This window comes from Lynx rufus, unplaced genomic scaffold (genome assembly GCF_022079265.1).
Source record: "Lynx rufus isolate CCGP_SWC_20201006 ecotype Redwood Valley unplaced genomic scaffold, mLynRuf1.p SCAF_15, whole genome shotgun sequence".
In the NCBI taxonomy this organism is placed as follows: Eukaryota; Metazoa; Chordata; class Mammalia; order Carnivora; family Felidae; genus Lynx; species Lynx rufus.
This window is the reverse complement of record NW_025814829.1, coordinates 58,505,179-58,750,895: the sequence shown is the minus strand read 5'-3', so window position 1 is coordinate 58,750,895 and position 245,717 is coordinate 58,505,179. Positions and strand designations below refer to the sequence as shown.

Here is a 245,717-nt window from a genome sequence, read left to right as displayed (position 1 = left end):
AGCTGGCACGGGTCCCGCCGTGCAGGCCCTCGGACCCCGGGGGGCAGGCACGCTCCCTGTGGAGGTGCTTTTTCCAACTATCTCCCGCTCTCTCCAACTGGAAACCCTCAAACTGCCCTCCTGAGAAGGATGTGTCTGCACAACAGACTCCTTTGCGTGGCCCTGGACACCCTCCGTGAGCTGGCCCCCCTTGACCTCGCTACACTCCATCCCCGCTATGTTCTCCCAGACTCCAACGCCAGCCAAAACGAACCACCCCTGGTCCCCCACGCGCACCGCGACACCTCTCGCTCAAGGCTCTGTTTCTGCCTTCGCCTGGAATGGCCTGCCTCCCGTGACCGCCTGCCTAGTCTTCCTTCCTGCAAAGCGCAGCCCCCACGCCACCCCCTCCAGGAAGCCCTTCGCGGATCTCCCCAACGGGAAGCGCGGTCTTCTTCCCCAGATGCCCGTGGCTGTCCCGCGTGGGCTCCAGTGACAAGGTCCTCCTCTCCTATCAGATCGTGAACTCTCCCGGGACACATTCAGCCACATTCCGGTTGGTTCCCCTCACAGGATCTGACCCGTGTCTTGCAGGGTTCAGAGTTCGTTCAATCGATGAACGGCTGGGACAGTCATTTATTTGAGTCAAATATACAAGTAGAAAACTCACCGAGCGCAGGGATTCCTGAAAATGTCACCATCGTATGTGTTTCCTTGCGATGTGTTGCTGGACATCATCCCACACGGAATCCAGTGAGATCACAGGGAAACTTCTATCAGAGATTTGTACTCACTTTCAGGGTTTCAATTGCTCTCTTTTTTCTCAGTCATACTCCTATGGACCCATTCATTTTACTTTTTTTTTTTTTTTTTGCAAAACGAAATGAAAAGCAAAAAAGAATTTTAAATTTTGTCCAATACACCTAAGAGTATCTCCTACTAGAGAATACCATGCATATAAGTGAAAACGATGGAAATAATTGCCGTGGGCTGAACTGTGGTGCCCAAAGAGATATGTCCAAGTGCTAATGTCCCCCCATCTGCGAATGTGACCTGATTTGGAAATAGGGTTTTTGCGGATGTAATTAAGGATCTGGAGATGAGATCATGTTCGCCGAGGGGTGAGCCCTAAATCCAGTGTTTGGTGTCCTTAGATGAGAAGGGGAGAGCTGAGACCCCCCCACACAGGGGGACACGGGGGACAGGCCACAGGAAGGCAGGGACAGAGACTGGGGCGATGCTGCACAAACCAAGAAGTTCCTGGGGCCACCAGGTACTGGAAGAGGCAGGCAGGAGCCGCCTAGAACTCTGGAGGGAGCATGGCCTTGTCAACACCTTGACTCTGAACTTCAGGCCTCTGGAACTACAAGAGAATTCATTTCTGCTATTGCAAGCCACCAAGTTTGTGACAACGTGTTATGTCAGCCCAGGAAAGGAACATATTAATTCACTGTGTCAGACCACAAAACAACACCCAAACCCAGTTCTGGGACCAGCCTCCCCTCTTCCTCTGAGGCCCATCCCCTCCCCACCTGCTTTTTAAATCTTTGTCTCCTCTTCCTTGACTGTCCCCTCAGCACCTCCTATTTTTCCGTCCCCATCTCAGCACGGTCTGTCATAACAAACGACACAAACCAGGGGGCTTAAACAGCAAATGTTTAGGAGCGTCTGAGGGGCTCAGTCGGTTAAGCGCGGGACTCTTGATCTCGGCTCAGGTCATGATCTCACGGTTCGTGGGTTCTGGGTTCGAGGCCTAGGTCAGGCTCTGCGCTGACAGTGTGGAACCTGCTTGGGATTCTCTCTCTCTCCCTCTCTCTCTCTCTCTCAAAATAGATATTTGAGAAAAAAAGAGACTTTTAAACAGCGCACATCTATTTCTCACGGCCTGGAAGCTGGATGTCCCTCACGTGGGGGATCTTCTAGCAAGGGCATAGTTGTGTTGGTGAGGGCTCCACCCTCGGGACGACTCACCTCCCCAGGGCCCCCACTCCTTACACCATCATGTGGTGCGTTAGCTTTGAACCTCCAAGCTGGCAGGTGCGCAAACGTTCAGCCCGAGGCAGTCCCCTTCCTGGTTTCTGGCTGCTGCTTTCTGGTTCGGGTGCCACTATCCCCAAGTTCCCTTCCTCAAGCCAGTGAAAGCGCTGGCCCACCCCCCGGGGCCCCTACTCTCCCCACACCCCCGGAGCCCCCACACCCCCAGGGCCCACACGATGAAAGCGGGGTGACACCACACGCTTCACTGTGACAGCCCGACCCTCTCATCGGGAGCAAAAGCCACAGGAAATAAGCAAATAGCCAAACATCGTGTCATCACAGAATCTTCGCCCGTGGACACCTCCTGCCCCCTCCCCACATCTTCTGTTTCTTTCGGGTCATCGTCTCCTGATACCCAGGGATTTCAGGAATTTTCTACATACGTTTCTGCCGTTCTTCTAGAATTCCTGTTCTCCAAACTAGGAAGACCACATGGTCTTTCACGAGCCTGGGTGGTGCGGGGGGGGGGGGGGGGAGATGTGGTGGGGAGGTCACCGCGTGACAGGGACAGGGCGGGAGGGTGACCCCGGTGCTCCCTACGGCGGAAGGGAGCACGTGGAGGCGTAGAACCCGGGAGAAGGAAGAGACTTGCGCTGACTTCCTTCCCTGTCCTCTCCCGGTCGATGCTACTACCCTCCCTGGGCTCTGGTTTTCTTTCACGGAGCCGGGAAAGAGCATCGTGAATAAAGGGTCAAATGTCCCAGCCGTGCATGTGGGATGTCACCAAGTGAGGGGTCCTCGGGTGGCGGCAGATTACTCCCCTGCCGGCCCCACTACCACAGCAGGCCTTCACCCCCACACACCTTTCAGGAATCACCACGGGCCTCTGTGGTGTGTGTGTGTGTGTGTGTGTGCGCGCGCGTGTGTGCGGGCTGGCGCGTGCACAAATGCTCGCTGTTTTTGTCCTCCGAAAGTTCATTATCCATCAAATCCAGCTCGACAGGGTGAAGCGCACATGACACCCAAAGGCTCCTTTCTCGAGCCCGCGCGGCCGCACCCCTCCCCGTCCCCGCGCCCTCTCCTCCCCTGCAACCAGCTGGAACCCCTTGATGTCTCCACCTCCGTTTTGCTCGATGTGCTTTCTCTGCGATCTCTGCTATTTCCGGATTTCTCCTTTCCGTGGGCTCCTCCCGCATCGTGGGGAGGCGTCAGCTCTATCACCCCCTGCCCGCCCCCTCCTCCCAGCACCTGTTGCGGACAGCAACAAGGTCCCTGCAGACGTGGGGGCTCTGGCTGGGGGCCCAGCACCCTGCGCTCCACTCTGCCCCGCGCTCCGGGCACCCCCTCACGGGTGGCTCGCTCCCCGAGGCCGAGCACCCAGGGCTGGGCCTCAGTCCTCTTTTCCGTCCCCCGCCCCCCCCCCCGCAGCCTCCCCCACCATCTCAGTGCTCGCACCAGGTTCCGGCTCTGGTGGGGTCCATCTCCTGAGGACTCCCAGACTCCCATCTCCAGCCCTGACCTCGTCCCTGCCCCCAGCCGCAGAGGCTCATCTCTCTTCTGGAAGCTTCCACCGGGATGTCTAATGGACATCTCGAGCTCAGCACACCCCCCGCACCAAGTCCCCCTGGTCGGAGGGAGAGATGTTCCCCCTCTGCAGCCCCGGTCGTCTCTGCCGATGGCACTTCGGTGATATAGTCACGTGCATACCACCCGGGGGGCCGCTGGGGTGCAGAGGGGAGACAGGGCCAGTGAGAAATCCCCCACGGCAGCCGCGGTGAAGGCACTCTTTAAAACAGGCTGACGTCGCAGATGTTCCCGCAGCCTTATTCAGGGGCCCCAAACGTGGGAGCGACACAGATGGGCATCAGCTGGCCGCTGCACAAACCAAATGGGTCACATCCACACGAGGGACTGTTATTCGCCACGTTAGGAATGAAGCTGACACCTGTTACGACGTGGACGAACCCTGAAAACATCACGCTAAGTAGAAGAAGCCAGAGACAAAAGGCCGCACATTACGCGATTCCTTGATATGAAATATCCAGAAGCAGTAAATCCACAAAAGCAGGAAATAGAGAATTGGCTGCCAGGGGCGGGGCCGGGGGTGGGGGGTGCGGAGAGCCGACGGGGGTTTCTTTCTGGGAGCCTGAAAATGTTACGTGATCAGAACAGCTCCGTGAAACTCCTGAAAGCCGTTGAAATGTACACTTTGTAAGGGCGAATTTTACAGGATGCGAACTGCATCTTTAAAGCTGGGCTTTTCATGGGCTGGTTTTAAGTTTTAAATCGTGTGCTGCCTAACGTGCCCCTCAGGAATTCCCTCTCCCCACGCCGCCAACCTTTGGTCAAGGACAGCCGAGCAGCTTGCGTCCTGTGAGAGTACTTAAAAAAAAAAAAAAAAGTTTATTTTGAGAAAGACTGAGAGAACTGCAGGGGAGGGACAGAGAGAGGATCTCAAGCAGGCTCTGCACTGTCAGCACAGAGCCCATCGCGGGCTCGAACTCATGAACCCTGAGATCATGACCTGAGCCCAAAGCAAGAGCTTAACCGACTGAGCCACCCAGGCTCCCCTAGAGTACCTTTGAAGCAAACTGAGGGCAAAGGGTGATGCTCTGTGTCTGGGTGGACAGGGAGAAAAGCAGACGGTCACACGAGGTGAGATGCAGGGAGGCCATCGAGAACTGAGGAAGCAGAAAATTAGATCAGGAAACACTTAGAAGCCTAAGACCTGCCAGGCTCCTGGGGTATTTGTGGCAGGGGGTGCCGGTGTCCTCCTGGCAAAGGCATGGGGACGAGAGAGACGTTTGCTCCTTTCTCCCTCCCTGGCCTGCAGCCTCTCATTTTGTGCAGATGAGCACCTTCCCCCCACCCCACCCCACCCCCACCCAGCCCAGATACTTCATGGAAGTCAGGCTCTGCCTTTGGCTGTAGGGGTAGGGATGGCCTCAGGCCTGAGCTAATCAGCGATGGTTCCAAGATGGGCTTTGTCAGTCAGAATGAAGTCCCAGACTCTTGTCCCATGACTAGGGATAGAAACCCTGGTTCCTGGTGATACATCTCTGCCAGGGAACGTCCAGGAACTACGTTCAGCCATCTTGGGAATTTGAGGGAAGAGCTTGTCCGAAGGTGGGACCAACGCAAAGACACAGAACCGAGACTTAGGTGCTAAGGGCGATGTGTGAGCCCTGGACGGAGCCGTGCCTAAGCTGGGGCTACTATTAGACTGCTCTGTATATGAGCCGATTAATTCCTCCTTTGGAGCTGAGTTTTCTGTTTCTTGGAACAACATAGATCACATCTTGCGTCAGGTGTTAATATTTCAGAGTATATGCATCATGCAAAAATATACCTGGCTATTTCCTTATTGGGTTACTTGTTTTTTGTTAGAGGGTTCTATGTAGGGGCATAAAACTTCCTGAAAATTCTACTTATGAAACATTTGTGTGGATTTCATGATAATAATAAAAAAAAAAATCTATAAAGTTTTCAAAGCCAGGGGCACCTGGGTGGCTCAGTCCGCTAAGCGTCCAACTTCGGCTCAGGTCATGATCTCGCGGTTCGTGAGTTCGAGCCCCGCAGCTGGCTCTTTGCTGACCGCTCCGAGCCTGGAGCCTGCTTCGAATTCTGTGCCTCCTCTCTCTCTGCCCCTCCCCCGCTCATGCTCTGTCTGTTTCTCAAAAATAAATCAACGTTAAAAACATTTTTAGAAAAGTTTTCAAAACTAAAGAAAAGTGTAGTTGACAAAATTCATTCTGATTTGTATTTGCCCTAAGTATTTAGAAAACAGAAGTCCGGGTTTGACAACCCCAGATTAGAGCTGGATTAACACCACACGTATCAACACATACACGACTCGGGTTTTGTAGAAGGCTGGGCGCCACATTGGTTTTGGGTTTGGTGGGCCAAGTCTAACATCACCCTTAACTTGGAATGCACCCAACTGCGTTGTTCCACACGGCGTATGTATCAAACCGCTAGGCAACTTCCCACCTAAGAAACTAGCTCAGAACATCTCACCCGACGTGCCAAGTGACAGGTGACGCCGTACCTAACACGGAACTTAGAGCAATTGCTGGAAATGTCCCCATCACCACCTGAGTATACAAGAGAAACACCCCCTCGCCACATGCTTGAAAAACGTTGAAAATTAAAGGATGAGCAAAAACCCAGCCGGCAAACGCAATCCAGGAAAAAGAATGGGTCTATTTCTACGTGGGCCAGAACATCCACTGCGACAGAATTCAGATTTACTGAAAGATTGAAAAAAGCCTCAATGTTCCTTAAAAGGGGACTAGTTAAATAAAATGTGGTGTATTCACGCCATAGAATGCTAGGCAGGTATGGAACGAGGTAGATACTTAGGATATTTATGAAGTGGGTGTATAGGATCTGCTGTTTAGTGGAAAAGTGTGATGCATACAGTTGCAAAAAGTATGCTCCCCACCCACACGCTTCCAGAGAACTCCACAGAACCGGTGAACTCAGCGGGGAGGGAACTGAGTGGCTGAGGGACAGGCTTATAAAGAATAACTCATCTTTGTGCTATGAGCCTTTACACCTTTGAAGTTTTGTACCAAGCACGTTCTTATTCACTCAAAAGGTGGGTCAGGTAATTTCTTAGTTTGACATTCATGATCATCCTTATTTCTTTAACTAAATGGCCACCAGCCTCTCTCGGAGTCTCTGACATGCACCCTAGGATCAGTTCCTTACTCATTTATGATCACTTTTATTATGGAAAAGAAATCGGCTCTTCAATTTCTTGTATGTTGTCTTCTGACGGAGGACGTTTGGGCTAATAAGCCCGTCCTGTTACATGTAAATTTGTGGTTGGTTTTAAGCATTAAACACATCAGAGCTGAGAAATTATCTTACCAAAGAACCATGATGACGCCTCAGTCAAGAATTCACACTGTTTAGCTGCTCGTTCATTGATTTTTTCGTTCATTTCTCCTCCCTGTTAATTTCCTATGTGTTAATTCTCCTATCTGTCAATTACTCGGTCATTCATTCATTTGTTCATTTTTCCTAACTGTAAACCTATCCATAATTTCTGTTCGCTACCAATACATCATTGGAATATCAAGGCTTCTAGCAAACTGGAATCCTCCCACCTCCACAAAAGAACCAGAGGCACGCGTTGTGCTCTAACAAAATCTCACAGCCACCTGTAACCTGAGCACAGCCGGTTCGCCGCCACCTCTGCCCAGCTCCTCATCCAGTGGGGGGGGGGGGGGTCACGCCCTGCGTCTAAGCCGACGACCTTGCGAGCCATCCTCGTGCAGACACAATCTTCTCTTTATATCATATCTGCTAGCAATCAAAGCACCCCAGCATGATTACTGCTATCTCACAGCACACGGCGTCTGCCAATGAAGGGTTTCTCCTTAGTTCCTAAAGAGCCCTAGAAGGTGATAACCAGGCATCCCCCCACCCTGCACAGGAACCTCAAGAACACTCTGGAAACCTCACGACCAACCTCCCCTGGCTTCCTCACCAGCCCAGCCCGCATCGTCTCCGGGTCCTTTTCTTCGAGATTTATTCATAGCTTCCCAGAAGAGACCGGTCTGCGGTTTCAACCTCAAAAGACGCATCGTAGGTGCCATCGTTCATTCGAATTCCCTTCTCATTTATTTCTCACGGCTGCACAGGAATGTCCTGGACTCCAGGGTATTTCGGAGAGCCCCTTCCCGTAGTTTCAAAAAGATTCAGAGCTTTCATGCACCGTGAGTCTCAGACACGATAGCTGCCCTCGCCCCAGCAACCAGGATTTCCCATTTGAGGCATATTTAAAACTAAGGGGATATGCTTTCCTTCTGCCATTGTCCTCTGCTGATAGAAGGAAGCCAGATGCAATGACAATAAGCTGGGAGCTTCTCGATATTGGTGGGGGAAAAAAAATGAAGAAAAACAGTAATTTTCTTTACAGGGCTTAGAGGCTCTCACACTGATATTTCTGAATGTCAGATAAAATCATAGCTGGCGTTTTGAGTATCAGCCACAAGGAGGGAGATAAAAACAGAATACTTTGTACCACACAGTACACGATAAGGAGCTAGGGAGCCAGGATTTCATTGTCTGGCTCTTGTGTGTATTTGGTTGATGAAACAGTTTTCACAAGACCAGCTTCTGTGCCGCTTTGCAAGTATGAATCTTTACATCCATAGTTTAAGACAAAGAGAGGTTTTAGCCAGATAGTCAAAGTGGCTGAAAGCTTTAGACGAATATAAGTAAGGAGTATATAAGAGAAGAAAATGATAATAATATTAAATAAATATAAACAAGAAACGCAGGCCCTTTCTTCCGGTTCCCGGAGGATTTCTCGTTTTCAGCGACTGCATCTGCTGGATGGAGGCCTAGGCTAGCCGATCCGGAGGCGCTGTGCCCTTGAAGCGGCTGTCACTGTCTGAAATGACCTCCCTCCCCACCACGTGTCTGGAAACTTCCTATTCACCCTTGAAGACATAGCTCAGATGTCACCAAGGTGGCTCGCCTTCTGCGCTCCAGGAGCACACTGGCCACTGGTGGGGTGACTCGCCCATGCACCCGTCTATGCACCCTTGGGGACAGCAGGCCCCCCGAGGGCGGGCTCTGAGGACCATTCCCCCGGCCCTGCTACAGGGGCAGGTGCGCCTCGCTCAAGAACGTTAAATACTGATGAACAAATGAACGCGTGAGCGAAAGAGTCAATGAGACGCACCCATCAGCGGGGGCGGACAGCAGACAGGGAGACGTGAATCAGTTGTTACCAGGTTGTGTAACTGCACACTTCCGGTCTTGAGAGCACGTTCCCCCCTGCCCCGCCTCCCCGTATTTCTGCGGGGACCTGTCTTCCCAGGCATAAGCCACACGGAGGATCCGGGAAGTAACTCTCCTTCCTCATAGCTCAAGGGGGGGCAATGATTTTTTTTTTAAGAAAATAATAATTTAAATCAGCTGATTGATAGCATCTCCCTTCAATACGTTTTTAAGAAATGAAAAGCCTGACCATCCAATCAATCAGGCAGGCTCTTCAAGCATGGCTGGATCTCCTCTTGAGCAAGTCCTCAGCCTGACATTGAAGAATGGCAGAAACAGGCCTCTGGCCAACCACTGAGCTTTGCCTGGCGGTCTCCACAGGAAACGCATACGTGGAAGGGTCTGGAAACGGCCCAGCAGGCTTTTTCGGAAGGAACCCTGCAAACCGATGCTGGACGTAGGACGAGAGACCATTATGAAACTCAGACGGTCTTCTCATAAATGCTCCCTTTTCATTTTCTCTTAAAAAAAATTTTTTTTAAGTTTATTTGTTTTGAGAGAAGAGCAAGAAGGGTAGGAGCAGAGAGAGAAGGAGAGAGAGAATCCCAAGCAGGTTCCACACTCTCAGCGCAGAGCCTGATGCGGGGCTCGAACTCACGAACGGTGAGATCAACACCCAAGGTGAGATCAACACCCAAGGTGAAATCGAGAGTCGGACGCTTAACCAACCGAGCCACCCGGGCGCCTCTCCCTTTTCACTGTCACTTCAATGAAAAAAGGTACCAGCACAAGATCAACTCTCTTATTTTCCAGACCAGACATTCTGAGTGACGTAATGGTATACCAACGGGTGTCCTAACGGTAGCGGTGAGTGTCAAACTTGGTGCCTGGACTCAGGCAGATCTGGGCTGGGATCTGCATTTCCTCACCTCCCAGCACCGTGCCCTTCACCTCTGTGTGTGTCAGCTCTTTCTGCTCTACAATGGGGATAATCACAGTCACTCACGAATGGTAGAGTTTGGGGAGGATTACATGAGATAATGTGAGCAACACACTTGTGTGATGTTTGGCACACGGCAAATGCTTCATGGCTGTCGGGTGTTAATACCACCATCATTATTGTTATGCTAACATATTACCAGAATTCAGTTCTGTTTCCATTTCATATGTTCATAAGTGGCATATTAATTTCACACTGGCAATCACACGGTTTTCTGTAGCCAGCTCTACATGGAGGACTGGAATGTCCTCGTCCTACTGCATTTTCCCCCAGGAACCACAATATTGTTCCAATAGATGAATCACATTTTCAACTTTTATATTCTCCATGGTGTCCAGCACAGTCCAAATAATGGGCCTTATAAATGGTACTGAAACAAACATAAAAACATGAAAACACTACGAATACACTTATCTTGGGGCGCCTGAGGGGCTCAGTCAGTTAAGCGTGTGACTTCAGCTCAGGTCATGATCTCATGGTTCGTGAGTCGAGCCCCGCACTGGGCTCTGTGCTGATGGCTCGGAGCCTGGAGCCTCCTTCGGATTCTGTGTCTCCCTCTCTGTGCCCCTCCCACGCTCATACTCTGTCTCTCTCAAAAATAAATAAACATTAAAAAAGAATTATAAAAAAAAAAGAATATGCTTATCTTGATGAGCACTTATCAGAGCACTTGTGGAGTCACCATATTGTACACCTGAAATAATATAATAATAATGTAACACTGCACGTTCACTACACTGGAAGTAAAATTCTTTTAGAAAGTACAAGCAATAGATCTTATCCCTAAAAGAAAGGGGAAAAATGTAAATGAAAAGGCAACAAAGTAATACAAGGATACAGTCCACACAGTGGACAAAATCTGTGACCAACCTCAACACTGACTGGGTTAAGATCACCGAGAGTAACTGTAGATAAATCCTTACTGGCCTTCTCTGAATCCTCATAGAAGAATACCTGGAAACCTCATTAAATTGGCATTTCGACTGTGTCTCATTTGGCTGACTCAGTTGTAAGACACTGTAATGAGCTTTTGGAGGGAAAAACCTTCACAGAAAAAATAATCTTGAAAGCAGAGCAGAATGAGCAAACATTATTTAAGGATCGAGGTAAAATATATCCTGTTTTTCTGTTTTTTTTTTTTTAAAGTTTATTCATTTATTTAGAGAGGAAGAGAGAGAATCCCAAGCAGGTTCCGCACTGTCAGCACAGAGCCTGACGTGGGGCTCGAACCCACGAACCATGGGATTATGACCTGAGCTGAAATCAAGAATCAGACACTTAACTGATGGAGCCACCCAGGAGCCCCATCCTGCTTTTCAAAGTATAAGCTTTTCATTATAAAACCCATTCTCAAAACAGTATAAAGAGGGAACAGAGAGTTGTTTAGTGGGTACACAGCTACAGTGTGGAATGAGAAACTTCTGGAAATGGTGGTGGGGATGGTCACGAAACAGTGTGAACGTACTTAATGTCACAGAACTAACTGGTAAATCATATGTTACGTATATTTTACCACAGGGGGGGGAAAAAAACTATTAATAAGTTTAAAATCAGGGTCGCCTGGGTGACTCAGTCAGTTGAGCATCCGACTTCAGCCTAGGTGGTGATCTCACAGTCCGTGAGTTTGAGCCCCGCGTCAGGCTCTGTGCTGACAGCTCGGAGCCTGGAGATTGCTTCGGATTCTGTGTCTCCCTCTCTCTCTGCCCCTCTCCCACTCGCACTCTGTCTCTTGAAAATAAATAAATGTTTAAAAAAAATTTTTTTTAAGTTTAAAATCACGTATTTATGGGGCGCCTGGGTGGTTCCGTCACTTAAATGTCCGACTCTTGATTTCGGCCCAGGTCATGATCTCACAGTTTGTGAGTTCAAGCCCCGTGTCAGGCTCTGTGCTGACAGCGCTGAGCCTGCTTAGGATTCTCTCCCTCTCTCTCTGCCCCCACCCCTGCTCTCTCTCTCTCCCTCAAAATAAATAAACTTAAAAAATAAATAAATAAAAATAAAATAAAACCACATACTTTCACACATATCTCTAAACACAGGAACACACAAATATAGTAAAATTCTCAGTAACTTTCTCTTACTCAGCTACAGATACCTCTCTGAAACTCCAATAATGTTAAAGGTGAGCTTAAAGGAAATAATTAAAGTAATAGAATTCTTCCTAGAAAACAACAGTAATAATGTCTTTCAGATTAGCTGATGGCCACCAGAGGGTTTTCAAGAAAACCCCTGTGCTGTGTCCCCTTGGACAGACTCAAGTACAAAAGGTGTTATTGTTGACGCAAGGAATTTCAAAGTCAGAAGGAAAAAGCTGTCTTTCGTGCAAGAGAAGAGAGACAAAGTAGGCACTGGAAATATTTCGAGAGGTAAGAAAGAGCCCAAATCCACAGGTACCATGAAACTAAAAGACACTCATGTGGCCTTCATTAGTCGATTAAAGTTTGCATCCCTGGAAATTCCACGTGCACAGTAAAGAAACGGATCTGAGCTCCCTCTCTCCTGCAGATGCTGTGGAGAATTGAGGGGGTGGTAAGCCATACTTTTCTTTTACAAACGCTTCTCCCCGTGGTCAGCAGGGGGTTGGGGGGGCGGGGAGACACTTGGGCGCCTCTGTCCTGTCGAGGTCACCCTTCGTTCTCAGCACCTTACGCACTCGGTGGTCTCAACTCAGTGCCTGTGAGCGCCAGACAAACACCCAGGACCAGGGTGAAGACGAAGGGGAGGGGCTGTCTCCCTGCTGCCTTTGCGGCTCTTTTTCATTCTCCCCTTTTGCCAAAAAGTATATTATAAAGCTAATTTTTAGCAGCAAAGCATGCGTTTGGTTTTTTTGGGGTTTTTTTTGTTGTTTTTTTTTTTTTTTTTTGGTCTTTGCCCTCCAAGGGTATATTCATTAGCAGGCTTAGTACTCTGTGTTGACAGGTTTCTACAAGTTTGAACGTGTAGTTATTTGCCGTTGTTTTTATTAAAAAGGAAAAGCGTTTTTTCTCAACCATCTGTAAGCTGGTCTATAACAGAGGACCTGATAGAAGCTTCTACCCAGTAAGACGCTTTTTCTCCCTCAAGTTATAGCGTGGGTAAGTCCCCACTGAAACCCAGCAAACCTCAGTTCAGGAGCCTTTGAAGGAACAAAGATGGTGGCACTTCCTCTTATCGCCCTTCTGTGGCCGTGAGCCACTGAGTTGTAGGACTCAAACGTGTTCTAGAAACACGCCAAGCACAAGCAACAAAAGCAAAAACAGACAAGCGGGACTACACCCAGCTTGAAAACTTGTGGGCAACAGAATCAACAGAGTGAAAAAGGCGACCTACAAAATAGGAGGAAATATCCGCACACCTTATACCTGATGAGGCGTTAATATCCAGACACTATAAAGACCTCCAAGTCAACAACAGCAACAACAACAAAATCAAAATCAAATAACCCAATTTAAAGATGGGCAAAGGACTGGAACAGACATTCCTGCAAAAGATGACATACAAATGGCAAAACAGGCATATGAAAAAATGGTCAATGTGACCAGTCATCAGAGAAATGCAAATCAAAACACTGGTAGGATGACAGCTATCAAAAACCCCCAGAAAATAACAAGCGTTGGCAAAAACACAGAAAAACTGGAAACCTCGACCAGTGTCGGCGGGATCGTAAAATGGTGTAACCATTATGGAGAACGGTACCGTGGTTCTTCAGAAAATTATACACAGAACTACGGTAAGATCCAGTAGAGTTCTGCGCATATAGCCAACAGAACTGAAAGCAGGATCTGGAAGAAACATTTGCACACCCACCTTCAAAGCAGTGCTATCTGCACGAGCCAGACGGTGGAAGGAGCCCAGTGCCCATCACCAGGTGAACAGATGAACAAAATGTGTTCTACATGTGCGATGAAATATTATTTAGCCTTAAAAAGGAAAGAAATCGTGTCACACGCAGAGACATGATGCTACGTGAAATAAGCCAGTCGCAAAAATACAAATAGTGCCTGATTCCACTCACATGAGCGTCCTAGAGTAGCCGAGTGTATAGAAACAGGAAGCAGAAAGGTGGTTACCAGGGGCTGGGCAGGGGGAAGGGGGAGTTGTTGTTTAAAGGAAAGCTAAGGCTTGAATCCTGGGGACATTAATATTTAAGGTGTCATGAATTTCATTAATTTCATTTCATGAATGTCATTAAGGGACATTAATATTTAAGGGGATGAGAGAGGGAGGGGGATCTGGAAAGAGCATGCGTTTGAATCCAGCAAGTTGGGAACGCTGCAGCGACAGTGAACTCACACAGGTCAAGGACCGGAAGTGGCAGCTGGGATTTGGGTGGTAGGCTGGTGAGTGGCCGCAGAGAGGGCGGGGGGGGCGGGAGGCAGGCCAGGTGCCCCAGAGAAGGCAGGGTGGAGGGTCTGAGGGTCGGAGGGAGGACAGAAGTGGACTGGAGAGGCCAGCACTCTCTCCCCGGGCCAGTGGTGAAGGGCAGGGAGAGACCAGGGATGTGGGAAATGCGTCCTAGGGAAGGGAAGTGTCTTTTAACTTTGTTTTTTAATGTTTATTTATTTTTGAGAGTGAGAGAGACAGAGCATGAACAGGGGAGGGTCAGAGAGAGAGGGAGACACAGAATCTGAAACAGGCTCCAGGCTCTGATCTGTCAGCACAGAGCCGGACGCGGGGCTCGAACTCACAGACCCCGAGATCATGCTCTGAGCGGAAGTGGGACGCGTCACCCACTGAGCCACCCAGACGCCCCAGAAAGTGTCTTTTACAAGAGGAGTAGACCCGAGCAAGATCAGGATCGGAGAGAAATCGACAGGTGGATAAAAAGAAAAGGAAGAAGAACGAACACGGAGACGATGGGTAGGGCGGGGGCAGGGAAGATCAGCTCAGAGACCAAGGGGCACAGCGGGGAGTCGGCGCTGGCAGGGGGTTGGTGGGGGTGGGGGTCCCGACTTGGGGGGTCCCTCTGGACCTGCCCGGGAGCCCAGGGCCGGGAACCAAGGGGCGCACGCGCCAGGAGGGGACAGTGTGCCCTCGGTCCACACCTCCAGGTCCGGAACAGTTTTCAACCGCGGCTGACTGGGCCCCGGGTGCACCCTCTGGGCCAACGGGTTACACTTCTGGGAGCCTCGTACCTGCCCGCTCAACCTCACTGTTGCTGCACCGCCCTCAGGACCCGAGCCCCCGGAGTCAGCCGTGCGCCCCGGGCACGTCCATCAGGGATTTAGACACGCAGCCTTTCCCCTGGAGCGAGGTTCCAACTGTTTGGAAATAATTCTATCTCCCACGCCATATGAATTCCCGATTCCCCTGTTTAGAGCATTTTGAAACTATCTGATCATTGCAGAAATTTAACTACCTTTCTATCTGGCTTACAACTGCCTCCAAATTCCCTGGTAACCAATGGTTACCAAATTTGGTTCTTGAATGACCAAATTTAAAATGGAAGAAACAGACACAAAAAGATGCAAATCCCAGTTGTGTGGGTGGGGTTTTTTTTTGGATTATTTGGGGCACCCGGGTGGCTCAGTTAGCTAAGCGTCCAACTCTGGATTTTGGCTCAGGTCGTGAGCTCACAGTTCTTGGGACGGAGCCCCCGCTTGGGATCTGAGCCAACAGCACGGTGTCTGCTTGGGATTCTCTCTCCCTCTCTCTCTGCCGCTCGCCCGCTCACGCACACATAATCTCAGAATAAATAAACTTTAACATGAATGTTGTTTTAAATATATAATTTAAATATGTTCAATATCAAAGCATACTAAAATATATGTGTGTGTGTTAGTTGGTCGTTTATATGTGTTTAGTTAGGGAAGAATTACATTCAGATTTCTTATGAATTCTTGCTGCACTATTATCATTTACATAAATACTCTGAATCATCTTTTTCTTTATAACCTTACAACATTTGAAACCTGTTTATCAATCTGCAACAGCTTTATTACATCAAATCAAGTCCAAACACTTCACTTCCACCCACATGAAAAAAGACAGATTCACTGTGACAAAAATAGCGAGTAACTGCTAATGCAAACACTAGAAATCACCAGAAAATAATTAGGTTACTCGCATGTTACCCACTCCGGCTTTGGCTGGCACCCAAGTGGGGGCCACACCTCCCATAAGGGCCCAGGCAATTTCAGACCCCACCTGTAACACACACTATCAATAAAAATAAAATGCATGTTTTTTTTTTTTAATTTTTTTTTCAACGTTTATTTATTTTTGGGACAGAGAGAGACAGAGCATGAACGGGGGAGGGGCAGAGAGAGAGGGAGACACAGAATCGGAAACAGGCTCCAGGCTCCGAGCCATCAGCCCAGAGCCTGACGCGGGGCTCGAACTCACGGACCGCGAGATCGTGACCTGGCCGAAGTCGGACGCTTAACCGACTGCGCCACCCAGGCGCCCCAAAATGCATGTTTTTAAAAGAAATGAAGAGGGGCGCCTGAGTGGTTCAGTCGGTTAAGCGTCTGACTTTGGCTCAGGTCATGATCTCCTGGTTCGTGAGTTCGAGCCCCGTGTCAGGGTCTGTGCTGACACAGCTCAGAACCTGGAGCCTGCTTCAGAGTCTGTGTCTCCCTCTCTCTGCCCCTCCCCTGATCATGCTCTGTCTCTCTCTTAAAATATATATATATATTTTTTTAAATTTTTTAAGAAATCAAGAAACATTTCTTTTGAAAAATTAAAGAAAGGAACCAAGCAAACCATGATACCCTTGCTGTACAGACAACATTTCAAAGGAGCCTAACAGTCCATGAAGGAAAATTATTCTTAACAGAGGAATCCCAGCACATAAATACAGAAGGAATAACAGAATTTTTTTAAAAATCACTATTTAGGGGCACCTGGATGGCTCAGTCAGTTAAGCGTCCAACTCCGGCTCAGGTCATGATCTCATGGTTCATGAGTTGGAGCCCCACATCAAGGCTCTGTTGCTGACAGTGTGGAGCCTGTTTGGGATTCTCTCTCACTCTCTCTCTCTCTCTCTCTGCCCCTCCCTGACTTGTGCTTTTTTTTCTCTCTCAAAAGAAATAGGGGCGCCTGGGTGGCGCAGTCGGTTAAGCGTCCGACTTCAGCCAGGTCACGATCTCGCGGTCCGCGAGTTCGAGCCCCGCGTCAGGCTCTGGGCTGATGGCTCAGAGCCTGGAGCCTGTTTCCGATTCTGTGTCTCCCTCTCTCTCTGCCCCTCCCCCGTTCATGCTCTGTCTCTCTCTGTCCCAAAAATAAATAAACGTTGAAAAAAAAAATTAAAAAAAAAAAAAGAAATAAGTAAACTTTAAAAAATATATATATACCACCTTCAGTGAAGTTGCAAAAAAGCACAAACAAAAACAAAACCGATCTCGAAATTTGATCAAGCCTCTAGTTTTAACAATGGGTCTACAGGGTGTATGGAGAATAGAAAACCACGTCAAACACTACCACAGAAACGCGATCAGACAAATCCAAAACGTGGACTATTCTATAGAACCAGTGGCCAGGCTTTTCACAAGTAAATGGCAAGAACAAAAGGGGAGGGGAGCGGGAGAGATCGAAAGGTGCATCAACCCAATGTAGCGTGTGGACACTGTTTGGATCCTGACTGGAATAAACCAATGGTAAAAAGACATTTATGAGACAAGTGTGAAAACTTAAACAATGATTGCATATCAGACAATATTAAGGAATCCTTGTTAATTTTTTTCTGTTATAATAACAGTTTCATGGTTGTGCGGAAAAAAGGGAAGGGCATCCATGTCTGTCAAAGATAATATCAAAGCCCTTAGAGATGAAATGACATATGTCTCCAATTGGCTCTGAGATGGTCTAGCAGGGGTGAGGGGACAGGTGGCATAGACAGGACAAGACTGGGAACGTGTTACTGGCTGATGGATACATGGGAGTACATCTGTCCTATTCTTTTAGTGTTGAAATTTCTTTTTTTTTTAATGTTATTTTTTATTTTATTTTTGAGAGAGAGAGACCGAGCGTGAGCAGGGGAGGGAGACATAGAATCTGAAGCAGACTCCAGGCTCCAAGCTGTCAGCCCAGAGCCTGACACGGGGCTCGAACTCGCGAACCGCAAGATCATGACCTGAGCGGAAATCGGATGCCCAACCGACTGAGCCACCCAGGCACCCCTAGTGTTGAAATTTCTTTTTTTTTTTTTTTTTTTCAACGTTTATTTATTTTTGGGACAGAGAGAGACAGAGCATGAACGGGGGAGGGGCAGAGAGAGAGGGAGACACAGAATCGGAAACAGGCTCCAGGCTCTGAGCCATCAGCCCAGAGCCCGACGCGGGGCTCGAACTCATGGACCGCGAGATCGTGACCTGGCCGAAGTTGGACGCTCAACCGACTGCGCCACCCAGGTGCCCCTGTTGAAATTTCTTAATAGAAAGTCCTTTTTAAATCATCCAAAGGGGTAGGGCACCTGGGTGGCTCAGTTGGTTGAGCGCCTGATCCTTGACTTCTGCTCAGGTCACGATCCCCACCCCCGTTCATGGGTTCGAGCCCTGCATCGTGCTGGCAGCTTGGAGCCTGCTTGGGATTCTGTCTCCCTCTCTCTGTCCCTCGCCCACTCACGCACATGCTCTCTCAAAATAAATAAAATAAACTGTAAAATAAATAAATAGATCACCCAAAGAGGTGATCAGTGCCTTGCAAAGGCAGCTCCAGAATAATGTAAGCTTGGTTGTTCCCCAGCTGTTAGTTCTTCTGGTCACCCTCCCCATCAAGACACCCCTCTCCTTTCCAATGTCCCCCAAAAGACTGAGTCAGTTGGTCATTGTCCCTGGTTCTGCATATTCAGTCTCCTGCCTCTCCTGCCCTTTACCCTGTCCTACCTCCAGACCACCCTCCCTCTTTTTTTTTTAATTTTTAAATTTTTTTTTTTTAATTTTTTTTTCAACGTTTTTTATTTATTTTTGGGACAGAGAGAGACAGAGCATGAACGGGGGAGGGGCAGAGAGAGAGGGAGACACAGAATCAGAAACAGGCTCCAGGCTCCGAGCCATCAGCCCAGAGCCTGATGCGGGGCTCGAACTCACGGACCGTGAGATCGTGACCTGGCTGAAGTCGGACGCTTAACCGACTGCGCCACCCAGGCGCCCCTTTAATTTTTAAATTTAAAAAAAAATTTTAAATTTATTTTTGAAACGGAGAGACACAGTGAGCAGGGGAGGGACAGAGAGACAGGGAGACGCAGAATCCGAAGTAGGCTCCGGGCTCCGGGCTGTCAGCCCAGAGCCCGACGCGGGGCTGGAACTCACAGACCGCGAGATCATGACCTGAGCCGAAGTCGGACGCTCAACCGACTGAGCCCCCCGGGCGCACCCCGCCCCCCACATTCCCTCTTAAGTCCATGTTTATAGAATTCAGACAGGGATGTGCTTCTTTCATTACCTTCTTTCTGGCTTCCAGAAGCAGCCCCTTGTCCTCGTCCCGCTTTTTCTTCTGCGGATCCAGCTCTGGCACAGGTTGCCGCGAGCTGAGTCGCGTTCGGTGACCTCCTGACTCGGGCCCCACCCCCTGAACTACAGGCAACGACGCCCACGAGCCCCCTCGCATTCTAGACGGAGTGCAAGAATAACAATTCCAGCTCTCTCCAACTGCCCACCGGGTCCTTCCCCTGCACGGAAGGTGAATCTGACCGGCCACACAAGGGGAGAGGTGTTGAGCTTGGCTCTTATCACTTTTTACCACTGTTTTCAAAAGTCTGTACGGGGCCTGCCTCTCCTATATTTTTGTTAGCGTCGTTGTACCAACAAGCGGGAAATCAAGACAAGTAATAAATCCTCCTGCCACTGGGATTTAAAAGTCAGTTACTGTGGCGCCTGGGTGGCTCAGTCAGTGAAGCGTCCACCTTCAGCTCAGGTCACGATCTCGTGGTTCCTGAGTTCGAGCCCTGCGTTGGGCTCTGTGCTGTCAGAGTGGAGCCTGCTTCGGCTCTTCTGTCCCCCTCTCTCTCTGCCCCTGTCCTGCTCGTGCACTCCCTCTCTCAGAAATAAATAAACTTAAAAAAACTATTAAAAATAAATAAAAATAAAAAAATAGAAGTCAGTTACTATATTGATTATAACGATGCGTTCAGAGGTTCTACATACACGGCCTCCCAGAGAATCCTGTCTGGATTTGAGAAATCAGAGGCCCACGCTTGGGCCTCACGTCCCAGTGGCGTTCTCCGATCCAGCTTCTAGCGTCAGGAGATTAACTAAGCTGCTCACAAACCATCCTGAAGGTTCTCCGATCCCCACTTCACCAGAGGGTTTGTGTCTGTGCACTACTGTGTAGAACCACGATGGAAAGCAGGTATCTGGACCCACAAATCTCTAACACCAACCAAACCTTTCTTGAGCTTCTTTTTGCCTAATCACGCAGCACAAGGAAGACCCAGTGTTGGCCCCGATCTCAGGTCACCAAGGATGGACAACACATCATTAAAAACCAAATACTGTACGAAACGAGCCTAAAACATCTCATCCCCCGTACCCAGGAAGCTCTCAGAAGCCAACCTGAAGAGACTCCCACTAAGCAAAGATGGGGCGACGGATGGAAACATACCAAACACACGGAAAAACATACCAAACACACGGAAGTTTCTGACAAACACACAGAAGTTTCTGACAAACACACAGAAGTTTCTGACAAACACACAGACGTTTCTGACAAACACACAGAAGTTTCTGACAATGCTGAAAAGCAAACAAAAACTCATTGGTCACCATTAGAAAATGCGAGGATAGAAGCGGATTCACCATTTTGCAACCCCTCGTGTATTGATAAACTCAGCGCTCAACGCCAATAGCACTGATGTCCAGACGGACAACCAAGTATCACACATTCCCCAATGAAAGGACACAACACTTATAAAGTCATCTTGCACCCCACCCAGAAAATCAAACCCAAATTTGATCAAGCCTGGATCCAACTGCCAAATTATGGGTTAGAGAGGACAGAGGGACACGCTCAACTACATATCTCATGGGGATGCGGCCAGCGAAATCCAGCCCGTGGGAAACTCTATCAGACAAACGACGCGGTTTCTTCAATAATTATGTGTCGGGGCGGGGCGGGGGAAAGAAAGGTTGGAGACAAAAGTCATATGTTAAAGGGAACTTAAAAAAAAATCAACTAATCACACACACTACAACCAATCATATTTGACTTCTAACTCAAACTGTGTTTTTTTTAAAGCCTCTCATTACATTTATGGGAAAATTGATCATCTGAACATTGGCCGGATATATGCTAACATTAGGCAATTATTATTTTCATCATATTATGGTTATGTTTTTCAATAAGAATCTTTGTCTTTATTTTTTTAATGTTTATTTTTGAGAGCGAGCGAGAGGGAGACACAGAATCCCAAGCAGGCTCCAGGCTCCGAGCTATCAGCCCAGAGCCTGACACGGGGCTCAAACTCACGGACTGGAGATCATGACCCAAAAAGACTGAGCCACCCAGGCGCCCCAGAATCTTTGTCTTTTAAATATGCTGAAAATATCATGGATGAGATGAAATGGTGTCTTGGAGTTGTCTGAGAATAACGAGGGGGAGGTGTACCTGAAGACAGATGGGATGGGACCTGAGTTGACAGCCGCTGAAGAAGGAGGTGTGTTGGGGGGGGGGGCCGCTGACTCTTCATAATAAAGCATTTTACAAAAACATATATATTGTAGCCCGGCAGAATAATTTACAGAGTTATTACTGTGTTATTCTTATTCTTATTATTCTTCCTGCTGTTGAAAGAGAAAAACTTAAAAAGTAATTCCTTCTCTCCTTCTCACCACCCACCCCTTCACGGGGGGCACGCTGGGCTTTGAGTCCCAGAGAACCGGGGCTTCCTTTGCAAACAGGGCAAAGGCATTTCAGAAGTGAAATGCCTTTGCTTTCAAAAGCCTTCCCACAAACAAGCAAAGAGCTGAAGTGTCCGGTGAGAGCAGGTGGGGTCCCTGGGCCTGGGCAGTGGGAAGGCAGGGGAGCCACACCTGTGGCCCCCGGCAGAGAAGGGCCTGCTTCTAACATCAGGGGTGAGTGGGGTGGGGTCTCTGCTCCCGGCTGGTGGGTAAACTAGTAAACCGAGAGCTCTTCGTAACATGATCGGACAGGAGGGGCTTGGGGGCAGACTCGATTTAGAAAAACAAAGTCATGGGGCGCCTGGGTGGCTCAGTCGGTTGAGCAGCCAACTTCGTCTCAGGTCACGATCTCACGGTTTGTGAGTTCGAACCCCGCGTCGGGCTCTGTGCTCACAGCACGGAACCTGGAGCCTGCTTCAGATTCTGTCTCCTTCTCTCTCTACCCCTCCCCTGCACATGCTTTCTCTCTCTCTCTCAAAAGTAAATAAACATTAAAAAAAAATTAGCATTTTGGGCATGTTTTCAGTTTTCTAGATTGAGCCCCTATAAGTTCTAACGAAGCCCCCGACAGGGCTAGGTAGGCCCTGATTGATCTTGACTCCCTTCCACTCAGGGCTGAAGATCATGAGAGTTTAAAAGAAATTGGGAAATCATGGGGATCGTGACAGGTCACTTGCAATGTGATAAGAGGGGATATTCTTGGATTGTACAAGCAAGTAAAAAGTTTGGAGCTGTCTCCAACACCTGCAGTGTTTTCTAAACCGGGGGGGGGGGTCCAAATTGTCTCTGGGAATCTGAAAGGCCATTGACTAGAAAGAACTGGGTGAGGGTCTAGACAGACAGAGGCCCTCAGTGGTGCTTGGTGAGTGGGGACATAGCAGGATCCGGGATCTTCCCGATACCATGTTTCCTCTGTGTGTCTTTCTCCTTTTCTCTACCCATCGCCCTCTTTAGGTGATCCCACCCAATGCTATGGCTTTGAATGTCACCAGAACATTGACCATTCCACTCCCAGCTCCTGCCGTGGGTTCCGGGCTTGGACAGCCAACCTGGGTGTTGAGTTGGCTTCTCTGTGTTGCCACTGTCCCCCACCACACTCTCCATTCCTTGCCATTTCTCTCCTTCTCCACTCACATCTAATCCTTCAGGAAATCCTTTTGGTTCACATTCCACATGGATGGATGCCAACCACTTCTCACCCCATCTACCATTGTCACCCTGGTCTGAGAGGCCATACTCCATGCAACAGGCCGCTGATTGGTTCTACGCCATTCCGTGGCTTCTCTTCATGTTTAGCAAATAACCGAAGTCCCTTCCCAGCCTACACAGCCCTTCGTGTTCTGGACCTGCCTGCCTCCCCATCCCCAACTCCTGCTTCCTTCTCTTGGCCCAGGCTACCACGGCCTCAGCGGTCTCCTTGCTACTTCTCCAGGCTGCCAAACCCTGGGAACCTGCTGTCCTCTCTGCGGGGAATGTTCTTCCCCGATGCTCCCTCATTTCTTTCAGGTCACTGTTCCAATGTCACCTCCTTGGAGAAGACATCCCGTATCACCCTGGCTGGAATGGTGTCCCAACACTCTCTTAATTACCCTTACCTTGCTTCTTCTCCACGGGGCTTTTCCCCGTGTGACATATACATCTATTGACTCATTGCTGTCTCCGCAACGAGAAGCCAAGTTCCAAAAGGGCAGGGACTTGGTTTTGTTCACCGGAGCAGTTCCAAGCACAGAGTGGCACTAAATAAATGTTTGTTGAATGAAGTTAAAACATGTATGCCCTTTTTTCATAAAACTCGTGAGGTCACTAGTGGAGGAAAATAGCCTTCCTTATGCCCGGAAACCCTACAAGCATCTGAACTCAACTTCATCATATAATTCTAAAAGATCTACTATATAAGAAAACATTTGTATTCATCACTCAACAGATGTTTATTGAGCACTTTGTAGTGACAGATACCGCTTATCAAGTTCTGCGCGGGCACCCCTTAATGCTCAGAGCAACCCTACAAGATAGATGTGAAGACCGCCATTTTATAGCTGTGCAACCGAGGTAGAAACACATCAAATGACCTCTCCCAGGTCATGTATTCTGCACCTGGCACAGGTGGCATCCCCAAAGCAGATCCATTCTTTCTCCCAAGCCACGCTGTATAGCTATTTTAGCACGAGCTTCAAGCCATCTCATTCCAGAACATTCTCTCCCACCCAGTACTGGCAGCAACACCACTAACAGGGGCACAGAAACCTCTTGCGGTTCATCCTGTCACTTCCTCTATGAAGCCCTCTGTGAGTCCCCCAGGCAGAGCTGGCTGCTTTCTGCTTGGATCCCCAAACACCTTGCTATCGCTGTTAAACACCTACTGCGTGGTGTAATGGCTTGTCGTGACGTCTCTCCCATGAGACTGAGCTCTGCCGAAGACAAGGACTGGGTCTCATTCATTTCGGCATCACTGGTGCCCAGAATGGAGTCTGGCATGTACTGGGAACTCAGTCGATGTTGACCGCGCGAGCAAACGAATTGCAGTGGGAAACGCGTTTACATCTCAAGAACTCGCTCTGGCTTTGGTGATCACTCTTCACTTCTTGTTTGCATGTTTATTCCCCAGGCTCCTATTTGTTTGCTTGGGTATTTGTGACACTTCCTGCCAACTGTTCTGTGTGACGGTGGCTCATTCTCACTCATCACCTCCTCCATGCGATAAGCGTCTGGAGGGAAAGCGTACCTCTGGAATCTGGACTCTGCCGTGGGCTCTATTTCACAGCAGGCAGCGGGACTGTCGTTTCTGTCTAACAGGAAACAGTCTGTGAGGGCTCCAATTTGGTGCCTCCTGGAGCTAATCCAACGGAATCCTCCAATATACATTGTCCCGGGCCTTTAGAAAGTTCAAGTAATCAATGGAATGCAAATATTTTTAAAAAATCAAGAGATGCTATTTTTTGCCTATCAAATTGGCAAAGTTAAAAAAGCTGAGGGTTTCTCTAGAATAGCTTGAAAACACATTATTAACAATAGGTTTATAAATAAGTCCCCAGCTCTTTAAAGTTGACTCAACCAGGGGCGCCTGGGTGGCTCAGTCGGCTAAGCATCCAACTTCGGCTCAGGTCATGATCCCATAGTTTGTGGATTTGAGCCCTGCGTCAGGTTCTGTGCTGACATCTCAGAGCCTGGAGCCTGCTTCAGATTCTCTGTCTCCCTCTCTCTCTCTGTTTCTCTCTCTCTCTCTCTCTCTGTCCCTCCCCCCACTGGTACTCTGTCTGTAAAATAAAGAAACACCAAAAAATAAAAAATAAAGGGGCGCCTGGGTGGCTCAGTTGGTTGAGCTTCCAACCTCAGCTCAGGTCATGATCTCACAGTTTGTGAGTTCGAGCCCCACATTGGGCTCTGTGCTGACAGCTCAGAGCCTGGAGCCTGCTTCAGAGTCTGCGTCTCCTTCTCTCTCTGACCCTCCCCTGTTCATGCTCTGTCTCTCTCTGTCCCAAAAATAAATAAACATTAAAAAGAATTTTTTTTTATTAAAAAAAAATAATTAATTAATTTAAAAAATAAAAAATAAAAAAATAAAGTTGACTCAACCATTCCACATCTAGGAATGTATTCTAAGCAAATAATTAAGATTTAACTACCCGGATATTCATAACAATTTATCATGATAGAGCGAAACTGAAAATTATTTAAATGACCAGGAATAAGAAACTAGTTAAATACATTACAATAGATCCCAACAATTACATACTACTCAATGATTAAATTTCTATTTTAGGTAAATACACACTAACAGCAAAATTGTTCATGGTGTATTAAAGTGCAGATTACAGGGGCGCCTGGGTGACTCAGTCGGTTAAGCGTCTGACTTCGGCTCAGGTCACGATCTCGCGGCCTGTGGACACTATGAGCACCTCTGCCTTCCTGTGAATCCCCTTTCACTTCAGTGAAGCAGCCTTGTTTCTGTCCTCACAGTCTAGAACCCTGACCAATCGACTCCATAGTGACGTTTTGAAGACTTTATATAAAGATACATAGTCTTGGGTTTTCTCTTCTTTTTTGCGTACTCGTATTTTCCGATTTCTTTTTATTTTTTTTTTAATTTTTTTTTCAACGTTTTTATTTATTTTTGGGACAGAGGGAGACAGAGCATGAACGGGGGAGGGGCAGAGAGAGAGGGAGACACAGAATCGGAAACAGGCTCCAGGCTCCGAGCCATCAGCCCAGAGCCCGACGCGGGGCTCGAACTCACGGACCGCGAGATCGTGACCTGGCTGAAGTCGGACGCTTAACCGACTGCGCCACCCAGGCGCCCCTCCGATTTCTTTTTAATAGCTATGCACTGCTTTAGAAATACTCGGACAACTTTCAGAGCATTTTACGGTTTACTTTGTTTACCCTTTCCTCTGGAGATTCTCAAAATTAGAATTAGCTCTGACCATGCGCAATATGGATGGACACTAGCATCGTCACTGGGTCCACATGTCAGGAGTCACGTGTCAGGAAGGAAGGCAGGTGTCCTAAGGGTAGCACGGGGGTGCCTTGGCCCCCATACACACTCTCACCCTTTACTAAATACGTGGGTGCCCAGTCAAGTGGGGGATTCACAGATGTTATCTGGCTTTAACAAAACTAGCCTCCTTAAACTGATAAGAGGCTTAAAAAGTTTCCCACAAAGTGACCTGGAATTGAATACAGCCCCGGCACTGTGAGCGGAAGCGAGCGTCAAGAAAATGGCGGAGCTCTTGGTCAGCTGACTTACAAGGTCTCATCCGATTTCGTGAAGAGTAACTAAAAAATATTGGAAATTACCAAGAAGACTAGTTGGCAAATCGATTCATCTTTACTCTCCCTAACAACGAACTCTGCCCCTGTGAACATCATGCCTTGAACTGGTAACTGGGTTCCAAATGGAGTCACCACAGCTGGCAAGATATTTAAAACCTAAGCATTCAGAACACACACACACACACACACACACACACACACAAAATCCTGACTTTTTTTTAGCCATACCTCAAGTCAGGTAATACTCGATCCATACTTCCATAAATTTCATAAACATAGTCATAAATGGCTAGAAGTGGCTTTCAAGATTTCTTACTGAGTAGCTAAAGACTAACAAGGAAGTACCCGGATCTATCTGCCACTCTGCACAGCCGCTCATATAAAACTGTCTGGATTTTCACAGCGGGCTATTTTATCTTACCTCCTTCTCCAAAGAACTAGAATTGGCCTCAAACGTTCCACCGCATCAATTTTTTAAATAACAATAAAACATTGTTTCCTCAAGTGAATAAGAGAGCTTTCTCCAGTAAGTGAGGTAAATAATTTATGCCACTTTAAAAGCACTGTGACTGAGAGCAATTTTGCAAAAAAGGAGAAAGATCCAGCAATCCCACTTCTGGGTATTTATCTGGAATCATTCATGGCAGCATGATTTACAGTAGCCAAGACGTGAAAGCGACCCAAACGCCCACCGATGGACGAATGGATACACAAAATGTGGTCAGTACCTACGATGGAGTATTATTCGGCCTTTAAAAGAAAGGAAATCCTCACCCCTGCGACAACGTGGATGAACCTTGAGGACACTATGCCAAGTGAAACATCCCAGTCACAAACAGACAAATACAGTACAATTCGACTTACACGCAGTATTTAACTCACAGTAGTCAACCTCACAGAAACAAAGTAGAATGGTACTCACGGCAGGGGGGTGGGGGGTGGGGGGGGGAGAGGGGAGTTGTTTAATGGGTACAGCATTTCAGATGTGCAAGATGAAAAAGTTCTGAAGATCTAATTCACAAGAACATAAATATACTCACTATTGAACTGTACATTTGACAACGGTTAAGATGGCAAATTTTATACTGTTTTTTTATTTTACTGCAGTTTTTAAAAAAAGAAAGATAAAGCACTGCCTAAAACCTCCAATTCGGGGCGCCTGGGGGGCTCAGGCGGTTAAGTATCCGGCTCCTGATTTCAGCTCAGGTCATGGTCACATGGCTGGTGGGTTTGAGCCCCGAGTTATAGGCTCCGAGCTGTCATCACGGAGCCTGCTTGGGATTCTCTGTCTCCCTCTCTCTCCGCCCCCCCCCCTCACTCCCGTGCATGCGCGCTCTCTCTCAAAAATAAATACATAAAACGTTTTTAAAAACCCTCCTGATTTCTCGATCTACACTTAAGAGCTTGTAATCAATAGCACCAAGATAGCAAACCTCCCGATATCCTTCTACCAGTAGTACCTGAGATGGATCGCTGCCTTTAGCCCCCAGATTAAATACATCATCGCCTACGACTTTCCCACCCTCTCTGATTGTCCCTACCCAGGCAGCTGGCCTCTCTTCCCCCCTCTCCCCTCTCTGATCCCTCCCTTCCCCCTTCCTCTCCCCCTTCTCCCCTTCTCCCTCCCCACCCCTCCCCGTCCTCCTTCTCCCTTCTCCTCTTTTCCTCCTTCCCTTCCTCCCTCCCTGGCTGGCTTCCTGTGAATAAGATTTGTGTCACACCTCACACCCCTTAAAGAATTTTCTTTCATTATCTCATTTGATTTTCCCACCAGCCCCATAAGGTAGGGGTTCTTTCCACCTTACCAATTAAGACGCAGAGACTCAGCAGTATTAAACGTCCGCACCCGCTGCCTAATCAGTCAGAGGCAGGGCCCGCTCCAAGCCCCACCCCTGCGCCACCGCACGTCGAGATGCCGTTTCCGGGCTCTGGAGTGGGGCTCGGGAGGCCGAACGTCCACCGGGCACCACTCCCAGGTGTCCCGACGCAGGGGATCGGGGACCACACTCGTGGAAACACGAAGCTACCACGCCCGGCACGAGGTGGGGCTCGCGTGACCAGGAGGCCGTCTGCTTGCTAACGTGCCCAGAGGACACAAGGCAGTGACGCTCATCTTCCACGAGGAAGTGGCTGTATGGGCGAGGCGTGCGCTTCCCCGGAAGCCGGAAGGGAGACAGATCTACACGGACCCCCCCCCCCCCCCCCCCACGGAGAAGAATCCTCCAGGCACTTGGACGCCTGGGAAGCCAGGGGAAGCAGAATCAGGCTCTTTCTTTGTGGTTCACGCCGGAGGCCGAGGGCCACGGGGGCGAGAGAGGCGCCTGCGGACGAAGACAACCCTCCCCTTTGTAAACAGGCCGCACTGATGCCAACTAGAAGACAAAACGGGGTTTCTGGGTTGCGCTCTACGGGGGCCTCCGAAAAACAACGTCTGTGCTAAAGATAAATGGACCGCATTCCCCAGGGCCAACTCTTGTGACTACCGAAGGGACCGAATCTCCTCGAGACGGGGTGGGAAGTTGGCCACCAGTCAGAACTTCCGAAGGAATTCCAGAAGGGGGTCCCCGGCCCCGAGGGAGCTTCCGGGAGGGAGCGCGCCTCCCCAGGAGGACGACGTGGCACCGTCTGCTCACGAACGGCATCGGGGCGAACTCACCAAACTGTGCTTCTGTGGCACCAGGGTCGCCCAGGGCCACAGGCTCCTGGAAGAGAAGGCTGAGCTGCCAGCGCGCTCCGGACAAGTCCCTGCCTGGGCCCCCGCGCTGGGCACCAGGACACGCTTGAACGCGACACGCTGGCGCGGGCCGCCGCCGCCGAATGATGTGGCCCTGGGTGCGCTTCCTCCTTACAGGGCATTTCACGCCCCTGCCGCCCCGAGGCGCCGCCACAGTGTGTCGCCATCGCGGGCAGCCTGGGGGTTGACGCTCTCAGGGCCACCCCCCCCCCGCGGCCCCGCCCTGGCCCACGGGCACGAGGCTCGTACTCCTCTCCGGGTGGTGATTCTCACACGCACCGCAAAGCGAGCGCCACATCCGTTCCCCACTCGGGTGTTGCCCCGGCCGTTACCAAGCCTCGGTGGTTATCGTTCCCAAAACCTTCCAGCAGGAAGGATTCCTCACCATCATTTTTATGTGCTATTGTGTTTAGGTTTATTTTGAGAGAGAGCGAGAGCGCGCACGTGTGAGCAGGTGAGAAGCAGAGAGACAGGAAGAGAGAGAATCCCAAGCAGGCTCGGCACTGGTGGGGCAGAGCCCGGCGTGGGGCTCGATCTCGCGAGCCGTGAGATCGTGATCTGAGCCGGGATCAAGAGTCAGATGCTTAACGGATGGAGCCACCAGGCGCCCCTTATGCGCTATTTGTGAACAGGATGACCACATTTCATGGTCTCAACTGGCATGCTGCTAAGAGGGGGCTCTAGTAACAGTTATGTCCGTACAACAGGGACTGGTGGGAACCCCCCGGGGTGAACCAGGACAGACGGCCACCCTCCCGTCGAAGACACGGTTGGAATGAAGAGGTCACGTGACAAAAAAACACGAACAAGTAACAGCTCATCGTAGAAAGCCCCAAGGTTTTTGGGTTATTTGTTACCAGGACACAACGTGATGAACACTGACGAATACAAGCCTCAGAGCTGTGTACCCTTGTTACCACGGCTGTGAAATGGGGGTAACGCAACAGTACCCCTTATCCGCGGGGAATGCGCGGGTCAGGGGAGCTGATAGGTGGAGGGCACGGTGAATAGTGCACAGATGTTAGCTGGAATAACGTGGAGAGCAGACGAACGCCCTAAGAACGCGCTGGAGTCCAATGGCAAGCAGACTGGATTACGACTGGGAAGCGGCAGGAAAGCCAGTCCCCCCGCCCCCCTCCGGCCACACTCGTGCTGCCCTGTAGAGGTTCGGGGGCTCTGCCCCTCTGCCGCAGTCTGTTAGCTGCTCCCGTATCTGTGCCGAACACGTGGACTCCACAGACCGTCCCCATGCCTGCTTCCCTGTGGAGTCCCCCACTGCCTTGCCCTTTGGTTCCTTCCGTCTCGGACGACTGGACCTTAACCCTGAGTCAGCCAAGCAACCCACCATTTCTGCTCCTGAGCCCGGGTCACTGAACACAATCCTCCAGGATTTCCTGCAAATCCTCACCTGGGCTCTCTGTCAACGCAAGCTCCTAACCTACTACCTTCCTCTCCATTCAAGAACGAAACAGGCCTTCCTGGGTGGCTCCGGCGGTTAAGCATCCAACTTCAGCTCAGGTCATGATCTCGCGGTTGGTGAGTTCGAGCCCCACGTAGGGCTCTGTGCTGACAGCTCCGACGGGAGCCTGGAGCCTGCTTCGGATTCTCTCTACCCGTCATGAGCCCCTTGGAGCTCATGCTCAATCTCTCAAAAATAAAATAAATATTAAAAAAAAAAAAAGTAAGAATGAAACAGAGGCCATTGGGTAGGAACTGTCTATGCCGGTTCCTTGGTCCAACCCACCCCAAAACAATCTTTTTTTTTTTTTTTTCTTGCTCTGGAACCTGGATCCGCCTACTTCCTTAGGGTCTTTGACTTCTCTCCTATCCTCAGCCCTTTGAGTACACACACGCCTGCATGTGTCCCCTCTTCCAAAAATAACTCCCTCAACCTGCTCTCCTTCTCCTGCCCTGTCCTCTCGCTCCACTTTCTCACAGCCCTCTGGTCCCCAACCCACCCAACAATGCCCCCGTCACTTTGCCAAACCTGCTCCCGCAGAGGCCACCCGCGAACGCTGTTGCTACCACTGGTACACATTTTTCCATCTTGATTTAATCTTTTTGTCAGTTTATTTTTTATTTTGAGAGAGAGAGAACCAGCAGGGAGGGGCGGGGGACGGGGGACAGAGGATCTGAAGCAGGCTCTGCGCTGACAGCAGAGAGCCCGACGCGGGGCTCAAACTCACGGACTGTGAGGTCCTGACCTGGGCCGAAGTCAGAGCTTAACTGACTGAGCCGCGCAGGCGCCCCTGCATCCTCCGTCTTTAACTTCCCTGCCCTCGCTACAGCCTTGAGATCCTTGCGATCCTCTCCCACTTGGCTTCCTGACGCTTCTCTCCTGCTTTCCCCCCTCAGGCTTCTCCTGCCCAGTCTGTCAGCCCCTCCTCCCCTGCCCTCCCTTAAGTGCTGACCTTCCCCTTGGGCTCTGCCCCTCCTCCCTTCCGAAATCCAAGTCTCTGGCCAGATTTTCCTCTTACCCATCCAACTGGTTGTTGGATGTATCGCTCCTCAAGCCCTAGACGTCCACCGCCAAGCTCGCCATTTTGCCCACCAACCCTGACTTGCTTCCTGGATTTCCTAGCTGAATTCGTGGCTCTACGATCTGCCCGCTGTCCAAGTCAGAAACCTGGGACTCCGGCCAGACTTTTCCCCACCTATGTCCTCCCACCAGCCACGTCGTTTACCAGCTGGTCTCTCTGCTTCTTTCTAGTCTCGACTCCCCCGGATCTATTTTCCATGCTACTTACAAATGCTCCTTCTCGATGATCACCAGAAAAAGTCGAAATTCTAACACTAAGACCCTAACTGCACGCCTAACCCGATATCCTCAAGGATACAGCCCCCGTCTACCGCCCCAACTTCATCTTTCATCATGTTCCCCCAAATCCACACCAAACACACTACACCACCTTAAGTTCCCAGATTGCTTCATGTTTCATGACACCCCCAGGGTTTTTGCACTCACTGGTCCCCTGTGGAAATACCCCGTGTCCTGCCACCAGCTCAGTAAACTACTTGTCTTTACCGCAGGTGTTACCTACTCTGGGACTCCTTCTCTGCTCACCAGACCCTCTCCTCTCCCGGAAACTCACCCGCCAGGCTGAGTGAGCCACCCCTCTTTTACACTTCCATAGCCCCCTGAATGTGCCCCAGCCTGAAATGTGGTTGTTGACTGACTTGCAGATCTCCTTCACTAAACAGGGACCTCGATCAGTTGGGGACCTCGATTAGTTGGGGACCTCGATCGGTTGGGGACCTCGATTAGTTAGGGACAGCGCCACCTTGCCCCTCTAGTTCCTAACACACCAAGAATACTCAGTAAATGTTTCATGAATGAATGGACAAATAGTCACAGTTTCTTGGGTAGCAGCCCCTCTCTTGCATGCCTAGGAGGAAGAATCATAAGCAACATCAAATGTTTATGTGTATGTGTGTGTGTGTGTGTGTGTGTACACACACACGTAGGGGTGAAGCATCTTTAAATAGAGATCACTGTGGGGGGTGCCTGAGTGGCTCAGTCGGTTGAGCATCTGACTTTGGCTCAGGTCATGATCTCATGGTTCATGGGTTCGAGCTCTGTCAGTGCAGAGCCCGCTTTGGATCCTCTGTCTCCCTCTCTCTCCACCCCTCCCCTGCTCGCGCTGTCTCTCAAAAATAGATAAAAAACATTAATTAAAAAATAAAAAATAGGGGTGCCTGGGTGGCTTGGTCAGTTAAGCATCTGACTTCAGCTCAGGTCACGATCTCGGTTTGAGCCCCTCATCAGGCTCTATGTGGACAGCTCAGAGCCTGGAACCTGCTTCGGATTCTGTGTCTCCCTTTCTCTCTGCCCCTCCCCTGCTCATTCTCCCTCTCTCTCTCTCTCTCTCTCAAAAATAAACATTAAAAAAAATAAAAATTTGCATGGATGGAACTAGAGGGTATTATGCTAAGCGAAATTAGTCAGAGAAAGACAAATATCATATGACTTCACTCATATGAGGACTTTAAGAAACAAAACAGATGAACATAAGGGAAGGGAAGCAAAAATAATATAAAAACAGGGAGGGGGACAAAACATAAGAGACTCTTAAATATGGAGAACAAACTGAGGGTTCCTAGAGGGGTTGTGGGAGGGGGGCTGGGCTCAATGGGTCAGGGGCACTAAGGAATCTACTCCTGAAATCACTGTTGCACTATATGCTAACTAATTTGGATGTAAATTTAAAAAATTATAAACAATTTTAAAATAATAATAAAAATGTTTTAAATAATAAAAATTTAAAAAATAAAAAAATACAGAGAGATCCCTGTGTGTGGAATGCATGCACATGAAAGGCTAGACAGGTTATGGGAGACTATTCATTTTCCTTTGCCTTATTTCCCCCTTTGCTTGTAAGTTCCTGGGCCTTTCTCCATCATGATTCCTTGTGTTCAGATAACTTTATTCTGCTCTTTCAACAGCTATACCTCCTGCACACCACAGAATTTCTCGATATTCTCACTCAGTAGTCAGGACAATACTCTCACGGCAGCTATCGTGAACAGGTAAGAACTCTAAAGACAGAAGAGAATTGCCACTTCCTCGCATTATCAATTTCCATTCAGTCTTCTTTTTTTAATTTTTTTTAACATTTATTCATTTTTGAGAGACAGAGAAAGCGTGAGCAGGGGAGGGGGACAGAGAGAGAGACAGAGTGAGAGTGGGATGGGGCAGAAAGCGAGGGAGACAGAATCTGAAGCAGGCTCCAGGCTTCGAGCTGTCCGCACAGAGCCCGACACGGGGCTTGAACCCGCGAGCCTCAAAATCATGACCTGAGCCGAAGTGGGACGTTTAACCGACTGAGCCACCCAGGCGCCCCTCCATTCAGTTCTCTCCTCTCTACATTCAATTACCTCAACTCCTTTAGCTGGGTTAATATCATGTCAAATGAGACTTATAATCGACACTCATAAGCAATTAATTATCAATATTTATTTCAATCACGCCCCTTCCACGTTCAGATGCCAAAGCATTAGTTGTTTGTGGCTTTCCCCATGCTACTACTCATTTTCGGTTTGTGCTCATTCTGCCCCATTCCAAGATCCTTCTATGCCAAACCTGGGGTCATTCTGGTCATTCTTCATTTTTTCAGCTTAATTAATTGGAAGGTCACCTGAGTTTTATTGCGGGGAAATTAACAACGATCCACGGACAATGTTAAAACGTTTTAAGAACAAGCTTTAAAATAATTAGCAATTTGTCATTCCATAAGGCTAGACCACACCAAATAAATCTGTGTTTTACAGCGTAATGATCATCTTTAAAGAACAAAGTGTCTTGAAATAGTTGTTACTGGGCATTAATTAGCGTATACAGGAATTATAAGATAAAACGCGAAATTCACAAGGACAAGCCATTTTTAAAATCAGCCTCTCGGTTAGAAATTAAGTCTTCAAGGCACTTAACTTTCATCTATCACCATCATTGCTATATAGTCCTTGTAATGAACTGAATTCGATTCTGGATCAATTGCAGCAGACAACATTTCTTCCATTTCCTCCTGAGAGAAAGGCTCACCTGGGAAGGACAAGAAGGGAAATTCATCATTTACGATCCTCTGATCTTTTTCTTTCTCTTTCCGCCGACCAGCTTAATCGCCACGGAGCCCCCCCAGGTCCCCGCCGTGTCGCTGGTTCCTCTCCCTGGGGCCCCGGAGCCAGCACATCACGACCGTCCAGACACTCAAAGAGCAGGCAGTTGTACTCCTGGCCGACTTGGGACTTAGTCTGCCTTGCAGACATCACAGCTCAAGTGACCTATAGCATCGATCACTCCGGCCAGAACAGCGGGAGAACATTAAGACCCCCCTGAATAAGGTTGCTTATTTATTTAAATTAAAACTATTGGAATTGCCTTCACCCGAAGGCTCACTTTTCTAGGGAGTCTAATCATTATATTGAGCAAGGCCGTGACGAAGGGATTAAACGGGCGTGATGCAAAATTGCTGAAGAGAAGTGAAGTCTCTTCAAAATTGCTGAAGTGATGGGGCGCCTGGGTGGCGCAGTCGGTTAAGCGTCCGACTTCAGCCAGGTCACGATCTCGCGGTCCGTGAGTTCGAGCCCCGCGTCGGGCTCTGGGCTGATGGCTCAGAGCCTGGAGCCTGTTTCCGATTCTGTGTCTCCCTCTCTCTGCCCCTCCCCCGTTCATGCTCTGTCTCTCTCTGTCCCAAAAATAAATAAACGTTGAAAAAAAAAAAAAATTAAAATAAAAAAAAACAAAATTGCTGAAGTGAGGTCTCTGAATACTCCCTGACCAGCTCGACCAGCTTCATGATGCCAGCTGAACCCACGGACAGATGCCACTCATCCTCCGGGTCAAAACGGTCCTCTCTGTTATAGTCTGGCCCAGCGTTGCTGTCACACGAAAGCAAAAGTTGCAGAGAAAATCTGTGGATTTTGCTGGATCCAGGGAACAGCTGAGGGTCATCTTGGACCCTGATGCCACCAAGATGAGAAGCAAACTCAGGAGGAATGCCGGAAAGGTTGCCAACTACTTAAGAAAGAACTTTGTCCTGATATTAAGCAAAAATACAGAAACGTCCAAATCGCCACTTTCCCCCAAAAGACGCTTCTCTGAGCCGGTGAGTTACTAAGGCCTGAGGATCACTTATCTTCCGAGTTTTTCACCTGCCACGACACACGATGTTTTCCAGGTCGGAATCCAGCTAAAATCACAGAAATCATTCAAGTGGGGATCGTGAGGACAACGATAACAGATTATCAAACAAGGGCAATGTGTCGAGTTCTCAAAACCGTACTTACGTCCTGAGAAAAGACAGAACGCTTACGCAGCCTAACATCTTTCTTACACCTGATTAAATGGAAACTCCACTGCCAATGAACTCCGACGGGCACCGTGGAGGTCCTGCACAGAGCACTGGTAACAACCACGTGTTGAGACGCACGAAGTTAACCTCCCAAGCGCCTCACAAGACGGAAGGATGGCTGCCCCACTTACAGAAGGGGAACCGGCACACAGAGACGCGAGGCCACCCGCCCCGGCCAATGAGTGGCAGAGCTGGGATCTGCATGCCTAGTCCAGCTCAAGGTCCATGACCTCGAGGACTACACTCGACCGCTCAGAACACGGCGCTGCTCACAGTACAATCCAGAAGGCAGTCACACCGCTTCCGTGGGCAAGGAAGGAGGTACACAGTGTTTGATTAAGGATAGGAGGGGTGCCTGGGTGGCGCAGTCGGTTAAGCGTCCGACTTCAGCCAGGTCACGATCTCGCGGTCCGGGAGTTCGAGCCCCGCGTCGGGCTCTGGGCTGATGGCTCGGAGCCTGGAGCCTATTTCCGATTCTGTGTCTCCCTCTCTCTCTGCCCCTCCCCGTTCATGCTCTGTCTCTCTCTGTCCCAAAAAAAAAAAAAAAAAAAAAAAAAAAAAAAGGATAGGAACGGAATAGCTTAATGATTAAAAGCACAATCTTGTGGGGGCACCTGGGTGGCTCAGTCGGTTAAGCGTCTGACTCTTGATTTCAGTTCAGGTCATGATCTCATGTGAGATCATGTCCCGCATCAGGCTCTATGCTGACAGCGTGCAGCCTGCTTGGGATTCTCTCTCTCTCTCTCTCTCTCTCTCTCTCTGTCTCTCAATGAATAAATAAACATTTTTTTTTTAAAGCACAATCTTGGGAGGCAGACTACCTGGGTTCAAATGCTTAGCTGTCTCATTAACTTTAAGATCCTGGGCGAATCACTTAAGCTCTCTGTGTCTCAGTTTTCCTCCCTGCGAAATGGAGAAGATAATCACGGCAGCCATCTAATGCGGTTGTTATGAGGACTCAACATGTTATTATCTAACTAACACTTAGAACATTCTGGCACACAGGTGGCAACATGTATTTGTTGAAACAAAGTTTTGGAGACCTTCCCTGCTGCTAAATACTGTCTGACACCATCACACGCCTGGACGTCTTTCAGGAATTTGGTTCGCTGCGGCTTATCATGTGTTTCATATGACATCCCGGGCAGCCAGAATGCATCTTCCCAACCTAATAGTCTGTGGATGTTGTGAAACATCCCCTTATCTCTGTGTCCGAGGCAGTCTGCTTCTGATATCTCGGTGTCAGTCAACAGCATTCCCGTGACACCCATCATCCGAGTCAAGGCCCTGTTACTCCTGCCTCGCTCCCACCTTTGTTCCCTACGTGCTGTTACTCATCGAGACCCACGGATCCTGCTGTAAACAGGCCTACTGTACCTCTCTCTCTTTTTTTTTCAGTTTATTTATTTTTGAGAGAGAGAGAGAGAGAGAGAAAGAGCGAGCCCGTGAGTGGGGGAGGGGCAGAGAGACGACACAGAAGATCCGAAGCGGGCTCTGTGATGACAGCACAGAACCCAACGCGGGGCTTGAACTCAAGAACCGTGAGATCATGACCTGAGCGGAAGTCGGACTCTTAACCGACTGAGCCACCCGGGGGGCCCCCTGTACCCATCTCTCCTTTCCATTCCGCCTGCTGGCTCCAGACTAACCTCGCTAGGGCACCTTCCCAAAGCCGCAGTAGCCTCCTGACCTTAATTGTCCAACAAGCCGCCAGCACCAGACTGGCCTTCCAACAATCCCTTCTGCCCCGTAAGGACCATCTGCTCAACACCCCGCCATGCTCCTGTGGTGCCCACAGGGTGAGTCCCGAGCCCTGAGCCCAGGCCTCAACAGGCTAGCCCACAGATCTACCCAGGGTTGGCTCCTGCTGTTGGCCAGCAAGGCCCCCACTCGCTCTCCCCTCACAGTCTCCGTGATACGGAGATATCACGCTCACTTCCGCCTCCCCACCTCTGTTCACACTATGTTGTCAGTACCTATCTCTCTCCATCGGGCCCCTTCACGAATCCTTCTTTCATCGGCTCATTTATTTTTTATTTTTTTTTAAATGTTTATTTATTATGGAGAGACAGAAAGACACAGAGCATGAGCAGGGGAGGGGTAGAGAGAGGGGGAGACACAGAATCCGAAGCGGGCTCCAGGCTCCGAGCCGTCCGCACAGAGCCCGACGCGGGGCTCGAACTCACCAACCGTGAGATCATGACCCGAGCCCAAGTCAGTTGCTTAACCCACTGAGCCACCCAGGCGCCCCTGCTCATTCCTTTAATAATTCAACCCACATTTGTTGAGACTTACTGTGGCGGGGGGGTGGGGCTATAACGCATAAGACTTTACTGTTGCTCTCAGGGCACCTGGGTGGCTCAGTCTGTTGAGCATCTGACCTTGGCTCAGATCTCCCGGTTTGTGAGTTTGAGCCCCGAGTCGGGCTCTGTGCTGACGGCTCAGGGCCTGGAACCTGCTTCAGATTCCGTGTCTGCCTCTCTCCCTGCCTCTCCCCCGATCGTGCTCTGTCTCTCTCTCTCTTAAAGATAGATAAACATTAAAAACAATTTTTTGAAGATATTTGTTACAGTGTCACAAGAGTGCTTGGTGGCAGCCATGATAGCCAAGTCATTCTTGTCCTCGTTGCCCGTAGCCTCACCTCGTGGTGGGTCAGGTCAGCGTGGCCCAACCAGCTGTGCCGGTGGACAGTCTTGGTCTCCAGTCCTCACAGTCACTTGCACTTTTGGTTCTGTCTCTAGTGATGGCAACTGTGCATCATGCGGGACTCAACCCGCAAACCAGCGAACGGAACAAAGGAGACAGAACCCTAACCTCATATGGGAGGAAGGAACGTGACCCAGATGGGCACGGTTTCAGGAGAGTGACCATCAGGCCACAGAAGTCCAAGGAAGACGAACTTACACATCCGCCTGAGCAGAGAGAGTGCCTCAAGAAAACAGTGTTATGGGTAACTGGGCATGTGTAGGTCAAGGTCAAAGCAAATACAGAACGCCGCCAGCATAAAGAACTGGAAGTTTCCGTGTGAATTCCATTCAACTGAGTCTGTATTATCTGTAAGTTCATCAACTGAAAAGCTCTTTGAAAAGGAATTTTACCATAACCTAATTCAAATCTTCAATCTAGTCACAGGCACTGATTTATAGTTGATAGTTCATGTCTTCCAAGGGCGTAGCTTTTATTCTGAAAATACTCTAAGCGAATGGAGTGCCTTCAATTTGTAGAAGTTTCATCATACGTTACAAAATCCTATACAGCAACTGTCACTCTCCCCTTAACCCACCCTTTGTCCTCTTACCCCCACAAAACAGAACCCATTCCAAAACCAAAATAACAGTAGTCAATAACTCTTTGAACCAGAATGATTGATTTAAAAGCATCTCCTAGGGGCGCCTGGATGACTCAGTCAGTTGAGCATCCGACTTTGGCTCAGGTCGTGATCTCGCGGTTCGTGGGTTCGAGCCCCGCGTCGGGCTCTGTGCTGACAGCTCAGAGCTTGGAGCCTGCTTCGGATTCTGGGTCTCCCTCTCTCTCTGCCCCTCCCCTGCTCACACATTCTCTCTCTCTCTCTCTCTCTCTCTCTCGCTCTCTCTCAAAAATAAATATTAAAAAATTTTTAATAATGAAAGCATCCCCTAGAACTTTTCCATAATTGTTGTTAAATTATTAATCACTTAAATAAGTCACAGTTTAAAAAGAAGTAATAAATCACTCTTACCTTCTTCAGTCATATATTTGATCAGTTCTTCCTTCAAAAGAAACCCACGTTTAGATGGATCTAATACCTAAAAGAAAAGGTGGATATTGTATGTTTGGTTTGGTGAATAAATTCCATATGATGAATTTTTCACATAAATACATATAAAATCTGGAGCTTACACACCTCAAACGCTCGAAGAAGGATATCCTCTGGAATTGGTCTGTATCTAATTATGCAGTAAAGGGAGCAAATGTCACAGTATTTAGCTCAGTCTCTACACAATAAACGATCACATAGAACAAAATAGCAGCTGCTCATATACAAGGATAATAGTACTTCCCTCACTGAAACAGTTTTGGATTTCGAGATATGAAAGTCGAAAGCGATTCACACCCAAAGAAAATATTTAGTTCAAAATCACGTGATGTTATCTATTCATCTTTTTCACCATGATGAAAATCCACTTCTCGGGAAATAAAATTTCTACAGTAAACCAACTGGGGTAAGCTAACGCTACACGGCCTTTAGAAGAGTAATTAGGGTTAAGTCTCAGTGATGATTCAAAACAGAAGATAATAAATCTGTTGTTGGTTTACGCTTTTGGTAGCCTTTTGCCTCTGTAATTACACTTTGCTTATCAGATTAGTATAAACATGGTTGATATTTCTAAGCATATGCCAAATGGCCGTTCAGAATGCAGTGACTGGGGCGCCTGGACAGATCAGTCAGTCAAGTGTCCAGCTCTTGGCTTCGGCTCAGGTCACGATCTCACAGTTTGTGAGTTCGAGGCCTGCATCGGGCTCCATGCTGTCAGTGCCGAGCCTGCTTGGGATTCTCTCTCCCTCCCTCTCTCTCTGGTCCTCCCCTACTTGTCTCACTCTCTCTCTCCCCCCCCTTTTTCTTTCTCTCTCAAAATAAATAAATAAACTTAAAAAAAAATAATTAAAAAAAAAGTATAGTGAAAAGTCAGAAGGAAGCTATCCCAGGATAAACACTGGTTGGTTGAATAAAATATACAAAATGAGGGGCGCCTGGGTGGCTCAGTCGGTTGAGCGTCCGACTTCGGCTCAGGTCATGATCGCACAGTTCGTGGGTTCGAGCCCCGCCTCGGGCTCTGTGTTGACCTCTTGCTCAGAGCCTGGAGCCTGCTTCAGATTCTGTGTCTCCTTCTCTCTCTGCCCCTCCCCCGCTCACGCTTTGTCTCTGTTTCTCAAAAATAAATATAAAAAAATTTTTTTTAAAAAGAATATACAAAGTGAAAAAGCCAAGTTTTTTTAAATTAAGATAATTCTAATCACTACCTCCACAACTGCATGTACCCTCTTACCTTCTTTCCAGGAGTACTTCAGTCATCACTGGAAGAAATTTTTCAAATCGAATGTATCCAGTGGGTTCTTCTTCCTCTACCTAAACATTCCATAATGAATAGCCATGTAAAAAAAAAAAAAGAAGAAAGAAACGAAAAGAAAAGAAAAAATAATAGCCATGTATTACTTCAGCAAGTGTACTGAGCAACTCCTTTTCCAAGCACTGTGCCAAGTGCTAGGGATTTGATAATGAGCATACTTGGGTATGGTCCCTGCTCGTAGAGCTTATATTCATTAGTGGAGACCCATATTAATCAAAAAACAACAGAGCTGAGTGTCTAATTATAAACAATGAAGTGAAGGAGAATGGGTCTATTAGAGCATAGAGCAAAGGGCAGTTGTAGGTCAGATCAGGAAAGGCACACACGAGGAAATCACACTGGAGCTGATTTATAAAGGGTGAGTAGAAGGTACTTAGACAAAGCCAGCAGAGACGAGACTCCACGTAGAGGAAACAGGATGCACTAAGACCCCGTGGAAGCCAGGAGGCTGAAGGGGGGGGTGCTCGGGAGCAAGATGGAGGACGTTTCCAGATGAAGCTGGAGGGAGAGACAGGAACCGGAGCTTGCTGGGTCTTATCATCCATGAAAGTGACTCTAGTTGTCATCCTAAGACCAACGGGAGATCCCCGAAGGCCTCGTAGATGTGTGTGTGTAAATGATCACACTGGTTGGGGGCAAAGCGGCTTCTGCCGTGGGCTCAGCAGCTGTGACAGAGTTTGGAATAGAGTGGTGGCCATGACAAAGAAGTGGATGGTTTCAAGAAAGATTTAAGAAGTAAAAGTAATAGGGCAGAGCTGCATCTATTATGGGCAGAGATGAGAACCAAGAGAGGAGTCAAGGACTCTGACTTGCAGAGACGGGATGCAGTGATGCTCTCCCCTGTGATGAGGAACACCGGAGAAGGGCCCCGATTAGGGGACCAATCATGTCTCAAGGACCAGAGTACATATCAAATCACCATAATATTTACTAAATGCCCACATGGTTAATGGAACTTTGTTATACCACTGCTAAATAAAACACTACACCCGAGGAAGAGAAATTTGGGTACCTGGCACTGTTAAACGAGAATGAGAGACTCCCACACATAGATTCAACGTCAACGGTGTGGCCGAACAAAACACTATTGATCTTAACTTTCATGTCAGGCTACTTACGAGGAGCTGTAAATTTTCCACTCCTTTTCAAAAGTCCTATTAAAAGGCTCATAGATCCCAATTCAACACAGGACCTTTTAACAGATTCATTCTTTGAACAAAAAATAAGAAATCTATAGGTTGCTGCTAAGTGGAACACACTGCGGTCCCGATGACAACTATTTTTTAATGTTTATACTAGAAGCTCAGAGGCTCACCTGGTATGAGCGGAGCCCTCGGACTCCACTATCAACAGAAAATGTCACCCATCTCATGACACAATGATACTTCGGACTCTCTGAGCCCGTCAATACGCGAACAATTGTCTCAGCAGCTGCCTCTCGGTACAAGGCGAGATTTTGCAAATTAATGTTCATCTGGCTCCGATGTGTTTGAGTAGCACTGTGACTCCCAACCCCGGGAGCCTCTTAAAAATCAAATGTCCATCTCATGAGACTACCTTTGGAGGGATAATTTTTAAATTAAAATGGCGAGTTTCTATGCTGATCACTTTACCAATTTGCTCCAGAAGCCGGGGCGATCAATGGCTTGCCTCCCTCTCTCCGCATCCCCCACAAATAAATCACCGTGGAGCAAACAGTCTCGACCTTGAAAGATCAAAACTCCTCTATATTTTATGAGCATCCTCATCAATCTACAAATGGTCTGGAGGTTCTCCAAAGCTCAGCTCTATAGCTCACTCTGTCCACCACGTGAGAATTCACAACACATAGCATGTGCCCCGTAAGGCTCTCCTGGCTCCCACATGATTTCCACGATCCCCCTGGGGGCTCGCAACGCTGGGGCGAAAACTGCGATCATTCTGGTCCGATCTATCTGTGAGAGCCAAAACTGCACAAAAACAGCAGGTTAAAGCAGATCTCCGGCGAACCAGGATGGCAGGAGATGCATACATTTTATTTTATTTTTAAGACGGATAATGAATAAACAGAGGACTTACGGTTAAAAAGTAAGAAGAAAAATAAAGTCCACCTTCAACTTGGGCAGAATGTGAAAATCTTTCTATGACCCAACACTGTCCTCTAGAGGCCACATCTCATCCATTCTTTTGTACACAAAGATGCAGAAGCAATGGCATAAAAACGATGCAATTAAATAATAATTCTTTTTTTTAATGTTTTATTTATTTTTGAGAGAGAGAGACAGAGCACAAGCAAGGGAGGGGTGAAGAGAGGGGGAGACACAGAATCCGAAGCTGGATCCAGGCTCCGAGCTGCCAGCACAGAGCCCGACGCGGGACTCGAACCCACGAACAGGGGGATCATGACCTGAGCCAAAGTCAGACGCTCAACCGACTGAGCCACTTGGGTGCCCCAATTATATGATAATTCTAAATGAATAGTATTAATAAACTGTTTTGGACTAAAAACTATTTTGTATTAGAGAAGGTTTTTTAGCATTTAAAACAACTTTTTTATTTTAGAATAGTTTTAGATTTAGAGCAAAGCTGTGAAGATAGTACACGGTTCCCATATACCCCCACCCATTTTCCCCTATTGTTAATCCTTCCACTTCCATGGCACAATGCTAGTTGGCTCATTGTCACAATTAATGAAGTGATATTAATACATCAGTATTCGGTAAACTCTATGCTTTATTTGGATTCCATTCATTTTTCTAAAAGTCATTTTTATTTGTTTTTAATTTTTTAAATGTGTATTTATTTTTAAGAGAGAGAGAGAGAGAGCATGAGTGGAGGAGGGGCGAAGAGAGAAGGGGATGGGGCTCGAACTCATGAACCGTGAGATCATGACCTGAGCCAAAGTTGGATGCTCAACCGACGGAGCCACCCCAGGTGCCCCTAAAAGTCATTTTGAAAATATGGTATATTTTTCTATCATAAAGAAGAAACCAGAAGAGAAGGGAGGAATCTGGAAATACGAATGGGGAGAGGGAAGGCTAAGATGTGGTTCTGTTATTTCTGGTGTAGGACAAGCTAGTTAATGTTACGAGGCCACAAGTAAGATAGGACAAAAATACTATGTTCTAGAAATGTCATGCGATAATGGCTCAAAGGTTATTTAGACCCACATACTAAAACACCATTAAGATTTCATAGAAACAGGGGTGCTTGGGTGGCTCAGTTGGTTAAGCATCCAACTTCGGCTCAGGTCATGATCTCACAGTTTGTGTTTCAAGCCCTGCATCAGGCTCTGTGCTGACAGCTCAGAGCCCGGAGCCTGCTTTAGATTCTGTGTCTCCCTCTCTCTCTGCCCCTCCCCTGCTCATGCTCTGTCTGTCTCTCTTTCTGAAAAATAAATAAAAACATTAAAAAAAAGATTTAACAGAAATATATCAAATATCGAATTATATACGTGTGGGGGGAGGTGTAGAAGGAGGATATATCCACAGGTATAGAGAGAGACAGAATGACTTGTGGGTTGAGTTGTGTCCTCCCCAAATTCCTATGTTGGAGTCCTAATGGCCATACCTCAGAATGTGATTTATGTGGAGAGAGGGTATTTACAGAGGTGATCAAGTTAAAATGACCGGTGTCCTTATAAAAAGGGGAAATTTAAACAGAAAAACATGCACACAGGGAGAATGCCATGTGAACCTGAAGACCGCTATCTCCAAGCCACAGAGAAAGGCCTGGAATAGATCCTTCCCTCACAGACCAGAAGGAAACAACCCAGCCCATGCCTTGACTTTGTACATCTAGCCCGCAGGACTGTCAGATAATAAATTCCTGTCGTCTAAGTTACTGTTTGTGGTACTCTTATCACAGTAACCCTACCAAACACACACACACACACACACACACACACACACACACACACACATTCTAAGTATGCATGATACATTGTAACCCAAAGACTTTTGAATCCCTATCAAGCTTAAGTTCCTATACTTACCAACTGGAAATTAACAAAGCAGATATTCTAAATTCAGAACTGATTTTACAGAGCTGATATGGAGAAAATAACACAGCCCAGACCTACTTTCTCCAAGAGAAAACTCAATTAACTGACTTATGGGTCCCCCAGGTGGCTCAGGTGGTGAAGCATCCGACTTTGGCTCAGGTCATGATCTCACAGTCCTTGAGTTCCAGCCCTGCTTGGGGCTCTGTGCTGACAGCTCAGAGCCTGGAGCCTGCTTTGGATTCTGTGTCTCCCTCTCTCTCTGCCCCTCCTCTGCTCATGCTCTGTCTCTCTCTGTCTCAGAAATAAATAAACATAAAAAAATTTAAATCAATAACCTGACTTATAATGAAGTGAACTCAAGAAGGACTCCCATGTTACAGCAGACATGTTGGGAAAAACTAGGAATTCATTGCCATTTCTTCATTCAACCAAAGTCATACTGGGAAAACACTTCTCTTTGTATTGGGAAGTTTCTTTAAAAAATAGATGTTGCCTTTCTCACGGAAAAATATCAACATATTCACCATGTTAGACCAAGGATAGTTTAAAATATTCTGACCAACACACCCCTTTGCGTCCTCACCTGTAACAGGGCAAGTGGCCGGTCTATCTCACACAGTTGCTGTGAAGTTTACATGAGATGATATGAGGTGTTCTGTGAACTGTGAACCTCTCTTTTTTTTTAATTAAATTAAATTAATTTATTTATTGGGGGGGGCAGAGAGAGAGGGAGAGAGAGAGAATCCCAAGCAGGCTCTGCAAGGTCAGTGCAGAGCCCAATGCGGGGCTCGAACCCACGAACCAGGAGATCGTGACCTGAGCCGAAACCAAGAGTCGGACACCCAACCGACTGAGCCACCCAGGCGCCCCAACCGTGAGTCTCTTGTTATGAGTATGATGATTTCTATCAAGAGGGCGCGCACATCTGGTTCTGTATCGTGCAATGACATCTTCTAAAAGAATCCATGTCTGGTGCTGAGATCTCAAGCACCCCCTCCCGGCCCCACCAAACAGACCTAACTTGTTCATACGGGAGTTTGGTCCTACCTTCCACCTGTAGATGCCACAGGGTGTGTGGTGAGAACGTACTCCATTGCTAGGCTTACCTAGTGCCTTGTGCCCGGCCCCGGCCCCCGCCTAGAGGACAGGGCGTGCGCTCCCCCTCTGCTGTCTCCCTCTGTGCCTCTGTGGGCTGACTGGCAGGACAGGGGGAGAGTAACAGCCAGCCACCAAACACGTCCCTCCTCTTCAAAAGACAAAAAGAAAGCAAACAAATACATCATGTTACCACCAACAGGGATGAGGCAAAGTCCGGTACAATCTGGTTTGTTTCAGCTACGAGGAGGGCTAATGTACGGAAAAGGAGGTCACAACTGGCAAGCGGCCTGGGCAGCATTTGTGAAGATGTAATAAACCCCTTTGTAGGAAGATCCCCCCGCTACCACCACACCTGCAGACACCCCAGTCTCTCTGCACCCTCTCCCCGGCATGAAGAAGTCTCAGTAAATATGGATGGTGTGGGATTTTTATAAACATCGCCATGTATCTCAGTCTCGAAGCATGAGGCAAATACGGTTTCTCACCCCACTTTGGCCAAAGTCAATTGTCTTCATGTATTTTGCTCCTGCAGAAAGTCGGACACAGGGAGGTGAAGTGCCCACCTTGTCCATAATTCGGTCAGGTGCTTTGATGGGACCACAGCCCAGAGTTCTCTGCCCCCAGAGTGAAATCATCTTTATTCCCACAGTGAAATCATCAGGCCATCCCTTTTCTCATTAAAGCATTATTTATTTTAATGCTGAACTCACTGAGTAGGTGCAATAAAACACACAGTGAAAATTCATTTCTCCCCAGTGACACAACGCTCAGTCAATAAATTGAACGATTTCATGCTTCACAAAAGCAAGATAATATCAGTAGTTAATATGGTTTATAAAGCACCTACATTTCACCTAGTTCTAGGTCACCAAAGAAGATATATGTACCATTTTTTAACTCTTTGTGGTTAAAAAATAAAAACAAAAACCAGGAGATATTTCAAGTTAGGCTCCAAATACCACATATCCAAATTCTGATACAAATCATGACTCAAAGCAAAAAAAGAAAAAAGTACAATTTAGAAAGTATTTCTCTACCTTGGACGGAATATTTTATTAACAAAAATTCATTGGCATTTGCCAAAAAAAAATCTTTACGAATGAAAAATCTTAAAGCCACCTACTTTAGGGGCTCCTGGGTGGCTCAGTCGGTTGAGCGTTCGACTTCGGCTCAGATCATGATCTCGCGGCTCACGAGTTTGAGTCTCATGTCTCACTCTGTGCTGACAGCTCAGAGCCTGGAGCCTGCTTCAGATTCTTTGTCTCCCTCTCTCTTTGCCCTTCCCCTGCTCATTCTCTGTCTCTGTCTCTCTCTCAAAAATAAACATTTAAAAAAATATAATGGAAAGCCACCTACTTAAGAAAATTTGTTTACTCCAAAACAGTCCAGAGACTATTGTACAAAAATCAGGATATGTGTTTGGGTTATAAATTATTTATTAAGGTAAGTATCCAAAAAAAGTTGGAATGAACCAACCATCAGAGATGCTAAGAATCGTCAGGTAGCTAAGCCAGATCATTACGTTCCCTTCCAACTGAGTGTTTCTAGAACTTGAGGTTATGCAGGCATCAATGGCTATCAATTTCCCCCTTTTATCCTCTTGTAGCGGGGGAGGCGTTAAGGGGTTCCAGCTAAACTAACAGTACTACAAGAATACAGTCATGTTAAAAACAGGCATACGAAAATAATATGGAAGGAAGTGCACTACAATATTACAATGATTATATTACGGTGATGGATTATTGGAAAGGATTTTCCTCTATTTCTTTAAAAATTTTCTATAATGTATTACTTATTTTATCACAATAAACATTGAAATAAAAACTTGTATTAGTCTCTTGTTATGGTTGGTTTATATAAAATGATGAAAGGTATTTATATTACATATTTGTGTAAGAGACGGAAAACGACACTTACTGACCGATTTCTCTGGGTTTTGTTTCCTGCTGTTGACCGCTGCTTTCGTACCATTTACTGTTGTTCTTCTAGCTACAGATAAGTGATAATCTCAGTGTATTCTTTGTGCAACACAATCCTCTCAACACCCCACTCCCCTCCCCCACCGCCATTTACCTATTTTCATTCAGAAATCATGGCTGGTAGCCATTTCTAGATAATCTCCGAAGTACCTCTCGGTCTACAAATCCTTACCTCCGGCATCTAACATTAGCACAAATTAGAGCAGATCTACTTCTTTCCCCCACCTCCTCCAATGCCAAGGTGTTGAGGAAAAATAACAGATAACAATATTTCACGTCACCAGCTACTTCACAATCAGAACATAATTATCCCCACCCGTTCCCAATCTCTGACACAGTTGGATTCCGAACGATGTGACATCTCAGGGCTCATCTGGAAACGAGAATGATGTAGTTAAGGTCCAGGCTGATGGAAATCCCCACTGGAATTTTTGTGGATTATGCAGATTTTACTCTACTAACGAGACAGCCATTTCTGAAGTTTCAAAGAAAATATTTCTGAGGATACTTAACCAATTAAAAATAATGAGAAACCGTGATTTGGGACCTTTGGGGCTTGTGGTACGTCTGGTATGGTAAGGTATTTTTCATCCAAGATGAAAAATGCAGGAAATGACTCAGTAGAATCATTACATTGTTGTAACTGGTTACTAGGGAATATTTGACACATTGACATCATAAAGGCTTCTCACCACTATTAATTTAACATTAAATCACTGACCACAGAAAATGCAACTGAACATTCATTTATGGGTGAGTTTCTTCATTTAGCAAAATGAAGAGGACTGAATACAATCTCGAATATTTTAATGCCTATGTATTTACATTTTCGATGTTCACGAATTTAAATGGTTTGAAACTATCCCGAGCCCAATTAGGATGGGGTTTCTTCAGTTGTCTTGTGTCTCTGAATGCCTGACACCCAGCACATAGTAAATGCTTGATAATTATTTGTCGAATGAACGATGACCAGTTCACAGGAGTTTTTAATTACTTTTACTTCCCGTAAACTTGGAATTTTGGGGCACATGAATCAGACCTATAGGAAGTATCTCTGCGGTGCTTTGTAAGCCTAATCTCCACATTTGCTACTATTCTGATAATAGGTCTTACAAGTAGAGTCTAGAAAGTATCAGAGGCAGAAGAGAAGGTGTCAGAAACACAATTATAACCAGACTATTGCTCAGGCCCACAGCAAACAGGAGAGCAGTTTCTTGAACCAGTACACGTCGGGCTTTGTTCTACATGCTAAGGATGCAATGGTGTACGAGGCATAAGCTTTGCACCTTCAAGGAGTTTCTATCACAAAAGCGAGAGACAGACACATAAATAGAGAACTTCAGATCGTGTTGAATACTACTGACAAAACACAAAGGCTTGTATCATCAAGTCAGATTCACCAGAATCCGAGATCTTACCTAGTATCAAACTTCCAAGAACAGAGATTCACAAGGCACAGGTAAAACATGGGGCAGTTCAGGACGGCAGCATCATCTGCGAGATGCTTTCTTTCTTGCCACATTAGGACTCACTCTGGTCCAGATCTAAAACATAAGGTCTCTAAGTGCTGTGGGGACTTGGAAGAAGAGCACCCCAGAGCAGGGGTGAGAGCAAGAACAAAGACCTTGAATAGAAGCATGTAGGACATAGTCGAAAACAGCAAGGAAGCCAGCATGTGACCAAGGACAATGGCAGGAAGTGACAGACCTGATCCCTTAGGGCCTTGTAAGCTGTGCTAAGAAAAGTACTTTGGACTTTTTTCCTAAGTGACTTGGGGACCTCAGAAGAGGGGTTCTGAGCAGAGGAGTGGAGCACTCTGACGGACCTAACCTTGTTAACATCATCCTTCCTGACTGTAGTGTGAAGAGTAGACAGCAGGGGACCAAGCGCGGGAGCAGAGAGTTCAAGGCCGCCATGGTTGTTCAGGGAGATTGGGACAGTGGCTTGGACCAAGGTGATGGGTATAGAAGTGGTAAGAAGGGGTCAGTGTATCATCTGAAGGCAGAATTTGTTGGTACAGTGTAAGGTGGATCTTTGTAAAGTCCAATTTCACGATCTCTGTTTTCTACCTTGTGAGTTTCGTCCAGCTGCGTTTATTATAATTGCTAATATCCTTATCTTGTGCTTTCTATGCACCCTGATTTTTCTATGCTTCTTTTTTAGTTATTTCCCACATTCTTTTTTTTTTTAATTTTTTTTAACGTTTATTTATTTTTGAGACAGAGAGAGACAGAGCATGAATGGGGGAGGGTCAGAGAGAGGGAGACACAGAATCTGAAACAGGCTCCAGGCTCTGAGCTGTCAGCACAGAGCCCAACGCGGGGCTCGAACTCACGGACCGCGAGATCATGGCCTGAGCCGAAGTCGGCCGCTTAACCGACTGAGCCACCCAGGCGCCCCGTTATTTCCCACATTCTTTGGACTGACTGAAACCCCCTTGACTTCGTTTATCCTCTTTGTCAATTTGGAAGTGATACGTTCAACTTCTATTCTTTTTGTAGTTACCTTTAATATTTAAACACGCTTCCTTAATACAATCTAAAGTGTGTATTATATCATACATGCTATAATTGCTCAGTGTTCTAATTCTCACATTTAGCAAACCTCTTTTTCAAAGATTATTTAAGGATATCTCATTTAGGTTTATTTTCATTTTCTCTGGATTATTACTGCTGCTTTCTGCTGAATGACTAATCAAATATCAATGGAAGTCTGGGTTAAGAAGGCAAAGTGCACACACGCATGTAACTTCAGTCCCTCTCGAACCTCGTTAAAATTGCAGTAAAGGAATATATTTTTTAAACAATCACAAACCTTAGACAGGTAGACTAGGAGAGCATACAACAGCAATAAAATTTGGGAAGCTGGAAAGCAGATGGACGAGTAACAATGACCTAACAGACCCAGAAAACTGAACTCCAGCAGTAGGCCAAGAATTCTCAAAGAGCGGAGTTAAGGCAGAAGATTTTGGTATGAGAATCCTGGGCTCACCTCTCATCCCATGGATACAAATTGGCAACACCCACGTCAGTTGTATATAATCCAGAAAATGACTCAAACACTGGCAGACAGATTCTCCACAGCTAAATGTAGAAAAAAGGCTACATCAAAGAAGGGAGGAAGGGGCAGAGATACAGCTGGGAGCCTAACAGACATGCAGGACTGTCCGAGACTGTCCAGGGGAGGGAGGGACGCTGGGGACACAGAGAGGGAAGAGGAGAAGACCCCATGCCAGGTACCCAGGCACAAGGGACTCACACAAGGAAGACAACCCCTCCCCCACCCCCACCCTCCACAATATCTGGCTTTGAAAGCCAGAGAGGCCTAAGTTCGAAAGTTCTTACGATCAGTGGGGCTTAATACCTGGAACTTTAAAAATCAGCAGGCTTGGCTCTAGGAGAGCCAGAGGGCAAGAGGAAGCTGGGTCTTCCCCCTTAAGGAGACACCACAACAAACAGCCCCTCTGACATACACCATAGAAGCAGCAGTTTGAAAAACACAGGGGTGGGGCGCCTGGGTGGCGCAGTCGGTTAAGCGTCCGACTTCAGCCAGGTCACGATCTCACGGTCCGAGAGTTCGAGCCCCGTGTCAGGCTCTGGGCTGATGGCTCAGAGCCTGGAGCCTGTTTCCGATTCTGTGTCTCCCTCTCTCTCTCTGCCCCTCCCCCGTTCATGCTCTGTCTCTCTCTGTCCCAAAAATAAATAAACGTGGAAAAAAAAAAATTAAAAAAAAAAAAAAAAAAGAAAAACACAGGGGTACACGGGAGGGAGATTTTTTTTTTAATTCCAGTACAGTCGACATACAATGTTATATTAGTTTCAGGTGTACAATATAGCGATCCAACAGTTCTATATATCACTCAGTGCTCATCATGATAAACGTACTCTTAATCTCCATTACCTATTTCACCCATCCCCCCCCCCACCTCCTCTCTGGTAACCACCTCTTTGTTCTCTACAGTTAAGACTCTTTTTTGGTCTGTCTCTTTTTTTCTTTGTTCTTCTGTTTTGTTTCTTAAATTCCACATCAGAGTGAAATCATGTGGTATTTATTTGTATTTCTCTGATTGACCTATTTCACTTAGCATTATATTCTCTAGATACATCCATGTTGTTGCAAATGGCAAGATTACATTCTTTTTATGGCTGAATAGTATTCCATTATATACATACCACAGCTTCTTTATCCATTCATCTATCGATGGAAACTTGGGTTGTTGCCATAATTTGGCTATTGTTAAGTAATGCTGCAATAAACATAGGGGTGCATATGCCTTTTTGAATAAATGTTTTCATATTCTTTGGCTAAATACCCAGCAGTGGAATTAATGGATATGTTAGTTTTATTTTTAATTTTTTGAGGAACCTCCGTACTGTTCTCCCCTGTGATTGCACCAGCTTGCATTCCCACCAACAGTGAACGAGGGTTTCTTCTCCACATCCTCACCAAACTTTTTGTTTCTTTTGTTTTTGATTTTAGCTATTCTGACACGTGTGAGGTGATATCTCATTGTTGTTTGGATTTGCATTTCCTTGATAGTAATACAATAATCCAGTTTAAAAATGGGCAGCAGACACGAACAGACATTTTTCCAAAGAAGACATCCAGAAGGTCAACAGACACATCAAAGAAGTGAAAATGGAATGTTCTCAAAATATCTGTTAAATCCATCTGCTCCAATGTGTCATTCAAAGTCACTGTCTCCTTATTGATTTCTGTTTGGATGATCTGTCCATTGATGTAAACAGGGCATTAAAGTCCCCTACTATTGTTGCATTACCATTGATTAGTTCCTTTCTGTTTGTTAGTAGCTGCTTTATGTATTTGGGTGCTTCCATGTTGGTGCGTAAATATTTACAATTGTTAGATCTTCTTGTTGGATTGTCTCCTTTATGATTATATGGTGTCCTTCTTTGTCCCTTGTTACAGTCTTTGTTTTAAAGTCGATTTTGTCCTTTATATAACTGTTGCTACCCTGGCTTTCTTTTCACTTCCATTTGCGTGATAAATGTTTTTCCATCCCTTCCCTTTAAATCTGCAGGTGTCTTTAGGTCTGAAATGGGTCACTTGTAGACAGCATATAGATGAGTCATGTTTGTTTACCCATTCCTTCACCCTATGTCTTTTGATTGGGGCATTTAGTCCATTTACGTTCAAACTAATTATTGATAGGTATGCATTTATTGCCATTTTGTTACTTGTTTTCCGGTTGTTTTTGTAGTTCATCTCTGTTCCTTTCTTCTCTCATGGTTTGCTGGCTTTCTTTAGTGATATACTTAGATTTCTTTCTCTTTATTTTTTGCATATCTATTACAGGTTTTTGATTTGTGGTTGCCATTAGTATTATATATAGCAGTCTATATTAAGTTGATGGTCACTTAAGTTTGAACCCATTCTTCACTCTTCTCCCCCCACTCCACATTTTATGCATATGGTGTCATACCTTACATCTTTTATTTTGTGAATCGCTTGACTGATTTTTACAGATACATTTAATGTTACTGCTTTTGTGCTTCCTACCTTTCTTATTCCTACTTATGGTCTTTCCTTTCCACTTAAAAAGTCCCTTTTAAATTTCTTATCAGGCTGACTTAATGGACATGAATTTCTTTAACTTTTGCTTGTCTGGGAAACTCTTAATCTCTTCTTCTATCCTGAATGAGAGCATTGCTGAATAGAGTATTCTTGGCTGCAGAATTTTTTTTCTTTCAGCACTTTGGATATATCATGACACTCCCTTCCGGCCTACAAAGTTTCTGCTGAAAAATCAGCTAATAACCTTATGAGGTTTCCCCTGTATGTTACTGCATTCTTTTCTCTGGCTGCTTTTAAATTTTTATCTTGATCACTACTTTTTGCCATCTTAATTACTATGTATTTCGGTATGGACATCTTTGGGTTGACTTTGTTGGGGGTTCTCTGTGGTTCCTGGATCTGGATTTCTCTTTCCTTCTCTAGATTCAGGAAGTTTTCAGCTATTATTTCTTCAAATAAATTTTCTATTCCTTTTTCTCTCTCTCCTCCTTCTGGGATCCCTATAATGTCAATGTTACTACACTTGATGGTGTCACTGAGTTCACTTAGTCTATTTTCATTTTGCATTTGTCCTTCTCTCTCCTGTTCAGCTTGACTGCTGTCCATTACTCTGTCCTACAGGTCACAGATCCATTCTTCTGTTTTCTCTAGTCTACTATCTATTCTCTCTTGTGGGTGTATTTTTCATTTCATTCATTGAGTTATTCGTCCCTGATTGGTTCTTTTTTATGTTTTCTATCTCTTCCTTGAGGGTCTCACTGAGGTCCTCCACTCTTTCTTCAAGTTCAGTGAGTATCGTTATGATTTTTATTTATTTTATTTTTTATTTTATTTTATTCAATTCGATTTTATTTATTTAGAGAGAGAGAGCATGCGCAAAGCAGGGGAGGGGCAGAGAGAAGGAGAAAGAGAGAATCCCAAGCAGTGGGATTCACACACTAACAGTGTGGAGCCTGATGCAGGGCGCAAACTCATGACCTGAGCCAAAACCAAGAGTCAGATGCGTAAGTGACTGAGCCACCCAGGCGCCCCCTGATTGGGCAAATCCTTTTAATACTGATTAAGATAATCATTGTTTATTGTGTTTGTTTGTTTTTGTGTGGTTCATGCTTTTTATGTCTTATCTAAGAAATGTTTGGCTAACCCAATATCACAGGGTTTTCTCTCTTCTTCTAGAAATGTATAGTTTTAGCTCATCTATTCAGGTCTATGATCCACTTCAAGTTAACCTTTGTATGGGGTAAAAAGAGTGACAAACTTTGTGTTCTTTCTATTCAGATACCCATTTGCTGCTGCACTATTTATTGAAGTGATCATCCTTTCTTCATGGAATTACTTTGGCACCTTTGTCAGAGATGTATAGTTCTATTTCTGGATCCTCTGGTTTGTCCCATTGGTCTATATGTCTTTCAGTCCACAAATATCACACTGTCATGATTACTGTAGTTTTGCAGTGAATCTTGAATCAGGTAGTGAAAGTCCACCCACCCTTGCCCTACATTTTCAAAATTATTTTGTTTATTCTAGGTCCTTTGCTTTTCCATTCAAATTTCAGAATCAACTTATAAATGTCTTTTAAAAAAAAAAAGCCTGCTATGATTTTGAACACATACTGAATTCATCAAAGGACTGCCATCTTAACGATGTTGTTTTGCAATCCATGAACAGGTATATGTATCCTTTTAAATCTTAATTAATTTCTCTTTATAGTGTTTGCTGTTTTTAGTGTATAAGTCTTGCCTATATTTTGTTAGATGTATTGACTCTTCTAATGCTTTTTTAAATGGAGTTGTTTACTTGATTTCATTTTTCTTACCATTGATTTCTAATTATACAATTATGGGAATGCAAGCTGGTGTAGCCTCTCTGGAAAACAGTATGGAGCTTCCTAAAAAAATTAAAAATAGAACTACCCTATGACCCAGCAATTGCACTACTAGGCATTTATCCACAGGATACAGGTGTGCTGTTTCGAAGGGACACATGCACCCCCATGTTTATAGCAGCACTATCGACAACAGCCAAAGTACGGAAAGAGCTCAAATGTCCATCGATGGATGAATGGATAAGGAAGAGGTGGTATATATATACAATGGAGTATTACTCGGCAATCAAAAAGAATGAAATCTTGCCATTTGCAACTACGTGGATGGAACTGGAGGGTATTAAGCTAAGTGAAATTAGAGAGAGACAAATATCATATGACTTCACTCATATGAGGACTTTAAGAGACAAAATAGATGAACATAAGGGAAGGGAAACAAAAATAATATAAAAACAGGGAGGGGGTAAAACATAAGAGACTCTTAAATATGGAAAACAAAGAGAGGGTTACTGGAGGGGTTGTGGGAGGGGGGAATGAGCTAAATGGGTAAGGGGCATTAAGGAATCTACTCCTGAAATCATTGTTGCACTATATGCTAACTAATTTGGATGTAAATTTAAAAAAATAAAATAAAATAAATAAAGAAGACATCTGGAAAAAAAAAAGAAATACAATTCATTTTTCATGTTGACCATGTAGCCTATGATCTGGCTAAATTCACACACTCTAGTGGCTTTTTGGTAACTCTCTTAGGATTTTCTCCATGAAAAATCATGTTGTCTGACATAGAAATAGTTTCACTTCTATTATTTTTATAATAATATTAAATATGCTATATTAAATATTATAAAAATATATAAATACAGAAAATAATATAAATATAAAATAGTCTTTTACTATTTCTTCTTACCTTGTTGCACTAGCTAGGACTTCAAGTACAATGATGAATAGGAGTGATAAACACAGGCATCCATGCCTTGTTCACGATTTTAGGTAGAAAACACTGAGTGTCATCTTAGCCTTGAGTTTTCACAGCTGCCCTTGGCCAGATTGACAAGTTTCCTTTTATTCTTAGTTTGCTGAGTATTGTTATCTTCAGTGGGTATTGAATTTTTTCAAATGCTTTTTATGTATTTATTGAAATGATCATACAATTTATCGACTTTGTTCTCTTAATGTAGTAGATTACACTGATTCATGTTAAGCCAACCTTAAATTTCTGAGATAAACTCCACCTGCTCATGATGTATTATCCTTTATACGATATTGTTGAAATTGACTTGGTAAAATCATAGTAAGGACTTTTTACATCTATGTTAACAAGATCTGTAGTTTTCCTTTTTTTTGTAATACAATTGTCTGGTTTGAATATCACAGTAATACTAGCCTGGAAAGTGTTACCTCCCATAATGTTTTCAGAAAGAATTTGGGGTAGAATTGGTACTATTTCTTCCATAAATGTTTGAAAAAAAATTCACTAGAGAACCCATCTGAACTTCTAGTTTTCTTTATGGGAAAGTTTTTAATTATAAATTTAATTTTCATAACTGATAGGGGGCTACTCAACTTCTCCACTTTTTCTTGGGTCAGTTTTGGTCATTTGTGTCTTGGTGAGCATGTCAATTTCATCTAAGTTGCTGCATTTAGTGGCATAAAGCTGTCTCTTATTACCGTTTTCAAATGTCTGAAGGGTAATGAAAAACCCTCCTCTAATCTAGATGTTGGTAATTTGTCTTGATTGTCTGAGCTACAAGTTTATCAGTTTTATTTGAAAAGACTAGTATTTTGCATTCAGGGATTTTCTCTGTCCATTTTCTAGTTCACTGATTGCTGCTCTTCACAATTTTTCTCCTTCTCTATATATTGGGTTTATGTTGCTCTTCTTTTCCTAGCTGCCTAAGATGAGAATTTAGATCATTAATTTTAGGTCTTTTTACTTTTCCAATGTGAACATTTAGAGTTGTAAACTGGCCTCCAAGCACTACTTTCCCTGAATCCCACAACGTTTGACGTGTTGCACTTTCATCAACGTTCAGGGCAAAATGCTTTCTCACTCCCCTCGTGATTTCTTCTTTGATTCATGAATCGTTTTAGAAGTATGTTGCTTCGTTTCAAATATTTGAGGACTTCCTAGTTATCTTAGTCTCAATTGATCTCTGGCTTCATTCCATTTTTTAAATCAGAGAACATATCCTGTATGATTTCGATTTTTTAAAATGTACTGAGATTTGTTTTATGGTCCAGCACTTAATATATCCTATTGAACATTCCATGGACACTTGGAAAGAACATGTATTATAGGTGTAGTGTCCTATAAATATCAGTTAGGCCAGAGTGGTTAATGGTGGTGTTGAGATTATCTCCATCTTTGCTGATATTTTAGGTAGTTGTTCTATCAATTACTTGAGAAGCTTGTTAAAATCTCCATCTATGGAACACAGACATTTATGATTTTTAATACCTTCCTGACGAATTGACCTTTTAAAAAAATGACTGTACAGTGTAATAATCTTATCAACATAGGTGTTATTTTCCAAACATCTCGTAGTTCTCCCTTCTAATTACTTTAAATTCTCCACAATTCCACTTGAGTTTGAACTTTGAACGCTGTAGACCTCTCCACGCCCTTCCCACTGGTATTGAGAGGCCACCATGTCCCCCCCACCCCCACCCCCGGCCCCAGCTCTCACATGGAAGAGCCTGGAAGGCTCTAACTCCATAGTAAAGGAAGAATGGTTTAATAACCTGTATGTCAATAAAACTTATATTAACCCTTCTTACAGCTGTTGGGTTTTGTGATATTCCAAGTGGGTAGAGATTATTTGGGGCAAGTTGCTAATTGTAGAATATGAAGTAGAGGGATCAATGCGGAGTGATTTTTAAATGATCTATTTCAAGAGAGACATCAGCTCTCCTATCGCTCCTCAGGAAGTGAGGGGCTGAGAGTATGTATCTACACTGAAATTTAAGTAAATGGCAACTAGAGAACTGAACATAGATTTTGATGTGGGTTTTTGTTTTTGAGAGAGAGAGAGAGGAAGGGAGGGAGGGAGGGACAAGCAGGGGGGAGGGGAAGAGTGAGAGGGAGAACCCCACGCAGGCTCCACGCCTAGCATGCAGCCTAATGCAGGGCTCGATCTGAAGACCATGAGATCATGACCTGAGCCAAAGTCAAGAGGCAGATGCTTAACCAACTGAGTCACCCAGGTGCCCTTCGATGTGTAGAATTTTAGAGCATTGTCACATGATTGTATTTTTTTATATTATTGCATTTTAAAGCAAATGAAGCAGATATAGTTTCATTTCTGAAACCATTACAGAGCATTTATCAATACAACATTCATCCTTATTCACCCACTATTTGGAGCTTTGTTTTTTTTTTTTTAATGTATTTGATACCTACAAATATCTATGTGCTTTTTTCCCCCCTCAGTTATTTGGGAAACTTCAAAAAGGGTAGTCACACCCAAAGCTTCTTAAGCATCTTGCTATAATTTAATCTGAACAAACTGTTGTGCACAAATACAGAAAAACATATGTAGGGCTTAGATAGCATATTGCTATAATTCTTAAGCTTCTTAAGCATCTTGCTGTAATTTAATCTGAACAAACTGTTGCGCACAAATACAGAAAAACACATGTAGGGCTTAGATCGCACAGTGATCCCTCTTGGTCCAACTGTTCGAAACGTGTAATTTTCAAAGGCTGTGTCAATGTACCTAAGCAAAGGACAAATACAAAAGAAAATGCTGGGGCCTGAGCATCTACTGTGATTAACTGTGAAACCCACGGGGTCATTTCGGTAGAGAGCCACCTGCAGAGCAAGCCAACCCAAATATACACTGAGTGCCCACCAGGGAACAGCTGATTCCTTGCAGCGATCAGAATGAATCCTCATAAAGACACTTGGCTATTGTTGTGTTCTTTTCGCAGATGCGGGACCAGGCTTTGAAAGAGGACGCTGCTCAGCCAAGGCCACACAGCTGTAAGTGGTAGCTCTGGGGTTTGCAAGTAGACTTCCTGACACTATTCGTGGTGTCTGTTCCACTTTGCCAGAAAAACTTACAGATCAAGAGTTGGCAAACTTTCCCTGGAAAGGGCCCGACAGTAAATATTTTAAGCTTTGCAAACCATATGGTCTCTGTCGCGAGGACTGAACCTCCACTCTTGCAGTGAGAAAACAGCCACAGACAATATGTAAATAAACGAGTTTAGCTGTGTCCCGATAAAACTTTATTTACAATAAGAGGAGGTGGGCTGGATTTGGCCCAGGGGTTGGGATTGGCGGACCCCCGCTACAGATTGAAACGTACAAACAAACCATCAAGGAATCAGGCTCTAAAGGTTCCGCTTTTCTATCTTTCCAGGGCCATTTTTCATTACCGCTGCGCTTACTCTACTGAATTGTACGCAATCATTACGATTTCACTGTAAATCCATCCTCCAGTCCCTCTCTGCTCCACAATGCCAACTTTCCTTTCCCTAGCACAGATTCTCGCTTTGTCGATAAACACTGTCAAGCAGCGATCAACACCTTATTTTTAAAAATGAGGACCGGGGCGCCTGGGTGGCTCAGTCGGTTAAGCGTCCGACTTCAGCTCAGGTCACGATCTCGCGGTCCGTGAGTTCGAGCCCCGCGTCGGGCTCTGGGCTGATGGCTCAGAGCCTGGAGCCTGCTTCCGATTCTGTGTCTCCCTCTCTCTCTGCCCCTCCCCCGTTCATGCTCTGCCTCTCTCTCTGTCTCAAAAATAAACGTTAAAAAAATAAAATAAAATAAAATAAAAATGAGGATCAACTTGGGAAAAATAAGGTTTTTTTTTTCCTCTGAGTAAAAATAGTTTCACTGGGTCCCCAAATGGAAAACCAGCATAAAGATTTTGTGCTTTACTGAATATTTTTAAATGCTAATGAAAAACTGGTACTGCCTTTTAGTTACCAAGATGCTAAGAGGTGGGTACCAGAGTTACCTTCCTGATCTTCCATTCCTTAACTTTATATAGTGCGTTAGGATTCAAATACGTTATTTCATTTGTCTTTGAAGTACCGATTATCATGGAGAAACTGAAAGGGATGCGCCCGGGGCCGGTGCTGTGCTGGGCACATGGAATAAGGAAATCAACAAAATCGCGCTGCCTTGCCTGTCTCCTGTTTCCTCCTACTTGGAGACCCACACACCCACAAAAGCAGTTCTGGAAAGGTTCTTCTCATGGTGGGGGCCCAGGGAGCTTGGTTCCCCGCAGGCCCCCGCTTTGTTGGACTGAAAGCTGCATGTGGAAGTTAGAGCAGATCCTTTGCTGGAAAACCAAACAGGGCAGGAAGCTCTCTGGTCTTGGGCCACTCACCACTGCTTTACGGGATAACTCTCTCCAGGGACTCATCTACACTGTTACAAATAACCATTTTTCAAATTCTTAGACTCTTTGGTCAATGTCAAGTTAGTTCTTATTATTGTGTTTACTACTTGCTCGGAAAGTTGGTTTTATTTCCCCCAGATAAATATAAATTTCTTCCAGTCTCTGTTTCCGCTTCTATCCCCTCTGAAGTGACATTATTCAGTATATTTACCTTTCCAGTGCCAATATCCTCTCTGCATATAGTCAGTCCCCTGTGTCTGTCTGCTGGCCTTTCTTCAACTAAGTTTAAAGAGTATAAATAAGGGGCGCCTGGGGGGCTCAGTTGGTTAAGCATCTGACTTCGGCTCAGGTCATGATCTCCCAGTTTGTGGGTTTGAGCCTCGAGTCAGGCTCTGTGCTGACGGCTCGGAGCCTGGAGCCTGCTTCAGATTCTGCGTGTGTCTCTCTCTCTGCCCCTGCCCGCTTGTGCATGTGCACTCTCTCTCTCTCCGTCTCAAAAATAAATAAATAAACATTAAAAAAAGTGTATAAGCAATATAAAGTGGGCTCCTTACTCGAGCCATCATGTTACTCAGTCAAAGCCATTTGTTCCAGGGGCGCCTGGGTGGCGCAGTCGGTTGGGCGTCCGACTTCAGCCAGGTCACGATCTCGCGGTCCGGGAGTTCGAGCCCCGCGTCGGGCTCTGGGCTGATGGCTCGGAGCCTGGAGCCTGTTTCCGATTCTGTGTCTCCCTCTCTCTCTGCCCCTCCCCCGTTCATGCTCTGTCTCTCTCTGTCCCAAAAATAAATAAAAGTTGAAAAAAAAAAAATTAAAAAAAAAAAGCCATTTGTTCCAGATCTGCTATTAATTTGTTCAGACCCTGTTGGCTGGTTGATCTGTAAAGCTGCCCGAATGTTTCCACCAAGCACCCTCATTAGTTTAGGACACGCTTAGCTGCAGGGAAGGGTTTTTAGGCACCAGGAATGGACGAAGCAGGGAGCCCGCGGCACGCAGCCTTGCCCCAGGTCTGCTTACCTCCGCGATCAGGTCATGGAGTTCTCCTTCGCTCGGGCAGCACCCTAGCGACCTGATAATTGTTCCGATCTCTCTGCGGAAAAAGTGGTCAACAGTTTTAGAACATAAACTTTGGAAAGCAAGCGCTGTGTTTCTCTAAACAAGGTCAGGGCAGATGTAGCACCGAGGTCACGCAATTAAGTCCTACCTCGTGAGGACAACAGATACTTTTCCGGGGGAAGGAAAAGGCAGACAGGTGAACCAAAGGGAGAAGAAAGAAGTGTTTGCGTGGATTAGCCCGAGCCCAAATCAGAAAGTTCTAGAAAATGAAAACAGGGGAAGGGGTAAGAAAAAGAAGTGTCAGGCACTCACTAGCTGATTTTAAGTTAATTAGCTGTTTCAAACCTCAGTTTCTTCATCTGTAAAATGGGGACAATAATATCTCCCTCAGAGGTTTGTGTTAAAGTCCACATTAGTGGCAAAATACTGAAAAGCGTGGCCCCTAGTGTCAGATTGTCAGGGTTCAGATCTGAGCTCTATCACGTGCTAGGCTGCACAGGTTAATCTCTGGGTGCAGAAGCCTACCTGGTGGTTAAAACCTAGTGACTTCGTGCAAATACTTAGAAAGGGGCGGGGAACACCCTAAGAGTAAAATAATACGAACTATCATAATATAAAGCATAGTTCTTGCTTTATATTATGCAAGATTTATTGAATGGCATACGCTCAATAAATATTAGTTATGCCCCTGCCCTCCCCAGAATGATGTAATTCAATTCAGCAAATAACCTAAGAAAAGTATAAATTCTATTCGGTACTCCTTAGATGTGAAGAGAGGGGATTTAGAATAGATTATTAAAGATTTCCACTTAAAATTATTAAAATTAAAGATGTAATATTTGAATGTTAACTTAATTTCACAAATATGCACTTGAATAGAATTTTTAAATATTTATTTATTTATTTTGAGAAAGAGAGTGAGAGAGGGAGAGCGTGAGCAAGGAGAGGGAAAGAGGCAGGGAGAGAGAATCCCAAGCAGGCTCCGAGCTGTCAGCACAGAGCCTGATGTGGGGCTCAATCCCAGGACACTGGGATCATGACCTGAGCCCAAATCAAGAGTCAGACACTTAACCAACTGAGCCACCTAGGCACACCACTTGACTAGAATATTTTTTTTACCACTCTGGGTAATAATGATGATGTTATACTTACTCCCTATTTTACTGAGAAAACATTTTATTTTTTTTAAGTTTATTTATTTATTTTGAGAGAGAGGGAGGGAGGGAGAGAGGGAGGGGCAGAGAATCCCAAGCAGGCTCCACTGTCAGTGCAGAGCCCCATGCGGTCATTAGATCATGACCTGAGCCAAAACCAAGGGTTGGATGTTTAACTGAGTCCCCCAGGCGCCCTGTGAAAACATTTAAAAATGTTTTTTAAATGTTTTTATTTATTTTTGAGATGGAGAGAGACAGAGCATGAGCAGGGGAGGGGCAGAGAGAGAAGGAAACACAGAATCTGAAGCAGGCTTGAGGCTCTGAGCTGTCAGCACAGAGCCCGACGCGGGGCTCGAACTCACGAACCGTGAGATCGTGACCTGAGCTGAAGTCGGACGCTCAACTGACTGAGCCACCCTGGCACCCCTGAGAAAACAGTTTAAATTAGAATGTTTGGCTTCTTCACTTACAGAGGCTGCGGGATGAGCAGCGAGGGGAAAATCAAAAGTCTTTAACTGCGGAAGACGGGATTCTTAATTTTCATTTACTGATTTTCCTTTGTAACAAACACGGCCCACTATACACGCCACGTCTTCCTGTGGACTACGTTTCACACCCGCCGGAGGACCTCAGTCTGTACACTTCTGCATTGCTTCTCCCGCCCAGGTCCCTCGTGAAGGCAGGATCTGAACATGATGGTGCGCATAGAAACTGAAGCATTTTACAAGACTATACTTTCGAGAAGTCCCTAAAGATGTGCCGTGAATCTGGCTAACACCGAACTAGTAAACATACCGTTGTAACATCAGACTGGCTGCTGTATACATTAGACCAAAGAGAGGCAGGGACAAAAACATGATTTGGTAAGTATTCACAGATTTAGCCCTTCCCTAACCTTCCGGGCCTTTTGCTATGTGCATCAGGAAACCGAAACTCCAGGGGCGCCTGGGTGGCTCAGTTGATTGAGCATCCGACTTCAGCTCAGGTCATGATCTCGTGGTTTGTGAGTTCGAGCCCCGCGTCGGGCTCTGTGCTGACAGCTCGGAGCCTGAAGCCTGCTTCAGATTCTGTCTCCCTCTCTCTCTGCCCTTCCCCCACTTATGCTCTGTCTCTGAAATAAACATTAAAAAAAAATTAAAAATACATAAATAAATAAAACATGAAAAAGAAAGAAAAGAAAAGAAAACTGAAGAAACCCCAGAATCAGAGGGACCTGAAGAAAAGCTGGTTACCCTACACCAGAGGCAGGGGTGGGGGTAGGGGGTGGAGAGGGGACCTGGAACGGCCCTTTCGTCCGTCTGGCTACTGAGCACTGCGCAGGTGGCTAGCCCAAACAAAAACAGGCTGTAAGACTGTTTCAAATCAAACAGATTTGAAAAACTGAGCACACACGCACAAAAAAATGTAAAATATCTCATCGATCATTTTTAAATTGACACATGTTGAAATGACAATATTTCAGACATATCGGGTTGACTAACAATTACTAAAATTAATTTCACCTGTTTCTCTTTTGCCTTTTGTTTCCTTGTGGCTACCAGAACATTTTAAATTATCAGTCCGATACTCCCTATTTCTGGAAACGGCTAGGAAGAGCCGTCATCACGAGTCAGACGTTGAGAGGTACACAGAAAGAGAGAGAGAATCACCTTGCGCCGTGTCAGCAAGGTAATCGTTCTCCCTCGTGCCTCTCTGAGAAGCGTTAACCAGGTGTTTGTTTGTTTTTCAATCTTTCAATTTATTTTTTGAGTCTGTCCGCAGAGAGCCCGAGCGGGGCTCGAACTCACGAACCGTGAGATCATGACCTGAGCCAAAATCGAGAGTCAGATGCTTAGCCGACTGAGCCCCCCCAGGTGCCCCTGAACCAGGTTGCAACGAGCCCTCGGTCGCTGCCAGCCCCCACGACACAGGAAGGGCTGACTATTAGGTGGCGGGCCGGGCGGCGTCCACCCCCAGACACGACGCACAGGAGGGCCTGAGCGGGAGGAAGGTGTGGGCCCGAGACACAGCTCTGGCAGCGAAGCCGTGGGCTCTGACGGGAGTGTGCTGGCAGGAAGGCACCAGCCAGGGGTCCAGGAGGAACTCTCTAGAGGGCCTGCGCCGACCCAGCGGTACGAGGAAGAGGCCCGCGTTAGCCACGGAGGAGAGGAGCCAGAGGGGAGGCGCGAACTCCGCAGAGGGCCGCGTCCAGGGAGCTGAGGAAAGACGTGGGGAAAGCGAGCCTCATCTCAGTGTCCCATGCTGCGGAGAGCATGGGTTTAGGGAAGGAAGATCAGTTGTGATATTTGAGGAGGGAGGGCGGCGTCGAAATCAGACTGCACGGGGTCCAGGAGGACGGGTCCGGGGAGCGAAGGGGAGGAAGTGATGTCTGGGGAGGGGGGCAGAGGCGTGGGGCCAGGGAAGATTCTGTAAGAGACGTAAGGCCGGAGGGAGGTGGGCACTCACGAACGCGGATGGGCAGGGGCTGGCGCGGAGAGGGCTGGAGAGGCCAGGGCTCGCGAGGGGGTGCTCCTGGGGAGGTGGGAGCACTCAGGGGGCACACGGCTGGCCCGGGGCCTGCCACCCGCAGGCTCCGTGTCAGAAGGGCAGGTCCTTCCTTCCCGCCCGGAAAGGTCTTCTCTACCCCTCTGGCTCCCCTTTGAAGAACCGATCACCATGTCTCCTCCCCTGAGTGAATCCAGCCAGGACGACCCACTTTGCCCACGGAAAACAGCTCGTCTGATGCCCTCCAGCCACACAGGCGCTACTTTTCTCCGGCCCTGAAGCACAGAGCCTGACTCCGCTAAGGGGAAAGGGCAAAGCTTCTCGGGCCGATGAGTCCACAGCGGCCAGAAGAACAATACAACTCAAGAACTCACCCCGAAGCCCTACAAACTGGCCCGCCAGCTGTGGGCGGCGGCGAATTCACTGAGCATTCGTGCTCCTTCGCTGCCGTCAACCAGTCAGACCTGCCGTTTCCTGTCCTGGATTCTGGGCCCCTGAGCCTTCCATCCTGCCTGCTCTATTAATCCCTAACCCTGGGGCGCCTGGGTGGCTCAGTCGGTTAAGCGTCCGACTTCAGCCAGGTCACGATCTCGCGGTCCGTGAGTTCGAGCCCCGCGTCGGGCTCTGGGCTGATGGCTCAGAGCCTGGAGCCTGCTTCCGATTCTGTGTCTCCCTCTCTCTCTGCCCCTCCCCCGTTCATGCTGTGTCTCTCTGTCTCAAAAATAAATAAACGTTAAAAAAAAAAAAAATTTTAATCCCTAACCCTGAGCCACTCCCCGGTTTCCTTCCTCTACTCCGGCAAAGCACTGCGGGAAGAAAAGACCTAACAAAAAGATCACGGGCCGCTGCAGATTTACACCGTCCAACATCCAGCGTCCCGCATGCTGCCTAACCCCCTTGCTTTCCCTTCCTGCTGCTTCCCTAGCAAACTGCCCCCCAAACAGCCATTCTGAATCATCTCCGGCCTCACGCTCAAAACCACAGGTACGCCCAATCTCAGCGGAAGACCCCACAGGCCTGTCACCTGCGTCCCCCCCATGCGAACCGGGCACGGCTGACCCGCCGACCACCCGCTCGGCCAGCCCAGGCCGCACAGCTACGCGCCGCAGCCTGGGTACAGGCAGCTCACGGCTCTGAAGGCGGCAGAGTCCAAGACCTGGTGAGAAGCCTGCTCCCAGCTTGTGGATGACCGCCTTTCTCCGTATCCTCCCATGGCCGACAGCGAGCGAGCTCTGGGTCTCCCTCTTCTTTCAAGGGCCCCAATCCATCGCGGGGACCCCACCCCCGTGACCTCATCTAGACTTAATCACTTCCCAAAGGCCCACCACCTCCAAACACCATCACGTGGGGGGGCAAGGCTCCATCATATGAATTCGGGAGGGACACACATCCGATGGCGGGCGCTCCCACGACAGGCCCGGCCCCTGTACCGCCTTCCAAGTGTGTACAAGCCTCCCCTCCTCTCCCTCTCAGCCTCCGAGGAACTAAAAGTGCCCTTCCCTAATAAAGCTCACCCCTCTCCATTTTCCTGAGTTCTAGGCTGGGCTCCTTTTCTCCCCCCCAGCAAGTATATACATTATTCAGTGCTCATCTCAGTGTGCATAGTCTTAACCCCCTCGGTCTCAGCTCTTTTTCTGGACACACTTGCCTTCCACTCAACATCTTCATTCAGCCCTTTACTAGTGGCTTCCTCTTTTGCCCTGAGATATTCACATAACTTCCTTCGCTTAAGACATTTCTAATAGGTGCCTTACCGCCTCCAACTACTCTCCCTCCGCTTCCTTTGCTAGCACAGCCCTTGTTCTAAGTCGCTCATCTTGGGGGCGCCTGGGTGGCTCAGTGGGTTAAGCATCTGACTCTGTCTTTGGCTCAGGTCGCGATCTCACGGTTTGTGAGTTGGAGACCCGCATCGGGCTCTGCACTGACAGCATGGAGCCTGCTTGGGATTCTCTCTCCCTCCCTCCCTCCCTCCCTCTGCTTCTCCCTTGCTCTCCTGCACACTCTCTCTCTGTCTCTTTTAAAATATATAAATAAACCTTACAATGAATAAATCACTCATCTTGTAACTGTCAGGACACCTCCCGCCATCCACTGTAGACCTGCTGGCCTAGCTCTTGGCCACATGCTCGGTCTGTCCTGTCTTAGCTTCTCCACCCCTCTCTTCCTCCCACGGTCCCTCAACTGCACCCTGCCTCGACCCCTGGTTGCAGGATGACCTCACTGTTCAAAGTGTTACAGGGGCCTAAGAGAAGAAACCCACCACTCGGATCTGGGCAGAGAGAAGCCTGCCACTTGGATCTGGACAGAGAAAGGCCCACAGCTCAATCCTGGACAGGAGAGGCCCGCTGCTCGGATCTGGACAGGAGAGAGGCCCGCCGCTCTGATCTGGCCAGAGAGAGGCCCACCGGTCATCACAGCACCGGCACCTGCAGGGAGAGAGGGACAGAAAGCCCGTGCAGGGCAGCAGCAGTGGGGGACTCGAGTGGCAGGCAAGGGGAACACAGGGTTAAGGCGGCCGCTCTGGAGAGGCACGCGCAGTTTCTGGCCAGAAGCTCGAATTCAGTGCAGCCGCCGGTCCCGCGGTCCCCACGGACGCCTTGACCCCTCGCGACAGTCCCATGGGGTGTGTGCCTTGTCCTCTCCATTTCACAGACCAGGAGACGATCCCGAGATGTTCAATAACTTACCAGGGCCACAAACAGCTGCGCATTCTAGCCGCCCCCCACCCCCCCAGAGCAGGGGGCCGGGGCTGCGGGCCCAACCAGGGGGCAGGACAGCGACACAGGAGACTGACCGGCCTTCCGGCTGGGAGCCGTCACCTCCTCTGGGACTTGGGAGAAGGAGACCCCGCAGCCCACTCCCTCCCCTCCACCACCTGCAGGCTGCAAGGGGAGTGGTAACCGCGCACAGGGTTTCACCAGCGGGCCTGGCTCTGTTGTCAACTGCTCTAAATCCTCTTACCCGCTTCCTCCCCACGGCAGCCCTGCGAGGACGACCCACCAAAACCAGGCCACAGAAAGATTGGGTAACTTCCCCAGCACCCTGGGAAGTAGTGGCTGGGATCCTGACACACACAGGCTGGAATCCACACGCCTCAGCCCTGCACACCGCCACCTCTCATAAACCTGATCCAGTATGTCATGAGACGGAGGGAACTCGGGGACTGTGACAAGGTGCCTCCAAAGAAGAGTGGAGGTTCCATCCCACGGGAACCTTGAAGACAGATCCAGGGCACCAAACAGACGACCCAAGGGACAGAGTTGGCCCTCAGATAAGGTTTTGCTCAGTGCAGTGTTGGTTCATAACATCCGTGTCTTCAGGAGTGCCCCAGACTGTGTCCCTCGCACATGCACATCACAGGCGTGGTCCCTTGGGAACCAGGGTCTATCACTCCTGGAAAATAGCAATTTTGTACGGTAGGGATTTACCTGCAAGAAGTGGGGGAATGAGCCAGTGACCTCTTAAAGTTTTCTCCCCAGGGGCTCTGATTCTAAGATTATACTTACACACACACACACACACACACACACACACACACACGGGTGGCTTATGTAAGTGAATATTCTTGCTCTTAGAAGGTACACACTGGAGGATTTCAGGGGAAAGGTCACAGCGTCTACAGCTCACTCTCAAATAGTCCAGCAAAATAAAATAATAAAACGTATAAATACGTAGATCGTGTAAATGTAGTGTGTGTGTACATCATAAAAGAGAGGGAACACAGGCAAAAGCAAATGCGCCAGAATGTTAATAATTGGCGCATCTAGGGGACCGTACACAAGAATTCCTTCCACGCGCCACTCTTACTATTTGTCTAGATGCGTGAAATTTTTTAAATAAAAAGTGTTCGTGAAAGAAAATAATAACAAGAAGTGGGTGCCTGGCTGGCTCAGTCGGAGCATTCCACTCTTGATCTTCGGTCGTGAGTTCGAGCCCCACGTCGGGCATGGAGATTAGTAAAAAGTAAACTTAAAAAGGAAACACAAGATAAGGACATTTCATTCTCAGGCAGGAAAACCACAGTAGTAAGAAATAACAACAGAAATCCTGCCTCATATAAACTATCTGCAAAACAATTTACTTTTTTGTGTTATACTATATTTATCATGTTTGGCTTAAAAAGTTGATTATTGGGACGCCTGGGTGGCTCAGTCGGTTAAGCGTCCAACTCTTGATCTTGGCTCAGGTCACGATCTCACGTTCATGAGATCAAGCCCCATGTCAGGTTCTGTGCTGACAGCGCAGAGCCTGCTTGGGATTGTCTCTCTTTCTGCTCCTCCCCTGCTTGCGTTCTTTCCTCTCTCTCTCTCTCAAAATAAATAAATAATTTTTTAAAAAGTTGATCACTAACGATGTCTTAGTTTACAAGAAAATACATTAGTGACAACATTCTTCAATTTCACAACAAAATCAGTTACAGTATTCTTAACTCAGTACTTTAGCATTTAAAATAAAAACCTGGGGGCGCCTGCCTGGCTCACTTCATAGAGCATGTGACTCGTGATCTCAGGGTTGAGTTCAAGCCCCATGCTGGGTGTACAGATTACTTTAAAATGGAAAACCCGATAGACTCTACCAAAAGTCTACTAGAACTGATACATGAATTCAGCAAGGTCTCAGGATACAAAATCAATGTACAGAAATCAGTTGCATTCTTATACACTCATAATGAAGCAACAGAAAGACAAATAAAGAAACTGATCCCATTCACAATTGCACCAAGAAGCATAAAATACCTAGGAATAAATCTAATCAAAGATGTAGCAGATCTGTATGCTGAAAACCATAGAAAGCTTATGAAGGAAATTGAAGAAGATACAAAGAAATGGCAAAACATTCCATGCTCGTGAATTGGAAGAATAGATCTTGTTAAAATGTCAATACTACCCAAAGCTATCTACACATTCAACGCAATCCCAATCAATTGCACCAGCATTCTTCTTGAAGCTAGAACAAGCAATCCTAAAATTCCTATGGAACCACAAAAGACCCCGAATAGCCAAAGTAATAATATTGAAGAAGAAAACCAAAGCGGGAGGTATCACAATCCTCTACTACAAAGCTGTAATCATCAAGACAGCATGGTATTGGCACAAAAACAGACACATAGACCAATGGAATAGAATAGAGACTCCAGAACTGGACCCACAAAAGTATGGGCAACTAATCTCTGACAAAGCAGGAAAGAATATCCAATGGAAAAAAGACAGTCTCGTTAACAAATGGTGCTGGGAGAACTGGACAGCAACACGCAGAAGGATGAAACTAGACCACTTTCTTATGCCGTTCACAAAAATAAACTCAAAATGGATAAAGGACCTCAATGTGAGACAGGAAACCATCAAAACCCTAGAGGAGAAAGCAGGGAAAAACCTCTCTGACCTCAGCCGCAGCAATTTCTTACATGACACATCTCCAAAGGCAAGGGAATTAAAAGCAAAAATGAACTATTGGGACCTCATGAAGATAAAAAGCTTCTGCACTGCAAAGGAAACAAGCAACAAAACTAAAAGGCAACCAATGGAACGGGAAAAGATATTTGCAAATGACATATCGGACAAAGGGCTAGTATCCAAAATCTATAAAGAACTCACCAAACTCCACACCCGAAAAACTAATAATCCAGTGAAGAAATGGGCAGAAAACATGAACAGACACTTCTCTAAAGAAGACATCCAGATGGCCAACAGGCACATGAAAAGATGCTCAACGCCACTCCTCATCAGGGAAATACAAATCAAAACCACACTCAGATACCACCTCACGCCAGTCAGAGTGGCTAAAATGAACAAATCAGGAGACTACAGATGCTGGCGAGGATGCGGAGAAACGGGAACCCTCTTGCACTGTTGGTGGGAATGCAAGCTGGTGCAGCCACTCTGGAAAACAGTGTGGAGGTTCCTCAAAAAATTAGAAATAGATCTACCCTATGACCCAGGAATAGTGCTGCTAGGAATTTACCCAAGGGATACAGGAGGGCTGATGCATAGGGGCACTTGTACCCCAATGTTTATAGCAGCACTTTCAACAACAGCCAAAGTATGGAAAGAGCCTAAATGTCCATCAACTGACGAATGGGTAAAGAAATTGTGGTTTATATACACAATGGAGTACTACGTGGCAATGAGAAAGAGTGAAATATGGCCTTTTGTAGCAACGTGGATGGAACTGGAGAGTGTGATGCTAAGTGAAATAAGCCATACAGAGAAAGACAGATACCGTATGTTTTCACTCTTATGTGGATCCTGAGAAACTTAACAGAAACCCATGGGGGAGGGGAAAGAAAAAAAAAAGAGGTTAGAGTGGGAGAGAGCCAAAGCATAAGAGACTGTTAAAAACTGAGAACAAACTGAGGGTTGATGGGGGGTGGGAGGGAGGGGAGGGTGGGTGATGGGTATTGAGGAGGGCACCTTTTGGGATGAGCGCTGGGTGTTGTATGGAAACCAATTTGACAATAAACTTCATATTAAAAAAATCAAATCAAATCAAAATCAAAATCAAATCAAAAACTTGGCAGCACTGGATAGATCTGAGACATTGTGTTTCACGAAGTACAAGTTGCCAGGAGGCTGGCTATCGGTCTACTGTTCCTTGCAGGTAAAAGTACCCGGAGAAGACGGAGCCCCGCAGTGAGGAAGGCAGCACCGTGAACTGCTCCTTGTGGGCACAGGACCACAGCAGTTTCTCTGCCGGACTCTTCACCGAGCACAGGGCTCAGGCTCGCTACAGATGGGACAGCACCTGCCAGCCACAGTCAGATCCACTCTGGCCCAAGAAGGCAGCTCACTGCACAGGCGCCCCTCCGGCCCGGATCAGCAGGGGGAAGGCAGAGGGCGTTTAAGCACTACTAACCCTTTCTCCTCCGGTGTGTTCTTTCTTCAAATGACAATGCATTAGGTGAATTTATTTCAAGAGGCCTCCCGCGTTCCCTGAGAGGAGAGGGGAGGGGAGATGAGGGGAGGAGAGGAGCAGGAAATAGAGAAGCAAAGATGCCTCTTGTTCTAACTCGTCCCGGAATACAAGGCCAGAGGCACAGAAGACCGGATGATCCTGAGAGCTCCTCTTACTTAACGATTCTGCTGCCAATAACACGGGACTGCAGCCGAAGCAGTCAGGTGGGCTTCCAGAACCCCAGATGCCCGGGAGGGGGCTGGGGTCCTGGCCATCAAGGAGGAAACCATGTAACTCACAGTTCAGCCTCAGGAGCAGAGAGGCTCCTAAAGGTGAGTGAAGAAAAACGGGGGAAAAAAAGAGAGAAGGGCAAAAAAGAGCAGAGGCCAGAAAAACATCAGGCCATGAATTTCTGAGAAAGAGACAGAGGTCTAGAAAGGAGGAGAACCGAAAAAGAAAGAGCAAGAAAACACTGAAGGAGATGAGATTATAGCTTTCGGAGACAAGGAACAGAAATTCCCAAGCTTAATGGCGAAAATGAAAGACAGAAGTTCAGAAAGAAGAAATGACAAAGATACCAGACAACTGGAAAGTTGAGCAAAACTGTGAAATAAAGTGGTACAGTTACATACAACATTAAGGCTGATCAACCCACTTTACTTGCACGAACCGGGACTGTGAATCAAGCGAAACGATTGAGAATTATTGTAAAGTATCTTTTAAGACTACTCGTAACATTAGTCGATCGTTAAAGTCTTTTACGGTTATTAAAGTACCTTTTACAGCAACTATTTAGGAACTTACTGAAGTCAATGTAGTAAAATAAAACTAAAATCGTTTTGTTTTTTGTTTTTTTTTAATTTTTTTTAACCTTTATTTATTTTTGAGACAGATAGAGACAGAGCATGAATGGGGAGGGGCAGAGAGAGAGGGAGACACAGAATCGGAAGCAGGCTCCAGGCTCTGAGCCATCAGCCCAGAGCCCGACGCGGGGCTCGAACTCACTGACTGCGAGATCGTGACCTGAGCTGGAGTTGGACGCTTAAACGACTGAGCCACCCAGGCGCCCCTAAAATCGTTTTTGAATTTTAATAATTTCTTCCAAAGTCTTTTTGTCGGGCGTTTAGAAGAGAGTCCAGAGAAACGGCGCAAACGCATGTGCGTACAATGGGGAGTGTGCTGTTTTCAACTGGTTCCTCAAGAGGGAAAAGCCCTGATTGGAAGCATCTGCATTTCCACGGTGTCAACACAGCCATCTGGGCCAATTTTGAGCTGCCAGAGTGAAGTCACCGGGGGAGGAGGTGGGAAGAGATGTTCCCGGTGTCCCCAGCACATCACCACACGGCACCCCAGCACACGTACACGAGACAGATTTGCAACAATGTGGATGGAACTAGAGTGTATCATGCTGGGCGAAATAAGTCAATCAGAGAAAGAAAGATATCATAGGATTTCACTCATGTGTGGAATTTAAGAAACACAACAGATGAACATAGGGGAAGGGCAGGAAAAATAAGATAAAAACAGAGAGGGAGGCAAACCATCCGAGACTCCTAAATACAGAGAACAAACTGGGAGATGCTGGAGGGGAGGTGGGTGGGGGGATGGGCCTTGAGGAGGGCACTTGTTGGGATGAGCACTGGGTGTTGTATGTGAGCGATGAATCACTGGGTTCTACTCCTGAAACCAATACTACACCGTATTCTAACTAACTTGAATTTAAATCGAAAAAAAAAAGCGTAAGTAAGAGTCAAACGTGGTACTGCAATTAGGAAGTGGCCACTTTTGAGTATTACCTTTTCGTTGTTAATAAGCACCTTCATTTTCGCATTTTATAAGAACAGCCTGGAAAAGTACAGAGGGCTTGACGAGTCTGGGTGACGCCCTCACGCAGGGGCCGTGCTAATCTCTGCGCCGTTCCGAACTGGGTGTCAGTGCCGCCCCAGGGAGCACCTTTGTTTTGTTCAATATAATTTCCTTGTAAGTTTGTGTAATTGACTTGTTCCATAAATGAGTGCGGCGGCGCCTTGCAGGATCCCTGCAAACCTAACCATCATCTCTGTGAGTCAGCGCTGGACCTGATGTTTCTAGACAGGTTCATCCTCTGAACGAACGAGGGCCCACTCACTGAGTGTTCGACCGTGTTTCTGAAACAGAAATTCGGTATGTTTATTGTAAAAAAAAAAAAAAAAATCTGTTTTTCCTTTGGAAAATGTTTTTCTTTCTTTTAAACCAATTTCGTGGGGTTTTCCTTTTCTTGATCGAGGACCCCTGACTTTTGGTAGCATTTTCCAAGAAAATGAAAATCAACATTCACATAAAGTCTTTAAAAATCTGCAGGGCCATTTCATCCGCTTTGGCAGAGGAGACGTTGCCTTGTGTCGATAAGAAGTACGAACCAATTCCAGAAGCCTTTATGGTTAAATACTACGAATTTGTTTCTGTACATGCACTGTATATAATGCGTAGACGTGGGGACAAAATCGTTTCAGAACATACGAGTCACAGGAACGTTGCCCAAAAGTGGCACCGTTTAGGTTATACACAGCCTGTGTGACCAGGGCCTGGCTGGTCCTGGCAGGCGTCCAGTGGGTGCAGTACCACGTTCCTGACACAAGGTGGAGCCAGTGCCACGGAGCTAGGCCCTTGGCGCGTCTTCCGCTAAGGGCAGGCTAAGGTCAAAATCGTTCAAAGTGAAGACCCCGTTCAGGACAATTGACACAATGCTAAGGGACAAAAGACAGGCAAAATATTTTACCTCCTGTACGGAATAGCGGATATTCGGCGACGTATAAGAGAATGCGGAAAGCGATTCAAAAATTTCTAAGAAGGAACAGAGCGGGATTCGAAAATGATTTCCATTTACTTGGTAAATATTTGCCAAACACGACTGTGTGCCAGGGACTGTTCTCGGTAGAACAGCCGGCAGAAGGAAGACCCTGCCCTCGCACTGGGCGTCTTTCACAGATTGATCTTCTTTTGCAAAGCCGTGAAATGAAACCGAAATAATGGCTAAACCTCCTTATTCAGCACAACTGCTCTATTAAAAAAAAAAAAAAAAGGCTTATTTTTCCAGAGGCCCCTCTAGTCAAGTGAGGATCGTTTTCCCACTGCTAAAATGTGCTTTCCAAAAACCTCTGGGCTCTAACCGGTTACAGTATTATTTCTCGTATAGTCCTATGTGCTAGAGGTTCCAGCCCCCAAGTGAAGAACTCGGGATCCCCTGTGTATCACAGAAAAAAACCTCTAGCAAATATTGGACGCTCTAGATAATAAATGACTCAACGGCACCTCTATTTTTACCGTGGGTGCTGTGGTTACTGTCATGAACCAGATAGACAAGGATCACCACCTCTGTCATTATTATCCTCAGTGCATTAGCCGGCTGGGGCGGCCATAACAGAACACCACGTCTGGGGGGCTTAAGCACGCCCCAGGAGTTTTATTTGCTCACAGCTCTAGAGGCAGGAAGCCCAGGATCAAGATGGCGGCACGGCGGGTTTCTTCTGAGGCCTCTCTCCCCGGCTTGTGGACGGCCACCTTCTCCCCGTGTCCTCACCCTGTCTTCCTTGCGTGCGTGCATCCCTCGTGTCTCGGTGGGCCCAAATTTCTTCTTCTGACTCGGTCAGATTTGGGCCTGCCCTCATGCACTCATTTTATCTCCGTCACCTCTTTAGAGAGGTGATTATCTCCAAATAAGGTTACATTCTGAGATGCTGGGCATCGAGATGTGACTTCTGGCTGGGGGGACTCATCTTGGCCCCTGACAATAACAATAACGACTATTACGCTCCAACCACCCTTTCCTGGCCGCCATTTCTTGCCGGGACCACAGCAGTTGCCCTCATCTAGCCACCGCCTCTGCTCTCACCAGCCACCGCCATCCACTCTCTGAGCAACCAGAACAATCTTTTAAAAATGAAAATTAGTGGCACCTGGGTGGCTGAGTCGGTTAAGCGTCCGACTCTGGCTCAGGTCACGATCTCACAGTTCATGAGTTCGAGCCCCGCATTGGGCTCTGTGCTGACAGTTCAGAGCCCGGAGCCTGCTTCGGATTCTGTGTCTCCTCTCTCTCTGCCCCTCCTCCACTCATGCTCTGCCTCTCTCTCTCTCTCTCTCTCAAAAATAAACATTAAAAATTTTTAATAAATAAATAAAGATGAAAATTATACCACGCAGTTCTCCTGCTTAAAACCCCCAGGAGCTTCCCACTGCACTGATAATGCCTGTGAGGGCTCAACATAATTGGGGCCCGGCCACCCCCTGACAGGTCTCACACCCTGGTCTCCAGCTGCCTGCCTCACAGCCACACCGTCCTCTGTTTTTCTCTAACACACTAGACCCCTGCCCCTTCGGAGGACCTTTTAATTTGCCCTCCCCCAGTTTTTCACATGGCTGGCTCCTTCGAACCTTAAATATCCTTTTTTTAATGTTTATTTTTATTTTTGAGAGAGACAGAGAAAGAGAGTAGGGGAGGAGCACAGAGAGAGGGGGACAGAGGATCAGAAGCGGGCTCTGCACTGACAGCAGCAAGCCCGATGTGGGGCTCGAGCTCATGAACGGTGAGATCACGACATGAGACAAAGTCGGATGCTCAACCGAGAGCCACCCAGGAGCCCCTCGAATCTTAAAGATCTTAACTCGAAAATGACCTCCAGAGAAATTTTCCCCGACAGAGATCTACCCTGTTTCCGTTTCACCCCACCTCACTAACCCCTCATTTGCTAACACATCACCCTCTTTTACCTTCCCTAGAGCATTTCGTAACATCACCCTGTTTCATGTACTATATTTATAGCACTTTTTACTGAAATCTTGTTACTTGTATATTCTCTGTCTCTTCCTCTAAAATGTAAGCTCCGTGTGGGCAGAGGCCCCTCCCTGCTACATCCCAATACCTCGAAAGATCTCACACATAACAAGGACTCAGTATATATCTGTTAAATAGTACATGAATTTGTAGAACACTTTACAGTTTGAAAAATACCTTTCAATCAAAGAGAACTTTCATATTTATTCATTCATCTAATTCTCACACCTATCTATATTACGGGAATTTTTTTTTTTAAGTTTACTTATTTGAGAGAGCATGCTCATGTCGGTGGGGGAAGAACAGAGAGAGATGGGAGAATCCCAAGCAGGCTCCGTGCTATCAGTGCAGAGCCCAACACGGGGCTCAAATCCATGAACCATGAGATCGGGACCTGAGCAGATCAAGAGCTGGACGCCCAACCGACTGAGCCATCCGGGCACCCCTCAATCCATATTATAATCCCCATTTTAAAAATAAGGACTCACCCTCCAGGAACGTAACTAGTATGGAGCAAAATTGGAAGCTGGTTCCATTCTCTGATTCCTGAGATTCTGTCTCTCAGGAGTCTCCGCAATAACATTTTCTTAGAACCAATCACGGTGGCTAATGCGATTTGAGGTGAAAAGTAGTGGTAGAGAAAAAGACCCGGAAGTGGAACAGACCCACAGCGCCTTTTGCATATCTCTCATAGATGTTTTGGTTGTAACAAGGGCTTAATAAACCTTTACTAGATTAATTAACTAAAACATCTTCCACTGCTGTGAAAGATCTAAATAATCCCAAGATCAACACTGACCAAATGGTTGCTCGCCGTCCAAACAAAACAGACAAAAAGCTCACTGTCCTGGAGTTTCCTTTTTAAAAAATAACACTGAGACACCATTCAGCAAATGTGATGGTAATCATTTGTTACACGTCAGATCAATCAATGAATGTGAAAATTAGTGGGCAAAGTTTGAAGAGAAAGGATATTTTGAAGTCTCTCCCCCAAGATATTTATGAGTTCCAAAGGGAAAAATAATAACTTCGTGGTGGTAAACCTAGCAGACACTTCCTCAAGCAAGCGAACAAGGTGAGCATCACCAGCAATGACACGGCCACATCAAGTACCCGCTGCCGTGATGCTCTGAGAAGAATACAAAATCACTCCCTGGTATTCCTGCCGAAAAACGCATTACCTCGATCTGTGCGGGGGGGAGAAAGCGTCTGACAAGCCCAAACTGAGGGGCATTCTACAAAATCACTGAGCAGGACTTTTCAAAAGTAACAAGGTCATGAGAGAGAAAGACGGGGGAACTGTCACAGGTTGGAGGACTGAAGACACTAGACAACTAAGTGCAAGGATTGTGTGTCAGATCCTGGAAAAGTTATTTTAAAATAATAATTTATGCCTTTTTCTCTATGGCTAAAAACTGGAGATTTCTTTTAAAAATCAGATGTTTTTAAAGAGGTACCACTTTTATACCTCGGAGATATTAGCCATTTGCAACGTAACATTTTCTCAGTAGTTTATCTCTTGATTTTTTTAATTTTTTCTTGAAATTTTTTTCTGATGTGGCTGAGCATGTCAATCTTTTCACTTTAGAATTTTGTGTTAGAATTCCAAGTCCATAAAGGAATTCACCTATATATTTTTTAACACTTAAAAAGATCTTCCATTTTATGCTTGGATTTTTGTTGCATATAGACTTTATCTTGGTATACAACTTGAAGTACAGATCTAATTTCATACTGTTTCGAATGGCTATTATATAGTTGTTGAGTCTACCTTTTCCCCACCTATTGGAAAAGTCACCCGTATCATAAATGAACTCTCTGTATGAATATTTCCGGATTTCCTGTTCTATTTCATTGTCTGTTATGCCACACTCCACTCGTTGTAAAAGACTTGTAACGTTTTACTATCAAATAAAGCTAAACTCACCTCCATTCTCTTCTTTATCAGCAATTTCTTGGCTACTCTTGCTTATTTGTTTTCCATGTGAACATGAAATTCACTTGCATAGCTCCAGAAAAGTTCTGTTGGTATTTCAACTGCGGCTGTGTTGAATTTGTAAGTTGAACTCACCTTTATGAGTGCAAGTCTTCCTATCCAAAACACGTGGTACGTCTTTCCATTTGTTCAAGTCTGTTTTTAGATCTTTCAGGTTTTCCAAAGGTAGCATTTGTAATTTTTTTGGTTATGTCTCTAAATTTTAGCTTTTTTGTTGCTCTTGTAGATGGGTCTTATCTTCCATGGTATCACCTAACTGGTCGTTGTATAGTTGAAGGCTCTGGAGTTTTGTGTATTGGTTTGATTTCCTACTGCCTTATTGGAGTTTTTTTTTTCCCCATAGTAATTTTTCCATTGGTTCTCTCAGGTTTTCTAGATAGTTCATAATTTCTAGATATTTCATAATAAAGTTTAGCTTTATTTGATAGTAAAACATTACAAGTCCTTTACAATGAATGGAGTGTAGCATAACAGGCAATGAAATAGAACAGAAAATCCAGAAATATTCACAGAGAGTTCATTTATGATACGGGTGACTTCCCCAATAGGTGAGGAAAAGGTAGACTCAAATAGAGACCGTTCTTCTCTCTTCTGTCTTTCCCACCTTCTACCATTTCACGTCCAATATTTATGTTTCCATTACAACTTGCCTAATTGCGCTGGCTAAAGCCTCTAATGTTAAATAATAATGGCAGATATGGATATTCTTGGTTTTGTTCCTGACTTAACAGAAATGTTGATTGTGCTCCCTCGTTAAGAAAGAAACTGGATTTTAGGCTGAGATACACAGATTTCATGTCACGATACACGGATTTCCGGATCGACTTTACTGAGTGTGATTTTAGGTGTCAACCTGATTGGGCTTAAGGGATGCCCGTATAGCTGGCAAAATATTATTTCTGGGTGTGTCTGTAAGGTTGTCTCCAAGAGATTAGCATTTGAATGGTAGACTGAGTACAGAAGATTGCCCTCACCAATGTAGGCGGACATCATCTAATCTGTCGGGGGCCTGAGTAGGAAGAGAAGGCAGAAAGGCAGAAAAAGGGCCTATTTGCTGTATTTCCTTGAACTGAGATACCCATCCCTCCTGCCCTTGGACACTGGTGCTCTTGCTGCTTGGCCTTTGGACTCAGACTGAACCACATCACTGGCCCTCCTGACTCTCCAACTCACATACAGTAGTCACAGGACTTCCTGGTCTCCGTAATTACGTGAGCCAATACCTGTAATGAATCTCCTCCCCACCCCCACCCCGCTCTACATACAAATATAGATATACAGATATAGACGTAGGTATAGATGATACAGACATGTCCTATTCTGTTTCTCTGCGGAACTCCGACATATTGAATCTTTAAAATTATGAGCATGCAGAATTCTGCCCAATGCCTCTTATGTGTCTGTAGAGATGATCCTGTGATATTTCCTCTCAGACCTATTAATATCATTAAATGTAGGGGTGCCTGGGTGGCTCAGTCGGTTAAGCGTCTGTCTCTTGGTTTCAGCTCAGGTCATGATCTCATGGTTCATGAGTTCAAGCCCCGCATCAGGCTCTGCGCTGATGGTGCAGAACCTATTTGGGATTCTCTCTCTCTCCCTTTCTCTCTGCCCCTCCCGTGCCTGCCTCTCTCTCTCTCTCTCTCTCTCTCTCTCTCAAAATAAATAAACTTTAAAAAATAATGAAATATATGAATACACTTCCAAACATAATACTATTCTTTCACTCCTGGAATAAATCCCATTTTGCCTTAATGTGCATTTCATTGCTTAGCATTTCCCTTATAATCTTTGTATAGATATTCATAAGTAAGATTGGTCTCTAGGAATTTTTCATTAAGTTTTTGCTATCAGTATTATACTTACTTCAGAAAAAGAATTTGGAAGTTTTCCTTCTTTTCTTATTTTCTGGAAGAAATTAAGTACCATTGGTACAAAAGTGTTTTTCAGGTTGGATGGAATTCTCCCGTGAAAGCATGTGGATTGAAGCCTTTTGGTGAGAGAGCGCTTTGAAAACTTGCCTATTGATTCTACAGAAATTGGTATGTTTAGATTTTTTACCTTTACTGGGTGCCATTTTTTGTTAATTTGTTTTGCTTCGCTTTTTTTGGTCCATTAACTTTTTGGAAAGTGGCTTTTAGTAAATTCACAATGGTAAGCAGCCATTACCACTATCTAATCCTAGACCATTTCCCAGAGAGGATCCCATACCTGCCAGCGGTCCCTTCTCATTCCCTCTCCCCTCACCTCCTCGTGATCACTATCTACTACCCAAGTTGTCTTTCACTTGGCGTAATGTCTCCCAGGGAAACCCACATTGTCACATGTATCGGTACTTCATTCCTTTTTGTGGGTGAAGAATATTCCATTGTGTGGACCCACCACGTTTTGTTTATCCATTCATCGGTTGATGGACAGCTGAGTTTCTCCTTTTCGGCTATTAGGAATAATGCTGCTGTTAACATTCATGTGCAAGCTTTTCTGTGAACGTGTTTTTTCATTTCTCTTGGGTATATGCCTAGGGATGAAATGCCTGGGTCCTACGGTAACTGTGTTTACCTTCTTGGGGAACGACAAAAGTTCCCTGACGTGGCTGCACCATTTCACATTCCCACCAGCAGAGCATGGGGATTCTAATTTCTCCACATCCTCACTGACATTCGTTATTTTACATGAAGAGGAATTATAGCCATCCTAGTGAATCTGAAGTAGTATTTCTTTACGGTTTTGATGTGTATTCCCCCTTAACAACGAATGATGTGTGGCATATTTTCACGTGCGTATTGGCCATTAAATATGTTCTTTGGAGAAATGTGTATTCGAATCCTTTACCCACTTTTTCATTGGGTTATTTGTATTTTTATTATTGAGTTGTAAGAGTTCTGTGCACATTCTGGATACCGATACATGATTTGCACATATTTTCTCCCCTTCCGTGGCAGACTTTTTATTTTCATTATGGTGTCCATTGAAGCGCTAAAGTTTCTAATTTTGATTTAGTCCAATGTACCTATCTTCCTCCTTCTGTTGCTTTGCTTTGTGTGTCATATCTAAGAAGCCACCGCCCCATCCTGGGTCACAAAGACTTAACACCTATGTTTTCTTCTAGAGTTTTACAGTTTCAGGTCCTCAGTGTAGGTCTCTTATCTAGTTTATTTCTTATATATGGTACGTGGCAAGGGTCCAAACTTCACTTATTTGCATGGAAATATCCAGTTGTCCCAGCACCATTTGTTGCAAAGGCTATTCTTTCTCCATTGGATTGACTTGCCAACTTTGCAGAAGATCAATGACCATAAATGTAAAGATTCATTCCCCAACCCTCAACTCCATTCCACTGATGTACATGTGTAGCCTCACGCCATCATGTCAGTATCACAGGTCTTGATTACTGTAGCTTTGTGTAAATTTTGAAATTGGGAAGGGTGAGTTCAACTTTGTTCTTCTTTTTTGAGATTATCTGTGGCTATTCTAAGTCCCTTGCAATTCCATATAAACTTAAAAAAATTTTTTTTAATGTTTATTTATTTTTGAGAGAGACTGAGACAGAATGTGAGTGGGTTAGGGAGAGGGAGAGAGAGAGAGAGAGAGAGAGAGAGAATCTGAAGCAGGCTCCAGGCTCTGAGCTGTCAGCACAGAGCCTGACGCGGGGCTCGAACTCACGAACCATGAGATCATGACTTGAGCTGAAGTCGTACGCTCAACCGATTGAGCCACCCAGGTGCCCCTATTTTTTTATTTTATTTTTTAATGTGTATTTATTTTGGGGAGGCAATTCCATATAAACTTTAGGACCAGCTTGTTGATTACTGAAAAAAAAAAACGTGAAAGGCAGCTGGGATTTTGATAGGGATTATATTGAATCAGTTGATCGATTTGGGGAGTATTGCCAGCTTAACAATAATTAAGTGTGTCCAAACCAGGTATACAAGTTCCAACAAATGATATTCTACTAGAAAGTTGCCCTTTACAGCTAAATTTTCAGATTTGCTTGCATAGAGTTGTACAAACGATTCTCATGATATCTTTAAATTTCCCATTTCGATTGTTACTTCAGCCCAGACATTTGTGCCTTTTTGTGCTTTCTCAAAACAAACAAACAAAAAACCGCCAGGGACTTTTCTTATTTTAACCTTTTACAAAGAACCAGCCCTTCATTTTATTCATTAGTTCCTACCATTTCCCTTTTCCAGCCCCATCATGCTTTATCTTCACCAAGCCCTCCCTTCTGCTTTCTCTCATTTTGCACTTTTCCCCCAGCTTTTTGAGTCATATATTCTATCCATTTTCTTATGTTTTTATTTTCCTTGATCTAGGCATTCATGGGCTCTTATTTGGTTGTACCTCATGGATTCTAATGTCATTTCCATTTTCATATCTCGTTTCCATTATGGTTACTTTCCAGAAGTTTTTGATGTCATTGTCCTAAAATTTCCCCTTTGACCTAAGAGTTGTTACAGGCTCTTAAAAATTTTTCCAGGTTGAGCCCCAGACTTGGATAGGGATGAGATTTTCCAGAAAAGGACCTAAAGGGAAAAGAGGGATGGGGATGGACCTAAAAGGAGCTCAGAAGGAAGAATCGGAGGTGTTGGATAAAAACAATAGGTGAACTTGGGGAAAACAAGGGAAGAGACAACTAGTGACCTCAGGAGACACCGTTTGAATGGGAATGGGTTTGGGGATAGAAGTCAAATTACAAAGTGTACATGAAGAATGAACAGGATGAAGGTTATCAATGGAAGCAAACCCTTTTTCTCATTAAGATTCTTAGCTGTGAAGAGAAAGACAAGGATAGGGCATTAGCTGGGGGTTTATTGGGTAGAAATGTTTTTTGTTGTTCGCTATTTGTGTTTTGGTTTATAGGAAAGGCATCTTTAGAGTGGGATATTTTGGAATGACACTGAAGCCTTTCCATCCAACTCAAGGCACCCTTCCCCCAACCAAGGCGGCTAGCACATTCCACGTTCACTGCCTCAGGGAAAAGATTACTCAGCACAACATAGAGATCTGGGTGAATCCAAGGAAAGCTTACTTATCCAAAGGGCTCATTACTTGAGACTGTGTGGCTAGGCCCTCATTCTCTCCATGTCTGCTCCTGTGCTGGCCTCCATGTTTCTGCCTGGCATTAGGCTACGGGTTCCGGAGAGCCAAGGGTCTTGTGAGGTAGGAGAGCCCTCGAGGTCAGCTCTACGCTGCTCTTCTGTATGCAGTCCTGGGCTATCTGGGTTATGGGGCGGCTCTGTAAAGGCCACCACCACATACACATAGACACACACACACACACACACACACACACACACACTGTTAGCCATTTTTTCCCCCAAGCTCTAGTTAAGATTCCTGGGAGCCGGGTTTGGGAATTCCTTTTGCCCCATATCCTTGTTTGTACCTATTACTGAAAGAACGTATGCCACGTTCTTCAAGTTCCTGTTCAAGTCTTTGCTCATTTCACTGTGTGGGCTTTTTTTTTTTTTTTTTAAGAAGCTCCCAGGTAATTCTAGGTCTAGCGCACCCAGAGCTAGAAACCACTGATCTAGTCCACATGTCAACCTACCTACCATCCTAGAGTTCTTTTTCTAAAAGCCCAAATCTGTTACCTCTCTGCATTTATGGATTTCTGCTGCCTACATAACAAAATCCAGGCTCCGTAGGGCACAATTAAGACCATTCACTGAATGGCCTCAATCCACCTTTATAATATTTATTTCCTAACAACGCCACAAACCAGTACCTCTGGTCATAGGACTGCTAACAGGACTGACACCGTAGGGGCACCTGGGTGGCTCAGTTGGTTGACTGTCCAACTTCAGCTCAGGTATGAGCTCACAATTTGTGAGTTCAAGCCCCACATAGGGCTCGCTGCTGTCAGAGCAGAGCCCACTTTGGACCCTCTGTCTCCCTCTCTCTCTGCCCCTCCTCCGCTTGCGCTCTCTCAAAAATAAAACATTTTAAAAAAAGAAAAATATTAGTGACACTGTATATGGACCAAAGACAATGCTGTACACATTGCAGAACCCAAATGTTAAATACATTTTGTCTTCAGTAAATTTTTATTTTATTTATTTAAAAAAATTTTTTTAATGTTTTATTTATTTTTGAGACAGAGAGAGACAGAGCATGAGCAGGGGAGGGGCAGAGAGAGAGGGAGACACAGAATCGGAAGCAGGCTCCAGGCTCCGAGCTGTCAGCACAGAGCCCGACGCAGGGCTCGAACTCACGGACAGTGAGATCATGACCCGAGCCGAAGTTGGACGCTCAACCGACTGAGCCACCCAGGCGCCCCTTCAGTAAGTTCTTAAACATAGGAGAGACGAGAAATAGAAGCTCTTAGTTAGAAAGAAAAATACTTTTAGAGTTGGGAGAGCAAAGGAAAGATGGCCAAAATGAGCTCTCAGGGAAAGGCTGGAAACTATCACAAAACGCACTGGTACTTTTCAGGGGGAAAAAAAAATAGACATTTGGGTATCACTTCTCAGCAATTCAGAAAATGAAACCGAAGAAGGCTACAGGTCAGAAGCTGGGGTAGCCACCGTGCCTTTAAATTAACCAGAAGCTGACTTGAATTACAGCACTTGCAGCCTGGCTCCTGGCCTGGTTTCATCACTGCATTATGCAGTGACACTTCCAAACGCTCGTTTCCGAGTCCCTCAAAGACACAAACAATGAATTCCCATGCTCCTTGGGACCCTGCTAATGTAACCCAATCTCCTTTCACAGCCACTTGAATAGCACCCAGCACAGTCCTGTCTCTCTCACCTCCCCCAGGGAAAGGACAGATTTAGACACCTCTTACTATCTCTACAGATGAAACGGATGAAGTTTCCACCACTCCCTCCATCCAGGATTTGTCGAACACGGAATCCCACCGCCACAACCGACCGTGGTGGACACCGAGTCACTGGCCCTGTGTACCATACGGAACCACTGGCTACTGATCGCCGCCTGCCCTTCTAGCTCCTCTCCCCTCCCCAGTCAATCTGGGGCCATTTCAAACAACTCCCAGACTTTCTTACGCAACCACAGACGTATCTGATCGCCACAGCCTGTGATTTGCAGGGTAAGTCCCGAAGGAGGACATTTTTCACGTCACGCCTGACGGCGGTAGCAAAACAACGAGGGCTCTTCCTCTATTTCCCATCAGCCTCTTCAACTTCAGCCTCGGACACAGCTCCCTAAGATACCTGGGCGCCCCAAATCCTTCCTTGGGTTCCTGTGGAGAAAGTTCCATAAGGCAACTCTGTGAGGATAACAGTCACCCCTACAACAAACTCCACCATCCAGGGGCTTAACACAACGCTGACGGAGGTGGCTTATACTAAAGCCAAAATGAGTTTTCTTGATCGAAGAACGGCTTTACCCCAAAGAATCGTTCTGCTTCCACCTTGTGGCTCCATCACCTTCGACGCATGGCTTCCAACGTCACTCTACTTGCACGCACCAAGCCAGAAGGAGACAAGACACGAAGGGCCACGCACGGGAGGTTTTTAAAGATCAGGCAGAACTTCCGGGACATTCCACTGGCCGCAACCCAGCCAGGCGGTCTACCTAGACTGCACTTCCGAGCCTCCCGCCACCTTCCCAGCAGGGTGGGAAGTCTAGCTTAGCTGTGTGCTCAGGAAGGCAGGAATACAATTAGCCTGCCCAGTCTCTACCAGTCAAGCACCATTACCAGGGAGGACTCCTGGCCCGGAATTGGGTTGAAATGGCCTACTTTTAGGTTTCTACCACCTCATCAGGGTTGGGGGGGGAACTCTACCGGATAGGGAGTAATCCACAGTCCCGGTGAGAGGTCCCTCATGTGTAGGGTGTGGCGCTTTGCGCCCCTAGACCCGCCTTGCGAGGAGGCGCGGCTGCCTTCACCAGAGATGGCTACACAACCAAATACGCCATCTCTCCACAGGCCCCAACAGAGACGCTAGGACACTGTCTGTCATCGGAGCCCTGCTCCATCATTCTTTTCTTTTCTTTTTCTCTTATCGTATTTTAGTTCCTATGTGAAGGAGAACAGGTTGAGGCTGCAGGACTATGAAGCTGGAAGCCACAGAGGGTACACACCCCAGGAATTATATGCCCTGAGGCCCCAGGAACTACACTCCCCGAGACCACCAATCCTCAGCCCCCAGCTCCTGATTTTTCAACTTTTTTTTTTTTTTAATTTTTGGGACAGAGAGAGACAGAGCATGAACGGGGGAGGGGCAGAGAGAGAGGGAGACACAGAATCGGAAACAGGCTCCAGGCTCCGAGCCATCAGCCCAGAGCCCGACGCGGGGCTCGAACTCACGGACCGCGAGATCGTGACCTGGCTGAAGTCAGACGCTTAACCGACAGCGCCACCCAGGCGCCCCCCCCAGCTCCTGATTTTTAAGGTGAACAAAACTCACACCTGATCTGGGGCTCCTGGGTGGCTCAGTCGGTTGAGCCTCCGACTTCGGCTCGGGTCATGATTTCCCGGTTCGTGAGTTCGCGTCCCGCGTCGGGCTCTGTGCTGTCAGCGCGGAGCCTGGAGCCTGCTTTGGGTCCTCTGTCCCCCACTCTCACTGCCCCTTCCCCGCTCACTCGTTCTCAAAAATAAACATTTAAAAAAAAATTGTAAGAAAAAAAATCGCATCTGATCTAGACAATACAATAAATACGACAGACAGATATCTATAATCCAGAGTCAACCAAAGTCAGCCTCCAAAGTTACCAAAGACAGGAAAAGGGTGTTCTTTATCACAACAGCAAATTAAGTGCCCTGGACAGGATAGTCCCAATCTAAGAGCTATACGTCTGTCACGTGGTATTCTTTTAGTCAACTCCCATCTATGAAGCCTGGGGTATGGTTTACTAGGACATCTAGGACCCCCCCCCACCTTTCTGATGTCATCCAATACACTAAAACTTAGCACATGTGTGTACTTAGACTAAGAGTAAACTGGAAAGCTACGTCCATTCTGGACTCCTGAATGCTACTGACACGCCATAAAAATCAACTTCATCACGGGCTTGGTCCCATCCCAAGGGAACTGTACCGTCCTATGAAAGTGCACAACCATTTGAGTGAAAAGGGGGGGTAATAAAATAACATACATGCATAGCCTTGTATATGTACGCATAGGATATTTCCGGAGCGATCCCTAGAAATTAGCACTAATTGTCACTAATACTTTGGAGGGGTCCTGGACGGCGGGTGGAAGGGAGTTAGCCAGACTTTTCTCTGGACTGTTGTTCTCTTTGAATTTTGAGCCACGGAAATATAGTATTTTAAAAACGTATCTTTAATTTCAATCCCCCTTCCTGATTACTCCCTTCACACCCTGTCACCAAGATCCACTATTGTCTCTCAAATCTTTCTTCCCCCTTAACATCTTTGAATCTTTGGCAAACTCCTCTTCAGTCACAGTGAGGGTGGCCTTCTTAGTCTGTTCTGGCTGCCCAAACAAAATGCCATGAACTGAGTGCTTATAAACGACAAACATTTATTTCTCATAGTTCTGGAGGCTGGCAAGTCCAAGGTCCTGGGGCAGGCAGACTTGGTGTGGTGAGAACCTGCTCCCTCGATAGCGTCTTTTTGCTGTAAACTTACTTGGGAGAAGGGATGGGCTAGCTCCCTGGTGTCTCTCGTGAGCGTGCTAATCTCACCCACGAGGGCTCCACCCTGATGACCTAATATCTCTCAAAGGCCCAACTCCCAATACTATCACACTGGGGGTTAGGATTTCAACATATGAAATAGGGGGATGGGGGTTGGGCACACAAAGATTCAGACCATAGCCGTTTCTTTTTTTTTTTTTCTATTTTTTTTTAACATTTATTTATTTTTGAAAGACAGAGAAAGAGAGAGAGCACCAGCTGTGGAGGGGCAGAGAGAGAAGGAGACACAGAATCTGAAGCAGGCTCCAGGCTCCGAGCTGTCAGCGCAGAGCCCGATGCGGGGCTCAAACCCACAAACCATGAGATCATGGCCTGAGCTGAAGTCAGATGCTTAACTGACGGAGCCACCCAGGCACCCCAGACCATAGCAACTTTTTATTCATCCCCCCCGCCACTACCATTCTAATATCAGAATTTAATTATGCAGATTGGGACACCTTATCTCCCAACAAGAAAAAAAACAAAGTCTTCCTCTTCAGAAAAGGGAAGAAAAAAGATCTCGGGCTTCCAGGATTTACTTTTTGGCATTCCAGGAAAGGGCTACAGTTTTGAACAATTCCACGTCAATAATTTTAGCCCTGACACTACAATAGCATCATATTATGAGCAACCCAAGATTCCAAAATTAGGAGATACATTAAATTATGATACAGCTATACATCCCAAGGTGTTTGTCTTACAGCCATTTTTAACAATGATGGTATAAACTTTTAAGATGTCATTCAAGTACAAAGTATTTGACTATAAGGCAAACATTTGAAACATGAAAGAACTGGGGCTCCTGGGTCGCTCAGTTGGTTAAGCGTCCAACTTCGGCTCAGGTCATGATCTTGTGACTCAAGAGTTCGAGCCCTGCATGGAGCTCTCTGCTGTCACCGCAGAGTCTGCTTCAGATCTTCTGTCTCCCCCCTGCCCCCCTCCCCGTGTCTGTCCCTCCCCACCTCGTGCTCTCTCTCTCTCTCTAAACATTTTAAAAAATAAACATTAAAGAACTTGCAAAAATACCCAAGAGCCCTTTTCGCAAAAGAAACTGACAAGAGAACCCAGACCACAGAAATAAATCAAAGAATATGAGAAGGGAAGGGAAATGGGGGTCAGCAGTAATTCCATTCAAATAGAGAAAAAATATACTAAAAAAATTAACACAAAACCAAGTATGAATATTGTACCTTGTCAGCATAAACATAATAATATGCCGCAGATAAATCGGGGAACTGAGGGTGAAAAAATGGAAGAAATTTAAAAGTGCTAACGTCCACGTTCTCCACAGGAGGGAGTCAACTGACACTCTGTATTTGAAATAAGTAGTTTTTTGAAAACACACACACCCTCTTAAGGTTTTCCTCATCATCTTCTCTGAAGTGAAAATAAATAAAACATTTGAGAGTCCACAACTTCTTCAATTTAAGTTTATTTTTTTCCTTTCTTAATTCAAGTAAAATTAAATTAACACTTTTTGTTTTTTAAAAGCATGGTTATCGTGATCTTATTTTTAGAGGCTAGTCTCTTCCCTCATGTATTTAATAAATGTATGTATATTGGGCAACTGCTATGTGCCAAGCACAGTCCGAGGTGCTGAAATACAGCAGTGAACAGAACAGACAGAAGGTCCTGCCCTCATGGGGATTATATTCTAGATAATTTTCTTCCATACGTTTTCTTTTTCCTTTCTTCCCATTCTTCCTACTTCCTTTCTTATTAACTCCCCATTTATCCTATTATATGAATAAAAAGAGGTCTAGAGCTACATTTGTCTAACATTAACAACTGTTATTTTGGGAGGTAAGATTTGGGATGATTTTTAAATTTTTTTTAATTAAAAAAATTTTTTTCATGTTTACTTAATTTTTGTGAGAGAGAGAGAGAGAGAGAGAGAGCTTGAGCGGGGGAAGGGCAGAGAGACAGACAGACACAGAATCCGAAGCAGGATCCAGGCTCTGAGCCGTCAGCTACAGAGCCCGAGGCAGGGCTCAAACCCACAAACCGTGAGATCATGACCTGAGCCGAAGTCAGGCACTTAACCAATTGAGCCACCCAGATGCCCCAATTTTTTATTTTTTGAATTTTTTTTATGTTTACTTTTGACAGAGAGAGAGAGAGAGAGAGCACGAGTGCGAGAGGGCAGACAGAGAGGAAGACACAAAATCCAAAGCAGGCTCCAGGCTCCGAGCTGTCAGCACAGAGCCTGGTGTGGGGCTCAAACCCACAAACTGAGAGATCGTGATCTGAGACAAAGCCAGACGTTTAACCGACTGAGCCACTCAGGCACCCCTGGGAGGAGATTTTAAAACTTCGAGTGATTATTTAATCGCAGTTCATCAAAAGGACAATTAGAAGCAAACCGAAATTTCACAAAGCAACCGGAAAGTGAGATGGTGAAAAGCCAAGGTATACACCACTCTTGAAACAAATATGCATTTTTATTGTGAAATACATTGTGAGATATTACAGAAGAAAGGACACACAAAAATATAACAGCCATACATCCAATACCAAGATTTAACCTTTTGCCACATTTGCTTCCGATTTTTTCGCTAACAATAAAACACGGCAGAAACAGCTGAAGTCCCGCTCTCCATCCCTTCCGCCTCTGTCTTCCGATGCGACCACCATTCTGAGGATAATATTTCTCGTTCCCATGCACAGCATTGTCTTCATACCCACAGATGCTGCTGTTCTTTTGTATATTTAACATTTACGTATGTTATCAGGTTTGCTTCTTTTTGTAATTTTTGTGACGCAACGTTCGTTGTTGAAATTGATCCAAGCTGTCCACGTGGTCTAGGTCACCACTCATTTCATTCACGTGTGTGAACTACGCAAGAGCAGACCCAGTTTTTACAATTATGGATCCAACAATCCCATTCCTCTTTAATACTGTGTTTTCCCATCGCACAAACACAGGCCCACTGACCTGCGCAGTTTCTCCAAAGCTCTTTGAGTCGTTTCAAGCTTTCTCAGATAATAATTGTTGAGGGAAACTGTCCCTGCAATCTCTCTGTATTGCTCACCCTTTTTACTACCCTTTTTACTACCTGATTAAATGTATTGTGAAGTCTTGTATCAACTTATCTTCAAAAATAGTATTAAATACAAAGAAGTAGAAATAATATTCAAGGTACCTCCAATCTTCTTAGGAAAAGTGATCCCTAATCCATCACAAAAAGGTTCTTCTTACCTACTTCTTATTGAATTTTAGACAAGCTCTAATACACTCAAAGTTCCTGCCAACTGCTTAAGAAACTCAAGTCTCCTTATCAGTGAAACAGATGAACACTGGGTGTTGTGTGCCTCAGAGACTCATGCTGAGTTGGGGATGGAAACACCAAAAAGGAGACTCGGTGCATTAGCAAGAGGACACCCGGGGGCCGCTGGACTACAAAAAGTTTGCCCAAAGACTATGAAAACAAGAAAATATTAGGAAAAATCTCCTACAGAAGAAGCAGGAATAAAGTAAACACAGAATAGTCTCAAATACCAATAATGTCACTCTGCAAAGGCACAGAAACATAGGAATGGCACAGATGGGTGGGGTTGGGAAGCGGGACGACCAGCACTTTTATTCCAGGATTGGACCCTTGTCATCTTGGCGCACCAAATTCTCCAGGATCAGACCATTCTGGAGTTGGTTAGAATGGAGTGTTAAAAACATATATAACTTGATCCGATCTTAAACGCCTTTCAAAATTCATTCATGATTTTTCATTTGCTACTCTTAACACTCTCGGGGCTTAAGTGAAGCAGGCATGAGGAAAATAAATAAAAAGAGGGTGGCACATAAAAAACCAATGATAGTAATCAAAACCATGATACTGGCACAAAAACAAACACAGAGATCAATAGGACAGGATAGAGAGACAGGAATATACAATGGAGAAAAGACAGTCTTTTCAATAAATTACATTCGGAAAACTAGACAGCTACATGCAAAAAAGATGAAACTGGGCCACTTTCTTACACTCTACACTAAAACAAACAAACAAAAAAACAAACAAACAAAAAAAACACCTCAAAATGGATTAAAGACCTAAATGTAAGATCTGAAACCATAAAACTCCCAGAGGAAAACATGCGGTAATCTCTTGGACATTGCCCTTAACATTCTTCTAGACATGTCTCCTCTGGCAAGGAAAACAAAAGTTTATTCTTATTAACTACTGGGACTACACCAAAATAAAAAGCTTTTGCATGGTGAAGGAAACCATCAACAAAACAGAAAGGCAACATACCAAATGGGAGAAGATATTTGCAAATGATAGATCCAATGAGGGATTAGTATCCAAAATACATAAAGAACTTATATAGCTCAACACCACAAAAAAAAAAAAAAAAAAAGATAATCCACTTAAAACAGGCAGAGGACCTGAATAGACACTCTTCCCAAAGACATCCAGATGGCCAACAGACACATGAAAAGGTGCTCAACATCACTTATCATCAGGGAAATGCAAATCAAAACCACGATGAGATATCACCTCACACCTGTCATAATAGTCTCAAAATGACAAAACAATGACAAGTGTTGGCAAAGAAGTGGATAAAAGAGAACCCTCATGCACTGTTGGTAGGAATGTAAATTGGTGCAACCTCTGTGGAAAACAGTAATGGAGGTTCCTCAAAAAATTAAAAACAGAAATGCCATATGATCCAGCAATTTCACTACTGGGTATTTATCCAAAGAAAACAAAGATACTAATTCAAAAAGATATATGCATCTCCATATTCATTGCAGCATTACTTATAACAGCCAAGATACGGAAGCAGCCCAAGTGTCCATCAATGGATGAATGGATAGAGAAGATGTCACACACACACACACACACGAACATTTCTTAGCCATAAAACAGAATGAAATCTTGCCATTTGCAACAACATGGATGGACCTGGAGGGTATTATGCTAAGTGAGGTGAGTCAAACAGAGAAAGATAAACACCATACGATTTCACTTGTATGTGGAATCTAAAAAGCAAAACAAATGAACAACCAACAAAAAACAAACAGATTCTTAAATGCAGAGAACAAACTGCTGGTTGCCAGAAGGGAGGTGGGGAGGGAGGGTGGATAAAATAGGAAGGAGATTAAGACGTACAAAGAGATGAAAGGTATAGCACCGGGAATATCGTCAGTAATATTACAATAACGTAAAAAAAAAAAAAAAAAAATTCAACGATACAGCCAGCAACTGACTCTACTGACTTGTAGTCTACCTTTATTCTGTTAGACTCAAAAATGAAAGAAGACTGATTACAAAGGAACTAGATTTGTTTGTGATTCAGATTTGAATGACATTCAAATTCAATTCATCAGCTACATGGAAAAATTAATTAGCTTCTTTACTTTAAAGGCATTCCTTGTGGAATGTTATTTTTTACTATACTAGCTTCATTCAGGCCAACTTAAATGTATTCTCTTAAGACTACTCTGATGACTCTTGTTTGTTTCCAAAAACCAAATCCATACCGGTGTGTAATTTACCTTTTTTTTTTTTTTTTTTAATTTCTGAACACCAGAAAGTAAAAATAGTCAAAAGACAGATGGCATACAGTTCACACTCTATGGCTAGGATCTTTAATATATATATAAAAAAAAAAATTCAATAAAAAAATGGGAAAGGACATGAACTGCCAGTTCAAACAAAAGGAAACACAAACCACTTTTAGACATACAGAGAGAGGTCCATAATTAGAGAAATGAAAATTAACACTGAGTTTCTATCCTTTACGTATCACATTAGCAAAAATCTTAAAGTCTGATGATTAAACTTTGTCTAAGAGAGAGTAAGGAAACAGGCATACTCATAAAATAAAGTGAAAAAGGGGCACCTGAGTGGCTCAGTCAGTTGAGTGTCCGACCGGCTCAGGTCATGATCTCGCAGTTCATGAGTTTGAGCCCTGCGTCAGGCCCTGTGCTGACAGCTAGGAACCTGGAGCCTGCTTCGGATTCTGTCTCTCTCTCTCTGCCCCTCCCCTGCTATTACTCTGTCTGTCTCTCTCAAGAATAAATAAACATTAAAAAAAGTTTTAAATAAAGTGAAAGAATACATTGTCAATATGGCAACAGCTAGCAAAAATATTCATGCACTTTAATATATTTTCAAGAATTTAACTAAAGAAAAATTCTCACTTTTGCAAAATAACATGCAAAGTAAGCTATTCTCCACAACATGGACTGTCATAACAAGAGTCTGAGGATGCCTGGCTGGCTCAGTCGGTGAAGTGTCCAACTCTTGATTTTGGCTCAGATCATGATTTCACGATTCATGAGTTTGAGCCCTGCATCAGACTCCATGCTGACAGTGAGAAGCCTGCTTGGGATTCTCTCTCTCTCTCTGCTCCTCCCCTGATCATGTGCATACACATATGCTGTTTCTCTCTCTCTCTCTCTCTCTCTCTCTCTCTCTCATTAAAAATAAACACACTTAAAAAAAAATAACAAGAGCCTGGAAACAACCTAAATAACCACTGATAGGAAATTCATTCAGTATATTATGGTTCATCCATACAACGAAATGAGGAAGCTCTTACGTACTAATAAGAATAATCACAAAGATATGATAAGTGAAAAAAGCAAAGTACAGAACAGTTTAGTCTCTCACCACTTACATTAAAAATACACATCCTGGGGCGCCGGGTGGCGCAGTCGGTTAAGCGTCCGACTTCAGCCAGGTCACAATCTCGCGGTCCGTGAGTTCGAGCCCCGCGTCAGGCTCTGGGCTGATGGCTCGGAGCCTGGAGCCTGTTTCCGATTCTGTGTCTCCCTCTCTCTCTGCCCCTCCCCCGTTCATGCTCTGTCTCTCTCTGTCCCAAAAATAAATAAAAACGTTGAAAAAAAATTAAAAAAAAAAATACACATCCTGCGACGCCAGGGGATCAGTCAGTTAAGCTTCCGACTCTTGTTTGGCTCAGGTCATGATCTCATGGTTCATGGGTTCAAGCCCCACATTGGGTTCAAGCACATTGGGCTCTGTGCTGACAGCATGGAGCCTGTTTGGGATTCTCTCTCTCCCTCTCTCTTTGCCCCTCCCCCATTGGCTTGCGCTCTCTCTCTCTCTCTCAAAATAAGCAAACATTTTTAAAAAAAAAATACACATCCTATAACTCAACATCAAAAAAAAACACAAACAAAAACAGTACGATTTAAAAATGGGCAAAGGGCTTAAATGGACATTTCTCCAGAGAAGAGGTACAAATAACCAATGAGCACAAGCAGATATGCTCAACATCATTAATCATTAGGAAAACGCAAATCCAAATCACAAGATACCACTTTAGACCCATTATGATAAAAAGGAAAAACAGAATAACAAATGTTGGCAAGGACATAGAGAACTTGGAACCCTTGTGCTTTGCTGGTAGAAATGTAAAATGATGCAGCTGTTGTGGAAATCGGTGTGGTGGTTTCCTAAAATATTAAACATAGAATTACTACATCATCTAGCAACTCTCCTGCTGGGTGTTCATCCAAAAGAACTGAAAGCAGGGACTTGAACAAATATTTGTTCAGCGATGTTCATAGCAACATTGAGCAAAAAAGCCAAAAGGTGGAAACAACCCAAATGTCTATGAACAGAGGAATGGATAACTAAAACGTGGTGTATACGCACAGGAGAGTATTATTCAGCCTTAAAAAGGTTATGAAATTTGGGGCGCCTGGGTGGCTCAGTCAGTTGAGCGTCCGACTTCAGCTCAGGTCATGATCTCGCGGTCTGTGGGTTCAAGCCCCACGTCGGGCTCTGTGCTGACAGCTCAGAGCCTGGAGCCTGCTTCAGATTCTGTGTCTCCCTCTCTCTCTGCTCCTCCCCCACTTGTGCTCTGTCTCTCTCACTCTCAAAAAATGAATAAATGTTAAAAAAATGTTTAAATAAAAAAAACGTATGAAATTCTGAGCATGTCACAAGGATAAACCTCAAAGATGTTATGCTAGAAGAAATAAACCAGACACAAAAGGGCAAATGTTGTATGACTTTGCTTATATGGCATCCCAAGAACAGTCAAACTCATAGAGACAGAAAGTAGATGAGTGGCCGCCGGGAGCTAGCGAGAGGGGGAGTGCGGAGTTATTGTTTCAAGGGGTACAGAGTTCCAGTTTGAGAAGATAAGGTTCTGGAGATGCGTGGCAGGCATGTGAATGTACTTAAAGCCAATAAATTGTACACTTAGAAATGGTTAAAATGTTAAATTTCATGTTATATATACTTACCACATTAAAACACACACACACACACACACACACACACACACACACACACACTTGTACGTGCATGGACTGTCTCTGGAAAAAAACTTGTAACAATCTTGCTTTAATAAGAGGAACTGGGGCACCTGGGTGGCTCAGCGGGTTGAGCGTCTGGCTCTGAATTTCAGCTCAGGTCATGATCTCACGGTTCTTGACTTCCAGCCCTTCCTCAGCCTCCGCACTGATGGTGCAGAGCCTGCTTGGGATTCTTTCTCTCTCTTCCTGTCTCTCTGTCCCCTGCTCCCCCTGCTCACTCTCTCTCAAAATAGTTAAATAAACTTTAAAAATAAAATAAAACATGGGGCACCTGGGTGGCTCAGTCGGCTGAGCGTCTGACTTCGGCTCAGGTCACAATCTCACCGTTTGTGGTTTGGGCCCCGCGTCGGGCTCTGTGCTGATGGCTCGGAGCCTGGAGCCCGCTTCCGATTCTGTGTCTCCCTCTCTCTTTGCCCCTCCCCTGCTCACACTCTGTCTCACTTCCTCTCTCTCTCAAAAATAAATAAACATTAAAAAACTTTTTTTTAATAAAATAAAACAAAATAAATAAAAAGAGGAACTGGTTAGCCGGAGTTAGAGGTAGAAAGACGTGCCTGTACTATTCTTTGTACCTTTTGAATTTTATCCCTTGTCTGTATCTCATCTATACAAAAATTTGGTTCTCAGTCTTACTGATTGAAATCTGAACACAGAACAGGAAAATGTACTTAAGTCACAATGTATCATGCTCTATGTTTGATATGAGGCAAAATTAAAATGGTCCCAATTAATGATATTAAAAATCTGCCTCAATGGTTTTCAAGGTGCCAACTTTCAAAAGCTAGTTAACAAGGAAAATGAACTTCAGAACTTAAAAACTCAACACACAATGCACAGAAATAAGTAAAACAATTCTTATGAGAGGTTTGTTATGTATAATTGCTAATCCAGAGCAAACAGAGGAAAAACTACTTTAAATTATTTACTTCAATAATACAAAGTATAATACTACTAATTATATTGTCCTAAAGTATAATACTACTACTAAAGTTACTACTAATAATGTAATACTACTAATAATAGCCAGTTTGTTCTGAGCTAATATTGTTCTAAAAGCTTTAAAAAAATGACCACTGACAACATTGGTTCTCAAATTTTCTGGTTTCAAAATGTGTTTTGCATTCTTAAAAATTATAGAGATCCCCAGAGAGCTTTTCCTTACGTGAGTTATATTTATCTCTATTACCATATTAGAAATTAAACCTCAAAAAATTTAGGGGTGCCTGGGGAGCTCAGTCAGTTAGGCATCCCGCTCTTGATTTCAGCTCAGGTCATGATCTCACGGTTCGCGAGATCAAGCCCCGCAACGGGCTCTGCACTGACAGCATGGAGCCTGCTTAGGATTCTCTCTCTCCCTCTCTCTCTGCCCCTCCCCTGCACATGCTCTCTCTCAAAATAAATAAATAACTTAAAAAATATTTTAAATATTCACTTAAAAATCTTTTTTACTTTTTTGTTTTATTTTAATAATTTAAAAAAAATTTAATGTTTTATTTATTTTTGAAAGAGAGAGGGAGACAGAGCGTGAGCAGGGGAGAGGCACAGAGAGGGGGAGACACGGCATCCGAAGCAGGCTCCAGACTCCGAGCCGTCAGCACAGAGCCCGACGCGGGGCTTGAACTCACGAACCGTGAGATCGTGACCTGAGCCGAAGTCAGATGCTTAACCGACTGAGCCACCCAGGCGCCCTTAGAAATCTCTTTTAAATATTTTAAAATATTCATTTAGAAATAACGATAAATAAATCCAGTGCAAGTGTATGTAATTTTATGAAAAATAAGTGCATTTTCCAAACAAGAACAAACTGAGTTAGAAGAACGGCACCGTTTTCCATGTTTGCAAATCTCCCTGCTGTCGGGCTTCACAGAAGACAGCTGGATTCTCATATCTGGTTCTGCATTCAATCTGTTGCAATATCACACATCATGTGGCTTTTCAAAACCTCCAACATATACTTGTGAAAAATTGAGAATGAAAATAGCAAATACTGTCTTAAAGTTACTATAAAAATAGTTAAGACCTCCCAGACCCCTGAAAGGATCCTTCCTCTGAGGCCAAAGTGAATAGAGAGAATAAGTAAGTTCCTCAGTCACAGGGCTGGGAGTGGAGCCCCGGCAGTCTGATTCCGGACCTGGGGTTGCCCCTCGGACCGGGAGGAAAGCAGCAGACGCCCGTTTCATGATGTTTTACACGGCGGTACAATTTCAAATTCAATCTCTCAATTCGTGCAAAGCGGAGGTGAGGAGAAAGGAGAGTAATTGCCCCAAAACTCATCCTAAGGGGGCCCAGGGCTGCCCTACCAAGAAAATGGCACCATACTTACACTGTAGGAGAGACACAGCTAAGTGTCCTGGGAGCCTCTCCAGCAACAGCTCTCTCCTGCCCAAACCGAGCCCTTAGCTACATCTCTGGACTCTCTGTCAGATGCTTCCCTACGCTATTCTTTACATAGACTTCTGCCTTCAATTCTTTTCTCCCCCAGTTTTATTGAGGAACAATGGACAGATGTCACTGTGTAAGCGTAAGGCCTGCAGCATGACGGTCCGAGTTACGTACGTTGGGACACGGTGACCACAACAGGTCCAACCTACATCCGTCCTCTTATGCAGACACAATAGAAAAGAACAGAAAAGGAAAGAAAAGGCCTCCTTGTGATGGGAACTCAGGACTGACGTTCCTCACCTCTTCCCTACAAACCACCCAGCAGCGTTAGCTGTACCCATCCTGTGGGACATCACACCCCGGTGCTCACCACGTAACTAGAGGTTTGCACCTCGCGACCAGCTTCCTCCGGCTCCCCTCCCCCATCCCCATGTCCAGTAACCACTGGTCCAGTAACCAGTGTCCTGGTCTCCTTTCCTGAGTTTGTTTTTTCATTTGTTCGCATTTTAGATCCCACCTATACGTGAAATCACACGGTCTTTGTGTTTCCCTGACTTATCTCATGAGCATAATTCCCTCAGGATTCAATGATGCTGTCACCAACAGCAGGATTTCCTCATTTTTATGGCCGAATAATATTCTATTGTATATCTATACCGCAACTTCTTTATCCCTCCATCCATCGATGAACACTTAGGTTGTTTCCATGTCTTGTTGTGTTTTTTTTTTAATTCTTTTTTTGTAATTGTTTAATGTTTTTTTTAATTTTTTTACATTTGTTTACTTTTGAGAGACAGAGAAACAGAGCACACATGGGGAGGGGCAGAGAGGGAAGGAGACAGAATCCAAAGCAGACCCGAGGCTCTGAGCTGTCAGCACAGAGCCCGACGCGGGGCTCGAACTCACAAACCACGAGATCATGACCTGAGCCGAAGTTGGACGCTCAACCGACTGAGCCACCCAGGTGCCCCTACAGATGCCAACTCTTGCCACACAAATAAAAAGACTGAGATGAGGGAAGGTCCCCGAAGCCCCCCACACCCAACGACAGGTCACCTGTCAGACACAAGCCTCAAGCAAATACTGGTTTCTCTTCTCTGCTCCCCTGGTCTTCCTCTGGCTCTCCCTGACCTAACACTACCTCTGTCCCCTGCCCCCTGGAGAACCTTCCAGCCTCAGCAAGAGGTCTGAGGCGAAGGCAAGAGCCATCCTTGGATTGAGTCGTTCATGCCACGTGCTCCCCACCTCATCCCAAACCCTGTCACCGGCACGACCGCCCCACCGGATGTCTTCCTCCTATGATATACCCACCCTGAGGATAAAGTGCCCCCCCAAGTGGCACCCGTGTGGCCCGCGCTGTGGCCAGAGCATCTGAAGCCACGTGAAGCCACACACATCCTCGGCAACAGCTGAGCCAAGGCTCACACAAGGCCGACCGCGCTGGTGGTTCTGGAACGGAATTCCCAACCTTATCTATCGCCTGCTTCAAGGCCCAGAAACACGGTGGAGGGAGAAAACTCAACTTTATAAAGTAATGAACGGCACCGCCCCTTCTCAGTCTCCTCTCCTACAGTCACACCTGTGCCTTCAGGGATGAAGACACTATACAATACACACAGTTACAACGTGTGGCCAACAAAATAAAATCGCATGCGGTGGTTCCGCCGGTGTGGCTCCTTTAAAGCACTGAGTCCCCCGACTAGCCCTTCTGTCACTTCCCACTGCTTCGCTGGCCTCTGTGTCCTCGATTCTGAGTTGCGAGACTGTGATCCCCCCACATGTTCCTCGTTCGGCTCGGTCTCCTGGAAGGAAGGTCCGTGGCCTCTCTGGGATGTCCGTGGCCTGGATCCCACAGCCTCTGCTGTTCTCGTGGACAGTCTCTTCTGCCTTTTTGTTTTGTTTTGTTTCCTTTCTGGTCTCAAACTACTGTCTCCTGTCCTCCATTCCCGATCTAGCAGTATTCATGTCTCTCTCTCCTCTTTGTATGTTCTTCTGTTTGGGTTCTTTTCGTTACTTGACTTGGGGAGCGTATCACTGTTCAAGCATTATTAATCTTTCTTTGTAATTTCTGGCTCGATCACACAAAACCTATTTATTTTTTTATTTAAAATTTTTTAATGTTTATTCATTTTTGAGAGACAGAGAGAGACAGAGCACAAGCGGAAAAGGGGCAGAGAGAGAGGGAGACACAGAATCCGAAGCAGGTGCCAGGCTCCGAGCTGTCAGCACAGGGCCTGACGTGGGGCTCGAACCCACGAACTGTGAGCTCACGACCTGAGCCGAAGTCGGACACTCAACCAACTGAGCCACCCAGGCGCCCCATAAAACCTACTTATTTTAAAAGCAAATTCCGTTCACTCGACTCAACCAATAGTTACCGAGCACCAACTATGTGCCCAGCAATCATGCTACAGCAGGGGTCACCTCACTCACAGAATTTACAGTCCGGAGGTTGCAGCGGGCAATGTGGATATTCTTTTCACCAGGTTATAAAGAATAGGAAACATATTGATCCAAAGCGCTAGCTAGTAGAGGGCTTCCACAGAGCACAGGGAAATAAACACTTTTAAACAGCATAAGAAATCCAAGGCCTGGAAAAAGACAAGACCCCTCCTCTATTTTAGGAGTTGTGTCCGTCATTTAGAATCAGAACAAAGAAGACACGTCCAAACCTCACATCCACCGTATTATTCGCCTCGTGGTCAAACACTTCAAAGGCGTCTTTGATTTTTTTGTGGAACTCTGCTACGGTTATGTCTGCAAAAGACAAAGTAAATAAAAATTGTTTTAATTACTCTCCCTTGGGATTCCGAACAGAAATTTCAGCCGCTCAGCTAGAACTTCTCAATAAGCAAGAGCACGCGGAACTCTCCTCATCTGAACGCACCAGTTAGCATGCTTCCCTCCCTCTCGAGGAGTCAGGGAACGGACGGACTCTTGTTTCCCGAGGCACGAGACACACGCGGTGCATTATCGGAGTACCTACGCCTCTCGAGTACACAGCCTCACGCGGTTTACACGTGTACAGGGTCATGGGGCCACCGCGATCGAGACACAGGAAGCTTCCAACATGGCGTGTCTTCTGTCCCGAGTCGTCTGGGCAGAGAGTCCCAGCCGAAGAGGCAGAAGGAACCCGGCACTAGATACTGATTGTAGGTCACCGGCATGCCCACCTGCCCTGCTTTATCCTGTGCCCGAGGAGGGCGGAAGCCGGGGGCTGGGAAGGCATGCAAAGGCCACACGTGACACTCTCTCAAAGAGCTTTCAAACGAGTTTTGAGCCTAAGAATTACTTCTCTGAAACAATTAGGAAGTCATTTATTCGGTAAGTATTTATTGAGGCTCTACTATGTGCTGGACACAACTGTCGGTGCCAAGGTTACAGCAAGGAGCAGAATGGACAGAAGTCCCTACCTCATGGAGCTATGCGTACGGGAGGAGATACAGAAGCTCACACATACACTGTAGGTCAAATGGGCCTGGAAAACATAAAGCAGGGAAGGCCTATGAAGAGTGCTGGCTGTGTGGGTGGGGGAGGATGGGGGGTGTGGGGGGAAGGCCTCCTTAGTGATGAGGGGGAAGAGGCAGCCTTGTGAATATCCACAGGAGGAGTTTTTAGGCAAAGAGAACAGCAGAGGCAGAAGGGTAGGAAATAAGGTCAGAAGGTGTGCATTTGGGGATTTGGGGGCAGAAGACGGGTTCTATACCTGCATGGTGCTTTAAGGATTTTCTTTTTTACTTTAAATGAGATGAGGGATCACTGGAGGGTTCTAAGCAGTGCTGTGACATAGCCTGGCTTATATTCACTTCAGCTACGATGTTAAGAATATACTGGAAAGGGGTGCCTGGGTGGCCCAGTCGGTTAAGCATCTGACTTCAGCTCAGGTCATGATCTCACAGTTCGTAGGTTCAAGCTCCACATCAGGCTCCGTGCTGACAGCTCGGAGCCTGGAGCCTGCTTCGGATTCTGTGTCTCCTTCTCTCTGTGCCCCTCCCCTGCTCACACTCTGTCTCTCAAAAATAAATAAATGCTAAAAAAAAAATAATAATAATTAATTAATTTAAAAAAAGAATATACTGGAAAAGGGCACCTGGGTGGCTCAGTTGGTCAAGCGTCTGATTCTTGGTTTCAGCTCAGGTCACGATCTCACCGTTTGTAGGTTTGAGTCCTGCATTGGGCTATGTGCGGAACCTGACTGGGATTCTCTCTGTCCCTCTCTCTCTGCCCTTCCCTGATCACTCTCTCTCTCAAAATAAATGAATTAATTTAAAAAAATTTTTTTAATGTTTATTCATTTTTGAGAGACAGAGACAGAGTGCAAGTGGGGAAGGGGCAGAGAGAGAAGGAGACACAGAATCTGAAGCAGGCTCCAGGCTCCGAGCTGTCAGCACAGAGCCCGACGCGGGGTTCGAAGTCACGAACCATGAGATCTTGACCTGAGCTGAAGTCGGACGCTTAACCAACTGAGCCACCCAGACTCCCCTTAAAGGATGTCCTGGAGGGGCGCCTGGGTGGCGCAGTCGGTTAAGCGTCCGACTTCAGCCAGGTCACGATCTCGCGGTCTGTGAGTTCGAGCCCCGCGTCAGGCTCTGGGCTGATGGCTCGGAGCCTGGAGCCTGTTTCCGATTCTGTGTCTCCCTCTCTCTCTGCCCCTCCCCCGTTCATGCTCTGTCTCTCTCTGTCCCAAAAATAAATAAACGTTGAAAAAAAAAAAATTTATAAAAAAAAAAAAAAAAAAAGGATGTCCTGGAAAGGGACAAGGGTGGAAAGAGAGACTACTTAGGAGGTTATTGCAATATTCTAGAGGGAGACTGATGATGGCAGGGATAAAAATGGAAGCAGTTGGAGACGGTGAGAAATGACAGGATTCTGGATATATTCTAAAGGGCACAGCAAACAGGACTCGCTGATAAGGTTTGGTGTTAGGTGCAGAGAAAAAGATAAGAATTGAGGTTGACTCCAACGTGTCCGGCTGAGTGGAAGCCTAAAGGGGGAAAATGCAGTGAAGTCTCAAATTTTATTTTTTAGATACTAAGTAAAACTAGGACACCTAGAAAGGGAGAGATTGAGTTCATGTAATTATTTTAATTATAAACAGAATACCATCAAATTATAGAAAATGGGGGGAGGGGGAATTTACTCATATTCCCTTTACCCTAACATAACCACGAATCATTTTGCTAGATTTTCATCCACTCTTCGCACACAACCTTTAGTATATTGTATTTCATATACCATCCTTTCGCTCAACAAAAACTTACTGAATACAACACTACGTACTAGGTTTGCGTCAGATGCTGTATCCACATTTATAACCAGCAAGGTATCATCCAAAGTTCAGAGGGGTTGCTCTCTCCCACACTCTAATTGCTAGTACGCCTTAGTTAAGAACCGTAACTCTTAATTCCTTCACTCAAACGTTATACCTTTCCAGGCTACAACATAACCTACCTGACCTTCCATTTTTAACAGTACCAAAGGAATATGCCACAACTTACTGATATTAATTTTTCTTTATTATAAAAAACATGGCAGTGAACCACATCTGCTAACTTCACAAGCAAAAAACAAAAAAATGTCATCTGATTATTTAAATTTACTCTCCTTTGATCACAAGCGGACCTGCTGTGAACGATCGGTTCTTGTTGTCTGCTCACTCCTCTAGGATCTCCCGTTTTTTCTTGGCAAGTTTTGTAGGTGCTCTTTAAATAATGAAGACTTAACCTTGTGTCATAATTACTGCAAAAAAAATTCCAGGTCAGTTGTTTGCATTTGTTTTTCTAAAATAGAACGAGCTTCACATCCTTGCTGACCATCCATAGCATACCAGATTATTGGAAGAAAAAAAGGATACGGAAGAAAGTTTAGATTAGGTAAAAATCACTTTGAATCCTACCATGTGGGGTTAGCTACTCTCTTGTTGTCCTCTAATCTAACTTTCACTCAACAATAAATTGTGAGCATCCTGCATTTCAAAAATATGTTTATTACATTATCATTTCTAGGGACTGCTTGGTATACCATTATAGAGATTTATCATAATTTATTTAACCAACCCTCGAAGTGTAGGCATTTCGGCTGTTTCCAATTTTCCACTGTTATAGTTATTCTTTGGTGAACAGTCTTGTCCATTTCATCTTTGTGAGTTTGTCTTATTATCTCACTGAAGTACAGTGAGTTGCAACAGTTGAATTTGTGTGGGATATTGGGAAGGGTCTAATTAGTCATAATAATGTCTTGGGAAAGTCTCACTGGTTGTAACACTGCCAGTGCAGAAAACTGATGTCCGCTTTCTAAGTTTAAGGTCATGTTATTAATTTTTTTAAGTTCTTATTCAAATTCCAGTTAGTTAACGTACAGTGTAATATAGTTTCAGGCGTACAATTTAGTGATTCGGCACTTCCATACATCACCCCATGGTCATCACAACAGGTGATGACTTAATCCCCATCACTTATTTCACCCATCCCCCGCCCACTTCCTTCTGGGGACCATCAATTTGTTCTCTATAGCTAAGAGTCTGTTTCTTGGTTTGCCTCTCTTTTTTCTCCCTTTGCTCCTTTGTTCTGTTTCTTGAATTCCACATATGAATGAAATCATAGGGTATTTGTCTTTCTCTGACTTATTTCACTTAGCATAGAACTCTCTAGCTCCATCCATGTCATTGCAAATGGCAAGATTTCATTCTTCTTATGTCTGAGTAAATTCCATTGTATAGATATACCACATCTTCCTTATCCATTCCCCAGTCAATGGACACTTGGGCTGTTTCCATAATTTGGCTGTTATAGGTAATACTGCTATTAATCAGAGTACATGTATCCCTTTGAATTAGTATTTTTGCATTCTTCGGGTAAATATCTACCAGTGCGATTGCTGGATCGTAGCTCAGTTCTAGTTTTAACTTTCTGAGAAACCTCCATGTTTCCCACAGTGGTTGCACCAGTTTGCATTCCCATCAACAGTCCAGAGGGTTCCCCTTTCTCCACATCCTCTCCAACACCTGCTGTTTCTTGTGTTGTTGATTTTAGCCATTCTGACAGGTGTAAGGTGATACCTCATTGAACTTCTGGCTTATATTTCCCTGGTGATGAGTGATGTGCAGCATCATTTCAAGTGCCTGTTGGCCATCTGCATGTCTTCTTCGGAGAAATGTCTGTTCGTGTTTTTTTGTCCATTTTTAATTGGATCATTCATTTTTTGAGTGTTGAATTTTATAAGTTCTTTATATTTTTGAGGTACTAACCCTTTATCAGATATGTCATTTGCAAATATCTTCTCCCATTCCACAGGTTGCTTTTAGTTTTGTTGATTGTTTCTTTTGCTGTGCAGAAGCTTCTTCTCTTGACAACAGTTCATTTTTGCTTTTGTTTCCCTTGCCTTAAGAGGCATATTTAGAAGAAGTTGCTATGGCCAATGTCAAAGAGGCTACTAAGTGTGCTCTCCTCTAAAATGTTTATGATTTCAGTCTCCCATTTAGGTCTTTCATGCATTTTGAATTTATTTGTGTGTATGGTGTAAGAAGGTGGTCCAGTTTCATTCTTTTGCATGCTCCTTTCCAGTTTTCCCAATATTTGTTGAAGGAGACTGTCTTTTTCCCATTGGATATTCTCTTGCTTTGTCGAAGATTAATTGACCATAAAGTCGCGGGGTTGTTTCTGGGTTTCTGCTCTGTTTCATGTGTCTGTTTCTGTCCCAGTACCATACTGTTTTGATGACTACAGCTTTGTAATACAGCTTGAAGTTTGGATTTGTGATGCCTCCAGCTTTGCTTTGCTTTTTCAAGGTTGGCCTGGCTATTTGGGGGCTTTTGTGGTTCCATAAAAAACCACATTGTAGCCATATTTGTTCTTCCATGAGCATGGAATGTCTCTCCATTCCTTTGCGTCCTCTTCAATTTCTTTCATCAATGTTTTGTAGTTTTTGGAGTCCGGGTCTCACCTCTTTGGTTAGGATTTATTCCTAGGTATCTTATTGGTTTTGGTGCAATTGTAAATGGGCCTCTTTTCTTAATTTCTCTTTCTGCTATTTCATTATTGGTTTATAGAAATGCCACTGATTTCTGTAACATTGATTTTGTAGCCTGCAAATTTGCTGAATTCAACTACCAGTTCCAGGAGTTTTTTCATGCAGTCTGTAGGGTTTTCTATATAGAGTATCATGTCATCTGCAAATAGTGAAAGTTTGACTTCTTTCTTGCTGATTTAGATGCCTTTTATTTCTTTTGTTGTCTGATCACAGTGGCTAGGTCTTCCAGCACTATGTTAAATAACAGTAGTGAAAGTGGACACCCCTGTCTTGTCCCTGACTGTAGAGGAAAAGTGCTCAGTTTTTCCCCATTGGGGATGATATTAGCTTTGAGTTTTTCATAGACAGCCTTTATTATGTTGAGTCATGTTCCTTCTAAACCTACTATTGAGTGTTTTTATCATGACATTAACTTTAAGGTCACTGAAAAATTATATTATCTTTTATTTTTAGGTAGTCACAGCAGATGAGTTTTCTTTTTCTACTTTAAATTTTTGAAACTTATCCTCTGAGGAGCTTCCTGGTTGGTGCATATATGGAGGTCCTGGCAGAGAGGCCAATCCGGGGAGGGCACGGAAACACCACACACTTGCCCTCATACCTCACCCTATGCCCCTCATATCTGGCTGGTCCTAGGTTGGACACTCGGAGGAATATTGGAGGTTCAGTCCAACTCTTGACTGGAGTTGTGAATACTTCCTACAACGCGGACAACGTGCCCTTCTCCAGACTTTGCCTGATGAGCTCTGCAAGACAGAGAACCCCCCATAGGCAGCCTATCTCAACGCCAGACAGACACTTCTATTGTGATATCTGGTCTTATAGTGTACTGCTGTCACATCCCTAAGCCAAGTATAAATGATTTTCGTACTATCCAAACATTCTTTGTTGGGGAATTATTCTAACTTTTAATCGATGTCTAAATAAAGGATATATGCACCCCAGTGTGTATGCAAGACAATACAATGGGTGTGAAGAAAACTTATAATAATTACAATGGGAAGGGGAGGGGAGGGGAGGGGAGGGGAGGGGAGGGGAGGGGAGGGGAAGGGAGGGGAGGGGAGAGGACGGGAGAGGAGGGGAGGGGAGGGGAGGGGAGGGGAGGGGAGGGGAAGGGAGGGGAGGGGAGAGGACGGGAGAGGAGGGGAGGGGAGGGGAGAGGAGGGGAGGGGAGGGGAGGGGAGGGGAGGGGAGGGGAGGGGAGGGGAGGAACTTATCCTTTGAAAGGACCAAGAAGGACAGAGAAAATCACCTTGTTCTGGAGATTTGGTGAATACTCAATTCAATTTTTTTCTACAATTTAAAAATAACATTTTACGCTTTCATACATATGACATTTATTTTGACTTGATTCAAAGTGACAGACTAGCTTCTAATCTTAGTTTAGTGATTTCTAATTTTCTAAGCATTTGATTTATTTCCTCCTACTTCACAATGTGATCTGTCCTATGTGATGGAGACTACTTCTATTGACTGTGTATTCTACTGATTCTATTCTGATTTGTATGTCTAGTCTTACGCAATTAGCATACTAATTTATTTATTGCCACTGTATTGGTCTTCTTTTTAGGAATGTTCATTGATATGTTCGCCAGTTTATTCTTCCAAAAGAAATTTAGAAATTCAAATAAAGTTTAGAAGGCCAAATAAATACCACTGGGAGTTGTACTGCTATTGCAATGAAGCTACACAGTGAGAAAGAATGAAGATTTTTAAATATGTAGTTTTCACATCTAAGCAATATATATTAGTTATACATCCCTTTTCTATCTCTAAATTAAATATTGCACATTATAGTTTTCCTCCTATAAGTCATATACAACTCTCCAAGAAGACTATGCCCGAGTATTTTTATGGGTTTTGAAGATTTCAAGTGAGAATTTTTTTTTATTAATTTATTTATTTGGAGAGGGAGAGTGTGAGCAGGGGAGGGGAAGAGAGAGAGGGAGAGAGAGAATCCTAAGCAGACTCTGCACTGTCAGGCAGAGTCCCATGCAGGGGTTGATCCCAGGAACTGGAAGAAAATGACCTGAGCCGAAATCAAGAGTCGGATGCTTAACAGACTGAGCCACCCAGGCGCCCCACGCGGGAATCATTTTTTAAAACCCTGTAATTTTGGGGAGTTGAGGTAAATGTTGAGTGTCTCATTGCTGCTACTTATGTTATATGCATCTATTTCCTGAAACTTTTATTAATTATAATCGCTTTCCAGTTGGTTATATTTTCTGATCTTACATTTTGTCTCTTCTTTCTAAAATTTATACTTTTTAGTTCCTCTTCATGACTTATCGCACTAAGCAGCTACCAAAACAACTTCAATGCATCAAGTGCTGGTGATGATTTTTGGTTTTTAAAAAATTATGTTTTTAAGTTTACTTATTTTTGAGAGAGAGACAGAGAGAGAGGGCACATGCGGGCACGTGCGAGTGGGGGAGGGGCAGAGAGGGAGGGAGACAGAGAATCCCAAGCAGGCTCTGTGCTGACAACAGACAGCCCCATGTGGGGCTTGAACCCACAAACGGTGAGATCATGACCTGAGCCGAAGTCAGATGTTTAACCGACTGAGCCACCCAGCCGCCCCGAAGCAATATTATTAATAGATTCGAGCACTAGTCTTTGACCAGCAAAGTTCATGCTGACTTGTGTCCTGAAACAGGAGTTACCTACAGCTGAAGGCAGCATTCCTCGATTTCTCTAAGTTTACATATAAACAACAGGCACTGGGGCACCTGGGGGCTCAGTCAGTTAAGTGCCTGACTCTTGATTTCCGCCCAGGTCACGATCTCATGGTTCGGAAGATCGAGCCCCGCGTTGGGGTCGGCACTGAGAGCGTGGAGCCTGCTTAGGATTCTGTCTCTCTCCCTCTCTCTCTGCCCTGGCCTCACTCACTCTCTCTCTCAAAATAAATAAACTGAAAAAAAAAAAGAAAAGGGGGTACTAACTTTTAACACCTTCTTTTCAATATTTTCTAAATTTTCTGCAGCGCACTTTTTCACACCCATTCCTCAAGATGCTTCTCGATAAATGACTTCAGTGATCCATATTTCCGGGAACCTTTGAATACTACAGTCTCCTCTTGGAAATACGTGATATGTGTTACTGTATTAAAGTCTTTAGGATGTTCTACAGCAAAGAAACCTGTTCACCTTAACGCAGCGTTTTCCAAAAGTACCTGATCACGTAATCTCCTTTCTCCAATCATCACCTGTCGGGAATAATCAATGCCTGAACTGAACTCTGGGACTTCCCTAACTCAGGAATCCTCACCTACTGGTCACTGGCAACATGTGAACGGATAACAGTCACCAAAAATACTGATCCTCTCGTCCTTCGCTGAGGCCAGATGAGGCCGGCAGCTGAGCACATCTTTCTATTCCAGGGCTTCCCAAAGGAGGTTCAGGGGAGCACAGGAGCTGATGGCATGTCCCTTCCCACGGGTGGCAAGCACAACAAATGCCAGCAGATACCCACTGCCCCACATCACCAAGGAGGTGATCTACCACATGGGCTCCCATTTCGGAAACCATATACCAGGGGTGCCTGAGTGGCTCAGGCGGTTAAGCGTCTGACTTCGGCTCAGGTCGTGATCTCACCGTTTGTGGGTTCCAGCCTGGCGTCGGGCTCTGTGCTGGCAGCTCGGAGCCTGGAGCCTGCTTCGGATTCTGGGTCTCCCTCTCTCTCTCTGCCCCTCCCCCGCTTGCACTCTCTCTCTCTCTCTCTCTCTCTCAAAAATAAACATTTAAAAAAATTTTTTTTAAACTATATACCAAATACATCCTTGCCTACCATGGACGAAACACAAGGAGTTGCTGGAGAAGTCCATGTTCCCGAGGTCCAAGGAGCATCGTGTGCAACCCAATCTGTGATCCACTGGGACTGAGGGGATTCATGGGTCTAGGTAACAGCCCCAGATCCCTACCTTCCCATAAATCGTCTACTTCTGCCCCTCTGCAGCCGATGTGTCCTTTTAGCAGTCTGCTACACGGTTCTAACAACACATGCATGTTACAAAAATTATGTCTTCACCATTATTTTGAAATAATTGATACAAGCATGCTCAAATGATTAAAAGCAATTTGCATTATTAAAAAATTGTCTAAATTATATTTGCCAATTAAAGGATACATTTTTAGATTATATAAATATAATTTCAACTGTTAGAATATTTTTTAATTTTTTTAACATTAATTTATTATTGAGAGACAGAGAAAGACAGAGCCTGAGCAGGGCAGGGGCAGAGAGAGGGGGAGACACAGAATCTGAAGCAGGCTCCAGGCTCTGAGCTGTTAGTACAGAGCCCGACGCGGGGCTCGAACCCACAATCCACAAGATCACGACCTGAGCCAAAGTTGGATGCTTATCCGACTGAGCCACCCAGGTGTCCCCAATGGTTAGAATTTTTTAATGGTTGAGAAAGATGCTTTTACATTTTTTCTCATTGGTGGTAAACTATCAAAAATTGAAGCATAAAATCTGATATTCAAAAGTATTCTGGAGGGCAGGTGTCTGGCTGGCTCAGTTGGCATGGAGCTCTCAATCTCAGGGTCCTGAATTCAAGCCCCACTTTGGGTGTAGAGCTTACTTTAAAAAAAAATAAAATTAAAGAAATAAAAAGTATTCTGGGAAGCAAGCTGAAGTTCTTCATTAAAATTTTTAAATATATAGGGCGTCTGGGTGGCTCAGTTGGTTGAGCATCCGACTTCGGCTCAGGTCATGATCTCCCGGTCTGTGAGTTCGAGCCCTGCGTTGGGCTCTGTACTAACAGCTTAGAGCCTGGAGCCTGCTTCCGATTCTGTGTCTCCCCCTCTCTCTCTGCCCCTCCACCACTCGTGCTCTGTCTCTCTCAAAAAGTAAATAAACATTTAAAAAAATGTTTTAATAGAATTTTTAAATATATTTGGAACATTTATATATATAAATTCATCATTTACAAATTTCTTAATAGTCTGTGTTTTATTTTCTTATAAAAATAATACAGGAAAAGCAATGATTTTTTTTTCATTAGGCCCCATGTTCATCAGGCCTCAAATTTCCCCTAGCTGTTTACCCCAGTAGCCTATACAAATATTATATTCCATGCTCATGTTTGTAAGTGTTAAAGGCTGGGAATCACTCCCCGAAGGTAAATCACCTAAGTCCTTTGACAGTGTCGCTCATTCTCCTGGTCAACCATCTCAGGGATTTAAGGAATATTAGCAATATTTTGCTCCCCTTGCTGCTTACAGCCCCTTGCTCCTAGCCCGTCATGTTTTTTCCAACTCCTTTGATTAAGAAAAATGTCAAACACACAGAAAAGGTGCAAGCTTGGGGTGGGGGTGGGGGATGGGTGAAACAGGTGATGGGGATTCAGGAGGGGCACTTGTGATGAGCATCAGGTGATAGATCACTATGCTGTATACCTGAAACTAATATTACACTGTATTTTAACTAACTGGAATTAAAATAAAAACTTTAAAGAAAAGAAAAGCTGAGAGCTCAGCACCGTAAGCAACTCTATACCCGCCACGTGCATTGAACGATGGCTAATATTTTTCCATGTGTGGCTTCCTCCTTCTGTCTCTGTCCCTAAATACATTGACACATGACGGTACCTCATCCCCAAGTGCTTCAGCATGCATTTCCTAAAAATAAGGACAATTCTCCCACATAACCCCCATGTAATTGTGACGTTCTTAAAAAGGAGCAAGAATTCACTAAAATCGTCTAACAGCTATTTCAATTTTCAGATCTCTCCAGCTGTATCATCATTGCCACTTAGTTTTTCCAACCCAAACTCTAGTCAAAGTTTGTGTGCTCCATTTGTTCTTATTTATTTATTTATTTTGGCCTCTTCTAAACTGAAACAGTCCCCCCCCCCCCCATCCTTCCTCAGCCTCCTCTCCCTCCCGCCATGAAACCAGCTTGGTGAAGAGACCAAGCATCGCAGTGTCTTACAAAGCGCCCTACATCCCGGCGTGGCCTGGGAGCGTCCTTGCTTCATCCTGTTAAAAACTCCTACTCCATTAAGTTTTTTGTTCCTTCAGGACATGTCACCTACTCCTCCTCCTTCTCGTTGCTGCCTTCTATTGATTCTCTGATCACTGTCCTTCACTTTTTTTTTTTTAGTTTTATTTATTTAAGTAATCTCTACACCCCATGTGGGCTTGAACCCACGACCCCAAGATCAAGAGTGGCATGCTTCCTCCGACTGAGCCAGCCAGGCGCCCCTGATCACTGTCTTTCCAATTTCACCCCCAGCCAGTTCAGAGGGCCCCATATTCACAGTCCTATCTGATCTTCAACACCCTTTGATTGTACACAGGAAACACTTCTGAAATCTGTCTCTCCTCTTCCATTCCCACTGCCACTGCTTAAGTGCAGACCCTCATCATTTCTGGCCTCGATTAATACGGGATTAATATTTGCTGTCTTTTTGCCTGCAGTCTCCTTTCCCCCTCTTCCCAGTCCAACCTTCAAGCCACAGTCCTTGCTAGGATGATCTTTCTAAAATAAAAATTTGCTCACATGACTCTAAAATCTTTCAATGATTCCTGGGGTCTTAAAAAAAACAAACCATTCGTGGGCTTAATCAAGCCCACGAAATCCTTTATGAACTGGGCCCCACCTATCTCAAAAAGGTCATTTTGTAACACTTTCCTGTACAGATCTCCCATCTCGGAAATCTTTGTGGTTTCCCAATCATTATGCTTTTCCATAGCACCATTGTGCTTGATAGCCCTCTGCGTGGAACAGTCCTCTCCTTTTTCCTGGCTGACTCTACTCATCATTCAAGGCAGTTTAAGAGTAACACACTTTTTGAAGGCTAACCTCATCCTCTTTTTCAGTTAGATGTAATTAGGTAGCATCGACGGACATATCTATCATCTTATTACATCGAACTCTATGGTAGTTATTTATTTATTTAGGTTATTTATTTGTTTCTTTTCCATACTTGTAAACACCTTCAGAATAACTTTGACAGTCAAACATCTTAAACATACTAAAAGCTCAATAAATGCTTCCTAAACAGTTAATAATTAGATAGGAGATAATTCATATCTCATATGGATATGGACATTCCAGAGTTTCCCTTTTTGGTGTTTTGTTGGGTATTATTAACAGAGTTATATTTATTTCCTTCCTATAATGAAACTGGGTGATGCTTAGTGGTTTTCTACATTATAGAACAATTTGTGTAACAAGAGAATTGTCTGTTTGCTAAGAAATTGGCAAGGAAAGGATTAAGGTACTTAGGAAAATAAGAGACAGTAAAATGTAGTGGTTAACAAATTCATTAACATATTAAAAGGATTACACATCATGACCAAATGGGATTTATTCCAGGAGTGCCAGACTGGTTCAACATATAAAAATCAATCTAAGTTATACACCACATCATTGCAGTAATTCCACTATTGGGTATTACCCAAAGAAAACAAAGACACTAATTTAACACAAGTTCCGTCAATAGATGGATGGATAAAGATCATACACACACACACATACACACACATATATATGTATATATTTAATATATATACACGTGATACATATATATATGTATACACACACATAGTGGAATATTACTCAGCCATAAAAAAGGATAAGATCTTGCCATATGCAACACCATGGACGGACCTAGAAGGTATCATGCTAAGTGAAGTAAGTCAGACAGAGAAAGACAAATACCATGCGATTTCACTTATATGTGGACTCTAAAAAACAAAACAAAACAAACAAACAAAAAGTAGAATTAGACCTATAAATATAGAGAGCAAACTGATGATTGCCGGGGGAGGAGAGCGATGGGTAAAATGGGTGAAGGGAAGTGGGAGACACAGGCTTCCAGGTATGGAATAAAGAAGTCACAGGAACAAAACGTACAGGACAGGAAATATACTCAATGGGAGTGTAATAGCATGGTGACAGATGGTAGCTACACTTGGAATGAGCATAGTATGATATGTGGACTTGCTGAATCACTATGTTGTACACCTGAAACTAATGTAATATTTTGCGTCAACTATACTCAAAAAAACTCCGAAAAACAAAAAACAAAGTTATACATCACATTAATAGAATAAAGGATAAAGGGCTACGTAATTATTACAACTGAAACAGAAAACGCATTGGGCAAAATTCAACATCCTATAACAATATCAATAATCAGAAAACTAAGAATAGAAGAAAAATTCCTCAACGTGATAAAGGTCACGTATGAAAACCCAGAGCTAACATCGTATTCAATGGTGAAAGACAAAGATTTTCCCCTAAGATCAGGAACAAAACAAGGATGCCCTCTTTTACCACCTGTATTCAACATAGGATTGGCTGTTCCAGCCAGAGATCTAGGCAAGAAAAATAAAAGAGATGCAAATTAGAAAGGAAGAAGTAAAATTATCTGTTTGCTATGACATGATGACATGTAGAAAACCCTAAAATACCACAAATAAAACTGTCAGAAGCTAATAAAGGAAATCAACGATGGTGCAGGATACGAAATCAACACACAAAAATCAGTTGCATTTCTATCAATAACAATGAACAATCTGAAAAGAAAAAATTTAAGAATAATTCCATTTACAGTAACATCAAAAAGAATAAAATACTTAGGAATATATTTAAGCAAAAACCTGTGTGCTAAAAACTACAAAACACTGATGAAAGAAATTAAAGCCATAAATAAGTGGAAAGACGTCCCATGTTCATGGACTGGAAGACTTACTATTGTTAAGGTGATAATTCTACCTATTATAGCTTGGATTGTACCCTCCCCCCACCATTCGTATATTGAAGTCCTAACCCCCTAAACTCAGAATGTGATCTTGTTTGAAATACGGTTGTTGCAACTGTAATGACTAACCTGATAAAGTCATATGGGACTAGGGTGAGCCACTAATCCAGTATGACTAATGTCCTTATAAAAAGTGGAAATGTGGACAGAGAGACAGATACACACAGAGCATAAACACCATTTGGAGATAAATACAGATATCAGAGTAATGCAGCAGGAGCCAAGGAATACCAAAACTGGCCAACAACCCACCATAAGATAAGAGAGAAGCATGATTCTCTTTCACAACCCTCAGAAGGAGTCAATCCTGCCAACATCTTGATGTCACACTTCTAGCCTCCAGAAACCGTTAGACAATACATTTCTGTTGTTGAAGTCATCCAGTTTACGGTATTTTGCTACAACAGCCCTAGCAAATTAGTATCAAAGCGATGTACACCTTCAGTCTAATCCTTACCAAGATTCCACTGGTGTTTTTTTTGCAGAAACAGAAAACCCATCCTAAAATTCATGTGGAATCTCAAAGGGCCCAGAATAGCCAAAACAATCTTGAAAAAGAACAAACCCTACAGGACTCATACTTCCCGAATTCAAAACTTATCACAAAGTTATCATAATCAAAACACTGTGGTACCGACATAGGGACAGACAGACCGATGGAATAAAATGGAAAGCACAGAAATAAACCCTCACACATGGTCAGCTGATTTTTGACAAGGGTGCCAAGGGCACTGAATGCAAAAAGGACAATCTTTTCAACGAATAGTACTGGGAAACCTAGCTATCCATGTACAAGAGTGAAGTTGGATCCTTATCTTGTACCATACACAAAAATTAAATCAAAAGGAATCAAAGACCTAAATATAAGAGCTCAGACTATAAAAACCTTTAGATGAAAACAGGGGAAAATCTTCATCCATATTGGATTTGGCAATGATTACACGGATATAACCCCAAAGGCAGAGGAAACAACCAAAAAAATTCATAAACTGGACATCATTGAAGTTAAAACTTTTGTGAATCAAAGATGCTATCAAGAAAGTAAAAGACAACCCACAGAATGGGAGAAAATGTTCGCCAACCATATATCTGATAAGAGATTAAAATCCAGACTGTAGAAAGTACAACTAAACAACTAAAACAACCCAAGTTAAAAACATGCAAAAACGTTGAATAGACATTTCTCAAAAGAAGTTATATAAATGGCTCATAAGTGCATGAAAAGATGCTCACTGGGTGAGCAAATCAAAACCACAATGAGATACCACTTCACACCCATTAGGATGACTATTATCATAAAAATGAAAAATAACAAGTATTGGTGAGGATGCGGAGCCCTTGTGTATAATTGGTGGAAATGTATACTGGCACAGCCAGTGTGGAAAATAGTACAGAAATTCCACGCAAAATTAAAAATCAAATTACCATATGACCCAGCAATTATACTTCTGGGTACACATCCAAAATAACTGAAAACAGAACTCAAGCAGATATTTCTATACCAATATTCATAGCAGTATTATTCACAATGGTTCAAAGGTAGAAACAACCCAAATGTCTGCTGACAGATGGATACATAAACAAAATGTGGGACACACACACACACACACACACACACACACACACACACACACACTGGAATATTACTGAGCCTTGAAAAGGAAGAAAACACTGACATGCTACAAAAGAGATGAATCTTAAAGGCATTAAGCTAAATGAAAATAAGCCAGATAGAAGGACAAATAATGAATGATTCTACTTCCATCAAGTACTCGGAATGGTCAGACTCAAAGAGACAGAAAACAGAATGGTGGTTGACAGGAGCTGGGAAGAATGGGAAGTTATTGTCTAATGGGTAGTTTCTGTTTGGGATGATGAAAAGTTCAGAGAATAGACAGTGGTGATGGTTGCACAGCACCGTGAATGTAATTAATGCCATTGAACTGTACACTTGAAAATGGTTAAGGGGCATCTGGGTGGCTTAGTGGGTTAAGCATCCGACTCTTGATTTCGGCTCAGGTCATGATCTCATGGTTCGTGAGATCAAGCCCTGCTCGATCCCTGCTTGGGATTCTCTCTCCCCCTCTCTCTGCCCTTCCCTCCCCCCCCCTCAAAATAAATAAAAATTTAAAAATAGTTAAAATGGTTTAAAAGAAGTTATAAGAGGGGCGCCTGGGTGGCGCAGTCGGTTAAGCGTCCGACTTCAGCCAGGTCACGATCTCGCGGTCCGTGAGTTCGAGCCCCGCGTCGGGCTCTGGGCTGATGGCTCAGAGCCTGGAGCCTGTTTCCGATTCTGTGTCTCCCTCTCTCTCTGCCCCTCCCCCGTTCATGCTCTGTCTCTCTCTGTCCCAAAAATAAATAAACGTTGAAAAAAAAATTTTAATAAAAGAAGTTATAAGAATGAAAGTTTAATTAACCATTCTAGTAAAATTGTTCTAAAATTGACAGTGGTGATAGCTTGCACATACCCATGAATATACTAAAAACCACTGAATGTACACTTCAAAATATGAACTGTATATGAATTATACACCAATAAAGCTGTTATAAGAAAAGGGGAGGGATATTATAATTCTTATACTCACAGAGAACATGATTATGTAAGTAAACATTTCCCTTATTCTAATGAGAAATGTGTAAAAAAAAGTTATTGAAAAATTAAAAATAAAAATATGCCAATTGCTTAATGCAAATTTTCTTTCAGAAGAATCCAAAAAATACATTTTCTGTGTAAAGCCAATCCATTTCATCTCTTCCTTTCCAATCTGTATACCTTTGATTTTTCTTTTCTTGTTGGGCTGTGAACAAAATGCCACAGACTGGGTAGCTTATAAACAACAGAAATGTATTTCTCACAGTTCCAGAGCAGGAAGTCTGAGATCATGTGACCAGCATGGTCTGGTGACCAGGCACTCCTCCAGATTATGGACTTCTCATTATAGCCTCACATGGTGGAAGGAGTTAGAGAGCAATAATCCCATGCATTAGGCCTCCACCCTCATGACCCAGTCACTTACTAAAGGCCCACCATCTATGAATACCATCAGCTTTGGGGGTTGGGATATCAAATATGAGTTTTGGGGAGACCCAAACATTTAAACGGTACACTAGTACATACAGTACCACATTGAAGAGGAGTGGTGAGAGGGGACACTCTTCCCTTGTTCTTGATCTTAGTGGGAAAGCCCCAAGTTTCTCACCATTAACTATGATGTTAGCTGTAGATTTTGGCAAATATTCTTTATCAAGTGGAAGAAATTTCCCTCTATTTCTAGTTTACTGAGGGAATAGGTGTTGTATTTTCTCAAACACTCTTTCTGCATCTATTGATATGATCATGTGAATTTTCTTTTTTAGCCTATTGATGTGATGAATTACCTTACTTGCTTTTTGAATACTGAACTGGCTTTGCATACCTGGGTCATGGTGTATAATTCTCTTTGCACATCGTTGAATTTAATTTGCTAATACTTTGTTGAGGTTTTTGCATCTATGTTTACCAGAGGTGTTGGTCTATAATTTTTTCTCTTATAAGGTCTTTGTCTGGTTTTGGTCTTAGGATAATGCTGGCCTCATAGAATGACTTAGGAAGTATTCCCTCTGTTTCTATTCTCTGAAAGAGATTGGAGAGCATTGGTATAAATTCTTCCTTAAATGTCTGATAGAATTCATCTGGGTACTTTATGTTTTGGAAAGTTGTTGTTGATTCAGTTTCTTTAATAGATACAGACCCACTCAGATTGTCTGTTGTTTTTTTCTTGGGTGAATTTTGGCAGCTTAGGTCTTTCAGAGAATTAATCCATTTCATCTAAGTTATTAAATTTGTGGGCATTGAACCGTTTACATTATTCTTTTACTATCTTTTTAATTTCCATGGGATCTGTTGTGATGCCCCCTCTTTCATTTCTGATCTTTGTAATTTCTATTTTTTCTTTTGTAATTAGCCTGGCTAAAGACTTACTGATTTTATTAATCTTTTCAAAGAACAAGCTTTTGGTTTCATTGATTTGCTCTATTGATTTCCTATTTTTTTATTTCATTGATTTCTGCTTTAATTCTTATTATTTCTTTTCTTCTTACTTTGGATTTAACATGCTATTCTTTTTCTAGTTTCCTAAGATAGAAACTTAAATGACTGACTTTAGATCTTTCTTCTTTTCTAATATATGCATTCAATGCATTTCTAAGTGCTGCTTTCACTGCATCTCTAACAAGTGTGTATTCTGATACACTGTATATTTAGTTTCACTTATTGTGAACTATTTTAAAATTTCACTTTATATTCCTTCTTTGACCCATGTGTTATTTAGAAGTATGGAGGGTTGTTTTGTTTTGTTTAATTTGAGAGAGAGAGAGAGAGAGAGAGAGAGAGAGAGAGAGAGAGAGAGAGAGATGCATGTGTGCAGGGAAGGAGCAGACGGGGAGAAAATCTTAAGCAGGCTCCATACTCAGCATGGAGCTAGCTTGGGGCTTGATCCCACAACCCTGAGATCATGACCAATATCAAGAGCTGGACGCTCAACTGACTGAGCCACCCAGGAGCCCCAGAAGTATGTTTAATCTCCACATATTTGGGAATTTTCCAGTCATCTTCCTGGTACTGATTTTTAGCTTAATTCCATTGTAGTATGAGAGTGGACACTTCTAGTCTTAAATTTGTTAAGGTTTGTTTTATGGCCCAGAATATGGTCTATCTTGATTCATGTTCCATGTGAGCTCCAGAAGAATGTGTATTCTGCTATTGTTAGATGAAATAGTATATAGCTATTAATTATATCCAGTTGACGGATGATGTTTTTGAGTTCAATGAACCTCCTTACTTACTGATTTTCTGTCTGCTGGATCTGTCCATTTCAGATAGAGGGGTGCTGAGGGGTGATGACTAGTAGATTCATCTATTTCTCCTCACAGTTGTTGCCTCATGCATTTTGACACTCTGTTTTTTAGGCACATACATGTTAAGGATTATTATGTCTTCTTGGGAGAAGTGACCCCTTTGTCCTTAATGCAATATGCCTCTTTATCCCTGAGTATTTGCTTTCAAGTGTCCTCTGTCTGAAATTAACATAGCCACTCCCAATTTCCTTTGATTACTGTTAGCATGATGTATTTTTTCCATCTATTTACTTCTAATCTATATGTGTCTTTATATTTAAAGTGGGTTTCTTGCAGACAACATATAGTTGAGTCTTGTTTTCTGATCCACTCTGACAATCTCTATCTTTTAATTGGTACATTTAGACCACTTATGTTCAAAGTGATTACTGACACAGGAGTGCCTGGGAGGCTCAGTCAGTTAAGCAACCAACAGTTTCGGCTCAGACCATGATCTTGCAGTTTGCAGAATTGAGCCCTACGTAGGGCTTCCACTGACAGTGCAGAGCCTACTTGGGATTCTCTTTCCCTCTCTCTCTGCCCTTCCCCCCGTTTGTGTATGCTCTCTCTCTCAAAATAAATAAACTTTTTAAAAAAATCCTTAAAAAAAGTGATTATTGATATAGTTGTGTTAATAAATACCATATCTGCTGTTTTCTATCTGTTGCCCTTATTCCTTGTTCCTATTTTTGTCTTCCACTCTTTCCCTGCTTTTTCTGGTTTTAACTGAGCATTTTATATGATTCCACGTTCTGTCCTTTCATAACATATACATTATATTTCTTTTTTAAAATTCTTTAAGTTTATTTATTTTGCAAGAGAGACAGAGACAGAGAGAATGAGTGGGGGAGGGGCAGAGCCCAATGCAGGGCTGGAACTCACGAACCATGAGCTCATGACCTGAGCCAAAGTCAGATGCTTAACTAACGGAGCCAGCCAGGCACCCCTAAATCCTTTTTAGTAGCCCTAGAGTATGCAATACACATTTACAACTAATCCAAGTCCACTTTCAAATACAATACCACTTCACATGTAATGTGAGTACCTTACAATAACAAAATAATCCTAATTCCTCCCTCCTACCCCTTACATCATTGCTGTCATTCATTTATATAAGCAAACATAAGCATACGTGTGTATATGTACATAAGACATATACATAAGCATACATAATCAAATACATTGTTGTTAGTGTAATTTTGAACAAATTATATCTATTAAAATCAATTAAGAATAAGAAAAATAGAGGTTTTATTTTACCTACCCTTATTTTTTCTTCAGTGCTCTTCCTTTCATAGAGATCCCAGTTCCTGACCTATATCATTTTCCTCCGCTTTAAAGAACTTTTTTTTTAAATATTTATTTATTTTCAGGAAAGCGAGGGGGACAGAGGATCTGAAGCAGGCTCCGTGCTGACAGACTGACAGCAGGGAGCCTGATGTGGGGCTCCAACCCATGCACTGTAAGATCATGACCTGAGCCGAAGTCGGACCCTCAACTGACTGAGCTACCCAAGAACTTGGAACATTTCTTGCAAGGCAGATCAACCAAAAATAAATTCCTTCAATGTTTGTTTGTCTGAGAAAGTCTTTATTTCTCTTGCATTTATCTGGAGCATAATTTCTTAGGATAGAGAGTTCTAGGCTGATGGGGGTTTTCTCTGAACACTTTAAATATTTCACTCAACTCTCATCTCGCCTGCATGGTTTCTGAGGAGAAGTTGTATGTAATTCTTGTCTGTATTCCTCTATAGTGAAGTGTTTGTTTGTTTGTTTGTTTGTTTGTTGACCTCCGGTTTCTTTCAGGATTTTTTTCTTTTTTTTTTTTTTTTCTGTAGTTGGAAAATTATATGCCTAGGTGTAGTTTCTTGGCATTTGTCCCTGTCGGTGTTCCCCCGTTCCCTGGATCTGCGGTTTGGTGTCTGACATTATTTAGGGGAAATAGTCATAATTGTTTCCATTTTTTTTTTCTGTTCCTTTCTCTCTTTCTTCTTCTGAAATTCCCATTTTGTATATGTTACATCTTTTGTACTTGCCCCACTGTCCTTAGATATTCTGTTCTGTTTTTTTTTCAGTCATTTTTTTTTTTTTTTAGTTTTTTAAGTTTTTGATATATCCTCAAGCTTAGAGATTCTTCCTTCAGTTGTGTCTACTGATAAGCCCACTGAGGTCATTCTTCACTTCTACTACAGTTTTTGATCTCTAGCATTTCTTTGTGATTCTTTCTTAGGATTTCCATCTGTCTGCTTATATTGCCTATCCTTGCATGCCATCTAGTTCATCCATGAGAGCCCTTAGGATATTAATCACAATTTCTTTCTTAATTCTCTATGATAATTCCAACATCCTGCCGTGTCTGGTTCTGATGTTTGCTCTGCCTCTTCTAGATGTGTTCTTTTGCCTTTTGGTACGCGTTGTAATTTTTTCCTTATAGCTGGGCATGATGTGCCAGGGAAAGGAATAGGAAGGCCTTTATAATGCAATGGTGAGGTGTGGGAGCTGGGGATAGTGTTCTAGAAGTCCCGCGATTAGGTCTCAGTGAGCCCATGCCTTTGGGCTATGAGTGTCCCAAGTGTTTCTCTGTTGTTTCCTCTCCTGTTAGGTGGGATGGTAGGACGAGATGGCCAGAGTGAGCTGGAGTTGGTTATTTCCCTCCCCCCAGGTCAGTTTAGGCTCTGATAACATCCCAGCAGGTTAGGTTCTCATTAACTCGTTTCTTCTTGTTAAAAACAGAGTGCTCTGGAGTATTTCAAAGATTTTTTTTTTTTTAATATTTATTTGAGACAGAGAGAGCACATGAGCAGGGGAGGGGCAGAGAGAGGGGGACAGAGGATCTGAAGTGGGCTCTATCCCTACAGCAGAGAGCTCAACGCGAGGCTCAAACTCAGGAACCGTGAGATCACGACCTGAGCTAAAGTTGGACACTTAACCGACTGAGCCACCCACGCGCCCCTCTCTGGAGTATTTCAAAATGGTTCCTTTTTTCCCTCCTCTTACTGAAAGCACAAGGGGATTTTTCTCTGACATTTACTACTGGAATCTGGTCAACTTCCTGGAGGTAAAACTCATAAACGTGTGGGGTCCCCCGATGACTGGGTCCCCCTGGAGGTTTTAACTGTCACCCTTGTCCACACCCTGTACTTCCTAGATGACAGTCCAGGTTTTCCTCTCCTGGCACCGGTTCCCACAGCTGTTTCTGTCTGTGAGTCTCTGCTCTGGAGTCTTGCGCTGTGACTCCCTGTATTCACCTGTCTTTACAATATTGGGGGCAGCAGTCTGTCCTGTGTCTTCTCCTCTCTTACAGATCCAAGAAGAGTTGGTAATTGTTCAAAGTGTTCAGCTTTTTGCCTGTTGTTAGGGCAGAATGGCCAAGCGGTCCATTCTATTATGGCAATATAGATACTGACATTAAATCGAACACATCCCTGTAAAATGAACATTTTATTTGGCACATCTTAGCAGCTCAGCGGTAGATTTCCAGACACTTCCTACCCTGGCACGGGATTCCAATATGAAAATGTTTGCTTGAAATTTTGTAGCAATATAATGTTTGTTTTAAAGTATTCATAATAGCCGAAGGTTTCTCAACCCTGTCTATGATAATTCCCTTTCCCAATCTTAACTTTCTAAAACCAGATTACTTGACTAGTGACCAAAAACCTGTGTGGATTTCGTGGTAATTTCGTGGTAGAAATATTCTCAAAAGCCTTAGTACAGAAGAGATAGAGAAAAGTTTTCCAATACGCCACATGAGAAATATGTTGCCATTATTTCACACTCTTCTATCATCTGTTAATATACCTGTAGCCAAAAGATAGAAGCTCTGAAATAAAAACTGCTATATGATGGCTGAACAAGAGGTTCTTAGCTATCCTGCGCTTAACCAGTAAATTGACAGAAACAATCTCATCGGAATTCTTTACATGGATTTCTACTCCGCCTCTCCAATACTCAAAGAGAAAGTTACATACCATACTGGAGACCATGTCCCCATCGTGCTCTTTACCACATAGAATAGATTTTTGTGCCATAAGCTTCCACATCATAAGTTTAAGATGCAAACATATATATGGGGCCACATCTAATATGCACAGATTAAAGAATTAACCTGAATCCTTTACAAACTCTTCCAAAAATGAAGAGGAGGAAAAAACACTTCCAACTTACTATGAGGTCAATATTGCCCTAACCACCCCCCCCAAAAAAAAACAAAGACATCAGAAGAAAAGAAAACTACAGACCAAGATTCCTTATAAATGTAAACACAAAGAGCTTCAACACAATACTCCCACATACCAAACCCAGCCACATATTAAAGGGATTATACACTATGACTAAATGGGATTAACCCAGGAAGGCAAGATTGGTTCAGTACAGGAAAAAGGTTCCAGGCCAGGTAGTTAAGCCAACCAGCAAGTCAAAAGCAAACTAAAGCACTACCTTCCCCTTTTTGCCCTTTCCTGGTTAGCGTTTGTTTTTGTTTTTTAAGTATTCCTGGTTTAATTTAACTACATTTATTTCATCATAAAAAGAAAAAGGCCTGATTGTGTATATTCTTGCCAAAATAGAAGACCAGGTCTCCTCATATTTGTCTGAAATACCATGACAACATGTCAGAAAGTTGTATTAACCTATTAATATTTGCATGTTAACAACGTAATAAAAGCTTTAGAAAGTTCTATTGTTGTCAGAAAACGATATGAACTATTCAAATTAAAGTATAACAATATGTCTTTGCAATAATGGAGGTGAATGCTGGCAAATATATTTGAAAATTTACACTGCTCACAGCAACATTTCAAAATAACAATTAAAATGCATCTGATTTTTAAATATTTTGTGAAAAAAGTAATTTTTGTCTAGGAAAAAATCTCGAGGATTATTAGAATATAACAAATGAGGTACTTGAGGCAATGATTCTATTTAAAGAAATACATTTTTTACCTAGAAGTAGAATGAAACACAATGTGATCAAATGTGTTATCACTAATTTTTACAGTATTTTGGTAATCCAAGTGCTTTTCTCTATATGTTTGTGTAAACGTAATTTATTATACGTTGGTAATAACTGAGACCCATTATGTCTTCATTAGTTATTAACCCATAACAGATTAAGATTTTATACAAATTTTGAGAAACTTCATGAAGTGTTTGGCCGATGGCAGAGTTGGGCCAGTAGAGAAAAAGATCAATTGAAAACCACAGAATCTAAACTGAAAGAGATTTTAATAGTCACTTAGCCCTTTCAACCAATGAAAGGGTCCCTCCTGAAAGAGTCTTATGTGGTCACAGACTGGGGTTTGGTCTATTGTTCTCTACTCTAAAGACTAATCACTTGTTTTTGTTTTTGTTATGAAGCACTGCATTGACTATAACCACCATTAATGAAAAATGTGTTTACTGAAGTCTTAACCAATTTTTAAAAATCCACACTCAGCCCCTCTTCACTAGGCACAGTCTTACTCAAACTGAACTCTTTGCCATGTTAATAGAAATAAAGCTGTAATTAACAAATGTGCTCTGGAAAGGATCAATTTCTTGCCACAGAACATGTTTAAAGTACAAAACCTTAACACATGAGAAAACGATGGGTTGATAGCCCAAGTAATTCTGTCTTTTTAATTCACGGTTACATCTAATTCAATATCAGAAGTGTTATCTCAAAAATTAAATACAGCTAAAATGAATATGTAAGTTTTCAGCAAGGTATATGCAATTTTGCCAAGCTTGGGGGAAAATATTAGCAATAACATATTAAATTTCACAGAAATGTCATGTTTAGCAGGTGTTCCAGAAAATGTTACTTTTTATAGAATGCCCATTTAGCAAAAAATGGAATGACCATATGTGGAAATAAGCACTTTTATAAGATGGTCAGATGGTAAAATTATACCAGAAATACCAGTTAACAAGCACATGTTTATAAAAGAGCTATGCAATATATGCCTCATTTCAGACGATCTTATAAGTTTTAAAACATACTGTACACTGAAAGCTTATTTTGATAAAATCAGAATTTCTTAAGACTATTTTTTGAGAGTGTTAAAAAACAGGAACACTTTTTGATTACTGTGTGCCCCCCATTCCCTGAGCATCCTTGGGGGGAGGTACTTACAAGACACAAATTCTTACGTGTTCTTTTAAAAATTATATCCTTATATCGGATATATCCTTATATCCGATTTTTTTGTCTTCCTTTTTTTTTTTTTTTTTTCAACGTTTATTTATTTTCGGGACAGAGAGAGACAGAGCATGAACGGGGGAGGGGCAGAGAGAGAGGGAGACACAGAATCGGAAACAGGCTCCAGGCTCCGAGCCATCAGCCCAGAGCCTGACGCGGGGCTCGAACTCACGGACTGCGAGATCGTGACCTGGCTGAAGTCGGACGCTTAACCGACTGCGCCACCCAGGCGCCCCGTCTTCCTTTTTTTTAAATATGAAATTTATTGTCAAATTGGTTTCCATACAACACCCAGTGCTCATCCCAACAGGTGCCCTCCTCAATGCCCATCACCCACTCTCCCCTCCCTCCCATCCCCCATCAACCCTCAGTTTGTTCTCAGTTTTTAAGAGTCTCTTATGTTTTGGCTCCCTCCCTCTCCAACCTTTTTTTTTTTCCCTTCCCCTCCCCCATGGTCTTCGGTTAAGTTTCTCAGGATCCACATAAGAGTGAAAACATATGGTATCTGTCTTTCTCTATATGACTTATTTCACTTAGCATAACACTCTCCAGTTCCATCCACGTTGCTACAAAAGGCCATGTTTCACTCTTTCTCATTGCCACGTAGTATTCCATGTGTATATAAACCACAATTTCTTTATCCATTCATCAGTTGATGGACATTTAGGCTCTTCCCATAATTTGGCTATTGTTGAAAGCGCTGCTATAAACATTGGGGTACAAGTTGCCCCTATGCATTAGCACTCCACTCTACCAAAAGTCTGCTAGAACTGATACATGAATTCAGCAAAGTCGCAGGATACAAAATCAATGTACAGAAATCAGTTGCACTCTTATACACTAATAATGAAGCAACAGAAAGACAAATAAAGAAACTGATCCCATTCACAATTGCACCAAGAAGCATAAAATACCTAGGAATAAACCTAACCAAAGATGTAAAAGATCTGTATGCTGAAAATTATAGAAAGCTTATGAAGAAAATTGGAGAAGATATAAAGAAATGGAAAAACATTCCGTGCTCATGGATTGGAAGAATAAATATTGTTAAAATGTCAATACTACCCAAAGCTATCTACACATTCAATGCAATCCCAATCAAAATTGCACCAGCATTCTTCTCGAAGCTAGAACAAGCAATCCTAAAATTTGTATGGAACCACAAAAGACCCCGAATAGCCAAAGTAATTTTGAAGAAGACCAAAGTGGGAGGCATCGCGATCCCAGACTTTGTCTTCCTTTAAAAAATAATTAAAGGGGCGCCTGGGTGGCGCAGTCGGTTAAGCGTCCGACTTCAGCCAGGTCACGATCTCGCGGTCCGTGAGTTCGAGCCCCGCGTCAGGCTCCGGGCTGACGGCTCGGAGCCTGGAGCCTGTTTCCGATTCTGTGTCTCCCTCTCTCTCTGCCCCTCCCCCGTTCATGCTCTGTCTCTCTCTGTCCCAAAAATAAATAAACATTGAAAAAAAATTAAAAAAAAAAAATAATAATAATTAAAATAATGAACAGCAAAATTGTACTACAATGCTCTCTCAAAAAAGAAACCAAAAAACATGAGGAAAAGTTCAAGTTTTAGATCCTAGACATCCTTCTATTGAGAAGTAGCTAGGAGACAGAATGCAAGGTAGGGACACGGTCTTTTACACATTAAAGGACACATTAAAGGAATCTGGATTTTATCCTAAGGGCAAGAGATATCAACCGAAGATTTATAAAGCAGAGAGCATCTAGCTAGATTTATAATCAAGGAGGATCACTCTTGCAGCCCTGAGGGTAACTCAGCTGGAGGCAGAGATGGTAAGGAGACTCAGTTCTCAACACTCTTGTATTCCCAAGCCTTTAGCATCAGAGCAGACACACAGTGCGTACTTAGTGCCCAATAAAATCTGTTCTATGAATGGTCAAATGATAGGAAAATAAACGAATAAACCACACAACACTCGGCAGTGTGAACACCCACGAAGCATGGCCCACAATGGCTCGGGGCGGGTTTCCAGCCTCATTCTCCCACGTCCCGGAACAGCAGACACACACCACTGTATTTAGCCAGATTTGAGAACTTACACATAGCAATTACACAATTCTTGGGGGGAAAGAAGGAAGACGATCATGGGGAAGGAACAGTAGTTCAGATCATGTCAGAGCAAGTTGGTTACTAACCGAAGGCCTGGAGTGAGAAGAGGGAAGGAGAAGTCATGTTTGTTTCACTCATCGGTTCATTCATTCATTTACCCAGTGAGCAAATCTTTGTTGAGCGGCCACTATATGCTGGGCACTGTGCTCTACGAGACATACGTAAATGATGTGGCCCACGTCCTCTGGACTCACTGCTCAGATCCAAGCTTTGCCAGGCGGTGTGACTTAATCTCTTGTGCAAGTGACTTAACTTCTCTGTGCCTGAGTCTCCAATCTGTCAAATGAAGCTAATGACAGTTTACCTATCCCATAGGGCCACTGTGCGCATTGAATATTATATGTAAAGTGCTTGGCGCATAGCGTTTGGCAATAACTTAAAACATAAGCTATTTTCATTATGTCACATTGGAAACTTGTAACTTGGAGATTGCCTTTACTTTGTATCCTAAACTATGAAAGATGGGCATATCCGCTTCATCTCCAGGATGGGCGTGCGGAACAGGTCTGAACAAACGAATGTAATACTTGTACTGTGTGCCAGACACAAGGTTAAGTGTGACGTCTGGGATGATTTCATTTAAAAGCTAATGGCCTGGGGGAGGAGCCAAGATGGCAGAACAGCATGGAAGCTTGTTGTGTGTCTCACGCCCATGAAATACAGCCAGACCAACACTAAACCATCCTACGCACCTAGAAAACCGATTGGAAGATTAACACAACAATCTGCACAACCTGAACCACAGAATTCAGCAGGTATGTGACACGAAGAGCTGAACTTGGGGAGCAAGAAGCGCTGAAAGGTAGGGAACCTATTTTGCGGGCGGAGAGAGGATGGAGACTGGGGAGCAGGGGAGCATAAGGGGAAAAGCACCCCTCCCCAAAAGCAGCTGGAGAGAAAGTGGAAAATTTGAAACAGCCTCATTGACTAAACTAAAAGGGGAGAAAGGAGAAAGGAGAGGGTTTAAATTCCACTAAGACTGTAAACAAGGGGAGCGCAAGAGCTGCAGCTCCGCAGCTCGATACCTGGTGGTGCTCTGGTGGGAAAGGTGAATCCCCAGGAACAGAGTGGGGTCCGGGAGGTTCTCGGGCCACACGGGGAAAAGCAGTTCCACTGCTGGAAGGACATTTGGTAGAGACTGTTGAAGCCACTTGGTCCCAGCAGACCCCGGAAGGCAGCCACATTCGCTGGTGCCTGGGCAAGGTTGTTGAGGGTGAAGCCTGGTGTCAGATGTGTGTTGTGATTTTCCATGGTCCCTGAAATGCTGAGGGTACAGTCTTGCAAATTTTTGCGGGGGCAGGCTGGCACCCGGCTGCAGTCTCGGGGCACCGGCAACAGCAGGGTCCAGTGGGTGTTCCTGGGTGCAGCCAACACTCGGCCATTGCTCATTCGGCCACTGCTCGGTGAGACCTTCCTGCAGAGGGGTGGAGCAGGTCAAAGCCACAGTCCTTTGGAAGTAAGGGGCCGGGGAAAACAGCCGCATCTGAGACAAAACTTGGGAGAGAGGTACTGCCTGGGGCCTGGTCACAGAGAGTGAAAAAGTGGGGAGTGGAGGAGAGCTGAAGACCAAGGACCAGTGGGCAACTGCTGATCTGGGAGAACAGACTGGGTGGCTGGGCAGCGCCATTTTTCACCACTCCCGCGCATGTGCAGGCGCACGCACACCTATGAGCACCACAACAATCCACCCCAGTAGGCTAGCAGCGCAATCTAGGGGAGAGCACAGCTGTTACACCGAGACCTACCTAACTGGGCCAACTTTGCTCTTCAAGAACACAAACCTCGGGGTGCCTGGGTGGCTCAGTGGGTTAAGCGGCTGACTTCCGCTCAGGTCATGATCTCGCGGTCCGGGAGTTCGAGCCCCGCGTCGGGCTCTGTGCTGATGGCTCAGAGCCTGGAGCCTGCTTCGATTCTGTGTCTCCCTCTCTCTCTGACCCTCCCCCGTTCATGCTCTGTCTCTGTCTCAAAAATAAATATACGTTAAAAAAAAAAAAAAAAAAAAAGAACGCAAACCTCACCGCCGGCTTAAGCTATGGACTATAAAGAGCTACATGGACTGACCTCTAGGGGAAAACGAAGTAGTTTCAGTCCTACTTCAATCTGTTAGCAGGTTCATCTATTCAATTTTTTTTCTCTCTTTTTCCTTTTTCACTTTTCCAATTCTTTTCTTTTTCTTGAATACAGAAAGAGAAAAAACTCATTTTTATTTTCAATTTTTATTTAAAATATCTGTCTTTAATTTTTATTACTGTATTTTTTACTTTTGTGTAAATTTTTGCAAATTCTACTTTACTTCCATCATTTTATTTTAGTCTACTTCAGTGTACTCACCTTTTCAAATTTTCAAACAATTTCCTTTTTTTTCTTTTTTCTCTTTTTCATTTCTTTTTTTTGAATGCAGAAAGAGAAAAACTTCATTTTTACTTTCAATTTCTTTTAAAAATATTTTTATTTAATTTTTATTGCTATATTTTTTGCTTTTATGTAAATTTTTTCAAATTCTATCTTACTCCCATCATTTTATTTCAGTCTACTACAGTGTATTCACTTTTTCAAATTTCCAAACAATTTCTTTTTTTTGTCTTTTCCTTTTTTTTATCTTTTTTCTCTTCTTCATTTCTTTTTCCATAAAATGAAAAAATTCATATTTCTTTTTAATTTTTATTAAAAATATTTTTCTATAATTTTTCCTACTATATTCTCTACTATTGTGGTTTTAGTCTACTTTAGTGTATTCATTTTTTCAAATTCTCAAACAATTTCCTTTTTTTTTTCCTCCCCCACCTTTTTTGTTTGTTTGTTTCTCTAATCTGCCAAACTACTTTCTACACCTAGACCAAAACACACCTAGGATCTAGCATCATCTATTCAATTTTTGTGTGAGTGTGTTTTTATTTTTTTTTATTTTTAAAAAAATTTGTTTTTAACGTTTATTTATTTTTGAGATAGAGAGAGACAGAGCATGAACGGGGGAGGGGCAGAGAGAGAGGGAGACACAGAATCGGAAGCAGGCTCCAGGCTCTGAGCCATCAGCCCAGAGCCTGACGCGGGGCTCAAACTCACAGACCGTGAGATCGTGACCCGGGCTGAAGTCGGACGCTTAACCGACTGAGCCACCCAGGTGCCCCTGTGTGGGTGTGTTTTTAATTTTAATATATTTTTTAAATTTTTTTAATTTCAATTTTTCTACCTCATGAATTCCATTTCTCCCCTTAAAATGACAAAACGAAGGAATTCACCCCAAAAGAAAGAGCACAAAGAAACGACACCCAGGGATTTAACCAACACAGACACAAGCAAGATGTCTGAACCAGAATTTAGAATCACGATAATAAGAATAATAGCTGGAGTCAAAAATAGATTAGAATCCCTTTCTGCAGAGATAAAAGAAGTAAAAAACAGCCAGAATGTAATTAAAAATGCTATAACCGAGCTGCAATCATGGATGGATGCAGCGGCGGCAAGGATGGACAAGACAGAACAGAGAATCAGCAACATAGAGGACAAACTTATAGAGACTAATGAAGCAGAGAAAAAGAGAGAGATTAAGGCAAAAGAGCACGATTTAAGAATTAGAGAAATCAGTGACTCATTAAAAAGGAACAACATCGGAATCATATCTTTCAGTACTCACTCTAAATGTCAATGGACTCAATGCTCCAATCAAAAGACATAGGGTAACAGAATGGATAAGAAAACAAGACCCATCTATATGCTGTTTACAAGAGACCCACTTTAGACTTAAAGACACCTACAGATTGAAAATAAGGGGATGGAGAACCATCTATCATGCTAATGGTCAACAAAAGAAAGCCAGAGTAGCCATACTTATATCAGACAATCTAGACTTTAAAATAAAGACTGTATCAAGAGATGCAGAAGGGCATTATATCATAATCAAGGGGTCTATAGACCAAGAAGACCTAACAATTGTAAACATTTATGCGCCAAATGTGGCAGCACCCAAATATATAAATTGATTAATAACAAACATCAAGAAACTCATCAATAGTAATACCATAATAGTAGGAGACTTCAACACCCCACTCACAGCAATGGACAGATCATCTAATCAAAAAATCAACAAGGAAACAATGGCTTTGAATGACACATTGGACCAGATGGACTTTACAGATATATTCAGAACATCTCATCCTAAAGCAGCAGGATATATATACATTCTTCTCCAGTGCACATGGAACGTTCTCCAGAATAGACCATATACTGGGACACAAATCAGTCCTAAGTAAGTACAAAAAGATCGAGATCATACCGTGCATAGTTTCAGACCACAATGCTATGAAACTTGAAATCAACCACAAGAAAAAAATTTGGAAAGGTAACAAATACTTGGGAGACTGAAGAACATCCTACTAAAGAATGAATGGGCTAACCAAGCAGTTAAACAAGAAATTAAAAAGTATATGGAAGTCAATGAAAATGATAACACCACAACCCAAAACCTCTGGGACGCAGCAAAGGCGGTCATAAGAGGAAAGTATATAGCAATCCAGGCCTTCCTAAAGAAGGAAGAAAGATCTCAGATACACAACCTAACTTTACACCTTAAGGAGCTGGAAAAAGAACAGCAAATAAAACCCAAAACCAGCAGAAGACACGAAATAATAAAGATTAGAGCAGAAATTAATGCTATCGAAACCAAAAAAACACTAGAGCAAATCAATGAAACCAGAAGCTGGTTCTTTGAAAGAATTAACAAAATTGATAAACCACTAGCCAGTTTGATCAAGAAGAAAAAGGAAAGGACCCAAATAAGTAAAATCAAAAATGAGGAGAAATCACAACCAACACAACAGAAATAAAAACAATAAGAAGAGAATATTATGAGCAATTATATGCCAACAAAATGGGCAATCTGGAAGAAATGGACAAATTCCTAGAAACATCTACACTACCAAAACTGAAACAGGAAGAAATAGAAAATTTGAACAGAACCATAACCAGTAAAGAAAATTGATCAGTAATCAAAAATCTCCCAAAAAACAAGCCCAGGGTCAGATGGCTTTCCAGGGGGAATTCTACCAAACATTTAAGAAAGAGTTAACACCTATTCTCATGAAGCTGTTCCAAAAAAAATAGAAATGGAAGGAAAACTTCCAAACTCTTTCTATAAAGCCAGCACTACCTTGATTCCAAAACCAAAGACCCTACTAAAAAGGAAAACTATAGACCAACTTCCCTGATGAACATGGATGCAAAAATCCTCAACAAGATACTGGCCAACTGGATCCAACGATACATTAAAAAACATTATTCACCACGACCAAGTGGGATTTATACCTGGGATGCAGGGCTAGTTCAATATCCACAAAATAATCAATGTGATACATCAAATCAATAAAAGAAAGGACAAGAACCATATGATCCTCTCAATAGATGTAGAGAAAGCATTTGACAAAATAAAGCATCCTTTCTTGATAAAAACCCTGAAGAAAGTAGGGCTAGAAGGATCATACCTCGAGATCATAAAAGCCATATTATGAAAGACCCAATGCTAATTATCATCCTCAATGAGGAAAAACTGAGAGCTTCCCCCCCCTAAGGTCAGGAACAAGATAGGGATGTCCACTCTTGCCACTGTTATTCAACATAATATTGGAAGTCTTAGCCTCAGCAATCAGACAACACAAATAAAATGGCCAAATTGGCCAGGAGGAGGTCAAACTTTCACTCTTCACAGATGACATGATACTCTATATGGAAAACCCAAAAGAGTCTACCAAAAAACTGCTAGAACTGATTCATGAATTCAGCAAAGTTGCAGGATATAAAATTAATGCACAGAAATCGGTTGCATTCCTATACACCAAAAATGAAGCAACATAAAGAGAAATCAAGGAATTGATCCCATTTACAGTTGCACCAAAAACCATAAAATGCCTAGGAATAGATCTAATCAAAGAGGTGAAAAATCTATACACTGAAAACTATAGAAAGCAGATGAAAGAAACTGAAGAAGACACAAAGAAATGGATAAAGATTCCATGCTCCTGGATAGGAAGAGCAAATATTGTTAAAATGTCAATACTACCCAAAGCAATCTACATATTCAATGTGATCCCTATCAAACTAACACGAGCATTCTTCACAGAGCTAGAACAAATAATCCTAAAATGTGTATGGAACCAGAAAAGACCCCGAATAGCCAAAGCAATCTTGAAAAAGAAAACCAAAGCAGGAGGCATCACAATCCCAGACTTCAAGCTATATTACAAAGCTGTAACCATCAAGACAGTATGGTACTGGCACAAAAACAGACACTCAGATCAAAGGAACAGAATAGAGAACCCAGAAATGGACCCACAAACGTATGGGCAACTAACCTTTGACAAAACAGGAAAGAATATCCAATGGAATAAAGACAGTCTCTTCAGCAAGTGGTCCTGGGAAAACTGGACAGCGACATGCAGAAGAATGAACCTGGACCACTTTCTTACACCATACACAAAAATAAACTCAAAGTGGATGAAAGACCTCAATGTAAGACAGGAAGCCATCAAAATCCTTGAGAAGAAAGCAGGCAAAAACCTCTTTGATCTTGCCCGCAGCAATTTCTTACTCAACACATCTCTGGAGGCAAGGGAAACAAAAGCAAAAATGAACTACTGGGACCTCATCAAAATAAAAAGCTTCTGCATAGCGAAGGAAACAATCAGCAAAACTAAAAGGCAACCGACAGAATGGGAGAAGATATTTGCAAATGACATATCAGATAAAGGGTGATTAGTATCCAAAATCTACAAAGAATTTATCAAACTCAACACCCAAAAAACAAATAATCCAGTGATGAAATGGGCAAAAGACATGAATAGACACTTCTCCAAAGACATCCAAATGGCCAACCGACTCATGAAAAAATGCTCAACATCACTCATCGTCAGGGAAATACAGTGAGATACCACCTCACGAACGTGTCAGAATGGCTAACATTAACAATTCAGGCAACAACAGATGTTGGCGAGGATGCGGAGAAAGAAGATCTCTTTTGCATTGTTGGTGGGAATGCAAGCTGGTGCAGCCACTCTGGAAAACAGTATGGAGGTTCCTCAAAAAACTAAAAATAGAACTACTTTACAACCCAGCAATCGCACTACTAGGCATTTATCCAAGGGATACAGGTGTGCTGTTTCAAAGGGACACATGCACCCCCATGTTTATAGCAGTACTATCAACAATAGCCAAGGTATGGAAAGAGCCCAAATGTCCATCAGTGGATGAATGGATAAAGAAAATGTGGTATATATGTAAAATGGAGTATTATTCGGCAATCAAAAAGAATGAAATCTTGCCATTTGCAACTACGTGGCTGGAACTGGAGGGTATTATGCTAAGTGAAATTAGTCATAGAAAGACAAAAATCATATATGTTCACTCATATGAGGACTTTAAGAGACAAAACAGATAAACATAAGGGAAGGGAAACAAAAGTAATATAAAAACAGGGAGGGGGACAAAACAAAAGAGACTCACAAATATGAAGAACAAACTGAGGGTTGCTGAAGGGGTTATGGGAGGGGGGATGGGCTAAATGGGTAAGGAGCACTAAGGAATCTACTGAAATCATTGCTTCACTATATACTAACTAATTTGGATGTAAATTTTAAAAAATAAAAAATAAAGTTAAATAAAAAAAAAAAGCTAACGGTCTGAGTCAGACAAAACTGATGGCATCCCCAAAGTCTTCCTAGCTTTGGCAAATTACCAAATCTCCTTAAGTCTCAGTAGTCTCGTCTGTAATGCTGGGATAATATGAACAACAACAACAATAATAATAGCAGCTACCTTACAAGGCTGCTGTGAGGATTAAAAGACACGATGTATGCAGTGACCCAGGCACATACACAGGTTCATTAGACATGAGTTACTATTACTATTTCTCGGAAAAAATCAGCAGGATTGGCTGTGAATATCCTCACCTAATAGATGAGGTTGTTGAGGCTTAGAAAACTAAATAAGTGACTTGACAAATACCTAGGAAATAGGAAACTGAAGATTCAAGCACAAGTCTGGATGGCTTCAAATATTCTGTTCTCTTCACTACATCACACTGCTTTTCATTGCTTTTAAGAAATTGCCTAGATTATAGGGGCACCTGGGTGGCTCAGTTGGTTAAGCAACTGACTTCAGCTCAGGTCACTATCTCACGGCTCATGAGTTTGAGCCCACATGGGGCTCTGTGCTGACGCCTTCAGATTCTGTGTCTTCCTCTCTCTCTGCCCCTCCTGCTCATGCTCTGTCTCTTTCTCTCTCTCCTTCAAAAATAAATACACATTTAAAAAAAAGAAATTGCTTAGATTATAAATATTATCATATACTAGACTTAACATTTAAGATTGGCATATATATAATTCTTTATAAAAAGCTTTGAATCTTTGAAATGTTTATATAGATAAGTTTCATAATACTTGCATATAGTTGTAAAAAAGGCACAAAAAATTGTTTAATTTACTTTAAAAATATGGCACATAATAAAACAGGACTGGGGCATCCTAAGTTTTTGTTTCCTACTGAAGATAACTGCTCCAACTATGGCCAGTTTTATAGCCTATTTTCAATATGTTCCCATCACCGGGTCTTAAAAATTATAGGTCATGCAATGATACTTAAGAGTTCTACCCAGACATGAAGGTTTGCAAATGAATCTTACTACATTTCTGCTCACCCAGCTTCCAGAAACATTTTATAACGCAAATAAAAGATGCAAATAGACAAAATGCAATAAAAGTTTGATCCAAAACTTTAACAAACAGAATAAGTTGGTTTTCATTCTTTACAGACACAACTTAGTGGGGAACAAAACAATAAAAAGAAAAATAGCGTGAACAGAAAAAATAAAATGAAGGACATACAGCTTGAGTAGAAAGCATATAGAAAATGAGAGGAAGGACTACATAAAATATATCAAAGAGACAGCACTCTTTTCTCCTAGGAAAATGCAACCTTTTGGGAGGTTCTCAAATGATTGTGATCCAAATCCAAAAGTCAAATTGAATCCTTGTGTCATTTTAAATTCTAGTATCTCAAGATAAATTATATATTTGCCATTCCTTAAGCAAAAGAATTTGTTTCAAGAAATGCAAAGATACAAATTATTATAAAAACATTTCACGAATTGGGGCGCCTGGGTGGCTCAGTTAAGCGTAGAACTCTTCAGGTCGTGATCTTGTGGTTCATGAGATCGAGCTCTGCATCGGGCTCTGTGCTGACAGTGCGGAGCCTGCTTGGGGTTCTCTTTCTCTCTCCCTCCCTCTATGCTCCTCCCCCACGCTCTATCTCTCTAATAAATAAACATTAAAAAAATTCATGAATGTAATGCATTATGCACTGTCTACGTCTTACCACTTCAACCTGTGAACTACCAAGTCTATTTGTCTAGCTTTAAGCCTTTTCTCACCCAAGTGACGGGCCTATATTTCTACTACAAATCTCACTTCCTCAAACTCAAGCCTATCCAAAACCAAAGTCATTTTCCATCAGACCCTTCATCCATCTTCAGATGGAGGTTCCTCTGACTTCTAATTGCCTGTAGGCCACCTGCTCCCACCCCTGGTTCTGAAGCAGGCTGGTATGTTAAGAGTTTGTTGACTGATTACTCTGCCACTGGCCCATTATCTCTATTCCTTTAGATCCCTTTCTTCGATCCCAGGTCTTTGTCATGGCAACTCAAAATCTGAGAAAGGACCATGCTTGCAAATAACATTCAGTAAGAATCTACTGAACAAAAGATGACGCTGGAGAAGACATAGGATAACGAACGGGGTGGAAGCTGGATTCTTAAGGGTGAGGCAGTCATGAAGAAAATGAGAAGCAGCATTTCCTGACCTGACTGAAACCTGGCATTGAGTATAGCTGTTTAAGAATTTTAGCAAGGAGAGAGAGGAAACTCACACAACTAAAAGACAAGCAAGACTATGAGAAAAAATGTATGGAGATTTGAGAATGCTTGTGGGCAAAAAGGAAGGAACCCGTCAAGACAGAAATCTAAAGATAAACGTTCTTGTTGTTTGTACCTCCAACTTCATCCTTCCCATTGTTGCCAAAGTGGTGGGCAAAAATGCATGTCTAATGACATCACTTTCCAGCTAAAATCCTCCAGGAATCCCCCCATTACCTACAGGATAAAGTCACAGATCCTTAGGAATACTAGATCTCTAGGGTCTAATCAATGACTCCTGCCTTGTTCTTGACACTGGCGGTGGTAATTCTCAAGGATGAGAGAACCACACAAGGTCAGTTGTAGGAGAAGCGGCCAAGAGCTTGTTAAGAAATATGCATCCAGGGGCGCCTGGATGGCTCAGTCAGTAGAGCGTCCAACTTTGGCTCAGGTCATGATCTCACAGCTCGTGAATTAGAGCCCCGCGTCAGGCTCTGTGCTGACAGCTTGGAGCCTGGAGCCTGCTTCGGATTCTGTGTCTCCCTCTCTCTCTGCCCCTCCCCCGCTCATGCTCTGTCTCTGTCTCAAAAACAAACATTAAAAAATTAAAAAAAAAAAAAAAAAGAAATATGCACCCATAAACTCTGCCCCTGGAAGTTTAGATTCAGGATCCTGAATCAAGCCAGGAATCTATATTTTTACAAAGTTCCACGGGGGATTTGATGCACAGCCAAGTTTGGGAACCACTTCGTTAGTATAACAAGATCGCTTTAAGGAACACCAGGCTTTGCAGCCAGAAAAAAGCCAAAATAAATCCCTGCTCTCTAAGATTTAGAGGCCAAGTGGACTTGTGCAAGTTAGTTAGCTTCCCTAGGGATCGAAGATATTTTTCTTTTCTATAACGGGAATAACAAACACCTTACTCACAGAACACCGTAAGTATTAAGTGAGAAAATACATATATAAGACTTAGACTATGTACATAAACACTCATAAATGTTAACTGTTATTAACTATTTAACACCTGCCTGCTCAAGCCACCTGCCTCCTCGTCATTCCCCACCTTTGTTCATGCTCCCCTCTCTACCTGGGACTCTCGCCTCATTTTTTCCCTGCTGACTTTAAACCTTGAAAATGCTGTTCTTGATATTTCCTCCACCAAGCCTCTGTAGCTCCCCCACCTCCATCTTCCTTTTTCCATTCTCTAGGCTGGGCCAACCACCGTCTTGCATGATTCCTAGCCCCCTGTGCTTACTTCTTACCATTCATGCAAGAGTATTTATTGAGCACCAACTGTGCACCAGACACTGAAGACACCGCAGAGAACAAAAAGATATGCTGACATTCTAATGGATAAGATAGTGATAAGTAATCCTGATTGTGAGTAAGTAATTACACTACAACCAACTATTGGTGTCTGTTTTTCCCTGCCAAATACTAAATCCTTCAAAACTGTATCAAATTCATCTGTACACCTCTGGCATTCAACAATGTCTGGCATAAAAGAGATATTAGTAAATACTCTTAACAAGGAGAAGGGGGGTGCCCGGCTGGCTCAGTCAGTAGATCACATGACTCTTGATCATAGGGTCATAGGTTCGAGCCCATGTTTGGCATGGAGATTCCTTTTAAAAACTAAGTAAATAAAATAAGATAAAAACAAAAACAAAGAGAAGGAAGTCTTAGTTAATGAAGAAAAGTCCTGGAGAAGACCAGAGTGGATGAGATTATGAAGGCAAATGAGAAACTTAGCCTCAAACAAGAGAAGGAACAGCTCTTTTACTAAAATAACTAAAGGAAAGTAGGAAAGGAGAGTGTTGAAGAAGATATGTTTAAAGGTAGAAGCAATAAGTTGAGGGGGTTCAAGCCTGATGGCTACTATTTTTGAAATACAAAGCAGGATCATCTACTGAGAGTACGGAGGCTGATGTTGGACCAGACAGCTTTATGGCAGACAGCCCCCCATCCCCAAGCCAGCAGGGGGCTAAAGGAGACTTTCATGGATGCCTCTCCTTCCTCTTCTTCCTCCTCTTCACTTTCTGCCTTTTTTCCCCCCTCTTCCTCTTCTCCTTCCTCTCCTTTTCCTTCTTCATTTTTTTGGCACTTAGGATCCAAATACTCTTCCCATTTGGATAGAACCCCCATTGGGTATGTTGGCAGAATACAATGTCTGCTCTCTCACTAAGTAAGCCAAAAAGGATAGATCTTTCCCCTCCCAGTCTTCTGATGTAACAGACAAATGAACTAGGCTTAGCCAATCAAATGTTCTTGTACAGGATTTTTAATCTTAAGGAGGTAATACAAAAATGAGAGACAATGTTTAAATGATCTAGGGGGCTGGTGGAAGCAGTAACAGCCAGAATTTGGTAGCAGTGGTCCAGGGGCAGTGGTCCTAGCAGGGGCATATTAACCAGACTGTCCTTACATCATCATAGCTGTGATAGGATGCTGACCCTCCTGGTTCTTGACTATTTGGTGAGCTCCCTGCTATCATCTAATAAATTCATTTTCTACTTACATTAGCTAGAATCAGTTTTGTTTGATAAACTGGGAGTGGGGAAGAGGCGAGAAGGATCAAGGAGTCTAGAGGTCTTGGTAAGATCTACCAGCAAGTGTTTTATAAGTAAGAAAGCAGAGTACCACTGAAATCTAGGAGATTGTGGTCAGTCAATGGGAAAAAGAGAGAGAGAGAGATGAGTGGTCTCCCTGGTCAGTTTCCTGTTCATCTCAAATTCCACCATCATCCTGGGTGAGTTCAGTGACCAGGCAGACCACTCACCCAACACACAAGTTTCATAATTCCTTGTTCTTTGCAACCTCAATGACCTTAACTTCCTTCCACTCATTTTCAACATCATGTTCTCCTGGCTAAATCTTACGAGCCACTATGAAATCTGTACTTCAAATGACAGTGACGAACAGAGGGTGAGTAAGATGGGATAAATTTCAAAGGAAAAAGAACTTTTCTATAAGAATGAAAGAGCAGTCATTTGGAAGTAGAAGTGGGCTGATGTAACTTATTACAAGATAAAAGACATGGGAGAATGAATAACCATCAAGATGGTTAGCCATCAAGATGGCACCAAGAGGCGTGATGTTCGAAAAGGAAAGCCAGGGTTAATTAAGAAAAACAGATGAGGGGAATGTTCTAGAAAAAGAGTATTTGGATAGAAGTTTATTTACATTAGAATAAGTCTGAAGTCCCAAAGCACTCCATGGAAAGTGACCAGAGGAAAATCCGTAGAAGGATGAGAAAAGACAGGTAAAGGTCAGAGCTATACGGAGAAAGGACTATAAGAAAAGATCATTGACCAAAGCTTTCCATATATGTAACAGAAGCTGAAGAAAATTCAGGTTTAAAAACAAAGGCAACAATCCCATGGAATATCTATCCACTCTTTTACCTCAGGCCTGGGCTCCCAAGTCTTCTTTCCTGAACATAGGTTCAAATCTATGTTCTCTGGTGAGCTCTTGAACAAGTTATCTCTTTAAGCTTCAGCTGGAGGTAACAACTCCTTTCAGGGTTGGATATAAATGAACAACATGTGAGTCTAACACAATGCTCAGGCACTAATAAATATGCACTCAACTATGGAATTCCTACAGGCAGGGATGTGGCAAACCTTTCCCGTTCTACTGGGACCGATCATGTGACCAACAGAATAAGGCAGAAGTAATGGCATGTCACTTTTAATGGTAGGCTTTTGTCTTACTGTCTGTCTCTCTCTGTTCTTCTTGATCTCCAACTTGAATAATTAATAGATAATGGTAACAGATAACACAGAATTTTGGTACCTGAAAGTGAGATGCTACTAAAAAAAAACCCTAAATATTCGGGAGGGGCTTTGGAGTCAGGTAGTGCTGGCCTTTGAGTAGGCTGTTAGAGCTTAAAAGAAAGTGCAGAAATCACACTGGAAACCACAAAGGGGCCCCCTTTTATGAACCACAGAAAATTCATATTAACGTGGAAAGTAGAACACATGCCGAATGAACCTGGTGGTCTAGACAGAAGTACCTCTAGGAAAAGCATTGACGGTGCTCCCTGGTTCTTTCTGGCTGCATGTAGTAAAATGCAAGAGGAAAAAGATAACCCAAAGGAAAGCCTGTTAAGTAAAAAGCAGCCAGGAATTGCTAGTTGTGAAAATTCCCTGCCTCTCCAGATGGCAATAGATGCTAAGATAAGAAATGGCTTCTGGGCAAAGATCAAATTTGGGGCACTGCCAGGAAAACACAGTCTAAACATGAAACAGAATATGTGGCTATAAAATCCTTTGTTAGGACCTCCGAGAGATCAAACACAGTGTCTCAGGGCACCATTCAAACTAGCAAAAAAGCATTTCAAGCGTTCGAGGGTGTGTCCCACAGATTGCGATCAACCAGTGGGGCTTCAAATGCAGCTTAATGTCTCTCAGCTCAGGAAGCTCAAGGTAGACAATGGCTTGTCTCAAGTAAAGCTGGGTACGGCTTTTGTCTAAAGGACAAGATTCACAGGCGACCCATGAAGATTCTAAGACTGTTATGCTTGCAATGCAATCAGTACAGTACAATACAGTACAAAATGAAAAGGTCTTTGGACTCCCCGAAATTCTGTTGGCCGGAAGCAGGCTTAGAAAAACACTTAGCTGAAAACATGTACTATTTCTCATAAAAGAGAGAGAATGGCAAAGAGGGTAGAACCAAGAGCCCACACGGTAGAGCTTAAAGCCCATCTAGAATCATCTGCAGACAGTAGAACCGAGTCCTAATCAAGGACCTTCCAACGTTTGCCCAGCTGGATTTTATGCACCAGCGACTCCTGTGTGCCTCCTATTTTCCCTTCTAGTCCAAGGAGGCTATCCTTTACCTATTCCACCATTACATGTTGGGTGGTTAAGTGGAAAACAGCTTGTCTCTTTAGTTCACAGTCTACAGATGGAGAGAAACTACTCAAGAGGCTATACTTAAGTAGCCATAGCCAAGGAACCTCATCCACACCTAGGCTTGATTTAGATATGGCACTCTGGACTTTAAGCTGATGCTGGAATGGGATGAGACTTCGGTGGGCCTTGGAAGAGAGTGAATGTGGGAAGAGAGTACATGTGGGAAGGATCTGGATCATTGGGAGCCAAATGGAAGACTGTGCTAGCTAGTCTCCAAGATGGCTCCCAATGGCTCCAACCTCTTGGTATTCACACTGTTGCGTAGTCACCTTTAATGTTTTGTGTTAGTTTAGGTCACCAATAAAATACGGCACAAATAATGGTGTCACTTCTGAGATTAGGTTATACAAGATATTGCGCCTTCTGTCTTGATCTCTATCTGTCTCTGTCTCTTGGATGATTCTGTCTGGCAGATGCCAGATGCCAGATTGTAAGGACACTCAGATGGCCTATGGAAAGTTCCATGTATCAAGAAATTGAGGCCTCTGGCCAACAACCATTAAGGAGCCGAGGCCTCCTGCCAACAGTCATGTCAGTGAGCTCCAGACTTGTAAGAAAATCTGAGCCAGAATCGCCCACTAAACCTACATCTGGAAATTGTATCAAATGATAAGTGTTCGGTCATTTAAGCTTCTAGGTTTGGGGGAAATCGGTTGCACAGTAACAGTTAACTCATACAAGGACTGTGTCAAACTCATTCCTTTTTTCCTGTAATCCTAGCTGTCTAACAAATTCTGCTAAATCAAATTCGTTTTCCTTTTTCTTCCTCTCTCGTCTGGATTTGTCACTTTCTCAATTTTACAAAGAATTCAAGGCTTGAAAAATTATTTTGGAAGTGGTATAAAACAACTTCTCCTCATTAAACAAAGACTTAATTGTGTTCCACTGCGGTTGCTGTCTATACTTTTATGGAAACACGGTCCAACAGTGCTTCAAAGGGAGCCGGGTAGGTTTCTGACTTGTTATGGTTTGCTATTTTACTGTAAACAGCTTTTATAAACTTTACAGAAAGGTTTTCCTCCCTGAAAAAATTGTCAAGCCTAAAAAAACTGTGCAATCACAGACATGTCTATAAAAAGATGTCTGTCAACTACATGTTATGGCTTAGAAGAAAGCTTCTTAGGGTTTTCAGCTTCCCATCAGCTTTTCTTATCTCTGTTTTTGGTGTGGTTTGAAACACACAGTCACAAAATGTAAGAGGCCTTCTATGAAAACCAACTGATTTTCTTCTTGAATTAATCAGTCCAGAAAGTCAATTTTAATAACTTTCTTTACTTTCTGTACCATGAAAACCAGAAAAAAAAAATCTCCCTTTTTTTTCTACAAACTACATGAAAATGACTTGAAAGGTACTGAATGTGAAGAAGAAACATAGCTTCCTTATGAATATTTATTGATTTTAAATAAAACGTTTACATAACTTTCCAGAAATGTGGAACATTAAAAGTTTAAACGCTGATCAAACAGGACCTACCTCCTACTAGCCCATTTCTTTATCTGTAAAGTGAGAAAAATACCTCCTAGAGTTGTTATGAAGACAAAAGGACATAAAAGGATTACCATAGGGGCACCTGGGTGGCTCTGTGCTGACAGCTCAGAGCGTGGAGCTTTCTTTGGATTCTGTGTCTCCCTCTCTCTCTCTGCCCCTCCCCCACTCGTGCTCTGTGTCTCTCGAAAATAAATAAATGTTTTTTAAAAAATTAAAAATAGGCATTCTTGGGGCACCTGGGTGATTCGGTTGATCTTCCAACTCTTGATTTTAGCTCAGGACACGATCTCATGGTTCGTGGGATCAAGCCCCATGTCGGGCTCTGTGCTGACAGCGTGGAGCTTCCTTGGGATTCTCTCCCTCTCTCTCTCTCTGCTCCTCCCCTGCTCATGCTCTCTCACCCTCTCTCTGTCTCTCAAAATAAATAAGTAAACTTAAAAAAAAATAAGCATTCTCACCACATGTACACACACACACACACACATAAGGGGATGACTGTGTTCACTGACTAGAGAAAAATATGTATTTTTCTGTGTCTAAATATATATATACACATACACATACACGCAAATCATCGTATCATTTTATTTGTCAATTATACCTCAATAAAGGTGGGCAGGGGTGAGGGGGAGTGGGCAAAACTTGTGAACAAATACCTCACCAAAGAAGATGGCTGATAAACATATGAAAAGATGTTCAACGTCGTATGTCATAAGGAACTGAAAATTAAAACAACGATGGGATGCCATCGCTCACCCATTACAACAGCTATACTCCACAAAAGTGGCAAAACCAAATGCTGGCAAAGAAGTGGAGCGACAGGAAATGCCATCATTGCTAGTGACAGTGCAAAACGGTAGAGCAGCCACTTTGGGAAATAGTTCGGCAGTTTCTTACAAAGGTAAACATAGTCTTACCGTATGTGACCCATCAGTCACACTCCTTGATGCTTACCCAGACGAGTTGAAAACCTATATCCTCACAAAAACCTGCACCTGAATGTTTATAGAAGTTTTACTTATAATTATCAAAAATTGGAAGGAATCAAGAGGTCCTTCAGTGGGTAAATGGATAAACTGTGACCCGTCCATACATTCTATTATTCAGTGATTTAAAAAAAAAAAAAAAGGAAGAGCCTTCAAGTCATGAAAAGATGTGTAGAAACACTGCATGTTGCTAACAGCCAGTCTGAAAAGGCTACATACTGTAGGATTCCAATACTATGACATTCTAGAAAGTCAACACAATAGAGGCAGGCAAAGGATGTCAAAAGTTCAACTTGTCAGAGCCTGGAGCGGCTTCAGACCCTATGTCTCCCTCTCTCTCTGTCCCTCCCCTGCTCGTGGTCTCTCTCTCAAAAATACATAAACATTAAAAATTTTTTTAAATAAAAAACTTAAAAAAAAATTTTAATTTAAAACAAAAAATAAATAAAAGAAATATAATTAAGTTGATATATCAATATAATATAAAATGCATTTTAGTTGGTGAAATTCAAGTTAGAGGTGCAATTCCAGTTACATCATTATATAATAATTCCTTTTTCTCTTTAATTCCATACTAGGCACTACTAACAAAAAGAAATAAAAGTCAACCAAATTAGTAACAAAGAAATAAAAGTTTCACTATTACAGATGACATGATACTATATATAGGAAACCCTAAAGACTCCACCAAAAAACTACTAGAACTAATAAATGAATTCAGTAAAGTCACAGGATATGAAATCAATATGCGGAAATCCATTGCATTTTATACTAATAATGAAGAAGCAGAAAAAGAAATTAAGAAAACAATCCCATTTACAATTGTACCAAAACCTATAAGATACCTGGGAATAAACCAAGACCCGTTCTCTGAAAACTATAAAACACTGATGGAAGAAACTTAAGAGGACACAAAGAAATGGAGAGACATTCCATGCTCATGGATTAAAACAAATACTGTTAAGATGACTATACTACCCAAAGCAATCTACACATTTAATGCAATCCCTATCAAAATACCAACAGCATTTTTCACAGAACTAGAACAAACAATCCTAAAATGTGTATGGAACCACAAAAGACCCGAAATAGCCAAAGCAGTCTTGAAAAAGACAAACGAAACTGGAGATCTCACAATCCCAGTGATCCCAGAAGTTATACTACAAAGCTGTAGTAACCAAAACAGTACGGTACTGGCACAAAAACAGACACATAGATGGAAGGAATAAAATAGAGAGCTCAAAAATAAGCCCACAATTATATGGTCAATTAATCTTTGATGAGGCAGGAGAGAATACACAATGGGGAAAGACAGTCTCTTCAACAAATGGTGTTGGGAAAACTGGACAGCTACGTGCAAAAGAATGAAATTGGACCACCTTCTTATACCATACACAATAATAAATTCAAAATACATTAAGGACCTAACGTGAGACCTGAAACCATAAAAATCCTAGAAGAGAGCATAGGCAGTGATCTCTCTGACATTAGCTGTGGCAACATTTTTCTCGATAGGTCTCCCGAGGCAAGGGAAATAAAAGCAAAAATAAACTATTAGGACTACGTTAAAATAAAACAGCTTCTGCACGGCGAAGGAAACAATCAACAAAACCAAAACACAACCTACTGAACAGAAGAAGATATTTGCAAATGGTATACGTGAGAAAGGGTTAGCATCCAAAATATATATAGAACTGATACCACTCACCACCCAAAAACCAAATAATCCAATTGACTATGGGCAGAAGACATGAACAAACACATCTCTCAAAAGACAGGCAGATGGCTAACAGACACAAGAAAAGATGCTCAACATCACTCATCATTAGGGAAACGCAAATCAAAACTACAATGAGATATCACAGCTGTCAGAATGGCTAAAATCAACAACACAAGAAACAACAGGTGTTGGTGAGGATGCGAAGAAAAAGGAACCCTCTTGCACTGTGGGTGGGAATGCGAACTGCTTCAGCCGCTCCAGAAAACAGTATGGCGTGTCTTCAAGAAGGTAAAAATAGAAACGCCCTACGACCCGGTAATCACACTACTGGGTATTTACCCAAAAAATACGGAAACACTAATTCAGAGGGATACACGCACCTTATGCTCACCGCACGCAGCACTATTTCCAATAGCCAAACTATGGAAGCAGCCCAAGTGTCCATCGACTGATGAATGGATGAGGAAGTGGTGTATATATATACAATGGAATATTATTCAGCCACAAACAAGGAATGAAATCTTGCCATTTGCAACACAGCTGGAGCTAGAGACTATGATGCTAAGCAGAATAAGTCAGAGAAAAACAAATACCCTCTGATCTCACTCGTATGTGGAATGTAAGAAACAAATGAGCAAAGGAAAAAACAAAAGAGAGACACAAAGCAAGAAAGAGACTCTTTTTTTTCTAATATTTTTTAAACGCTTATTTATTTTTGAGATAGAGAGAGACAGAGCACGAACGGGGGAGGGTCAGAGAGAGAGGAAGACACAGAATCCGAAGCAGGCTCCAGGCTCTGAGCCATCAGCCCAGAGCCCGACGCGGGGCTCGAATTCACAGACCGCGAGATCATGACCTGAGCCGAAGTCGGACGCTTAACCGACTGAGCCACCCAGGCGCCCCGAAACAGACTCTTAACTATGCAGAACACACTGATGGTTACCAGAGGGGTGGTGGGCAGGGAATGGGCTAAACAGAAGATGAGGATTAAGGAGTGCACTTACCACGAGGGCACGAAGTAACGTATAGAATTGTTGAATCACCAGATTGTACACCTAACACTATCACACTGTGTGTTAACTATACCGGAATTAAAATTTAAAAATTAATTTTAAAAATTCCATGTTGGGGCGCCTGGGTGGCTCAGTCGGTTGAGCGTCCGACTTCGGCTCAGGTCATGATCTCGCGGTCTGTGAGTTTGAGCCCCGCGTCGGGCTCTGGGCCGACAGCTCAGAGCCTGGAGCCTGCTTCGGATTCTGTGTCTCCCTCTCTCTCTGCCCCTTCCCCACTCGTGCTCTGTCTCTCTGTCAAAAATAAATAAACATTAAAAAAAACAAAAAACAAAAAATTCCATGTTAGGCACCACCAAAGCCAACATAACTGACATTATAGTTGTTTTGGAGCAATGGGAATGCTAAGGCTAAAAATTAGCTACCATACCAAGTTAAAGTCAAACCATAGAACGAAAAAGACAAAAAACAAAAAAGTCACATTTAATTTCAAAAGAAGAAACTAATGATAATAAATATAGGGGCTGTCATGACCAAAATAAAAATCACATCATGTAAGGCTGTAGAGTGGAGAACTTTGTTTTGTTTCTAAGTGAGCTCTATGCTCAATGTGGGGCTTGAACTCCAGACCCCAAGATCAAGAGTCTCACTCTCTAATGACTGAGCCACCCAGGGACCTCCATGGAGGAGAATTTTAAACAAGCAGTACACCTGAGTTCTTTCCCAGACCTAAGATGTCTTTTAAAAATTTTTTTTAATGTTTATTTATTTTTGAGAGAGCGCACACGCAAGCGGGGGAAAGGCAGAGAGAGAGGGAGACACAGAATCCAAAGCAGGCCCCAGGCTCTGATCTGTCAGCACAGAGCCTGACGCAGGGCTTGAACCCACGAACCATGAGATCGTGACCTGATCCGAAGTCAGACACTTAACCGACTGAGCCACCCAGGTGCCCCAGACCTAAGATGTCTTCTACATATTTAAATATTTAACTAGCTGCTCCAAACCCCACCTACAGAAATTAAAATGAAATAATGAGTCCCAAGAGGAATCTTTACCATGAGAACTGTTTAAAACACACAGCAAAGAAGGTAAAGAAATGCCCTTAAGGTTAATTAACGAGAAGGTACAAATAACATTATCGTTCTCTTCGTCTCAAGACTGCCAGTACCTATTCCAGAGATAAGCTTTTTAAAAAAACAAAAACAAAAACAAACCAAGAACCCAATTCGTCTTTTTCGTTTTTTTGTTTTTGAGGTGGGGAGGGTTAGTTCTCAATGAATTCTTATTTTACAATCAACTTGACCCAAAGATGCTGTAGCACTAAAATGCCTGGCTTAAAAATGAAATCCTGTATTCACTCATCATCTAGCTTTCATCTGTGCTTTCCTGCGTCAGGTGCTTATTGACCTACAAATACATTCCAGTTTAAAGGTGAAACAAACCAGCCACAGCAAACTGTAACAGCGGATGTGCTCAAACTCAGCAGAAGTGTATAGACGGGACTGTGGGACCACAAGGGTGGCATCCAGTCTAAGGCGGGGATTTAGGCAGAGACCAGGAGGAGTCAGAAGTCGAAATGGTGTTAATCCATCTGTAAGTAACCCTGTCCTCCAAGTCCCGACATCCAGTACAAAGCAATTAAAAATCTCTAGACTCTGGAACCACCATCGGTTGAGCGTCCGACTTCAGTTCAGGTCATGATCTCGCAGTTTGTGGGCTCGAGCCCCGCGTGGGGCTCTGTGCTGACAGCTCGGAGCCTGGAACCTACTTCGGAGTCTGTCTCCCTCTCCTTCTGCCCCTTCCCTGCTCATGCTCTCTTTCTCTCTCTGAGATAAACATTAAAAAAAAAAAAATGTTTTTTAAATGTCTAGACTCTGAGACCTTCTTGGTCATTCGTTCTGTTGCCATGTAGTCTGAGACACCACCAACATCCTCTGCTCCCACCCTGCTCCAATCTGCCACAGTACAGCCAAGTGACCTTTTATTTCTTAATAATTTTTTTTAATGTTTATTTTTGAGAGCGAGAGAGACAGAATGCAAGCAGGTGGTGAGGCAGAGAGAGAGGGAGACACAATCTGAAGCAGGCTCCAGGTCCTGAGCTGTTAGCCCAGAGCCCAACGTGGGGCTCAAACTCATGAACCGCAAGATCATGATCTGAGTTGAAGGCAGACACTTAACCCACTGAGCCACCGAGGCACCCCAGCAAGTGACCTTTTAAGAACATAAACTAAGGGGTGCCTGGGTCGTTTAAGTGTCTGACTCTTGGTTTGGGCTCCAGTCACGATCTCACAGTTCGTGAGTTCAAGCCTGTGTCGGGCTCTGTGCCGACAGCTGGGAGCCTGCTTGGGATTCTCTCTCTCCCTCTGTCTCTGCCCCTCCCTGGCTCACTCTCTCTCTCTCTCAAAATAAATAAACTTAAAAAATGAAATGAAATGAAATAAAAACATAAACGGTGTTCTCTCCCTGATTAAAAAGCTAAGATGGCCTCCTTTTCCTCTTGAGAAGAGGTCAGCACCCACCCCCCTCCAGCCTGGTCATCAAATAGGCCCGGCCTCTGTCTACTCCACAAACCTCAGCTCCTACCGCTCTTTAACACTTGCTACACGGGCACTCATTCAATGCTCTAATAAGCCACTCGCTCTTCTTTATTGCCTCGGCCTTTCAAACTTGCACTTCCTTTTGCTGAAAACTAGCGAGAGGGAATGCCACGCTCAAAGCCCCCAAAGGAAGACAAAGTTAAGTGTCCCTCTTCTGAAACCCCGATCTTTGAACTACTTATCCCAAATGTAGCTAAATAATTCTGTAACTATGGTTCTCTCCTCCACAGTAGTATCATCGCTAAGAGAGCAAGGCCCACATCTAACTGCTCCCCCAGGGGCGCCTGGGGGGGCGGGAGGGAGGCTCAGTGAGTTGAGCAAATCAGACTCTTGATTTCAGCCAGGTCATGATCTCGTGGTTCATGTGATCAAGCCCTGCGTCAGTCTCTGAGCTGACAGTGTGGAGCCTGCTTGAGATTCTCTCTCTCTCTCTCTCTCTCTCTCTCTCTCTGTCCCTCCCCTGAACTCTCTCTAAGTAAATAAATATACGTCAAAAGAAATTTTAAGCGCTCCCGCAGTGTCGAGCACAGCGTGACGACTGAGAACACGTACAGAGCTCTTACTACGTGTGAAGCTCTCTGTTACATGTTTTGCTACCATATGAGGTCGGCTCTGCTACACCCGTTTGACACGTGAAGAAAGTAGAACGGTGTGGTGCCTACCCCGAAGCCACCCGGCTCTGAAGTGGCAAAGCTGAAATACGAATCCATAAGGATTTACTGTAGACTTCCCGTTCTTACCACCAAGCAACACAATTTCTTAAATGAAGCCCATCATGCGGTAACGATGTGTGCACGGGCCTACCGCTGTCATCTCGGGAACAAGGATACACCGTTCATCGGGATGAAATGTCTAGGGCACGGAGGGTGGTGCCAGACCCGTGATCAGAAAAAGACCTGGCGAAACAAAACGTCCTAGTCTGTCCTATTAGAGAGTTTAGCCTGTCCTGATGCAAGGGGAAAGCGCTGAAGGGCTTTAGGTAGAGAATTCGTAACCAGATAACCAGATTCTCAGTCGGTAAATGAAAACGAATAAACCACATAAGGGGCTTCTGCAATAAGCCGGTAGGTAGATACAGATAAATGTGTATGTGTCAAGAAACTGGGAGAATTTCTATCTTATGGCTTGTATTTGCCCTGCCACGTAAGAAGTGAAAAAGTTGGAGCGCCTGGGTGACTCAATCCATTAAGCGTCTAACTTCGCTCAGGTCATGATCTCACGTTGGTGAGTTTGAGCCCCGTGTCGGGCTGTGCACTGACAGCTCGGAGCTGCTTGGGATACTCTCTCTCTCTCTAAATAAATAAATAAACAGGAAAGGTGAGGAGAGGAAAGGGAAGGAAAGGAAAGGAATACAGAGTGAATAGGAGGGGAGGGGAGTAGAGAGATGAGATCATGTAGTCGTGCAGATGACCCAAGCCCTTTCTGAAGCAATCACGGCCATGATGGACAAAGAAAGATGGAGGTGCCGCTCCAGAGGACAGACGAGTGGCCAGAGACTCAACGCAGTCCGTGATCTGGACCAGAACCTGCCCTAGAGGGGCAATGCTAGAGCAGGCATTTTTGACAGCTGGGACAACTGACAAAATCGAGATGTGGACTGTAGGATTAGATGAACTCAAACTCCATAGAGATTTTACATAAGAGACGACTACCTTTGTTCCTAGAAAATGTGACAAAATGTTGACATTAGTGAATTGGGGTAAAGGGAATGTGGGAAATCTCTGTATCATTCTTGTAGTTTTTCCTGTGAATTTGAAATTATTCCACAAAGTATGAATTATTTCAAGAAATTGTTTTACAAAGTTATTTTTCCCATAAAATACTGAAGAAAATATTGCCCAAGAATGAAATATCTCAATGTGAGATTGTCAGAGGTGCCCCAATTCTAGAGTATGGCAGTCTCCAGTTTGGCCATGGAAGTGTAGCTGAGATCAAGGTCATCAAAATTGAGGCCATATTTGAGACAGCTTCCCTCTCATTTTTATATTGCGGCTTCACATGAAATTTCATTGTATTTACGGATTTCACCTCAAGTCTTTGAATCTCTGGATTCCCTTTCACTTTTCTTTTGAAGTTTTTAGTATGCGTACTACTTTATATACCAGTGCGAATCCAGTAATCGGTTAGAGAGGCACACAGCGCCTCTTCCTCATTCCTAACGAAAAGAATTTCAAATCCCCATCTCTTTGACATCCTGTTAGACACACTACCTCTTTCCAGGTTTATTATCTTGAGTCCTACTCAGAATATTTAATCTATGTGACAATAATTACATTTCATACAAACTGCAATAATATTTCAGCTACTATGTCAAAGATGGTAACAATAACAAATGGTGGCACATCTCCTCCTACCATCAACTGTGCTGGTATCCCTAAATCCCGTCTCTCTGATTTAAAGTCATCAGAGAGTACGACTCCAGTCTCCCGCGTGGACGGAAGGGAAGTGATGATCACCTGGTCATTCCAGGGGACGGGAGATCCAACCACGTGCCGTGACTTCAATCCACACCTCCCATATTTAGCCTCCCTGCACACACACGCCTTCAGCAATGGCTGCTGCTGTCAATCGCGAGCGTCCCCAGGGTAGTACGGCTCCCCTTGGTTTGTTTCTTCGGGGCTCCTTCCTCTACAGCCTTGGGTTTCTTTCCTTTGGGTCTGCTAGGCTAGTTGCCACTCATCCATCCATTTAATAATTTCTTACATCCTCTCCTAGTATCTTTTTATTCTTTTCTCCTAACGTCTTTTTAGAAACCGCTATTATCTCCTCTCCCACTCTCTTTACCCTTGTAGGTCTGTGCCTTTTTTGTAATTCCCTTCCTGTCGTGCTAGCGGGGTTTCAAGAATGGTAAAAATAAACATGTGTGCTCAATCACCATGGTGAAGTGGACGTAGCATTCTAGCTTGCTGTGAAGTTAGATTAAATATGTGTTTCCAGTCCCAGTGCTTCTGCAAATGTAATGGGGGTAGCTCTGGGCTATTTTCAGCATTTATTTTTAAAGGTTAGCAGAAAAATTCATTTACCCATAATGAGATCATGAAGGGTGACATTACATTTCTTTACTCAATGTGTTACTCCTGGTTCATCCATTCATTAAACAAATATTTACAGTGACTGCTACTTCCTCCACCCTGTCCTAAATTCCAGGGATTCAGCAGTAAATGAAACAAGTCGCTTGACTTCATGGAGTTTGTGCTATAATACAACAGACAAACAAAAAGCAAATATGTATCTTACACTGATCATAAACTCTGGCCACTACGTGGTTAATAAAAAGGTTTTTTTTTTTTTTATTAGAAGTTGAAAAAAGAATTAATGTAATTAGTATAAAAGGATCACAAGGTACTCCTAGAATTTAGAAATTAGATTACCCTCTGTTATTAACTAGTAAGATCCAACAGAGGTGAGATTCAAAGGGGGTAGAGGGTGGGGATCAAAGCTGGGTCAAAAGGTCCTTTTGGAAGAACACTGATTGCAGCATTATTTATAGCACAGAAAATCTGGAAACAATCTAAATATCCAACAGCCAGGGAAGGCTTAAGTAAATATCTGCCATAAATAACGATGAATACAGCTATTTTAAATGATGTGTTTGAGAAACACTTAGGACATGGGAAAGTGCTTATTAAGAGTAAGTGAAGGAGCGCCTGGGTGGCTCAGTCAGTTAAGCATCTGACTTCAGCTCAGGTCATGATCTCACGGTTCATGAGTTCAAGCCCCGCGTCAGGCTCTGTGCTGACAGCTCGGAGCCTGGAGCCTGCTTCCGATTCTGTTTCTCTCTCTCTCTCTCTCTCTCTCTCTCTCTCTCTGCCCCTCCCCCGCTCATGCTCTGTCTCTCAAAAATAAATCAAAAAACAAACAAACAAAAAAAAGTAAGTGAAAAAGCCGGGGATAAAACTATCTACAATATCAACTATACGAAACCAACAAAATACAAATCTGCCAAGAAAAAAAAAAACCTGGAAAGAAACACATCAGAATGACAAACTTGATTCTAGATCAGTGCTTTTTAACAGCATCCTCATCCCATGATAACTTGATAGAAATGCAAATTCTCACACCCCTGGTGTGACCCACTGGTTCAGAAATCCTGGGCTGGGGGCTCAGCAATCCATGTTTTTACAAGGCTTCCAGGTGATTCTGATGTTCACTGAAGTTTGAGCACTACTCTAGATAATGAGATGGTGGGTGACTTTTATTTTCTTCCTTATTTAAATGTCCACTTGACTTCTCTATGTGAGGCATAGAGGCAGAAGACATTGGCCTTGGAGTCAGACTTGAATGGAGTCCTTGTTTCACCTCGTTTACATCACTAGTGACCTTGGTTACATTGCTTTTCCGACTTTTCACCACTTCAGATATTTCACTCCACTCTCCCCTGGCTTACATGGTTTCCGACAAAGTCCAGGGAAGGGGTTTGTTTTCCTCTAGCTTCTTTCAAGATTCTCTTGTCATCTTTGTTTCTGCAGTTTTAAACAGGGTATGCTTGGTGTTCTCTTAACTTCCTGGATCTGTTTTGGTATCTGTCATTCATTTGGGGAAAAGCTTCATTACTACTTCAAATATTTCTTCTGCTCCATCTTTTCATTCTTTTCCTTCTGGTATTCCAATTATGTGTGTTTCACACCTTTTAAAATTGTCCCACAGTGCTTGGATGCTGGGTTGTTTGTTTTTTCATTCTTTTTTCTCTTTACAGTTCAGTTTGTGAAGTTTCTATTGACCTCATCTTCAAGTTCCATCGTTCTTTCCTCAGTCATGTCGAGTCTACTGATGAACCCATAAAAGATATTCTTCTGTTCTATTGCATTGGATTTCTAACATTTCCTTTTGATTTTTTCTTAGCATTTCCGTGTCTCTGCTTACACTGCCCGTGTTGTTCTTGCATGTTGCTACTTTTCCCATTCGAGCCCTCAACATATTAATCACAGCTCTTTTTTAAATTCCCCATCTGATCGTTCCAAAATATGCATCACAGATCTGAGTTTAGTTCTGACTCTTGCTTTATCTTCAGACTGTGTTTTTGCTTTTAGCATGCCTTGTAATTTTTTGTTGAAAGCCAGACATGATCCATCAAGTAATAGGAATTCAGACGGACAAACAAGAGGCTTTATGTCAATCTACCTAGGAATCGGGCTGTGTTTACCATTTGCTGTTTCTCCAGGTGCCAGATTCCTCTGAGGACTCCTCCTTCACCAGAGTGTTCACCACACACATCTTTCATCTGTGATCCACTATTATTGTGCTACAACTGTGTGATGTGGTGGGAAGGTGGAAGTGAAGAGCAGCATCTATCTCATAACTAAACTTCATTCTTTTAGTGGACCCGTCTATGGCTGTGACCTTCATGACTGTTTTTTCGCTTTTCCTGGCCCCCTCAGATCCACTGGTAAAGTCTCTTTCCCCTGGAGAGCAGGTCTTTGTTATGAGGAATGCACTGAGATTTCAAAATGTTTACTCTCCCCCCTCCCCTGCTGGAGCAACATGGGGTCTTTCTGGGCTCTTTACCAGATGACCCAGTAGGGTTCCTAGAAGCAAAACCCAAGGGAGAGGGATTGCCTAGGACTACAGGATCTCAGGGAGTTTCCCACAGTTATGGTGGTTCCCGCAGCTTCCAGCAATTTGCCAAAATTACCAAGTGCTTCTTCCCATTTATGGTGACAGGACTGATCACTTCCGAGCTCTCATCTGTCGGAGCTGAAACTGGAAGTGTGTTTTACCGATCTAAGCCTCTGTTTCTTCATTTGTAGAAAGGATGTTAACAGAGGCATCTATCACATAGGTTTGTTGGAAGGATTAAATGACCGACCTGATGTAAAAACATTTAGCCCAGGGCCCACTTCAGAGTAAGTGCTCATTAGACTGGGAACTCTTTGAACTGAAGTTCAGAAAAATTAAGTGACACGCCCAAGTAAAATCTGGAAAAAAAAAAAGCAGTATCCAAACTCAAGCCAGGTCTTTAGACTCCAAATTTATTGCTGCATTTAAAGAATAAATTACTTTATTACACTCTTCATATCTATAAGATCCATACTAGAGCTTTACAAAAGCATTGTCAAGTACAGGGTGTGGTAAACACATTTTCACAAATGGATAAGAATAATTTACAATTGGCATACAGACTTTAAATTATAAAAACAGTTTAAAGCTTCTGTATAAATGATATTAAAATAATGAGACTTTTGGGGCGCCTGGGTGGTTCAGTCGGTTAAGTGTCTGACTTTGGCTCAGGTCATGATCTCATGGTTTGTGAGTTCAAGCCCCGCATCGGGCTCTGTGCTGACAGCTTGGAGCCTGGAGCCTGCTTCGGATTCTGTGTCTCCCTCTCTCTCTGCCCCTCACCTGCTCATGCTCTGTCTGTCCCTCGCTCTCAAAAATAAATAAACATTAAAAAAAATAAAATTAAATTAAAATTTAAAAATAAAATAAAATAATGAGACTTTGGGGGAGCCTGGGTGGTTCAGTCGGTCAAGTGTCTGACTTCAGTTCAGGTCATGATTTTGTGGTTTGTGAGTTTGAGCCCCGCATCAGTCTCTGTGCTGACAGTGTGGGGCCTGCTTGGGATTCTCTCTCCCCCCCTCTCTCTCTGCCCTTTCCCCACTCACACACGCACACTCTCTCTTTCAAAAATGGATAAACATTTAAAAAATAAAATAATGAGACTTTTAAAAATGAATGCCCCTAAAAATCTATCCAACCTGATCTCATCCTATGTTCCCCTGTAATCTTTACCCATTCATGCATATAATTTTTATATGTTGTTTTAAATGGCTAATGCTCAATAAGTCAATACATAACAACTTACTTTACACCCCCCAGTTGTTGGACAAGTAGATCTTATGTGTATCTTCAAATTTACAAGTAACTTTAAAATCATTATTTGTTTACTTCTCACTTTTTTCCAGAATATATTTCTAAGGACAAATACCCAGGAGTATATTAAAGAATCAAAGCATGTGGACATCATTTTTTTCTTTAACACGAACTTCCAAATTGCCTTCCCCCCAAAAAAGTACCATTTTTTTTTTTCATTTTGGATGTACTCAACATTTCCATTTGATCTACTTTAAATTGTGGTGAAACAAACATAAAAAATGAACCGTCTTAACCACTCGTAAGTGTACAGTTCATAGTGCCAGGTACGTTCGTGTGGTTGTGCAACCAATCTCCAGAACACGCTTCATCTAGCAAAACCTGAACCTCTCTTCCCATTGAATAACGACTTCCCTTTTCTCTAACCTCTGGCAACCACTGTTCAACTTGCTGTTCCTATGAATCGGAATACTCTAGGTACCTCACATAAGGAGAATACTACAGTACTTCTCTTTTCGTGACTGGCTAAATCCACTTAGCAGAGTATCTTCAGGGTTCATCCCTGTGGTACCATGAAGTCACAATGTCTCTCCTGTTTTAAGGATGAACAATATTTCATCATATGCATATACAGCATTCTGTGTATCCATTCACCCACTGATGGACGCCTGAGTCGCTTCCACCTTTCGGCTATTGTGAATAATGCTGCTATGAACACGGGCATACAAACACCTGTTCGAGGTCCTGCTTTCAATTATCTTGGGTAGAAACCCAGATGCAGAGGGGCGCCCGGGGGGCTCAGTCGGTGGAGTGTCTGACTTCGGCTCGGGTCGTGATCTCGTGGTTCGGGAGTTCGAGCCCCACGTCGGGCTCTGCGATGACAGCACAGAACCTGCCTAGGATTCTCTCTCTCCCTCGCTCTCTGCCCCTCCTGCGTGCACGCGTGCGCTCTCTCTCTCAGAAATTAACATTAAAAAAAAATTTAAACCCAGATGCAGAGTTGTTGGGTCATATGATAATTCATATCTGAATTTTTGAGGAATTGCCAGACCATGTCCCACAGCAATGGTACCATTTCACATGCCCATCCACCGCCCGTAAGGGGTGCAATTTCCCCGCCGCGTCACCAACAGCTATTGTTTATCATAGGCGTCCGAATGGGTGTGAGGCGGTGTCTCATTGCCCGCTTGCTTTTTACAGCACGCGTCTTCTTGACAAGTTTTTACCGGTCGCTACAAACATCAATTTCAGCCCAGTTTTTCCTCCAAATTTTATTATGAACTAGACGAAGTATCTCAAGTCTCAGTAAGTTCATTTTCTCCTTCCATTCGTCTCTACCTAGATTGTTATCTGTCTAAAACAGGGAGAAAACTTATTAAATGGTCCCCCAAAATATGCATGAATGCATCATGTGTGACTGACAACTGGAAAGACTTAGATTTAAGTTTTTCTTCCTCTTGGAGTCCATGCCACGCAGATGCTAAGAGCTACATATTTCTAGAGGGTGTCCGGCACTTTCCTTCCTATTTATTCAGCATTTCTCTACTGTCAGGCATCATGGTGGGTGCTGGGGATACGAAGACGAGGAAGAAGACACTGTCCCCAACCTGATAACGTTATGAAATGGGTATAATTATTCCCACTTTACATTTGAGGAACCAGAGGCTCCTTAGGTCTAGCATCTTGGCTAAGAGCAGACAGAGCTTGGGGAAGCTGGAAAATCCAAAATTCGGGTCTTACTCCAAAGCTCACTTTTTCTACTACCCCATAGTATACCCTGTACTATCGACAGTTCCTTTTTTTTTTTTTCTTAATGTTTGTTTATTTTTGAGACAATGCGACAAAGTGCAAGCAGCGGAGGGGCAGACAGAGGGAGACACAGAATGCGAAGCAGGTTCCAGCTCTGAGCTGTCAGCCAGAGCCCAATGCCGGGCTCGAACTCACAAACCGCGACATCATGACCTGAGCCGAAGTTGGACACTTAACCGGCAGAGCCACCCGGGCGCCCCTCAACAGTTCCTTTCTTAGAAAGTAATGTCCGATTGTAGTTTGTTTTTTACGTTAGATTCCCAAATGTTGGGTTTTGAAAGGAACAGCACAATACAAGGAAAGAAACAAACAAAAACCTGTAAAACCTCTTCCATTTAGGAGTTGATAGTTGAAGTGAACTTTACCAAGCAATGCAAAGTAACGAGCAAGATTTTAGTACAAAAAATAGTATATCCTAAATTAAAAAAACCCAAAAAACATTTACTTATTTTTGAAAGAGAAAGAGACAGAGCACGAGCAGGGGAGGGGCAGAGAGAGAGGGAGACACAGAATCGGAAGCAGGCTCCAGGCTCCGAGCTGTGAGCACAGAGCCCGACGTGGGGCTTGAACTCACCAGCTGTGAGATCACGATGACCTGAGCCGAAGTCGGACGCTTAACTGACTGAGCCACCCGTGAGCCCCACAAAAATAGTATATCCTAAAGCAAGCTTTTGAGTATCTGAGGCTTACTAAAAAAAACTGACATACCTTCCAAAGCTCCCTAGCCTGCCAAAAGTTAGAGAATTTTACTCCTAAGCACTTTGTTTCCTAGATACAATTCTAATTACAAACAGAAGTTCCTTGCAGTCCTATATAAAATTCTCTAGGAGACAGAAACAGTAAGATTTAAAGATTCAAAGAATCAACAATTGCATTGATTCTCTATTTAAACAAACAAAATAGAAAGAAAAGGAAAAAAATATTCTAGCTGAGAAAACTTGAGTGAAATAGCAGAACTTCAAAAACCGTTTTTGAGAGCACCTAGGTGGCTCAGTCAGTTGAGCATTCAACTTTTGATTTCTGCTCAGGTCATGATCCCAGGGTCCTGGGATCAAGCCCCACATTGGGCTCTGTGCTGAGCTTGCTTAAGACTCATCCTCTCTCTCCCTCCCTCCCTCGGTCTCTCTCTCTCTCCTCTCCCCCACCCTTCCGAATGCCCCTCTCCCTCACTCACTCTCTCTGCAAAAAAATTAATTAATTAATTAACAAATAATAAAATTTTGCTAGCCCATTTCAAACATTCTTTCAGTAAAACAAAATTAAGAAATTTCTAGAATTAACTTGATTCTAAAATTTAAATTCCTTTCTTTTTTAGCTAACATAACTATATACATATTTTGATCTAGGACGAAATATATTATGTTAAACCACAAAAATGCTACAACTGAATAGAACGTGAATGTCTATAGTCTTATAGAAAATGCTATAAATAAAACATAATTACCCACCATAGGCAATTTTTGTTACTAGTGTTGTCAGTACTTTTATCAAGATTAATCCCTACATGTTGAAGAGCTGGATACAACATAAACCCAGAAAATTAATCTTCCTTTATAATTAAAAAAAAAAAAAACACCTCAATTTTTTTTTTTTATGTTTATTTTTGAAAGACAGAGAGCGGGAGGGGGCACACCCACAGGCAGTGGAAGGGCAGAGAGAGAGGGAGACACAGAATCTGAAGCAGGCTCCAGGCTCTGAGCCATCAGAGGCTTAACTGACTGAGTCACCCAGGTGCCCCTAAAAAAACTCAAGATTAAAGATGAACTCTTTAAAATATATGTATGTTTCTACAAAGAGGATTTTTGAGATTGTTGTCTTTGAAAGACAAGCCAGTGAATACTGTGGCTCTCAAAAAGTTTGTTGAGCCAGATGTAATAGAAAGATACTGCTTACCTGTAAGAACGAGGGGGAAAAAAACTAAAAATAGCGTCGGCACATTGGGTATCGATTTTTAGGAAATAGCAAGTAGTGTTTTAGCTGAAACATAAATACCTTTAATTCAAATAATCTGAATTCAACAAGTACTGAGTTCCTACCGTATGCTGAGCACTCTGCATGACACTGAGTTTAACAGAGCAGAAAACAGTCCCCTTCCTCTCGAAGCTTACAGAGTAATGGATATATCCTCCAAAACTATCCTTTCTTTTGTGTGATTCCATGTTCATCAAGGAACTTCTGAAATATAAATTCACCCTCCCCAAAAGTTTAAGAGATCAGCTTCCTGGTTAAAGTATCAACCTACCCCTAATGAATTAATAATTCATGGAGCTGGAGGTGGGGGGAGGGGAAGAAAAATTAATTCGTCAGGGGCATCTCGTTGGCTCAGTTGGAAGAGCAGGAGACCCTTGATCTTGGGGTCATGAGTTCGAGCCCCACATTGGGTTGCAGAGATTACTTAAATAAACTTAAAAAAAATTATTTTAAATAATTCATTAGTTGTTGGCTTGAGTGAATCCCCAAAGGCTAATCAATTCCGACTAATTGGGGACATGTAATTTCTCAACCTTCAGAGCTCAGAATCAAATACGGGACAGGAATCATGTCCCTACAAAGAAGATACCATACGGGGCACCTGGGTGGCTCAGTCAGTTAAGTGGCCAACTTCAGCTCAGATCATGATCTCACGGTTTGTGAGTTTGAGCCCGCGTTGGGCTCTGTGCTAACAGCGTGGAGCCTGGAGCCTGCTTGGGATTCTGCGTCTCCCCCTCTCTCTGCCCCTCCCATGCTCATGCTCTGTCTCTCTCTGTCTCCCAATAATAAATAAACGTTAAAAAAAATTAAAAAAAAAAAAAAGATACTGCCAAATGAGTTGCCAGGTTACCCTCAGGCAATGGACCTTTATTTCATCAGGTCCTCTAAACTGCTATTATAGTTAACTCATAAAATTGTTAAGAATAAAAAATACTATGTAACACTGCTTCTCAAAGTTTACCATGCCTATGGGTCACCTACAGATCTGTTAAAATACAGACTGATTGAGCAGGTCAAGGGCAGAGACGAGAAACACACCTGGCATACAGGCCACTGAGCCCAGCTAACTGTTCTCTCCCCTTTGTGGATGTCTTATCTCCTTTCTCATCTCACTTTTCTTGGGAGAAAAGATGCTTTTCCTCATATTTGCACCTTCCAAAATCCGAGCCGAATCAGAACACCTTCCAGAGGCATTAAATACATGCCAGCTCAATGAATGACATCCAGCTTTTGTCATTACTTCTGTAGCGATGAACAGAATTGTTTCTTCCTCTGAATTTATTCTACAGAGAAAAGTATTTCTGAAAACTGAAATATCAGAAAAATCTATTTTTTAAAAAGTCAAGAATTGTATTCGCAACACGATCCACTGCATTTTCTCATGCTCATTAATCTTAAAGATATATACATGTGTGTATATATATGTGTATATATATATATGTATATATATGTGTGTGTGTGTATATATATATATATATATATGTATATATATATACACACACACACACATATCCATAGCTAACTTGCTCATTTATCCCCTAATGATTTTTCCATTTTTTTGTAAATAATTTACTAAACAAAAACAACTAATTCATTTGGTTTCCTGGGGAAGTCTTAAAATTAAAGGGGCCCCTGGCTGGCTCAGTCCAAGGAGCACGGGACTCTTGATCTTGAGGTTGTGAGTTCCCAGCCCCACATCGGGTGCAGAGATTACTAAAATAAATAAATAAACAAACTTAAAAAAATAAAACATCTTAACATGAGTCTTAAAGTAATCATTGCCTTCGGATGGATCTTTCACTTTTAAAGGGGCACAGTAATATTAGAAGGCCATCTTAGGAACGGTAACATCTGTAATACCATCATTCCGACTCTTCAGGCTGGCGGTGCTATAAATAAATCAAATCCTATTCCTGTTATCACTAGGTAGATCTTTGGCACGGTTTCCCGTGTCTCTCCGCTGATTTTCTGTGATCACCCAAACGAGACTGGTTTCTTCACTTGTAAACGCACTCGGTCGCCGGCGGAGCCAGGGGACACGTGACGGGGTGTGTCAAGCACTCCAGAGGGGGAACAGGGCTGGAATACTTTTCATCTCTTAAGAGGTTCGCCTCTCCGGTCTCCCGGCTCCTGGCCGCGGCTGTGGCCCCGAGTGCGCCCGCTGGCGCGCACACAGGCTGTTATTTCTGAGCAACCGCGGAGGGTGCCCGAGGATCGGGGCGGCGCTGAGACAACGTCAAGGTCTTGCAGCTCAGCGCGGACGGTCGGGGCTCCGCCGGGGCGCCCGCCCCTCAAAGACCCGGGAGGGTTCCCCCCCCACCCCCACCCCCACCCCGCGCCGCGCAGTCGGACTCGTCCGCCTTCTCTCCTCGAGGCTCTCCCTCCCAGGGCCCTCCCAGGGCCGCGGGGCGCGTGTGCCCGGACTGGCCCCGACGGGCGGGGCGGGGCGGGGCGGGCGTTCCGGGGACTGGAGGCGCGGAGGGGGGCCGCCCGTGAGCCCGAGGCCGGTCCCCCCGCGTCCCCCCCACCCGCGTCCCCACTGAGGCTGCAAAATGGAGGCGGCGGGCGCGTTCCCGCCGGGCGGGGCTTCGGCGCGGCCCGAAAAGGCCGCCGGATCCGGGCGGCCGGACCCAGTCGTCGCCCGGGCCGCCCCAGACGCCCGCAGCCCGGCAGCTGCCGGCGTGGCGCCCGCGGCAGCGAGGCCGGGGCGAGGCTGTGGAGGCGGGATGCCGGCGGCCGCGAACAAGGACGCCATTATCGCCCCGGCCTGGCGGAGCCGCGGCCGGGAGCTCGGCGGGGGGGGGAGAAGGGAGACGGGAGGGGGAGGGGAGCGGGAGGAGAAGGGAGGGGAGCGGGAGGAGGGGACTGGGCGGGGCCGAGGCGCCGGCGGGGAGGCTGCGGGTGTCGCGGGAGGCGGCCTCCCCCGCGGGCGGGCCGGCGGCCCCCTCCCCTGTCGGCTTTCTCCCGGCGGAGGAGGCTCGGGTGGAGGGCGGCCCACCCCGCCGGGAGCGTCCCAGTGCGGGCCGGGGTCGCGGCGGGCGGCTCTTACCTGGGCCTTCCCTTTCTTTATCGTCCGCCATCTTGTTGCGGAGCCGTCGCCCGGGAGATGCCTGGCGTCACCCTAGGTCGAGGCGTCCTTGCCCCCACCAGCCCCCGCGCGAGTCCAGACCCTGGGGCGGGGGCGTTGGGGGGGGGGGGGAGGCTCCGAGCGCGCGCCCCTCCCCCTCCCCCGCGCGCCCCTCTCCCCGCCCCCTGGGGACGAGGGAGGGAGGGAGCCCCGAGCCCTTCGCTCCCTGCTGACCCGTGTGGGGACCTCGCAGACGCGGCTCCCTCCCTCCCCTGTTTGCGCGACGTGGCGCCGCTCGGCCTTTTCCCTGCGGATGTTAACAGGCAGCTGGAGAGCCGGGGGCCGAGCCGTGGCCTCCCGGCTGCGGAGAGGCCGGGGCGGGGGGCAGCGCGGGGCCGGGGAGCAGCGGGCGCAAACTCGGCGCCGTCGGGGCTGCAGCTTCCGACCCCAAACGGGAGGGTGTCCCGGCCCCCGAGTGGTGTCCGCCTTCCTCCTCGACGTGCACGTGAAAATGTCCTCGCTGGTGAAATGTGACGTGACCTCCAGTTAAGATCGCCACGGGAAAGTTTTCAATGCCGCTCCTCTCAAACTTTGATGCCGTAGCCTGATGTTACATTTCTGTCTCCTTTTAAGGATAAGCTCGTTATACGAGGACGTTTTCTTTTTAAAATGATTTTTGCATTATCTGGTTCAAATAGGAGATTTTTAAGCTAATCTTGGGTGATTTTTAAGTGCATGCTAATTGGAGTGACGTTATGTAAACCTGTATGAACTGTTCACAGTAAATGTTGAGGCCTTCAAAATACGAGGTACTAGTATCTAATGATTTTCTTAACGTAGTTTTTATGCCCCTTTTATTCTGGTCCTATGCTCTCTCAGTGAACCCTAAAGCAAACTAGGCTTAATTAAAGTATTTGTTATAGAAGACATTCATTTGGTGCCACGACCGGCATTCTCTTTGAAATTGATTAGAAACTATCGAATCATCACAAAATGGCTTCTATTAGAAGATAGGGACTTACATAAAATGGATACAGTTGTTTACAGTAAGTTCTGAACACCCCAAAACATGGGGAAGTAACCATTAGCATTCACATATATGTAAATTTCATGGTCGTTAGAGTCTAGTAGTTTGTTTTAAAGACTCCCTCTCTCTATACAGATAGTGAAGGGCTTTGAAATAAACGTAGGAAAGAAAACCTCAGCTTTGGTCTCAGGTTTCCCTTTCACTATGCCTTTTCACAGGCCGTTTGCAGTTTCTTTTTTCTGGAATGCCTTTCTCTCAAAATTCACCCTCCTGCAAATGCACATTTGCTCCCCCCCCCCCCCCCAGTTGTCAAGACGTTGAAGGTCACAAACTCCTTGAAGCTTCCTCTGTGGTCCAGGACTCCTAGAGCCTCGTCCATTGATCTGCAATGACTTTGTATATTTACTTGTACTGCAAGCTCTCGAGGACAGGAAACACTTTATTGGTCCACATGTTGGTCCCCGGTGCCTAGAGCAATTTGCCAATTTTTGTGACTGAAATAACATATATATTCAAAATTAAGACTGGAATTAGTCCTTTCAGTGACTCACTAACAAGCAAAGCTTTTGATTATTTAGAATAGTCCAAATCACATTAATCTCTACTTCCCCGAATTCCTACAGCATATTTAAGACAATACGGTTTCTCTAAATTTGGATGAGTAAAGAAGTAACATATTAATTAATGTCTCTCTTCCAATTAATTAGGTTTGAAGACAGAGCCTGACCATATACATCTTTTATATACCCATAGTTTCTCTACCTCACCTAATTTGGGACACATACTAGGAGATTAAAACATACTTTTCAAATTTTTTTTTTTTAACGTTTATTTATTTTTGGGACAGAGAGAGACAGAGCATGAACGGGGGAGGGGCAGAGAGAGAGGGAGACACAGAATCGGAAACAGGCTCCAGGCTCTGAGCCATCAGCCCAGAGCCTGATGCGGGGCTCGAACTCACGGACCGCGAGATCGTGACCTGGCTGAAGTCGGACGCTTAACCGACTGCGCCACCCAGGCGCCCCTAAAACATACTTTTCAATTGACTAGCTGATTACACGTAAAAGTATCATTATTTTGGAAAGCTCCACAAAGTGAAAAAAAAAATGGTAATCCAAATGACAAAATAGAGGTCTACAATGCCAGTGAGTAATTATCTACACGATGCTCCTTGACTGTCCACTTTTCTTTGGTTGTGGAAAACTGACTTCTGATTTTATTACACTTTAAATTCTTTTAAAATGTTATTAACTTGCTTTGGACAATGGCAAACTATGACTGGTTCCCCCCCTCCCCCCCCCCCCGCCCCCAGAATATATTTTGTTTTTGAACTATGACTTTGAGTAACTTTGTGATAATACTGTATAATCTAGCGACTGATAATGTCGCTAGAGCATTCTTTCACTTAAGATTCTCATCGTGATTTTTCATGAGTTTTTCTGAAATTCCTAATTGGAAAATTATTTCTGGCCCCACTCAGATATTATACAATCTTAGGGCTAAATCAGACTATCAGACTGTTAAAAAACAAGGGCACAGTTCTAGACAATGACAGTTGATTAATTATTCAGTGGGGCCAGATGGATATGTACAGGTTATGTCCTTTTGCATGTTTGAATTCATAGTGAGTTAAATCTGTTTACACAGGCGTTGATTCCATGCCAGTGAGGGACACGGAAGATGTCTGTTCCGTGCCTGTGAGAGACAAAGAAGATGTTTCTTCTGAATACAATTGACTCAGTTACCTGAGTTGTGTCTGAAATGGAAAGCGTAAGTGGTGTGAGTGATGCAAAATCATAGTCAAAACATCTTCACACTATGTCTCCTTTCCTATTCTGGGGATTATTGAAATCTTCTTGGACTAGGAATCATTAAAAAAGCAAACACTGGATTTTCCTTGGGCACTGCCGTGGACTGACGCGATCCTAGGCAAGTCATTTATTTCATCTCTTTAAGTATTCTTTTTATTATTTCAGAGAAAGAGGGGAACAGAGGATTTAAAGCGAGCTGTATGCTGACTGCAGAGAGCTTGATCCATGGCTCACACTCACAAACCATGAGATCATGACCTGAGCTGATGTCGGATGCTCAACCGACGGAGCCACCCAGGCACCCCTCTTTTATCTCTTTAAAACTCCGTTAACTCAGAAAAGTAGAAATGGCAACGTCCAAACTCCCTATCTTGGAGTTTTCATGAGACCCAACAGATGTAACCAAGAGCTTTCCAAAGCTTAAGAACTTTCGAGGAAATCCGCTTTCTTCGAGATAAACCCCCACTTCCGTGGAGGAAGGAACGCTTTGAGGTCAAACTCCCAACTTCTTTCCCGAGATTCAGCTTCCACTGGGAGAGTTTGCTTTTCCAGTGGGAGCTACACAACAGGAGGGGGTCTGATCCAGGCCTCACACTCTTCACTAGAGTATGTGGTGACTGCTCCCCGCATGCCGTCTGCAGTCTCCATGATAGAGCTTAGCATCTTCCGTTTGTGGCCCCTTCCTGATTTCCACCCTGCCATTTTTAAACCTTCCCAAGCAGAAGTGGCTTTAAGCATATCCAGATGCCTTGAACGCTAGACCCAGGAAATGACCGGGAGGCAGTTACTTCTCTGGTTTGTCTAATTCCCATTTCCTAAAGAAAGTTATTACCCTTGCATGGATGGTTAACATCAAGAATGTTCTCCCTGGGCCACCTGGCTGGCTCAGTTGGTAGAGCGTGTGACTCTTGATATTGGGATCATGAGTTCGAGCCCCACGTTGGGGTGTAGAGATTAGTGGAAGGAAGGAAGGAAGGAAGGAAGGAAGGAAGGAAGGAAGGAAGGAAGGAAGGAAGGAAGGAAGGAAGGAAAAGGAAAGGAGGCAGAGAGGAAGGAAAGAAAGGACAGAAGAAAGCTCAGCCCCTTCAAGATACCTTCCCTACCTACCCCTGGTATCTCCAAATGAAAACCTTATCAGAATACAACAGAATAACGGTTTGGTTTCATTTCAGTTACAGCAATAAAAATAACCCTTCTGGATACTGTGTATACATTATCTCTTTTAATCCTTATGAGGCTGATACTGGCATCGCCGTTGTACAGATGAGAAAGCCACATCTTCACGTTAATGGGCTGCTTCAGTCGGTAAGAGGAATCTAGTTGTGATCCCAGAGCCCCTGTGCTATTCTGCTCCTTCATTAAATACGTGTTATTGTTACATCCTGTTTAGTAACCTGAGTATTTGGAGAAGAATGTTAAGGGCAAATATTCTGGGCAGAATTAGTCACCTTCCTCCCCCACTTTTTTTTTTTTTTTTAATACTGCTTCAAAACATCAACCAAAGCAACTGACAGAGACTCTTGGGGACTCTACGGGAACCAACTAATGGCGTGCTTGCCTGGACAGACTTAAAAGTCTTAGTTTAGCTTTCAGAGGGCAGGAGATGAGGTAAAATTCGCTCTTCCCCACCCATGACTCCTCTTTTCTGCCCACCTTCCTGCAGATTGAGATTCAGGCCCCTGGAAGATGGAGGATTGCATTAAATTCTTGGCCCCGGACAAGACCGTTTTCAGTGCCAGAGCCCCTTCGGGCTTTTCGGGGAGACCCAGGGCAGGAAGCCGGGACTATAGCACTTGTGGGCAGCTTGAAAGTAAATGTTACGTGAAACTGCAGTTCTTGAAGCATCTAGAAAAATCACACTCCTGGCCGTATTTTTCTCAAAAGCACATGTTTCTTTCTGTTTCACTTGAAAACACACATTGACACAGCAAGTCACTGTTTAATTCATTTCCTGCCCTAAGTACCACTTTCCAGGGACTCTCAGCATGAAGTAACTTTTGGTGAGTCTCTGTTCTTTCTTCATCGAAAATCAGACCTGAGAGGTGAAGGGGGAAGCTGACCCAGAGATTCGATAAATGTTTTATGATCGCTCATATAACCTCTCCCCAACCCCCACCCCCACAAAGTGTGAAAATAGAGAAAAAGTGGAGAATTGTGCTGGTGATTGACTTCGGAATGATTTTTTTAGTTCCGGCTCCAAAAATAAATCTTTGAAAATTAAGTTTCGTTTATGTTAGCATTCGCATAAGGAGATAGTGCTGAATAGAAGATTCAAGCAAATAGGAGATAAACGGACCCACTGCCCTTTAGCGACATGACTTTGGCCATGTTATTTCTTTTTTTTTTTTTTTTTTAATTTTTTTTTTCAACGTTTATTTTCCATTTTTGGGACAGAGAGAGACAGAGCATGAACGGGGGAGGGGCAGAGAGAGAGGGAGACACAGAACCGGAAACAGGCTCCAGGCTCCGAGCCATCAGCCCAGAGCCTGACGCGGGGCTCGAACTCCCAGACCGCGAGATCGTGACCTGGCTGAAGTCGGACGCTCAACCGACTGCGCCACCCAGGCGCCCCGGCCATGTTATTTCTTCTCTGGAACCTCAGTTTCCCCCACCTGAGGTTACGTGGAGGTTAGATGGACATAAGGAGATGGGTTGACCAGTTGGGACATGAAGCCACATATACCGCTCCCTTACTTCTGGCCTGATTTAATGTCTTTAGACTGTGGCCATGTGACTCCTCAATGGCTCCAGGACCAGTCGAGAGATTATTTGGTTCACTTACTGTGTTCTAGGACCTATGGCGAGCAGTTCGCATGCACTATCTTGCTTCGCATCACAATATCCCTGAAAGATGGCTACTGTATTGAAGATGACGACACCAAGGGTGAAGATCCCCAAATGGTTTTTCTAAGAGGAAAAGTAGCTTTTCTACAGTTGAGCCCTAAAGGCTGTCCTGAGGTTCTGCCTCAGAATCTCCCTCTGGATTTTTCATTTCTTCCCTCTGCTGTGTCCCAAGGACTGGCCTGCTCTCGTCCCTCTTGAAGGAGGCGTCGTCCACCCGTGGGGTGAGGAGAGGTGTTGTGAAGGCGGCTGGAGCACCCCCATCTCTGTGATGCCACCTTCCTTGTTAACCTTCAATACGATCATGTAAACTGGGTTTGTTTTTAGTTTCAAGAATTTCACTGCTGACGTATGAGGAAAGAGATAGGATAATAAAATTAACAAATGGGGTTATTATACACATCCTGGAATCCTAGAAATTTTTTAGAGGCATGATTCCTGGTTCGTAAAGTTCTTGACTCTCTCTGAGACGGTAAGAGGGTGGTTCCTGGCCCATGTAGTGCTTCCTTCACTGTACCATTTCAAAACCACCACGACTATAATGAAATTTCCTTCCCAGAGTTTGCACAGATTAATGACAGTCCACATGGCTCTTACAGGACAAAAGAAAACTAGCCTAAGGGATAAATGCATAGTTCTAGATCTATGCATATGTGGATTTTTTTTAATTGCTGTATATAGTACTGATGAGGGACCATAAGGGAAGCTGAAGGCCAAGGACAAGCTAACACACGCCCCCCACCCCCCACCCCCATCCCACATGGGATATATGTGAGATTCCTCAGGCACTCCTGGCTGCCCAAGAACAAAGGAAAGGGCAGAAAACAAATAGTTAAACAGAGTCTCCATCAGTTTACAAATATCTCATCGATAGCCTAATCTCCAGGAACTGCTTACTGTCTTACAGTTACTGCTTTGCCAGAGGGAAAAACAACCTTAGCTTGACAATAGCTAGGCCTCCAGTAATCTGTAAATCCTCTTTAGCATGTGGAAATCCCTTTAAGAAACTTCCTCTTGACTTTACCTCCCCCACCTCCACAGTATATAAGCAGTCACTGTGCACAACCCCAGGGCAGCTCTTCCTGCCCACGCTTTTTTTTTGCGCCAAAGACGTCTTGAAGAATTCTTTCTTGGCTGTTGGCTCTGAACCCCCACCAACACCCCAAAACCCCATCAGTATTATTATCTTGTATTAAAGACAATCACAATACCATTTGTAGCCTTAGAATTGGAAAACATGGCTCCATGCTGTTGACTATAGGCCTGGTTGACTCTATAGGCCTGGCCTATGATGATGGCCACTTAGTAAAATGCCTGCAAATAACAATCAGTTGAGACTCAATATTCTTGTGAATTGGAAGCTAACTCCTTGATACAATCCTACATTACCTAGTAACTCCCCCAGAACAGGGATTTGCAACCCCATCCCCACCAGAGAATATCGCTAAGCAAAATGGTACAAACCTAAGAATCTCCAGTTTTGCTGGGGTTTTCTTTACACTCTCCTTTTTTCCTCCTTTCTACTTTCAAGAAAGTAAGGGAAGGGGCACCTGGGTGGCTCAGTCGGTTAAGCGTCCGACTTCAGCTCAGGTCGTGATCTCGCGGTTCATGAGTTCGAGCCCCGCATCGGGCTCTGTGCTGACAGCTCGGAGCCTGGAGCCCGCTTTGGAATCTGTGACTCCCTCTCTCTCTGCCCCTCCCGTGCTAATGCTCTGTCTCTGTCGCTCAAAAAATAAGTAAACGTTAAAAAATTTAAAAAGAAAGTAAGGGAAGGGGTGAGACTGAGAGTGGTGGCGGCTGGAGAGAGGTTAGGAAGGAAGTTATTTTTAGGAAGGCTTGGGTGGGAGCGAAAACTGGTCGAGTGGAGGTAGGGGCAGTGCAGCCAGGGCACGGCTTGCACGCCTGGAAAGGGTCGACCAGTTCCCTAGAACCTCCCATTTCTTCTCACATTCTCATAATCCTTCCTCACCAAGTCAGAAGAGGAAGTCAGCCCCAATGCCTGGAGGGGAGGTGGGGTGGCAGGAAGGCACTGTCTTGTGCATGTTACCCACCCCCTGCGTTCTTACAGGAGGAAGATTCGCTCACTATAGAAAATATAGGTGTGCAGGACAATCTGTTAGGCACCATAGGGATTTCACAAACATGACAGCTGATAGCTGCTCTCTATTTGCTGAGACAGCTTTTGAGCTGGTCTTTTTTTTTTTTTTTGGTTTGCATTTTTTTGTTTTCTGTTTGTGTTTTTGTTTTGGTCCCACATTTCCTAAGTTAGTGACCCACAAAACAGCTTTCCCCTTCAAATGATGTATAGTGCACACTATAACCTTACCATGTCTGTAGTGGTTTTTTATTTGTAACGTGTGACCAGTGCTCAGTTATCCAGAATACCATAGAAGTATGTCATTGGGGAGAGAGAGGAAAAAAAAAAGATGTCATTGGATTAGACCAATGGTGTCTTTCTCTAGGAGGTAAGAGGTAGGTTATATCTCCACGTGAAGATCAAGAGATTGTGAATTTAACTTGACTAAATCTATTTACTAGATTGTTTTATTTCAGTGCCTTGAATGGGTCTTTAAGGCCTTTGAATCCATTGACCTTTAACCGAATATTAACTAGAAACTTAATACTAATCATAAATAGCTCTCTCACAGGGGAGAGAGCTTTGTGTTATATTTGTTCTATCTAATCATAAAACAATGCAAAAAAAAAAAAGGCAAAACCAACAATGTAATAAATACTTTTAAAATTAATGTCCACAAACATAGAACCCTCCCGGAATCCTAAGCAACTCTGTACAGAATGAAGGCTTATGTGTATCTCTTTTTAATGCCCTTCTCTTTTAAATGTGAGCGCCCAAAGACTGGGACCCTGTCTTTCGTTATGTTATTTTTTTTAAATGATCACTTGAACAATGAGCAGCACAGTGAGAGAACCAAAGGTCTAGAATCCTGAATCTTCTTTCTCCTTTTCTCTGATGTTATTTAGAAATCTCTACCGCTGGCGTTGCTGTGGAATATTTATTAGACCTCTGTGCTTCCACATCTTTAACATGGGTATGACATCTCTACCACTTGATTATACTTATGCTTTGAAATCTTAGGCTGATAACCATGATCTTTTCCGTTAAGAATCACTTATCTAGGGACACTTGGGTGGCTCAGATGGTTAACCATCCGACTCTTGGTTTCAGCTCAGGTCACGATCTCATGGTTGGCAAGTTCCAATCTCACGGTCCGATCTCACGGTCAGCGTCGTCGGGCTCTGAGCTGACAGCGTAGAGCCTGCTTGGAATTCTGTCTCCCTCTCTCCCCGCCCCTCCCCCACTCTCACTGGTTCCCGATCTTTCTCTTTCCCTTTCTCTCTCAAAATAAACACTAAAAATTTTTTTATTAAAAACAATCACTTATCTGGTAACAACACAGATAGAATTTAGGATCAGACGTTGATAATGTTGAAGGCAAATTTCATATCCAGTCCAGGGTCTACACATCTATATGCCATAGAAGTCTGTCTGTACTCTTGTCCGTCCAGCCTTGGGCTATCCTAGCAATGAAAGCTTCTTCAACGTCCATAGCAAAACCCTACTACTAAAATATAGTGGACAAAAATAGTATCAGCCACATATAATCCCAGTTTCAAATAGGACTAAGTAAACCTCAGTAGCATTCTTCATTTGTTTTCATTAATAGACTTTATTTTTTAGAGCAAAAAAAAAAAATAAGCAAAAAGTAGAGTTCCCATGTACTGTACCTCTTTTCGGCTCCTCCGCCATTTCCCCCATTATTATTTTTGTTAATATGTATTTATTTTGACAGAGAGAGAGTGCACGAGAGCACAAGGGCAAGCAGGGGAGGGGCAGTGGGGAGAGAGAATCCCAAGCAGGCTCCACACTCATCATGGAGTCCGATTGGAGGTTCGAGCTCACGAACCATGAGATCATAACCTTAGCCAAGATCAAGAGTCAGTCACTTAACCAGCTGAGCCAGTCAGGTGCCCCCATTTCCCTCATTATTAACATTTTCTATTCGTGTAATCCTATTCTTTTTATTTTATTATATTTTAAAAATTAGAGACGATGATTGCTTTGGCAAATAAGAATGTAAGGATTCTAGTGATCTGAAGCAATTGGCTTATTAACTGCTTGTTAGCTACCGACAGAGGAAGTACTTTCATACCATTTACACCCAGAAGAAAATCCTTTTATTTGGTAGGAATTCCCATATTTAAATAGCTAATCAGCTAGTTGGGGTACACTTTGCAAACAAACATGATGAGGAAAGCACTAAACTTGTAACATTAAGGTATAGACCAAGGTTCTACTCTTAACCCTCCCCTGGGCCAGTGGGCTTGGCCAAATCTCTTAACCTCTGTGGAACTGTGTTGGATTAAAGAAGCCAAAAGAGGCCTTTCAAATCCAATTTTTCATTAATTTATTAACCCCCTGTTCCCCAAATGAGTGGTAGACTATTTCAGGTGGCTCAAAAAAATTTTTTTTAATTTACATAGATGGGTTTTTAAAACGTGTACTTAAAATCTAGTGCCTCGGGGCTCCTGGGTGGCTTTGTTGGTTAAGCCTCCAACTCTTGATTTCAGCTCAGGTCATGATCCCCATGTCGTGAGGTCGAGCCCTTCATTGGGCTCTGTGCTGACAATGCGGAGCCTGACTTTAGATTCTGTCTCTCCCTCCGCCCACCCCACCATGTTTACACTCCTTCTTTCTCAAAAATAAATATATAAACATTGGGGTGCCTGGGTGGCTCAGTCGGTTGAGCGTCCGACTTCGGCTCAGGTCACGATCTCGCGGTCCGTGAGTTCGAGCCCCGCGTCGGGCTCTGTGTTGACAGCTCAGAGCCTGGAGCCTGCTTCAGATTCTGTGTCTCCCTCTCTCTCTGCCCCCCCCCCACTCATTCTCTGTCTCTCTCTTTCTGTCAAAAATAAACATTTTAAAATATATACATATATATAAACATTAAAAAATAAAAGTAAGGGGCCCCTGGGTGGCTCAGTCAGTTGGGCGTCCGACTTCGGCTCGGGTCACGATCTCATGGTCCGTGAGTTCGAGCCCCACGTCAGGCCCTGTGCTGACAGCTCAGAGCCTGGAGCCTGCTTCGGCTTCTGTGTCTCCCTCTCTCTCTCTGCTCCTCCCCCGTTCATGCTCTGTCTCTCTCTGTCTCAAAAATAAATAAACATTTAAAAAATAAAAGTAAAAAAATAAAATCTAGTACCTCAAACCCATGATTTCAGAAATACTGCTCAAGATGAAACTACATTTTGAAAATTATTCAATGTATGTCAAGTTAAAGAAAATATGATCTACTTGTACGAGTAACAAGGATATGACAAAAACCAGACGTGAAAAGTAACTGAATAAAGTTTGGGAACGCTGGATTAATCAATGAACTAATCCATTCAAAAAACTGTGTCAAACACAGCCTTGTCCCTGAACTCTTCTTTGTAATTTGTATCCTCTAGATAATTTGGCTCAATTAATGAACAGGTAGCTCAGAACTAACAGGGGGAAAACAGTGCAATAAGAAAGGTACTATATTAGAGAAATGCCCCGGGGTGAGGGAGCACTGAACAGAGCAATTAAATGTAATTCCAAAACGCCTCCAACATTTCTGGAAATTAGACAAAGTCTACAGGGCGAGTTTGTGAATAGAGAGAAGGACTGATTAAACCTATCTTCAAGTTTTTCAGGCCATAACCATTTCCTCGTATTATACGGCAAGTAATTAGGTGTATTAGCTGCAAAGCCATCCCGGTGTTTGAGTTAAGGCATGGCTTTCTCAAGGAAAATGCTGTCATGGTCTAATGGCAGACAGCGCCGTCTCCCATGGCACCAACTGAACTGGTCTTCCCTTTGGAAGGAGAGGGGACATTTGACTCTCATTTTTACATGGAGTTATCTTTCCTCACATCAAGCACTCAAATCATGTGGCTCTTTCTTCAATCTACACGGGGAACATAGAAGTCCAAAGAGACTAATGCATGTTATTAATCTTTGTAACCCGCATACCTTTGCCCAATGTCTGAAACAAATACTTGCTGGTTAGTTACAAATCTAGGTAAGTTATGAATAAACCAAGATCTGCTTCTGCTAAGGGCACACTGAAGACACCAATCATTTCAGGGCCCCTGGGTGGCTCAGTCAGTTAAGCGTCTGACTCTTGATTTTGGCTCAGGTCATGATCTCATGGTCTTGAGATCGAGCCCCATGTCGGGCTCCACGCTAAGCTCGAGCCTGCTTGGGATCCTCTCTTTTCCTCTCTCTCTCTGCCCCTCCCCAGCTCGTGCACCCACGTACACTCTGTCTCAGAAATAAACAAGTTTATGGGGCGCCTGGGTGGCGCAGTCGGTTAAGCGTCCGACTTCAGCCAGGTCACGATCTCGCGGTCCGTGAGTTCGAGCCCCGCGTCGGGCTCTGGGCTGATGGCTCAGAGCCTGGAGCCTGTTTCCGATTCTGTGTCTCCCTCTCTCTCTGCCCCTCCCCCGTTCATGCTCTGTCTCTCTCTGTCCCAAAAATAAATAAACATTGAAAAAAAAAATTAAAAAGAAATAAACAAGTTTATTTATTTTTGAAAGAGAGCACAAGAAGGGAAGGGGCAATGGGAGAGGGAGAGACAGAATCTGAAGCAGGCTTCAGGCTCCGAGCTGTCAGCACAGAGGCCGACGCGGGGCTCGAACTCATGAACTGTGAGATCGTGACCTGATCCGAAGTCAGATGCTTAACGGACTGAGCCACCCAGGAGCCCCAATAAACATTTTTTAAAGAAGATAGCATCATTTCAGGGTGCCTGGGCAGTTCAGTCGGTTGAGCATCCAACCTCAGCTCAGGTCACGATCTCACAGTTCATGCGTTGGAGCCCCACGTCGGGCTCTGTGCTGACAGCTCGGAGCCTGGAACCTGCTTCAGATTCTGTCTCTGTCTCTCTGCCCCTTCCCTGCTCATGCTCTCTCTCTCTCTCTCTCTCTCTCTCTCTCTCTCAAATATAAATAAACATTTAAAAAAATTAAAGAAGATAACAATCATTTCAAATTTTTTCATGTTTCTTTTTTTTTTTTTTTTTTTAGATTTTCCATGTCCTACGCATATATATCAGAACGCAGAGAATTTTTTTCTCCACCGGGAGTTACATGACAGTGCTGTAGCCCGTAGCCCCTTCAGAGAGCTGGCGGGAGGCATCTCATTTGAATAACTGTTTCTGTGGTGTGAAAATCTTGCCACTGAAGATATCTGCTATTTCAGGCAATGTCCTGTATTCCCAGTTTCATTCAATAGTCTGCTATTTAAGTTTGGATAGTCTTTATTGATGAATGTTTATCGCTTCTTAGACCAAAAAGTGAAATCTTCTTTTTTTTTCCTTTAGCTCTTGGGGAAAAAAAATCCGTCCTTGATTGTAGTAATCGGCTTATCTTCGGTACTTAGTAATATCTATCTGCTCTGTTACTTTTTGTAAAATAATAACGAATATTGCAAGTCCTATATGCTCAGCCTGAAATTACATATAGGACTTTAACCCTCACAATGACCCTATGAGGTATACACCTATGATTATTCCCTCTTGACACTCTAAGGAACCGTGACCTGGAGAAGTGAGATTCCTTACCCAAAGACCTAAAGTTGACCAAAGTGAGTTACGAACTCAGGTAGTCTGACTCCGAAACCTATAGTATTAGCCACTCTCCTATGTTTTTGTCCCCAGTTCTCCTTTTTTGCATCATGTTTTACAAATAAACCTCTTTCAGACTTCTTTTAAGGAAAACGGTTATTGTGCCTTAATTCACAAATCAATATTTTGATATGTCCTTCTGTAAATTTTTTTACATTCTTTATATGGTACCCCCCAAAAAAGACATCTCTCAAATGTATCTTTACGTTTGATTTTTTATGGTACAGGTTGCTCAATGTGACGTTCTATTTCAAGTTATAATACACACCCAGCTGTCATTCTCTTTTTGCCGTTCATGAAATAAGATTATGTGACTTAGGGACACATGGTTTGTGGCTTCTTCCCTAAATAATCAGGCACACAGCTGGGACACTCTAGCAACTAAAAGAAAATGAATTGTGTGCTCTAAACACTTCTCAAGTAGGGACTAAAGGAGAATTGAAGCAGGACGCCTGGGTGGCTCAGTTGGTTGAGCCTCTGACTTGGCTCAGGTCATGGTCTCGCGATGCGTGAATTCCAGCCCCGCATCGGGCTCTGTGATGATAGCTCAGAGCCCGGAGTCTGCTTCAGACCCTCGGTCTCCCTCTCTCTCCCCTCCCCTGCTCATGTTCTCGCTTTGTCTCGACGATAAATATTTTTTTTTAATAAATTTTAAAATAAAAGGAAATAATAATAATAGTAAAGGAGAACCAAAACTCCAGCCTTTTCCTGAAAGCCATTTGTGGTTCTGGGGAAGGAGTCCTTGGCACATCAATTGGAATTTTTATCTGGCATGCCACCTCCCGGGGTTTCAAATGACAGTGACAGAGTAGTAACCCAACTTTCTATGTCTGCCACTGTAAATTTGCTGGACACAGAGGGAATCGTTTTGACCGTGGCTTCTGTGTCCCATCCTTTCCAGATATTGACCAGTCTGGCCACGTGTGCCCCTACCCTCTCTCCCTCTCTCTGTCTCCCTCTCTGTCTCCCTCTCTCTGTCTCCCTCTCTCTCTCTCTTCCCCTCCCCCACTCTCTCTCTCTCTCAAATTAAATAAACTTAAAAAAAAGATCTTATAGAAATGCATACTGTTGTAGCTCATCCAGTATGTGTTGTTAAGTACCAAAGCCTCAACATGAACAGGTTTGTAAATGACACAACTATAGAGAAATAAATGGGAACGTGTCATCTTCGTTTCCTTGCCTAGGTGTATGTACGTGCACCTGTGCCCGTGTTGTGTATTTTCTGCTGTAGAGGAGGGATAGACCGAATCTGAAACGGAGGTGGACGGTTTCAGACAAACGCATAATCAACTGGTGCAAGGTCTCCTTTCCTGTTGAACCGCCGTCACTGTTTTCGGTGACTTGGTGGCATTAGATTGGATTTCTGCTCCTGCTATGTTTAGAATCTATTTTTAACGCGGCCAACTGATTTACTATGGCAGCATGTGAGTGCTGCTATTTTTAAATATATACTAGCTGTCCCTAGAACCCATCAAGCCCTGTAGAAGGCCATTGCGTGCCTACCCACCGCACTGCACATGTTCCAGGATGCCAGACGACGATTAAAAGAAAAAAAATTAACTGAGTTCCTGCCGCATGACGGGCAACAGGTTGTGCGCTTCCAAATGTTTGCGCCTTTAATACTCAAAAACAAAAAACAAAAAACAAATCCTTGTGTCGCTAGAGACTCCTCGCCTTACCAAGCACATGGTTAACACTACGTGTCATCAGAAAGCTGCGTACCGAGTAGGGTAAGCACGAGTATGGATGCCGATCAGTCCTGAGCTCCGGGCCTATCTTTGCCACGTGCTGGCTGTGGGAACCGGGGCAAATTCTCTAGCCCGAGTCTCAGCTTTTTCATTTGCAACAGGAGACAACACCACTTCCCTGCAAGCTGTTGTGAAGAAAAACCGGGTCCGGTGGTGGTGTCTCGGCCATTTCCATAGCTTCTGGCACACAACGGCAGCGCAGTAAAAGGCGGTTATCGTTCTTCTTTATTATTCTGAGTTTCTTCTTGTCCTAGAAGGGAAAAGGTCAAAGGGCTTGGTAGACACATCAGTTAAGTGATCTCCGGGCGGCTCAGTTGCAATCTGAGTGGCTGGGAGGTGCTACAGCAACCCCACTTGGCATTTTAACAACCCCCAGACCTTCCGGTTGGGGCCTTTGGCCCCTGGGAGTCCTCAGACGACTGCTGGGAACCTCAGGAGTCCTGGGAACTGTTTAACAGAGTATTAGCTTTGAGCGGGTGTGTCCCAGCCTGCGTGGTCTCAGGACAGCTTATAAGGAAGCAGCGACATATACCTACACCTACAGGGGCAATCCTGGCCTCCTGCGTCTACACCCCGCGGGCGCTGGGTTAAAACCGCTTGGCAAAGATTTCAGAATCCCTGTCACGTCCTCTGGGAGATGGGGTGCTCTCTGGCTCGAGCGCCCGTGGAGCTTTTCTGGGCGGTCTGAGGTCACACCCTGCGACCCTGAGCTCCCCCTGGACGACAGCAGAGATAACAGCCTTGGTCTGCCTGCCTACTGCTGCTGTTCAAGGGACTCCTTACGAGTGGCCTCCTGTGCGGTCTGCTAGTGGACTGGGGACACTGACATAGTCGCTCTAGTTTGAGGGAGGAATTAGGAGACCCCGGCTGCCGAGGTTAACCAGGAGGGAGGGAAGAGGTCTCACATGTACCGAGAACCTACCACGGTGCCAGGAGCTTCACAAGGGAGATAATACCATTACGCCAGGTCAACGAGGAGGAAGATTTTCCTTCTGCTCTGTTTGCTCAGCATTAAATCTCTGTTAGTTTAAAAGCAAACTCTTTGGGGGCGCCTGGCTGGCTGAGTCGGTGGAACATGCGACTCTTGAGCTCGGGGTTGTGAGTTTGAGCCCCACGTTGGGTGTAGGGATTACTTAAAAATAAAATCTTTGGGGCGCCAGGGTGGCCCGGTTGGTTAAGCATCTGACTCCGGCTCAGAGCGTGATTTCAAGGTTGGCCGGTTCGAGCCCCGCGTCGGGTTCTGGGCCGACAGCTCGGAGCCCGGGGCCTGCTTCGGATTCTGTGTCTCCCTCTCTCTCTGGCCCTCCCCCGCTCATGCTCTGTCTCTTTCTCTCTCTCTCTCTCTCAAAAATAAACAAATGTTAAAAATGTTTAATAGAATAATAAAATCTTTAAAAAAAATAAAATAAAAATAAAAGCAGACTCTCTTATATGACGATTTCAAGAAACAAAGCATTTTCTTCTGGTCATCTGAACAAACCGAAAAAATGATGAGTCCTCTCACACTAAATATCCACTGTACTTATAAGAAATACTTGCAGGATGTAATTTTGATTGTTTGGTCCTAGTGCTTCGCAGGTCTTTACGGACTTTCTCAAGCAGTTATTATATCCTTGGGTATTTATTCACTCCTTAAGCGCAAGGATTTGGGTTTTCATTTTCCTGGCATTTGCCAAATCAGCTAATACGGGGCTCTGTCAGAGCGTCTGTATCACAGCAGTAGCTGAGGCAAAGAATATTTCCATGAAGCTGGCTCATACCTAAAGACGGAAACATTTTCTAAACGAGTATTTTTGCATGAAATTTCACAAACCGAAGGGCTCTCATTTTGTGTTATAAAGCTCTATGATCTAAGTCATCCTTGGAGATAGTTGATTTTTTTAGGATTTAATTTTTTTTAAATTTTTAACATTTACTCATTTTTGAGAGACAGAGCATGAGCAGGCGAGGGGCAGAGAGAGAGGAGACACAGAATCCGAAGCAGGCTCCGGGCTCCGAGCTGTCGGCACAGAGCCCGACGCGGGGCTCAAACTCATAGACCCCGAGACCATGATCTGAGCCCAAGTGGGACGCTCAACCGACTGAGCCACCCAGGCGCCCCAAGATGTTATTTTTAAGTAACCTCTACACCCAAATGTGGGGCTTAAACTCACAACCACAAGACCAAGAATTGTATGCCCCACCGACTGAGCTAGCCAGACGCCCGGGGATGGTTTTAATCTCTCCCTCCTGTGCACAATTTTCTTTGTAAAACTCTTATTTTATTTGCCTCAAACAGGCAGTCAGGATTTATGCAAATTGTTGACTGTTCAGAGAATACAATCTTGTTAGCAAAAGTCAAATGTATAACCATAAAAATGTCTTCTATATAAAAGTTATACAGTTGTCCAAAATATTTTGAAAACACAGATCTCGATACTTCAACATCTAAATTGAGCATACCATCCTATTCCTTATACTTTAAAAGTGTCCATGTTTAGGGGCACCTGGGTGGTTCAGTCGGTTGAGCTTCAGACTTCGGCCCAGGTCATGATCGATGTTGAGGTCTGTGAGTTCAAGCCCCGTGTCAGGCTCTGTGCTGACAGCTTAGAGCCCGGAACCTGCTTTGGATTCTGTCTCCCTCTCTGCTCCTCCCTCGCTCACACTCTGTCTGTCTGTCTTTCTCTCTCAAAAATAAACATTAAAAAAAATTTTTAAACTGTCCGCATTTAAAAATTCGATGTTTTCAGTAAAGTTTTTGCAAATGGGTCAGGCATCTTTTTAGAGACAATTTATTGTTAATTGGAATGGCTGGGAGGCAGTGTTTAGAAGTTATAAAGTAAATCTATTTTAATGTGGTTCATTTAACTGGTTTAACTCATATACATTATCAGACTTTAATGGGACTTTTCAGGGAATTTAGTTTGGTTTCTTTGTTATCAAGCTTTGAGATTTTACAAAAAGAAGCTTTCGGTGAAAAGGATAAGGTTATTTAAAATTCTTTTTCCACTACTTACAAAGGATTAACTATTTTTTTGAATCAGTAATATATGCCTGCAGTACAAAATTCAAAAGGTACACAAAGACTGTATAATGAAAAGAAAGTCTCCCTCCTCCCTGCCTTCCACCAGCCTAAAATCCCTCTCTAGATATAGTCACCAGGTTTTTTTGTTTGTGTTCTTTTTCAAAGCCTCGTGCAAATATTTGTATTATTTAATTAATGTCTTGTTACCTTCCTTTTAGAATAACCAGGGAAATGTCATGGCATATAATCCTTCCAAAACCCTATACAAAGTCCTTATTTTACATGCGAAACCCAGAGAAAATAAAATTTGCTTCTTCTCTCTGAGCCTTGGGAAGGTCTTCTGCATAGTAATACAGAAATGATAGTGGCTCAAACCTTGCCACAGATTATGAGAGAAATAACCACATGACCGTATTGTATATTTTAATTAAGTAGGAAACCAGTTCACTGAGGTTAAAGATCATAGTAAAATTTTAAAAATTATTTGATAATCATTTTTGCCTGTGCTGCTTAATTCTCTGATTTACAAATCCCTGAATCAAAGCTTTCCTGATAAAAAAATTTTTTTTAATATTTATTTATTTGTGTGAGAGAGAGAGAGACAGACAAGAGCACGAGCAGGGGAGGGGCAGAGAGAAAGGGAGACACAGATTCCAAAGCAGGCTTCAGACTCTGAGCTGTCATCACAGAGCCCGACGCAGGGCTCGAACTCACAAACCATGAGATCATGACCTGAGCCGAAGTAGGATGCTTAACCAACTGAGCCACCCACGCGCTCCCTTTTCCTGAATTTAGATAGGATTTGAAAAAAATCTGATTTCCCCTCCCTGGAAATCCTTCTCTTCCTATGATTTTTTTCACACACCACATTCAAAAGAGTAGTGCGTACTAGATGCTTTCAATATATGATATCTCATCCTCATAACAACCTTGCAAGTTTGGCTTTGTTTCCCTTTTTTGAGATGAGGAAACCGAAGCTCTGAGAACCGAGCACCCTGCGAACGATTCATTGTAGTAAGCGCAAACCTGGGGCGCACACCTCGCTCTAACGACCCAAGTCATGGACCACAACGTCGTTCGAAACACAGAATCTCCTGGTCTCCAAGTCTCCTTGCTTGACAGCATGGATCTCATTTCATCAAGGTATGTGCCAGAAACCTGAAGACACATTCGTAAACAAATTATCGTCGGGGAAACTAGGTGGAAATAGATTTAGGTAAAGTGATAATGGATACAATCACGGTAACCTTCAAAGGGTGGATTAGCGGCCAATGTATTCCTGGGAGTATGTGCAATAGAGCTCTATCCTTGGCCCTGTTCTGATCAACATCTTATTAATGCTTGGGACGAGAGCGGCGACGGTAATATAATAGAACGTGTAAACACCTACTGAATAAATGAATGAATGAATATTTGTACTATGCTGATCATATCTTTAGCTGTCACAAAGTTTCAAGTCACAATAATTATATCAAACAGGTAATTTCAGATTAAATTTTTTTAATGTTTATTTTTGAAAGAGATAGAGATGAGCAGGGGAGGGGCAGAGAGAGGGAGACACAGAATCAGAAGCGGGCTCCAGGCTCCGAGCTCTCAGCACAGAGACCGACATGGGGCTCGAACCCATGAACTTCAAGATCATGACCTGAGCTGAAATCGGACGCTTCACTGACTAAACCACCCAGGCGCCCTGGCAATTTAAGATTAAAGTATCATAACAGGGAAATATGATAGGTCAAGGCTCAAACAATAAAATTTGATATGGATGAATGTTAAATCCTAGACTCAGACTTCCATGATCAATTTTACAATGAGAGGATATGGACATTAAGAAGTGTGGAAGGAAGGAAGAGAAGAGGAGAAGAGAGGAGAGGAGGGGAGGGGAGGGGAAAGGAGAAGAGAGGAGAGGAGGGGAGGGGAGAAGAGAAGGGAGGAAGGATGGGAGGAAGGAAGGAAGGAAGGAAGGAAGGAAGGAAGGAAGGAAGGAAGGAAGGAAAAGGAAGGAAGGAAGGAAGTTTGGCTTGTACTTTCAAGGCTAAAACTATCAAAATGAGGCTAATCATATGATTCAGCTTATGAAGGAAATTAATAGGCAGGGAACAATGTAAGGGAGGGTATTTCTTGTGTTTGCCCTACAGTAGTCAAACTCCATCTGGAATAGGTTTCAAACTCTGGGTCCCTCACGTTAACAGGAACAGTAGGGATCTGAAAAGAATCCATAGGAAGGTGACCAGGGTGCTGAGAAGAATTAAGCCTGTGACACATGAAGAATAGTGATGGAACCAGGGATTTCAGGCCATAGACAAATCATGCGGGGAAGTCAAGTTCGAGAACCTGAACGTTGTATGGGAAACAAATCCGATTTACAGGCTAATGCTGGACCACAGAGTCACAATGTGAAGAATCCTTCTGAAGCTTGAATCACAGATTATCACTTACACACATTATCTGAGTGAGAACATAACACAGAGTTATCGATCTGGAACCCAACCTAGTGGTTTTCGGGTATAGACTCAAGCCCAGCAGCACCAGCATTGTCCACAATCCTGCCAGAAATAGAAAGCTTTTGGACCCCTTCCCAGATCTACGGAATCAGAAACTGCGGAGGTGGGGCCCCACGTTCCGTGGTTCAACAAGCCCTCCAGGTGATTCTGACCGCATGCCACAAGGTGACAACCATCACAGGTCATCAGCTGTGGCTGTTTGGCCGAAACCCTTGACTGCGGTTATGTTTGAAAACCTTCCTTCTCCTCTGTGTGATTCCTATTCACCTGTCCTTTGAACAGATCTCATCAGTAATCCAATTCATTCTGGGCGATGAATATTTGTCAGGGTTTTTGGCCACAAGGTTTCCAATTAGGATTGATCTCCCATTTTGTAAGTGGTAAGGGAAGACCAGGGATTCCACTACAGATGCCGAAGCGTCCAGATACCCCCTCTTCCAAAACTCTGAGAGCAGGAAGTGGATGTGTGAGCCAAGATGGCAAATTAGTTGCCCCCGCCCGGAACTCCGAATCTTGGGCAAGTGACGCGAAGGTAGAGAGATGGTGGAGAACCACCCATTGAGCAAGGTCTAGGGACAGAAGGTGGCAGGAACGTCTGATGCTGGTGGTAGGCCTCCCATCCAACAGGATCCTATGGGGTGACCTTGGTTATGGGTGCTTCTGCCTAGCTTCCTGATACTTCTATCCTTTTTCTGAGCCCGGTTCTCTGGCTTACCTACAGATTCTATAATCCATCCTGTATCCTCTTAATGCAGTACTTTTTAAAAAAATTTTTAACGTTTATTTATTTTTGAGAGAGAGACACAGCATGAGCAGGAGAGGGGCAGAGAGAGAGAGAGAGAGAGGGAGACCCAGAATCCGAAGGAGGCTCCAGGATCCGAGCTGTCAGCACAGAGCCCGACACGGGGCTCGAACCCATGAACCGCGAGATCATGACCTGAGCCGAAGTCGGACGCTTAACCGACTGAGCCACCCAGGTGCCCCTAACGCAATACTTTTTTTCATAAGGTGGGCAGAGTTCATTTCTGTGGCTTGCAAACAAGAACCCGAAGTGTATGTACCTACTCATTCCCAACACGTTCCATAGTCAGGGAGGCCGTTGGGTTGTTTTCTCTGCTTTAGACAATGACAAAAATAGGCAATCAATGCTGGCCAACACAAGCAAGAGCAGAAAAAATGGTTGAAGCTAGTGGCTGGACTTTGGAGTTTTTATGCCCCATGACAGGGCGTCTTTAGGAGAGATGCCAACATTGCTTGATTTTGTAGGAACTTTTATTAAATTACCAATGGCTATACCACCCTAATATGAAATCTCGCCAAAGAAACTGAACCTGAATCTAATGAAGCTTCTAGAGCTAGCTTTCATTGACAGGAAATGGGGGGGGGGGAAGGAGGGAGAGAGCAGGAGAGGCAATGGGACAAGGAGTTAAATGCCAGGAGAAGGAAGCCAACAGGCAAATCCCAAATGTGGGACGTTGTACCGGACGGACTAGACCAGCGTCTTCCATCTGTCAATAGCATTGAAAAAAGAGGCATGGAGGAAGGAAGGAGATCACTCTTAACTGAAAGAAACTGAAGAGCTATAACCACCAGATGTAATGTGTGCATCTTGCTTGGAGTTTGGTTCAAGCAAACCAATTGGGACATAGGAAGTCTTCTTATAAGTACCTCTAAGTACACTTACGATAAACATATAAAAAAGTTTCCAGTCGGGTCATGATCTCATGGTTGGTGAGTTTGAGGCCCGCATCGGGCTCTGAGCTGACAGCGCGGAGCCTGCTTGGGATTCTCTCTCTCTCTCTCTCTCTCCCTCTCTCTCTGCCCCTCCCCCACTCATGCTTGCTCTCTCTCTCTCTCTCAGAATAAATAAATAAACTAAAAAAATTGAAAAAAAAAGAATACATGTATTAATGAACCAACCATAGGTGCATTAAGATAGGAAGAGAGCCAGACTACGTCTCTTTTTTAAAAAATTTACCATCTTACCCATTTTTAAGTGTGCAGTTCAGTAGTGTTATGTTCGCATTGTTGTGCAACAGATCTCCCGAACTTCTGCACCTTGTAGAAATGAAACTCTATAATCGTGAAACAACTGCTCTTCTCCACCCCCCTCACCCCCGCCCCCCACCGTCTCTCCCTCCAGCCCCTGGAAACCACCATTCCACTTTCTGTTCCCATGGGTGTGACTACTTTTGACACCTCATACAAGTGGAGTCATAGAGTACTTGTCATTGTGTGACTGGCTTATTTCACTTAGCATGATGTCTCAAGGTTTATCCATCTTGTAGCATGTGACGGGATTTCCCTCCTTTTTAAGGCTAAGTAATATCCCCTACATTGAGGCTAAATCCCTTACATTACAGGCTAAATAATATGCTAATTTCGTGTGTTTATCCATTAGTGGACATTTGGGTTGCTTCTTGGCCATTGCAAATAATGCTGCTATGAACATGGGGTGGAAATACTTCTTTGAGACCCTGCTTTTGAGGCTTGTGGATGTATACCTAGAAGTGGGATTCCTGGATATGGCCATTTTATGTGTAATTTTTCAAAGAACCGTTGTATTGTCTTTCATGCTGGTTGCATCAGTTCACAACCCCACCAACACTGCACAGGGATCCAATTTTCCGTATCCCCCAACGCTTACAATTTTCTAATTTTTTGATGGTAGCCATGACAGTGAGTAAAGTTGGTATCTCATTGTGGTTTTGACTTACAACTCTCTGACGATTAGCGGTGTTGACCACCTTCTCATGTACTTGTTGGCTAGTTGTATATCATCTTTGCAGAAATGTCTGTTCAAGCCTATTGCCCATTTTTTATTTATTTTGACAGAGAGCGCGAGCACACAAGCAGGGAAGGGGGCAGAGAGAGGGAGAGAGAGAATCTCAAGTAGGTTACTCGCTGTAAGTGCAGAGCCCCACACGGGGCTCAATCTCACAAACTGTGAGATCCTGACCTGAATGAGACAAAATCAAGAGTGGGACGCTTAACTGACTGAGCCACCCAGGCACCCTGCCATTGCCCATTTTTAAATCGAATTACTCGATTTTTTTTGTGGTTGAGTTGTAGGAGTCCTTTATATATTCTGAATATTAACCCCTTATCTGATATATGACTTGCAAGTATTTTCTCCCATTCGGTAGGTTGCCTTTTCCACTCCATTGATTTTGTCCTCCGATGCACAGAAATTTTTAAGTCTGATGTCATCTAATTTGTTAATTTGTGCTATTGTTGGCCTATGCTTGTGTCATCCAAGAAATCATTGCCAAACCTAGTGTCTTCAAGTTTTTCCAAATGCCTTCTTCGAGTTTAGTTTGGGGGTCTTTATTCCATTTTGATTTAATTACTGTATGGAGAATGAGATAAGATTCCAAGTTCATTCTTTCCTCGATGGACACCCAAAGTTTCCCAACACCAGTTGTTGAAGAGAATGTCCTTTCCCCATTTGACCACATACATAAGCGTTTATTTCTGGGCTCTATGTTCTATTCCGTTGGCCTCTATGTTTGTCCTTAGGCCAGTACCGCACTGTTTCGAAGTGTACTATGTAGCTTTGTAATATGTTTTGAAATAAGGAAGTTGAGTCCTCCAAAATTTTGTTCTTCTCTTTCAAAATTGTTTGGACTATTCAGAGTCCCTTGGGATTCCATACAAATTTTAGGATTTTCTCTATTTCTGGGAAAAAGAGTCATTAGGATTTTGAGTGGGATTTGCATTTGAATCTCTAGATTGCTTTGGGTAATATGGACATCTTAACATTGTGATACTCCTAAATATTTTAATCTTTTTGAGGCTACTGTAAATAGATTGTTTTTCATTTCCTTTTTTGATTGTTCATTGTTAGCGTATAGAAACATCCCATTAAAAAAATAATACGAATATACTGGGGCACCTGAGTGTATAAGTCGGTGAAGGGTCCAACTCTTGATGGTGGCTCAGGTCATGATCTCACAGTTCATGGGACCGAGCCCCAAGTTGGGCTCCGTGTGCTGTGTGCTGACAGCATGGAGCCTGCTTGGGATTCTCTCTCTCTCTCTGTCTCTCTCTCTCTGCCCCCCCCCCGACACTTGCTCTCTTTTCTTTCTCTCTCTCAAAATAAATAAACTTTAAAAAAATAGTAATATGCCCTTCTGTTCAGGAATTCTCGTATTCCTAAGATTTGGGGTTTTTTTGCCGATGCTTCTGAGGAATTATTTTATGGGCTTCCCATGCATCTGAAAAAAGCGAAGGATGTTGTGAAAATCAGAATGTCAGTAACATATGTGTTTGCCTGAAAGGCTGAGCAAGCTTGGGAGCACCTGTCTGATGTGGCCCAACTTGTCTCTTTACCTACAGTTAGAGAAACCCGTAAGACAGTTGACATTTTGGAAAGCAACTTGTTTGCACAGCCCCAAGAACAGAGAGGCATTGACGGGTCCCTTGAGGATTATTCAGCTCCAGATATTTGAAAGGAAGTGTTAACCTTATATCAGCTAGGAATCATTCAGTTGTGCTCGACAGAGAACCCTTCACAAACAGCCTCAAGCAGAAGAGAGGACACACGTCACTCAAATGTCTATAGGTAGAGCTGGATTTTGGCTTTGCTTGATCCAGGAGTTGAAATAATGTTACCGCACTCCGGTACCAGCCTCAGACCAGAGCAAGAGGGCCCCTACTTCGCCCTCCGCGCTGAAGGGCCTGGATGTCCTAAATCTGGAAAAAGGAAAAAAAAAAATCGCACTCAGTCTCTCAAGGAAGTTTTTGGACTTTGGTAAATGCTGAGTGGAAGGGAACCACCGGACAGGGAGGCAGTCCCGTCCTCAGTACAGAAACCCCCTAAGCTGAGTGAGACGTGGGGAAGAGAAGAGTCCGGCCCCTGGCCCTGGGAAACCAGACAAGACGCTTCTGGTGCTTTACTCTGGCTGCCCCAAGTGTAGGTGTCTAGACCTGTGCATGTCCACACGTGGCTATCGGACATTTCAAATGCAGCCGTTCCAAACTGAGGTGTGAGCAGAAAATACACCCTGGAATCTGAATACAGATACAAAGGATACAGATACAGAATCTGAATACAGATACAAAGGAACCGTGTAAAATACCTCGTTAATACACGTTTACGTTGATTACATGCCGAGATGTAATATTCCACGTAATATTTTCACCTGTTTCTTTTCACTTTTTATAATGGGGCTGCTAAATTTTGGTTAATCACCTGCGTGGTTTGTGCTATATTCCCATTGGATGGCTCTGACTCAAAGCAAACCAACCTCCCCCCAAAACGCCAGGCCCTCCCTCCACTCTGCTCCGGCAGCTTCTGGAAGCCCTTAGAACTACTTGGAATATTACGGTGTGGGGTGGAGGGAGGGAACCCGCCTGCCCCAGCTTCCTGGGGCGTTGATGGGTCAGTTCCCTTCCTGGGAGTCCGCCCAGTGCTACCTGGAGTCCTGGCCTTGCCTGGCCTGGCCGGCACCCTTCCCCTGGTGGCAAATGCCACATCACTGATGGGGCATCTCTGGAACTTCCGTTAGGTTTATGGGGGCAATCCCAGGGATGAGCGCGCTCAGAATGACACCATCCCATTGCCCATGGGGTCATACGGTGGAGGAAGAGCTCTCTGTGAGGGAACAGCCATGGCGCCTGGAGAGGCAGAATGGAATCACAGGGCTGTAGAGAGACCTTCGCAAATTCAGAGCTTCTTTTTTTTTTTTAATACATTTTTTTTCAATGTTTATTTATTTTTGAGAGACAGAGAGAGAGACGGAGCACGAGCAGGGCAGGGGCAGAGAGAGAGGGAGACACAGAATCCGAAGCCGGCTCCAGGCTCCGAGCCGTCGGCCCAGAGCCCGACGCGGGGCTCGAATCCGCGATCCGTGAGATCATAACCTGAGCCGAAGTTGCACACTCGACTGAGCCACCCAGGTGCCCCCCAAATTCCGGGCTTCTGAGTGACACTGTCTTTTTCTTTCTCTTCGGCCACCGTGTTTTCGGAACATGAGAACTAGGCCAAACACACCTGGGATATCCGGCGCTTCCGTCAAGGCCGCTCAAGCTCCGTGCAGCCTAGGCCAGTGCGCACATACGGGGGCCACACGCGGCAGACGCGGCTGCTTCCCTACGTCCAGTCTGCACCGCAGTGCTCGTTTTCTCATCCCATTGGTTGATGTGCTACTTACACTACTTTTCCCGGTGGTCCCTTTCCGACCCGTCGGCCGACGAAGAAGCTGACCTTGTTCCTCAGCGCGTAGGTCCCTTCTCTAGCATTCCGGGCACAGCGGACACGCGATTACTCTTGACCATCAGTGGACTCTCTTCCCACCAGACTCCTCTGGAAATTGAGGTCTCTGTGCCTGACTCAGGCCAATCCTCTCCTCACTTCCAGGCCGCCTCTAGCCACGAGCTCACGGTGAGCACTGTCACCGGCTTGTGAAAGGCGCGAGGCAACATACTGTCATGAATAAAGCAACGTTCTGTGTGTCGGATTAAGAACCAAACGAAACCAAAACCAAACTTTCAACAGTCTCTGTAGAGTGGTGCCTGGGTGGCTCAGTCGGTTGGGCATCCGACTTCGGCTCAGGTCAGGATCTCACTGTCCATGAGTTCGAGCCCCGTGTCAGGCTCTGCGCTGACAGCTCGGAGCCTGGAGCCTGCTTCGGACTCTGTGTCTCCCTCTCTTTTTCTGCCTTCCCCTGCTCTCGCTTTGTCTCTCAAACATGAGTAAATGTTAAATAAAAACGATTTTTCTTTTAAAATTTTTTTAATGTTTATTCATGTTTGAGAGACAGAGCGTGAGCGGGGAAGGGGCAGAGAGAGAGGGAAACGCAGATTCCGAAGCAGGCTCCAGGCTCCGAGCTGTCAGCACAGAGCCCGACGCGGGGCCTGAACTCACCAACTGCGAGATCCTGACCTGAGCTGAAGTTGGACGCTCAACCGACTGAGCCACCCAGGCGCCCCAAGAAAAAATTTTAATAAATAGATAAATAAACAAATAAACATTAAAGCAAAAAAAAATTTTTAAGTTAAAAAAAAGAAACATCCTGGTAAACAAGCCAGGTTTACCCGGAAGTACATGGATTCCAAACCCCTGTCCTGCAGCCCCGAGGTGGCTGGTTGACCCGCCCTCCGTGACTGTCCGAGGAGAGCTACCCTTGCCTTTGTGGGACGGGGCTCGGCTCTCCTTCCGAAATGCGTCTCTGGCCACCCGTGCTGGGCCCGCCCATGACTACCGCCCACAGGCCTCTGCTGTGTCCCTGCACCAAGCGGTCAGCCTCCCGATGGGCCCCCGCCCTTCGTCATGCTCCACCCGAATGCGCCTTCCCACTCCTGGCTGTCATCTTCCTAAGTCACAGCCATGATTGAGTCACCCCCCTGCTCCAAAGTATTTACCAGTGCTGTGTGGCCTAGAGATGAAGTCCAAGAGACGAGAGCTCAATGAAGCACTTTGTACTCTGACATCAGTATAACCTTCTAGCTTCCTGTCTGGTGATATTGCAGCCCCCATCCTGCCTGCCTCCGCCCTCCCCCCCCCCCCCACACACACATCTGCAGCCGAAAGGAATTCCTAAACGCTTTAAAATCTTGTGGCTTCTGCTCCTAGTGTCCCCTTCACCTGAAAAGCCCTCTTCCTCGCATTAGATACTAAGGAACCTTTGTGCAACATTCTGGCAAAAGCTCATTTGAGACCTTTGTGTCAGTGATGGACAGCTGTAGCCAGTCTCCTGGGTTTTAATTCGCTGCTTATTTTGCTGTGTAATTATGAGCAATTTACTTAACGTCTACAGGTTCCTCGTTTTTTAAAAGGAGATAATAATAGCGTCTTATCTGCTAGGCTTGTTTTGGGAACTAAAGAAGTCCACTTATTTAAAACCCTTGGAACATTGCCAGACACACAGCGCTCGCTAAATGAGGGTCAGCTGTCACTTATGAAATGGCCCAGGGTCTCTGAAGTTAGGACTCAGGTCTCCTGACTCAAAAGCTTACAGTCAGTGGATTTTGCCGTCACGCGTTGCTTTTCCACTGTCGTGCATTGCTTTTCCACCTAGCAAAAAATCCTACTCATTCTTCAGAGACCCAGCTTAAGCGTCTCTCTCATTTCTATGTGACCCTAACACACAACCAATGTAGGGGCACCTGGGTGGTCTGACTCTTGATTTCGACTCAGGTCATGATCTCGAGGTTCATGAGTTCAACCCCTGCATCAGGCTCCGCGCTGGCAGTGCAGAGCCTGCTTGGGGTTCTCTCTTTCCCTTCCTCTCTGCCCCTCCCCTGCGCTCTCTCTCTCTCAAAATAAGTGAACAAAAACTTAAGACACCGCCAGTTGAGGGTGCCATTGATTGTAAGATGTTCCGTTGTTTCGCTGTCATTGAAGAAAAGCAAACAAACAAAGCCGCCGATAATGATTGCAAGACGCCACGAATTGTAAGATGCCTCCCGACGGCAGAGATGTAAGGTGCGCCTTAGAACTGGTGAAATGAGGTAACCTTAACTGGGATTAAGTACCAGGCTGTGCACCTCTGCATCGAGCACGCGTTCGATTGCATTATAGTTGGCTATGCGCTTCCCTGCTAGAGAGGAGTAACGTCAGGCCAGCAAACGGGTCTTTCCTACTCTGGCATCGCAGCACCTTCCACTGTGTTCGGCACAAGACAGACGTTCCATACTCGGTTGTTTAATACAAATTGAAATCGTCATTAGACACTGTGAGGGCTACACGAGGGATGAAAAATATGCGACAGACGTTGTATGATAATAAAACTTCACTGACCCAACAGTTGGACCAGATAACGCCTTGGTGACTTGGTCTTCCTGCTTCGAGGCATAGAAACCTGATGTCGCAGGTCGCCTTTCGTATGGCTTTTACCCCGCTCACGGGTACCGTACATACGAATAGACCTTGTATCGGTTTTCAAAGACAGATGGCCCTTTCGCCGGCAAGAAAAGACCAACAATATACTAGTGGCCTGAAGATGTCTACTTTTAGATGAAATATAATGAAGAAAGTGTTCGTCCCTACAGCCTTTTGGGACACATCTATTCTTTTGCCTTCTTTCCCTTATCCTGGAGGGTTTGAATGACCTGTCTTTTAAGGTTTAAATATAGATGCTCAGACTGGGCTTTGAAATATTTCAAGAATACAGCATTACAGGAATCCCAGGTTCTATAAAATTCTGCATTTTCATCCCTGCAAACAGCATGACTTTTGTCATTCCTTCAGAAGCAGTAACACTGATTTCTGGGTTTCCTTTTCTTTTTTCTTTCCCTTTCCTTTTCTTTCTTTGCTTACCTTTCATCAACCAATTAATCTTTGAATGAAAAGGAAACTTCAGGGGCGCCTGGGTGGCTCAGTTGGTTGAGCGTCCGACTTCAGCTCAGGTCATGATCTCACGGTCCGTGAGTTCAAGCCCCGTGCTAGGCTCTGTGCCGACAGCTCAGAGCCTGGAGCCTGCTTCGGATTCTGGGCCTCTCTCTCTCTCTCTCTCTCTGCCCTTCCCCCACTCACGCGCATGTGCTCTCTCTCTCAAAAACGAATAACCATTAAAAAAATTAAAAAAAAAAAAGAAAACTTCAAGTAGTGCAGAAAGGTCGCTTCTAGAATCTGTTGATCGTAAGCACGTGCGGTGCAAACTCATGGTCCAGGGAACACGAACTGACCCACCAGGAATATCTGATGAAGACAAGCTTCCTCCTCACTGACGAGGACGTCTTCAAAACGGGTTGTTGGCTCGCCTTCTTAACGACGTGACATGCTGTCGGATGACTATTGATTCTGTTTAACCTCTCTGTCTTCGGTTGCATCAGACCAAAGGGAGAGGACAGTGGGTGGTCCGTGTGATGCTGCTTCTGTCTTGCCCACACTCTTCTTCTAAAATGTGGGCGATCTTTACGCACGTTGCCTTGCTTTGTGTCACACAGCTCTGCAAGCTTGGCCATGACTGATTGTCCAGCGGCTCTCGCCAAAGCCAGTGAGCGATAAAGGGAGAATACAGGACCAGGAGGTGGCCTGGCAAAAGAATCTCACCCAACAGGAGTCACCCAGGTGAACACGATCAGCCAACCTAATCAGATCCTTTCTCTTGGGGAATTTGTTATGTAAACCGGAGAGAAGGCATTAGAAAGTGAGTCCAAGGGGGGCACCTGGGTGGCTCAGTTGGTTGAGCGTCTGACTCTTGATTTTGGCTCGGGTCACGATCCCAGGGTCACGGGCCACGAGCTGAGTGTGCAGCCTGCTTAAGAGCCTCTCCCTCTGCCCCTCTCCTCCCCTCATGCAAGCTCCCTCTCTAAAAGAAAAAAAAAAAAGAATCTAAGAAAATGGTTTGGTAGTTATGGACATGTCGCCAAAGCAGGGTGCAAAAGGCCTTCGTTCCTGAGGAGAGAATGAGGCGACCAGGCCATCAGAGCTGTCGCTGTTTTCTGGCAGGCCTGGCTTGGGGTTACTGCTTCCTACGAAGCCTGGATTTTCTGCTGTTGACACATTTTCTTGTTTCTCTACTTTCCCGGTATCCTTATATATTTAAAAATATCTTTTAATATTATAAGTATGATATGTGAGCATTGAACGAACCTCAAGCGATAACGAAACGTGTGTTGGTGTAAGTGAAAACCCATGCGTCCCCCAGTTCTAATACCCCAAATATAATCACAGTTAAAAGTGTCAGTGTAGGGCGCCTGGGTGGCGCAGTCGGTTAAGCGTCCGACTTCAGCCAGGTCACGATCTCGCGGTCCGGGAGTTCGAGCCCCGCGTCGGGCTCTGGGCTGATGGCTCGGAGCCTGGAGCCTGTTTCCGATTCTGTGTCTCCCTCTCTCTCTGCCCCTCCCCCTCTTGTGCTCTGTCTCTCAAAAGTGAATAAATGTTAAAGAAAAAATTAAAAAAAAAAAACAGAGTGGGGGGTACCTGGCTGGCTCAGTCATAGAGCATACGACTCTTGATCTTGAGGTTGTGAGTTCAGGTCCCATGTGTAGTTTGGAGTTTACATTAAAATTTTTTCTAAATATATAGAAAGATATATCTATATATTTATATTTACAAAGAGAAATTTTATTCTTTGCAACAACTCCATAGTACTCCACAGTATGGACATATTACGTTTCATTTAATCACCTGATACCAGTGGATGTGGGGGCTGTTCCAAATTTTCTTTTTTTTTTTTTTTTTAATTTTTTTTTCAACGTTTATTTATTTTTGGGACAGAGAGAGACAGAGCATGAACGGGGGAGGGGCAGAGAGAGAGGGAGACACAGCTTCGGAAACAGGCTCCAGGCTCTGAGCCATCAGCCCAGAGCCCGACGCGGGGCTCGAACTCACGGACCGCGAGATCGTGACCTGGCTGAAGTCGGACGCTTAACCGACTGCGCCACCCAGGCGCCCCAAAAATTTTTTTTAATTAAAAAAAAATGGAGGAAAAGTGAAATCTACTGTGAAAGTGAATTTCACCTGATTCTCTTTCCCTTTTTAAATGCAGCTACTAAGAAATTAAACATCACGAGTAGAGCTTACAGTACATTTCTATTGCCGTTGCTGGTCTAGAACCCCATCACCTCATGCCTGGATCTCTGCAGTAGCTTCCTTCCTGTTCGCTCTGCTTTCCTTCTGTTTAACGCATCCTCCACACTATCACTAGATTGTAAAACACAAATGTTATCAGAACAGAATGCCACATCACTCCTCGTGTCTCAGGACGTCCACTCCCTCCTTTCTCCTCAGCCAGCCTTCCCGGGTCTCCCCCACTCTCTCTGGCTCTCCCTTCCCATCCAGCTGAGATTCTTCTTCTCCCTGGCCCCAAACACAGCTCTAGCTTCCAATTTTTACAAGAGAAATCCAAAATCTGCATAACATATTCTGATCTGGAAAATGTTGACAACTGGGACAGAAACTGCCTACCCAATGCATTCCCCCTTTTTCTTTATAACAGAACCCTGCTTTAACCCAGGCGGCAAGCTTCCCAGATAAAAGAACACATTTTCCAATCTCCTCTGCACGTCGGGTGGATAATGAGATAAAGGGGAATTCGTATGGGGATGTCCAGGTGATCCCCTGGGACAGCTGAGCTGGGAAGTGTCCCTCTTCCCTCCCTGTCTTCCTCCTTCCTGACAGAATGCAAATGGCTGGAGCCCCAGCAGCCACTTTGTGTCCTAACACAGTAATGAGGATGGAAGCCCTGTGTTAGGAAGAGTAGAGCAGAACGATAGGTACCTAGCTTCCTGCTTCCTCTGGAGTTACCACTTTGAATTTGTTATCTTTAGTTTTTCTTTTCCCTTTCTTTTTTGTAAGTTTATTTATTTATTTTGAGAGAGGGGGAGAGCTGGGGAAGGGCAGAGACAGAATGAGGGAGAGAGAGAATCCCAAGCAGGCTCTGCACCCTCAGAGCAGGGCCCGATGCAGGGCTCGAACTCATGAGATCGTGACCTGAGCCAAAATCAAGGGTCAGACGCTTAACCGACTGAGCCACCTAGGGGCCACAGTTTTTCTTTTTCATGGAAGAGAAACCTTTATTCTAAATTTTTTTTTTCAACATTTATTTTTATTTTTGGGACAGAGAGAGACAGAGCATGAACGGGGGAGGGGCAGAGAGAGAGGGAGACACAGAATCGGAAACAGGCTCCAGGCTCCGAGCCATCAGCCCAGAGCCCGACGCGGGGCTCGAACTCACGGACCGCGAGATCGTGACCTGGCTGAAGTCGGACGCTTAACCGACTGCGCCACCCAGGCGCCCCGAGAAACCTTTATTCTATTTAAACCACTAATTTGGGTTTTCTGTTCATACATGGCCAAACCTGTTTTGGCAACTACTCCTTTTTTGCTTAAAAGCATTGTCCAGACCCAAAGAAACCAAACAAAACCGCAGAACATGCCCGTGGCTCACTTAAAAGTGCCTGGGCCTCAATTCCCCTACTGGAAAAATCAGTTCACTTAAATAAATGATCTCTGAGGCCATTTCCAGGCCTGAATGAGATTATCTCATTTAACTCTTACAACTGTCCCATGAGGTGATCCCCAGTTTCTTTGAGAAAAATGAGAAAGGTAACTTACACACCACTTAGCAAGCACCACAGCAGGCTTCAAAATCAGTCGAATTCTTTGGACGCTCTGAGGATCGAATGAAAATAATGAGCGTGAAAATATTTGGAAAAGTTAGCAATTGCATACAAAGGCTTTCCATAACAAAGGTCACTAGAAGCTAAAATGAAAACAAAGTTTCTGAGTAGATGATGTGTGTTACACAAATACAGAAGTGATATTGATGAGTTGCTTTGTGTCAGGGACATTGCCAAGGGCTGTTTATCCATGGTCAATTAAGAATCAAACAATGGCCTACGTGCTGGGACACAGGAGATGAATAAGGACAGGTATATTGTAGAAATGAATCCACCCTATTTGGGGAAGATAAATTAATGTTAGCCTCAGCAGCCAACAACATCCTGATGTCTTTCTGTATGCTCCTACATTCACCATCCTACCTTCTTTATTCACGGGCAAAGTATTTGCCCTAATCAATATCCCTTCGTGACTGGTTCATTAAATCATTGCCCCTGTCTGTTTGGTTGGTTGGTTTTTTTTCAGTACTGGAAGAAGATAACCTTGGCAGAACACTAGGAGAAAAATGACAAAACACGAACTTCCGTGATCTTAGTTCCACATGGCGGGTTGAGAAAAAGTTCAGTAGATTATTGAATGTATTTCATCAATTTGTATCTTGATTGGGGTATTTGGGGTTGACTTAGTGGTAAGTACGCAGAAAACTAAGGAAATGGAACAGTGAGGCAATCATTAACACTAGGAAAAACAAAAAACCGTACAGGAAATAAAATTTAATTGGCTGCAAACTGTATACAGTCAGAATGATGTAAAGGGAAAAATTGATTTAGCATAAATTATGACGTGAATATATTGGGAAGACTGAGGGAAGGGGATGGAGCAAGGGCTGGGAATCATCTCTCATACAAAAAAAAAACAAATAAATTCAAATAACCAAAAGAAACAGGTGTAGGACTCAAACATGGTTACCTCTGGGGGGAGGAATGGGGGGTCGCAAGAGGTAGGGCATGAGATTACTATTTCCATGATAAGCCTAATAGCACTTTTGACTCCTTAAAGTAACGTAGAAAATCAAATTTTTTTTTAAACTTTTTTTTTTAATTTTTTTTAACGCTTATTTATTTTTGAGACAGAGAGAGACAGAGCATGAACGGGGGAGGGTCAGAGAGAGAGGGAGACACAGAATCGGAAACAGGCTCCAGGCTCTGAGCGATCAGCCCAGAGCCCGACGCGGGGCTCGAACTCACGGACCGCAAGATCGTGACCTGAGCTGAAGTCGGACGCTTAACCGACTGCGCCACCCAGGCGCCCCGAAAATCAAATTTAAAAATCATTGCAACTTATGTAGACAATCCCCTGGCTTTTCCAATCACCTAAAATGTCAAGTCGCCTTCTTCAGCCTGACCATAAAGTCTCTCCACAATCTGTCTCCACCCTCCCTTATCTTACCTTATCTCTAAATTTCTTTCCATCTGGCACTCCTGATTCCAGTCAAGCACTATTCACTTGGTCTTCCTCGACGCCCTGACCCCCTCGAAAACATCATTCACCCAGCCTGGGATGCTCTCTCTCCTATCTGATCTAAAATCTTACCAATGGGTGGAACAAAGGAGTACAGGTATGAAGGTTATCCCCTGAGAACAACATTAAGAAGCACAAAAATGTAATGGATGAGTTCAGTCATCGGTAGATTAAGGGTTGATGAGCTGAGGATAAATGTGTTAACAGAAGGGGGATGATCTTTGTGGGTCTATAAAAAGTAAATTACCGAGTCATTCAATGTTAAGTCATTAAGCGCCTATCATGTACCAAGTGTCCTGGGAGTATGTAACAGTAAGTGGTATTGTTAAATACCAAGAATTCAGAGGGACGGAGGTATTACCATTAGTCTAGAGGACTAAAACTTTCTAGAAAAGCGGGGTCAATGTACAACCACAAATGTCTCTTCTACTTAACAGACATAGTCTCCGTAGAGAGGGGACGCTACAGGCTTGATGATATTAACACAATGGTTTACCTAAGATCCATCTGGTGTTAAACTCTGGACTAGGTGCTTTGTATTTGTTTTCTAAACCATACAACAACCTGACGGGATTCCTTTTATTATTTCCAACTTTCAAAGGAACGAACGGAAGCTTATAAATATTAGGGTCTCGCTGCCAGTGTTAAAGGTGAGATGTGAATTCTGGCCCAGCTTTCGTGCCCATTCCTTTTAAACATATTTTTTTAAGTTTATTTATTTAATTTGAGAGAGAGAGAGAGAGAAAGAGAGCGAGCGACCGAGCCAGTGGGGAAGGGCAGACAGAGACGGGGAGAGAGAGAATCCCAAGCAGGTTCCTCAATGTCAGCACAGGGCCGGATGCGGGGCTTGGACTCATGAACTCTGAGATCATGACCTGAGCCGGAATCAAGAGTCGGATGCTCAACCGACTGAGCCCCTGCCCCAGCACCCCTTTGGTGCCCGTTCTTGTTCCACTATACCCCCCAACCTCCCCAGCCAACTAAACCATGCATACCAAGCAACTTTCTGATTTGACTTCACATGTAGGAAAAAAATGCTATAGTTAGTTAATAAAACCTTACTTTGCTAGGCAATTATAATAATAATAAAAGGGGCACCTGGGTGGCTCAGATGGTTAAGCGACAGACTTTGGCTCAAGTCACGATCTCACGGTTCGTGGGTTCAAGCCCCGCATCGGGCTCTGTGCTGACAGCTCGGATTCTGTGTCTCCCCCCCCCCCCCCAGAAATAAACATTAAAAATTTTTTAAATAATAATAAAAATATGAGGTCTGACAAATATTGAATCTTTGTTTTGTGCCAGGCACTGTGCGGAGCATCTACATGCACAAAGAAGGAATCATCATCTCCATTCTAGAGAAAAACACGAAGACATTCAGAATGTAAATCATTTGGTTCGAGGCACATCACTCGGAAGCGAGCTTGTGATCTTAATCATTTTATGCATTGCCATCTAACAAACACTGCCGTGCACAGACTCTTTTCATTTAAACAATATTTAGTGAGCACCCCCTCCATGGTCTGGGGCTTGGTGGTGGAATATCCATGAAAGTATAAGACCTCGTCTCTGTCTTGAAAATATTTACAATTTCAACGTAGAGGCAAGACACTACGCAGTGAAACGGTTAAGTAGCAATTGAGCTTCGTACAGAATTAAGTCGTAAATGGATCAGCGTGACCAATAAACGATTTCAGAGAAGGGGAGCCCCCCCTGAGAGCCAAGGCAGAGAGGAGGTGAAGGACGAACAGAACCCAGCCGGGGAGAGAGAACATTCTGGTGCAGGAATGGGCATGGTGTCCTGGGGGACAGGAACCAGCTGGCCCCGTGGACGATCATCGTGCGACGACGCAAGAGGATCCACGAGCCCCTTCCTCCAGAGGCTCCCCTCTAGGGTCCAGGAGAACCCTTCTCGGGGCTGCTGCTTCCGTTCTCCTTCCAATTCGGCGTCAACCAAGGAAGTGCCAACAAGGTGGCGTGAGCTTCTGAGTCTTCGCCTCATGATCTCCTCGGTAGCTCCCGGGGAGTCAGGCACCCGGGGTCTGTTAGCCACCGGACGGCGGGGAAAACGACTCCTTCATCACCACGGCCCGGCGCCCGGGAGACAGACTGCCTGTTGCGCATGCTCAGTAGATGTTTGCCAAACCAGGAAGGAAGGACCCGGGGGGGGGGGGGGGGGGGGGGGGACAGCCGTCGGTGCAGCGGAGGGGCGACCGGTGCGAGAAGGGCAGACGGGTCTGGCCCCTGCCCTTGCTAGGCGTGTGGTCTGGCGCACTTGCTTTGCAACTTCCTCTCCGCGAAATCTCGGCAGCATCACCCTCCAAGGGTTATTGCCGTAAATATTAAATGAATTAATAGACGTGAAGCGCTTCGAACGGGACTGGCGTCTATCGAGAGCTGTTCAGGCTGCTGTATTAATAGCATGGGCTCCACAGCCAGACCGAGCCGTCTGAGGCGTGTCGGTGCTGCTCAGCACGTGAGTGGGCCCTCTGGACCTCAGTCTTCCCATTCGCAAAATGGGTATCACAGTACCCCTCTGACCCGGTTAGCGTGAGGATTGCGTGCGGTAAATGCAGGCAAAGCACCCAGCAGAAGCCCGCGGCCCACCTCAGGAATCATGCAACACAGTGCTAACAGGAAGGCAGTACCGTTCTCCTGGCTTAGTCACCGGATCTTTCCTCTGGCCCTGTCACTGCGGCTGGCAGGTGGCTAGCACATTTCTGGATTAGGCAAGACTTTATTTCTGGAGCTGGTGTAGTTCTGCCACGATCGGTTCCTCCTCGGCTTCCTTCTAGGGTGATTTCTATTTTAACATAAATCGCAAACCCCTTATTATGCAATTTTCAGACAGATATAAAACCAGAGAGAATAACACAGGCAACCCCCACGTACCCATCACCCAACCTCAACCATCATCAACGCAAGGCCCGTCTCACCCCGTCTGTATCTCACCGACTTTCTCCGCCTCAACGAGATTATTTTGACACAAATTTCAGGTATCGTATACTTTCATCCAGAAACACTTTAGTAACGGATCTCTAAAATACAGAATTCTTTTTAGTGTTTTAGTCTCTTAACGTAACTTCAGTCATAGTACCATACCTCAGATTTTTAGCGATGAGTCCTTAGTATCATCCAAAAGCCAGCCCGCCTAAGAACGTCTTTGGTTATCTCACGTGTTACTTTTGTACAGCTTTTTTTTTTCTTCTTAAGTCAAGATCCAACAAGGTCCAGATATTGCACTTAACTGATGACTTTCCAATCTAGAGGTCTCTCGCTTCCTTCGTTCCCCCTCAAGTCAATTTATTATTGCAGAAACAGAAGAATTTGTCCTGCACGGTGTCTCATATTCTACATTTTGCTGATCGCTTTCCCCCAGTGGCATTTAATATGTTCCTTTGACCTCTGGAACATCTTGTTGTGGCGGAAGCAAGGAAGCTGTCAAAGATTTCTGGGGTTGTGTCAGAAGGACACGGGGGCACTGGCCAAAGGTGGGATATTTTGAGAATCCAAGAAATAAGTAAATAAATACTGCAACAGAGTGACATCCATCAAGTGTGATAATATCCACAGGTTCCTAGTAATGCTCCAAAAACAGACTCACTGGTCGCCTTCCAAGGATGTTAAGGAAACAATCATTTGTTCCGAAAATAAATGAGTAAAAATAAAGAAGCAAGCATTTATTCTGCCTTTCTTGCAAGGATTGCATCTCAGGGTCATCAAATAATCAAGGAGAAGAGATCCTGCTAATAAATGAAGAAGGGATGGTACAATGAAAATGTCGCCAACCGCAAATGAATTGCAACCACAAATGAATAGAGCATCATTTAGAAAACGATCATCGGGGGGCGCCTGGGTGGCGCAGTCGGTTAAGCGTCCGACTTCAGCCAGGTCACGATCTCGCGGTCCGTGAGTTCGAGCCCCGCGTCGGGCTCTGGGCTGATGGCTCAGAGCCTGGAGCCTGTTTCCGATTCTGTGTCTCCCTCTCTCTCTGCCCCTCCCCCGTTCATGCTCTGTCTCTCTCTGTCCCAAAAATAAATAAACGTTGAAAAAAAAAAAATTAAAAAAAAAAAAGAAAACGATCATCACGGGCCTGCTGAAACCATAGGTGAACAGCTGGGGTGGGGGTGGGGTGTGGTGGGGACTTGACAGTGAAGCATCAAGTCGATAGTATCTGCCAACGGATACTGTCATCACCAAAAGAGAAGCCACCGGGTATCATGTGCCCTCGATGTGACACAGCACGAAATGATCAGCCTGTGACGTATTTACGTCAAAAAATCGAAACTGAATCTGATCAAGCCTTTGTATGTAATCACGAGTTTGAAGGTAGTTTGTCCTTTTCGTATTTAGTCTTTTTTTTCCCCCCCAAATTAACATTGCGTCTTTTTTCTCTAAAATGAGTAACAAAAAATCATCAGGCGTGTGTCAAACTTCCGGAAGGTGGGTGCGGTAAAACGGAAGTGAATGCAGGGTAAACGCAGGCCCCACAATTGTAAAACCATTACATTCCCAAGCTTAGAACCGCCCTGCGCGTGACCGGTGAAAACTGCTGAGCCGACGGGGGCTCTAGCCTTCTGGACGCGCACGGACTGTCTTCTTTTGCTCGAATCCCGGACATGAACTTCATTCACACAGGCTACGCCTTCACAATACACTCTCACTGTGTTCAAGAAAATGGTGTTAGGCAGGCGGCCGGGCACCCGACAGCAGGATCGCCGGGCAAGAATCCCTGCGGCGGGGAGAGAAGGGGAGTCCAGGCCCCGCACGCACCTGGGGCGGGTTTCCGCGGTCGCAGGCGGTGTGGGCCGGTGTCGGATGCGGGCGTGGACGTGGGTGTGTGGGGTGGGGTGGGTGCAGATGTGGATGTGCGTGTGGGTGGGTGGGGCGCGGGTGGGAGCAGGTGTGGGTGTGGGTGGGTGGGGCGCGGGGTGGAGCAGGTGTGGACATGGGCGTGGACGCGGGTGTCCGTGGCGTGTGCAGGTGTGGGCACAGGTGTGCAGCGGGAGCTGCCCGCGGAGCGGCTGGTGGTGAGCTGGTGCCCCTCCCCCCGCGTGCTGCTGTTGCGTTTCCTTGGCCTTGTTCGTTCATATTTATAAGCCTAGATCCAGAAGTCCGGGCACCAGAGGCTTCCTCCCATGGTCCAGTATCGACATCTGTATTCCTAAAAGCGTGCAGGTTCGCGTATCCTTTTAACAGACGACTTAATTACATGTATTTGGAAAACCGCAATTCTCAAATGTTAGCAGCCGGCTTGCAGTTCCTGACATATTGCACATTTAATTGGAGGTATTCGGTACTCCATTTCCCACTTAAGAACACTGATACTTCTCTTTGTTATTTATTTCGAAGATCACACGAAAACACTTGACTTAGAAGGAATTAAATTATAATGCACAAATGATCCCGACGTTCTTACACTAGAGACACTATAAAAAAGTATAGACAGGGGCGCCTGGGTGGCGCAGTCGGTTAAGCGTCCGACTTCGGCCAGGTCACGATCTCGCGGTCCGTGAGTTCGAGCCCCGCGTCGGGCTCTGGGCTGATGGCTCGGAGCCTGGAGTCTGTTTCCGATTCTGTGTCTCCCTCTCTCTCTGCCCCTCCCCTGTTCATGCTCTGTCTCTCTCTGTCCCAAAAATAAATAAACGTTGAAAAAAAAAAAAAGTATAGACAGGTTGGGGTGGGGGCGCTGATTGGCGCAGTGGGTTAGGCATCCGACTCTTGATCGTGATCTTGGCTCAGGTTGGTGAGTTCAAGCCCCGAAACCAGCTCTGCACTGACGGCCCAGAGCCTGCTTGATATTCTCCTTTCTGGCTGCGGCTGCCCCACTCGTGCATATGTGCATGCACACGCGTGCTGTCTCTCTCTCTCTCTCAAAATAAACTTAAAAATATTTGTTTAAGTATAGAAAGATGTAAAGTCCACGGATTCTTTCATTTACTTTCATTTTCAAATGCACACAATAAATAGCCAAATAATATTTTACAAATAATTTTGGAAAAAATTTATTTGATCCCAAAGGGTACAAGTCACGTCTTTTCCTGCTCTCCTAAATTCGGCCACAAGCTAATAAATCGGTAAGATCCAAGATGCATCCTGGCATTTATCTTGGTTCTCTTTGCCATTTCATGGAAATATGGTGAATGTAATTTCCTCTTAATGGTAGTAGTCAGTCTAGGTTCTGTGAATTCATCTTTCTTCCTTCTTTTTCTTCTTCCTCTCTTCCTCCTCTTCCTCCTTCTCCTCCTTTTTTCTTTTCCTTTTCTTGGAGGTAGCATGAGATACACAACGGGGCTGAGTCTGAGCATGTTTGACCAGTATGGGTTGAATCCTAAGGGCAGTTCTCTTGCCCGGGATGAGAAGTAAAGAATTAGTTCCCTGTTTTACCATCAGCTCAGGGCAGAGTAATTATTCGAGGCCTGACATTTAATACACCAGCGATCACAGATATTGCCACTGTGAAAGCTTTTCCAACAAAGCAGGAAACAAAAAAACCTTACAGCAGTGTCTAATTTGCATTCGCAAAAGTGGGGGAGCTGTGAGGTGAAAATAAACACAGCCCTGTGGGACGCTATCGAGTGTCTCTTTAACACAAGGGGTGGGGGGAACCCAGCAAAGCAAAGAGAACCATATATATTATAAGGGGCTTACGCAGTGCAAGGTACATGCAAACGCAAAGGAGAAGTCAGCTGTGACGAGTTGTTTAAGATACGTTACTTTACCCAACCCTGGGGAACCCAACCTCCTGGGAATACCATCTATGCTACGATCTCTAGGCAAAGAAGAAACTGGGATGGAAGCAAAGGGAAGATAAATTCTTCTGTAGGTTGTATCTGCCTACTTTTTTCTTCTGCTAAGATGCCTTATACCTTATCTCTCTTTTATAAAACAGTAGAATAGCATTTGGGGCAGGGGAAGGGGAAATATGATCATTAGGTAAAGCGGCTGTCGTTTTCAGCCCTTGTCTTTTACCACTTTGTTAGGGATGCTTACACCAAAATAGTATTAATTACTTCAACCCACTCCTTATCTTGTCATTGAATTTGTTTTGACAACCGCAAAGAGACATTCCTGGGGCTCTGCGTCCGACGAACACCATATTGTTAAAATGTCAAATGTATATTTCACAAGAGACTGTTGCTCAGGAATTTTGTTTCAAAGGGGAAAATGGGCATTGGTCAAGGATCAGCCTTGTCGCGACATCAGGATGCTGGGTATGGTTTCCCCTTCCTCCGGTACATCAGGAAGGCTGGCAACTGCTCAGGACCGCGCCCATCCCCTCTCCTTCTTTGCTTCCCATGCTCTAGAGCACCTGCTAGGGCTGCAGGGTGTGCTCTGACGGTGTTTGCTAAAGAGGTGAAAGGTTCATAACTCAACTCATTTTTTGTTATAAGCAGTGGGCACCGGTGAGAAATTATGGAGTACAAAAGAACACATCTAAAATGTCAGCTCTGCTAAGGTCGTGGGAGGAGAGGAAGGACCCACCTGAAAAAAATAAAACTTGCCCTGAAAAATAAATAGAAAGGGAGCCCAAACCTGAAGTGGAGAAATGAGATCCCGCGCCTGAATGAATGTGGCATCCTTGTCCACAATGAGCTGGTTATCTTAATGGAACACAGGAAGTTAATGTATCATGCGTTAGTTTAAAAAATATAATGAGGATGATGAGCTTAGAGTCCCTTAAAATAATTTGCTTTTCCGTCCGACTTCGGCTCAGGTCATGATCTCATGGTTTGTGAGTTCGAGCCCCGTGCCGGGCTCTTGCTTCGGAGTCTGTGTCTCCCTCGCTCTGCCCCTCTCCCGCTCGTGCTCTCTTTCTCTCTCTCTCTCAAAAATAAATAAACATTAAAAAAGTAATAATTTGCTTTTAATTACACATAAGTAAACACTAATTGTGCTGAGTTAATTTTGTAATAAGTCTTCATCTGTAGCGGTACAGGACATTATTCTGTACCTGATGATTAACCAGAAAATTCTTCTTATTTGTGACTAGAGCCTGACGTACTGCGATATGCAGGCCATGTTGAATTCTTTGACATGCAAATAAGTCATCAACTTTTAGAGCCGGAAGGAATCTTGTAAATCTCACGCTCCAGCGTCTTCAATTTAACAGAGAGGGAATTGAGACCCAGAGGGGAATAAGGATATTCACCAAAAAAACAGAAGGTGATCAGAAGGCTCTAGCCAGAGATCCGGCTCCTGTCCTAGTCCTGGGCCCCGAGCCTACATTCTTTACCTTTTTCTTTCTTTTTTTTCTTTTTTTTTCTTTTTTTTGAGTGATCTGTACACCCAGCATGGGGCTTGAACTTACAACCGCGAGATCAAGAGTCACATGCTCTACCGACCCAGCCAGCCAGGTGCCCCTAATTATCCCATATTTCTCTCACTGGGGTTCCCCCCCCCTCCCTTTTCAAAACCTTTAAAATAAAAATTTTAGAGAATTTCTGAATAATAACAATAATGAACAGCTATAGAATGTCCTGGGATTCATAGAAGCATTTTAGACATGACATGCGCAGTCGTGGTTCCTGATATAGAAGAGATTTCACTCTTTGAGACCAATATCTAAAGGAAGAAACACACAAAAGGGACTATGTCCACCTTGTTCAAATCAAGACTGTTGTAATCACGTGCACCGACATAAAAAGATCAAAATCTTCAGTAAAATCAAGATGTCGCTAACGGGTGTAGATCAGTCATTTTCAAACGTTTATTCTTAGAATATTTCCCGGGGCGCTAAAACAGATAGAAGTGGACCCGCCAGGCTTGACGTGGTAAAAAGAGAGTTCCAGCAACTCCGCCTCCTCTGGAGGCATACTGGAGCCTCTGTGGCACTGTTGGAAAAATCGGCCATGTAAAGAACTTTCTAGAAACGGTCAGGATTCCACCCAGACCGCGGTGACGGGGTGAGTTGTAGGCAGGCTGTTTCGTCGACCGGTTGACTCACTGCGGCGTGACAGGTAGGCTAACGCCACTCTGTGATGACAAGTTTAAATACACTCAGCTTCCCTTTTGTTCAAGTTCCGCTGATGTTTGCAGCAGGGTTTTAAACCGCAAGGTGCACGAGCCTCACTGGGGGAGCGCGCTGCTGATGGTGGCTCGCCAGCTTCCGTCCCCAGCGTCCCCCTTCGGTGGTTCTGGGATGCAGTCGTCAATCTACACCTTCCAGCAAGCACTTCAGGTGAACCGTGGACCCCTCTTTGAGAAACACTGCTTGGGAGCGTCTGACAAAATGCCTCACGTGTGGCACTTGCGTGGGATCCCTGTTCTCCCGAATTTACTTTAATTTTCGCCGTGTTTATTTAAAAGGGGCGTTCTGTATTCAGGTCCTAACAATTACGCAAACTATTACTGATTCACAAATCCGACGATGCGTGCTAAGTTGGGGTGGATCTAAGGGCTTTTGACCGAAATGAGCTATGCGGGGCCTTGTGGGAAATACTCTTTGCAAGCAGGAACTCTAATAACTAACACGTGTTTTCTTTTTCCCACTAGTAAAGAAAAAATAGAAGGAATCTTCCTTCATGTATTACAAGTTTTCTCTCCGAAACCAACAGTAAACATCGTACCCATAACCTCTACAGACATTCACTCAAAAATCTGAAACAGGGGCACCTGTGTGGCTCAGTCGGTTGAGTGTCCAACGCTTGGTTTGGGCTCAGGTCAGGATCCCAGGATCATGGGATCGAGCCCTGGGCTGGCTCCTCACTGAGGGTGAAGCCTGCTTAAGATTCTCTCTCTCTCTCTCTCTCTCTCTCTCTCTGCCTCTCTCCCCCACTTGCTTCCTTTCTCTCTCTAAAATTAAAAAAAAAAAAAATAGGAGAGCCTGGGTGGCTCAGTCAGTTAAGCATCTGACTCTTGATTTGGGGTCAGGTCATGATCTCATGGGTTCAAGTCTCACGTCTGGCTCTGAGCAGACAAGGTGGAGCCTGCTTGGGATTCTCGCTCTGTTCCCCTCTCTCTGCCCCTCCCCCTCCCTCCCTCTCTCTCTCTCTTTCTCTGTCTCTCTCACGCACGAATGCGCGCGCTCCCTCAAAATAAATAAATAAACTTGAAAAAATAAAATCAGAAAATTTTAAAAATCTGACACAACCGTGTAAAATGTGTACCCTCTCACCATATTGTTCAATGTTGTTCTGGTAGTTTTTAACCAAAGAGACAATGAAAAAATGAGTTTAATTATTGGAAACCAAGAGATGAAATTATCCTTTTCTCTCTCTCTTTTTCAGGTCCTCTATCTGTGTAGTCAGAAACTCTATGGCAATCAACCGAAATGCTGTTGGAAAGAATAAGAGAAGTTCATTAAGTGACTGGTTCTAAAATCAATATTAAAAAATAGCTTTTCTATAACCCAGATACAAAATATAATGAGAAAACATCCAATTTCAAATAGCAACCAAAGAGCGTAAAGGGTCTAGTCATAAACAAAATTAGAAATGTAAGGAACCTTTACACAAAAACCTGAGAGTCTTTCTTGGAGCACACAAAGGGAGACTGGAATAAATGCAGAGGCATGTCCTGTCCCCAGAAGAAGAGATGTAATATTAAAACTCTGTCAATTCTTCCCAAATTGATGTATACATTAACTCAGTTTCAACAAAAAAAATCCAAAAGAATTTCACGAGAAATCAGCCAAGTGATTCCAAAATTAATCTGGAAGAGTAAATACATGACAATATCCGCACGCAATAATTACATTTAGCGAATGTCTCTTTTAAGGAACTTTGACATTTACTCCTTTTCTAACTTTGTGGAGGAAGACGGTCTCCATTGAATTTTCATTCCGTGGCTGGGAAACTGAGACCCAGAAAGGCCAACGGGTAAAAGGCCATCTCCCCCGAGCCCTCCTCCTGTGAGTGCCATGCTTGTATCAACGTGACCCGTGCTGTCTCTAGTACTAGAACTCTCCGTCCAGTCCCCTTCACGTTTTCTTGTCATTTCACCAAATTATTGATTCTGAACCTGAATCTCCCCTGGAAAGAATAAAGCCCCACCCAAGCACCATTACCTATTTCCTTCTGATGACGCACAGCTCTGATCCCCGTTTCTTTGGTGGTGGTTACTTAGGTCCCGGTCTCTGTTGTTTCTGGGTCCCTCAGGTTGCAGCCTTCTCTTATTTTTTAAGTCTATATATTTATTTTGAGAGAGAGCGAGCTCGCACGCATAGGAGGGGCAGAGAGAGAGGGAGAGAGAGAGAATCCCAAGCGGGCTCTGTGCTCTCAGTGCAGAGCCCGATGCAGGGCTTGAACCCACAAACCGTGAGATCATAACCTGAGCCCAAATAAAGAGTTGGACGTTTAACCAACAAACCCGCCACTGTTCTTAGAACCCGTCGTGTTGTCCTTAATCCGGAGGAAAAGTCAACTTTCCCATTAGCAATGATTCGCGTGAGAATTCTGTGCGCTTCACTCGTATGTGGTCACTGGAACTCCCCCACCTGTTTCAGTCACCGTGAAAACCTAGCTCACTGAAATATCCAACTTTCTCTTTATCCCCAAAGAGCTTGGTAATCGCCGAGAAAAGTGGCATAGCTTCACACAATAAAGTTTTAAATAACGCTGCATTGCCGAAAGCACTAAGTATTCCTGGTGGATTTAAACTGTGTCAATTTGTATATATTTTAATAATAATAACAATAATAGGGGTGCCTGGGTGGCACAATCAGTTAAGGGTCCGATTCTTGATTTCGACTCGGGTCATGACCTCACGGTCCGTGGGTTCGAGCCCTGCATGGGGCTCTGTGCTGACAGTGCGGAGCCTGCTTGGGATTCTCTCTCACCCTCTCTCTCTGCCCCTCCCCCCACTCATGCTCGTGCTCTCTCCCTCTCTCAAAATAAATAAACATTAAAGAATTACAAAATAAGGGGCACCTGGGTGGCTCAGCACGTTGAGCGACCGACTCTTGGTTTCGGCTCAGGTCGTGATCTCACAGTTTGTGGGTTCGAGCCCGGCATCCCCGCTGGGGATTCTCTTTCTCTCCCTTTCTCTCTGCCCCTCCCCTGCTTGTGCTCTCTCTCAAAGTAAATAAATAAAAAAATTTTTTTTAATTACAAAATAATAATGTTTAAGGACTCACTGTGTCCCAGCCCTTGCTGTGGGAGCTTTTTACCTGCATTAACTCCTGTTCTCAGCAACCCCATCAGTCCCAAGCCGAAGTCGGATGCTCAACCACCCAGGCGCCCCACCTTAGAGGTATTAAAGGACAAGTATAAAAACTTGCCAGGCTTCTTTTTCCGTCCTAGAGAATGATCATTGCAAATAATTCACAGGGGAGGCCTCTGAGCCCCCTGCATGCAACTGGTTGCTTTTTGAAGTTTTTCTGCCTAGCCATCGATGGAAATGCACACAGAAAAGGCTGCCGTGACCCTTTGCCCTAGCAATCAACCTAGCCATTTTTCCGCTTTCCGTGTATTAAGTGACACGTGCCTTGTATATGATTGTTGCTCAATAATACCTTCCTGCATGGACGGAGGGATGAACGGACAAACCTCGTTCTTCATGGAGCTTTCCTGATCTGGGCAAAAGGTCGGTCATCAGAATATACAAGAGGGGTGGTCTCTGAGTGCAAAGGAGCTGACGCAACTTGGTGACGGCAACGGGAAGTGTGGCCTCGGAAATGCCGATCAGATTAAGAAAGAGAAAGGACAGCGCCTGGGTGGTTCAGTCGCTTGGGTGTCTGCCTTAGGTTCAGGTTACGATCTCTCGGTTTGTGGGTTTGGGCCCCGGGTCGGGCTCTGTGCTGACAGCTTTGTGTCTCCCTCTCTGTCTCTGCCCCTCCCCTGCTCACGCTCTGTCTCTGTCTCTGTGTCTCTCTCCTTCTGGTCTTTGGTTGACCCTGTTCCTTCCATTTGCCTCCCCCTCCTGCTTCACCCCTGCTCAGCTCAGCCGTGGGAATAAAGCTCTTGTCCTTCTGGATTTGCTGTGCTATTCCTGACTGACTGTTTCTGATTGCTCCCTGCACTTTTGGTACCTCAAAGTTTATTTCGTTCATAGCAGCATAAAGTAATTCCTAAGGCACTGATGTTATAACTTTACAACTTGTACCACGTGTCAGCAAAATGAAGCCCCTCGCGGTAATCTTTCATAATATCTTTCCTTGGAAGATTTTGTTTAAAAAGTGCGTCATAGGGGCGCCTGGGTGGCTCAGTCAGGTGAGTGTCCGACTCTTGATTTCAGCTCAGGTCATGATCTCAGGGTTCCTGAGTTCGAGCTCCACACCGGGCTCTGCGCTGACAGCACGATGCCTGCTTGGGATTCTGTCTCTCTGTCTGCCCCTCCTGTGTGTGCGCACCCCCTCTCTCTTCAAATAAACAAATAAACTAAAAAAAATTACAAGCGCATCGTAAAATGGCAATGGGAAGACAGTCATCCTTTCCTGACATGACACGCGGGTGTTGTTTCCTTCACTTTCCTTGGGAATGTGTTAAATGCCACTGAATTGTACACTTTAAAATAGTGGATTTTATGTTAGGTGAATTTCACCTCAAAAGCAAGTAATTCCATTAACGTAAAATCCCCTGTTTTAATCGTCTTAAAGTGTGTAATGCAGTGTTTTTTTTTATTTAAATAATTTTTTCAGAGTTATTTATTTCTTTTTTAAGAGAGAGAGCAAGCTGGGGAGGGGCAAAGAGAGAGGGAGAGAGAGAGAATCCCAAGCAGGCTCTGTGCCGTCAGCACAAAGCCCAACGTGGGGCTCGAAATCACAAACCCTGAGATCGTGACCTGAGCCCAAACCAAGAGTCGGACACTCAACCGACTGAGCCCCCCCAGGCGCCCTGCCATTTGGTGTTTTTTAAAGCGTATTCACAATGTTGTGCAATCATCACCACGATCTAATTTCAGAACAGCCTCCTCACCTCCCCCCAAACCCTCATACCCGTTAAAAGTCGTTATTCCCCGGGTGCCTGGGTGGCTCCGGAGTTGAGCGTAGGACTTTGGCTCAGGTCATCGTCTCACAGTTCGTGAGTCCAAGCCCCATGCTGGGCTCCTTGCTGGCGGTGTGGAGCCTGCTAGGGATTCCCTGTCTCCCTCCCTCTGCCCCTCCTCCGCCTCAAAATAAGTAAATCAACTTTAAAAAAGTGGTTATTCCCCATCCCCCCACCCCTAGCCCGTGGCAACCACCAGTCTGTGCTCCATCTACGGATTTGCCTCTTCTGAACATTTCATCTAAATGGCATCACAACAGGCCACAGCCTTTTCTATCTAGCTTTTTTCACTTTGCATCACGTTTGCAAGCTTCATCCATGTTGTGGCCTGTGTCAGCACTTCCTTTTTTTCCTTTTCATGGAAAGGCTTTTATTCATTCATTCAAACACTGTTCTTTATTTTTAAAGATTTTGGGGGGCGGCTGGGCGGCTCAGTCGGTTAAGCATCCAACTTCAGCTCAGGTCATGATCTCATGTCTTGTGGATTCGAGCCCCGCGTCGGGCTCTGTGCCGACAGCTCAGAGCCTGGAGCCTGCTTTGGATTCTGCGTCTCCCTCTCTCTCTCCCTCTCTGCCCCTCCCCTGCTCGCACTCTGTCTCTCTCTAAAACAAATAAACACTAAAAAAATTTTAAAAAAATCGTTTTAAGTTTGCCCATTTTTTTTGTTGGGGGGAGAGAGGGAAGGAGCAGAGAGAGAAGGAGAGACAGAATCCAAGCAGGCCCTGTGCAGGCCCAAGTGCCTGACACGGGGCTTGAACCCACGAACCGTGTGATGGTGATTTGTGCCGAAACTGAGAGTCAGTCGCTTAACTGACTGAGCCACCTACGCGCCCTCCGTTCAAGCACTGTTCTAAGTGATGAGGTCCCTACATTTCATTGAGCTTAGATTTTGTGGGAAAGACAGACAAGAAACAAAGAAGAAACAACATCAGATGGCACTGAGGCCATGCAGAGGGCTGACACTGAATGTCCGGAGAGAAGGGACTACACGACTTGTTACACTGAGCGGCCGAGAAAGCCAACTCTGAGGAGAGAGCATTTAAGATGAGATCCACATGATAAAACGGAGCCAGTCAAAGACCAGAAGAGAAAGTATTTCGAGCAGAAGAAACACTACAGTCTAGATGAACTTGGAATGTTTTAAGTACAGAAAAAAAAAGAAGTGGGCAGGGGAATGAATGCATATCGGAGAATAGGTCTGAGAGGCGGGTAGGAGCCCGATCATCTAGTGCTCGGTAAACTCGGATGAGGAGTTTGGATTTCATTCTAAGTGTGATGAGAAAGCACCAGAAGAGTCAGAATAACATGGTTTGCCTTTGGGGAGCGGATTGTAAAGAGCAAGGTGCCTCATTCTTTTTTATGGCTGAATAACATTCCTCTGAATGGATATACCACATTTGGTTTCCCCATTCACCTCTTCGTGGACGCTTGAGTTGTTTCGAATCTCCGGCTGTTAGGAATAATGCTGCTACGAACATTCGTGAGCGGGCTCTGTGTGAATACACATCGTCAGCTCTCTTTAATAACACACCTAAGAGCTGAATTACCGGGTCACGTGGCGACTCTAGGTTCAGACATTTGAGGGAATGCCGGACCATTTCCGCACCAGCTGTACCATTCTGCATTCCCACAAGGAGTGTTTGAAGCTTCTGATTTCTCCCTGTCATCCACCTGTTCCCATGTTTATTTTCATTACAACCATCTTAGCGGCTGCAAAGTGGTGCCTCACTGCGGTTTTGATTGGCACTGCCCTAATGACTAATGGTGTCAAGCATCTTTTCGTGTACTTATCAGTCAGTTAGTTCCCACTTATCCTTCGGGCTCACCTTCTCAGAAAGGACTTTCCTCAAAACCTATCAAAGGAGCGAAGATTTATTCTCTTACTACATTCTAGCATTCCGTCGGCGCCCTTCAGAACACTTACCGCCTTCGGTTATCATTTGGACAGCTGTTTACTTCGCTTTGCCGAGCACCATTGCTGGCGCACGGTAGGAGCTCCGTAAATGTTTAACTCAACGAACAAATCAGTCAGGAGAGTCATGAGACACGGAAATCAAACCATGTGGTTGCCAGTCGGGAAGCAGGACGAAATACAGGAGATAGAGCAGATGTAGGCGCTGACACCGAAAAGGCAAGGGGTGGGTATAGAGTCAGCAGGCAACTCACATGAATACTGAGTTAAGTCTGAGACGCCAGCTCAACCCTAGTGGAACAAAACCAGGCAAAATATGTCTTTAGTCTTAGAAAATGCTCAGACCCTTTAACTTACTAGTTCTATTTTTAGAAATTTATCCTGAGAAAATAATTGGGGATGTAGCAACATTTATGTACGAGGGTCTTTATTATGGCATTTTTTAAAAAGATTCTCTTTTTATTTTTTAAATGTTTATCTATCTTGGAGAGAGAGAGAGAGAGAGAGAGAGAGCACGACCGGGAAAGGGGCAGAGAGAGAGGGAGACAGAGGATACAAAGCAGGCTCCTTGCTGTCAGCACAGAGCCCCATGTGGGGCTCGAACCCACAGATTGTGAGATCCTGACCTGAACTGAAGTTGGACGCTTAATTGACTGAGCCACCCAAGCACCCCAAAAAAGATTTTATTTTTTTTATTTTTATTTAAAAAAAAATTTTTTTTAATGTTTATTTATTTTTGAGACAGAGAGAGACAGAGCATGAATGGGGAGGGGCAGAGAGAGAGGGAGACACAGAATCGGAAGCAGGCTCCAGGCTCTGGGCTGTCAGCACAGAGCCCGACACGGGGCTCGAACTCACGGACCATGAGATCATGACCTGAGCCGAAGTCGGATGCTCAACCGACTGAGCCACCCAGGCGCCCCAAAAGATTTTATTTTTAAGTAATCTCTACACCTATGGGAATGCAAGCTGGTGCAGCCGCTCTGGAAAACAGTATGGAGGTTCCTCAAAAAACTAAAAACAGAACTACCCTACAACCCAGTAATTGCACTACTCGGCATCTGTCCACGGGATACAGGGGTGACGTTTCGAAGGGACACGTGCACCCCCATGTTTATAGCAGCACTATCCACAATAGCCAAAGTATGGAAAGAGCCCAAATGTCCATCGATGGATGAATGGATAAAGATGTGGTAAATATATATATATATATATATATAATGGAGTATTACTCGGCGATCAAAAAGAATGAAATCTTGCCATTGGCAACTATGTGGATGGAACTGGAGGGTATCATGCTAAGTGAAATGAGTCAGAGAAAGACAAAAATCCTATGACTTCACTCATATGAGGACTTTAAGAGACAAAACAGATGAACATAAGGGAAGGGAAACAAAAAGATAAAAACAGGGAGGGGGACAAAACAGAAGCGACTCATAAATATGGAGAACAAACAGAGGGTTACTGGAGGGGTTGTGGGAGGGGGGGATGGCCTAAATGGGTCAGGGGCACTAAGGATCTACTGCTGAAATCATTGTTGCACTATATGCTAACTAATTTGGATGTAAATTTAAAAAGATAAAAAATTAAATTAAAAAAAAAAGTAATCTCTACACCTAATGTGGGGCTCGAACTTACAACCCTGAGATGAAGAGTCATGTGCTCTACCAACTGAGCCAGCCACTCCCCCCTATTGTGGCTTTTTTTTTTCCTTTTTTTACGATTATCAGAAAGTTGAATGGGGCACCTGGGTGACTCAGTTGGTTGAGATCCAACTCTTGATTTCAGCTCAGGTCACAATCTCACCAGTCTTGAGATCAAGTCCTCCATCGGGCTCGGTGCTGACAGTGCAGAGCCTGCTTGGGATTCTCTCTCTCCCTCTCTCTGCCCCTGTCCCACTCTCTCTCACTCTCTCTCTCAAAATAAATAAATACACATTAAAAAGAAACAAGAGGGGCATTTGGGTGGCTCAGTGGGTTAAGCATCTGACTTCAGCTCAGGTCATGATCTCACGGTTTGTGAGTTTGAGCCCCGCATTGGGCTCCACGCTGACAATGGGAAGCCTGCTTGGGAATCTCTCCCTCTCTCTCTGCCCCTCCCCCACTCGTGCTTTCTCTCTTTCTCTCAAAATAATTAAATAAACTTAAAAAATATATAGCTAAAAACACCATAAATGCCCCCTCGATAGGAAATGGTTACATAAACCCTCCACACGGTAAAATACTATGCTACCATTGCCAATGAGAATACAAAAGCGAGGATATGAATTGTTCAGAAGCACTGAGAGAAAACATATTTTAAGTGGTGCCTGGGTGGCTCAGTCAAGCGTCTGACTTCGGCTCAGGTGGTGATCTCACAGTTTGTGAGTTCGAGCCCCCTGTCAGGCTCTGTGCCGACAGCTTGGAGCCTGGAGCCTGCTTCGGATTCTGTGTCTCCTTTTCTTTCTGCCCCCCCCCCCAAATTGTGCTCTGTCTCTCAAAGAATAAATAAATGTAAAAAAAAAATTAAAAAGAAAAATATTTTAAAAGACTGGGTCAGGGTCACAGCCCTTGATCTGAAGGAATGTTCTTAGGAAACGTTGAAAGGAAATTAAGACAAATTATGATTCTCAGGTCAGAAGCTAAACAGACATAAGTTAATAGGAAATAACCTTTTTTTTAAGTTTATTTATTTATTTTGAGAGAGAGAGAGCGGGGGAGGGGCAAAGAGGGAGGGAGAGAGAGAGAGAATCCAAACCAGGCTTCCCACCGTCAGCACAGAGCCTGATGCGGGGTTCCAACTCACAAACCGTAAGATAATGACCTGAGCCAAAATCAAGAGTCGGATGCTTAACTGACCGAGTCGCCCAGGCACCCCAAAAATAATCTATTTTTTTGACATTTTTAGCCAACATTGAAACTGGAAGTCCAAACGGGCATGACCTCACTCATCATTCGACGGGTGCCTCCGGAGCAGCCACCATGTATCAGGTGCCAGTAGGTGCTGGGAACACACAACCGTACGTGTGCGAAGACACAGGTGCTAAAGTCGAGCGAGGGAGACAAAAACGAAGTTATTGCTAGTGACTGGTTAATTACCAGTACACAAAGTACTGCAACCAGGTATATAACAGACTTGCCTGGACATTGGGGACAGGGAGGCAACATTTAAACTGAAATCTAGAGAGGCGCCTGGGTGGCTCAGTCGGTTCAGCGTCCAACTCCGGCTCAGGTCCTGATCTCACAGCTCGTGGGTTTGAGCCCCGCATCGGGCTCTGTGCTGACAGCTGGGAGCCTGGAGGCTGCTTCAAATTCTGTGTCTTCCTCTCTCTCTGCCCCTCCCCTGCTCACGCTCTGTCTCTCTCTCCTTCAAAAATGAACAAACATTTAAAGGAATAAAAAAAAATAAGATGGTTACAACAAGTATTAGCTATTAGTTCTCTCTTTTTTTTCAAGTTTATTTATTTATTTTGAGAGAGAGAGAGAGCACGCAAGCGGGGAGGGGGCAGAGAGAGAGCGAGAGAGAGAATCCCAAGCAGCCTCCGCGCTGTCAGTGCAGATCCCAACGTGGGGCTCGAACCCATGAACCTGGAGATCATGACCTGAGCCAAAATCAAGAGTCGGTGCTCAACCGACCGAAACATCCAGGCACCCCCCCTAGCTTTTGATTCCGAAAAGGAGCAAGTATTTCCCCTCGAGGAACATTCAAAAGGGCAGTTGCACAGAACCAAATGGCTTTTCAGATCAAGAAAAGACTTGCAGATAACCCTGCAAACAAAGGTTCCCACGGTCTCCTTTCACAGGCTTCGGGAGCAAACGACCTCTTCTCTCTCCTTTGGCCTCACGACCTGACCGACGCATGTCCTGTCCCAGCCAAAGCCTGATGCGGTTTGTCTTGTGAGATGAAAAGCCATGTCCTTGGCCCATTTCTTTAGTATCTCCTGGGTCTTCATATCTGTCTTCTCACTAACCTTTTAGGTCACCAAATGCTTACCAGTGGTAAATGGCCAAATAGAAAAAGCTTTTTGAGATTTTCTGATGGAGTCTGGGTTTCCCCTATAGGCCAGTGGTTTTCTTTTCTTTTCTTTTTTAATTTTTTAATGTTTATTTATTTTTGAGAGGGAGAGAGAGAGAGACAGAGTGCCAGCAGGGGAGGCAGAGAGAGAGAGGGAGACACAGAACGGAAGCAGGCTCCAGGCTCCGAGCTGTCAGCACAGAGCCCGATGCGGGGCTCGAACCCGCGAACCGTGAGATCATGACCTGAGCCGAAGTCAGACGCTTAACCGACTGGGCCACGCAGGCACCCCATCTCTCCCTCCCCTCTTAAAAATATCCTCTTCGTGGACCTAGAGGGCATTATGGTAAGTGAAACAAGTTAGACAGAGGAGGCCATATACCATACGATCTCATGTGTTTGTGGAATCTAAAAACAAATCAGAAACAGACTCATAAATACAGAGAGAAACTAGTGGTTTCCAGAAGGGGGGGGGGTGCTGGGTGAAATAGGTGAAGTGGGTTAAGAGGTGCAAACTTTCAGTTATAAAACAAACAGGTCAAGGGATACGAAGTACAGCACAGGGAAGATAGCCGATAATAGTGGAATAACTTTGTGTGGTGACAGTAACTATAATAAAATCAGTGGTGGCCATGGGTAGGGGGGAGGGAGGAGCGAATACGCAGGGCACAGAGGACGCTTTCGGTGTTGAGGGCACTGAAAACACTGTATGACACCATGACAGTGGAGACATGTCGTTATACATTTGTTCAAACTCACTGTACAACACCAAGCGTGAACCCTAATGTTCGCTAGGGGCTGTAGGTGATACTGACGTGATATTGATGTGTCCCTGTAGGTTCATCAGTGGTAACGAATGCCCCATCCTGTGGGGGACGTTGATAGTGAGTGACGCTGTGCCTGTGTGGAGGCAGGGAACATACAGGAACTCTCTACCTGCGGCTGAAGTTTTTGTGAACCCCAAACTGCTCTAAAAACTAAAGTTGAGGGCACCTGGGAGGCTCGGTCGGTAAGCGTCCGACTCTTGATTTCGGCTCAGGTCGTGCTCCCAGGGTCCCGCACTGGGCTCCGCACTGAGTGTGGAGCCTGCTTGAGATTCTCTCTCTCCCTCTCTCTGCCTCCCCCCACCCTACTTGTGCATACTTCTCTCTCTCTCTAAAAATAAAATAAAATAATTTTTTTTATTTTAATTAAAAAAAATAAAGTTCATCTTTAAAAAACGAATTGGAAATGGGGCACCTGGGTGGCTCAGTTCGGTGAGCATCCACCTCTGGCTCAGGTCATGATCTCGGGGTTCGTGGGTTCGAGCCCCAGTGGGGCTCACTGCTGTCAGTGCAGAACCCGCTTCGGATCCTCTGTCCCCCTCTCTCTGCCCCTCCCCCGCTTGTGAAAAATAAATAAAATATTTTTTGAAAAAGCTAATTGGAAAAACAAAAAAAGACATGTGAATTTTCCATAACTCTGACATGTTATTTGAGACAAGAAGACATTAACACTCACAGCTAAGATTTATAATTAAATCTATCTTTCACTATAGATTGTTAGAAAGGCAATATTCCAGGGTCAAGGCCTCCGGGGAACAGCAGTCCCCATGTTACGGCTGATGGAACTCTTTCTGCAGGACGCCGACAGGCCTTAACGCGGAGAAAAGCGTTTGAGGAAAGCCTGGGTTAAAGAGAGTAAAGCGTTTTTTGGTTTTGGTTTTTGCTATTTTTCCTTTCATGAAGAGCCCCTTGGGGCTACTGTTCGTTGTGAATCCCTAAGAGGGTTTACTGTAGCTGTTTTCCCAAACTTCTGCGACCCCAGGACCTTTTCCTTTTTTTTTTTTTTTTATGTTTATCTATTCTTGAGAGAGAGAGAGAGAGAGAGAGCACCAGCAGGGGAGACACAGAGAGAGAAGGAGACAGAATCCGAGGCAGGCTCCAGGCTCCAAGCTGTCAGCACAGAGCCCGACGCGGGGCTTGAACTCACAGACCGCGAGATCACGACCTGAGCCGAAGCCAGGCACTTAACCGACTGAGCCACCTAGGCGTCCCCCCCACCCAGGACCCTTTCCTTAAGGAGCTTCTGAAGGGACTGTTTTGGACACTAAGGCAGAAGGCCCGGGAGAGGCACTCGGGCTGGTTAACAGCGTGGTCTCCCAGGCTGGGGCTTTGCCTCTGGCCCCCCGCCCCTGATTCGCGTCCCCCACCGCCTGCTGTCTTGTTTGGGCTGCGGTTCTCACTGCCTCCAGGACTACCATCCCCACTCCCCTGGAACTCAGAGTGCCGGGGAGCTCTCCGCGTCCCCAACAGAGGGACAGCCCAGTTCTCAGCAGTGGGGCCCAGAGACCCTCCCCCCATGGCCTCCTGGCCCCCCCGGCCGCAGCCTGCCATTACCTACCTTGCAAGCCCTGAGCCAGGCTCTCGCCGCCTCTGAACTCGACGGGCGTTGGATCCCATTCCCGGCCCATCACGGGGGAAATTCAAGTCCCTTTGACGGCGCTGGGACATGCTCCAAGTCAGCCCCCCCCCCCAGGCCTCCCCCTGGCCTTCCCCCGACCCCGACCCCTTGCCTACAGTCCAGGGGAGCTTCTGTGTTTCTGTGAGTGGGTTCGCCTGTGCTATTCTGAGCCTTTCCCTCCCGGCTGCCAGCAAAGCAGGTGTCCCTCATGGAACACGCGAGCTGCCAGGATCCACGCCGCCTCCCGCGTTGGGCTCGGCGGCTGCCAGAACCGAGGTTTTGCTTCTCTGCCCCTCGTTCCCCGTCGCGTGAAAAGACGAAGCAATCTGCCAGCTCCACAACTTTGTCTCCACGGGGGAGGAAGGCGTCCTCATCTTTGTCTCCTTAAAATCTCCGGCGGAGTCTCCACCCAACTCCCTTGGCTGTATCCCCCCAAAAGGCGCAGTGGTAGTTGCACGCGGCCGCCGGCGGTGTTTTCGCTTCAACAGACACGTGGGCGCCGCGCAGGCCCGGCCCGGTGCTGGGTGCTTCGGCTGGAGGATGAATGAGGCAGTTGGCACCCCAGGCTGAAATCAAGAGGAAAAGCAACTTCAGGGGAGTGAGGAGGGGCCCGGAGCTCCAGGGAGGGAGAGTTCCGCACCCCCCCCCCATCCCCGGGTCAGCTCAGAGCCCGACGCGGGGCTCGAACCCACGAACTGGGGGACCATGACCTGAGCTGAAGTCCGACGCTTAACCAACTGAGCCCCCCAGGCGCCCCTGCAACTTGCTTTGAACAGCACACGTAATCCTCTTGAGACGTTAACCAATTTATGAAGGTCACGTCGGATACTTTAAACTTATTTTTTGAGCTTTTATTTTTTTTTTCATGTTTGTTTATTTTCAGAGAGAGAGAGAGCACGAGCAGGGGAGGGGCGGGGGGGGGGGGTTGGAGAAGATCCAAAGCGGGCTTTGCGCTGACAGCAGTGAGACTGATGTGGGGCTTGAACTCACCAACTGTGAGATCATAACCTGAGCCCAAGTTGGACACTCAGGCAACTGAGCCACTCCGGGGTCCCTTCTTTTTTTAAGCTTTTAAATTGGCATCTAAAAGGCTGGTTGTGGGGGGCACCTGGGTGGTTAAATCATCCGACTCTTGATTTTGGCTCCGGTCATGATCTCCCAGTTCATGAGTTCAGGCCCCATGTCCGACTCTGGGCTGACTACGGAGCTTGCTTGGGATTCTCTCTCTCTCCCCCTCTCTCTGCCCCCACCCCTGCTCACGATCCAAATAAATAAACAAACTTAAAAAATAAAAGGCTGGTTGGTTATTTGATTACACTCTAAATTCATGCACTTAAACTTACTAAGAATTTAATTTTTGCAACTTTATAGCTATGCTGGTTTCATCACTTTGAGGAATGCTTTTTAAAGATTTTATTATTTTTAAGTAAACTCTGCACCCAGCGTGGGGCTTAAACTCACCATCTCGAAATCGAGTTGCATGCTCTTCCAACTGATCCAGCCAGGCACCCCTGAAGGACTTTTAACTATTTTAAAATTATATTTGGGGGTATCTGATCTCAAAACAATGTGCCAATAACGGTAGCAAATCTTCTTAGATAAAACACAGACGAAGGAAGATTTTTTTTTTTTAATGTTTATTTTTGAGAGAGACAGAGACAGAATGCGAGGGGATCAGGGGCAGAGAGAGAGGGAGACACAGAATCCGAAGCAGGCTCCAGGCTCCGAGCTGTCAACACAGAGCCTGATGCGGGGCTTGAACTCACGAGCTGTGAGATCAGGACCTCAGCCGCAGTTGGACGCTCAACCGACTGAGCCGCTCAGGCGCCCCAAAAATGAATGAAGATTTTTAAGAATTATGGTTAGAAGGATGACTGCCTTTGCTGAAGTGTCCATTTTGGCAAAAGTAGCGAGACAGGAAATTCCACCAAGGGACCAAATGATAGTAAATCACATTTGTTTGACACCTGAGAGTCTGCAAGGCACTTTTGCATATATTGTTCTGTTTGGTTCTGAGAGCGATCTTTCAAAGTGTAGGTGGGGAGATTGCTGTTCAAACACGGCACAGACAACACAAGTACTCATCATCCCTGTTGCCTGCCGACACTCTCCTAAATGACGTAAAAATAAACCTGTGGGGCCAGGGAGAAGAAAAGAGAACGTAACGGTGGATGAGAGGTAATGATACATTTTGTGAATAGGGAAATCAGATGAAGCGTGGTGACTCACATAAAAAAGGGAGAAGCAATAGGAAACCCAGAAATAAACCCACAATTATATGGTCAATTAATCTTCGACAAAGGAGGATGAATATCCAATGGGAAAAAGACAATCTCTTCAACAAATGGTGTCAGGAAAACTGGACAGCCACCCGCAAAAGAAGGAAACTGGACCACTTTCTTACCCATACACAAAAATAAACGCAAAATGGATTAAAGACCTAAATGTAGGACCCTGAACTATAAAAATCGTTCAAGAGAGCACAGACAGTAATGTCTGTGACATCGGCTGTAATAACGTTTTTCTAGATAGGTATCCTGAGGCAAGGGAAATAAAAACAAAATAAACTACTGGGACTATATCAAAATAAAAAGTTTATACACACTGAAGGAAATAATCAACAAAACTACAAGGCAATCTACTAAATGATTTAGGAGAAGATATTTGCAAATGCCCTATCAGATAAAGGGTTAGTATCCAAAATATATAAAGAACTGATACAACTCAATATCCCCAATACAAATAATTCAATTAAAAATGGACAGAGACAGAGACAGAGACAGAGACAGAAGAGGGGCGCCTGGGTGGTTCATTCTGCTTAGCATCGGACTTCAGTTCAGGTCATGATCTCACGGTTCATGAGTTCAAGCCCCGCGGCAGGCTCTGCGTTGACAGATCAGAGCCTGGAGCCTGCTTCGGATTCTGTGTGTGTCTCTCTCTGCCCCTCCCCTGCTCATGCTCTGTCTCTCTCTCTCTCTCTCAAAAATAAATAAAGATTTTTTTAAAAATTGTTTTTTAAATGGACAGAAGATGGGGCACCTGGCTGGGCTCAGCTGCTAGAGCGTATGACTCTTGATCTCGGGGTTGTGGGTTCAAGCCCCATATTGGGTGTAGAGGTTACTTAAGTAAAATCTTTAGGGGCCCTTAAGTGGCTCAGTCGGTTAAGTGTCCAACTCTTTTTTTTTTTGACTCAGCTTGCAATCTCACCGTTTGTGAAACCGAGCCGCACATAAGGCTCTGGGCTGACATCTTGAGGCCTGCTTGGGATTCTTTCTCTCCTTCTCTCTACCCCTCCCCCACTCGTGCTTACCCTGTCTCTGTCTCTGTCTCTGTCTCTCTCTCGCAAAATAAATTTTAAAAAAACCTTAAAAACAGTAAAATCTTTAAAAAAAAAAATGGGCAGAAGACACGAGCAGACATCTCTCCAAAGAAGACATCCAGATGGCCAACCGACACACGAAAAGATGCTCAACATCACTCTTCATCAGGGCAATGTAAATCAAAACCACGATGAGATACCACCTCGCACCTGTCAGAATGGCTAAAATCAAAAACACAGCAACAACAAGTGTTGGCGAGGATGTGGAGAAAGGGGAGCCTTCTTGCACCGCCAGTGGGAATGCAAACTGGTGCCCCCACTCTGGAAAACAGTACGGAGTTTCCCCCCCAAATTAATGTAGAGATACTATATAATCCACAAATCCCACCTCTGGTATATACCCGCCCCCCAAAATCACAGACACGAAATCAAAAGGATACATGCACCCTGAAATTTAGAGCAGGTTTGTTCACACTAGCCAAACTATGGTAGCAGCCCCAGTGTCCAGCAAGTGATGAATGGATAAAGGTGCGCTACAGATCGACAAGGGAGTATCATTTGGCCATAAAAAATGAAATCTTGCCATTTACAATGGCATGGACGGAGCTGGAGCGTGGTGTGCTAAGCGAAATAAGGCAAAGACAAATACCCCATGATCTCACTCATATGTTAAATTTAAGAAACAAAATAAACAAGCAAAGGAAAAAGAGAGAGAGAGAGAGAGACCAAAAACAGACTCTTAACGGCAGAGAACAAACTGCTGGTTACCAGAGGGGAGGTGGGTCGTGGGATGGGGGGCTGAGGGGATGGGGATTAAAGAGTATACTTAACCGTGATGAGGATTAAAAACAAATAAAATGATTTTTAAAAAAAATTTTTTTAAAGGGAAAAGCACCAGATCAGAGGAGGGTCTGACGGGCTCTGCAGACCCAGGGAAGCCTCGCAGCTGAGATAAATCGGCACCTGCTGCCTGGGCCTGGCGATGGAAGAATTGGTTCAAAGTCTGTATAAGATTTCCCATCATGCCCCCTCCCCTTCTCCACACAGCCAGGCGAAGGCCCCGCCTCCCCACCTTACCCAGCCCCCGCTCCGCAGGGGTCCAGAGGTTAATTTTGGAGAAATAGAAACCTAGAGGTCCAGATCCAGGAAGAGCTGGCAACCAGGGAGGCAGGGGAGAGGCCCTGGGCCGAAAGCTGAGGGTTTGTGTGAAAGTGCAGCCAGGCCTGTCCCCCTGCTCCCCCAGCGCGTCACCCGGGTGTATCACCAGCCTCAGCCCATCCTCAGGCAGAAGGATGACTCTCTTGGGAGAAACCGTTGGGCTAAAACACTGAATTGCCGACCAGAAGAGGCGGCCTTGTGGCCCTGGCCCTGTGTGATGGGTTTAACCACGCGGGAAGATCTTTTTGGGGGCCTTCGCAATCCCGTTGGGGAGTGTGGCGGTAAGAAGCGGTCCTGACATGAGACGCCGAAGGAGTGGGCAAGGGAGAGATTAGAAAGGGGACGTAATGGTCGCGGGTCAATTGCTCAACAGTGGACAGTCCTCGGTGGGTAGTAACAATAAGGCAAAAAAAGTCAATGTTGGCTTAACCAAGATTTCGATATGACAATGTTTGGCTGATGGACAAGGTAGAAATGGGAAGGAGGGCTGAGAGAAGAATACGATGCCTCCCATCTTCCAAAAAGAGCGAGTCAGATTGTGACACGTCTGAGACGGATAGCCGTATCAGCCAAGTAATCCTCCCGGAGTTATGAGCAGGGAGGAGACGTTGCTAAAAGAAAGGAGGCAGGCAGCTCTCGGCAGAGAGATGCTGAACGAGGAGGTGGGTTGGGAAGCGTTCTGGTTCCCACTGTCGGGTGACAAATTGCCCGGAACTTGGCGGCTTCCAACGGTAACCGCCCCTGTGTGCGTTGGCTCTCCCTGGCTCCGGGCTCAGGATTTCAGGAGGGGCTCTGCTGGGCAGTTTGGGACGCAGGGCTCTCCGGCAGATGCTCAGATTCAAGGATGTGGAGTGGGGCGGGAGCAACAGGGGCCCAGCCTGGCCTCTCTCCCTGTCTCCCTCTCTCACTCTTCCTCTCCCTCTTTCTCTCTCTCTCTCTCTCTCTCTCTCTCTCTCTCTCTCCCCATGCAGTCTCGGGGCTTCTCTAGGGGATCCCTCCAGGTAGCCTAATGGGAGCTCTTTCCATATGGCAGCTCAGGGTTCCAGAGGTGAGTATCCCACGGGAACAAGATGTCACGGGGCATCTGTGAGAGCTAATTTTCCGTGTCAGTTTCGTTGGCTCGCGGAATGTCCGGGGATATGTGGTTAAATGTCGTCTGTGTGCGCGTCTGTTAGGGGGTTTCTGGAAGAGATCAGCATTTGATTCAGTAGACTGAGCAAAGTAGAGCAGCCTTCCCTACGCAGGTGGGTATCACCCAGTCCTCTGGATGTCTGAATAGAACGAAAAGACTGAGGAAGGGCGGACTTGCTCTCTGTCTGACCACGTGAGCTGAGACATCCGTCTTCCGCCCTTGGAGCTCCTGGCTCTCAGGTCTTTGAACTGCAACTACATCCCACGGGCCTTCTTCAGTCTCCAGTTTGCAGAGGACACATGTGGGACTTCTCGGCCTCCATCACTGGGGGAGCCAATACCTTATAATAAAGCAATGTCTCTGTCTGTCTGTGTGCCTGTCTGTCTTTCTGTCTCTCTCCTACTGATCTATCTCTCTGGAGAACCCTGATCAATACATACTCCTCTGTCACTCTGGTTAGGGGGGAGGAAACATAGACCCTCCCCAATCCCCCCCACCCATTCCCAAGGTGTCAAGGTCTCAGAAGAACACTGCGGGATGGGAGTTACTGTTGTGACCATCTGTATAAAAAACAATCTGCTCTTTTTTTGCGATGAGCCTTGTAGCATTATTTGACCATTGAACAATGTGTGCGTGTTATTTTCACAAATGCAAGTTACGCATTCAGGATATTCATCTCATTCTTTAAGCAGGTGAGGGAAATGTCTCAGAGAGGTCCAAATAATGCTTGAGAGAGGGCTTAGGATTGGAAACAGATCCTTTGCTCTTAGCTCGGTGCTCTTTACTGCTGACCAGATGACCAAGGAGAGTCACTGTCATTTATATTAATGACCACAGTCCAGTTCAATTATAGTAGTTAACAAGTGGGCTGGCCAGCAACCTCAGCGTTTTCAGCCTTGCCTGTTAGTTAGCCTGAATATTAATGCAAACTTTGAACGCAGATAATCAGATCTCAGCTAAGCGAGATCAAAGCAAAGACATTGACACTCACATGATGCTTCAGGCGCCTGAGAATTAAATTTGGTTTTCCAGATAGTAGACCCTGGAACTGAAGTTTCTCTTAGGGTCCCCCAGGGTGACTCTGCGTTAGGCTGGGAGTCTTCAGTACCCACGTAACCCTCACACACACAATTGCCAGACGAAAACAAAAAACAAAAGCCTTTTATTTAATTTTTTTAATGTTTGTTTGGTTTTCTGAGGTGGGGGAGGGGCCAAGAAAGAGGCAGACAGAGGATCCGAAGCAGGCTCCGTGCTGACAGCAGCGGGCCCGATGTGGGGCTCGAGCCCCTGAACCATGAGATCACGCCCTGAGCTGAAGTTGGATGCTTAACCCACCGAGCCCCCAGGCACCCCCCAAAGTCTTTTCAATAAGCCTCTGCCTAGATTAGTCATGCTATCCTTGTCCATCCTCCAAATATCTACCTGCACATACCACCAAATTTCCCAGGAGAGGACATCGACCTTGGACCTGTGACTGCTCCGGGCATGAGCTATCCATCCCCAAATCCACTGCCACTGCTGGGCATCGCACTCTGCTCCCGACTCACTCCTGAGGAGCAGCGCTGCTCCCAGACCACAGCCAAGGACTGGGGCATCACTCCCGGGTGGCCAAGTCTGCTGGTCAGGTCTGAGCCTGGTCCATGAAGCAAGAATGTCATTAAAAAAAGAGAGAGAGAGAGAGAGAGAGAGAGAGCTGTGAACGGAAGCTGGGAGGAGTGGGAGGGCCCCCAAAATTACATAGTGGAAATGTTAGAAGGATCACTGAAAATGATCTTTATGAGTTTCTGATTGGAAAGATAATGCATCTGGGATTCAAGCTGTGTGGGGTGAGTGGGATTTAAGTGACTACATATAGCAAAGAGTAGAGTAATACTCAAAACTGCTTTTAAAGAAAACAGGGCACAGGGGAGGGGGAAGCAAGCCAGAGAGAAACACAGTATCTCAGAAATTCCACTGCAAATATAAGGGCTGAGGATAGGCTTGCAAAAGAGTCTCAGCCAAAAGCATCAGGCAGAAGGGAAAGAAGGCAGGGTTCTTATGGCAGTGTAGGCAAGCTGAGTCAGTGATGAGGTCGCCGTGACAGGCGAAAATGATAACCAAAGAACGTGGGGTAGGTGTGTGAGGCTCCGACAAAAAGACATGATTCCTCCTCCAGAGACCACATTAGGGCTGTGGGGTAGAGACCAGCCTGGAGGCTGGAAAATAGAAATATAATCCTCAGACAGAAGGACCTTAATGGGGGCTTTGACCAGCACATAAGGGGGAGTTTGTTAGAAGCCCAAGTGTGTGGGGCGCCTGGGTGGCTCAGTTGGTTGAGCGTCTGACTTCGGCTCAGTTCATGATCTCATGGTTTGTGGGTTTGAGCCCGTGGGGCTCAGCTGACAGCTCAGAGCCTGGAACCTGCTTCAGATTCTGTGTCTCCCTCTCTCTCTGCCCCTTCCCTGCTCACTCTCCGTCTCTCTGTGTCTCTCAAAAATTAAATAAAACGTTAAAAAAATGTAAAAGAAGAAGTCCGAGAGTGTCAAGGCTGAGCATCAGAGGTTAACGTCCTTACTGTTTTCTATGGGCTGAATTGTGTCCCACCCCAACCCCCAAATTCATGTTGAAATCCAAAGCCCCAGTAGCTCAAAATTTGACTGTATTTGGATATAGGGACTTTAAGGAGGTGATTCCATTAAAGTAAGTCCATTAGGGTGTGCCTTATCCAATCCAAACGGTGTCCTTATAAGAAGAGAAAGTTTGGCCACACGGACAGACACCGAAAAGATGCGTGTACAGATAAAAGCCATGTGAGGACACAAGAAGGTGGCTGTCTGCAAGCCAAGGAGAGAGGCCTCAGAAGAAACCAATCCTACAGGCACCTTGAATTTGGACTTCCAGCCTCCAGAAGTGTGAGAAAATACATTTCCGTGGTTTAGGCCGCTGCAGTCTGTGCTCTTTTGTTAAGGCAGCTGGTGCGAACGAATACAAAGTTTTATAAACGTTTGCATTTTGGGATCTGAAAGTTCCTCTGGCTGTGGCGAAATTTAATTGTGCGTTTATCTGAGCTGGTTGGCTGAACCACAGGGGATATGTAGGAAAAAACCACAATGCTGGGGAAACCTTGGGGGGCAGGTTGAGACTGAGGACTTTGGTTGTTCTGGGTGACCTTCCTTCTCACATGTGGACCGTGAGGAAGTACCTCGGACTCCTGCCCGCAGAGGTGTGAGAGGGCACCATCACACATTTCTTTCTCATCCGCATTTTGAGGTTGGGTCCCCCGGGAGCTTTCAAATGCCTAGGTTGGTCCACGTGTTTAACGAGGCTTGTTAAAATAAAAGATGAAAATAATATACTGCCTGGAAAATTTGTTTACTTTTCCCAAGCATGTAAAGAGAGTTCTCCATGCCACTAAAGCGCTAATTAAAAAATAAAACCCACCGTGCTTGGGGAGCCATAATATAAACTACACACTCAGAGGTCTTGGTTGGGATACAGAATTTGTGGGCTGACTGGCCTTTGTGCCTTCTTTCTTTCTTTTTTTTCTTTTTTTCTCTCTTCCTACGTTTTTTTTTAAACATTTATTTATTTTTGAGAGAGAGACAGAGACAGAGAGACAGAGACAGAGTGCAAGTGGGAGAGGGGCAGAGAGAGAGGGAGACACAGGATCCGAAGCAGGCTCCAGGTCCGAGCTGTCCGCACAAAGTCCAACGCGGGGCTCGAACTCACAAAATGTGAGATCATGACCTGAGCCGAAGTTGGACGCTTAACCGACTGAGCCACCCAGGTGCCCCATGTGCCTTCTTTCATTCCCAGGAAGCAGTTTTTTAAAGTCTGAAAACAACAAGAAAAAAAAAAATTAAACCACCAAGTATATAATAAAGCGAGATGGTAAAATGACTATAAATACAATATCCCAAGGAGCCAGAACAGTGAAAATTTCAGTAGGGAAACATGTCCTTAGGGATTTGAAAAGGGTCATCCAAAGCACTTGGAATATCTCTCCAAAGACCTCAGATTTTATCGGACAGGCACGATGAGGCCTCAAAAGCACCAAAAGGTAATTGCATTGGTGGTTGAGAAAGTTAACTCTGAAAGCCAGAAATCGGGGGGGGGGGGGCGCAGATTGGGGACTAGGAGTAGAGAAAGTGGTTAGGAGTTTCTATCATTCAAGAGAGAGATCAATGGGCCCAAGAATGAGGGCAACGAATTGGGAAGCATATGGATTATTCCAGAGGTACTCAAAGGTTAGGCAGAAGGAATAGAGGAGTCACTGAAATGTGTGAGGCTAGGAAGAGAGAGCTAAGACGAAGTCAAGTTTTCCAGCTTATGTGGTGTATTAGTTTCCTATTGCTGCTGTAACAAAGATCACAGATCTGGTATCTCAAACGGCACACATGTATTCGTTTACAGTCCTGGAGGTCAGAAGCCTGTCCTGGGTCCCACTGGACCGAAATCAAGGTGTTGTGGGCCTGCTTTTCTTTCCGGAGGCTCTGAGGAAGAATCTATTTCCTTGCCTTGTCCAGCTTCTGGAGGATGCCAAGTTCCCTTGACTCATGGCCACCTTGCCCCGGGTCCACATCCAGTAACGGCAGAGTCTTTCTCCCTTCCCATCTCCTACCCTTCCGTTGTCACATCTCTCTCTGACCACAGCCGGGAAAAGTTCTCTGCTTTTTAAAGGCTCATGTGATTAGAGTGAGCCCACCTGGACCATCGGTGTAACATTCTCATCTCAGAGTCTGTAACCTTAGTCACATCTGCAAAGCTCCTTTTGCCAATTAAAGCAACATGTTGGCGGGCTCTAGGAATTAGGGCGTGGATGTGTCAGACGTTATTCTGCTTATCACAGGTATCAAAGAACAGAGTTTTTCAAATCCATTAGGGGATTGTGAAATCTACTTAATAGGGAAGTACCGGTATTTTCCTTTCAAGGGGAACAGAAACTAATAGAGGATAATGCAGGTGCTCAGAGTAGTGAATTTGCAAAATTTCGATTTAGTTTTTTTATGTGTGAGCATACTCGATGGTACTGTAAGATGTATTTCTCACTGAAGGTCATGGGCAAAAGTGTTTGAAAGCCATTGACTTAGAGAAGAGGCTGATGACAATGTCGAGCAAAACAGAACATAGCGCTAACAGCTAACATTCGCGGAATGTGCCTGTTTTAAAAGCTTAACACTCATGAACTCACATAATCTTTCCAACTGCCCAGTACCATTGCCGCCTTGTTGTGAATGAGGAAATGGACAGAAATCGAGTGTCTTGGCTGAAGTCACACAGGTAGAAAATGGGAGAGCTGGGATTTAATGCCAGACATACTAATATAGTATATATTATATATAGCATATACCATTATTACTACTGGCTCCCAGCTCCCAAGACTGTATACTTAATACCACTCTGCAGGGCCCAAAAGCACATAGGGCCTGAGGAGGAAGGCAGTCTTGCTTCTCTGGTTCCTTCTGCTACTCTGAGAACCTTTGCCCCATGCATACTATCCTATCTAAAATAGAGAAGGCCATGACGCCTGGGTGGCTCAGTCCATTAAGCGGCCGACTTTGGCTCAGGTCATGATCTCATGGTTCGTGAGCTCGAGCCCTGCATCGGGCTCGCTCCTGTCAGCACAGAACCTGTCTCCGATCTTCTGTCTTCCTCCCCCTGGCCCTCCCCCATTTGCATGCTGTCTGTCTCAAAATAAGTAAATAAACTTTTAAAAAAAGTAAATAAAAGGAAAGGCCAATAACTGCAGAGCAGAAAATAAAACTTCTCATGTAGCCCTAGGTATGAGTGTGTGGTGGGAGAAGAAAGAGAAGTTTCTCTCAATCCAAAGTCTACACTGAGCTTCCCTTGACGGGCTGAGAGCCTAAATTTCAAGCTAGGCTTTGGAGTGTAACTATAACATACACCATCGAGACTAATATGTTTGAAATTAACATTAATATTGGTTCTTGAACAATGAGGATAAATAGACCACTACTACTAATAAAGATCAATAGATAAATAGTCTTAGAATAGACACATGCAATGTGTCAGACATCGCAAATACACAGATACAAACTATATTTATTTTTTTAATGTTTATTTATTTATTTTGAGACAGCGAGAGAGAGCGCGTGCATGTGGGCGAGTGAGGAACAGAGAGAGAGGAAGAGAGAGAATCCTAAGCATCCCGACCTGGGGCTCGAACCTGTGAACTGTGAGATCAGGACCTGAGCTGAAATCAAGAGTCGGACACTCCACCGACGGAGCCACCCAGGTACCCCAAACTATATGTTATTTCATCAGTAACTAGTTTACTTATTACCATGCAAACAAATAAAAATTAAGCGATTACCCACCATTCTCTTTGCTGTGCAAATAGGAAAAAAGTGAGCTGATCCTTTCCCTTGGAGAAAGGATAAGAAATAAAAGATATTAAATGCTTGTGTTTTTGTTTTTTTGATCAACTTTCCTCAAAGCCAGTAACTTAGCAAAACGCTTAGGAAACCTTATTTCTCCATCCGTGAAATGGAGGCAATCCTACCTACTCCAGAGGTGGGAAGATTTGGTGAGGTGAATCACATGAAATTGTTCTGGAAACCAGGGGGTAGTAAGATGTGCATTGACTATACTTGAGATTTTATTCACTCGTCAAATGTTGATATAATACTTAGTACAAGCCTCGCATTGTTTGAAGTGCTTTGCGAGTATTCGTGGGTCAAACGCTCATAACAACTTGATGACTAAGTACCTCGGTATTCTCATTTTACAGATGAGGGAAACCGAGGCACAGAAAGGTCAGGAGACTTGCCTCAGTTCACAAAGGTAGTAAGTACAGGGGATGGACTCCACCGCTCGCAGCCTGGCTCGGGTCGGGGCTCGTAAAAGCTCTTCTGTGTGGCACCCGCTGGGAAGACGCTGTTTAGATGGGAACTCACCCCCTGTGTCCAAGACATCGGATGTATGGAAGTCAAGTGAGATCTCAAAACCATGATCTAAAGGTCGTCACCTCTCTACTTCTTCCCACGGTGTCTACCTTGGAAAGCCAAGCTCTTCAGAAGACTGCTCCCGCTGGTGACAAACGCCGTTCGACACGGGCCTTGAAAACGGAATGTTCGTTATCACCCTGATTAGCCTCATACTTTGATATTTCCTTCTCTACAATGCTGCCTAATGTTTTATTATACCATCTCTTCTTATCGAGCTCCTCACATTCTAAAAAGACTGAAGTTTATTCAGTGGAAAGTAAAGAAAAGCTACTGGGAAACCCGACCATCATTCAGACCACAGACAGTGGACAAATGCTGTGTGGTTCCTTTTTGAAGTGTGATGTGTCCTCCCGGCTCCCAAGGGTGCCCAGGAGGTTTTGTGACAGGTGGTGGGGGTGGGGGTGGGGGAGGTCTTGGGGTCGTAGGGAGGATAGCTCAACCTATCTGCTAAGGTGGCCTTATCAGAGTCAAGTGCAATCCTTTTCCAGGACTTGGACTTTGTCGAAGGCCTCGAAAATTTGCTTAGACACGTGGGAATGACTAGCTGGTCAAGCAAGGATAAGAAAATTAAGGAAATTGTGTTGGGCCTGACAACGGAAAGTCTGGAAGGGATGACTGTTAACATGAAGGAAAGAGAAAGGAAGAGAAAGAACAAGATGGGAGATATTGTTTGGGAAGCATTTTGTGATGGGGAAAGCCCTACTTAAACACTAGGTTATTGCCAATGTCCTATTTTTGATTTAGCAAATGAAGGTTGGACACATGTTATGTGCTGTTGGCTTGGGATATAAAGATGAAGAAGACCTAGATAAAACATATTTACATACGAAGGGTAACTGGGTGTGAAAGTTGAGTGTATTTTTTAGACTATTCCGTAAGTCCAAGAGAGCACCTTCGTATGTTACCCATAGTAAGCACTCTATGAATATTTACTGAATTAAAGTATTAGAGTTGAATAAAGACCGGGTTCAAAATAGTTAACTACAGGGGCACCTGGCTGGCTCAGTCAGTAGAGCATGTGACTCTTGATCTCAGAGTTGTGAGTTCAAGCCCCACGCTGGGTGTGGAGCCTACTAAAAAACAAAAAAGAAAGAAAAAAAAAGTTACGCATTCATTCAACAAAATTTCTTATTGTAGTAGAATACACATAACGTAAAATTGACCATTTAACCATTTTATGTACGTTTCAGTGATATTCACGTCGTCGTATGCCTATCCCCCATCCATCTCCAGAAGTTTTTCATTATCCCAAACAGAAACCCTGTACCCGTTAAACAACACCCCCCCACACACACATCCCCTCGTCAACACATTTGTATCTATTCCTTCATTCCACCAATGTGTATTGAGCACCTATGATTCAGATTCAGCCCAGTTCTCGTTGTGGGAGGTCTGGGTTACAGAAGGAACAAGACAGACAAGATATAGTGCAAGAAGGGAGACTAGCGAGCCAATGGGTAGAAAGCTAACATTGGCTGGTTGCTCCCGACACAGTGGGCACTTTGCATGGACAACATTCCTTAGAGGTGGGTTTACCGTAGTGACAGTTCGTGTTTGGAAAGGGGAGTGTGGGCTGGTGGGGGGGGGGGGGACAGTAAACTCCGTCGGGAGGACAGAACTTGGTCAGGGCATCAGGATTACGTTGAGATCTGAAGCGGAGAGGGGGTTAGCCAGGCCAAGAGTGGGAAGGACACAGAGGCAGGCCCTGGGATCACAAGGGTCCTCAGAGCCCAAGACACTCAGGGAAACCAGGGAAAAGACTGGGGAGGCTGCTGGAGCCACCCCCCTCCCCTCCGGGGGGCCCGGGCAGAATTTCGTGCTCTATCTCCAAGGCGGTGGGAAGCCGCCAAGAGCTTTCAGCCGGGCCTTAAAAAGATCAATCGCTCCCGCGAATTGTTAATGAGTGATTCACTTCTCTGCAAGCTCTTTATTATCATGCTGATGGTAAGTGCAGCTGACTTCGAACCACCCCTGGTAGAAAAATCGCCAGTATTTACAATGTAAAATCTTCGTTTGAAGTTCTGTCCTGGGAGTTCACATTTAAGTAAACGGTGTGGCCTGACCCAAGGGCTGATGGAGGAAGAAACTGGAAATTTGTCCCAGCGTGCAGCCCATCAGACCTCTCCCAGAGCGCGAAGAAATCCTACCCCTGTGTAGAAGAAAGATAGGAGGCGTGAGTGAAACCTCACTGGCCGCCCCCTCTCTGAATGTGTTTGTTCCTGTCTTCCCTGGGGGGGTTGGGGGGGGGCGGACAGTGGAGGAAGGTGGGAGGGCCAGGGAGGTAAATTTCCTCAGTTCCCTCCGGACAAACGCAAATGAAGATTCTGTTGACAAAGTGCTTCATCAACGTGCCTAGGCAATATTATCAATCATAATTGTGGGTCAGGTTCATCTGTCATTGGACTGCTGGGCTGCTGGAGTATTTCTGTGATAAAGGTCGTTTTCAGAAGTTCCGTTTTCTGGAACAGGGATACAGTGAGCACTGGAGAGCGGAACCCCCTTCTACATCTCACTTGTGCTGCTTTTGTGACCGAGTGCCTCACCGTGGATCACTGAGCCATCCCAGGCGACGGTGTGAGAGTGGCCGTCCCAGTTACCAAGAGAAACCTGTCCCATGTGATGAGCTGTCAATAACTTTATCTACACACTTGAAAGCACTGAGCTTAAAAAAAAATGTTTTTAATGCTTATTTATTCTTGAGAGACAGAGAGAGACAGAGCTCAGGCCGGGGAAGGGCAGAGAGAGAAGGAGACACAGAATCCAATGCAGGCTCCGGGCTCTGAGCTGTCAGCACAGAGCCCAATGCGGGCCTGGAACTCACAAGCCCAGCTGTGAGATCATGACCTGAGTTGAAGTCTGACGCTCAACCAACTGGGCCACCCAGGTGCCCCATTGCACTATTTTTTAATGTCTCATCAGTTTTAAGGTTTTTTTTTTATTATTATTATGCACAATGACAATGCTTCTGCGGAAGCAATGTAAGGCACCCACTTATGTTTTTTCTTTAGCAAGAGTTGGTTGTGAACCTTGTGCACAGGTAAGCATTCAAGAGTCAAGACCTTTTGTTTAAATGTGACTTCGTTTAGGGGTGCTTGGGTGGCTCAGTCTGTCAAGCGTCCGACTTTGGCTCAGGTCATGATCTTGCGGGTCATGGGTTCCAGCCCCATGTCAAGCTCTGTGATGACAGCTCAGAGCCTGGAGCCTGCTTCAGATTCTGTGTCTTGCTCTCTCTCTGACACCTCCCCCCCGCCCCACTAGCGCTCTGTCTATGTCTCAAAAATAAATGAACATTAAAAAAATGTTCTTTAATGTGACTGCTGCCCCAGGAGGAAGATAAACTGCTCGAAGTCTTGACTCCCAGTCAAAAGAGGTGTAGCAGCACCTGGGTGGCTCAGTTGGTTAGGCGGCTGACTTTTGCTTTTGGCTCAGAGCATGATCTCACGGTTTGTGGGATCGAGCCCTACATTGGGCTCTGTGCTTACAGCTGGGAGCCTGCTTAGGATTCTCTCTCTCCCCCTTTCTCTCTGCCTCTCTGCTGCTCATGTGCTCTCTCTCTCAAATGTATAAAAATAAAAACATAATTTTTTTTTTTTCTTCAACGTTTTTTTTATTTATTTTTGGGACAGAGAGAGACAGAGCATGAACGGGGGAGGGGCAGAGAGAGAGGGAGACACAGAATCGGAAACAGGCTCCAGGCTCCGAGCCACCAGCCCAGAGCCTGACGCGGGGCTCGAACTCACGGACTGCAAGATCGTGACCTGGCTGAAGTCAGACGCTTAACCGACTGCGCCACCCAGGCGCCCCAAAAACATAATTTTAAAAAAAGAGAGACATAGCGTATCAACCCAGACAATCATAGCTCTCTCTTTTCCCCAAAGTTATCAAACTAAATTATGAATTCTTCCAATAAACACTATGTTACCACTCAATTTCAGATTGAGATAGGTAAACAAAAACTTTCCCCCTCTTTTTCCCCCAAAAGCCTGTTTGATAAATAATAACTATACAAATACTATACATTTGTATAGCATTTAAGTTTTTTTTTTAATGTCTATTTATTTTTGAGAGAGAGACAGAGTGTGAGCAGGGGAGAGGCAGAGAGAGAGAGACACACACAGAATCCGATGCAGGTTCCAGGCTCCAAGCTGTCAGCAGTGAGCCCGACGTGGGGCTTGAACCCACAAACCACGAGATCATGACCCAAGCCGAAGTCAGACGCCTAACCGACTGAGCCACCCAGGCGCCCCCGTATAGCATGTTATAGTGTAGCATTTTTGCATATGTAATTCCTACCCCTCAGGGGGAAACAGCATGTGATCATTTTACAGGTTCAGAGACGAAAGAGAGAAGGAGAAACTTTGCCTGAGGTCACCTGCCTGGTAAGGGACAGAGCCATTTGTGGAGCTCTGTGGATCTACAAAGGCTCACTTATTCCACACATCACCTGTCCTGAATGCTTACCTCTCAGGCTAGACTAAGAATGTAAATGAACCTAGACATACAGCAGTGCCCCCTTGAGAAGGTCAGTCAGTGGGTGACAGACATAGAAACAGAATATAAAACCAGGAGGCAGGAACGGCATTGGAGATTTTGGAAGCTCGGAGGAGGCATATTCAACACAGTCAAGGGCAAGGGAGGCTGGGGTGGGGGGTAATCAGGAAGGTCTTCTTGCAGGAGGTGACACCCAAACTGAATCTTAAAACAGAGGAGAATAAGCAAGACGCAGCCTCAGACAAGCTTAGACTCACTAGGAGGATGACAGGTGATACACGAGAAGTCATTCAGACATGGCACAGCTGGGCAATGACTCAGGGAGACGACTGGTAAGTTGGCAGATTCTCATACGTATGTCCTGTCCGTCTGTCTGTCCCTCTCCCCATGTGGTCCTATAACAAAGGCCACTCTGGTTTTGTTTGTTTGTTTGTTTTTGTTTTTTTAACGTTTGTTTATTTATTTTGGGAGAGAGAGAGACAAAGAGCAAGCAGGGTGTGGGCAGAGTAAGAGGGAGAGAGAGAATCCCAAGCAGGAGCCACCCCGTCAGCACGGAGCCGGACACGGGGCTCAAACCCATGAACTGCGAGATGGTGACCAGAGCCGAAACCAAGAGTCAGATGCTTAACCGACTGAGCCCCCCGGGCGCCCCTACAGGGCCCACCCTGGACAGCTGAGGTCCACCAGTCGAGACTGCCGTGTTTCTTTCCATAGATCACCCCCCTTGGGTTACAGATTTCCCTTTGTGCTCCTATCCGAACACTCCTTGCAGTCAGCCTCCCCCTATCCCGATGGTATAAACACATAGAGAGAGGGAAAGGGAGCGAGTTCCCAGGCCTCGTGTGTTGCTAAGGTTTGCTTTGATTCTGTGACTTGATTCATACATCTTGTGGTCTGTATGCGGCCACTTTGCTGGAGGGGGTGGGTGGGTAAGGAGCTAGCTGAGGGCTGACTGCCTTCATACACGCTTGTCGGAAACGTCCAAAAAAACTGGGCGCTGCGCAGCCATTTTCCTTTAGGAAAGACGGTGCCCACTCCCACGAAATCTTTCATCTCTATTCTGGTTAGAAAATTAACCCAAATGATTAATTTGCCAAGCCTGGGTGGTCATGTCAGAGTCCAAAGGAACATCACTGGGGTGCCTCTAAAGTGACGCATCTGGGGGCGCCTGGGCGGCTCAGTCGGTTGAGCGTCTAACTCTTGATTTGAGCTCAGGTTATGATCTCATGGTTCGTGGGATCAAGCCCCGGGTCGGGCTCTGCGCTGGCAGCACGGAGCCTGCTTGGGATTCTCTCTCTCCTTCTCTTTCTGCCCCTCCCCCCACCCCACCCCACGCCCCCCCCCCCGCCCCAATAAATGAATAAACTTAAAGTGACACATCTGACCTGGGTCAGGTGGCCTTCATGCCTTCTCACCTGGTTCACTCCAAATAACCTCCTAACTGGTCTTCTGGCCTTTGACACCTCTGTGACCCTCTAGCCCGGGGCTTACAAACAGGTGGCCAAAGACAGGAATTGTTCTTGTTTTCTGGCCTGCATGGCCTTGGCCACCTGTAAAATTCAGGAGCTGTCACATACAAGTGTGTGTGTGCAGGCCATAGGCGGCTGCCCTATTCAGCTGGGGCCTTTGCTCCAGGTCTCTGCAACCGGCATCCCTCCCGGGGTGGCCCTGACAAGAGACTGTCACTTGCCCGGTACAGTCATGACTGCGGTGTTTCTCACACCTGGACCTCTTCATTTACTGACGTTTCCTGCCTAGAACCTACCGGCGTGGGAGTTTTCAACACTCCTCTGCTTACGTATCTTTCTAAAATTTGGACCTATGGTGCCACTTCTCAGCTTAAAATTGTTTAGTGCCTGCCCTCCCCCCGTCTTGGTCAGTGGATGAAGCCCCAGTATCTTAGCTCAGCTGCCTTTGTCCCCTCTCAGTATTCTCCACCCTTCCATCTACCCTTGCTTCCCAAGCCTTATTCCTACCCCAGCCGTACTGAATGCCAGCCATGGGAATGATTCACATGCATTCTGTGCATTCGAAGAGGCTGTTCCTGCTGCCCGAATGCCCTTCCCTCTCAGCCCTACACGCTTTTGAAGACTCGGCTCCCGCGTCTTTCCCTTAAGCAACTCCTCGCTCCACATCCCAAACCGAAGACACCCCTCCATCATCGCATACATTACCCTTGCAACGGAATCATTGGCGTGTCTCTTTCTCCTGTGACGATACACCATCAAATCTTGCTGCCACCCAGCATGTGAGTTTTGACTTTGGAACTCTAATGCATCCTCTTGGTGCAGCAGAGGGAGCTTGGCCATGGGAGGCAGGCTAGTTGCTACCTCAGCTTTGCCATTTATCAACTTTGGCCAACTTCCTCAACCGCTCTGATTCTCAGTTATCGCCATCTATACATGGAGATGATAATTCCTACCTTGTGACATTGCTATGAGGATTAGAAATATGTTGTATAGAATGCCTAGCACAGAGGCTGATCCCTAGCAGGCACTCAATCCCTGCCAATTCATACCCCCAGTAAATGAATCGGGACAAACACAGCAGACTTAAGAAACAGCCCATCTAAAGTGCGCCTGGGTAGGGGTGCCTGGGTGGCTCAATGGGTTAAGCATCCGGCTTCGGCTCAGGTCATGATCTTGCGGTTCACGAGTTCCAGCCCTACGTTGGGCTCTGTGCTGACAGCTCAGAGCCTGGAGCTGCTTCAGATTCTGTCTCTCTCTCTCTCAAAACTAAATAATCATTAAGAAAAAAATGTAAAGTGTACCTGGATGGAATAAAGTAAAAGCAGAAGGGGCAAAGGAAAGAGTATATATACACGGTGTGCAGGCAATGACAGTGCTGGGGGCACTCTCAGTTTGACTTTTGCCCTCCTAAAGCCCCGGACAGCGTTCAGTGAAGGACTTAATTATCAGCTGGCAGAAGTCTGCAAATGTTAGCTCTGTATCTAGAATAATGGGGATGCTAGAAGAGTATCCTAGCTAATTACTGTTTACTGTCAAATGTCATACAACTGGCTTCTTAAGTCTGTGAGGTTTGCTTTGGTTTTGTTTTCCCATGTGTGAACGTCGGTGGGTGGACAAGCGTGTCTCCAGACCTACCCCGTGGGAACCCTGCCTAAGGGAGCTCAGCAGAGGGTCAAGGTGGTCGGCTCCACGCGGGTTAGGGCACCGTAGCATTCTGCTCATAGCCGGTCCTTTCTCTCCAAACTGCGAGCTCCTGGAGGCCTGAACCTGTGTCCTTCATGTCTGTTTTCCCTGCACATAGCGTAATACTGCTCCACAGCAGGCGATCGATAAATATTTGTTAAGTAGATAAATGGGTCCGTTGGGCGTTGACTCTCTCAGTTTTCTATATTTGCCGTTCTTTGCCTCCGCCTCTTCCAGATATTTGCTCTGGTGTTACCTTCTTTCTTAGGCTTTCCTGACCCCACCCCCATTTATAGCTGAAAAACTCACCCGCACATCAGCATACCCTCTGGTTCTCCTGATTTGCATTTCCCCACAGTACTTGTTCCCACCTCTATTTGATATATTGCCTGACTCTCCCTGAGAGAGGGACGGCATAGTATCTCATAGTAGCTCACCGCTGTATCCCCAGTACGCCACGCACGGCCTGCCTTAGACAAGGTGCTCCAAAATGTTTGCTGAGTGAACTCTGTGACAAACTACGGTGCTTAGGTATGTGCCTTTGCATCAACCTACAAATGTAAGCTACATATTCTGGGCCCCCTAACGTGGTAATAGATCGGCTACCCATACACAATAGGCTAATCGCTTTTTGCTGCTGAGAATTCATTTGTCCCGACTTCCACTCAGTATCCTAACTAGTCTCTAGGATTTCAGAAAGGGGGAGTTTCAAGAGTCTTACAGGCCCCCCAGTGACTTAGGGGAAGTGACTTGTACTTTTCCTGGTCTCTGCAGAACAGGACAATCATGGTGGCATTAGAAGGGTAGAAAACAAAAACGATCACGCTAAGTCACTATTTGCACTTGCAAGTAGTAAAATATGGAATTGCAGATTTCACCTGTTTGTAGACAGGACAAACAGTAACGGATGGCTCTGACCATCCGCAAAAACTGTTTTTCTTTCAAATGTTATCTAAGAAGTCCTAGTGTAAGGAAGGAGCATGGGGGAGGGGGAGGGCTGGCGGGGAAGGGGGCCCTCAGCCTCCCGGGCTGTTAAAATGGGTGGACTGAAGACAATCTCCTGGCTCCATCAAGCTCTAAAAGTCAATGGAGGTAAAGCTATGGAACTTTGCGTGCCCATCTACTCTTATATTTCGTGTTTATTATTACAACTGACTTAACATACCAAGAACAATTGTTATAAATCGACATTTAGACCTACAAACTTTACTTTCAGAGTTTAGTGTTTTTTTCTAATTAAGTGGAAATTGTTTTCCTATGACGAATATTTAAAAATGTAAGAGTATCTAAGGACACTTATAAACTTAAAGGACCATTGTAATGACTACATTTAACTTTGATTCCTGAAGAGACTAATTATCCAGTTGGTGGACACGGAAGCCCCCTGGAGCTCTCTTCCCGTTTTTGAACACAGGCAAAGGACTTGAAAAGCTCAAATTCCAGTCTGTGAGTTGTTTATAAGCTCCAAGGACATTATAAGCAGAGGCTAAATGAGTTTTTGGCACGGTTTGGAAGTTCCTATTTTGGGTACCTTCCACCTCCACCAGCTTTAAGCTGAGAATTACCAGCACTGTGCATAGTCCGTTAATTGCAATTCAGATCATTTCACAAGTGTTAATATTTCATCTTGATAACGACTGCGTGGTAAAACACATGCTCCTTAAAAGCTATGGAGAAGAAACTTTAAAAATGAAATTTATTAATCAGTTAAATCACACTAGCCTATGGGGGAGTGTTCGCAGTGTTCCAATTTTAAATGAACATTGGGGCAGCGTTACTGTGCCAGCCAAACACCAAACAGTGGGGGTAACTGACCTCCTCCGAGATCGTGGACCACTGGCCAGTCACTGTGCAGATCTTCTGGGGTTTAAGATGTTCCTCCCACCACAAATCCAAATTCTGGCACCCCTATCCAAAACCGCAAGAACATAACACACCTTTTATTTCGCAAAGAGGAAAATGAAGCTTCTAAAATACACCAGAATAACAGAATTGTCTTCGGGAGGGATAGTCTCGTTTTCTTTTTCTCGTTTTTTATTTTTCGTGAGCCTTGATAATTAACCTATGAGTTTCAGCACGATCAGGAGTATTTGTACGGGATGAGGAGTAGAATCGTTGTGCATGATCTAGCTGGGTCTCATCCTCATTGTTGGCTGCTGGGACGTCATAACTGGATGACCAGGTCCTGAGTTGGACGGAATTAATTTTGCAGACGTCTGTGTGTTTGGGTAGGTAGAGCCGACTCAGAAACGCCATTCTGAGGCTTATTTAACTTCTCAGGCTCTGAGCACCGGGCGAACAGCTGCCCCGGGGAGGCTGGCAGCATGGAGTGGAGGCTCCCGCTCCCGAAGCCAGCCCTGCACCCGGGCTTGGGGAAGAGACAATAGAGATGCTCTGTCCTCGCCCTTCCTCAATTTAAAACCCAGGGCGCCAGGC

At 44.8% G+C, this 245,717-nt stretch overlaps 1 protein-coding gene across 2 annotated transcripts; it reads right to left on the bottom strand.

Annotated features, from left to right (window-relative positions):
* Nucleotides 1–33,948: 33,948 nt before the first annotated feature.
* Nucleotides 33,949–166,157, bottom strand: EFCAB2 (EF-hand calcium binding domain 2). 2 transcript variants are annotated; one of them, XR_006961661.1, is made up of 8 exons: nt 165,658–166,157; nt 102,088–102,172; nt 61,758–61,830; nt 40,890–40,969; nt 39,746–39,788; nt 39,581–39,647; nt 35,290–35,700; nt 34,474–34,553 (listed from the first exon to the last, which is right to left on the bottom strand). XR_006961661.1 is itself a non-coding variant. In XM_047077112.1 (7 exons), the coding sequence occupies exons 1-7, from the start codon at nt 165,686–165,688 to the stop codon at nt 34,438–34,440; spliced, it is 495 nt and encodes a 164-aa protein (XP_046933068.1). In that variant the 5' UTR covers nt 165,689–166,123; the 3' UTR covers nt 33,949–34,437. The 2 variants fall into 2 exon arrangements, 1 of the variants encoding a protein (XP_046933068.1); XM_047077112.1 differs by lacking the exon at nt 35,290–35,700 and having other exon boundaries at nt 33,949–34,553; nt 165,658–166,123.
* Nucleotides 166,158–245,717: the final 79,560 nt, after the last annotated feature.

Coding starts and splice junctions, on each gene's coding strand:
- EFCAB2 (XM_047077112.1), bottom strand. CDS start 165,688: ATGGCGGACGATAAAGAAAGGGAAGGCCCAG. Junction 39,789..40,889: donor GAAGTACTCCTGGAAAGAAG/GTAAGAGGGTAC, acceptor CTGCATAATTAG/ATACAGACCAATTCCAGAGG. Junction 39,648..39,745: donor TCCTTCTTCGAGCGTTTGAG/GTGTGTAAGCTC, acceptor CTTTTCTTTTAG/GTATTAGATCCATCTAAACG.